General features: G+C 39.4%; 1 protein-coding gene, 1 long non-coding RNA gene and 2 pseudogenes across 6 annotated transcripts; 1 reads left to right on the top strand and 3 right to left on the bottom strand.

Moving 5' to 3' along the window:
* Positions 1-24,376: 24,376 nt before the first annotated feature.
* Positions 24,377-30,278, bottom strand: LOC110567908 (uncharacterized). Its single transcript, XR_002478243.2, has 2 exons — positions 26,814-30,278; positions 24,377-26,713 (listed from the first exon to the last, which is right to left on the bottom strand). It is a non-coding gene; the product is annotated as an uncharacterized LOC110567908 (long non-coding RNA).
* An 8,580-nt stretch (positions 30,279-38,858) lies between these two features.
* On the bottom strand, positions 38,859-159,762 carry PCGF5 (polycomb group ring finger 5). Of its 5 annotated transcripts, none has more exons than XM_021669053.2 (10): positions 159,674-159,762; positions 101,508-101,802; positions 84,309-84,405; positions 76,647-76,702; positions 76,481-76,540; positions 73,824-73,963; positions 65,360-65,458; positions 58,505-58,594; positions 51,257-51,316; positions 38,859-44,827 (listed from the first exon to the last, which is right to left on the bottom strand). In XM_021669053.2, the coding sequence occupies exons 2-10, from the start codon at positions 101,617-101,619 to the stop codon at positions 44,780-44,782; spliced, it is 762 nt and encodes a 253-aa protein (XP_021524728.1). In that variant the 5' UTR covers positions 101,620-101,802; positions 159,674-159,762; the 3' UTR covers positions 38,859-44,779. The 5 variants fall into 5 exon arrangements, with proteins under 5 accessions (XP_021524728.1, XP_021524729.1, XP_012310185.1 ...); XM_021669054.2 differs by lacking the exon at positions 159,674-159,762 and adding an exon at positions 125,127-125,376; XM_012454762.2 differs by lacking the exon at positions 159,674-159,762 and adding an exon at positions 104,131-104,295.
* A 9,033-nt stretch (positions 159,763-168,795) lies between these two features.
* LOC105718876 (ADP-ribose pyrophosphatase, mitochondrial-like) lies at positions 168,796-169,872 on the top strand (annotated as a pseudogene).
* A 99,743-nt stretch (positions 169,873-269,615) lies between these two features.
* On the bottom strand, positions 269,616-275,764 carry LOC105718928 (ATP-dependent RNA helicase DDX18-like; annotated as a pseudogene).
* Positions 275,765-288,358: the final 12,594 nt, after the last annotated feature.

Raw genomic sequence — 288,358 nt, forward strand, 5'->3', positions numbered from 1 at the left:
AATTTCTTTTTTTAGAGACAGGGTCTTCCTCTTTTGCTGAGGCTGGAGTGCAGTGATGCCATCATAGCTCACTGGAGCCTTGATCTCCTGTGCTCAAGTGATCCTCCTGCCTTAGCCTTTCTAGTAACTGGGACAATAGGCATGGACTACTATACCTGGCTAATCTCAGACAAATTTTAATGTTAATTTATCACTTTGGTTTCCTGCAAGAGGCAGGTAGTGAAAATGTGGGCCCTATAACCATGTATAGCATGGGCTTTGATTTCTCATGAGTTATGTATTTTCCATCCAGGTCCCTGGTTAACTTCAAGATCTTGACACTTTCCCAGGCTAGTGGATGGGGTTTTCCTGGTTCCATTTTCATAGATAGGATAGCTTTCCAAAATTCTCAGATTTTTTTTTTGTCAGAGACATAGCTCCAGTTCTGTCTTTATGTGAGCTGCTTACACACATAGGCTTTTAAAATTATCCCTTAATAAAAACAAACAAACAAATAAAACTGATCTGTTACAAATCTGTAAATCTTAATTCAAAAATAGTCTCCCATGGATCTCTATATAATTTCCACACCTCTCCTGTTACCATAATATTGAATTGGATCATACAGATAGAGTGTCTGTTTTTCTTCCCAACATTTATCTCCATTATAAAACTCTCTTTGATTAATGGAGTTTTGGGAGATGCTGACTCAGTTGTAATCAGCAATGGCAAGAGCAGACAAATTCAAATTTTCAAATGTTAAACAGTGGAGGAAGAACTTCCATATGGGAAGGAAATTTGGGACCTTATAATTAGAGTCCCAAGAGAGTCTCCTTTCCTTTGCAAGTTACTGTTGCTATCACCATGCTGACTTAGAGGGTGGCTACTATTCCCTGTGCATCTCTGTGAGCCCCATGTGGATCCACTTTCTTCACTTAAAATAGGGAAGAAAAAAGAGGTCAGGGACATAAAATAGAACTAGAAATGAGGCTCTTACAAGGAAATGTACTAAGAAGTTTTTACATGCTTGCTATTGGTAGGGCATAAGTTTGTTTGTAAGCTTTCCAACTGCCAATTTTAAGTAGAAAACACAATTGGTTAACACATTTCATCTGTATTAATCCCTTTTTGCACTTCTATAAAGAAATACCTGGCCAGGAGCAGTGGCTCACACCTGTAATCCCAACACTTTGGGAGGTCAAGGCAGGTGGTTCGCTTGAGTTCAGGAGTTTGAGACCAGCCAGGACAACATGGTGAAACCCTGTCTCTACAAAAAATACAAAAATTAGCCAGTAATGGTGGTGGCACATGCCTGTAGTCCCAGCTACTTGGGAGACTGAAGCAGGAGGATCATCTGAGCCCAGGAAGCAGAGGTTGCAGTGAGACAAGATTATGCCACTGTATTCCAGCCTGGGTAAGAGAGTGAGATCCTGTCTTAAAAAAGAAAAAAGAAAGAGATACCTGAGACTGGGTAATTTATAAAGAAAGGAGGTGTAATTGGCTTATAGTTCTGCGGGCTGTGCAGAAAGTATAGAGGCTTCTGCTTCTGGGGAGGCCTCAGGAAACTTACAATCTTGGCAGAAGGTGAAGAGAAAGCAGCCATGTCTTATATGGCGAAGCAGGAGGAAAAGAGAGAGTAGGGAGGTGCTACACATTTTTAAATAACTAGATCTCATGATAACTCACTAACTCATTGTCACAAGAACAGCACCAAGGGGGTGATGCTAAACCATTCAGCAAGGATCCACCTTCATATTTCAGTCACCTCCCACCATGTCCCAATTCTAACACTGGGGATTACAATTCAACATGAGATTTAGGTGGGGACACAGATCCAAACCATGTCAGTGACTAAGAGAGTAAAACAAATAAGTTCCTCAACTGAAGTTTTGGATGAATAAGTAAGCTGAATTAATATGAGGAGAAGTTGAAAGAAATACTTTGCTATATCACTTGGAGTGAAGAGTATTAGAACCCAGAGTTTTGTGCTTGAGGAAGAATAAATACACACTAAGCTGCCTTTTAGGGAGGGCAATTCTTTACAGATACCTTGTTTTGCTGGGTAGAAAATGCAGATTTGGGGCCAGAGCTTAAGGGAAACTATGAACTACCCTGGTCTTTCCCTATATTTCACTCAGCCTTCCTTTTTTTTTTTTTGATATTATTTACCTTGTTTGCTCAACCTAGCAACTAAAAGAGGAGGAAGAGATGTCAATATATCAATATACCAAGCTTGGTGCTTTTCATGCATGCTTGCTATTTAGCTCTCAAGTAGCCCAGGGGACAGAGATTCCTATGCTTGCTTTACAGATAAGAAATGAAGGGTCAGAGATCAACAGTAACTTGTCTCAGGTCATCCAGTTGGTTATGATAGAAACAGGTAAGATTCAGTCCATGTTATTCCCATCTTTAGGAGCTTTTATTTATTTATTTATTTATTTATTTTTAAAGGAAAAAAGAAAAAAAAGGAAGAAAGAGAGAGAAAGAAAAAAAAAGAATGAAAGAGAGGAAGAAAAAGGAAGAAAAAGAGGGAGAGAGAACGGGAGTATTGCTTTATTGCCCAGGCTAGAATGCAGTCTAAAAATGGGTATTGAAAACCTCTTTGATGCCAATAACTGTGCTTAACAATGGAGACAGGAAGGAATAAGGGAAGAAAATAACAAACAAGCAGCCGACCAATATTCCATTTAAACCTATGAAATGCTATGCAATTACCGAGGACTGATTTACTTCCAATTATGTAGTCACTTTTGGAATAGGTGTGATGTGGTACTGATAAGAATGTATGTTTTGTGTATTTGAAGTGGAGAGTTCTATAAATGTTTATTAAATTTACTTGTTCCGGGTCTGAGTTCAAGTCCTGGATATCCTTGTTAATTTTCTGTCTCATTGATCTGTCTAATATTGACAATGTGACGTTACAGTCTCCCTCTATTATTGTGTGGGAGTAAGTCTCTTTGTAAGTCATTAAGAACTGTAAGTCATTAAGAACTTGTCTTATGTATCTGGGTGCTCCTGTATTGGGTGCGTATATATTTAGGATCGTTAGCTCTTCTTGTTGCATTGATCCTTTTACCATTATGTAATGTCCTTCTTTGCCTCTTTTGATCTTTGTTGCTTTAAAGTCTATTTTATCAGAGGCGAGAATTGCATCTCCTACTTTTTATTTATTTATTTATTTTTGCTCTCCATTTGGTTGGTAAATCTTCCTCCATCCCTTTGTTTTGAGTCTTTGTGTATCATTGCATGTGAAATGGGTCTGGATGCAGCATACCAATGGGTTTTGGCTTTTTATCCAATTTGCCTGTCTTCTAAATAAAAGTAGAGTTTTATTCCTTCTAAATAAAAGTAGAGTTTGAAGTGGCATCATGTTTTCCCAGCCTGGCTAGAGAATCCACATGTTTCCATCCAAGCCTGTTTAATGGTAAATTTCTCCTGGCACAGGCCCTTCCTTGTGTCTCCCAGATAATCAGTTTCTCACGTTCATATTTACTTTTCTAGTTTTTATTCTCCACTGATATTTGTTTCTGGGTCTCAGCCCTTTCAGGTTCCTATTACCCTTTCTTGTCATCCTACATATGAGGTGAATGACCGACAACTAACAACTCTTTTCCTGAGTGGTACAACTCCATAATCGTTCTGCAAATCAAGGGGGTAGAATTGCCAAGGAGTGGATAATGTGCCTCTAGGAATTCTAGCCAGAGTTTTTCTCTAGCCACTGTATGTAGACTGGGCACTCTCTTCACTTAGCTTTTAATTTTTTGTTTTATTTTTTAGGTTAGGGGTTCTTTGAGAGAGCACTCCCCTGATTGGTTTTAATTTAGGGTGGTGGAAGGACCTCTCAGACCTGAGAATCATGAGATTTGGGTTAGAAGGAACCATGTAACACTGAGTAAGTAATTCACGTTCCCACCTCATTCTTTATGTTCTCATTTGAAAAAAAAAGTTGAAATAGAATAGTAGATTTAAATGTTCTAAGATGCTGTTTTCCAAAGAAATTTTAAAAGGCAACCCAATAGATAAAAAGAGAATTGAGTGAGAACATGCAGTGTTTAGTTTTCTATTCCTGTGTTGGTTTGCTGAAGATGATGACTTCCAGCTTGATCCATGTCCCTGCAAAGGACATGATCTCATTTCTTTTTATGGCTACATAGTATTTTATGGTGTGTATGTGCCACATTTTCTTTATCCAGTCTCTCATTGATGGGCATTTGGGTTGGTTCCATGTCTTTGCTATTGTAAATAGTGCTGCAGTAAACATACATGTGCATGTGTCTTTATAGTAGAATGATTTACATTCCTTTGAGTAGGAAGAGGCTATGCTGAAGGTATCCCAAGTACTCTTGAAAAAAAAAAAAATCCCCAGGGCAAGCTGGGGGAGCTCAGAAAGCAGCCCAGGAACTTTTGAAGGAATCTCCCAAGTGAGTTATGGAGAACCCGGAAGTAAACCTATAACTCTTAAGGAAAGAAAATTCCCAGGGTTAGTTGGGGGAGCTTGGAATTAGCCAGATAACTCTTGAAAAAATCTCCCAGGGTGAGCTGGGGAGCTCAGTAATACTAGGGTAACAAAGATCAAGATCAAGAAAACACAAGGCTTATTTGGTGTGGTGTATATGGGCTTTGGTGCATTCTGCTCCAGCTGTTTCAGGCAGACGTTTAGGATGAAGATTCAGGAGAGGAGAGGGAGTATCATGAAGTATATAGAGAAATTATAGAGCAAAAGGATGAGAAGTCAAATGAGGAAAAGGTGTGCCCGTCAGCCCCAACTCAGTATCTTGTCGAGGGATGGCCTCCTGATATTTCTCCGTTAAAGAAATTGGAAGCTACCTTGAAAGTGAAACTAGCTGTTTCTATTGCCGTGTGTACTCCTAGACCTACGGTAACTGGGGCAGGCGTGTGTACTCCTAGAACTACGGTAACCAGTCCAGTTCAGGTAGGAATTTAACAGGGGAGAGAAAAGGGAGATTTAGAAGCTGGCAGGTTCGGTTGATTCTTAGAGATTTAGAGACTTTAACCCAAACTTGTTTATCTCCCTCTCAATTTTTACAATTTAAGACCTGTTGGACTGACGAGGCTAATATTCAAGCTAACATAAATGAGAAAATTACATCAGGAAGTGAAAAAAATCCTTTTTTTGGAGCTGTTAAGCAGGGGCCGAAAGAGCCATATGCTGACTTTATAACTCAATTGCAAGAAGCCCTAAGAAAGGCCGTATCAGACACAGAGGCTCAGGATATTGTTTTACACTTACTGGCATTCGACAATACTAATTCTGAATGCCAGGCTGCTTTACAGCCACTTAAAGGGAAAACTCACTTAGTAGATTACCTTAAGGCATGTGATGGAATGGTGGAAGTTCACATAAAGCTACTTTGCTGGCACAAGCTATGACTGGTCTTAAATAAAGGAGACTCAGCTTTTCCTGGAGTGTGTTACAATTGTGGGAAAAAAGGTCATACAAAAAAGGAATGTAGAAAAGGACAAAAAACAAGGCCTTTACCTTCCTTAAAGCAAAAGAGTACAGAGTCCGGAGTATGTCCCAGATGTAGAAAAGGAAGTCAATGAGCAAATCAATGTCATTCAAAATTTGACAAGGAAGGAAATCTGATTTCAGGAAACAGGTTGAGGGGCCCATGTCAGGCCCCTATCCAAACTGGAGCCTATCCAGTACGAGCTATTGAAAGGATATTATCCCTATGCAATGCCTATTCCCCACCACAGCTGGGAGCACAGCAGATTTGTGCAGCTCTCGAAAAGTGAGCATTTTTACCAGGAGAGCCACCACAAAAAATATCGACAGGAGTTTGTGGTCCTTTACCCGCCCTCCCCTGCCCCCATCCCAGAAGTCTTCCTAGACTTCTTGGAGGATCTAGTCTTAATGCTCAAGGAGTTAGAATTCATACAGGAGTTATCGATGTGGACTTTATAGGGGAAATTCAAATTGTGTCATCCTCCATTCCTTGGAATGCTGATCCTGGGAATGCATATAGCTCAGTTTTTAGTTATACCATATGGGAAAATAGGAAAAAGGGAAACTGAAAGAGCAAGAGGATTAGGAGGTACAAACAAACAAGACAGCAGTGTACTGGGTAAATCAAATTACCGGTAAATATCCTACATGTGAAATTACGCTTCACGGAAAGAAATTTAAAGGATTGATAGATACTAGAGCAGATGTTTATGTTATTATTTTCCAACATTGGCCACTTTCTTGGCCTGTGTAAAATGTTCAGTTCAATGTGTTTGGAGTAGGGCAGGCCTCTGAAGTATATCAAAGCAGTCACATTTTAAACTGTAAGGGGCCTGATGGACGTCCTAGAGCTATTCAGCCTATTGTGATATAAATTCCTGTTAGTTTATGGAGAAAAGATTTGTTACAGCAAGGGGGAGTTCAGATTTTAATACCTGAACAATCATATAGTCTCCCAAGCCACCAAATGATGCAGGATATGGGCTATGTGCCAGTGATGAGAACTTAGGGCAATTAATCTGGTGGCGAGATCCACTCACGAAGAATTGGGAAAAGGCAATGTCATAATATGGGGTAGAGGATTTGCTTGTGTTTCTTCAGGTCCAAATCAACAATGAGCGTGGGTACCATCCAGACATTTAAAGCCGTATTATGAGCCAGATACCAAAACAGAGACTTGCAGAGGACCCCCCAGTTGCAGAAATGGCGAGACTAACACTGAGGTGGGAGTACTGTTCCCACAAGAACACGCCAAACATCACCACTGACTTGGGGTCAAATCAAAAAGCTTTCACAAATGGTGGAGGAAAACCTGAAGAAAGCAGGACAGCCTATTACTATGAGTAACCTGATGACAGCCATGATGACAGTTATCACCATTACAGTATTTCTGGCGTTGGGGTAGAAGTAAAAGGAAGTTTCACATATTGGACAAATATTCTTTCCTTCCTTTATTGGCATGTGATCTCTGGCCTTAGTATTTCCTGTAATTTAGAAAATAAAATAACAATGTTTTGGCCATCAAAACCTGAATACAGATAAGGTAAAAAAAAGGTCCCCTAAGTTAAAAACATTAATATGGGGAGATTGTGTTGTGGTAGAGGCTGAGGTGCTGTGCAACAATTCCTATGGAATTATTATTGATTATTGGTCCCCTAAGGGGATACTTAACATTGATTGCACTGGTCAGTCCTCTTGTAGTAACACGGAATTCAGATGGCAGATAAAGAACTACAACTATTTAGAATTTATCCATATGGAGATTAACAACTCTACTGTCTGGAGAGATGGGGGATTAGTAGGACCACGACCAAAAATGGTGTGACCGATGATAAGAGCTGAATAAAAACAATTTTGAAAAATACCTATGGCCCTAAAACCAATAAAAGTCTGGGAAGGAAAATATAATAGAAGATCAGGCCCTAATTATTATTCATTAGAATTTATAAGGAATAAAAAGCTCTTTAGATTCAGAGCTATGTTAAACCCCCCATGTCTTTTGGTGGTGGGAGAGTTACAGATTGACTTTATTAACTCTAAAAGTGTAATGAGACTGATCATAATTGGGAGAGAAAAACATCACCTGGGGAGGACATGTTGGAAAACTATCACTGGATATGAGAAAATTTAAAAAACAAGTTTTTCAAGCTTCTCAAGCACATCTAACTATGATTTCAGAATTTGAGGTGCTTGAGGGAGCTGCTGATGGATTGGCAGCCCTAAATCCAGTGACTTGGGTGACAGCACTTGGAGGATCTATGATTGCTGTTGTGATTATGTTATTGATCTGTTTTGTTTCTCTTTGTGTAGTCTGCAGGTGCAAATCCCAACTATATCCAAGATATAGTTCACCAACATAAAGCTGGGCTTGCTTACCTAGCTTTGTTAAAACAAGAAGGGGGAAGGTGTTGAGAAATGTTAAGTTTATGAATATTGATGAATGCTGAGTGTATGATAGAATATATTGTTTGCTAGGAAGAATGATGGCAAGGAAAACCTAGCTGCCCCCCACCCCACAAGTAGAAAACTACTTGGGGCATTCCAAAGTGGCAGGACAATGTATAAATATCATACAGCAGTTAAAACAATTATTTGAGATATCTGACCCTGCCCCTGTGGCTCCCTCGCAGAGAATACCTTTTAGCCTGTTTGTAATCAGTGGTAAGCGGGCAACAGCTGCCTACTTGGTATACTTTTGTGTTATGAGAAAATACCAAACACTTGTTTGTTAATAATAATCACCTGTTCAGAGAGACTAAATACGTGAATCATAATCTGCTTGAGGCCTTCAGTCTGGAATGCTGTCAGCTGCTGAGTCTCTCAGTTCAGAAGGCTGCTGGCCCCCTGGATAGACCCACTTTGCTGTTCTATCTGGGTGTCTGCCTCTCATTTCCTTCAGCACCATGTGGATAGGGGTCTCTATGGCCAAGCTGGCTCTTGGAAGATCCCTTGTATATGTTCAGTTGCTTCCATCTTGCTGCTTTCAAGATTCTTTGTCTTTTTTTCTTCTTTCTTTCTCTTTCTCTCTCTCTCTTTCTTTTTTTTTTGGCAGAGTCTATCACCCAGGCTGGAGTGCAGTGGCATGATCTTGGCTCACTGCAACCTCTGCCTCCCAGGTTTAAGTGATTCTCCCACCTCAGCCTCCTGAATAGTTGGGACTACAGGTGCACAACATCATGTCTGACTAATTTTTGTATTTTCAGTAGAGATGGGGTTTTGCTATGTTGGCCAGGCTGATCTTGAACACCTGACTCAGGTGATCAACCTGCCTCAGCCTCCCAAAGTGCTGAGATGATATGCACGAGCCATCGCACCTGGCCTGTCCCTGTCTTATAATAGTTTGATTATGATGTATCCACATATTTGTATCTCTTTGACTTTATCCTATTTGCATTGTGTTTAGCTTTCTGGATACCATAGGTTAATATTTTTAATTAAATTTGGGAAGTTTTGGCCATTTTTCCTTCAAATTTATTTCTGCCCCTTTCTTCTCACCTCTTCTTGTGAGACTTTCATGCATATGTTGATACGGCTGATGATGTCCCATAGGTTTCTGATGCTGTCTCCCTCTTTCTATCTTTTTATATATTTTCTTTCTGTTCCTCACACTGGGTCATCTCAGTCATTTTCAAGTTTGCTGGCTCATTCGTCTACAAGCTCAAAGCTGTAAGTCTCACTACTGACTTTTTCATTTTAATTATTGTATTTTTTAACTCCAAAATTTCTGTTTTTCTTTTTAATAGTCTCTATCCCTTCACTGATAGTCTCTATTTAGTGAAGTGTCAGTCTTACACTTTCATTCTTTGAATATATTTTAAATAACTAACTTATATTCTTTGCTTATTGATTCTAATATCTGGGCTGGTTCAGCAATAGTTTACGTTGAATGCTTTTTGCTTCTGTGTATGAGCCAAACTTACTTGTTTCTTTAGTGACTTTTTGTTAAGAACAGGAGATTTTAAAAATATAATGTTGTAACATTTGAAATGATATTTGTCCCTTCCCTAAGATTTGTAGTTGTTTCTGCATGCTTGTTTAGTAACTTTCTTGAACTAATTTTATAAAGTTTTCATTTTTTGTAATTTTTGGCTAATAAAGTCTTCCTTGGCTCACTTAGTGGTTAGCCAATGATTGAACAAAAACTTTCTTGAATGCCTGGAACCAGTAAGTCTCCCAGCCTTTGCTCACGGGGTCTGTGTGTGATTTGAACACTGTTGAAGAGTGAGGCAGGCAGTTTTAAACTCTACCTTAGTCTTTACTTTCTGTTCTTCCTGTTTATGCAGAGCCTCAAGATTAGTTAGTCGTGAAAGCTTACGGTGAGACCTTTTCAGTTCTTTCTTGGGCATACACAGAGCCATGGGCATATGTACAGCTTTACATATGTACATAGCTTTCTCAATGCCCAGGAATATCTCAGAGCCTTTTACACTGCCTGCACCCCCTCCCCGCCCCCATGGAAATCTCATTCCCTAATTTTTCCTTTTAAGTTTTTTGTTAGTTTCTGATTAGCCCCAACTGTTTTTGCCGCCCTAGACAACTGTGGCGTTAATTTTCAGTGAATAGTCCCAGGGAAAGGCTGTTTGAAATGAGAGAGTTATGAGTCATGTCAAATAAAGATAAGCCCCACAATTTGCCATTTCTAGGTCGCTGCCATATTAGTTAAATGATAATTCTCTGAGAAAGGTGTTTTGGGGGAACTTAAAACCCATTCTGCCACTTGGTGTGGTTGCCAGGCTGCTGATTTTTACTGAGTTTAGAGGGCCCTTTTTAAGACTGCCGTGGAGCTAAGCAGAAGGGGGAAGGAATAGGGCAAATCAAAACACCATAAATCTTGCTGTTCTTACTAAGCGTCAGCCATTCATTTTAATTAATGCTTCTTGGATTATTGTCAGTATTTGGTTAATTTCCAGAGGTTTGGAAGTAGTGATTTCGACAACTTTTGCCAGTGTTCTTGTTGCTTTCACAGAGGAGCAAATTTTGGATATCTTTACTCCATCATTCCTGCTGATATTGTCCTCTGCAGTGTTTAATTGTTTTAAATCCATGATCATATATAGATTTTAAAATAAAACAAATAATACATAAATGAGGAAAAACATAAAGCAACTTTCAAAATTTGATCAAGTTTTGGAACTTTGTGAACACAATTGCTCTTTCTGTATAACTTGGGGGTAGGAAGCAAACTCTAATCCCTGGAAAGTTACGTGTAGACCCAAGTATACCACATATAGGACTTTCAGGCAAAATACAGGATGCCCAGTTAAAATGGAATTTCAGATAAAAGCAAATAATATTCTAGTATACATATGTCCCCAGTATTTAATGGAATATGCTTATACTAAAATTTTGCCTGTTATTTATCTGTAATTCAAATTAATTGGGGCATTCTAGGTTTATGTTGTTGTTGTTTGTTTGTCTTTGTTAAATCTTGCAACTCTACCCACAAACAATACAAGTTCTGGCACTGTAAGAAACAGGAAGGCCTTCCTGCCCCCCGAACCCGCCATGTGGACCTCTGAGAAGGCTGGCAGAGCACTTCTCAGCTGTCAGTGGAAGCCATAATAGAGGTAAAGAAGCTACTGATTGTACATTGGCCTGAGGGCAGATGAGTTAAGGAGAGGAACAATGCAAGCCAGCTGTGTTGAGAAACACTGATTCTTCAGCCTTCCTGCTCCCAGTATCCATTCACACCTCAAACAGAACTCCAGCCTTGGCATCTATCCTGGGAAAGCCCCTTACTAGGAAAGCCACATTCACCAAGATTCCAGAGGTTCACCTCCTCTTTGCCTTTGTTTCTCAAACTTCTGCTGTTTTCAGGTCTGCCCTAGGATTCTATGTATTTTTTGCCCTTTTTTAACTTTTTAATTGACACATATTTGTAAGTATTTATGGGATACAGAGTGATATTTTGATACATATCTATAATGTGTAATGATCAAAACAGGGTAATTAGGATATCTATCACCTCAAACATTTATTATTTGTGTTGGGAATATTGAAAATCCTCTCTTCTAGCTATATAAAAATATACAATAAATTAATGTTAACTGTATTCATCCTACAGTGCTGTAGAATGTAAAAAAAAATGTTACAGCTAGATGGCAGGAATAAGTTAGAGACCTAGTTGCCTCTCTAGCCCCAGGATTTCTCTCAGACAGAACTAGTTCTAGTACTTACTCCTGCTATCTAGCTGTAACTTTTTCCTTTTTTTTTTGAGATAGCATCTTGCTCTGTCATCCAGGCTGGAGTGCAGTGGCATGATCTTGGCTCACTGGAACCTCTGCTTCCTGGATTCAAGCAATTCTCTTGTGTCAGTCTCCTGAGTAGCTGGGATTACAGGCTCATGCTACTACGCCTGACTAATTTTTGTATTTTCAATAGAGATGGGGTTTTACCATGTTGGTGAGACTAGTCTTGAACTCCTGACCTCAGATTATCTGCCCGCCTCTGCCTCCCAATCTAGCTGTAATTTTTAACCAACCTATCTCTATCCTCAGCTTCTAATAACCATAACTTCATTCTCTTGATTCCAATTGTTTTTTTAGCTCCCACATATGACATGGACTCTATATTATATTTTTGAAGAAGATCCCATGAATGTGGGTTGGTTATGAGCCTCAGCCAAAGCCCCATCTTCATTCAGTGTTAGGAAAAGTATAAAGTCAACTCAAAATAACTAGTTTTGATCTCATTTATGTAATATATACATATATATGTAGACATATTACATGTAATATATATGATCTCTATCTTAATCTGTATCTGTTTAAACTATTTTACAAATGTATATTTCTTAAAAGTTTTTTTAATTGAAGTTTTTATTGAAGTATAACATATATGCAGAAATCATTAGTATAAGCCCAATAAATTCTCATGAATGAATCTTGAGCTATGAATACAGTTTTAACCAAATTCAAGATGGAACATCTAGACTGTGAAAGATTTTTTTTCTCTCTTCTTTCCCAGAATCTTTACATGTGCTTAGAGACCTAGTTGCCTCTCTAGACCCAGGATTTCTCTCATCTAAAGCACTCAGGTGCTTTTTTCTGTACCATATGTATCAGCTGTCAAATGCTAGTTTGAATCATGATCTATCTTGATACGGATGTGCCTTGTGTCCTCCATTGTACTGTGAGCTCCTTGATGTAGGAACCAAGTATGTTCCTCTTTATACCCCCACTCCTTAGCATTGTGCTGCACAGTTGAATGAGTTTTGAATGATAATGGTATGACTGGCACTGATGCATAATACATAGAATTAGCTCCGTAGGTAGCCCTAGGATTGTTTTCTCTTAATGAACAGAATTTCATTCTGTTCCAGCGCATGAGACAGAACCATAGGTTTAAGCTGACCATAAAATACTTCCTACATTGTTTACAATGCCAATCTCCCATCATCCCCTAACCTCACATGGAAGATTGTTTCTGATGAAGTAATGGGCAATTTCCAGACCTCTGAGGCTTATTTAGGAAGCCTTGTATCCAGGGCACTAAAACTGCCAATCATTTGAACTCCTGGATAACGATGATTCTGAATCTTGTTTGATTTTTTAAAAGGTATTATTCCCTTTCAAACTTAGCCAGAAAACCAATGCAGTGCAATTTAAAATGATTCCAATAGGCTTTCTCGTCCCAGTTTCTTTGGAAGATAAGCCCTAATTAAAATGTGTTAAGAAATATTTGTCTTGAGCTTCTCAAGAGGATTCCTCATTTTTGGTTTATTTTTCACAAAAATTTACTCAAAACTCTTTTTTTATTATTAAATCCTTCATTTATAGCAGTATGAAGACTTAAGAATAGGATTATCGCCATGATCTGTGGGCATTTTACATTTTTAATGGAGACCAGGGGTTTACTCCAATCATAATTGTATAAAATGTCTTCCCAAGTTTGAATTGTGAAAGATGCCCAGGAGTGAGCCATTTTCAGTACAGCAATGCAGAGGCTCCTTTGCTGTTGTTCATAATCCATTGCATGCCCCATAGGCAGGAGCAATTTTCTTTCACAGAGCTCCTTACCTGGATATATATTTCCAATTTATTTGTTTGTTTTTGTTTTTGAGACAGTGTCTTGCTCTGTTGCCCAGGCTAGAGTGCAGTGGGGCAACCTCGGATCAGCTCACTCCAACCTCTGCCTTCCGAGTTGAAGTGATGAATGTGCTTCAGTCTCCCAAGGATATACATTTCTAATCTGCTTTATTTTATAAATTGGGGAGGCCTTTGCTTATAGTAATAAAGAAGATAATTTTCTGAAGAGTTCTGTTTTTGGTTGAACCCCTCAATACCATTGAACCCAGAATGTCTTTTCTATAGAGAACATAAACACAAGTTGTATTTGTTTGAATACTTTCAAGAGCAGTGATACTTTCTTCATATTCTCACAACCTTAGGAGTCAAGATTCCTGAATCCAAGCATATGTCTGGTACTTACCAGCTGTGTGTCCTTGTGGCAAATTGCTTAATCTCTTTTGTTTCCTCCTCTACAAAATAAGGATTATAATAGTACTGATTTCATAGAAGTGTAATAAGGATTAAGTGAAAGAACAAAGCTGGAGTGCTTAGCACACTCCACTCAGCAAAAGCTCAACAAATGTTAGCTATTGTTATTTCCACTGTATTGGGCTTTTTATGCAAATCCATGGAATTTTTAGAGACAGAAGTTCAGAGAAATTCCATAGTTACAGAGAACCACCACCAAATCTTTCAAACCTTTGCTCCCAGAAATACTCATATTTCTATTAAGGCCTTGATGTTTTGCCAGCTAACTTACTGTTGTTTCCTACCACTGGTATCCCACAAATGATACCATTCCCTTTTCCATTTCTTGTAACCAAATATGGCTAAAGCTCTCCAATAGAAAGCTAGGAAGGAGGGGTGAAAGGGAACCAGAGCAAAATTAACTAAACATTCTGTCCCTTTTCCAAGTATTTCTGGCAACTTGAGGCTAGTGTTAATACTAGTTAAACTGAGTGTTTTCAAAAAAGATACAAGTAAATGCCTATCTTCACACAGAATTGACATTTTCATCTCAGTAGGCTATATATATAATGCACTGTGACATTAGGGTGAACTGTTGGTACTCTCCCAAGATAGCCTTTATGTTGAAAGAGGCTGTGGAGTTATTGAATTGCCTCTTTTATCTGCATAGATTTCCAGGCAAGATACACCCTGGGTGTGGATAGAAATACTCTTAGTCAGGGGGTGGAGAGCAAGTCTTTGTATGACTACAGCAGTTAAATGCACCAACTGATATCACTAACAATAACGAATAAGCACTCTGAGAAAATTACCCCAAAGAGTACACAGATACGTGACAGGGCTTATGTCACATGACCCAGCGGGTTGTCAAGCCCTGGGGCAGCCATTCCAGTTGAAGAAACCAATGGTAACCTGTACGTTTTATATATTCATGTTTCTCAGGCAATGGACCATGTTGTCCATTTTTAGTATAATGAGATTAATTAACCATTTGTCATTTCACATATATCTATCTTCTTGAAAATTCTTTGTAAAGAGATGTCCAAGACTAAATGTGATTTTCCTTCTGGAATCCTTTTCCAATAGATGCTCTGCTTTTCCCTTGCTAGATAACATTTTGAGAAAGCAATGGAATTGTTGGCTGTGACCTGTGGAAACTTCTAGATTTATTGTTAGAAGGCAAGTCAAAGCACATAATAAATGGCATTAACTATAATTGTGCAGTGAACATGCGCAAGGTGTAAGTTGCATGAGTGACTTATGTTAGTGAGTTTGAGTAACTGAGTAGATGTAACGCATTCTCTTCATCCTTATTTATTTTTCTGCAGGGACATCCTCCGTGTTGTAAATTTTACAAGGGAGCCCCCATCTCTTCTGGAGGCCTACAGATTTCCAGTTCTGCTGTGATTGAGCAGGTGACTTTAATTCTGGGGTGCAACATTAGAAAGCCCTCTGTTGCCACATAGTTAAACCTCCTTCTCCAACCAGAATGCTCCTTTAGGGCTTTATCTGTGTTATTTCTTAGTCTCTTTCTTAACTGATTCTGAACTTTGACAGAGAAAAAGAGAGTGGTACTTACCCTTTAAATCCCTGATCTTTATCATTTATTGAGTAACTACTATGTGCCAGACTCTCTGATCACATCATCTCATTTAATCTTCACTATGCCTATGAGTTTGACATTGTTATCCCCGTTTTGCAGAAGATTTGAGGCCAGGGACATTCAGTGAATATCAATAAGGGGTGGAGCTGAGATTTAAGTGCACAGTCTTCTGATTCCAAAATTCATCCTCTGTCTACTTTGCAGCGGTTTCCAAACAGTTTCTACAAATAAAAGATTTCAAATCCAACATGAGAAACAGGAAACAGATAAGATGTTTTGGTTGTTGTGTGGGTGGGGTCTCAGAGTTCCACTCATCTCATTCCCCCACCCTTCCTTCTCTGTGGCAACCCTGAGTTGTGTCTCTATGTCTTTTCTAAGCATAGTTTGCAAGCCACTGCTTTTCTGGATTTCCAAGGGATCTTTGCAACAACATCACTCAAGCAGGGGGCTTCCAAGAATTGGGGTACAGTTCTCAGTTCTCAGTTCCAAGAATAGCCAGAGGTATACTGAGACAAAGTCACTCCCAATAACCAGATCCTTGCCTGTGTGTGCTTAGACCTTAGCTATCCTGGTCCTGGCCTGCCAGGCTGTGAGGAAAGACAAGATGTGATGCAGCTCAGCTCTTTGAAGGACCCCCAAGGTCAGGCCAATCCTTCCCACATGTGGGGAGTGCTGAGGGCTGAACAGAAAAGAGTAGGGTCTGCAAGGAAGGACACAGCCTCTAGAAGCTCTTCCTTACATTGGAGGACAGCCACACGTGGATGGGGCACGTTTCCAATGGAAAGGAGTGCAAAGCAAGGAAGAACAAATGGTTACATGTACAATTCTTTCCTTTTGTGCAAGTGAAAGGTCTAATTTACAAATCCTACAAACCCTACTGACTGTGGAAAGATTTGGCCATATGGTAAGGTTTTCTACTGTTGCCTTGGCTGGAGAATATTTGTAGTTTAGACTAATTGTCAGAGATTAGTCACGGGGATGTACGAGATGAAGTCAGCCTTGCTCCCCTACATAGGGGCAGAGCTAGCTTCAATCACAAGATGTTTCTGTGAATGTTTTTCCCCTCATTTCCTCTTAGAGCAGAATAATTTCTGAGCCTTTCTAGTAAGCAAGTCTTTGTTCAGTAACTAAGAACATCTCTTTGTAGAAGCCTCTAATAATTATGCTTATGACGCTCATCTTAACAGGTGTTACATTGCTTGCCTTAATTAAGCAGAGACTGCTTTCATTCCAGAAGCCTTTTATGATTTTAATTTACATTCTGATGGATTCTACATGTGCAGGCTCTGAAGATTTTTTGTTTTTCCTGAGACAGAGTCTTGCTCTTGTTGTCCAGGCTAGAGGGCAATAGCGTGATCTCAGCTTACTGCAACCTCTGCCTCCCAGGTTCAAGCGATTCTCTTGTCTCAGCCTTCTAAGTAGCTAGGATTACTGGCATGCACCACCATGCCCAGGTAATTTTGTATATTTAGTAGAGACAGGGTTTCACCAGGTTGGTCAGGCTGGTCATGAACTCCTGACCTCAGGTGATCCACCTGCCTCAGCCTCCCAAAGTGCTGGGATTACAGGCATGAGCCACCACACCCAGCCTGTTTTTATTTATGGAATAAGACGATCACTGATGAATGCTCGTATGCCTGTATGTCTTTGTATATGCTTGGTCTGAAAATTAACAAAGGGTTCAACAGTAGAGAATACTCCATTCAAGAGTGGACAAGAAAAAATCAGGGGTTTTCTACAGTGGTAATGCCCAGAGGCAATTGGTACAGTTATTATTAATGTGTAGCGAATATCCCCATTATTTAGCAGCTTACAACAATTATTGTATTTTGAGAGTCAGGTTTAGAAATAGTTTGGCAGTTCTCACTGTCTCTCATGTGGTTGGGGTCAGATATTGGCTGGGGTTGCAGTCATCAGAAGGTTTGACTGAGCCAGATGTCCAACATGGCTCATGCACAGGGCTGGTAGTTGACACTGGCTTTTTAAAATTATTATTTTAATTTTTTATAGAGATAGGGTCCTGCCATGTTGACCAGGTCAGTCTTAAACTCTTGACCTGAAGCGATACTGCCATGCTGGCCTCCCAAAGCACTAGGACCACAGTGTGTGAGCCACTGTGCCCAATACTGGCTACAGACTGGGAGCTCAGCTGGGGCTGTTGACCAGAGGCCCACAGACACACGGCACCTCCAGCACAGCAATCCCAGGACAGCCCGAGTTCTTATGTGGTGGCAGGGGCAGGCTCTCCTAAAATGAGCACCCTAAGAGAATCGGGTAGAAGGAAGATGGCCTTTTCTGACAGCCTCAGAAGTTATGCCACACCACTTCCATTGCATTCTATTGGCTACACCTGAGTCACAAGATAGGCCAGGAGTCAAGGGGAACAAATATAGTTGCCCTATCTCTATGAGAAGCATATCAAAGAATTTCACTTACTATGTGCATTCTCCCAGATGACTGAGCCCAGAGATAAGATTTTTCCCCTTTGCTGATTTTATAGCTAAATACTAAGTTTCTCCTATCTTTTCCCTTCTTTGTCCAGTACTGAAGAAAGGAACTTTATCCAGTTTTTATTTTTTACCTTTAAATTCTCAGTTAAAGAGAAGAAAAAAAATGCATCTCTGCTGTGTATTCATTGGTTTGACAAATGTGTGTTGTGTGTAAATGGGTGTCTGCCTCCTAACAAACTCATGACGTAGCACAGCAAGACAGAGAGCTGTGTGTTTTCAGTAATTCTATGTCCGTGCATGTGCAACTTGCAATAATAGTGACTATATGAGTGCTAAGAACAATGCTATGGGAACTGGAAGGCAGTGATTATTTCTGAGATTGGAGGAAGGAGAAAGGAGAGGCAGCTTTTAAGGAGCGTCATCGGGGTCAATCATTGCAGTATTTTGGGGCTGATCTCACAGATAACTGGCTTAGAATCAGGTATTTGTAGTGGGGAAGAAAAGTATAGAAAAAGATTTATCCTGGAATTTTTAACTTTCTGCCTTGTGCCTAGAGCTCTGCCTGGGAGAAAGTGGATATTAATAAATGCTATTTGGCAAGAAAAGCAAGACTCAAAGTCTAATGAAACTATAAACTTTTTCAAAATTATAAAAATCTGGCCTCCCCATGTCTTCGTTGTTGGTAAATTGCAAATAACTTAATGTGAGCAGCAAAATATTCAAAGCCAAGGCTGTCCAACTGCTCAGTGGCCATGTCGTTTTTCATGTATTAATCTAGGCAGTAAGTAGTTATTGAGCACTGGCCACGGGTCAGGAATGTACTAAACACAGGGATAAATTGGTGAACGTGATATATTACATCAACCTTGGTTTGGAACATGGTTCTGTTTTGTTCAACTATGCTGAACTTGTATAAAGGGAATTGATTAACATTCAACTCAAAACTAAACAGGACTACTCCTTTCTGAAAGGGAAGTTTATATGGCTTCGATATCATCAAACCTACGCATAATGAGAATTACACCATCAGAACCACCTAGTGAGGCCCCACATGCTGGTATTAGTGCAGCATGTTGCCAGATTAGAATTTTGACGTTGAATGAGAGTGCAGAGATCAGAAGGATCAATGGTTCATCCTTCCTAATATTTCCCCCCATTGCGTTAGAGGAAAATCAATTGGCTGTTAATGGAACATTGAAGACAAACTTCTGCCTTAAAACAAACTTTAACTGTCACTGTCCCTAGTGAACAGAACTTCATATTATGTTTTCTAAAAGTTAAAAATCTTAATGAACAAAGATATTCTCTCTCTTTTTTTTTTTTTTTTTTTTTGAGATAAAGTCTCACTCTGTCACCCAGGCTGGAGTGCAGTGGTGTAGTTTCAGCTCACTGCAACCTCTGCCTCCCAGGTTCAAATGATTTTTCTGCCTCAGCCTCCTGAGTAGTTGGATTACAGGCGTGTGCCACCATGCCCGGCTAATTTTTGTATTTTTAGTAGAGATGGGGTTCACCGTGTTGGCCAGGCTGGTCTCAAACCCCTGAGCTCAGATAATGTGCCTGCCTCGGCCTCCCAAAGTGCTAGGATTACAGGCATGAGCCACTACACCTGGCTAGACAAAGACAGATTCAATGCTATATTCCCTTTAGTTCTTCTCATCAAAATGATATGATCCTCCCCTTGTGTAAGCAGTATATCTCAATCTATTTTCAGATTTATATTTTATATTGTTTGCTGTGATTCATCTTGTTTTCAAAATACATATCCAAATCTCTTTTTAAAAGTGTGTTTACTTATGAGGAAAAGAGACTCCCTTCCCTGTAGATCCTAAAACAATTTATGGAATGGTGGTAAATGCAGAGGGAAACTGGAGTTTACTCATGTATAAAATAGACAAAATGTGTAACTGGGGTGTGATAGTTCCTGACTTCAGCTGGTGGTCAACTCCTTCATTTCTCTCTAAATGTAGCTCTTATGTATTTTATAACAGTAAAAGCCATATTTCAAAATTTCCAAGTCTAGCCTTTTGGTCGTTTTTGTCACAAGTTGGACTTTGGGACTCTGATCTTGTGCCTACAGACACTGTAGGGTTAGAGGGAGCGGCAGGAAAATTGGGGATATTGGCACATGCTGGTTATTCCTTGAAGCCTTCAAGCAAAGGATAGTCTAAGAGGCAAATTTAGATGAAAAGCGACATGCCTGAATGCAGAAAGGGAAGACAGTCGAATTTTGCTAATACAGATCTTTCTGCCCGTAACCTAGAATGTAAATTGATTTAAAGGCCATAGTTTGGAGATTTTCAAGCTTGCAGATCCCAATTTTGTACAAAATTGATGCCCTTCTCCTACTCATCTCCCAAAAGGTAGAGAAAAAAGAAATTTCTCATGAGGTAAGATGATAGAATTGGGACAAAAGCAAATCTGACTCCCCTTAATATCTCTCACCACACATCCTTTGTAAGACAGGAAGCACCATCTAGCTCAGGTGCACCCAGGAGGGCTGGGATCACAGGTGGCATCACCCCTCCCCCGTCTCACACCCTCTTTCACCACATGGCTTTTGTTATCAGTTGCCTCAATGTGGAGGCCTTTAAACTTTGTGCTTGAAGGTGTAAAGATCACAGAGACACGTGGTGACGAGGAGGCATTGTGGCTCTCGCAGACCTCATTCCGACAAGATCACTGGCCATTATCAGTGCCTGGAACTGACCAGAAGTGAATTTCAAACTGATAAAAGTCTGGAACCATTCAAGCCCTATAGTCCTGAGGTCATAGACCTCAAGCCCTACAGTCCTGAGGTCTGTATCTGCTGGAAGCGAGCTGTTAAATCCCGGCAGCATCCAGGAGGGCATCTTCTTCAAGATTCACCCCAGAAATGGCCATTGAAGACAATGGGCAAGGGAGGCTCCAGTGGAGTGGAACCAGGGATGTCCAGGGGACTGACAGAGCAACTCACTCGATCCCTGGGTCATGGAACTAGTATTTGCTATTCATGTCCTTCAGGAAATACCATGTGCTACGGATCAGTGATGACAGTCACTTTCCTGAATGAAAGGTTTTATTGGGTTTATCTTATTTTTTCTTGTTCTGAATGAAAAGTTTTTTTGGGTTTATCTTGCTTTTCCTGATAAGACATTAGGTTCTTTTCACTCATCGAAGGACTATGTGCATTTTGTGGAAGTCTGAGCATTTTTTGAACAATGTATGGAAGCCAGGAAGTCAAAGAGGTAGACTGTGGAAGATGATGGTTGGGTAGTTGTTAGCCCAATAATCTTTCTCCCTGTCTGCCTTGCCAGAAGAACCATTGTTTTATTTGAAAGGCACTCGGGCAAGGGTACTGTATTTCACATTTTAGGAATAAACACTGTTGTTATATGCCAAGTATGGTAATCTCATTTCCTTTGCCAGTAGTTGATTTTTCCAACGGACCTGGATGTAATTCTGGCTGATAAGAAGTGGTACGTTTCTAAGGAAAGTTTCTACAGAGAGAGAGAGAGAGAGAGAGAGAGAGAGAGAGAAGACACAGTATCTTTTGCTGTTGGAAACTGTTATTTCTGGATGTGATTCATGGCATGGCCTCAGTCTAATTGGATGGCCAGGCTCTCCTTAGGTCAGTCTGATATAGAAAGAATTCAGGTTCTTGTCCATGTTAGCCCAGCTCCATACTTCTTGTGATGAAAAATAATAAATTTTCCATATTTGTTAACCCAATTCGTTAAGTTGAATTGGGGTTCTTGATTTGCATTCTGATGCTTATGGAGGATAAAGAAGAAAAATTACAGGTGTTGATGGAATTTATATTCAGAGTCTGTATCTCAAGGCAAGTCAAGAAAGGTCTACTAGGACAGCCTTGTGGATAAATTACTATTTGCTTGCTTGGTAAAAATTAGAATAGTATTGTTTTCCAAAAATTATGTAGACATTGCATTAAGGCATTATTTGTCTTTAGGGTCATTGAATGCTGTTTACTGAAATAAACAATATGCGGTCTGATTAGGTTTTTTGAAAGGGTGGAAGTGGAAGTCAGGGAGGTGTGGCAATCGAGAACACTGGGTCTCAAACTGCAGCATGTATCTGAATCACCTGGAAGTCTTGTTAAAACAGATTCCTGGGTTCCACCCTCATAGGTCCATGGCAGGCCTGAGAGTCTGAACTTCTAACAAGTTCCCAGGTAATACTGATGTTGCTGGCTTGGGACCACACGTTGAAAACCGCAGAGCTCTGAGAGTGGCCTTTCTCAAGTCTGGCTACCCATTAAAAATCACCTGGTAGCCCCCTCACCACTGCCCTTGCAGAGACCAACTAAATCAGAATCTCTGGGGAGTGGGTCTCAGGTGATGGCTCAGCTCCACAGGTGATTCCAATATGCATCCAGGGGCCATAATTAGTGCCTTGCATCAACAAGACAAATTTAAAAATTACAGGGCAGAGAGAAGGCCCTTGGAGAGAGCCTTAGACACATGAAGTATATGCTAAATTTTCATATGTCAGTCGGTTTGATTAGTACTGACTGCCAAATAGCAAAAGAAGCCCCCACAGATACAGGGGGTGGGGGAAGTCTCAGTACTTTTAAAATTTGTGAAGGGATCCCAAGAGCAAGTGTGAGAAGCAGCATTATTAACTGTTTGGTGAATAATAGTACCATCAGGAAGTGCCAGACTTGGGAGTGAACTCGGGTACCCTCCAGCCCAGCTCCTCATTTTACAGATGAGAAAACTGAGGCTCAGATCTCTAGCGGTTTGCAGGCAGGTCACCCAAGGGGCAATGACAGAGCCAGCCTTGGCCTCCGATGGCAGCTTCTGTACTTCCTGATTCCCACCCCTGGGATTGAGACGGGGGCAACGCACGATACTTTCCCACAGGTGTTCCTACATTACCAGGAGATGCTGGGAACAGCTTTCTGTGGCTCATTCTTGCATAGAAAGAAGGCAGATCCCCCTAATGGTTTTGGAATCTCGCCCCTTATGTTCACTGTGCTCACACAAAGCTCTTCTTTTTAGAAGCAGTTCTTTTCGTAGAACATTTCAAATGTAACAAATGCACATCCATCAGCGTGGAGCGGCAATCAGCTCCCTATTCTTTCCAGCCGGTGACCCAGGGCCTCTGCGCCCTGGAAACGCTCCACGGGGACACTGCGCCGTGCCAGGGAAGCTGGCCTCCACACAACCCGCTGTAAACAGCTTTGCAGAGATCTTCCTCTGGAGGGCACAGATCCCTGGGATTGCTAGGCTGAGGTTTCTCATTCTTTCCGAAGTAAAGGAGACTGGCAAAGTTAAAGCAGGAATGAAAGAGCTTTAATCTTGTGAGGCGGAGGTGCTTATCTCAGCTGGGGTTAATAGGGAGGACATTCAAGCACTGGGAATGGTTCACTCCTCGTTCTTGCATGCCCCAGCCCTGAAAGCAGTGGGTTGCACTCTCCTTACCCTCCAGGTGGATCGGCTTCCTACTGCCCGCCACCAGAAGGCAAAGAACCACTGCGGGCTGATGGCGCCCTCTGGAGGCTCTGATGGGGAACTGTGTGCGTCAATTTTGCAGCCAGGGCTGCCTTCCCCTACCCCGCTTTCCAGAGGTCTCCTGCCCAGGTCGGGCTTCTCAGGGTCTCTTCCCCAGTACATTACACACACTCCTTCCTATGTGTGCGTGCATAGATAGCAAAGCAACCAGAGGCATGCATACCCTACTTTAACCCCCCGGTTCATCTCAAGTCTTATCTGTCAGTTAATTCAGGGAAAAAAACAATTCCACCTTCCTCTTTTTATTCCATTTGTGTTGCCCAGAGTTTAATCACATCTGACAAGACTCACAGGGGTGTTAGTGAAAGAACTCTACCAAAAGAAAGAAACACCACCTGCATTGAAGTAAAACTGAGTGCAGTCAACAGCTGTAATCCTGTAGGGCCTGGCCCGAGTGCCAGGCTCCCAGGTAGAGGAAACCACCATCCCAGTTTGCAGAGGACTGGTGGAACTCCTAGGTCATGAGATTGTTAAGTGCTAAAACTGGGACATTCCCATTAAAACTGTGGCAGTTGGTCACCCTACTTCAAGGACTTGGTGGTCCAGAGGTTTCGTCCTCCCGGGAGATTCAGTTGGGAGAAATGAAAGAACTCTAAGTGGGAAAGGAAAAATGAAAGTAAGTTAAATAGCTCTTACAAGTTACCGCATTTCGGGAGCACCCATGCTCACATAGACATGTAGGCAGGTGTATAGAGCACACTGATTTGGATTTAATGCTGGATAAGTATTGATTTCATTTTTGAAGCATTCATACTAACAATGTCACTTAAATAAAAGCAATCCCAAATTTTTGTCAAAGAAACATTAATAATTTTCATTTATGCCTGTTTATGTAGTTTCTTATTACTCGTTAAAAAGCTTACGCATCTCATAAAAGCTAAAAAGTAATAGCTACTTTTAACATTTATTTTTGATGTTTATGGGTACATAGTTGGTGTATATATGTATGGGGTATATGAGATATTTTGCTACAGGCATACAATGCATTATAATCACATCAGGGTAAATGACGTATCTGTCACCTCAAACATTTATCGTTTCTTTGTGTTACAAACATTCCAATTATTCTCTTTTAGTTATTTTAAAATGTGCAATAAATTACCGTTGACTGTAGTCACCCTATTGTGCTATCAAACATTGTATCTGATTCATTCTAACTATATTTTTGTACCCATTAACCATCCACAATGTCCTCCCCTCCCTACCACCCCTCCCAGCCTATGTTAGCCATCATCATTCTGCTCTCTATCTCCATGACTTCAACTGTTTTAGCTTTTAGTTCCCGCAAATGAGTGAGAACATGCAAAATTTGTCTTTCTGTGAATGGCTACTTTTTAATGAGCACTTGACTACTCATAACTGCACCAACTTTTTATTATACACAATTGATGCATGAGGAAACTGAGCCTTGGAGAGGCAGGTGACTTGCCCAAAGAAAGGGCAGAGAAATATTTACATTCAGGTCTCTGACCACAAAGCCTGTGATCTAAACCACACATATGTGATTTGTTTTGTATATGGTCTCTTCCCTTATATAAATAACACATTGCTTAACATTTTATAAGCATCTCTCTCCACTGCCATCCAAATAGTCTTTCCAGTCTGCTGTTAACCACCCCACCCCTCCACTCCAGTTTCTTTCCTGTGGCTTAGAATTTTGTTTTCTGATAAAGTGCTAGTGTCCCCTGTAAGTTTCCCAGTTGACCAGGGGAGATCGGACTTGAGCTGCAGTCACACCTGGAGTTGAGTTCTATGGGGGAACGTTGGCGAGAAGCCACAAGCCTTAGCTGGCAATCACTGGACAGGGAAATGATTTACTGAGAAAGAAACCCAAGGCACCTAAACAGCATTTGGAGTAAACCATAGATTTTGTCCTTTCTGAGTTCACCTTTTATCTGCTTATGTATGTTACTTCTTGATACAGGGAACAAATTTGATGATATGGAACAGAATGAAGCTAAAAGTGAAAGTTTCTCATTACTTTCTCCTCACCTCAAACCACATGCTTCATTTTAGTTTTCTGTAAATATTACCTTTAAAGTAAACTTCAATCACAACATTTTCTACTTATTAAACTTACTCTTATACATTTATTTTAAAAAATTATTAAACTTTCACCCACAATGCATGAGATCACATTATGCTGCCATCACAAGTTAAAGGAAAAATGACAGATTTCTCTTTTACAAATAAAGATTACAGATAAAAAAGAATCATTGATTGAGTTGGAAATTCTTTAGGCTATTTGCATTTTATTTCCATTAGCCTCTAGCAGTTGAATTCACAAATGACATTTTTCTGTGGCTTTGTGCAGGGATCAAGTGTACCTGCGTTCTTCCATTGAGCATTCATTGAGTGTCTTTCTGGTTGGCCATGTCCAGGCTATGACCCCTCCAGCAGCCTGTTGATACGGTAAAGAAAAAACCAACAATAAAAAAGAAAAAAGAAAAGAAAAAAACAAAAGCACAGAAGTAATAGATTATGTAACTGTAACATGCAAGAAATGAAGATTCTCAAACCCAGAACCATTTTGTCCAGGTGATATGACTGACATCTCCCTCTTTTCTCTTCCTTGTTTGTCCACAACATGAAAACCCCTAAGTTCTGAGATCTTTTGACCTGACCAGTTTCTCTCTCTGCATCATGGTCCCCAAAATCTAGAATTTCATTCTTGAAGAAAAGGCAAGACAGCCCACGGGTCTTTGAGATCATGCGCATTCTTTCATGGCTGTATGTTGTTTCTGCAGTAAAGCAAAGGGAAAGTTAAAGAGAAGCAGTAACCACAGAATACAATTCAGTGCATATTTTTGCAGGTCTTTTGCTAAGCTATAATCTATTATAGTTTCGTGGTTTTGTTGGACTCTTCTAACTGGTTGAACCATCTAGTGGTTAAACAGTTGTGACCTTTCAATGATTGGACAGACAACACACGCTTTTGTTCCTTGTTTGTAACTTAATATGTTCTTTTTTAGCTCTTACTTTTTGAAGGGATTAACTTTGAACCAATATCAAGGTTTCTCTTTTAAAACAACCCATTCTTTGTTACTTGAAGCTTTATCACTTAACAACTTTGTTTTTCACATTTGTGTGTAGGAGGCCTTATGAGTTTTCAACCTGTTTATAATGGAAACCAATAATTCGGGGAAGAGATCAACCTTAATTCAAGGCCCACCATGTGGAGGCAGAGAATTTCACTCCTCAGCACCCAATCACGTCACCAAAACCTGGAGGGGTTGGAGAGAGAGATAGGAAAGATAGATTTTTTTCAAAATGAAATTTTCTTTTAAAAAAAATTGATCTGTCACTCAAAAAAATGCATTGCACCTTTCCTGTGTTCCAAGCTCTGTTCTAAGCACAGTGGAGATGACAGTGAGAAAAGGTGGACAAAGCTCCTGCTTGTATGTAGTTTATATCCTAGAGAGGAGAGACAGATCATAAGCAAGTAAATCACTTATATTACTGGAGTTTTTAAGCTAGAAACATAATGTACTTTGACCATAAATTTGGATAATATAGAGGAGTATAAAGCAAGAAGTAATGGTGACCTTCCCAAGCTCCCTCCAAGTCCTTCCTCAAAGCTAGCCATTATTGCAATTTAATGTGTACCCTCCTGGATTTCTACCATGTGTATGCAAATATACATGTTTCTTGTGGGGGAGGGATCATAATGTACATATTACATGGCAGCTTGCCTTTCTCCTCCTTGGCAAGGTATTAGATACAGCGCTCATCATCAGAACAGAGATGCACTACCCTCTGCGAGGTCATAGTGTGAATTTATGAATCCATTCCTCCATTGGCAGGCATCTGGTTTCCATTTTCTTGTCATTACAAACACTGCTGCTGTGGACACTCTGTGTATTATGTCATCTGTAATGACAGTAGTATTCCTAGGAGCTAGAATCCTTCAGCTGAAATATCTGGGTCAAAGGGGGCATGCACATTAGACTGATTTTGCTGCTGATGAAGGCATTTTAAAAACACATAGGAGGGAAAAAAGAAGAGATGAGGAGTCATAAAAACAAAATATCAGGAAAAGCAGCTCTTAGTGAAGAGTGCAGGCAGAGCAGGATAGGAGCAGAACTGACCACAGAATGTAATTATATCATCTCTTTGCCAGCCTCTCATGAATTTCCCATAAATTCCATAGCCGGACAAAGTTATTTCATCTGAGCTCCACAAAAATACATGTGAATGGTTCTCATTTGCTACTATTTGCTTTAACTCATACTATGTTTTATGAAAACCCAGTAAGTGTTAGTCAAATTCAAGCCATAAAATATATATTGAATTTATCCTTAGATTACATTGTTTTTATTTAATTCAGTCAGTAAATATTCCTGGAGTGCCTGATATGTGTCAGACACTGTGCTCAGTCCTAGAGATTCAGCAGTGAATCCAGCAGACACCATCAAACTCAAAAGCCTAGCATGGGAGACAGTTATTAATCCAATCCCGGAGCATAAAGTTGCCAGTGTCACATGCTAAGAAGATATCTGATATTTACAAGAGCCTCTGATGGACGATCAATTGTGAAGGCCAGGAAAGTTTTCTCTGAAGAAAGGTCTCCTGAGTTGAATTGGAAAAGGTTTGCTTATTAGGTAATGATGTGTAGGCTAAGACAGGAAGAGTTGCTTGGATTTACTTAGTTACGTCGATTAAGAGGGAGGTAGTGGGGACATGATCAAAGCCTCAGCACTGGGGTAAAATTGGCAAGGATGGGATGGAAGAAAGCCAGGTGGGTCTGGATGGAACATGTAGTTCACGACTAAGCATGAGACTTTGCTGAACAATGTCAGCTTCACTGGAGAAGCTGATGAGGACAATGGGATCCTTAAAGAACCTGACACTAGCACAATATCCAGCACATAGTAGGAGCTTTAAAAAGATTGATTAGGTCAGGCATGGTAGCTCACGCCTGTAATTCCAACACTGGGAGGCCGAGGCGGGTGGATCACGAGGTCAAGAGATTGAGACCACCCTGGCTAACAGGGTGAAACCCTGTCTCTATTAAAAATACAAAAAATTAGCTGAGTGTGGTGGCACGCGCCTGTAGTTCCAGCTACTGGGGAGGCTGAGACAGGAGAATCACTTGAACTTGGGAGGTGGAGGTTGCAGTGAGCTGGGATTGTGCCACTGCACTCCAGCCTCGGTGACAGAGTGAGACTTCATCTCAAAAAAAAAAAAAAAAAAAAGATTGATTAAAGGCATAAAGGAATGATAGCTCATGACTAATTAAGCCTGAGCATTGAGCAACCATGCAGATACATCACTGAATTTGCAGGGCTTAAAGCAAGTGTACAAATGAAGCCCACATAGCATGTGCCTAAATAATTTAAAGTTATATATAATGACACATTCACAGCCATCCTCTGTTCTTACCCAGGGCCCTGCAGTGTGATCCCCAGAGAATGACATTGGTGTTCTTCCCCTGGGCAGTTCTGCTGCCTGTCAACTTGACTGATTTCATGGCCCTGTCAAGACAGGTGTGGCGGAAGCTGGCCCAGGCTCCCAGGTTACCTGGACCCACCTGGGCCCACTGGACCTGGGATGGAGACTGACTTGTCAAGTTGCCCAGGAAGCCGGGTCTCCTGAAACTACATCATCCAAGCAGAGGTGAAGTAGAAGGCACAGTGATCTGTCTGCCTGGATGTCCATCTGGGGTGATTTGGGGTATGTGACTTTAACCAAACAGCAGCCCTTCTCCATTTCCCAGGGCAAAACCCATCATCCCTCACTTCCCCTCCCTACCTGGGAGGCCCAATTGGATGGCATATCCTCTCGCCCCAGTCTAGGGGTGGTGTTGATACTGCAACTGTTTCTGGATTGATAATAGAAGCTTTGAGTTTGGAGTGTAGGAGAATTACTGCTCATATTATTCACTCAGGTGTTTCCTTTCTCTGGAGACCTCCCATGGACCAGGCCCCATGCTGGGGGCTGGGACATGGGGTTAAACACCAAGGCCTGGCCTGTGTGCTCAGGTGGCTTGCACCTTGGCTGGGATGACAGATTCTACACAAGCAGTTGCAATTCCCTTCACGAGAAGGGAAGTCCAGGGTGAAGAAGAGGGGCATGGCCACAGGCTAGTCTAGTGAGTGGCCGACCTATGAATGAAGCCCACCTTGGTCTGACTCCTGGATCCTTTCTCATCTCCCCAGCACCGTACTGTTCAACCCAGAGCTCTGGGGCCGCCTTGGAAGGGAACCCCAGTGGCAGCTCCTGGATGCCCCTCAGTGAGCACATCTTTAAGAATCAGAGACACCATCCTCAGGCTCTTTCCACCTCACTTCTGGGTCAGCCCAAAGGGAAAACTTCCCAGAACACAACCTGCCCCTTCAGCAAGGGATCTCCAAACGCTTCCGTGTGGGGAGCTTGAGAAATGGAGGGTGTTTGATGCCAGCAGGCAGCACTGAGCAGCCCAGAGCAGCTGGTACCGACTCCATAGTCAGGGGCAGAGCCTTCCGCATTTAGATCAGCAGCAGATTTGGCCTGAGGTGCGTCAGACAGAGCTTCACTGTCCCTCTCTACAGTCCAACCCTTGGCTCTCAGGGGTGGCTGTTCTGAAAGAGCCTGGACTGGACACAGTAAAGAAGGTCATGGGTGGCTCTCTCTTCATCTGCTTTTGCCATCAGGAGCTGAAATATACTTGAAGGGCTGTGTGCCCTCTTGCTTCTGGATGAGGTAACTATAGAGAGAGCTGTGTTTTCCTGGGAGCCTGGACAACCTCTGTTCCTCTGGCCATGAAGGTAGAAGAAATGCAGAGGGAGAGTCTGCTCAGACCTAGTGATAATAAAGTGCCCAGGTGCTCTGGTTGCCTGGGTGGCTGGGACTCTCCTTCCAGTTTTCAAAGATATAGTCCAGGAACGAAGGAGGGAAAACTTAGGCAGAGGCTTTCTGTGGAGTGAGCTGCACTGTGAACACCGTTCCTCTGGGTAGAGGGGTGGAGGGTGCAGTTCCCTTCTCCCAAACCAGTGGGAGCGGGGCTTCAGCAGCACCTTAGGAAGGCTTGACAAGTGTGACTGCAGTTAAGGGATGCCTTGCCTGGAGTCCCCGGACCCAGAGGGATCTGAAGACCAGAGGCTGTGCCCCTAGGCCAGAGGCATGGGGCAGGAGGAGGGAGAGAGAACGTGGCTGCTGCGCGGATCAACACAGACTCCTCTTGGATAGTGGGTCAATGTTCCTTGACTCTTGGGGATGAGGCGAGGGACTGGCAGTAGGAATATCAGTCAGGAGCTACTTAAGAGGAATCCTGCCCAAGATGGCAGCCTGTGGGAAGAGCACATCCCTGTAGTAAGAGGCTGTGGGCCCTAACCCTGGAACAGGTGAGGGTTATGGGAAACTGCCCACTGAGATGGAGCCATGGCCCCTGGCAAGGCAAGTGGCAGCTCAGAGTTGGGGAGAGGATCCTCCAAAAAACCAAGCAAGATTTCTGAGAGCTTTAAATATCAGACAGGCCCAGATGGGCTGGAGCTGGTTTACAACCTCTTCTGCTCTCCATTCACCTTCTTCCCCAACCAAGTACCACAACTAGGAATGGGAGGAGAGGGAGGGAAACAGAAGACATCCAGGGATTGCTGAAGTTGATCTGTGGAAGGGGTCTGTGAGAGGCAAAGACAAAATAAGCAAATGTTTTAATTTACGTCTTGTGGGTGCTGTTAGTTCAGTGTTGCATTTACATTTGTGTCACACGGGTCACAGGGGAGAGATTATGGGATTTGCCCATTCTGCAGCAAGTCAGTGGTGGAACCCAAACTGGAATCCACGGCTGCACCACTCCAGTGCCTGTGACAGGGCAGGATGTGCAAAGCGCTGTGGAGGGAGCAGGCAAGAGCCACCTCTGGGGAGGGCAGAGAGTGGGCGGCACTGAAGAAGGCATGCCAGCACAGGTGCTGGGGCTGGGCCTGGATGGAGGAGTAAGGGGCTGAGCTGGGGTGCTCGGTGGGGCAGCTAGTTCTGTGGGGAGCCCCTGGATAGGGCTAGTGGAAAAGGCTTTTCAAGATCCCTTCTCTCCTTCCCTCCACTCTCATCTAGAGCTTCACCCATGACCTAAAAACTTAGGTTACATTGAACTGAGGTCCTGTGCACGGGGGTGAGGAGTGAGATGTGCAGAGGACCGCACTCTTCTCTATCAGCATTTATTTTCATCTTGAGCGCCACCCGCACCACGCTGGGACCCTCGTGTTGTTTTCTGTTAACCTGGACAACTGCACTAGGCTTTTCATCTGTTTCCATTTCTATCCTACCCCTACCCCCTGACAGTCTATTTTCCACCAAGCTCCCAGCGTGATCATTTAAAAATATAAATAAGATGATGTCAGTTCCCTGTTTAAAATCCTCTTACTGTGCTCAGAATAAAATACCAGCTTTTAAATATGGCCTGAAAGTGTCTCCGCAACCCAGCCCTGCCTTTCTGCAGAGTCCTCTTCCAGCCCTCTCCTGCTTCTGGCTCTGGCCACACTGGCCTTCTGCAGGTTGCTGGGCTGCCTGAGCTGTCACTGTAATGATGACTTTTTCTCAGGAAAAAGTTTCTTCCTCCTGCCCTTGGCCTGGCTAGCTCCAGCTTATCCTTCGGGTCTCAGCTTCAATGCCATTTTCTTAGAAAGGTCCTCTCATTCTTTCTCATTGTGCTTATTTTCTTCAGAACTCACCACCAGTCTTTTTATTACGTGTTTATTGTATGTGTTTAGCATCCAGCTCTTCCTATGGTCTCACCTCCTGCAAGCTCCACTCTTGTAAAGGTGGAACCGGCCCAGCTCACCTCCAAGCCCCAGAGCCCAGCACAGTGCCTGGTATGTTGTCAGTACTCAAGACAGTGTGACCACATGAATGACGTACGTGTTGTCTTTGACACACACTGGCCTCCAAGTGTCTGTCCTCCACACTGTCCCTCTTTGAGTGGCCAGGAGGGCCTAAGTACAGTCTTCTCTGGATATCTCAGCTCTCAAACCCAAAGAGCCAGTGCCCCTGAGGACAGGGCTACCCTTGGAAAAAGACAGACCCATGGTGGAGACCCAAATACGTCCCTGGTGATTGTTTGCTAGTTACTTAGATTCACATTCACATCAGTAAGATTGAGCTAGGAATGCCTGCCTCTTAAGTCTGTTCTGAAGAGTAAATGAGTGTGAGAGAAAGGGAGGACACTTCTCAAGTGCCTACTACACACTAGACCCTGTGCTATTAATAGGTCCTTTATGTATTAGCACATTCAGTGGGAATAAGTTTTATGAACCATCATGTGAATGCGGTAGCTCTAGGCAAGCAGGATTTTGGCTACTTGGCAGAATTTTTGGATGTAAGTCAAATATAGAACATTGACATAACTAAGGGTTGAAATCTGCAGATGATCAGATAGAAAGAGATTGAAAACAACAGTGCTGTTGTTTAGTGTGTCCTCTGGCATTGCTCCGAATGCTTTATAACACATTTCATTCCTCCACACGCCTATGGGATACATTATAATAATTTCTCCTTCATAAATGAGGAAACTGAATCTCAGTAAGATTAGGTAAATTGCCCAGTTATACAACAGAATGACCCTGCATTTGGAGCCAGGTCTGTGGGGCACTGAGTAGCTCTGTTTTGGATTGAATTTGTGTCCTCCCCAAATGTGTATGTTGAAGCTCTAATCCCCAGAGCCTTAGAATGTGACTATATTTGGACATAAGGCCTTTAAGAAGGTGGTTTAGGTTGAATGAGGTTATAAGGATGGGACCTCAGTGCAATATGACTTGTGGCCTTATAAGAAGAGATGCCGGGCATGGTGGCTCACGCCCATAATCCCAGCTCTTTGGGAGGCTGAGGCGGGCGGATCACGAGGTCAGGAGACTGAGACCATCCTGGCCAACATGGTGAAACCCTGTCTCTACTAAAATACAAAAAATTAGCCGGGCGTGGTGGTACGCGCCTGTAGTCCCAGCTATTTGGGAGGCTGAGGCAGGGGAATCGCTTGAACCCGGGAGGCAGAGGTTGTAGTGAGCTGAGATCACGCCACTGCATTCCAGCCTGGTGACAGAGCAAGACTCAGTCTCAGAAGAAGAAAGAAGAAAAGAAGGAAGAAGGAAGAAGAAAAAGAAGGAAGAAGAAGAAGAGGAGGAGGAGGAGACATCGAGGTACCTGTGCACAGAGGCAGAGCCATGTGAGGCCACAGGGAGAAGGCAGCCATCTGCAAGCCCAGGGGAGAGACCTGAGGAAGAACCGAACCTGACACCACCTTGACCTTGGACTTCCATCCTTCGGAACGCTAAGGAAGATAATTTTCTGTTGTTTAAGCTACCCAGCCTGTGGTATTTTGTTATATCAGTCCTAGCAAACTGATATGCTGTCTTACCTTCTGAGAAAGGCTGTTACCTTGCCGGTCCTTGGGCCGGATTAAAGAGGTCTGGCTGGAGGTTGGCAGCATTTACTGAAGGATCCAAGCTCAACTGCTCCTGCAAGATGCTCTCTGCTGCTTCCATTTCTCACTGTATGTGTGTGTGAAGTGAGTGAAAATCTGGTTTGCAAAGGAGAGTGACTCCTGGGGTGGGGCAGAAGACCAAAAGGAAAGAAGAATTGGATCTGGAAGAAGAGGGAGAAGAGAAAGAAAAAGGATAAAGAGAATGAGTGAAGCTATAAACGATGGTCCATGAAACGACAGAAAGGAACTGGAAACAGAGACGAGGAGAAGGGAGAGGCAAGGAAGCAACACGTGGGAAAAGGAAGGGAGAGTGTTAGAAGTGGCAGAGGATAGAGAAGAGACCGATAGAGCAGGAAAACAGGTAAAACAGAAGTGCAAGGTAGAGAGGGACTCAGAAGAGGGAAAACAGAAGAGAGATAGGCGATGACAGTGAGGATGAAAACGTGCAGAAAGGCGAGGAGAGAAAAGAAGGCAGAAATAATGGGCTCTGCTTTCTCTGAGAGCCGGCTAGCGCGCACTGCTTTATCTCCTCTGCTCAGCCTCTCCCTCCTCCCACTGTCAGTGCCATGTAGTTATGGGCCAGCTGCCTGGAATTAAGAACGCAGAGGTGGACCTGGGGAAGGGGAGGAAGCCACAGGCTACTGGGCAGGAGCCCTTGCCTGACCCCCTGCTCTTCAGGCCTGGGTGGTCCAGCATGAATGCCCGACTTTGCTCCCAGTAGGTCCCAGGTGCTGAGAGCTTCAGTAAGCTAATTTCAGAGAAGAAGAAAAGGAAGGGAGCGAAAAAGACAGGGAAAAGGAGAGGCTGGCTGGGGACTGCCTGACACCATGATATGAGCAATGACCAGGATGAGCTTCCCAGGGACCAGAGCTCCATGCCAGAGCCCAAGGCTCTGATAGGGGAATTCACTTATTCACCCATTCATCACAAAATTGTCTGGCATATGAATCTGGGGATATGGTGAGAAAAGGAGGACAGTTCCTGCCTCCCTAGAACTTAAGAAGCCGGTGGTGAAGAGGGAAGCATGTTTGCAAGGGGAGGATGTACACAGTAAGTCTAAAAGCTCATGATCTAACAGGTGACTGCTGAGATCCTGGTTTCCTCGGCAGACAATGCTTCATGGACTTGGCTTCCTTTCTAGGGCTTTACTTGCTGCTTGCCCAGGGGTTCTACTCGGCCATTGGTTTCAAGCATGTCTACTGACTAATGATCACTTAAGCTAACTTTAGCTTGTCACCTCATTTGAGGCTCACCAAAGCAGGTGGGACATATGATCTGATGCCACATAGACTTCCTCTAAAAACTTTTATTGTAAGAGGGAACGTTGTCCACCTAAAGGAACACATCTTAATACCGGGATCTTACACAAGAGGATCAGGGTGTCTATTTTTAAAGTGAAGAGAGGCCCACCTGGTACCTTGGCATCTTTTATATACTTACTATATCAAAGTTCTGAAGGCAGAGATGGAGCCAGTGGGGGGACAGGAGATTGTTTGGGCGAGTGCTGAACTCTATGTCAGCAATGCTTGTCTTTCTGAAATTCAGTTTCTTTCCCCACTGTATACTGGTGCCAGTAACTATGTGTGTGTCTGTGAGGGTGGGGAAATACCACAATAACTAAGTCAGCATTCTTCCCAAGCTGACAGTCTAATGGGAGTGCAAACAAACATCAAAGGCTGTGGTTGTGGTAAGAAAGCTAAGGGTTATAAAAGGGGAAGAAGTCTGGATAAGCTTGAGATGATGGACTAGAAATTGGTCTATGTAGGACAAATAGGATTTTGTAAAGAGGGGCAGGCCTTGGCAGGAAGAACAAGCTTTTGGAAGGTGGAGCAAGGCTTGGTAGGAGGAGCACATTTTCTAATGAGAAGGGGCGTTATGGAGCTGCGCTCTGTAAGGAGTTACACTTTCTAACAAGGCATGGGGGGGCTTTGTAGGAGGTACAGGGATTTAGGAGGAGTAGGGCTTTGTAAGGAGGAGTGGGTTTTGTAGGAATAGTAGGGCTTTTAAATAAGAAACAGGGTTTGTGTGATGGGTGGGGCTTTGTAGGAACATGGCTGTGTAAGCAGGAGCAGGTCTCAGGAGCACATATTTGTAAGGAGCAACGGTGCTGGTAGCAGCATCGGAACTTTTGTGAGGAGGAGCAGGGATCTGTAGGAAGAGCAGGGCTCTATAGGGAGAAGCAGGCTCTGTAAAGGAGCAGGGTTTGTAGCAGGATTGGGGCTTTGAAGGAAGAGCAGGGCTTTGTAAAGAGGAGCTGGACTTTGAAGAAGTGGGGATTCTAGGGGCAACGACATTGGAAAAAGCAGCTCTCTTTAGGGTTTGCAGAAGGAGCGGGGCTTTGTAAGGATAAAGTGGAATTTGTAGGAGTGGCGCTTTGTAAGGAGGAGCAGTGCTTTGTAGGAGAAACAGGGCATTGTTAGGAGGAGCAGGGCTTCCTAAGGATAAGCTGGGATTGTTGAAGAAGTAGGGCTTTGTAAGGATGAGCTGGGCTCTGTCGGAGGAGAAGTGATTTGTAGTAGGAGGAATGCTTTGTATGAAGAACACTGCCTTGGAGAAGCAGGGCTTTGTAGGTAGAGTGGGGTTTTGTAGGGGAAACAAAGCTTTTTAAGGAAGATCAGGGCTTTGTAGGAGGAGCAGGACTTCTCAGAAAGAGTAGAGTTTGCTGAAGGAGCAGGACTTTGTATGACAGCAGAGCCTTGAAGGAGGAAAAGGCTTTTGTGAGGAGAAAGAGGCCTTTGTGAGGAAGAAGAGGGATTTGTAGAAACAAGGTTTTGTAAGATGGAGCAGGGCTTTGTGGGAGCAGCAGGATGTACAGAGAGGAGTAGGGCACTGAAAGGAGGAACAGGGCTTTGTAGGAGAAGCAAGACTTCCAAGATTTCCTTGGGAGGACTAGATTCTTTTGAGGAGCTGGGATTCCTAAGAAGAGCAGGGTCTGTAGGAGGAGCAGGGTAAGGATACAGCAGAGCTTTTGTGGAGGAGCAAGGCACTATATGCAGAAACAGGGCTTGTAGGAAGAGCACGGCTTCCTAGGAGGATCAGAAGTTCTTTTTAGGACCAGGTCTTTTTAGAGAGGAGAGGCTTTTGTAGCAGAGGTGCTTCCTGAGGAGCAGATGGGCTTTGAAGATGGAACAGGCTCTGTGGGATGAGTGGGGCTTTGTGACGAGGAGCAGGGCTTCCTAGAAGGAGGGGTGTGTAAGGAAGGTTGAGCTTTGTAAGGAGGAACAGGGCTTTGCTGGTTTCCACTGGTAGCGATTGCTGTGTATTTGTTCTCTCTGGGCATTATTCTCTATTTGGTTGCTAGGGGCAAATCCTGGCACCACAAAGTCCACAGCAAGGGTTGAGGTGCCAAGTAGGGTTGTACATGGCTTCCAGCAAAATACTACCTGAATGTTCCCCAGCCACATGAAGAGCACAGTGACTCCCAAACTTCTCAGGCCTGGCCTGAGTGCAAGACCCCTCTTTCACTTTCCAAACTAGTGAAAAGGAAGTGCTAAGCTTGTGTGGAAAAAACACTTCTAAGACCTAAGGAAACTGTGACCTCCTTTTGCAAATGTAGGGTGTGGCAGACATTAGCAGGTCACAAAACTTTCCTCTTCCTCCTTGGGATGTGGCTTCACTAGGTCTTCCAGCCTTGGTTGCAGTTAGGTGAAGGTATGTTCTGGTCAGTGACATGTGATGAAAGCAATGTGTGCTACATGTTCCAGCACTTCCCATGCGCAATCCTCCACATCCTTTCCCATTCTGCAGCAGCCTTGAAGAGGGTGGAGCTCAAATACAAAAGGAAGCCAAATTCTGCTCGGAGGAAAAGCTGCTTTCCCTATCTGAAGGACTGCCATGGTTTCACTAACATAAGACAAAGCTTCAGGCATCAAAATCACAATGGGCAGAGCTAGAAACCATCACAACATTCCTGACATAAATGTCTTGCTTTGGCCTAATGAATTCCTGAGGCAAGTGTACATGTTAAGTATTAATAAAACAAAGCTCAGCTATGTAACTGGCTGAAAGAAACAGTCTTTCAATTCACTTGGACCTGCCTTTGATTCCTAATTACTTTCAAGAATTTTTTTTTGGATTTAATCTAACAAAACAAAAAATTCTTCAACGGGGTGTGTGTGTGTATACATCTTAAGTAGTATTTGAGGGGCAGTGTGCCATTTTAAAACTAAATAGCTGAAGAATCCTTAGAAAATATTTTGGAGAGGATACGGAGAAATAGAAACACGTTTACATTGTTAGTGGGAGTGTAAATTAGTTCAACCATTGTGGGAGACAGTGTGGCAATTCCTCAAGGACCTAGAAATGGAAATTCCATTTGACCCAGCAATCCCATTACTGGGTACAAATCCAAAGGATTATAAATCATTCTATTATAAAGACACATGCACACGTATGTTCTCTGCGGCACTGTTTACAATAGCAAAGACCTGGAACCAACCCAAATGCCCATTGATGATAGACTGGACAGGGAAAATGTGGCACATATACACCATGGAATACTATGCAGCCATAAAAAACGATGAGTTCATGTCCTTTGTAAGGATATGGATGAATCTGGAAACCATCATTCTCAGCAAACTGACATAAGAACAGAAAATCAAACACCGCATGTTCTCACTCATAGGTGGGTGCTGAACAATGAGAACACATGGACACAAGGAAAGGAGCATCACACACTGGGGTCTGTTGTGGGGGTGGGGAGGTTGGGGAGGGATAAATGGGGAGAAATGCCAGATATAGGTGATGAGGGGGATGGAGGTAGCAAACCACATTGCCGTGTATGTACCTATGCAACAATCCTGCATGATCTGCACATGTACCCCAGAACCTAAAGTACAAGAAAAAAAAAATTTATGATCTCAAATACTCAATAAAGTTCAATAAAATTTACTACAGGACTAGTACTTAAAGGAGACATTTTTAATGAAGGTTGCAATCCACAGCTACTAATATTAAAGATGACAAACAACAATAAATTATGCAACTGAATTTTTAATAACAAAGATACTATATTTTAACATGGTGAAATATACTTGGCTAAGTCCAGATTAAAAAAAAAAAGTATCTAGCCCAACAGTACAATCATACAGCTTTGTACAGAACATTCCATAGACCAACAGAAAATACATTTGAGCACAAAAATAAAAAATAAAGAGAATCTCTAAGCAGCATTTTATTTCTGCAAAAGACATATCTTGTACTGATTAAATATCTACAAGTGCTTTTCCTTTACAAAAATACATATATTCTTAATAGACTAAGTCATTAACAATGACCTGGTAATTCTTTCACTTCAATTTGAATGATTTATAAGCTCAATCTTACAACCACAAAAAGGTTTTTATTTGTATTAAGATGTTACCACTTTTGACAAAAAGCTTAAAATATTTTATATTTCAAAGGAAAATTAGCAACATAACTTTACAATATATTCTATGATATTTGACTGATTGTGAGGGCTACTCTATTTAAAACTGATGATCTCTGTTGTGTTGCTCAGATGCAGGAAAGCAGCAGAACCCTGGTACTCCCCCAACAAACTCCTGTCGTGGACCACAGCTTCATAAGGACACTTAGGCCCCCACCCCCATTCTAAAAAATACAACAAAAGAAAACCGACCCCAAACAATGCTAGGCTGATCCCATTATATTTTTAATGTGTAGAACTCCTGCTCCAATGGACTGATGTGCACAGGATGGATAACTTTGTTGACTATCTCTACATCACCCAGAAATATTTAATCTTCATTTGCACTAGATTATTTTCTTATTCCATGAAGCTCTATACAGTGGAAGAAAACTAGACTCAGTATTCAACATATGTTTTACTTGATTCTAGATTTAAAATTATTAAAATTAAAAAATATTTTTGAAAAATGAGTCTGTTTTGAATCATAGAAAAAGGGGCATAACGAGTATACAGACACATTTGAATGAGCATTTAAAATAATTATTTTTAATTTTATAACTTTCTGAAAGGAAGTGCTCAAGCATTTTAATTCTATTTGAAAATATAGTAAGGAAAGCAAGTAAACATTATTTATGAAAACTGTATTACACTAGGAAGAGAATCACTTAAATTGGAAAAACATCACTGCAATAAAAACTATGAAAACTGTATTTTACATTTAAGCACATTTTAATGAACTTTCAGTCTGATGTCTTCCATCAAAATGCTACTCAACTAGGTTTATCAAGTAAATCCAGAAACGGTTATTGTGTGCCTTGAAAGGGTTTGAGTCTCTGGTGTATTTAATATTTTTCATTTTTTCATAAACTAGATCTAGCAGACATGTTCCTTATTTTTGCCCAAACTGTAGGAATATATATTATAAAACATTGATAACTGCATTTCAAGTTTTTGTATTTCTAATCCAGAAAATTAAAGTTATGGCAAACTCATTCATTTTTGAACTACCAACCAATCTTACTTGTATAAAGCTTAGCTTTCTGGAAAATTCCTTATGATAAACCAGAGTATGTAATAGAGTGTGCATCCATTTTTACCCTATCCAAAGAGATATACCTAATGACCTATCAGAAAGACTTCATCAGTTTTACCTTTAAGGTAAATCTTATTCCTGCCCGCAGCATGAATTCCCAAGAAGAAATGGTACAAGGGAGATAAGGAACTTCCTCTTGATGTACATGCTTGTTTTGTGACCCATATTGTCAAAGTTGGCTGTATGGCTAAATTCTAATAATAAACCAAGTGCTGAGAAACAGGAGAAAGAGTTGCTTTTTTTTTTGGAAATGAAGTTTTGCTCTGTCGCCCAGGTTGGAGTGCAGTGGTGTGATCTTGGCTCACTACAACCCAACCTCTTCCTCCCGGGTTCAAGAGATTCTCCTGCCTCAGCCTCCCATGCAGCTAGGATTACAGGTGCCTGCCACCACGCCCAGCTAATTCTTGTATTTTTAGTAGAGACGGGGTTTCACCATATTGACCAGGCTGGTCTCAAACTCTTGACCTCAAATGGTCCACCTGCCTTGGTCTCCCAAAGTGCTGCGATCACAGGCATGAGCCACTGCGCCTGGCCTACAGTTGCTTTTTAAGGGGGAAAAAAACCACAGGCCCTTATGGAATATTTGAATATAGAGACAGTACTTACATAAATCCCATAAAATGTACTCTTTTCTATACAAGTATGTCAGCACTTTTACCAAAGTCTATCTTTAATAAAATTTCTCATATTATGAAGAACACAGGAGCTAAATCTAAGCTTAATTTTAGTTTACACTGCCTCCATGAAATAAAAAGCCTCTCAAATTGAAAATCTCACATTTGAAAGTATGTATTTCTCCCACGTTTCATGCAGAGGAAGGCTAATTGTTGTGTTCATCTCTTTCTCACTTTTGAGGATTTCCTAAGATCTGTTAAATGATGCTGGAAAACAATAAACATATTTGAAAGGAAGTGTGTTCTGATTATTGCAAGAAAAACCTGCATTTGACTGATCTCACCAAGAAAATTCAGTTTAAAGCCTTTCTTTGGTGATATTTTAGCATTTAATCAAGGTTATTGCCTAACTATATAAAATTAAATTGTAATCTAAAAATTTCCAACCTCCAAACTGTTAAAACTGTATCTCCAACATGGTTATTTATTGTAAAATGTCTTTGGTGATATCTATATTCTTATGAAAATCTTTCAAAAAAAGATTAACTTACAAGAGCCTATTTAGATATGAAACCATTCATTGGAGACAGGTACAGATAACTCAAACTTTATGCAGTAAATTTAAAACAGAAATGCACTTTAGCAATGAGGCACTTTCTCTTAAATATTTCAGTAAAGCTAAACAGTTCACAATATTATATGACACACTTTTTTTCCTTAAAGAATCAGTTGAAATTTAGATTACATTTGAGTGTGTAATGTAGTTGAGCAAAGTCATTACATTTATAAAATATGGCACATTAGCATGGGATAGATGTTTAATGTATAAAGAAATAATATACTTCTCTAAAAGTAGTTAAAATACATTACCCAAGTTACCTGCACTCCAGACTGAGTAACTACCTCATCAATGAGCATTTTAGTTTATTTTTTCATACTTTGTAACAAAGTGTTTTGCTAATTTAGAGAAAAGGCCATATTTTGATTTCTCTATTAACTGATGTGATTACTTCAATTAAAGTAATGATTATAAACCACAGTCATTCTTTATATCTAAGTTTCTTTGACCCTTTTATAGTTACAATTTCTAAGGCAGATAAAACAGATAACAAAATCTTTTATGGAAGTAAAGGTCTTTCAGTTTATTGCTTAAGAAACAACAGATTAAAGAAAACTTTTAGTTTTATTCTCTGATTTTACAGATTCAGATGATTATTCCTATATATAAAGAATTCATTTTATAAGCACCCTAAATTTATAAAGCTAACCACAGAAGTTGCCTGTATATTTTTTCTATACCTAGTTTCTTGCAAATTCTACAACCTGACTTAAGGGATAATTAACGGGGAATACAGTGTGTTACTAGACATAAAAGTAGTCCTATCCTTAGAAAGCTATAGCGGAATATACCAAAAGAAGTCAGTTGAAGAAATCTGTGATTCTAGTAGTAATACCACATCACTTAGGACCATCAAAAAAATGTGTACCTTTCTCCAAATGACAGTTGATGCCTTTCTTTATGTAAGCTTTTCACATGTTTTGGCACATATTCCACAGCATTTCAATAAAAATGTTAATGCATTATCAGTAAATAGAGGAATTCTATATAAAACTATTCTCAGTTTCATCATTGCTTCCTATATATTTCCTTGGAAAATAGTGAAATTACATATGACAAGGCAACCGACCAAATTTAAAGAGATTTTGTAGATAAAATTCATTTATGGCCATTAAGTTTTGGCTGGGGGCGGCAAACACATCAAAGTCTCACTTGTGATTTTTAAAATGCACTCTTAATTCATTCTGAGTTGATTAAAATTAACTTCTATTTGCAAAACACTATTTTAATCACTGACCTAGATGTGACAAATTTATAGTAATTTTTAAAAGTTCTTAGGGATATCTGCGAACTGGGTTTCACAGCATAGAAAAATAATTTCTGTAGCTAGATAGTAAATTCAGTTTTTTCAGCCATTTATAGTTAATGAAAATCTGCCTTTTAAATTCTGCTTGTGAGTCATTCCAAGATTAAAAACAATCTAACAAAACAAAGTTTTGCCGTAACCTTTTTGACCAAATTTAGAACAACAGAAAAATTTAATAGACTTTTTGACTCAAAAAAAGATACAAGGAAAAGATAATTATGAAGTTTCAGCCTTTTACATAGTGAAATGTATTAAGCTTTACCTGTATTTTATATGTTTGCTATAGTTGTACAATATCTTATTTCTATGAATCATTTTGAAATTCAGAGGGCATTAATTTCTGATACATTTTACTGGAAAATGTGGGACATTTACCACATATGTGGTATAAAAACTAAATGTGTGTAACACACAGATTGTGCTCATGTCATATTTCTAAAATATTTTTCCTAACTTTCAAGATTTTTTTCTAAGTTTCAAAGGTTAGCCTGTTTGTTTCAAAGCAATTTCCAAATAAGTTTTTTGAAAATTGTAAATTTTAAATGGCTTAAAATGACCGTTTTCATATAACTTAAGGTAACAAGACTTTCTTTGACTTGCAGACTAATTCTAAAATGAATGGAAGACTTAACAAAACTGCAAAATACAAGACATTTTCTACTTCTGATCTTAATGAACTCGTGTATAAAACAATAATCCCATTTCCCCGATTACTACAGAATTTAAAATAAAATACCCTAAACCTATTAATTTTGGTTAGCATAGTTATCTTCTATACTGCATTTGTTCTATTTTATGCATATAGTTTGGAAATGTGAAAGGTAACTATGAGTTTTAATCTACAACTGTTTTGAGACTTTTGAAATCCATAAAATAGCTAATGTTATGTGCTCTAAAAATCCTAATATTTAAAATCATCGTAACTCTCTGCATGCCACAACGACATATACCTAAGGCCAACTTAAAAAGAGAAATAATGCACTCATTGAATGACAGCAACAATGTAATGATACATGAAATGGGCTATACAATGACATTTCATGAAGCAGCACCTGCTTGTCATAAGGCATCATGAAAGAAGATTAACCTTACTTACACATTAATTTTATCAGAAGTAAATGTGATCAGCTGCCAACATTTTGAATGGTTGGGAATCTAACTTCAGTTCAAGAGGTCACATACATTTTCAATCTGGAGGGCTAACGTGCCTTCCTTGTGCAATTGGTAGACTATACAGACAGATGCTTAGAATGTCTACAATTATGTTGTGCTCTAATGTTACAGAATAATTGGAATTCTTCTCAAAAGGACTTGCACACTCAAGAATGGACTTTTTTTTTCACACAAAAAGCTTATCAAGAACAAGACAGTGGCTCAAAAACCACTTTTCTAAATATATTTCCATACAAAATAATTTCAAGATATAATTATTAGTTTCTTGTACAGTACACTATTTAAACAAGAATAAAATAGTAAGTATGTGAAAACTGCAACACCACAACAATTGAGCCATTTTACTAGTGTAATTAAACATTAGAACAATCTTGGAACAGGCAAGCAAAATATTCAGAAGGCTGAATCATGGCGGCACACCTAACTGATTTTAACTGTGACTTGCACACTTTGAGACAACACAGATACCTTATGCAGATGGTTCAGTAGCAGAATGGCACTTGGTTTGCTCTTAATAGAAACAACATGAATGCAACTGACAATTTAGAGATAGACAATGGCCTTATTTGCATGCTGAAAATCTGGTTGTGTTCCTCTAGTCCACACACCGTTAACTGTGCAATCTGTTGACGAGTAAACAAATAGTGCAGGATTCATCTCAGTGAGGTCTGGGCCCCTTGGTCTAACCAAAATCAATTCTTGGTCGATACTGCAATACCATAGGGTATGACTATAAGATAAAGACAGATAACAAATCAGACTGTATTTAGATAAAAACAACATAGTTGTTTATATACAAAAAATTTTAAGAATTTGGGATTATAATTTACAATATTTCCTGGTACTAGTGATTGCAACAGTTAAAATTTGAGTTACCATTAAAACTTGATTTCTTTTGACTGCCATTATTTTTCTAGAATCAGTCAAGTTTTCAATAATATGCAGCAGAGGTCAAGTTCAAAGGCTTACAGACATCATACAGGTTATATATATGACTAGTACTAGCATGACACTTAGGAGAGGCAGGACCTGGGAAGGACTGAAAGTTATATACCCTGCTTAACAGGCATTCAACTAATAACCCTATGACGTGAACAAGACAAATCAGCAGCCTGGATTCCACCACAGTCTAGGCTGGTGAGAGCCCACTAAATCACAAATTGACAAAGAGACTCCCTCTGCTAGGAACCTGTAAACCTGCAGTAGTGTTCACAAATCACATTTCTTACAAGTTTGACACATTTTTTTTTTTTTTTTTAGTATCTAAAATTTATTTTAATGATCCTTTAAAAAATACTGAAAAAGTAGTTTATTGTTATATGAAGCATTTAGGTCACTGCCTCCTTCAACAGTTGATACTACTAAACATTTGGATTTGACTGTTACATAAAATAATTTAATGGTTCATATTGTTCTTCATGTCACTAATTATGTAGAAAAGGTATCATATATCGGGCTATCATACAGAACTAGAGAGGAAACAGCTTTTTGGGGATAAAGGCATATGCCATGCTACCTCTGTGTTTGTTTTTACCCTCTACCATATCTTATAGAACCAAAATATCAATAGTTTTCCTTTTCTTAAAGCTGCAGATACCCCCTCTTAAAATGAAATTTGAGGAGCTACTTTTATAGAATCAAGAAGGGGCTGAGATGGCCACTGACCAATGTTTCTCCATCTTAGTATATGTGAATACAAAGATATGGTACAAAGAACTTGGTATTCTTTCATATAGATAAAAGGGCTAGACTGAGATTTAACAATCCTGAAAAAGACCGTATCAGTGCTTACTATAGCTATGCTACACACTGGGAAGACTCAATGTTGGAATCTGTCACCATCCAGCTCAAGATGGGACTAGAGGGTAGGAATACAAATGCCCTGGGTCTTGCTCTCCCAGCTGAAGTACAACAGATGCTACTACAGCTGTCTAAGGGCTGGAGTAAAAGTCTCAGACAGACTTTCAGGGTTTCCAGGGTCTAAAACTTCTAAAACTGTTTTGGTTTGGTTTACTTGTTTTTAGTTTAAACTTTATTTAGTTACCTCTGAATCAGAATACCTGGGAGCAAAACACAGATATCTCCACTTTACTAAACTCTCTGGATGTTTCTTAAGCCGAGTGAGATTCTGAGACGACCAACATCCTTTCCATTCTACCTCACCCAACCCACAACTTGCCTTTCACTGTATTATTCTAGTTTTGTGTTTGATTCTTGTTGAATCTGCACACTTTCTGCAAATACATAAGCCACTCATTTTAGAATTCATTCATCATACATAGAAGTATCCATCAACAATTCTACTAAGGATAAAGGTACAAAGAGAAGTAAAGTGGCTTGACTGACAATGCCTAGGATTTTCTCAGTTTTTGGCTGAAGATAATTTTTTCTCCTCCAAGCAACCATTTTTGTGTGTTCTATAAGAACATATGAAATATAATAATTTTATTGAAATGTGTCACAACACTGAAAATTGTAAAGACATTTTAAGTTCTATTAGTGTTTCAGTTTGTTTTCTGAAATAAAATGGCACCACACTAACTATAATGAAATACAGCATATCATTACCTCTTAGTGTTAAGTGACTGCACTAAATAGACCTACATTTCAGTTTCTAGTCCTCAAGTCTCATTATGTACTAAAAATAAAGAACAGATACTTTGAAAGAATACATTTCAAATAAAATACATTTAGAAAATGATAAAACTGTCTTTGATGTCCTTTTTTCCTTAGAGAATAAATTATTTTTATCAAAACTTGTCTTTACTGTAGATTTAGAAAATACAAAAAGGTATCAAGAAATGAACTGTGAGTTATAAGTCTCCTTTGGTTGTACATTTGAGTTTAGTCCTTTTTTCTTTGCTATTATAACTTAATCTTAACCTGCTGATCTATTTCTTTTGCCCCAGGATAGACTCCTAAAAATGGAACTGCTAGTTCAAACAGCATACACATTTTAAAAGGCTTTTTGATAAATGCTGTTACACTGGTCTTTGAGAAAGTTGTTCTATTTTTCTACATTTTCAAAAGAAATTTGAATGCCCATTACTCTATAGCCTCATCAATAATGAGTACTATCTTTTCACACCTCTTAATTTGGCAACTTAATAAGCATAAAATAGTATTTTATTTTTTCCATTTCTTGACTTCTGAGGAAGTTCATCCTTTTTATACACTTATTAGCCCACTGTGTTTCCTTCTTGTGTATCTTGCCTGATCATGTTATGAAAAGCTGGGCTTTTTCTTATATTTGTATGAATTCTTTATGTATTAGTAACATTAAATCTTTCTCTATCATACATTGCAAATATATTTTGATATTGAACAATCACCACCTCAAAGAGGGTTTCCTTTGGCTATCTCATTAAAACTATTTACCTATTTTTTCTTCTAACACTATAAATTTTAGGTTGTTTACTTTTTGTCTGTTACCATCATTAGTGTAAGTTCCACGAAAGAAAAGATTTGTGTTCATTTTTACTTCTGTACCCCTAAAGGCCTAGAAGAGTGCCTAATGCATAATATTCACTAGATATTTGTTAAATTAATCTTTTTTCTGCATTAATTTGAATACCCTTTACAGACTCATACATACTAGGGTCTGTTCCTGAGCTATTCTTTTTATTCATATGTCTATGTTTAAGGCAGTACCCTATTTTAATTACTTCAGCTTTAAAATATGTTTTAGTATGTGGTAGTGCACATTTCCTCTCAACACTCTTTGTAAAAACATGACTGATCAGAAGCATCTGTTGATATTTCCTTATGAGCTTTAGAATGACTGACTTTGTCAAGTTAAACAAAGATCTGGTAAAAATGTGTCTGGAATTACATTTAACTTTATAATTTAATTGTGGGTTGGCATCTTTATAAAATTTAATGTACTATTTAAATTTCTAGGTATGAAGTGAAATTTTGGATATATATGAGAATATCTTTGTTCTCAAGAAATATATGCTGAAGTGTTTAGTGGTCAACTTTCCTGATACCTGCAATTTACTTTCAAATGATTAAAAAATATACATATATATTTACACAGATTGATTAATAAGGTAAGGAAGGAGATGGGAAGAGAAAGAGAGGGGAAAAGGAGGTGAAAATGTGGCAAAATATTAACTGATGAATCTAGGTAATGGTAAAGAATATTCCTTTGTATAATTATTTCAATTTTTTGTTTTGAAAAATTTTTAAATAGGAAAAACATCAGGACTTCACATTAAATTTTATCAAACATCTTTTCAGTATCTACTGATGACTTTTTTTTTTTTTTTTTTTTTTTTTTGAGATGAAGTCTTGCTCTGTTGCCCAGGATGGAGTGCAGTGGTGTGATCTTGGCTCACTGCAACCTCTGCCTCCCAGGTTCAAGCCATTCTCCTGCCTCAGCCTCCTGAGTAGCTGGGACTATAGGTGTGTGCCACCACGCCTGGCTAATTTTTGTATTTTTAGTAGAGATGGGGTTTCACCATGTTGGTCAGGCTGGTCTCAAACTCCTGACCTCATGATCTGCCCACCTCAGCCGCCCAAAGTGCTGGGACTACAGGCATGAGTCACCATGCCTGGCCTAATTATTGTATTTTTAGTAGAGACGGGGTTTCACCATGTTGGCCTGGCTGGTCTTGAACTCCTGACCTCATGATTTGCCTGCCTCAGCCTCCCACAGTGCTGGGATTACAGGCGAGAGCCACCATGCCCGGCCCTGATGATTTTTCTTACTTAGTGTATATATGTATAAAAAGTATATAAATATATGTAATATATACATGTTTAATCCCCTTCTCCCAATACTGTCATTCCTTCATTTCTGATAAAAATGATATTAGGTCTTGGTTTACTATTCTCTTACTATATTAGTATATTATTACATCTTTCTATTTATATTCAAAATGAGATTTGGTGCTACTTTTCTAATTGTGGGTTCCCTGTCAGTTTTTGCTATTTTAAGAACGGCAAAGTGGCAGGATTCCACCTTTTCTAGTGATTCACAATAGATACAGCATAGAAATATCTATTCCTTAAAAATTTGAGAATGTGACTATAAAATCATTTAGGTATCCTTTCAGGAAGTTAAAGGTGCATCCTATGGGCTAAAAGTTCAATTTTCTTACGGGACTATAATCCATTAATGAGGTGTGTTGAAGGAATAAAAGAAAATTTGTATGGATTTAGAAATTTGGTCTCACTACAGTTTTTCCCTAATACTTTGGATCATCGTTTAAGGACATCTTCATTTCTAAGGAAATACATAGGCATCAATACCAAGAGTAAAAGCAGAAAGCCATGTATTGCACAGGTTATAGCTACAGGCAGTGTTATCATTACAATTCAGCATCCCCAAATCAGCTATGAGGCTAAAGCAGCTGAAACATTTATACACCCACAAATCTCACCAGCTCAGTGAAATTATTTACCCCTCACCCTTATCTGCATAAACAGAAGAATGATCTTGCTCCCTCCATGACTTCAGAGATGTCAAATTTACTTACTACATTGCTGAAAAGCTAGGATTTAAAGAGTGTGTATCAAAAAGCACATATTTTAATGAAGGCAAGAGAATTCCCATATCATAGCATTGACAAAAAGGCTGAGGCAAATTCTAAACTGCTAATTAAACGTTTTCAATTAGCAATTTCAAGTGATTCTTTTAATGTTTAATATACATTCATTTGTCCCAACTCCAAAACTGTAACACTGGAGGTAAGTATGCCAGTTAAGTTTATTATATAATTACAATTATCCTTTCTCCCTGGCTCCAAGGAAATAAAGATGAAAACTACTTTAATTACTGAAATAAAAGAACAATGGATATTTTATTATTTGTTTGTTTGAGACAGGGTCTTGTTCTGTCACCCAGGCTGGAGTGCAGTGGCGCAATCTCAGTTCACTGCAACTTCTACCTCCTGGGCTCAAGCAATCCACCCACCTCAACCTCCTAAGTAGCTGGGACTACAGGCGGGTACCAACACACTCAGCTAATTTTTGTATATTTTTTGTAGATACAGAGTTTCACCATGTTGTCCAGGCTGGTCTTGCGCTCCTGGACTCAAGCAATCTGCCCACTGCAGCCTCCCAAACTGCTGAGATTACAGACGTGAGTCACTGTGTCTGGCCTAAAATTTATTTTAAAAAATTTTGTCTTCCTATATACATATATATTTTTTGAGATAGAGTTTCACTCTTGTTGCCCAGTCTGGAGTGCGATGGTGCAATCTCGGCTCACTGCAACATCCACCTCCCAGTTTCAAGCAATTCTCCTGCCTCAGCCTCCTGAGTAGCTGGGATTACAGGCATGTGCCACCATGTCCGGCTAATTTTTGTATTTTTAGTAGAGATGAGGTTTCTCCATGTTGGTCAGGCTGGTTTCAAACTCCCAACCTCAGGTGATCTGCCCACCTTGGCCTCCCAGAATGCTGGGATTACAGGCGTGAGCCACTGCACCAAGCTGACTCCTGGCCTCAAGCAATCTTCTATCCTCAGCCTTCCAAAGCGCTGGAATTACAGGCATAAGCCACCATGCCTGGCCCAACAATGGATATTTTAAAGAATGCTATGATCAATTCACAGGATTAAAGTTGATCATCAATCATGTCTGTACCCAACAAGTCTTTACTATAACCCCGTCTATTTCCCAAATTTTTAGAATTTATCAGATAAACTTTCCTCAGACACATGTTCAAGTTTTCTTAGTGCATTATTAAATCAGTTCACTATCATTTTTAAAGAAGTAACCCAAGTAAAGTACTTAGGGAAGGGCTAATAAGCAAGCTGTTATTTAGATTCACTAATTTGGCATTTTATATTTCACTTGTGGTTGAATGATTCACTAAAAAATAACATTTCTGCAAAGAAAGTAACATCTCAATCCAATATTGAGCAGAGATTTCTCAAGGACCGAAAACAGTAATTATTAAAAATTCCTCACTCATAAATAATAGTCTTAACATTTCTAATTTCATTTTTAGTTCCGTAAAACTAAATAGATAATTCAGGAGAAATAAGTAATGGGAAATCTTGGGTATATAAGTTGAAAAGATAAGTTTTTTGCAGCTCCAATAACAATTAGTTTTACAAAGTCAAATGTCTTAGGAATTGAGTCTGGGATGAACGTGCTCACCGCCATGGTGTCATGATGGTCATATGTACAGTCGTGAGTGCCTCTTACCTGATACAAAGGGCCATCCTGAGAGCAGACTTGCGAAGCTGAGCAGTTCAGACACCGAAACTGCGGAGGAGATGAACTCATCAGATAAGAGGCATCCACAACTGGACACATATTTAAAATTGATTATTTAAAATATTTTAACGTCAAACACAAGAGTCAACATGATTAATGGTAAATAAACACTTTCCAAGAAAATGGTGGTTGTTTTTGGGAAAAAAAAGACTTTAATAACTTAGCAATTGGTAAAATTTAGCTTGAAGTAATTTTAGCATCTAGATATGAGTTTTGTTTAATATTCTGCAAATGCAAAAAAATGGTGTCCTCTCCTTTCCAGAACGTTTTCAAATACTATTTCCTGGGAAAATCTCACTTCTTGCATACATAAGGGACATCCTCTTTCTTCCATCCTTTCCTGTGATCACTCTCTCCTAGATCTCTTCTTCAACTTCCCCTGAAAGTAATACTGTTCAAGGAGATCAGAGCTCTGAGAGGGACATGGAATTCCGCTCAAACTATAAGGCATCTACTTTCTGTTTTGTATTAGGTTATTTATATTGCTTTATATTGCTCAGATTAGATTAGCATTAGATTGTGAGCTCCTTGAATCTATATTTTAGTCACAGTGATCTTAATAGCTAAGGCCCAGAACTGGCACACATCAGCCACTGAGATGTTTTATGAGTAAAGCAATGAGAGAACACACTTTAAAACTATTGAGTAGATTCATTTGTAAACCTACTACTTTGAAACAATTTATTCACATTAAAAATCATTCCCAAATTCTAATTTTTAAATATTATACTATTATTAAATACAATTTTAATTGTAATAAACCCTAATTTTAAATATTATGCTAAACTATTATTAAATATAATTTTAATTGTAATTGGACTATAAAACATAAAATGTATTCTTTAAAATTATGCATATATGAATTCAACATTGCCTACTCTTCAAAATGGAAGAAAAATTAAATACATAAAAAATGTAAGGTACAAATTAACCAGGATATTTCTAACATAGCAAAGTAGGTTTTTTAAAGATATACTTTGAAAGAGTATTTAAATAAGCATTGATTAAAACAAATATATTTGTAGCCTTTAAAATAAAATTTAAGAAATTTTCTATTTTCCCAAAATACTTTAGTAATTTTTTTCTCTAGCAGTCAGTTCTTAATTTTGGGTGTTTTGTGCATTAACATGCTGTAAGGCAGGCTCAGCTCTGCTATCCTTTAGCAACCTTCTCCTTTCTCTCTGAAGAGTCACCAAACTCTGGTCTATCAGACTCTGCCTAACACTGAAAATCCTAAACATGGTTCAATAAGAGTAAGCAGTAAAGTGGCAATTTCACTAAGTGATTCTCTTTTTTTTTCCCTATTGATCTCTTTGGTATCAGTCAAGATGTCCACACTTGCTTTTCTTACAATTGCCTGCTAATGCAAATAAAGCAAAAGAAGACAAGCATGGTGCAGTAACCTTAGGTGCTGGACTGGCAGAGGTGGCTAGAAGACATAAAACTAAATCAGGATGATCTGGGAAAGGTGGCTGTACTGAGAACTACCCAAGAAAAGGTAAGCAGGAAGAACGTGAGTCCATGATGAAAGCTAAGGCTAGATAGAGATATTGACAATAAGCTCTCAGGTATGAAACTAAGTGAAGGAGGAGAGAATTTTATAATCATAATGAAGGTGAATGTACATAAGCTACTAATAAAATAACATTTATCATTTCAGACACTCTACGAAATACTTCAGTATAGTTCATTAATTCTTAGTTTTACCCAGATTTTAAAGAATACAAAAACTGAAAACTGAGGCAAAACTAGGAAGCAGAACACAACTGGAAGAAAATAGCTGTAACTCATAATAGCCAAAGATTCATATTCAGAACACATAAAGAGCTCCTAGAATTCAATAAGAAAAAGACAAGCATCATGAAAAAAAATCAACGCAATGAATATGAAAGGTAAGTTCACAGAAGAAATATAAAATTGATAATATGCAGTGTTGATGAAAATGTCAAAAAATTGGCACTCTCCTACATTATTGGTATAATTATAAATTTCAAATAATATCCACTAAAACCTTTTCAGAGACAATTTGTATCTATCAACATTGAAAACATGCATACTCTACTGAAAATCCACTTCTAAGAATCTGGCCAATGGATATGCTTGCATATGTGTAAAAAGACATATGAACTAGAATCCCTTGCTTGTAATGTCAAAAAATTTGAAAAAAAATCTAAATGTCCACCAAAGAACTGTGTTAAATTATGCTATAGCCACACAAATGTAATATTATTAATGTATTAAAAAATTGTTTCAAAGTTTACTGACTCTGCACAAGACACATTCTCAAATTTAAAAAAAGTTATAAAACAATACATATGATTCCATTTATGTTTCAAAAAATGTGATGACCCCTGGGCATATTATAAAGAAAATCCAAGTATTAGATTGATGACAGATTAGATGACATAAGTCTCTTCCAAACTGAGATGTGATTCTGTAATTCTGCATCCTCAATTTATAGATATGGAAACTACAGGGAAAGTCGGTAGTCACAGATCACATCTCCTGAAATACTATTATTCAAAGGGTGGTCCAAAGATCAGATACATTAGCAGCTCCTGGGAGTTTGCTAGAAATACAGTATCTTAAGCCTCACTCCCAGACCTACTGAGTCAGAATCTGTATTTTACCAAGATCCTCAGATGATTTACATTTGCATTAAAGATTGAGAAGCACTGTTTTTTTCTTTTTTCTCCCACTAATGAGAAAAAGATTAATGTCAAGCTTGAGTACAGAATCTTGAGGTGGCAATACTGATATGAACTGAAAAAATTTCAAGAGCTAAGTCTGACCAGCTGTTTGTTTTGATTCCTAAAGATAAAAATCTTTCAAAAATGCATCACAGTAGAGACAAGGGTCTAGAGTGGGCAGGGACCATAGAAAATAGACTGAGCCTGAAGTGGAACTGCCCCAAGATAAAGGAGAACAGTGGCACAGAATCTGTATGGTGCAGGGAAATACCCAACTATACTTGAGAAATTGAGGCAAAATCAATTCTCCTGAGATTCTTCCTAAGAGGCTAGAAGTAGGAAGAGGTAAAGGGGTGATCTGAATATGGAGTATCCTTGTTGAAGATGAAAGACTCCAGGGGGCAGAGTGAGTATCCAATATGAAGAGGAAAGAAAATGACAGACTTACTCCCAGTATGTAGAATAGATGAGGAAACATCCCATAGTACCAAATAGAAAAAAAAACCGCAAAGATGCCAATTCCAGCCAAATCAATCTAGAAATAACCCAGTGCCAGTCACAATCCCATTCTAAATCTTATCTTGAAGAATAAACAGGTAAAATTAGCCAACACAATTTTCAAAACAATAATTGAGGATTTTGCCCTAACAGGTACTAATACACATTATAAAGCAACCTAGAAGGCCCAACTACTTGCCCTATAAAACATGTTTAAACTTCATCCAAATTTATCCCAAAGAAAGTAGACAATTGGAGGGTTTTAGATAGAGGTGGTCAGCTCTTTATAAAAGCTAGATGATGTGTAATGCTTGTACAGAATAAGACCTGCTCACAAAAACAAAACAATGTCTAGGAACATATAGATATATACACACACACATATGCACACACATACACATACACACACGTATGTATAGACATGGTGACATCTCAAAACAATAAGGTTAAATATGGATTATTCAATACATTGTATTTCTGATTTAAAAATAATTTGAAATAAATTAGAATCTTAACCTTGTGTTTTTGTAGAACTAAATTAATCTCAGGTAGATTAAAATTTTTAATACCAAAAAGTAATAGAAACAAGTAAAAGAACCACATGGTGGTCATTAGTTTAGGAAATAAGCTGACTCCAGTCTAAGGCAGAGCTAGTTAGCTGGTAAGTAGACTAGTAAGAGCTCTTCAGACATCCTGGCATCTTGCTGGCAGTGGATGATGAAATGAGAAGGGATGTGATCACAACAATATGCTATAGGAGCTTAATCAAGAAATGATTGTTTTAGTGATACTGCTGCATTCGTCCACGTTACTCAACTGTCAGAATTCATCTGTTAATATTATAATAATTCGTAACTGGAAGCTGAACAAAAATTTAAAATTTATTTAACAGAAACAAATAGAAAGCTGAGATTTAAATAAATATTATTTTTAGGATATATTTTGCATAACCATTACTTTATAAAAGATAACATTTTCATTCAATTTACTCTTTGAACAAGTACTGATTGAGTATATATGCTGGGCACGGCTCTAGGTGCTGGAGATTTAGCAGTGAACAAACAAAAATCCCTGTCCTCAGATTACATTTTACTTGGGGGACAAACAATAAACATATAAATAAGAGGCATACTATGTCAGAGGTGGCAAGAAATACTATGGAAAACAATAAGGCATGAAGAAAAGGGAGTAAGAATGCCATCAGTAGAGGGGGTTGTAATTTTAGAGGAGGTCAGAGGCCTCACTGAGAAGGTGACATAGAAGCAAAGTTACTTAAGTGAAGGGGGTAAAGGCAACCAGTTAGGTGGATACCATGGGAGGTGATGGCAAGCCAGGTGTAGTTGAGGAAACAGGCCAGTGTGGCTGCAGTGCTGTGAGGCCAGGGAGGCAGAGTAAACAATGAGGTGAGAGAGTATCTAGGGAGACTATATGGTGGCCACCATATGGAGGTCTCTAGAAAGACTCTGATTTTTCCTAAATTAAACATTATTAAAGGAATCGGAGAATGGAGTGGGCATGTTCTAACCTGTTTTAAGAGGATCACTCTGGCTGCTGTGTGAGGTGAAGACAGAGGCTGGGCAAGCGTGGTGGCATGGCCTTGCTAGGAGATTGGCTATGGTGGGTTGGACCAGTAGTGAAGTGGAGGTAAGTGAGACATAGCTGGATTCTGAATGTGTATTTTGATGGTAAAGGCTACAGAATTTGCTAAGGATGGATCAAACAAAAAGAAGGCAGTCAGTGCTGACTTCAGGGATTTTGGTCTGAGCAACTGGAAAAATGGAGCTACCAATCTTAGAATTATTGAGGTTGTGATGACTGAGCGTGAAACAGGTTTGGAGGAGAGTAACCAAAAAACAGGTTTGTTACACCAACAAATGAAATGGGCTAACATATTGCTTTACTGTTGCACTACATGTAAAAGGTAGTAATTTTTCTGTTTATTGGTTTAGTTTCCACCTGAATGATAAACCATAGCTACTGACCCACTTTTTGAACTTTTACTAAAATAGGCCTTAAACAACCAAAACATTTAAACTATTCACAAATACGTAATCAGAAATGTAATTACATTAAGGACTGATTTAAATCATAGTCTCTTACTAAAAAATGTCTATAAATTAGCTCTTTTATACTTTGACATTAAAATAATGGCAGCTGGAGGAACTTTGGGAAGAGATCTTGTAAACAACAAGTGAGCACTCATAGAGGTCATGCAGTGGATGTCCACTTACATCTCTTTAACCTTAAGGCAATTCATCAAGATGATTTCAAGCACTAAAACACACTGCAATGCTTGCTAAACTATCAAAGAATGCTGAAGTTACATTTAATAGAGTATTATGTGTAATATCATAATATCCATTCCTCAACTGCGTTAGGTAAAAAAGTATTTACTACCTGTGCAATCTGTACCTGGTACCTGGAACATTTTGGTTGTAGGGATTAACTGAGGGTGATTGATACATGTACAGTCATTTAAAACATTATAAAATGTCACAGAAAGGCAGGTTGTAATTTACCAAATACAAAGGTAGTTAGATTTTTAAAAACATGAGCCACATAGATGTTTGATGAGTTCTTCAAGGGCACACACTATTTGGTGGCTGGTATTAGAATGTATTTTTTCCTTCTTGCTTTCTGCTATTAGTGAAAGCATTCAGTCTCATAAGAAAGGCTTTACCCAGGGTTTTTCCTATGTCTCAAGTAGGAAAAAAACCTTCTGATTTAAAAATTTAGGTGCTTCACTTATTATTATATCATATAGAGACATTTCTTCTGCAAAAGAGCCAAGTATCTTACCCATAAGACAATGAGTTTTTGAGGCTTGTTTTGTAACAATTCCACAGATGTTTACATTCAATATAAATATGTTTTTGAAATACTGTAACATGGCAACCCTCATTATATCTGATTCTATATTACTTATTCTTGTGTGAGGTTAAATTTCTTAATGCTGTGTTATTTTTTATAATTTACATTTTCATTTACATTTCAGAAAATGTAATAAATCTAGTTTACAGAATAAATTACAGTTTAAGAGTATGACATATTGTATCATAAATACCACAGAAGAAAATTTTAGAATTCCAAAAGATAATCTTAGAAGTTATCTAGTCCAACCTTCCAGTCAATCTTAATTCATGTTTATTTATGCACTCAGATTATGAAGATAATTTCTGATAGCATTACTACTGTATTCCTTAGTCTCATATGTCAGTACTACAATCCCTAGGTACCTCAAATTTCCCTAATATCCCATGCTTGAACCTAAGTTATAGTTACTGCTATAGAACTTAGTAGAACCTAAGTTACTATTGTATTCCTTAATCTCATATCTCAGTCTCATATATCAGTCCTACAAACCAGAATCAAAGATATAGTTCAATATACAAAATTCGTCTTTTGGATTTTCTTCAGTTTTCTCCTTTGAATAATTTCTCCCATACTGCTTAGAGCCTAAGGCACAATAATCTAATTCTGGCATCAGAAAGCACTGCAAACTCACTTACCCTTAAGTCTGAGTTTATATTTTCAATGAAAAGGAGGTACCTGAAAGAAGATTATTTAGATTCTACCCTAACTGTCCCCTCTACCATAACCAAAAATAAACTTTCTTATCAACCATTAATCATATTAGTCAGGGCAGAACTTAGTTTCCCTCCCTACCATTCCATATACATAAATGTTCCAATAATTTATTGGGTTTAAAAAAATGTTATCTTCTCTGTCTTGGTTAGTAAAGTCCTGAATGTAATTTAGATGGGGTTTGAATCTCACTCTAAATCTGATAAAACCACATTTACCACAGACCTTGATTTTATACACGGGACCAATTTTCAGAGTGCTAGGAGAAATAGTAACAAGAGCAATCAGTTTGTTCTCTTTCCCAAGCTAGTTTATCTTTTTTAGTTCCTAATATTGTTAAAAATTTGAGTAACATAATGGTATATAACTAAATATACACATAGTAAATATAAAAGCAATTTACGTTTTCGCCTCTTAGTCGCCATCTTGTCATGTAGATGAATTCCATAGTATGATCCTTCCCCATAATTTCACCATTGCACAGCACATCCAACTTTAAAAAGAATAATTATAGATCTATTAACATAATGTTGAATTCAAAAGTATTTTGCACAGTTTTTGAAATTTCAAAAAATATTCAAATAGTTATAACAAAAGCATTAACCATTATTTTAAATAGAAAGCATTTATTCTTCTCATAAAGAGTTATATAAGTAACACACAGTACGTTTATCTTGTCCCACATAACTGTATCTAAAGTCTATACACATAATTTACAAATGCAATGTAACTTTCTTAGTCCAAATCTCTGTCATGTCTCTTAAAAGTTTAAGGCATATTTCTGTGGCTGCCCCTTTTTGAACAAGAACCTATAGAAACCTCACAGTTCCTCTCAGCTCCTTTGGCTTCTCAATTCCTCTCTCAGAATTCTTTCACCTTCCCAAGATTTGAAGAGGTTACTTTCTTCTTATTAGTTTGGGCTTGAATAAGGAAATGAATGAATGTGGATACAGTGATTTATGGCGTTTTAAAGGTATATGAGAATTTTCAGTAATTACCAATAGCTAATTTGATACAAAAGTTAGGACTATGCCACAGGTCTGTCTCTTAGGGCTCTCTGGCTTCTCTGGTTTGCCTGGTTGGTAATTTGCACAATACTTACAGGATCCTCTTCTCACTTTGCACAAAGCTTCGAAAAAGTGTTGTACTTACAAGTGTTAACTTTTGCTCCAAGTTGCAGGAACCGAACAACCCCTAAATCTTTAAGAAGGGTACAGGAACTGTGGCTATATTTCACTAATTCAACATAGCATAATCAAGCAAATGTTTATCATCAATGCCTATAAATAAAATAATATTTTAGCTATCTAGCTATTAAAAACAAACTGGAAATATTTCATTTGAAGTGTGGGAGAGGAAGAAGAATGAGGTTTAAATAATTCTTCATCTGGCTAGAGACTACACTTTTGAACTTTAAGTCTAAGATGAGTATAGTTTCAGTTAATTGCATTAAGACACATGAAGCAAAATTATTGATTTTTTGATGATTTATGATGACTTACATGGATCCGAAAATGTTTTTCAGGCATCATTTTATTAACTCTTAAAAGAATAAAGGAGTCATTTCATTTTTCTTTAACTTGTTTATAATTAAATTCATAAGCAAAGTGAAGAGACTTACTTAGGTTGCAATTGCTAATCAGGTATACTGCATCTATTAGTGTCATTCCACAACTAAGCTATCTTGCCCCAGTTAGCAATGCTGTTACAAAAGCTTCTGCTGTCAGGTATTTCATTAAATCATCCCCCTGCATGATAGGCAGCAAAATAAGGGGAACTGAAAATGATTCCTAAAAGTCATAGGAAAACTCCTTTGCACTGGGATAGATAAGGAGATGTCAGTGTACTGAATCTCTCCCTCTGCCATCTTTATAGAGAAATATGGACATGCCAGAGGTAAGACTATACAAAAGTAATAGTTCTCTTAGTAATAACAGCTTCCTAAAAATTAGAAAATGTTAACTCAATGAATCAGACTTAAAAGGAAACAAAACTGTACATGGTATTTTGGATGAAGAAAATAAAGTGTAAAACCAAATCATAAAAACAATCGTATTGTCTATTTTTCACTGTAGTCGTATCTATACATTGTTATTATCATTTATTTTTACCAAGTACATTGGGCTTTGATACTTCCATAATTTTTTCCTAATACAAAAGTTGATGTCTCTAGAATTTGAAAAAATATTTGTAGAACCATAATAACAATTGTTATTATTATACTTTAGTTCTGGGGTACATGTGCAGATCATGCAGGATTGTTACATAGGTATACACATGCCATGGTGGTTTGCTGCCTCCATCCCCCGTCACCTACATTAGGTATTTCTCCTAATGTTATCCCTCCCCAATCTCCCCACCCCCTGCTATCCTTCCCCTAGGCCCCCCACCCCCAAACAGACCCCAGTGTGTGACATTCCCACCCTGTATCCATGTGTTCTCATTGTTCAACACCCACTTATAAGTGAGAACATGCAGTGTTTGGTTTTCTGTTCTTGTGTCAGTTTGCTGAAAATGATGGTTTCCAGCTTCATTCATGTCCCTGCAAAGAACATGAACCCATCCTTTTTTATAACTGCATAGTATTCCATGGTGTGTATGTGCCACATTTTCTTTAACCAGCCTATCACTGATGGGCATTTGGGTTGGTTCCAAGTCTTTGCTATTGTAAACAGTGCTGCAATGAACATATATGTGCATGTGTCTTTATAATAGAATGATTTATAATCCTTTGGGTATATACCCAGTAATGGGATTGCTGGGTCAAATGGTATTTCTATTTCTAGATCCTTGAGGAATCGCCACACTGTCCTCCACAATGGTTGAACTAATTTACATTCCCACCAACAGTGTAAAAGCGTTCCTATTTCTCCACATCCTCTCCAGCATCTGTTGTCTCCAGATTTTTAAATGATTGCCATTCTAACTGGCATGAGATAGTATCTCAATGTGGTTTGGATTTGCATTTCTCTAATGACCAGTGATGATGAGCATTTTTTCATATGTTTATTGGCCTCATAAATGTCTTCTTTTGAAAAGTGTCTGTTCATATCCTTTACCCACTTTTTAATGGGGTTGTTTTTTTCTTGTAAATTTGTTTAAGTTCTTTGTATATTCTGGATATTAGCCCTTTGTCAAATGGGTAGACTGCAAAAAAATTTTCCCATTCCGTTGGTTGCCAGTTCACTCTAATGGACTGTTTCTTTTGCTGTGCAGAAGCTCTTAAGTTTAATTAGATCCCATTTATCTATTTTGGCTTTTGTTGCCAATGCTTTTGGTGTTTTAGTTGTGAAGTCCTTGCCTATACCTATGTCCTGAATGGCACTGCCTAGGTTTTATTCCAGGGTTTTTATGATTTTAGGTCTTACGTTTATATTTTTTAATCCACTGGAGTTAATTTTTGTATAAGGTCTAAGAAGGGGTCCAGTTTTAGCTTTTTGCACATGGCTAGTTTTTCCCAATACCATTTATTAAATAGGAAACCCTTTCCCCATTGCTTGTTTTTGTCAGGTTTGTCAAAGATCAGATGGTTGTAGATGTGCAACATTAATTTCAAGGCCTCTGTCCTGTTCCATTGGTCTATATCTCTGTTTTGGTACTAGTACCATGCTGTTTTGATTACTGTAGCCTTGCAGTGTAGTTTGAAGTTAGGTAGTGTTATGACCCCAGCTTTGTTCTTTTTGCTTAGGATTGTCTTGGCTATGCAGGTTCTTTTTTGGTTCCATATGAGGTTAAAGGTGGTTTTTTCCAGTTCTGTGAAGAAAGTCAATGGTAGATTGATGGGGATAGCATTGAATCTATAAACTACTTTGGGCAGTATGGTCATTTTCACGATAATGATTCTTCTTAACCATGAGCATAGAATGTTTTTCCATTTGTTTGTGTCTTCTTATTTCCTTAAGCAGTGGTTTGTAGTTCTCCTTGAAGAGGTCCTTCATATCCTTTGTTAGTTGTATTCCCAGGTATTTTATTCTCTTTGCAGCAATTGTGAATGGGAGTTGACTCATGTTTTGGTTCTCTGTTTGTCTGTTATTGGTGTATAGGAATGCTTGTAATTTTTGCACATTGATTTTGTATCCTGAGACTTTGCTGAAGTTGCTTATCAGTTTAAGGAGATTTTGGGCTGAGATGATGGGGTCTTATAAATATACAATCATGTTGCCTGCAAATGGAGACAATTTGACTTCCTCTTTTCCTAAATGAATACCCTTTATTTATTTTTCCTATCTAATTGCTCTGGCTAGAACTTCCAATACTATGTTGAATAGGAATGGTGAGAGACGGCATCCTTGTCTAGTGCCAGTTTTCAAAGAGAATGCTTCCAGTTTTTGGCCATTCAGTATGATATTGGCTGTGGGTTTGTGGTAAACAGCTTTTATTATTTTGAGATACATTCCACTGATAACTAGTTTATTGAGAGTTTTTAGTATAAAGGGCTGTAGAATTTTGTTGAAGGCTTTCTCTGCATCTATTGAGATAATCATGTGGTTTTTGTCTTTGGTTCTGTTTATGTGATGGATTATGTTTATAGATTTGTATATGTTGAACTGGCCTTGCATCCCCAGGTTGAAGCCTACCTGATCATGATGGATAAGCATTTTGATGTGTTGTTACATTCAGTTTGCCAGTATTTTATTGAAGATTTTTGCATCAATGTTCACCATGGATATTGGCCTGAAATTTTCTTTTTTAGTTGTGTCTCTGCCAGGTTTTGGCATCAGGATGATGATCTCATTCAGTCATTCACATAACAACATTCACTCATGTTGTTAAGTTTCCACGCAGTTGTGTGGTTTTGAGTGAGTTTCTTAATCCTGAGGTCTAATTTGATTGCACTGTGGTCTGAGACTATTTGTTATGATTTCTGATCTTTTGCATTTGCTCAGGAGTGATTTACTTCCAATTATGTGGTCAATTTTAGAGTAAGTCCGATGTGGTGCTGAGAAGAATGTATTTTCTGTGGATTTGGGGTGGAGAGTTCTGTAGATGTCTACTGATGTGCTTGGTCCAGATCTGAGTTCAAGTCCTGGAAATCAAGTCCTGTCTAATATTGACAGTGGAGTGTTAAAGTATCCCAATATTATTGTGTGGGAGTATAAGTCTCTTTGTAGATCGTTAAGAACTTGCTTTATGTATCTGGGTGCTCCTGTATTGGGTGCACATATGTTTAGGATAGTTAGCTCTTGTTGCACTGATCCCTTTACCATTATGTAATGCCCTTGTGTCTTTTGCTCTTTGTTGGTTTAAAGTCCATTTTATCATAGACTAGGATTGCAACCCCTGCTTTTTTTTGCTCTCCATTTGCTTGGTAAATCTTCTTCCATCCCTTTATTTTGATTCTATGTGTGTCTTTGCATGTGAGATGGGTCTCCTGAATACAGCACACTGATGGGTCTTGACACTCTATCCAATTTGCCAGTCTGTGTCTTTTGATTGGGGCATTTAGCCCATTTACATTTAAGGTTAATATTGTTATGTGTGAATTTGATCCTGCCATTTTGATACTAGCTGGTTGTTTTGCCCATAAGTTGATGCAGTTTCTTCACTGTGTTGCTGGTCTTTATGATTTGGTACATTTTTGCAGTGGCTGATACTGGTTGTTCCTTTCCATATTTAGTGCTTCCTTCAGGAGCTCTTGTAAGGCAAGCCTGGTGGTGATGAAATCTCTCAGCAGTTGCTTGTCCATAAAGGATTTTCTTTCTCCTTCACTTATGAAGCTTAGTTTGGCTGGATATGAAATTCTGGGTTGAAAGTTCTTTTCTTTAAGGATATTGAATATTGGCCCCCACTCTCTTCTGGCTTGTAGGGTTTCTGCTGAGAGATCCTCTGAGTCTGATGGGCTTTCCTTTGTGGGTAACCCGACCTCTCTGGCTGCCCTTAGCATTTTTTCCTTCATTTCAACCCTGCTGAATCTGATGATTATGTGCCTTGGGGTTGCTCTTCTTGAGGAATATCTTTATGGTATTCTCTGTATTTCCTGGATTTGAATGTTGGCCTGCCTTGCTAGGTTGGGGAAATTCTCCATAATAACAACTTTTAACCCACAGACTAGTCATTTGAGAGAAACTTTCAAATAAGCTCAGAATCAGAGGCTTCCTCAAAACATGGACATAATAACTGTCAATGTCTGTCACATTTTATTTCTCCTATGATGACTCTTTATGATATTCATATTACTGCAGATAGGCCAGAACTACTATGCTGCCTTTGACGTCCTTGTTTACATAGGAAACTAGTCCTGGTCTTTAATTTTGTTTTCTTTTTTTTTTTGAGATGGAGTGTCATTCTGTTGCCCAGGCTGGAGTGCAGTAGCACCATCTTGGTTCATTGCAACCTCCGCCTCCCAGATTCAAGTGATTCTTGCCTTGGCCTCCTGAGCAGCTGGAATTATAGGTGCCCGCCACCACACCCAGGTAATTTTTGTAGCTTTAGTAGACACAGGGTTTCACCATGTTGGCCAGGTTGGTCTCAAACTCCTGACCTCAGGTGATCCACCCACCTTGGCCTCCCCAAGTGCTGGGATTACAGGCATAAGCCCAGCCTGATCTTTAATTTTCTAGATGCTAGTATCAGAACTCAAAAGGGAAGAAGGGGAAATTAACGAATTGTAAGATCACCATTTAGGCAGGTGAGAAATTATAGCCCTATTTCCTTACAATGTTTTAGTCATAATTGTAGGATTAAAAACATTTGCTAAATATTGAACACATGAAAAGCTATGTTGTGATCAGTATCAGGGCAATTTACCTCTTCTGTAAATAAACTGTTAAATTACATTTCTGCAGATATAATATGTTGGTTTTATCTAGCGTTAAACAAAACCACGTCTGCATTTCATGGAACTGTGATTAGTTACAAAATTCCTTGGGATAAAAAGACAATGTTTTACATTCTGTAGAAATCTATAAAGAATTGGTAACAATTGACCTCAAAGATCTCAGATAAAAAATGACATACCCCAAGGCATGAATACATTTAGCTAGTATATTTATTTTGGGACTACTTAAAGTTCTTTAAATATCTCCTCTAATTATAAAACACTAAATGTATTAGTATCATAGTTTATTCAGGATATGTTCAATTAGAAAATACATATTACCTAAGTAAAATAATACATTCCGAAAATTTTTAACATTAAAATAACCAAAGTTTCCACAAAAATTAATTTGAATATATTCTCAGTTTTCACTTTTGTTAGAATTTTACTTCAAATACTTTAATTATTGAAATGATCAAGGTTAGATATTATTTAACTTACCTCATAAGAACTTGGAAGTTTTAGTTTTAAACTTAGAAATTTTTTAATAGTTCCAACAGTTACACGTGTAGAACATCGAATGAATTTCTTCATTAAACCCTAAAGGAAATAAAGATTACTAGTTAAAATGTTCTATCTTGCTTTTGGTGAAACCATAGCTACCATTTCCACTATCATTTTGAATATTTTTAAAACATATTGTGAAACATTTTAATTTACAGTTTTTTAGTACTTGCAAGTAAAAATGTTCCTAATTCTTGGATACTTACATGACATTCTTTAAGAATGTATTATCATGTGTACTAGGAAAATCCTGGCACATAGGCAATCTGCTTACCTCTAAACATTTTAGTAAAGAAAATATGAGTTTAAATTAAAAAGAAAAAAACCAAAAGGTCACAAGAAGCATAAAAATATTTTATTATAAAATATAACTTCTGAGACATTAGGGACATTTTCTAAAACATGGTATCACAGCTTTTAAATAATTTTAGAAAGAGCAGTGATTTCAAATGGGACTCTGAGGAGCCAGAGGGTTCAACAGAGAGAGGCTGGTTAGGCCACAGCATGTCCAATTAGAAGTTACATAGTGTGGACCTTGTGTTGGGGAGAATCATGTCGAGTCAGTGTCTGATAGGCTGTGCCAGTACTTTACTGGAAAAATAAACTTCTATGTGCCCTGATGTGTCTCATCTGTAAAATGTGCAGAGCACTACTAATTCACTCTTTAAGCTTGAATATCACTAAAATATAAGAACCAATCTAGAAGGGATACTCAAGCTGAAAATGAAGCAAAATGAGGTTGTAGACATAATAAACATGAACCAATATGTGAAACAAAATTACATACCACAAACTCAAAAGTTATTGGAATACTAAAACACACAAAGCAACAATAGAATCTCTTAAAGATATTACTCCTATTCATATGCATAGGAAATTAGGTCAGCATCTGAACAACAACTTAGTGTTCTTAAATTCACTAAGTCAAAAGAAGAACTATTCAGCCAATGTTTATTTCCTAGCAAAATGTTTTCCTAGCAAAACATATTTCCTGACAAAGACCAACAGAAATAAGTTAATAAATAATACTTGGTCACAACACAGATGATAAAGTATCCATTAAAAGAAAACAGAAGTTAAGTTACATCTAAAGCAACACATGCTCTACCCATTTCAAATGTGAAGACCGATATTCTAGACAGCATGAAAACAAAGGGATAAACGTACAAGCCTATCTTCTCTGTTATCTGTTCACACCTTCTCAAAAAGCCCAATGTTTCCCGTCCATTTTCTTTTTGCCCCAAACAGCTTAAAAAGAATCATTAGCACATTTTTACAAGCCCCAATTAAGTCAGAGAATATAAGCGTGTAGGTCAATCATCCCCAATCCAAAATCTGAAATGCCCCCAAATCTGAAACTGAGGGCTGACATGACATACACTCATTTCAGATTTGGGAGGTTCAACTCTAAGTATATACAATGCAAATATTCCAAAATCCAAAAAAATTCTGGTCCCAATCATTTTGGATAAGGGATATGAAACCTGTACTGGAAGACTCTTTAATACGTATGTTTTTTCATCTGCCAAGAAATCAGGAAGATCTCCAGAAATGATGTTGGTATCACTATTCATAATCTTTCAGAGATTAACAGTTAATAGTTTTTATAATATTCACAAAGTTGTGCAACCATTACCATGATCTAATTCCAAAATATTTTCATCATCTCTCCAAGTAACGCCAAATTCATTAGCAGTCACTTCCCAACCTTCCCTCCTTCCAGCCCCTGACAACTGCTAATCTACTTTCTGTCTTTATACTTGTCTGGACATTTCATATAAAAGGAACCACATAATATGTGACCTTTTATGTCTCACTTCTTTCACTTAGCATAAAGTTTTCAAAGTTCATCCATGTTGTAGCATGTTTAGCATGTATCAGTACTTCATTGAAGTTTATGACTGAACAGTATCACATTTTGTTTCATTTTGTTTTTCCATTCATCAGTTGACAGACATTTAGGTTGTTTTTACTTTGTGGCTATTATGAATAATGCTATTATGAATATACATATACAAGATTTTGGGTGAACATGTTTTCAATTCTTTTATACAGTAGTCCCTCCTTTATCTGCAGTTTCATTTTCCTTGATTTCACTTACCCAGTCAATATTTCACTGTACAAAAATTCAAAATGTAAAATTCTAAAAATAATTCCTAAGTTTTAAGCAGCATACAATTCTGAGTAGCATGGTAAAATCTTGCATCATCCTACTCCATCCTGCATGGAGTGGAATCTTCCCTTTGTCCAGCATATTCATGCTGTATAGGCTACCTGCCCATTAGTCATTTAGCTATCTCAGTTATCAAATCAAAACACCAGTATATACAGGGTTATCTGGTACTATCTGTGGTTGCAGCATCCACTGGGGGTCTTGTAACATATGCCCCACAGATAAGGGGGAACTACTGTGTATGATCATATGCTTAGAAGTGGAATCACCAGGTCAACTCTTTGAGAAACTGCTAAACTGTTTTCCACAGTAGCTGCACTTTCACCTTCCCACAAGGAATGTATGAGGGTTCAATTTGTCCATATTCTCTAACATTTATTATTTTCCTTAAAAAAAAATTCTGGCCATCCTAGTAGGTATGAAATGATATCTCATTCTGGTTTTGATTTGCAGAGCCCTAATAACTAGTGATGTTTAGCAACTTTTCCTGTGCTTATTGGTCATTTTTATAACTTCTTTAGAGGAATGTCTATTCAAATCTTTAGCTGTTTTTGTTTTCAAATTGGGTCACCTTTTTATTGATTTATAAGAGTTCTTCATATATCTGTATATTAAAGGCTTATCAGACATTATTTGCAAATATTTTTTCCCATTCTGTAAGTTTTTTCACTTTCTTAAGTGTCCTTTGATACACAAGAGTTTTACATTTTAACAAAGTCCAATTTATCTGTTTTTTTTTTCTTTTGCTGCTTATGCTTTTGGTGTCATTTCTAAGAATCCACTGCTAAATCCAAGGTCATGGGAATATCTTAATTTCCCCTTCCTCTTGGAAGGCTATAGATTTTTGATGAATATAGATTTACTAGTTGACCATTTTCTTTGAGCACTCTGCATATATTATCCTATTGCCTTCTAGCCTCCACAGCTTTTGGTGAGAAAGTGGCTACTAACCCTACTACTGGGGGTCCTTTGTGTGTGAGTCACCTTTATATTGTTGCTTTCAAGATTCTATCTTTGTCTTTCAATAATTTGATTATGATGTGCCTAGTATGAATTTCTTTGAATTTATCATACCTGGAGTTTGTTAAGCTTCTCAGATGTTTAATATTTTCCATCAAATTCAATTGTTTTTTGGGGGCCATTATTTCTTCAAATACACTTCTGTCCTTTTTTCTCCATTTCCTCTCTTTCTGGAACTTCCATTATGGGTAAGCTGGTAAGCTTGATGGTGTCTACAGGTCTCTAAGGACCTGTTCATTTTTCTTCATTCTATTTTCTTTCCATTTCTCAGACTGAATAATCTCAATTCATTAAACTTCAATTTTATAGGTTGTTTTCTTTGGCTCAAGTCTGCTGTGAGCCTCACCCATAAAATTTTCATTTCAGTTGCTATACAACTCCATAATATTAAAAAAATATTTAATATCCTATATTTGGTGATATAATTCTTGTATTTTCCTATAGGTGATCAGACCATGGTTTTAGTTCTTTGCATATTTAAATAGATGATTTCAAATCTATGCCTAATAAGTGCAATGTCTGGGCTTCCTCAGTGACAGTTTCCTATTGACTGCTTCTTTTCCTGTGTATGGGTCATAAAATCAGCTCTCTGTAACTGAAGTCCTACATTTGTAAATTCAACCAACCACAGATCAAAAATAGTTTTAAAAACAATTAAAAAATACAGCAATAAGAATAATGCAGTTTAACAACTATTTACACATAGTATTTACATTGCACTAGGTATTACAAGTAATCTAGAGATGATTTAAAGTATATAGCTGGCTGTGCATAGGTTACATGCAAATACGACACCATTTTATATAAGAGACACAGGATACACAGATTTTGTTATCCATGAAGGGTCCTGGAATTAATCCCCCCATAATCTGATAGACCACTGTATTTGTTACTATCTATCATATTTTAAATGATATAATGTTACAACTAGACATTTTAAATGATATAATGTTGCAATGCTGGAAATCGGATTCCTGCCTGCTCTTCAGTCCTAAACTAATTCAATAAGTCTGTATTCTTTACCATAGGTAGCCATGAAAGTTTCTGCCTAGAGGTCAGCTAATGATTTTCTTTACACATCTGGAGCCATTAAGTTGCTCAGTCTTTGCCAAGGATCTGGGTGTGTGTTTGGGGGCATACCTCCAACATTCAACCAAGGTGTTGACAACTCTGCCTTAGTCTTCACTTCCTGCTTGTGCAGAGTGCCTCAAGGTCAGGCAGAGGTGAGAGCTTAGGGCCTTTCAGGTCTTTCCCAAACATGCATACAACCCTGTGTATGTATGTGGCCCTCCAGATTTCAAGGAATATGTCAAGAGATTTTTGAAGCTCCTAGGGACATATCACTTCACAGCTTTCCCTTTTAAGCTTTTTGGTTAGTCTCTTGTTTGGTCCAAATGTTATCTATAACTCAGGCAGCTGTAAAGTTAAAACATTTGTCTGTAATTGTTTTCGACAAATACCCCTTTCCCCCACCCAAAGAGAAGGCTTTTTCCATGGAGGCAAGCTCCAAGTCAAATCAAATACTGACAACCTTGTAAGTGGGGTCTTCTAGGAAACAACCAGACAGGTCAAATAATGACCATTCTTTGGCAATGAGGCTTTAAAAGAGCTCTACCTCTGTTCTTTCCCTTTGATGCCTGGAAGCCTGCAATGGGAAAGCAGGCTGTTATTTTCAAGGCTACTGCAGAGTTTGAGTAGGGGGTGGAACTAAGCAAGTTAAAAATGCCACAAAGCTCACCCTTTATACTAAGAGTTAGTAATCTGATTGATAAAATGCTCTATAGGCACTTATAAGCCTTTGGTTAATATTAGATCTCTAAAAAAGCTGATACCCAACATTTTCGCCAGTATTTTCATACTTATGGAGAAGTGAATTTTCGGAGATACTTAGTCTACTCATTTTATTGACATCCCACTCTTGACTTTGACTTCTGTATTACAAAAGCAGTAGGCATTCTGTATAAACTATACATGCAACTACTGCCCCACCACATTTGAGAATCACACCCTACTGCAGAGGAATGAGATGGCAGAGAAGACTATAAAGCAATACAGGCATCGTGTCTCTACCACTAAGGGATTTACAATCTAGTATCAAGGACAATGCACACATAAAATAAGATAGTGCCTAGAACTCTTAGGTGCATCCTTAATAGATAACAAACCAATCCCTAATTTAGGGATAAATATAAGTACTACAGAATTTCAGAGAAGGGATTCACTAGGTTGGGAAAAGCATCACAAAGAACAAAAATCTCTGGGTCTTGACAGAGGCATAGGATGGTGGAAGAGGAAAGAACAAAGGAAAGGCTGTTCAAAGTTTTAGAGGTCTTATATATTCATAATACAAGCTTTTATGTATTCTAGATACAGATCTTTTACCAGATAATATGGTTTCCAACACACACACACACACACACACACACACAAACACACACCACACACCACACACACGTGGGTGGGGGGGGAGAAGAGAGAAAGAGAATGAACACATACATAAAGGAATAATCACTTGTTTTGAAAGGAGAATTTACTAATGGGTTTGATGGGAGATAAACTTATTAAGAGAGGTGCTTGTTAGTGAAGGGCACTGAATGCTAACATAAGGAGTTATGACTTAATTGCACAGGCCAAAAGGTGGCAAACTTTTGGCCTATACAATGGCCATGTCCTCAGGCCAAATCTGGCTGGCCATCAATTTCTATAAGTAATGTTTTATTGAAACACAACCATGCCCAATCATTTACTGTGCTGCTTTAGTGCTATAATGAATAAGTTGAATAAACTGCAACAGAGACCATATGGCTTACAGAGCCTAAAATACTTACCATCTGACCCTGAGATTGGTCTTGGCCCTCACCCCGAGTCTTACATACACTCAGGCAATGGCCCTAGCTCTGAATAACAAAAGAAAAATTAAGGGTACAGAAAACACTTAATAACTACTTAAAAAATCTAGATATAAGGGTGAGCAGCACTAAACTGGGGGGAATTTTGCAGGACTTAGTAACTGGTTGAAAGAAAAGAGTAACAGGTCAAAGATGACGCCAAACTTTTGAACTTATTTGACTGACTAAAAGACAGTAGTCATAACTGAAACAGCATGTTTAAAGTTAGATGGAAGTATAATGAATTTGCCTTTAGACAAGTCAAGTTTCTGGTGTTAGTGAAATTCTCAACTGGTCTATTTAAAAATACTTAACGAGATATAATACTTCAGCTTGAGAAAGATAGCAGGGTTGGAAATTAGGACTTAAAATTCTTTGCATAAAGAAGAGAAGAACAGACACAAGGCCCTACTTGAAGGTGGGATGGCAGGAGGAGAGACAGGATCGAAAAACTACCTATTTAGTATTATGCTTATTACCTGGGTGACAAAATAACCTTATACCAAACCCATGACATGCAATTTACCTATATAAGAAACTTGCAAATGTACCCTGAACCTAAAAGTTAAAAAATCCTTTGTGTAGTTGAAGCCACATAGAAAATGGGGAAGACCTCCTAAAATAAATATAGAGAAAGTATTAGGGCATACTCACATTTATCAAGTAGAAGGCAAGAAGTAGAGTTAGTAGAGACAAAGTAGAAATGGCCCAGGAAAAAAAGGAAGAATAAGGGTAGCCTAGTGGAAGTCATTTATAAACTAAGAATGAAGGTACAAGGATGAAGAAAAGTCCATAAAGGAAAGAGTGAATGAATAAAATGTCAACTAGAACAGAAAAGTGTCAAAGATGTCAAAAAAAAAAAAAAAAAGAATAACAAGCAGGGGTGGTTAAATTTTTCAGATAAATTTCTAAAATTCAATATTTTATACTTTCATATGAGAAATCATGCAGAGAAGTGAACTTTACATTTATTTATGAGAAGATAGGCAGCCTTTCCATTGATTTAACTTTCACTAGGTCCTAAATCATGTATTAGAGAGCTAAAGGATGACCTTAAACTCTACAAAAGAGAACTTCCCAAAAAGGAGATTGATTTTTGGGAAAGACTGTAAGAAACAACTGAAAATATTAGAAGGATAAATAGCTACAGTGATCATTTCTCTAAAGACAGATGCACTTTGTTACATGCCCTGTCCAATAAACTCCCCTTAACAAAATCAATTACCTTATTATAACTATTTGTATGTATAAGGCCTAACCAAGTTCCTTGAATGAAAAATGTTTTTTCTTACCACTTATATCTTTACTGCCTACTATTCACATAGCGGATAAATATTCTTTAAATTACTATGCTATATATGTTATTATAAAATGCTAGAAAAACTTAATCTGAGTTGAAAAATTGTTTTTCACTTCCTAATAGAAAAATGTCATTAAATATGTTAGTAAAAAATTCAGCCCACTAGCATATAGATTTACACAGAGGAAGTAAAAGAAAATTAGAGACAATGAACATAGGCATTTGAATAAAACACAGAATACACAAAGATAAACAATATTCTCAGTGGCTGATATTTGCTAGGATAAAATGACAAAAATCTAACAGTTAAAGTAGTGAAGATATGTAATAAAAATAAAAGCTGCTTGCAATAAAAAGGTAGAAAACATTATTAAAGTAATACCATTTAAAGACAAAAGAAAATCAATAAAAGCAGAGTGTTTTAAACTTTCTATAAAGATCCTCTAAGAAATTAGCAGAGGCAGAGGAAAACAGTACCAGAAATGGAGATTCTATAGGAAATAAGTGAGAGCCTTCAAGGAATTTAAAAGTTCAGAGGCATTTTACAACCTTCAATTTTACTTCAAAACTAACTGATTAAATTATTCACAAAATACATTAGCCCTGATATGAAAATCTTATTGAGTTGCAAATAAAAATAGAGAAATAAAGGATGAAATTAGAAGATAATTAATAAAAGGGCTAGAATTACTGGTGACATGAAATTCTCTAAGTTTGTCACCATGCTTAAAAAACAGAAACTATGCATATGAACTCCCAACAAAGGTATAAAAGGAGGTGGAGAAAGAGAGGTGTGATTCTGTGCATTAGCCACTAGATGGTGGCATTGACCCAGGACGGTTCAGTTGCAGGACCTGTAACAATTTGTAAGCATAGGATTGTCAAAGAACGACATTTTATTTAATTACGTTAATTAAAACTTTGAAAGCAAACATTTTGAAGCATTAGAAAATTTGTCAACAAATTACCAATGGTTTACTATAAACTGATCTTAAAAATACCACAGTCTTGTTCACTCACCTTTACTACATTGTCCCCTGATTGTCCATTATTTCGTAAACAATCTAGACAGATAGCAATTTGTGGGTCACTTCTGTGATAATCTTGATTTTCATCACCTTCTTCATCTACTTTCGGTTTGTCAACTTTTGAAGTAACATCTGTATAATTTAAACAAAATTAACTTAGCTATAAATCAAAATTGATTTTAAAGTTAAGCAACAATACATTGATTATCAAAAGAAAAATCAACTTAAAAAAATTTCCTAACAGCTTTTGAAGAAGAACGTAGTATCTTTAAAATGTTCCAACCAACTCAACAATGGAATTTTTTTTTTTTAATTGGAGACTTACTAACTTAGTTTAAGATTTCTAGGCTCACTGGGACATCCAAATGAAAGATCCAGGACTAGCTGTATTTAGTCAAAAAAATGATTACAATTAGTGATTAGACTACGTTAGAAAATGAACAGGATATAAAAAAATACTTCCAAATTATTTATATGTGTGTATACAAATTATACTCGTTTATATACATAAGTATATATTCAAATTAAAACCAAATACTTCAAATTATAAAATTAAGTTCTCAAAATTTCAAATTACTAGATATAAAATCAGCTAGTGAAAAAAATGAGTATAATGATTTAGCTTTGTAACACATATATAGCTATTAATATATGTTACAACTCAAAGAAATCTGAATGGCATACTTTGTATTATATACAAATGTATTTCACCTATTACCTGTACCCTATAAATACTGCAGCTATATTTATCATGCATCTGTTGAGTAGCTTTAACTTTATGTTGGATACACATCATACAAGGGCTGAGGGTCCTCACTCTCACAGTGGTCAGGATATGGGATGAAATAAAGGTAAATAAAAAAGACAAAAACAAAAAAGAAACCAGACAAATACAGGATGGGAGAAGTAAAATGGACTATGCAGGCACATATAAAAGAGAGAGTAAACTCAAACTTTGGGAGTGAAGCAGAGGTTCAGGGATGATTTCCAGATGAAATACCTCTAAGCTAAAACCTGAAAAAATTAGCCAGCCAAACATTACAAAGTAGAAAAGCCTCCCTGCAAAGTGACAGGCTAAATCCCCTTGGATACCTATAGTAAAAGCATTACAGGTGTACCATAAAGCAGGGAGGTGGGGTTTTTTTCTACATGTTTTCTTCTGCTTATTTATAGAGAATGCACATACACAGGAGTTGCCTTCTATGAACCAAACTCCCAGCTCCAACAAAAGATCCAAATTCTCCACCCAAGCTAAAGACCAAATACCATAAATACTTTAAAAAGGGAGAAACAATAGGAAAAGGGAGATAAAATTCATAAAGTAGGCTACAGCCCTTCACAAGTCAATCTGTGATATGTAGAATGATAGAGTAAACCTACCAGATAATTTCTGAGGACAATCTCCCAAGCTCCTGTCCTCTTGAACAGATAGTCAAAAACTAGAATATTTAATTAGCCTTATCTTATCTGTATTTTTATTACGGCACTACTACAATTGCTTATCGTTGTCTAATTGCAATGTATATTTGGGTAAAACAAGCCCTAGTTAAGTCATTTTTTTGGTCAGGCTTAGCTTCTTTGCCTTTTTTTTTTTTTTGGTTATAGATTAAAAATAGTCTCTTGCTACCTTACTCTAGTCACAAAACTATTCTCAAACTTCCCCTTCTCTAAGAAAACAGCTTTGCACAGTTAAGTTGAACTAATAAAATGATAATCTCCATTTTTTACAGATTAAAAGAGAGAGATGGCATTTTCTTATCTACCTTCGTCATGTATAATTGGCAATCCTATGATCTTACGAGAAAACCAAGATTGGGAGGCTGAACTCACAAGTGACCCCATAAGAACACACACACATTCTTGAATAACTTTAAGTGGTATTTAGGACATCTCAAATTAAATCTCATGTTAAAAAAACAATGGGAATGATACTACTTTCTTATAATTTCATACATCCCTTTGTGTGGATTTTATACATATAAATGTATGCTAAAAGCCTTTTATCTGCTCAGTAATGTTTGCCCTTTTGCTGCAATTATTAAAAATTACTAATTGCTGTGTCTCTTGGAACCTAGAGGAGAAATTTGGACATGCAGCATAGGTGATGGGGAAAATTCCCATAAGCATTCAGAAATACTTTCTAAATTTCCATGACATATAGGTTTGTATCACCTGAGCTCTACTTATAAAAACTTCATTCCAGAATATTAGAGCATAGTAAAATCTCCTGATCTGGCTCTCAGCCACATGTCAGTTCCCTCTCCTATAGAGACAAACATACAAAAGAAATAAAACAAAAAACTTTTCACTGTTTAGTTGCAAGCTGTGGCTATTTCTTACTTCAGCTTCCTTTAGCTCCCTAGAAATTACTACTATAAACATCTAGCCAATTTTCTCTTTTATCTCCCTTTTCTCTTCCCAAAGTCCAATTTCCTCTATTTCTAATTATCTTCTACTAAAGTGACTTCAGATTTACATTCGTTTATATAAAATCTCCTATAGAGAAAAAGGTTCATAATGTAAATAAAAGGGAGCAGAAATTTTGTACAGGAAAAATGTGAGCCTGAAGAGAGCTATTAGTTCACCTAAGCTATGAAAAACTGACCAATTTAAGAAATGCTTTCAGAAACAGACATAAGAAAAAGTCACCTTGTCCATTTTCTTGAGGCTTATTTTTCTTCCAAAATTCAGATTCACGCTCAAGTTCTTCTAATTTAAATGAAAGAGAGTATAGAAAGAAAAGTCATGAAATCTTTAATAGAAATGTTGATTTCATAAAACACAAAAGTCTGCAAGAACCCAAACAGCCACTTACGTTCTCGCAGTCCAGGGACCAGCTTAAATATAATTTCCTCTAATGTATTGTCCAACCTTCGAAAGGGGAGAGAAAGAATATACTAACAATGAAGACACCAAAATCTGACACGTAAATAGTCTGAGATGTATATCTTATATGTATTACAAAATACAGAACATATACAATTTTAGCACATCTACTATACCACACTCTTCTGTCCAGGGAACACACCTATTTCCAGCCTTCCCCAGTGGTAGACTGATTACAAAAATGGTCCCAGTCCCCAGCTCTCTCTATATCCACACTCTTGAGCATGACTTTGAAATTCCTCCCTTGACTAAGGAAGGGAGTCTATTTCCCTGCCTTGGAAATATGGGCTGGCCTTAAAACTTGTTGAGGCCAGCAGAATGTGGCACAAGTGACTGTGCTTGATTCTAAGCCTAAGCCTCAAGAGGCATCACATGCTTTTGTTTCTATTTCTCTCTCTTTCATAGAATCCTGCTAGCATGAGAACAAGGCTGGAGGATGAGAGACCATGAAGAAGAGACCAAGCTGCCCAGCTGAGGCCATTTTAGAGTAGTTCACAAACAGCCCATCCCCCAAAATCAGCACAGCAGATTACCCAATGCACAGCAAACTGCATTTGCATGAGTGAGCCCCGCCAAGACCAGAAGAACCACCCAGCTAACCCAGCGAACCAGGAGGAATAATAAATGCTTGCTTTTTCAAGCATCAATTTAGGAGTTGCTGTTATGCAGTAACAGCTGATACCCCATTCACAAAATTTCTACCACAGCTCTGGCTCTTTCCCATAAAGGAAATAATCTCCATTCCACTCTTCTGAGAAATGTAGACCACTTTATCATTCTACCTTCTGAAATGAAAACTTCAAATATTTATCTTGACATTTTTCTTATTTTCTTTCCTGCTATATAATTCATCTTTTTCATGGCTTTTTGTCTTTAATCCCATTCTCTTGCCCCCACAACACCCTCTTCCCACCCCATCTCCTTCATTCTGCTCAACAGCATTACTCTTCTACAAGACTACAAACATATAGAGGTTTCTTGTATTTAAAAAAAGACCCAAAACCTTTATTAACCCATTGTATTTTCAAACTATTATTCTGTTTCTCAATCTTTTCTTCTAACTGGAAAAAAATATGAAAGTAAAACCTACATTATTTCTGTCCCCTACTCTGTTTTGCTTCTTTTACTCTACTGAACTCTGCAAATCATCCATAACTTCCATACTGAATAGGTTTAAAAGTTTTAGAATTAAAATTTAAATTTAAAAATTCTTAAGTTTATATTTCTTCTATATTTCTCTGCAGCAGTTTGACAGTGTTGTCTGACACTGCCTGCCTCCCTGCAAATTTCCTTTCTTTGTTTTCATTTTTAAAATTTCCAGCAGGGCATGGTGGCTCACGCCTATAATCCAAGAACTTTGGAGGCCAAGGCGGGCAGATCACCTGAGGTCGGGAGTTCAAGACCAGGCTGACCAACATGGTGAAACCTCATCTTAAAAAAAAAAAAAGAAAAGAAAATTTCGAAGTCTGTTCTTTCTTTGTTACTAGTATTTTTCTTTTTCCCAGCTACTTTTAAATCTGATATTCTCTCTTGCTTTGTACTCTGCACTCTGACCTTTCCAAAGTTCTGTCTTCCTTGGGGATTTCATCTGCTTTGGTGGCTTCAAAACTAACATATAGGCAGAGATCTATCCATGTGTCTATCTACCTGCCTATATGTAACATCTCTCTGCTGAGTTCAAGTTCCATATTTCCAAAGGATGCTAAACACTTCAAGTACCTCCTTTTATTCATCTATGTCAAGATTGTCTCATTTATCCTTCTCCAATAAAATACTAAGTACCCCACCCCTTGTCTCACATTTTTTAAATCAAAATTTTAAGCAATACCATAATTCTCCCAAATTGGCTCAAAATATGAGAAGGATCTTAACTTCTCTCTTTCCCTTCATTTACACATTTACTCACCAAACCACATCTGTCCCATCTATTCTTCCATCATTTCTTCCATTCCTTCAATTACCATCCTACTTTGAGCAGAGCAGAGACATGCTCATAATGAATCTTCCTAAAGTACTAATCTGATTGTGTTAGTTACTTCTCAAGAACTAATTTTTCCCTACTACCTGGCTTCATGTATTTACATAACTTGAGTCCAATCTGTATACCATAACTGGTACTATTCACTCACTGTCTCTCTTTTCTAGCCAACTGGCTTATTCAATTATCCCAAGAATTCCTTGTCTTTTTCAATTCATTTTTTTTCTCCCTCGTTTTTTACATCTGGCTCAATTACTCTTTATACTCTCTGACCAAACCAATGCTATCTTATTCTTCAAGACGAAGTCACTTGTAAAGTTTTCCCGGACTATTTAATAGTAGGAGTGCATAAAAAATAGTAGGAGTGCATAGCACTTCTCACGATGTACAAACAGATCAGGAATCAACTTAGTTTTATTTCTATTTCCTCTGAAACATTACTTACCACTTTGATGTCCTTTCTGTCCTCTCAACCCAACTTAGGACTAATCTGTTCTATAGTCAGTCATTAAATCACTTCCTTACATGTACCCTTGTCTCTATCTTACTTGCTCAAAATTATTTGGTACAACTTGGGTTAAATACAACTTTCCTTCAACTCCGCACTGGTACTCATGGCTGCATAAAAACACAACCACACCACTTCAAATTCCAAACTACAACCCAAATATGCCTTTAAGTTTTCCAGGAATCATACTACACTCCCAAGTGTATTGATTCTCTCACCCTCCTTGACAACATGCTTTTTTCTCTCCCCAACCCTCCAAATCCCTTTTCTCTATCCTTAATTTTGGCTGATAAACACTTTCCTCTCAATGAAACATGTCAAAGCAAGGAAAAACAAACTTCCATAGGCCCTGGCCAACATACCTACCTATAGCATCTGCATCATGTATTCTCTGTCTGCCTGCCTGTTGCTACAAATTTTTTTGTCAGTGCTCCCACTGAAAACCAGTGTCTCCTCTTATGCTGTTAGATTCCATTCCCTACTCTCCTATATTATTAACTTTCTGCTTTCTACTGGATCATTCCCTTCAAATATGGCATTATTTCTCCCTTATCAAAACAAAATAAAGAACCTTCTTGGCTGCAATTGACAGTAACCCACCACCGCCCCCAATTTCTTTGCTCCCATTTGTAGCAAAACTCCTTGAAAGAGTTGTCTATTCTCACTGTTGCTAATTTCTCTCCCCACTTTCCTCTCTAAAAACAATCCAATTAGGTTTTTGGTCTCACAGCTCCTTCAGAGTTGAGAGGAGCACTTGCAAGTGCTCTTTTCAAAGTTGATGACCTCCATGTTGCTTAATCTAACTATCAATTCTCAGTCTTCACCTTGTTTGTACCCATAAACAACAAATGACACAGATGGATCATTCTGTCTTCTTTGACATACATACTGTGTTCACTTGACTTCTAGGGCACTACACATTCCTGGATTTTCCTCTACCTCACTGGTTGCACCTTCTCAGTTTCTTCTGCTGGCTCCTTCTGTCTCTGAACACTTAATGCTGGAGTTCTCCAGGGCTCAGTCCTTGGTCCTTTACTTATTCCTCTCTGTACTTACTCCCTGAAGTGATCACATCCTGCCTCACAGCTTGAAAAATCTTCTATATGCTAAAGACTACCAATTTTTTATCTCTAGCCCAGACCTCTCCATTTGAGTTCCAGACTCATATATACACTTACCAACTTTCTCTCTTCTCTGAAATGAATGGTAACTCAACATGTCCACAAAGTCCTGATGTACCCCTTCCGTGCTCTATTATTAATCTTCCCAACTCAGTTAATGGCAACTCCATTCTTCCAGTTGTCAGGTCAGAAATCTTAAAGTCATGTTCAACTCTTTTCTTTATCCTATATCCATTCCATCAGCAAACCTTGCTGAATCTACTTTAGAAATATATTCCAAATATGAGCATTTCTTGTCCCCTCTTCAGCTACTACCTCTCACCAGGGTCATTGCAATTACTTTCTAACTGTTCTCCCTGCTTCTACCCTTGCCTTGCTATATGCAAGGGTGTTCTCAATACAGTCATCAAAATGTTCATATCAGATCAATCCTCCAAACAAAATCCGGCATAGGCTCCCCATTTCATTCAGAGTAAAAGATAAAATGTTTATAGTGGCCTACATGGCCCTTCATGATCTGGAATCTCATGATCTCTCCGCCCTTGTTACCCAGTATTCTGTCTCTCACTCACTGTTCCCCAGACACCCATGTCTCCTTGCTGGTTGTCCAACAAGGCATATATACACTCCTGACTTAGGCACTTTGCACTGGCTGCTCCCTTTACCTGGAATAGGCATGCTTTCCCAGACTTATCCATGGTTAACCTCTCATAGTCTCCAAGTATTTGCTTAAATCTCACCTTCCCATGGAAGCCGATCCTCAACATCTTATTTAAAACTGCAATCTGCTGCTCCCTTGACACTCCTGACCTCCTCACCTCACAACACTTCTCCTTTTCTTCCCTTTGTAATTTTTACTTTCTAACATACCATATAAGTTACTTATTATATGGTTTATTGAATGTCTCTCACTACAAAAATATTAAATCTACAAGGGCAAAGATCCTTACCTATTTTGTCTGCGAATGGACCTCAATCACCTAGAATAGTGTCTGGACATAGCAGGCATCCAGTAAATATTTGCTGAATGAATGATTCCCCTCATGAAGGGGCATCTTCCTCCAACTTCCTTCTACTGTCTCTATCAGTGATGTCCAATAGAAATATAATGTGTGTCAAATATGTAATTTTAAATTTTTAGTAGGCACATTAACATCAGTTACTTTACACTTTTTATGTAAAACTAACTTTAATGTTTTGTTATATATGAAAATATATTAAATAATACATTTAGTAATTTTTATTTATTGAAGAATAAAGTTATCTTTAGTGGGAAAATATTTACACTGCTTCAGGTTTTAATTGAAATTAAATTAGAAATTCCATTCCTCAGTTGCACTAGCAACACTGAAAGTGCTTAACAACCACATGTGGCTAATTGCTACCATACTGGACAGTACAAATACAGACTGCTTGTTTCCCAGGCCTGCTGCACAACTGTCATATCCCTTCACCTCTCTGCTATGTTAGATTCCTTTATTCTTTCTTGGTTTATGCTCAAGCTTCCCAAAAGCTTACTGAGAAAAAGTACATAGAAGGGAAATTTTTTGCTACATGTGCCACAGACAATTTAGGCACCTAACGAAGGAGCCTAAATTCCCCTTATTGCTTGCTAACAAAATCCAATTATGTTCTGGCTGCAATGGGGGCACTCCCTAGGATAATTCATGATTTGTTAAAGCATTTCAAAACCCACCACACCACTTTACCTAGTGGGTGTCATGTGACCTAGTTTTGGCTAAAAAGAAGAAGACTGCCGTGGGAAACTTTGGTAAAGATCTTTACCTCCCTACCGCCTTAGTCCCTAGTATACTCAGGCCTCTGAGGTCTGTTCAACTATCACCACCATCAGTTTGCTTTCTAGCTTTCAGTTTCTGCTGACATCTCTTCTACCATTTCTTCTTATCCTTTAAAAAGTGTTTACTGAGAACCTAACATGTTTCAGGAGCTATCCTAGGTGCCGGAGATACAGAGTATCTTGTTCTTATTATCTCTGAGCTTATGTCTTTAAAATAATTCCTTTGCAGTAATTTCAGTGGAATTTTAGGAGGAAAACAATTTCTATAAAGGGTATCTTTAGATAATTTGAGAAAACTAGAATATGGAAGTTAGGTTAAAGTATTATACCAATGCAATCATACTGTGGTTATGTGATATAATATCCTTATTCTTAGGAAATACACACTGCAGTATTTAAGAGTAAGGGGACATGATACATGCAACTTACCCTCAAATAGTTCAGAAAAAATAAAGCATGCAGTACACATATGCTCATGACAAAGAAAATGATATAAAATGTTAATAAGAGGCTAATCTGAGTGAACAGAATGCAAGTAGTTCTTGTACTACTTTTATCTGGGGGATTATTTCTAAGTTTGAAATTATTTCCAAATAAAAAGTTAAAAATATATGATGTTATACTTTAGCCAACAGATCAGATTTGATTAAACAGTGACCGGATTCCTTTAGGTATCTAATGGCCAGAACCAAAAAATTAAGATAAAATGCCTTATGATGTGGTCCTTTAAGAACAGAGAAGGTAATTATTATTAACTGCTTTTATTAAGTTTTTTATTTTAATAATAAATTATTTTAGTTTTTATTAACAGTTGGTAATAATTTTTCATTACAACTGGATATTAACAGTTTTCTATTTTAAAATTAAGAAAAAAAATTATTTGAGAGAAAATGTTTGCTTTATTCTCCGAATTACTGAAGTCAGTTTCCTTACTGCAGTACTACTGATGTTTTAGGCTGGATAAATTTTGCTGTGTGAGGCCTATCCTGTGCATTGTAGGATGCTTAGTAGCATCCCTAGCCCCTACCTACTAGATGCCAGGAGCACCCACCCAGATCCGACAACCAAAAATGTCTCCAGATACTGCTAAATGTATCCTGGGGCAAAATCACCCCTGGTTGAGAGGTACTGATATAAATTCAACTAGAAGAAGCCTTGCTCAGAATTACAGACCAGAGTTGACCAGTGGTTCCCAAATGTTAGCATATATTAGCATCACCTAAAGAGCTTGCTAAACTAAGTGAGCTCCAATCCCCAAGTTTCTGATTTAGCAGATCCGATGTGTGGTCTGAGAACTGTCATTTCTAACATGATACTAATGGTTTGGGGATCACACTTTGAAAACCACAGGGCTAGACATTTACCTGTAGTCAAATCATCCCAAACAGGCATTAAAATTAAAAAACAAAAGTCTGAAATGTAAGACTTGCAAATCCAGATATAGAATGACAGCAAACATCACACAGATAAGAGAGTTATGAAAGTTTCCACAGACTATCTAGCTCTATCTTTAGATGTGTAGCGTCTTAAAGATCACACAGGTGATCTGAGTTAGAGCTATAGTGGATGGGAAACAATGGGATGAAAATAGGTCTAGTGGTGAGGACATATGGCCTGTAGCTGGAAAGTGACATTTGAGGTGCTCTGTGAAACCTTAGGTTAAGTCATATCACTTCTCCAGATTTCAATAAAGGGATTTGGATTAGAATCTCATAGACTACTTCCAGCTTTAAAAATATATGATTATACTGCGTAAGTTGAGGGGTAAAGTAAATGGTAGTTTTAAAAAAACTTTAAGTTTCACATAAATGTTTATATACTATTTTTTGAGTAAATGGTAAATTAAAAAATCAATAGTCCTAATATTAGTTTTTCTCTGAGTTCTCTATCTTTCTACTACTGTGTAGCTCAACATAATACAGACTATTAAAAGACGGAAAATACCTGTAACCTAAAGTCACTCTTACGGCCAAAGAGAAAGTTATACTTTTAATTTGGAAATGTATTTCTTAAATATTTAAGATGTAAAAACTTATTTTTAATACTTCTTAATAAAATACTTTAAAATAAAAATCATAAGACCTATATTAACTGAGTCAAGACATGAAATATTGTGACATATAATAAAAATTAAGAGCTCATTCAACTTATGTAAATTAGATGAACTGTAAAGTATATATCCTTACCTCAACATTTCTAATGGATTTGTCTCATGAACTTGGTTGCCACACCTTGGGCAATCATTGCTATCTTCAAAGTGCTGAACAATACAAGTCTTACAGACTAAGAAGAAAGAAAACGTTAGGTTAAAATGCATCATATGAACTTTCATTTAATGTTAAACTAAGTATAATTAGAAACAGAACTTAAAATACCTACTACAAGTAGAATATCATTATTTAATTAAACTTCAAAAACCTTATAATTGTAACACTGTAATAAAACTCAACTGAAATAAAAGTCTACTGCCACAAATAAAAAGCATACACTATTTTGCTTATTGTTTTTCTTAAATACATTCACACACCAAATACTACTCATCATCATATTAGACTAAAAAAGTTGGTGTATTTACATAAAATAGGTTTTTCTCATTTAAAGAAGTAGGATAGAAAAAGGTAAAAAGTAAGTCTGCATTTATTCCCTTTGGTAAACATTTATTTAAATGCAACATAAATAACTCTTAATATAACTTGAGAGTTTTCAACCTGTTTGCATTACTTTTATTGGCAGGGTGCTCCGGGGACAAACTGGGAGTTACAATGGACTTGCTGGCCTTGGCAGGGTGTAATGAGTTTCCACTCACAGGTACTGTAATTCCATGGAGCACAAAGTATCAACAATGGTATCAAGCTGGGACAAAGGCATGAGAGGTAAATTGGAAGAATGACTGAAAAACTGACAGGGATAAATAAAATTTCAAATAAAGATTCTAAACAGAGACAATGGAAATATGTCTTGTGGGTTTGGAGCCACAAGACTATACAGCCCACATTTCCTACAACTACTACTAATGTCTCTGGCTTTAAATCTCTCATCTTTTACTTAAGTGCTTCTACTACTTATTATGCCAATTGTTTTGCCCCAAAACCTTAGACATATTTACAACATCTGAAATATAAAATATTAATTCAATTACTCATCCTAATACCCTCCTCCATTCTATTACCTAGTATAACCTGAAGTCTTCACATGGTATAGATTGGCTCTAATGCTCCCCTTTCACAGCTGCATTCCAAGCTACTTCTTTCTCACTCCTCATGATCTACCCTATCTAAAAGTTTACCTAAATGTTTGGTCAAAAGTAAACAATAGGATTCTTACACATGAGATTAGGTTTGTTAGTTATAAGTAATATTTTTACCTGCCCCCGCCCGCCTCCAAAAAAAAAATAAGGTAGAGACAGGATGCTGGGAGCTGGCAGCTATTTTAAATAAAGTGATCAGGATAGGACCCTTTAGCTACCTGTAAGTTGGTGACATTTGAGCAGTTTTTTGTTGGATGAATGTACCTGAATCCCATACTCTCTACCTCTTTTCACCATTACACACAGCTCCTAGGATAACACTGCCTTCATGACAATTCGCACAAAATGTGGGTAAGAGACAGTATCAGAAAACCTTAAATAAAAAAAGCTTAGATATAAAAAGTTTAGCCCAGGGCTATTATGTACAATTGAGTACTTCCCCTTCTTCCCAAATTTCATGTCCCAAAAAGGTTTCTAAATGTCTTCTCAAGTCAAAATAATCTTTGGGAAGAGAGGACTGCCTTGTTATGCCAAGTTGAAGTAGCAGACAGACAAGCTGAATTCTTACAGAAGACTGCTGGTATTTGCTCTTTTCTCAGGGATTCTAGATAAGTCTCTGAAATTTGGGAAAGAGACAACAAAAACAAAAAACAAACAAAACCCAGATAAGAAACAAGAGTGGAGGGATTTTAAAAGCCTGAACCTGACATGGAGCTCTGATCCCTGTGGTTCAAAAGGTTTACTGTACTCAATGGTTTGGCAATTCCTGGTTGTCTACTGGGCTTGACCAAATAGAGCGGCATGTGATATGTCCAGAACAAGTCCTCACCTGGATCAGCCAAAAAGCTAAGGGTAGAATCCTATCCTCTCAGAAGCTCTACTAAGCTAGGCTGCTCATGAAAGAGCTGTAGGGCTCAAGCATCCAAAGGTGCACACATTAAGAGTAAAGTTATGCTAATTGCTTATGGTCAAACCAGCACTAGTACCCAAGAACACTGGTAGAGAACAGTAATCTATATTCTAGATCTGGACTGCCCAATACAGTAGCCACTAGCCACATGTGGCCACTAAGCATTTGAAATGTGGCTAGGTTAAGGTGAGATGTAATGTTAAGTATAAAATAACACACTAGATTTCAGATATAACATGAAAAGGTAATCTCAATAATTTTTATAGTAATTACATGTTGAAATGGCAATATTTTAGATATATTGGGTTAAATATATTATTAAAATTAATTTCAATTGTTTCTTTTTTAATGTGGCTACTAGGAAATTTTAAATTATACACATGGCTCACATTTTATCTCTACTGAAGGGTACTATTCTAGATGGAGACAGAACCCCTCCTATCAAAAGGGGAATTTATTTTCACACCAACAAGTGAGATACAGTATCTTATTCCACTTTTGCTGGTGAAAAAGAGGTTTCAATAGGCCCAGTCACCTGCCTACTCTGGTGAATGGCACCACAAAGACCTAAATCCAGGTTTTCTGATGTGAATTGTTTGTTTGTCTGAGACAGAATATCACTCTGTTGCCCAGACTGGAGTACAGTGGTGCGATCTCGGCTCACTGCAACCTCTGTCTTCTGGGTTCAGGTGATTCTCCTGCCTCAGCCTCTCTGGTAGCTGGGATTACAGGTGCCTACCAACACGCCAGGCTAATTATTTGTATTTTCAGTAGAGATGGGGTTTCGCCATGTTGGCCAGGCTAGTCTCAAACTCCTGGCCTCAAGTGATCTGCCTGCCTTGGCCTCCCAAATTGCTGGGATTACAGGCATGAGTCACCGTACCCAGCCCTGATGTGAATTTTTTATAACATTTTTTCAGCGGCTAATACCAAAAACTGTTTTTCCTGACAATTTTTTTTCAGATAGTTTTAGTAAAAGACAACTTTAAGATGCTGAACAATGTAATATTTTGACTTGCTTTCTTTTTCATTTGGATGATTTGGTGACAGCTATCATTATCGTTATCATAGTTAACAATGGATTTATGTACCAGCCCTTATCCTAAATATGCACATGTATTCAACATATTATGTCCATGTATGCCCTAATCAACATATATTTAATTCAGTACAATTTAGTAATCTAATCCTCACTACATCTCTATTAATTAGATAGCATTATTAAGCCTCTTATACATAAAAAATTGAATAGAGAATTTGAGCAAGTTGTCTAAAATTATGAAGCCAGTGATTAAAACCAGTATTTGAATCCATTTTCTTAACCAATGTATGTGTATGTGATACATTTACTTCACACTTTATTTACACAGATCTACAATATATAGAAAAAGAATGTCTTATCCCTTATTTTAGGAGCCTTAAATATGTCTAGTTGTACAATTAGATCTCCTTTTAAACTGTATATAGCCCTTTTCAGTAGCTTATTTGTTCCTTTTAAAAAATCTCTAGAAGATATATCTCCCACATGGCTTTTAAAAACTGTTAAATAAAGCACAATTTTATATAAATTAGAACCTGAGGAAATCCAGGCTAGAAGCTAGAAGCTGGAAAAAGTAAAGTGAGGATTTGGTTTCCCTTGGATGCTTAAAAAACTTCTCAATATTATAAAACTCACCTCTAATTCTTAGTTTATAATTTGAAGTCCATACTAGCAGTACAGCACATTTTTAAAATATCTTAAAATTTTAATGCCAGACTCTCTAACTGCTCAACCGCTGTAGTGGTTAACAAAATTGGTCCAAGAATGATGTTTAAAAAGGTCCTAGTCTAAGGTTAAGACTGTGTATGCAGATGAAGTCAAGTCTTCATTCTTAACAGCCACTCCACAGACAGATTCTATAGCCGTAAGAAACACCTAGGTCAGGAAGGGAGTTAAGCTTACCAAAGATGTCCTCAGGTGGGAAAACAAGTAACCATTTAGCTAACATTTACTGAGCACTAACCAAATATCAGGCTTGGGCTCAGGACTTTGTGTGAATTATAGTATGGACAGTTACTATCCTCCTTGGCAAGTGAGGAATGTAGTGCTGGAGAGCCTGAGTAAGCTTCTTGCATCTGCCCAACAGTGCAGCAGAGATGGTATCCATCCCAAGGCTGTGCAGCTCCAGGCCTAAAATCCAAACCACTATGCAACGTATCTTAGAATTAATAACATTTGGTCCCTGGCATCATAATAAAAAATTCATATCATATCTATATATTTATTATTTATTATTTCTTTGTTTGAGACAGGGTCTAACTCTGGTCACCCAGGCTGGAGTGCAGTGTCATGATCATGGTTCACTGTAGCCTCAGACTCCTGGGCTCAAGTGATCCTCCTGCCTCAGCCTCCTGAGTAGTCAAGACTACAGGCATGGGCCACTGTATTAGTCCGTTTTCATGCTGCTGATAAAGACATACTTGAGACTGGGCAATTTACAAAAGAAAGAGGTTTACTGGATTTAACAGGAGCAAGTCACATCTTACATGGATGGCAGTAGGCAAAAGAAGAGTTTATACAAGGGAACTCCTCTTTTTTTTTTTTTTGAGATGGAGTCTTGCTCTATCACCCAGGCTAGATTGCAGTGGCACAATCTTGCCTCGCTACAATCTCCACCTCCCATGTTCAAGCGATTCTCCCACCTCAGCCTCCCGAGTACCTGGGACTACAGACATGCGCTACCAACGCCCGGCTAATTTTTGTATTTTTAGTAGAGATGGGTTTCACCATATTGGCTAGGTTGGTCTCGAACTCCTGATCTTGTGATCTGCCTGCCTTGGCCTCCCAAAGTGCTGAGATTACAGGTGTGAGCTGCTGCACCCACCCAGAAACTCCTCTTTTTAAAACCACTGGATTTTGTGAGACTTATTCACTATGGCAAGAACAGCATGAGAAAGAGGTGCCCCATGATTCAATTACCTCCCACTGGATTCCTCCAACCGTGTGGGAATTGTGGAGTTACAATTCAATTTGAGATTTGGGTGGGGACACAGCCAAACCATATTGGCCACCATGCCCAGCTAATTTTTAAAATTTTTTGTAGAGACGGGATCTCACCATGTTGCCCAGGCTGGTCTCAAACTCCCATGTTAAAGCGATTCTCCTGCCTCAGCCTCTCAAAGTGCTGGGATTAGCCAGCACGCCTGGCCCTTTACATTTACCCCATCACAAGCATCATTAAACTTTTGCTTAATGTTTTCTAAGTGAATTCCTTACTTTTACCATTTCTTAGATTTGAACTAGGTTGTTGGACAAACTAATAGAGAAACGGCCACTGCATCATCTAAAGCAGTGGCTCTAAAATTTAAATGGGCATCACAATCACTAATTTGAATTTTTAAAGAATTGACTCACAAGCTCCATCCCAGACCATTTAATTTATAATAGGAGATTAGCACCAGAACTATAACTCTGCAAAACCCTCTCACTGATGCAGCCAAAAGATAACTGGGAACCATTGGCCAAGGGAGATCAGAAGGTAATCACAAAAATCTTACTGACTAGTACCATTGTTAGGCTGCCCATTCCAGGATTTGGCTCTCTGCTAAACCATCACTAGAAGTCACTTTATTATCACCATTAAGAAATCACTATGACAGCACAAAAAATAATTAAAGAATTTGTGATCAATGTACTCTCTCCCTATAATGCAGATCTACATGAAAAACAAAGACAGTACAGCATAGTGTTCCAGATAATCTTGAGGCAGACTGCTTATATCTGAATCCCAGTTCTGTCATTAGGCAAACTACTTACTTTGTGCCTCTGTGTACAAGGGAGATAACAAAGGTACCTATCTCACAGGGTTCTTGTGAGGCTTAAAGGAGATAATATATGTAAAGTTTACTGGTTTATAGTATCTGGTAACTTGTAAATATTCAATAAATGTGAGCTTTACCATAAATTAGATTATTGGATGTGTATAAAATAAGGAGAATCAGCATCAGAAAATTGAATAACATCAGACTATGATGAGTTTGATGCACTAATCATAAATAACAGATATAGTACTGATGGAACTTGAAGTATCTCTCATTCACTGGTATTAATTCCCTGCCACCATTTCTACCCTAGTGATAGTCTTGCAACTCAAGTATGATGTTTAAGATACACTGCTTCACCTGAATAGGAAGGGCCTATCTTTGTATGAAGGATACTTCTTTAACTGGGGTGGGGTGAGATGTGTGTCCAAGATTGACCAATGCTTTTCTATTATGCATTCTTTCCTTGGTTTTATGTTTAATTTTAACATAAATTAAATTCCAGTATAGTCTTCGGTCTAGAAGCTATCTTGTTCTTCCTCTAGCCAATTACTTTGCATATAACAGCTCTGAGCTATCCTATTTCCTATTTTCAATTTTTTGAGGCCGTCTACATAAAAGATACAAGGTCATTTGTCATTGCTATCTTAGATGTATGTGTGGTCCACCTAGGTCTCTTATGTATCATAGAGAGAGAGCTTCTCAGCTTTGATGTCAAAATACACAAATTTCTGCTCTTGAGTGCTAATTCTGGTATAATTGATGATAAAACAATAATAATCTTTTCTCTCATGTCTTTAAGTGTCTTCATTCATTAGTAATGCTCTGTTTATTAAAACTGACCAAGGGTGACTTCCTTTGTTAAAATCTTTTGGATGTGTTGGTTTTATCTGTGGATTTAAATGCATATTTTTTTTCTTCCTTCCTTAAGCAATTTACAATCTTCATACACATTTCTTGATAATGCTCATTTTATATATATTTTTGTCTTGAAAACTCTTATCTGCTAACAGTTTTATAAGTAAACTCTGGTCATGTGCAAAGAGAAGAACATCAGTTTCCTGCTTTTGATACCTATTTTTACACGTGAAACACTAATTTAAAAAAATTCCAGAATAGCTTTAATTTGCTTCCATGTAACAGTATCTTCTTATTTGTATAATGAACTAATTTTTCTCTTATGTTATATATGATATACATATATCTATCTATCTCATATAATGTGCCATATATTGGCATATTTCTTTCAAAGGCCTCTACATGAGTTCCAATTTCACAGAGAACCCTAAGGACAGAACTATCTTCTACTGAGTAGAACACTTTATTCTTTTTTTTTTTTTTTTTTTTTTGCTAAGACAAAGGAACAAGCAGCAAAGCACACCTTGCTTGAACAGGGTTAGGACAGAGTCTGGGGATTTAAGCATGGTCTAGTTAGACTGAGCAAACCAGAAGACCTTAAATGGTCTAAGAAGGCGGGAAAGTTTACTCTACCTCTGTAGGCTGGCTTATAGAGTCAAGTGGGACCCAAGATCATAGAGGCTGGTAGCTCAGTGAGTGCCATGATGGCCCCATTCTTTCTTATCAATATAAATTCCATGATCAATCAAAATAATCAATTCCTCACACATAACCTTGATAGCATCACTCTTTTATACTTCGACTACCCTTCTCCTTTCTTCTTTGGTCATACTTGCTCAATTAAACTCTAATCCTGGCTAAATCTAACTCTCTATGTACTCTGCCTTTACACAATTACAGTGGAACTTTGTGGAAGGAAAACATGCAACCATGCTGACTGGCCTCTCACCTTAAATTCATGACCATGAATCTCACGTGAATCCTTCGTCTGCCAGGCTGTCATACTCAATGTCCCAAGTCCATTACGCTCTTGCCTGTATTTCACACCTTCTCCTGTCTCTTCAAACCCCCAACATATCCTCTGCCATCCTCACTCTCCACTGAGGAGCTCACTTTCTATTTTACTGAAAACAATAGGAAATAAAAGTAACTGGAACAAAGAGAACGTGCACCACCATACCTATTCACCTACTAGCATCTATTCTTTGTGTTCTTGCCTGTTTCCAGAACTTTCATGTATGTATCTAACGCCATCTTCTGCTCTATAAGCCAGATCCTGTTATTATGACCTGAGAACACTGATCCAGTAATTTTCCCCTTTCACTTACATCTTTTGCCATCTATTAAAGATTCTTAATGACATTTAAACATATTTCCCCAGCTCAAGAAGAACCCCCAAAACCACATCTGTTCCCTACTTCCCTTATCAGCTACTTCTTTGCTCTCCTTTGCAGTAAAACTCCTTAAGATACTGGCACTTACTCTCTTTAATTTCTCTCTTCCCATTCCTTTTTCACCTTTACTTTATTAAGATTAAACACATATATTAATAGTACAATATTCAAAATCAGAAAATAAAAAATTTTCCATCTGCTGACATTATCCAAACTTTTGCTCCTACCACTCCATTGAAACTGCTCTTGAAAAGACCACCATGACCTATGTACTGCTAAATCTGTTCTCAACCCCATCTTACTCAACCCACTTAACACAGTTGATCTCACCTCAACACTGGGTGTTTACTTTGCCTTCCAGGACCCACTCTTCCCACTGTCCTCCTATCTCATTGATTCCTCCTTTTCTTCCTGATAGGTAAATGCCACAGTGGTGCCCCAGGGCTCAGTCTTTGGTCCTCCCTTCAAACTTTCATTGTTTAAATAATGATGCATATACTGATCATTCCAGGAGTCGTAAGTCAAGCTCCCAAATGAACATCTCCATTTGAGCACCTAGTAGCTTACATTCCTTTTTCTTTTCATGACCCACATACAATTCATTAGCAAGTATGAATCTATCTTCAAAATCTATTAAGATTCAGATCACGTTTTACCATGACCCTGATGCAAGCCATTACCATCTTGTGCCTGGATTACTGCAGTGGCCTCCTAACAGGTCTGCTGTCAACGTCATAGTCTGAGTGATTCTTTTTCTCTCAGAGTAAAAGTAAAATCCTTAAGATAGCTCTACAAGAACTGTACCATGTGCCTGGGGCTTTGCCCACCCCCATCATGTCTCAACGTTCCTTCACTCACTGCTGTCCAGCCATATGGGCCTCAGGTCATTTCTCAACACGTCAGTCACACTCCTGCTTTAGAGTCTTTAATCTTGCTATTCCCTCTACCTGAAACACGTCTCCCCGCAGATATTTGATTGGCTAACTCCTTTACCTGGTCTTTGTTCAAATGTCACTCTCTTAATGAGGCCTACCCTGAACATGACTACTTAAAATTGTAACACTTCATTGGCCAATTTCCTTTATTCAGCTTGACTTTCCCCTTTTCTACAGTAGTCATCACCTAATATAATATACACTATGATTTGTTCATTGCCTACTAGGGTTGCTTGAAGAGTCTCAAGTGTCTAGAATTGTATCTGGAAGACAAAGTGCTCAGTAGTGATTTATAATATAAATGAGAACACAATGGTTACGAATACTTAAAGGGAGCCAAAATTGTAGACCCTACCCATGTTACTATTGCAGTCAAGTCAGAAAGAAGCTTACATTTTCAACTAAAGGAAGGGAGGAGATTCTGGGTTTACTAGTAATTTTTTTTGACAATTAAAGTAAGTTAGGCCAGGCACTGGTAACTTGTGCCTGTAATCCCAGAACTATGGGAGGCTGAGGTAGTAGGACTGCTTGAGTCAAGGAGTTCAAGACCAGCCTGGGAAACATGGTGAGACCCTATCTCTAAAATAAATAAATAGGCTGGGCACAGTGGCTCATGCCTATAATCCCAGCACTTTGGGAGGTCAAGGCAGGTGATCACTTGAGCCCAGGAGTTCAAGATCAGCCTGGGCAACATGGCAAAACCCCATCTCTAAAAAAAAACTAGTTGGGCATAGTGGTGCATACTTGTGACCCAGCTACTCAGAAGGCTGAGACAGGAAGATTGCTTGAGCCTGTGGAGGGTGGGAAGGTTGCAGTGAGCCAAGATCTTGCCACTGCACTCCAGCCTGGGTAACAGAGTGAGACCCTGTTTCTAAGTAAATAATAAGTTAATTCAATATAAACTAAAATATAACACTGACATTTTCTGTTAATTGAATGTCAATGGTTCTGACATTATATATTAATACATGTATATATGAATACATATATATTCTGAGAAAATATATCTTTGCTCACTGGTTTTAAAATTTTTGATGTAATACTGGTAAAAACCAGTATGTATAAAACATTGGTAGTTGTGAAGTCTTCAGAGTATCCAAATGAAAATTATCTTTCTCTTTTTTACGAAGTTAGGCTAATTGTTTATAATGCTTATATTGAACCCTTGTGCTAGACTCTTAAACATACCTGTATACTAACTGTGATTTCTAACCACGAATACTTTTGTATTTTAGGTTACATAATTTTTCTTAACCCAACACTGATATCAGTTCCAACCCATTCTGATCAAGATATATTCTCAGAAGTCAATATAGAAGATTTCACTTTTTTACTTGTTATCCCTTGGTTTTGTGCATTATGTCCACTGTGACACTTGCTCAACTGTTTAAACATTCCTTCCTATCTAATGCAGTTTTAAAAGCTAAAAGAACTATACACATAATTCTTTAACATTATTACTAATAGATGACACTGAGATTAAGACCTATAATTATTCTTTCTTATTTAAAAAAAGTCATCAAAATGAACACTATAATCACTTTCATGAATGACTAGTTTCTGCCAAAATAATGTTTGAAATTTGTAACATCAGTATACCAATGACCTCATTTTTAGTATATCTTAAAGCATCATATCTGCACCTAATGAGACTATAAATATAACTTCTATTTTGGTCTTTGATTTTTATTCCAAAACATGTTTTTTATTCTTATTAAGAATACATTATTGCAAAGTTCAAAGCATACGTTTTTTCATTAAAATGGCTACTTATTCAGAAAAATAAATTCAGATCAGTATCGGGTACATAACAGTTACATAGTCATGAAAACATAGAAGAGGTTTATTTTATAATAATTTAAACTATAATTTTAAATTAGTGTGTTGCTTAAAGAAATTTTAGAAAATAAAGCTAAGCAGAAAGAAAAAATAAAATTAGGAAAATGTAATAACATATGTTATATACATGTACCTGAGTCAGATATTCAGGATTCAGAATCCGGCTCTAGCCCTTACTGGCTGTGTTATTTAATCTTCCTCAGTCTTATCTCTGGAATAAGAATCTGAAATATGATTCCCTAAACCTTTTCAAAGATTGCTCCTTTCTATTATTTTAGTCTCTGCTCAGATGGGAACTCCCAAGAAAGACCTTTCTGTTTTTAACTCAGAGCATTTGTCACGTACAGCACCTGAAATTCCACTTTACTTGCTTATTGTCTGTCTCTCCTATTAGAACGTTAAGTTCTAGAAGGGCACAGACTATTGTGTATTCTATTTATTGCTGTGTTGCAGGGGCTAGAATAATAATGACTGGCACATGTAAAACTTAATGAACATTTGTTGATGTTTAAATAATGCCACTTAACTAGAATGGTTCTCGGTTGAGTTAAATAAAACAATGAATGAAAATCTCATGATACCCCATATAACAAACATTCAATAAACAACAGCTAATGTTTCATTCCTTTATTAGCATTTATTTTAACAACTCTATGATTAAAAGTACAAACTGCCTACTTTAAGGGATGCTAGTATTACAAATGTCTGGTCTAGAGCAGTGCTTCTTAAACGTTAGCATACCAGAGAATCACCTGCAGGGTTTGTTATTACAGATTTCTGGCCTTTTCTCCAGAGATTCTGATTCAGTAAGTCTATAGTGAAGCCCCAAAATTTGCATTTCTATCTAATAAGTTCCGAGGTGATGCTGCTGATGGTAGATGCAGCTAATTCAGAGACTGCACTTTGAGTCGTATGTGTATGCAGTGTAAGATTTTTAAAAACTGAATATCAAAGCATCATGAGTTCTCTGTACCTTAAGTACGTGTGTATTTATATTTGTTCAAAAACAATAAATGGTTGGTAAACTTTGCCATCTTATGATTAAGTTATTCCTTCTTGTATATTACCACATAAAATCTCAGAGTCTCTTATCACATCAACTATATTATCAATTAATCCTTCTTTGTAGAAGTTAAAAACTAAGGATAACAATGTTTTTGCAAAGAATTTGTTCTTAGGTTAGGGATTACTGCCATAATCTCTGAAGAACAGAAAGAGAAAAGAAAGCTTTCCTTTTTTGTACCACAGAACTCTATGTCTACAAACATCTTTTTTTTTTTTCTTTTTCTGAGGAAACAATCACTAAATTCTTACAGGGGCCTCTGATTACAAAAGGGTTAAGAACGAATACACTGTATTGGTCACAATTGAGCTGCTGGAACAAAGCTCCTTTGTCCTTAGTTTAAGTAAAAAATCTTTCATTTTAAATCAACAATCTATACCACACCCAGCAGATAAATTCTAAGCAATTTTAAAGTTTCTCTTTTCACCAGTGTCACCTGGTGAAAGAGACAGAATATCCCTTACTCTAGGGCCATCAATTTCTAGCCCCTAGTTCAGAGTTTCTCCCTCTCCCTATCTAAGATCCCAAAGATGCCTATGTAGATTCTAGGAGACAGTTTTACTAAATTTGTAATTCCTAACCAACACTGGCTATATGCCTTTCAAGTTACCTATCACTGCATTTGAATCTTTGAAAGGAAAAATACACAATAAAATAACTTACTAGCCAAGCGTTTATTCATTTAAGCTTTTATTAAGACACTTAACCCAAATCTGCATGTGGTAGGGCACACCTTAGGGGGGATGAGTTTTAAAGGATGGGTAACTGCTAGCTGGGTGGAGGTGGCATTCATACCAAGGAGAGCAAACAGCTGAACCAAGTATTTGCATGTGTGAGTGTCAGGTGGTAGGAGAGGAAGTGGTAGGCAGAAACCGGTCACCACTAAGTAGCTTTAATTTATCCTGAGGGCAACAGGATAACTTTAGGAAATTGTAAGGTAGGTTAAGAATGATAATGATGAAGACAGTAAGCTGTTTTTAATTATTACCACTTGGGCACAGTTAAGAATGCGCTGCTGTGCCTTTGGTGAAATGTAGAAAGAACCTGAATGAAAACAGTAACAGAGGGATGAAACTGAAGGGAGAGATTTGAGAAATATTAAAGAGAGGGACCAGCAGGACTTTGCCCAGTTTTGTTAGTAAGGATAAAGACAGTCAAGCATGCAGCATATTTCTTGCTTGGATAACTGAGTGCTGGCATCCCATTTGATCATTCGTAGATATGCTGCATTTCAGGTGGCTTCAGGACATCCAAGTGGACATCCAGTAGGATTCTGCAGCTAAGAAGAAAAGTGTAAGCCAAAAACAAAGATTTGAGAGGCCTCAACATAGGTAGCTGAAGTCTCAGAGTAGATGAGTTCACACAGGAAAAAAAATAAAACATCTAAATACATGTGTTAGAAATTTCTTCTTGGTGTATAAGTTTGCTCAATAGAGTATATATTTCATATTTATCTTATTTACCACTCTACCCCCAGTGGCCAGCAAAGTGCCTGATATGTAATTACTGTTTGAATAATTAAATAATTATTTGTGCAAATGTGTTTATTTCCTTTGGTTTGCTGGCTATTAAAATTATCTCACAGACATGTAAACCATGGCTCATGCGGATTTAGTTCATCTAGTTATTAAGTGATCATTTAAAGCTAAAACTCCTTTGTGTTTGAAGATTTTAACTCATTTAAAAATTTTATCTATCAAATGTCCTTGGCCTACTGAAGGGAAGTGGTATTAGTAGATGAAAAGAGTCTATTTAAAAGATGTGGTTTTTATTGTGCTTTTTTTTTTTTTTTTTTTTTTTTGCATCTCCTGCCAGGACTCTGGGCTGCCCTACCACTTCTACCTCCTATTTCCTTTTGATGAGCTCACCTTTTGGGCCCTTGTTTCTACATCTAAAGGGCAGCCCAGCAGTGCTGGCATCAAAATTTCTGAGAGAATGGGGGAGAACCAACCTATCTGGTTTGAGGGTGAAGAAGGAGTTGAAATGCACTTGCATAGTCATCTGAAAGAAGACTGAAGTAACTTCATTTATCCATATCAAAACAGAGAGAGCTATTAATGATCCCTGCTTCCCACCCATATGTAGTCCTCTGCACCACTACTCAAGGGCTACTATCTGTTTGAGATGACATATGATTTGTAGCTTTAGGAATTTCACAAAACACAAGTTTCTTCAGCATTTCATTCTGCTCCAATATCCTGATACATATCTGCTATTATATCACCCTATGTCATTCCTCATTGCACTTAACAGCATTTTTTTTTTCATATATTTCTTAACTTGATTGCTCTTTCTTCACTTGACCAGACAGTCCAGAAGGGCAGGTTTGATGTCTGGTTTTGCACACAAATAATAAAGCTTCATTTATGTATTTCACACTTGAATAGTAAGACAAAAATCTTTGTATTTTCTTATGCATCTCCATAAAAACTGGTATTTACTCATTATTTACTTAACTCAATCTTTAAAGCATCATAAAATTGTAGACTTTGTACAAAGTAAATAAAATATCCTTTATATATGTCTAAGTCAAGATCTAAAATATTACGGGGTACTACAATGCCACTTAACATTTCTCACTTTCTGCCTTTCCCATTTGGTCATTTGATTTTATAACCATCCCAAATCACAGAACAACTGTATCTATCCTACATTATATATGAGAAAACTTTCGTATTTATATTGAGGCCTATAGGAAAAAACTATCCCACTTGCAAAGTATTCCCTTATTTGTACAAACATATACTTGTATTTATTTGTATATAAATATTTCTAACAAGAGAATACTTTGCAAGTGGGATAGTTTTTACCTATAAGCTTCAATATAAATACAAACAAACAATATTGAAATCAAAGGACCTGAGAGTACATAAAGATTAGTGCTACCAGAATCCTCAGATCTCAGACACACGGTGGAGTACCCGACTCCATCATTTACTCTACTTTCTGTGTTCTCTGTTAATGATGATGTCCACATTTGGGACTTACCATTGTATTTAAATCACATTTCTAACATGTTCATTCTCTCTCAGTAAAGGGGCTGATGGCCACCAAAAGATCTTTCAGGCCCGGATGACATGTGCAGTTAAACTGTCATTTAATTTACCCCTTTAGGCTTCAAGTGCTGTTGAGAACATTAAAATAAAAAAACGCTTTGCTTATAAGCTAATTGTGTATACTTCTATAATCTTTTGTTTTCCTTTTTTTAAAAAAGTTACATTTAAATTCGGATTTCATTATGACCAAAAGAAAATTTTCTTCCAAAGGACATATATAAAATTTGTGGCATATAGATAGAAATTAGAGAGTCTGTGCTTTCTTCTCATCATCCAGAATTGGCAGTTTTTGCTGGATGAATCAAAAAATTAAGAACGACGTATAAATGTTCAAAGCAAAACAAAACACACTGTGGACTGGGTCCAGGTTCCATGCTAGGTGCAATGGGAAACAGGGAAGTAGAAGATAAAGTCCCCATGCTAGAGTAGCCAATTGGTTCTTCCTTCAAAGTATGTCCATAATACAACCACCCTTTACCACCTCCATTTCATATCTTATAACCTTGGTTGAAGGCCCTATAATCTTTTAGCTTTCCTACAGTAATAGACTTCTAACTGATTTGCTGTTCCTTGAACTGTCCAAGTGTATTTCCATCTCAAGGCCTCTGTACTTGATTTTCCCTTTACATTCCCATATAGCCACAGATTCCTTCAGTCCCTTCAGGTTTCTGTTCAAATGTCATCACATCAAAGAGGCTGACACACTATAAAGTAACCCCATGTCTCCTCTCTACAATCGTGCTTTGTTCCTTTTCATACCACTTATCACTAACATGGCATATATTTTTTATTAGTTTTCCTATTAGAATTATACTTCTTGAGCAGAGACATTTTTACCATTTTGTGCCCTACTGCATCCTGTGTGCCCCAGCACAGTGCCTGACACACAGAAAGTACTCAATAAATGTCTGTTCGATGATAAGTTATTAACTATTTAAATTAAATAACAATACAGGGCAACAGCAAACTAATAATACAAGATAGTTCATGGTTAATTGCTAATTGAATAGCATGTGCCAGTAATATCTCAAAGAAGTATACATCAGCATCACTTGGGAAGCTTTTCCAAAATACACATGCCCAGACCTTATCACAAGACCCACTGTATCTCCCCAGGCAGGGTCCTGAGCATGTGTATGCTTAGATAGCTGCCCAAATGATTCTATTTTTTACTGTGGTAAAATAAATGTAACATAAAATTTGCCATTTCAATCACTGCCAGATTATTCTATATAGCATCCATTTAAAACTACTGGTATAACACTATGTCAGTTCAGCAGAGCAAGAATAGCTGAAAGCTTACCAAAAAAGAGAAAAAAAAAAGGTATCATGGTATATTAAAGAGCATGGGTTTTGGAGTTGAATATAGGTCTACTACTCAATAGCTATGAGACTAGACAAGTTACTTAACTGTTAGTTTCCACATTTATAAAACAAAGATAATCTCTATACCTTTTCTCTCCCACTACATCCACTCCAAACTGCTCCCAGGCCACTGTAAAGCTAAGATGAAATCAAGTATGTATCTATTTTGGTGCACATACTAGGCATTAAACTAGAACTTACTGGAATTATTTTCACTGAAATAAAAAATGAAATCATGCTGGCAGAAACACAAAAAGTATGTGTAATCTTGGCATAAGTGAACAATAAAATATGTCTCTTCCTCTTCCAATGGGACAGTTGAGAATAAAATTTGCTAGGAGTTTCACAGGTATGATACTATTAGAACAGTGATTCTCAAACTTGAGCATGCTTCAAAATCACCTGAAGGGCTTGTTAAAACACACATTGCTGGGCCCACTCTCAGAGTCTCCAATTCATTAAGTCTAGAGTAGGACCTGATAATCTGCATTTCTAACAAGTTCCTAGAACTTGTGATGACACTGGTGCCACTAGTCTAGGAATCACACTTTGAGAACAAGGGAATTAGAGTCTGAATATCCTAAAAGAATCTCTGAGATTAATTCCTTGAGTATTTTTTTTAAAAAAACCTGAAATAGTTCACTTAAAGAACCATAACTGACAATATGCTTATGATTTTTAGATCATTTTACAATGTGATAAAAGTCAACTATGGAGATTCAAATAACACAAGCAGAATTTCATGCCACTGGCATCCCAATTACAAATATTCTGAAAATGAATTCAAAGTTAAAATAATTCTTAGAATACTCATTTCTTAAAAGTTACAACATAGATAAAAACAAAACATGGCAATTTTAATAGAACAAATGTACATATAACCTTTGACAGGTATAATAACCTAAAAGATTACTTACATGTATGGAGGCATTCCGTCACTGTGGTTGGCTTGATCAGATACCCTTTACAGATATAGCAGGTAATGTAAGGATTAAAATCTTTCACCAAGTGTTTCCTTTGGGTAGCCATTCGTGGCTAGCTAAGACTGGCTTTAGTAGTTCGGGCAAAGAGGGGTCCTAAGTAGATGAAAGTCTGATCCCAGGAGCTGGTGTGGCGTTCCCAGTAGGACGTCCTGAGGCATGAGAACTAGCATTCAGATTTATCATGAGATCGTTGACCATCACTCCTTTTGGTGGTTCCGCTTTCCCATGTCTGTTTCCAAAATCATTTCGAAAAGATGAGAGAAAGAGGTATCAAATTCCTCATAATGTATTAATGTCATTCTATTAACAGCAAGTGTTGCATATTCCCAATTGGGTGAATAGGTGAATAGAATATATGCTTCACTGTACCATTAACTTGCAAATCTGCTATAATTTAATTCAGAATGACAGATTCATCCAGTCCCGGAACCTCAACTATCACCTCTATACTAAAGACACCCAAAGCTAGTAACGCCAGTTTGACATCTTTACCTCTTCACTAATGCATTTTAACTATCTGCTTGACTGCTCTATTAGGAGTCCCTGCCAATACAAGTTAGAAGATTAAAAACAAGTCATTATCCTATCAAAATGTTCCCCATTTCCATTTTGAACCCTACATCCAGTTACGAGTCAAATCAAGTTGATGTCCTCTGCCATTCCATGCTCGGCTGCTCTACTTGTGTATCACCTCTACACCTGCAGTCCATCGTATATTCTGCTACCAGGCACATTTTATTCTGTGGCACTTGGGTCTTCTTATTAACGAATGTGTCTCCTCTTTACAAACAGAAAAAATGTTTCTCATTCTGTCACGTAAGACCTTCTTCAGGTTAACCTTAATATACCCTTCAAAAACTCTCTTCAACCTGAAGGGATCACTCCTCTCCCACCGTCCCCTCTGCAAGTTCTATGCACTCTATCAACAAGCCCTTTCTCTCCTCTGTCTGCAGTCTACCTATCCCCCAAACCTTTCTCCAATGCTATCCTCAGTGCAATCTTTCCCTAGTTTTTAATGCTTACTTCTTTCCTGTTACATTTTGATTTATAGTTACATTCATTCTTTACCTTCTTTATTAGACCAAAAACTCTCCAAAAGAAACTAGTCACATTTAGATTTATAACCTGGGTAACGTTACTTTCCTGTCTCAGGTATTTTAACTGTAAAATACGTATCCTTTCAGAAAACACAATATGAAAGGTGTTTATTTTCCTAAGTGCATTCTATAAACAGGAACTTTCCCCTATCTTAGCTATTAACTCATTGGCTAAATATAAAGCAATCGGAAAGGTAAAAGGCATTCCATCAACGCATACCCACTGCCAATGTGCAGGGAATAGGCTCTGCGTGTAATTATCCTATCCTCTTGGGAAATTTGTATTCGTGGATGTAACAGAAAGCAAGTATAATTAACAGACAGGGGATCAGGGTTCTGGCCCTTAGCCCTGTATGACCTTCAGCAAAGAGTTTCTTATCTGTGCCTAGGTCTCAGCTTTCTCCTCTATAAATTGGGATTAACTGCCTTGCCTTTCCCACAGGTTTGCCATGAAGCTCCAAAGTAAGAGAAAGTCCTTTGGAAGAGGAAATGCACGGTCCCGACCTGAGGTGGTGCTAAGATCCTAAGGCACAGAGTCCTGTGACCAAGACAGTTAAGGGAAGCAAGAATTTGCAATGACCGGGCGGGGGCGAGGGGGGAACTTTTCTGCATTCTCCGACAGGACCCAGCGACACAGCCCAGTGCGGTCCCAGGACCGCCGCGCCGGCCCGGCAGGTGCGCGGGCCCAGGCCCCGCGGGCGCGCTGCTCAGGCCAGGGAGAACAAGCTGCCTTTCCCGGGGCCGGCGTCGGCAGCCTGCCCCTCTCCCCGCCGACCAAGGAACGGCTCCGAAGTCCTCGCCCCGGCCAGTCGCCCCCTGCACCCGAAGGGTCTTCCAGGCTCCAGGCGGGGCCGGCCGGGGCAGGTGTCTGGAAGTATCGCTCCCGCCTAAGGCGCAAACTTGGGCGGGGAGCCTGGCGTCCCGACCGCTCCCTAGCCCGCCTGGTACCTACCCAGCGGTCGCCACCACCACCGCTTCTCGCCCGCCAGCGCGCCGGCCTCAGAGTGAAGGAAAGTGAAAGAGAAACAGCACCCGCCGCGGCCTGGCCGGTCCCCGCACCCAGTCCGCTCTCCCCCTGCAGGCGGGAGCGCGCCGGTTGCGTGGGGCCACTCGGCTCAGGCCCGATAGGGCGCGGCGGGCCTCGGGGCCCAGGTCCGGTGCCGCCTCCAAGGGCAACTCCACCCCCTTACAACAGTCTGCACCGCCCGCCCCGCCGCCCGGCCACGCCCCCGCCGCCCGGCCACGCCCACCACCACGCCCGGAGGTCGCGCCCGCTGCCCGCGCTCCTCGCAGGTGCAGCTGCCGCCCTGGCTCCTGTGCTACACGTAGCTCTGGCCAAATATTATCTCGGTTCTTCTTATCCTCACCACCCACCCCTTCGGTTGTTTTCATCATAACAATGACTGGCATATTTTTCCTGGCAGGTTTAAAAGCAACGGTCAGTGATGAGAGTGACTCACCCTGAGAATTTGTCTCAGCTGGGTCTGTCCCACCTGCGCCGAAGTGGGGACAAAGCCATCCCTTGATTTGCACCTTATTTGAAAATCACTAACAAACTTGTTACTGTAGCCGTGGGTCCAGAGATCATGGTCGTTGACAACTATAAGCAAACGAGAACGTTGTGGAGAGTGAGGGGAGGAGGAGGGTGAGTGGTAAAGAACCATTACTGTTTGCAAGGTTCAAAACAAACAAAAAACCCAATACTCTTTCTAGTGGACTTTGAGATCTGCAAGAGATCACTGACTGCAAAAACCATTCAAAAACGTGCATTTTAGAAGCCAGAGCAGTGACGGCTTTAAAAAATGACAATAATAGAGGGTAGGGGAGACTGTCAGTGCAAAGCATTTGCTTTTTCTCCAACTGATAGGCATTAGTGTCTTACTAAAGTGATAGATGACTAAGTGGAAAAACAACAAACTTAACCACTGTTCCTGCAGTCATACAGGTGTTCAAAAATTCATTTCAAATTTAAAATGCATCAAGCAGTAGACCAAGGCAGCTTTAAAAACTATCTATTTTATAGTCAAATTTTGACACAAGTTTAAAAATTGCCATTTCTAATATCACAGTAGGAGCAATACATTTTCTGAAACAGCTTTAAGTGACCACATTCTTATAGTCCTTTAAAGAACCATTTTGCAAAATCATATAGGCCAATGTCCAAGCTGGGATTAACTTCATCAGTCACAGCAATCACAATGAGTAAGAGAAAAGAAGTGAGGTCAAATGACTTCATGGCAGTAGGATTACTCTTTACCCTTCATATCTTTCATTTCAAAAACTAAACAGAACAATATGTGAAAAATCACACTATTTCTAGTGTGTTTAAGATATGCAATAGAAGATATTACCGTATACACACCACAACGTAAACAAATGACTTGGTATTTTCCTATTTTGTGTCTGAAACGATTTTAAATATGTTTTAAAAGAGTAACAAGTTCAGGGGGCTTAAATGTGACTGGTGACCAATCACAAGTGAGGTTAATCAGTATTTCTGAAGGAAAGAAGCTTGAAGGCAGATTTGAGGAGGACATATGTTAGCAATGAACGAAGGGGTCACAAACATGCTATAGAGCAGTACCTGAGGATGGATGTGGAGGTGGGGTTGCCAGAATGGACTTGGAATGGGAGAGAACTACAACCTTAGTAAGGAAATCTGTGCTTTTTGTCTGGAGAGGCAGCATAGTTTGCAATAAAATGTTCTGTGGTTTCTCCTCTGACCTCTTCAGCAACCATCCCATCTCTCCCACCCCAATTTAAAAGAATGCACACATACACAAAATAAAAACAAGTCAAAAAACTAAAACATTTGTCTGGTTAAAAAAATAATAGTGGTCTGTTGGGGGGAAATAGGGGAGGGATAGCGGGGGGTGGGGAGTTGGGGAGAGATAGCATGGGGAGAAATGACAGATATAGGTGAAGGGGAGGAAGGCAGCAAATCACACTGCCACGTATGCACCTATGCAACAATCTTGCATGTTCTTCACATGTACCCCAAAACCTAAAATGCAATAAAAAATTTAAAAAAATAAAATAACAGTAATGATAAGGAATGCTGCAAAAGGGCAACTTTCCTGCGTGATGCATATGCAGATTGTAAGTATCTAAACATGGGACTTTCAGCTGCCATGCTGCCTCTCCTCCTCCCCTGGGCTCCTTAATAGTTGCTTATTCTAGTCTAGTCCCTTGGTACTGCCAGTAGGGGCAGAGGACAAACCATGGAAGCTACAACATGAGAGGGTAGCTCTGATAACAAATCTCAAGTACCAGTGGAACCCTCAAGTAAACAAAGACCTAGAAGCAACTGGATATATAAGACCAGGAAAATAAAGGCAGGATAAAAGAATCCTAGCTGGGAGTCCCCTTAACAATAATCTACTTCAGTTTTCTCATTTTACAGATGTAGAAATCAAGATCCTGAGATGTAGCAAATTCAAAATTACAGAGCTGATTTTGGTAGAGCCAAGACCAAAACAAAGGTACTAGGTTCAGTTTTCTTTAATACCTGTTGAGAGTACTTCTCAAGTCCAAGAATTTAAGGGAGGTCTGGTAAGAAACAGATTTTTTTTATTAAAAAAAGGAAGAAAAAAAGGGAAGAATAGATGAAGAAAGGGAAAAAATAACTACCTAGATGGCACTCAGGAGTGAAACGGCCACTGGTGATTCCCTATCAAAGAAGCATAATCCCAAAGTGATAAACTGTTGCATTTGAGTATTGGCCCAGACTCTTCCAGAGAACCACAAACGGCTCTCAATAACTCCTGGAACTACTTGGAGCTATCTGTATATCTAACAAATATTTTCATTACTTTATATTTATGTCTAGATTTTTATTTCATCTATGGCTGGGCAATGGGTGAGTTCTATACTGAAAGTTCACATTCTTTTCCTGCCTAATAAATACATCATTAATTAACTGACTTTTAATGGCATAATGTGATTGGAAACTGGTTATATTTACATTTCCCTGAAATATTAAATATGGTGAATTTTTAATTATTATAAATTATGTACCCAGGAATGCTGTTTAATATTTCAACAGAGTGCCTTTAACATAGAAACTATCTCTGTAATCTAAAAGCCTTCCTATAGAGATTATAGAAAATATTACAATTGAACATAAATGTCCTATGAGGCCCACATAAATTTATTTTATGACCATGAATATTATAGCTCTAAATTTATGGTTGCCTAAAATCAATGACAGAGGAATGGGAGGGGGAACAGAGAATTGAAGAGAACTTCCAATCACCCTTGACCATGTCTTTCTCTTACTGCACCCCTCTCCAACAATCCAATAATTTTCAAGGACTTTCCCTGCTAAATGTCTCTTGAATCCCTCCACTTAGCCACCTTGTTCAGATCACTATCCTCTCTACTCTCTATCACTCAATTAACTCTAAATCGTCTTCCTACAGCTCTTTTCTGCCAAACCATCTTCCACAGCACAGCCAGAAGACTCTTTCTAACTATATAAATTTGATCATGCTGTTCTCTGGCTTTAAAAATCCCCATTCCTAGAATAATACCTAAACACTTAATAAGGCCATTTCAGATCCCTGTCACTTTTATGGCCTCCCCACCCCTACTTGAACTCTGTGCTCAAGCCATAATGTACCTCTTTACTCTCTAACTAGCTAGATAGGTCTTCTTCCAAATGAGACCCTGTGTCTTTACCCCCTCACCCTTCCCCACCTCTGCTAAGTCCGGCCAACCCTTATATATCCTTTCAGGTATCAGCTGATTTCAAAGGCCACCTTTCTAGGCACTCGTTCAAAGCTGCAGAAAGGCCTCCTCTATACACATAGACCATAGTCACACATAACAATTCATACTTATCCTCTCAAATCAAATATCACACTGTCTTAGATGATCTGATTTACTCATCTGGGCCTCCCACTAGAGTGTAAGCTCAGTGGATCCACTGCTTGGCTATACAACCCTAGCAGAGTAGATGGCAAAAAGCAAGTGTTCAAATAAATATTTACTGAAAAACTGAGTAACTGCACATATTCTAAGAACTGATCCTATGTGTTCTTTCTTGGGTTTCTTCTTGAAGGGATCTTTACAAAGAATGTGTTAAGGCATAATCCCTGCCTCCTTGAATTATTAATTAAAATCACACCAGGGAGTAGAGACTTATTCACAAGAAACAATTATGGAGCAATATATCAAAATTTATTAATAAAGTGTTAAATGGAACATGATCAAGTGACAGAAACTCCAATTGAAAGAAGGAGCACTATGGGTGGATAAGAAATTAGTTCTATATGCCTACTCCACCCGTTACAAAGACAACAAGACACAATCTCTAAAACTATGGATATGAATGTTAATGGCATATGAATGGTAAATGAGACGGCCAGAAAAAAGTGTGTTAGCTGTCAACTCCAGCCTTACCACAGTCAGCATCAGCAGCCTGGATTGTGGTCTGAGAAGAGGCCCTGAAGGGCTGGGTGGTGAGATTTCCCCATCCCATCTCTTTTCAAAGGCAGCAGAATCAGCAAAAGAGGGCATATTTGGAAATAAGAATACTGCAGCTATGGGAACTAGATCAGACCTGACAGCCTCCCAAGGAGAAGGAGGTATGTTTTTATTTCCATGACGTTAAACAAGGGAATTTAAGCTGCTGACAGGTATTCTCCCTGACTAGCTTTTTGGATGACTATTATATGCATATTAAGAAGAATCTGTGTGAACAGGGAGTTTCAAAGTGCTTTTCACACAAGTCACCAAGACCAAGGTCTGTTCACTAACTATATTACTGAATTATAAATTAAGAAAACTGCAGAAAAATCCAAGGAAGAGAAGTAATTACATGTAATTATTTGTGCTTCTAAAAAGCAAATTTTGTCAAGAATTGTTGTTCCTGATTTGAACAACTTACAATATTTCACTTCCCAAAAATGTTAGGAGGGTGATGCTTATTACAAGTACTGATGAGGAAGTTAATTAGAACTTCATGATTATGAATTCATAGATCACCATTTCCTTTACAATATTTCCATAACTATTGATTCTTTAGTCCCTTTTACCAGTGAAGTCTGAAATTTTAAGTAGAGCACTCATTTCTACTAGAAAAAGAAAGACTTACTGTAATTAGAACCTGAACTTACAAGCATAAATTGATTTTAAAATAACTGTGTTCTGGCTTATATCCCCATTCAGAGATTCTCTGCTCCTTCCTTTCAATTTAGTTTAATCAACCTTTCCCTGCATCAATTTCCTTACTTGTCTTCCTCAGACCCAATGCAATCATTGTTAACTTTCTCCCTGTTCTGGTTATCACATTTTATCTGCAGTTCTTTAGCCTTTTGGCCATTCATCTGCTAGTCCTGCTCCTCTACCAACCAGTGTGCTTGTCTGCAAATCAGTACTACTAAAAATATGCTATCCCAATCAACTGGGTTCTTAATGCTGCATTTTGTTTTGCTTTGTTCTTATAATTACTCCTCTATATGCCTGGACACATTCTCTCCTATTTCTCATAGCCGCGATTTTGAATTTGATCAGTTCCCTTAAATTCTCTAACCAGAGGGAGCTGGGCATAGTCCTTTTTTCTGGTAGCAACCTCCCTGGAGAGAATTTCCTCTCCCCTACAGCATGCAATTGTGCTGCTTCTCCAGTAGTCCCATGGCCGTCTTCTCTCTGTGCATCTATCTTCACATGATGTTCTCCTTGTTTGTCTCTCTCTCCTTTTCCTTAAATATGTATTTTTTAAGAAGAAGTTTCCTCTGTCTCCCAGGCTGGAATGCAGGGGCACAATCACAACTCACTGCAGCCTCGACCTCCTAGGCTCAAGTGATCCTCCCACTTCAGCCTCCAGAGTAGCTGGGACCACAGGTGCAAGCCACCATGCTAAGACAATTTTTGTATTTTTTTTTTTTTTTGTAGTGACAGGGTTTCACCGTATTTCCCAGGCTGGTCTTGAACTTTTGGGCTCAAGTAATCCACTCACCTTGGCCTCCCAAAGTGCTGGGATTACAGGTGTGAGCCACCATGCCCAGCCTTCTCTTCTTCTTATAAGGACATGAGTCTTACTGAATGAAGAGCCCAAATTGATTATAACTTCAAAGAATATGACCTTTCCAAATAAGGTCATATTCACAGGTAGCAGAGGCTAAGACTTCAACAGTTCTTTTTGAGAGACTCAATTTAATCCATAACAGCCATTTAGAATAAATCTGTTTAATGCTTAACATGTAGTACTTAACACTTAAGGTGGCACACAATGAAGTTAATGAAAAAAGTACAGAAAAGTCCTTATAATATCTGACATAGAACTAATCTGTGCTACATATAGCCGAATAGATTACTTATACATATATGCATATGTATATACAAATACGTACACATATATCCACATATATGTAGAGTATATTTTAAGGACTGCACAGACTAAGAAATACATGTGTTTCTTCAAATATTTGTCATACTTTTGATTGATTCATCTCTTACATTTTCTAAAACACAAACAGCATTAATACTAATTAATAACTACTGATGCCAGTAAATGCATGGCATTATATTTGGAGTGCTATACAAGAAACTATTAGCATTTACAAGCTTTAACCCTTGAAAACACTTAAATTGCATATAAGAACACTCTCTATACCAGATAGGGAAACATCTATAATATTCAGAATTAAGATACAGATGAACAGCACTTAGGAAGTAAAACTTATTGTGATTAAAATGTGAGTGGTTTGTAATATTATCCTTTGAAGATGCAATTTCTTCATATAGTATAACACATATGCTGTACAATGTTTCATAGCTTCTAATATGAAAATAAGTCTGAAGTGCAACTTATTCAGATCTTTCCAAAGACAGAAGACATCAAGCTTAATAAAAATCCAAACTTCCCAAAAGTAAGTGAATTAAAATTACTTTCAGCTAAGAAAAAAATCTTAAGATTAAAGAAAAACTTTAAGGAAGGGTAGTAAAACAGAACTCTCATTTTTATAGAGAGCTGCCTTCCATTTTCTTACCTACCCAAAGTGTGAACACAACTAACAGAATTAGCAGGTATGCATTATAGAAGTAAGGCGCTACAATTCTTCTAGGGATATTCATAGTCATTTTCCACTTTGATTTATACAGATTCAATTCTCTATCTCATTCCAGTCAGTAAAATAGCCTCTGAGTACACAATATAAAATATTAATCAAGAACAAAAAGCAAACCAAACTTCCAAGTTACTTCTGGTGGAATAATTCATTTCCTCTAACTGACCAGAATAAGAGTTCTCTGTGACTTTTAAGGGACACTCCAAATTACTCTGACTTAATTATTTCTCAGTGGCTTTCAAGCATGATCATTCATCAAATCTGTGAAATGGGGATGTAGTAAAAACACAATGGCCTCGTGCAATACATCACTCCATGTATTTTCCTGTGCCTCCTTGAACAGAGTCTGGAAATTATGGTGACACCTCTAACATCCCGTCTTCAACTTTATGAAGACAAAAGGCAATTTGACAAAGCTTTCCCAAGCTTCAATTAAGCTATTCTATCAGCTTTCTTTATTTCTCTCCCTTGCCTAATAACTAAAAATGGAATGAGCTCCTCCAAGTATCCAGCACTTTGCTAAGCATTTTATATCATTATTGTTTTATCATTTATAGCAACCCTATGAGATAAATAAAATCATTCTCCTCATCTTACAAATGAGGAAACCATGCCACAGAGAGTTTGTGTGACAACCAGTATCACACTGCTCCTGATGGATGAAGCAGGAGTGGAACCTGGTGGTGCAACTCCTGAACCATCCCAGTGCTGCTCAAGCACCTTCCAGACCACTTTGCTCTGCAGCACTGCAACACCTCTGGGGCCTGGTTCCAGATCTCTATAACCTTATCTTCACTCTTTCCAAGATAAAACCTCTACTTCAACAACTAGACCAGGCTTTTCATTATCCCTCAGACACAGTGTGAATGTCATCCCCTAGCTTCTGCTTATACTGAGCCCAACTAACTGGAATGCTCTCCCTCCTCCTCTTCCTCTTCTTCACCATTCAGTTGCAATTCTACATCCTCCTAAACTGTTCATTCTTCCAGCCTTTCTACCTCATAGGAATCACTCTTCCTGTGAAAACAGAAGAACTGCTGGAGACCCATGGACCTATTCTACCTAAGTTGGTTTTGTGTCAGTACTGACATTTCACATTTATGCACATCAGGTCCAATAGTAAATGACCTGAAGAGGGGGACAAGTATGGCCCCTGCAAAGGCCTGGGAACCTGGCAGAAGCTCCACAAATGCTGGCTGAATTTACAATAACCTCTATAGCAATACAGTAAGATTAATACAGCATACTGTCAAGGAGTAACACTCTAAGAAATTATTTCAAAACTTTCATACATTAAAGGCATCACCTAACTTTCCAGAACATTCTTTAACTTAACAACCAACTTCCCCAGCTAATCACATCAACTAAGTATGCATTTCTGCGTCTGTATATAGCTAAGTCTGTATATGTGTAGCGATATATATATGCATAAAGAGCCATGGACTGACATTCAAGCAATGTTCAAACAGAGCATTGGAAATCTAATGAGGAATTTAAGTTTGTTGTCATCAAAATAATGCTTGCAAAAAGCTGATGAGATGGGAAATGGAAGTAAAATGCACTCCATTACCATTCATTTTTGCTTTGGACCACTTATTTAACAAATATCTCCTAGTAAACACTGCTTCAGGCACTGTAAAGGATGCTACTATAGTCCTTTTGGGTTTTTGTATGAAGTAGCTGACCTGTCTGAGAATTTTTCATGTTAGAAAAAAATTAGATACTCTTCTACGTTTAAATGAGAGAATAGGTGAAACTTGATCTCCTACTTACTACTATCTCCAGAATACATACACATTTTTGAGATGTTACAGAGATTTGGGTTAGAACTGGAAACATTTCTGATTTTCAGTGATTATTTTTAAACGTAGCTCACAAGAGAGAGAAAGGGAGAGACCAAACAGCAGAAAGCAGGTGTGGTCTAATTGGTACCGGGTGTCTAGCACTAGAGGCACTGAAACAGCCTTTCTGCTTTCCACCAGGTGTTGGCCCCCAGCCATGACAAAGCCCCTGAATACTGTGCTAGTGGCCTCCACAGACCACAAGATCTGCTAGCCCTGTACTTCTATAGCAACCACTGAACCTCTGTGAGCCAATGATCTCTTACCAGGCTGAGCCAATTATACATCTGATATTAGAGATCTTCAGGTGGCATCCTCTAACAAAGATGACTTAAAAGGTACCTACTTGTGTATCTTACTAGGTTTGCAGGTTAGCCTTTAGAAGTAATGTTTTTACAGTGTGGCTACGTTAAACACCCTTCTGTAACATATACATAATTGAGAGATGTAGAATAAAATTCATACTAACTCCACATTATTCAATGAACACAAGTGTGATGCTGTGACCAGAAGATGAAGCACAAGAGTTGCAGCACTTTCTGGCTGATAAAGGATCTCAAGCAGCAGGTAGACTGTTTGCAATAAGGGGAAAGCCATCAGACATCTCTCAGCAGACAGGTGGGGGCCCAGCTCCCTAGGAAGAAGGAAGTTTTAACGGAGAGCAGAGGGGCATATGAAGTTGTGAATCATTTATATGTCAGAAATTGCCCAAGCTTTACAGACTTGGGCAATTTACAGACATAGCAATGCTATGATCTGCTATCTATCTAAATGCCAGAAGTGACAAAAGACACAAATGGTAGAGATTAAAAGGAATGAACAACAAACAAAACACCCATTTGGAAATCTCAATTGTTAATTGAGTTGACATGTGCATATTGGTTCCACATTCATTCATTCCCCAATGCTCACGGGTAGCTAGTAAACTAAGAGATTTTACTCCTATCAGCCGATATCCTCTGATTTCTTTTTCTTTTTAATCTATTTTTTTGTAAAGACGAAGCCTCACTATGCTATCTAGGCTGGTCTCAAACTCCTGGTCTCAAATGATCCTCCTGTCTTAGCCCACCCCAAAATGCTGGGATTACAGGTGTAATCTACAGGTGTGTGCTGCTGTGCCCAGCCCCATCCTCTGACTTCTGACATCCAAAGAGGAAGTCCTCACTTGTAAAGTTCTCTTCTTCCATAAGGAAGATCCTATCAATTAACATAATTAATAGACTAAGGGAAAATATTAGTCAGATGACAGATGAGTAAATGAAATTAGGTCAGAAAAAAAGGATTAATGATAAAATGTAAATAGATCAAAGTTACTAAGCAACACAAAATACTATGTATATTTCGAATTTTGAACAAATGAATTGAATGTAACGGTCACAAACTACAAATGGCCAGAGTGCCAACAACAATCTGTCTAGAAATGACTTCAAAAGGGAAAAAAAATAAAATGCACTCCATTACCATTCCTTTGACCAAAAGCTACTGAAACTTGCCAACGGCAAAAAGCTTGTACTCCTATAGAGCAAGTAAAATGAGCATTTACTTTTTGATTAGGAGAGCTCAAACTGCCTAACTTCCCTTGGTATCAATAAAGTTTAGATTGACTAACAGAGAAAACCAGTAGAGACACAGCTAACACTGAAGGTGTCACTATTTCCTGTGGTCCCAGAAACTAGAAACTGAAGCCAGATCCCTGAAAGGTCAGGATTTCAAGAGAAATGCGAAATAAGCATGAGTGTGAGGAATGCAATGCTCCTTATCATCATGATTTCTGGGACTCACGTAGGTGGGGTGCACGTCTTCTCCATGCCTATCAGAGTTCATACATTTTCCAGATCATTCTCTTCCATGATAATGAAGTGAATTTTTCATACAATACAGGGAGAACAATGTGTTTTGGCTCTTCCCAAGGAGCCCACAGATGCCTATAGCTTTGCTACTTCAGCCAGGGTCCACATCAGTATCAGCATCACCAGGGAGCTTGTTAGGAATGCAGAATATGGGCCTTCAGGTGATTCATGTGCAATTAAAATTAAAGCAGCACTGTGAATGGACTAAAAATGTTTCTTACTCCTAGGATTAGGTATTTCTCTCCCCAGATGTCAAGGATTAGTGCAGTTAGGCCAACTCTAGGACAATCTGAACATCAAAATGAGCAACAGAAATGGATAATACACACTGAATTTAAAGAAAATAATCCATGAGTCCATAGTTACAACAAGCAAGCAAATACATGGGGGAAAAAGAACTCTTCTTTACAAGAGAATGTCAACTTACATAAGGAATGAAAGAATTATAAAACCACTATTTCGTAATCATGTTATTAATTGATTCAGGCAAGAATCTCCAGGGATCCTAAAACTATTAAGAAAAAAATTCTTGGGGAGTAGGGTATTTACATAGTTGTACAGTGTCTCTCCATAGAGTCTAATTTCATGCAATTAAAACTGATACTATAAATGTATGAATTACAAAGGGGAAAAGGTACCTTTACAATGGAGAAATCTGTTGGATGCTACCTAAACAGTGATTGCATTTAACAGCACTAATAATGGGACAATCTGACATTACGTACTGCTGAGATGATGCTCTTAGGAGGGTACATTAATACATCTGTAATATTTCTGCCCAAAATGTCTATCCTGACTATAATCATTTGGAAACATAAAATAAGTCCACATTGAGGGCCATTTTACAAAACAAATGGCCTAACACTTTTAAAAAATATTAATGTCATGAAAGACAAAGAAATATTGAGGAGTAAAGAAACTTGATAACTAAATATAATGTGTGATTTTAGACTGTTTCTTGGATTAGTACTTCATTATTGTTATGGTTATAAAGGATATCATTGGGACAGGTCTGCACATTAGCTACTATTATAACAATGCCATATTTCCTGAATATGGTAACTGTATCTCCTTTCTTAGGTGATACAAACTGAAGTATTTGGAGGTAAATGGTCATATCTGAAAATTGTAATAACATGTATATAGAGAGATAAAGCAAATGTGGCAAAATGTTAAACAGTGAATCTAAGTGAGAGATATATGGATGTTCATTGAAACATTTTGGCAACTTTTCTGTAGATTTTAAGAAGCTGAAAGTAGAAAAAATGTGAAAGATCAAAAGTAATGCAATGACAAATGGCTCATCTCACAACTCTCCAGAATACTATCACCAACTGCACATCCCTCACCAACCTGAGTACAAGTAAATGACAGGCTGAAAACATTCCTCTTTAAAAGGTTTTTAGGAAAAGGGTCTTTCCAGGCTAAAAGCCCCTTCTTAGAAAATGCACCTCCTAATTCCTTTTACAGTGGGCCAGGCTATGTTCTCAGAACAGGAAATACAGCAGTGAACCAGACAAACCCGCTGCTCTCATGGACCTTACATCCTAGTAGAAGGAAATAGGCAATAAACAAATAAATAAAGTTATGCAGTGACCAGTGCTATAAAGGAAAATAAAACCAAGAGGGACTCTGGAGCAGTGCTATTTGAAACAGGGAGGTGAGAGAAGTACTTAGGTGACATTTAGCATAGACCTGAATGAGGTAAGGGACTAAACTGCAGGTAACTAGGCGAGGGGTGTACCAAGCAGAGAGTGCAGAATGTAAGGCAAAGGCATGGAGGGAGGATCACGCTCAAGAGCGGAGAGCAAGGGACAGAGCACAGGAAAGGAGGCCAGAGACCATGCAGTCCCTCACAGGCTGTTACTGAGACTTCACCCTTTAAGTTGACTGCTGCCTTCTACCATTTCTACCCACCCAATGTTCTTGGTTCAGACTGGCAACTATGCAGTTTCATGATGAAGCGACCACTGTAGGGAAATGCAGCCAAGTGTACTCCCCTAAGTGTGCTGAGGCTCCATGCAGGCTTCCCCTATCCGCTAGTTCCATCCCAGGTGGTATCTTCCTCATACTCTGCCTAATTCCTTTCTCCTTCCCACTCTCTTTCAACCCTCATTCAAAGACATCAAAAATTGTCTCTGGTTTGAGAGATTTAAAAAAAAAAGTGGCTTATAATGGCTGATATATTGAAGAGTCATATTAATAACATTTAGTGCTTGTTTTCACAGAAGTCACCATCCTTTCCAAATGTTACATCTGCACGTACCTTTCCATTCTCCTTTAATCAAAGCTGCTTTTTCTCTGAGTTCTGCTGTTCTGCTCCTTGATGGCAGGGACTACCCTGTTCACTCTTTTACTCCTTGTGACAAGCACAGACTGACACATAGTAGTTCTCTAATGAATATTTGTGGCACTATTTTATAGGCAAAAGATTAAAAAGACCATTTCTTGTTAGGCTGTTGCCAAAATGTTAGTATACCATGTCTTTCAGTTTTTGTTTGCTTGTTTTTTGGTATTTTTTTTTTTTGAGACATAGTCTCACTGTGTCACTCAGGCTAGAGTACAGTGGCATGATCTCAGCTTAGTGCAACCTCCACCTCCTGGGTTCAAGCAATTCTTCTATCTCAGCCTCCCGAGGAGCTGGAATTACAGGCATGTACCACTACACCTAGCTAATTTTATATTTTTAGTAGAGGTGGGGTTTTGCCACGTTGGCCAGGCTGGTCTCAAACTCCTGACCCCAAGTGATATGCCCGCCTCGGCCTCCCAAAGTGCTGGGATTACAGGTGTGAGCCACTGTGCCCGGCCTGAGTTTCATTAACTATAAATATACTGACTATGATTCTGGTGTGGTCTGATGCAGGGCAAGGAGTTTAGCATAAAGTAGAAACTCTCTAGGTGTTTGATGGATAGAGGAATAGTTAGACAGACAAACACAGATTAGATAGGACTGTGTGGGCTGGTCTGAGAAACCCATCATTTATAATATTTACAACATTGTTTCTACAGGAAAAATGTACTTTGAGCTTGGCTCAAACAGTTTATGAATGAACACTGGAATACAATCTTGTCACTTATAATACTAATATCTAGGTCTGTGGGTGTGTTTTTATTCACGGATTATCTGTGAAGGATTTGGAGTGCCAGGTCTGACTTGGGGAAGGGTGGCATATATTTGCTCCATGTTAGCTGAGGCCAGAGAGAGAGAGAGAGAGAGAGAGAGAAGGGGAGAGAGAGAGAGGGAGGGAGAGAGGGAGAGAGGGAGAGAGGGAGAGAGGGAGAGAGGGAGAGAGGGAGAGAGGGAGGGAGAGAGGGAGGGAGAGAGGGAGGGAGAGGGGGGGAGAGACAGAGAGAGAGAGAGAGAGAGAGAGAGAGAGAGAGAGAGAGAGAGAGAGAGAGAGAGAGAAAGTATATAAAATGCCTAGTCATTTAGAAACCCAGAAAAAAGAAAAATCATTCCACAGTAGGCTTTCAAAATATTTGGGAACAACTGTGCTCAAGGCTGGATGACAGGGAAAATCAAAGAAATGAAGATTTTGTCCAAATTAGTGGCTCTAGAGAGAGAGAGAGAAATATATTTTATGCATTTAAAATAATTGTATTTACATATCTAATCTCACTGGACCATAAGAATTTGGATCCTAAACTGTGTTACATATAACTTAGTTTATCCATAACATTTTAAAAAATTATTTATGTAGCTAAAAATTACAAGTTTGTTAGATAGTTTATAGATATATTTCAATTTAAATATAGCTATGTATCCCAAATTTTAAGAAATATTAGTTCTGGTATTTTATGAGAAAGAAGTTAAAACTTGAACATCAAGGAAATCTTTCATCTTTGTGCTCAGATAAAGGCATTTATTACACTTCTTGATCTTGGTGACCTATCCAGAATCAAAACAATACCAAAAGTACTCATTTTCACAAAAGATAGTGAGGCAGTGAATGGAGGAATAAATTTGAGGAAGAGAGAGTAAAAGGGCAGGATGTGGAAATAATGAATTGGTAGTGGGGAACTTTTGCTATGTACAACTATTTTTATCCTCAGAGCTATCCTTCTTAGCATTTTCTGGGTTGTCATGTTTATCATCTTCCAAGACTTGAGAACCAAACATTTGTCTGGAAAGAAATGGCTCTACCATTTCATATCCATTTATTATGCGTTTTAGTAACTTCCAAATAGGCTGTTTGTAAAAATGTGCCTGGAACACAATGGTAAATAAGATAGACCTGGCCTGGTTATCATGAAGTTTGCATTCTAGAAGAATTAAATTAATATCTATGAAGTAAGTATTAGTCAAAAGTATATAAGACAGTTATTTGAACACAAACTTCTAACAAAAGGAGGAAAGACTAACGTAAGGTTTTTTTTTTGTTTGTTTGTTTTTAATGTAAACCTTAATTCAGATTAAGGTTTAATTCAAACCTAATCCAGTAAGGTCCACTTATTATCCAATGCTGGAATCCCATCTAAGACATCCCTAACACCCAAGCTCTTCCCTATCATAAGGCTTGTCAGAATATTTTATGAGGAGTAAAGAGTAGACATAAACTTACACAAATTAAACAGTATATTTGTAATTCTAAAAGTTTCATCTTTACGAAAGCAAATAATTATTCAAAAACATGTTCTCTAAATTTAATCACTACTTTATCTGTAGTTCTGGTTATGTGAATTAGAACATTTTTATGATTTTGTGGTGTCATGCTTCACAAACTCAACAATAAACAGCAAGCTAGCTGTACAATCACATTATGAAAACTGCATAAAAGTGTTAAATTAGCTTATACTGACATAACGCTCATTTCAGAAAGGTGGACCTGACTGAAATCATTAGGTTCACAAAACTTAAACAACCTAAAACAATCAGGTTTAAAACTTTTAAATATATACACTTGTTTTTGTTGTTGACAGATTGCCTATATTGAAAGAATAAAAGATCTATAAAATTTATTTCAATTTCAAAATTACAGTGGAAATAAAAAATGTTAGAGAAAGGAGAAAACAATAAGAAAGAAAATTTCCATTAATATAAGTAATTGGTTTGTCAGGATATAGTTTTCAAGAAATTAAAAACATGACTCTCTACAAATATATATTAAGTGTATGTCAAAAATTTATTTTAACTCAGCAGGATGGTACATCTGGTTCAATGTAATACAGGAAAGACTGAAGTGTATACAGTCAATGAAAGAATACTGAAATAAGATTGCTAATTTATATATAAAACTGGTTACTATCTATAGGCCAATGAAACTATAACCTTTGGGGTTATCTTCAACAGAAATCATTTGCAGGTGATCAATCTACAAATTAACATCTAACTTCACAGACTCTGGATCCTAATAAATAGTAAGTTAAACAAAGGAACACTTTCCTAGAAAATGACATGATCCTTGGCTGGTGTCTTAAGTGCTCCAAGAAAACACTAAAAAGGCATGCAATCATCCTGTGCCTTATTCCCAAATGTTGGATAATTTTCCTAAATATTTTAATATGCAACACAACCTTGGCTATATAAAGCCCTCATGAATTAGTTAGTCTTGATAGTGGCATGCTCTACAGACGTAAATTAGCCCTTAAAATGCTTAGTTCCAAAAGGTTTCCCGGTAGATTATGACTGAACCCTTCCCCTGCCCCCAACTCCATCAAGGCTGCAAAATCACCGTTTTTTGTTGCTTTCTTGCCTTTTTTTTTTAAATCATGTTTGGTCTCTATTCTTCTGCATCAGAAAATTTGCTGCCTACCCTGTATTGTTTCTAGTCATTTTCACCAACACATTTCTTTACGGCTTTTCTTCCTTTGAAAATATCCCCTTGCATGAACATTAATCATGTCAATCTTTTAAGCAAAGAATGATCTAACTCCTTCAACATAAATACATCTAAAAGTTGAGTCACAGTTTGATAATAAGCATAGTATATATCATAAATGGCTAATCTCTTTGCCCAACCACCCTTTGCCCCAACATTAAGAAGCACATTGAAAGTAACTTATTATTTAAGATCAATAAGTAGTTGATAACCTCTATTTACTAAAACCGATTAGGTAACAAGAAGGAAGTTTTCAAGGCTGCTAAGGAGTCAATATAGTAAAAACTTCTGGCTGTATATTATATTACAGTATCCCTCATTTAGACTCTTAATAATTAACAGTAATGATGACTACTATGCAATGACTGCTCACTATGTGCCAAATACTGTGCTAAGAGAGCTTACAAATGTATCCTACTTAATCCTCACAACAATCCTGTTAACTACTTTGTATTATTAGCCTAATTTTTCAGAAGAATAAACTGAATCACAGAGAAGTAAATTAACTCTCTCCAGGTAACAATGGTGGGTTTTACTGAAATCATTAGGTTCACAAAAATTAATCAGCTTAAAACAATCAGATCACCATGGTGGTAGATTCATATCCAAGTTATTTTGCTTTAGAGTCTATAGGCTTAACCACCACACTACATCTAAAAAGACAAAAGAACTATAAAAACAGATACATCGACCATCATCATTACGGCACTTATATAGTGCATTTTATATGAAGCCATGGTTCTAAGCAACGAACATATAAAAACTTATTTATTTCTCACAATAACCTTATGGGGTGAGTACAATTATTCTCAATTTAGGGAAGAAGGAGTTGAGGCAATGAGTGGTTATCCAGAGTCACAATGCTAATACAATGCCAGGCTTGGATATAATCCTGGACAGTGTAGCTCCCAAGTCCAGGACCCTCCTTTAATGCCATCCTGCTTCTTTTAACAATTTCAAAAGCACAGTACCAGTAAACAGCCCTAACTCTTCAGAACCTCTGAGGTTGGAAATCACCGCATTAAAGCATAGAACCATAACTAAATGTTCATTACTATAATCAAAAGTCATTAAGAACAGATTAACAGGTTTTCATTCAGCCTTGTTAAGAAGGCAAAAAAGTAACATACTTAAGCAAAATTTCATCCAAGATGAGTTTCTTTAAAAAAAAAAAAAGGGTTTTCTGGAAAATGAACTCAATTCAGAACAAATGAGGTGTTACAGTATTGGTAAAAAAAAAATCCTCCTGCAGACATTGTTTTTGTTCTTGCTGCCTTGGGGTTTCTCAGAATTCCCTCAGGGGCTGTGGGTGGTTGCCGAGGAGGGGAGAAGACAGTTCTCCACTCCACTTTAAGACACATAGCTCTGTTTATGTAATTTTTTTTTTTTGTTTTCATATTGGGCTTCCCCGTAAGCTTTCACTTTGATGGGACCTAAGCTCCTGTTTATAGTCTGAATGTGTTCCCCAAATTTGATGTGCTGAAAACTTAATCTTCAAATTCATATGTTGATGAAATTTGGAGGTGGGGCTTTGGGAGGTAATTAAGATTAGATAAACTCACTGGGGAACATGATAGGACTGGTGGCTTTATATGAAGAGAGACCTGAGCTGACACACTCAGACCCTCACCATGTGATGCCCAGCTCAGAACATTGCAGAGGGTCTCCACCAGCAAGAAGGCCCTCACTAGATACCTTGACCGTGGATGTCTCAGCTTCCAGATATGTAAGCAATACATTTCTTTTCTTTATAAATTACCCAGTCTCAGGCATTCAGCTGTAGCAACAGAAAACGAACAAAAGACAGCTCCCATGAAAATGTGGACTAAGTGGGCGGTACTTCTCACTTTTATAAAACTTCCCCCATCACCTCCCTGGTGTCTCAGGAGTTCCACTTCACACTATTTTTCCATTAGCTTCTTGAATCTGGTGCTTGCCCAAGCTCTGACCACCCTCCCACCTGACCCTCCCTTTCCACTTCTCTCCATCAACAATAATCACAAACACAGCTAATGTTATCAACCTCCTACACAGCAAGCTCTAGGTTAATATTTTGACATCGACTGCTTCACTGAATGCTCTCAACACTCTTTTGAATTGGGCTCTATAATTGGCCCCACTGTATAGAGGAAGAAACCGAAGCTTAATTTGCCCACTGCCCAATGACCAGTAAGTGATGAATACAGGATGATAAATTAGATAACTAGAAAGGCCCCCAACTCTTCACCAGTACACGATCCTGCCTCTCAGTCCCTGTTAATTATGTTCAAATTTCCTACTGAGACTGCGTTCGAGACTGAGTATCTTAAAAACAAACAAAACAAAACAAAAAGCACCTTCCCTTCTGGAACAGCCCCTTACAGCAGCACCTCAACAATGACAAATGCAATGCACAACATTCACTGCAATCTCATCCATACCTGTTGATATTAATGCTTATAAAATATTCTCTGGTTCTTTCAAATATATATGTGCACTTCCCAGAAAGGGGCTATATCCCCTTGTGCTTTCTATACCCTGACTCTCGTTTTACTGGATTACTTCAACAGTTTTGGGCACTGAGTAGGCATAAAGAACACTGGTCAGTAGTCAGGATACCAGAGTTCTGGTTCAGTTTCAGGCAGAACTAGAGCAGACACTGTCACTGCCTCCTCCCCTCTATCTCCTCCATGCTCATTTCTACACACTGAAGGCAGCATTCTTGAACACCTGTGGCTTTTATTCTGACTCTGGGAGCAGGCTGGGTCCTCTCCCAGAGTAAGGCAAAAATTCAGGGAAGTTAGCAACCCCAGGAAACAGCCCTCAGTCAAGAAGGATAGGCAGTTGATGGGCCAGTAACCTAATTTCCTTATCCTTTGGGTAGGATAAGCTGAAACGTGTAGACTAGTTCCCAGAGTTCCTTAAAGGGATTGAACTCCAGTTGCCCACAGCAGTAATTCTCTTGAAACCATACCCTTTATTGCCTTCTTTTTCCTCCCTGTCCCACTTCTCTACTTCCCTGCTGGTATTTCTGGGGAGAACCTCTCAAATAAACCACTTACTCTCAAATTCTTGTCTTGGGGTCTGTTTCTTGGGAAATCATACTAAAGTTTCGTCTCCCTTCTTTATTTACTCCACTTCCCTATCTGTCAAACAAGAGGGATGCATAAAGGATTTTTATGGCCTCTTTGACTCTAACATCCTATGATTTCAATGAAATCAATCAAATTTCAATATTAAACTAAAACTGGCCTTGAAGGTTACTTCTTAACTAAAACACTGCATCGTATCTTGGAGCTGTGGCTGAATTTCACCTACATTAATGTGGAAGATGCTGGGAAGCACAAATCAGATACCCCTTCAGAGATGCCTTTGGGCTGCACTCGACGGGCATACTGTTGGCCTCTTGCAAGGATGGCCTCAGATACGAAGATCCTCCTTGCCTAAGGTCACTTTCCCAAGCAAGCAAGGACTGAGGGAAGCTGGAGTATAAAGGCCTGGCCATCTCAGCCCAAGTCAAGAAAACTCTGAGGAGTCATTCTAGTTCCAGAGCTCCCTGGCATGCTGGCTCTACAGCTCAACTCCTCCTCAGCACCCTCTTGCTTCCTTCCCAACCTTCAAAGGTCATTCCCTAATAAACATCCTGGATACAGAACTCCACCTGAGAGTCAGCTTCCCAGGGAACCCAACCTGTGACAAGTATATTTTCAATCTTTTTTGTTATGTCCTAAAATTCATAGACTCTGGAACTTTGCTTGAGGAAGCACGAATGATCTTTGAATGTTGTAAGACCCAGAAAGTGGTAGAGACACAGAACAAAAAACTAAGCTTTTAATAAAATAAGAAAGAGGCCGATACAAACTAGCCATGTATGTGATATAGTTTCAGTTTCTGAACAAAAACAAGAAATATTTAAAAGGTCGGCACAACCAGTGAAACTGAGAGCTAAGACCTCAGATGAGAGTCACAGAGGGTGATGAAAGAGAGGAACATCTGAGAGAGGAGGAGAAGAATGGCCTGGTTGAGAAAGGGAAGAAGACTAATACCAAACATACTCAGCCAAACATCATGGGGTAGAAATAACCCATCTGAAGGAGGGCTCTTTATCTCACAAAACAATATCCAATCCCTAAGAGGTACTGCCCTGTGGTATGACAAGGGCAAAATGTCATCCTGGGAATTGCTGCTAATTAAACTCAGGATTGGATCAATGCTGCTGAAGAGGCCATGGGGATTCCCCAAGGTGCTGCCACTAATCAGGGCTTTTACAGAAAACTTCCCCAACAAGATGGAAGGACCAGAGACAAGCTTGGTCTCTGCAACCCACAGGCAGGTCTGCGTTCTAGAGAAAAAACCAGTGATGGCCGGGCGCGGTGGCTCAAGCCTGTAATCCCAGCACTTTGGGAGGCCGAGGCGGGTGGATCACTAGGTCAAGAGATCGAGACCATCCTGGTCAACATGGTGAAACCCCGTCTCTACTAATACAAAAAATTAGCTGGGCATGGTGGCGCGTGCCTGTAATCCCAGCTACTCAGGAGGCTGAGGCAGGAGAATTGCCTGAACCCGGGAGGCGGAGGTTGCGGTGAGCCGAGATCGCGCCATTGCACTCCAGCCTGGGTAACGAGCGAAACTCCGTCTCAAAAAAAAAAAAAAAAAAAAAAACCAGTGATGCTGCTTTGCCAATGGTTATGCCGAACTGGTGGTTTAGGGTGACCTCCAGGAAAGTAGGGATACTAATGGTAGTTAAGGAGGGTGACTGAAATTTAAAACAAGGTATCAGCAAACATATTCCTGAGAAGATGGCATCTGGGCAAAGACCAAAAAACCAGGTAAGGGAGTTGGTCTTACAGTTATAAAAAGGATAAGTGACTACACAGAAAGGAAAGTGTACGAACCAGGAATGATGCTGATGTCCAAGGTTCCCTCATCAAGGAGGCCAGTGTGGTTGAGAAAGAGCAGATGGGACTGAGGTCAGGGAGGCAGGGTGGGTCATGCAGGTCCTTCAGGGCCACTGTAAGGACTGTGGGTTCACTTTGGAGAAGATGGAAAGCCAAGAAATCATAATTAGGTAAAATGGCATGATGTGACACTTCTATTCCCCTTCTCTGGGTTTACTTTTCTCCGCAGTATTTCTCATTGTCTGACAAAGTGAAAATGTTATATATTTATCTATCTCCACCCATTAGAATGTAATCTCTGTAAGGGCAGGTATTTTTTTGTCTGTTTTGTTCACCGGTATAGATTCATTTCCCCAATGTCTGACAGTAATCAATATTTATTGAATAAATGAATGAATCATCTTGAGAACCAGGAGAACTCTTTCCTAAATGGCAAGATGAATCCAGACAAAGAAAATCTTGTTTCTATTTCCTTGGCAGGTCTGTTTCTAAGTAAGTGTTATGAGGCTGAAACAAAAAAATATTTACTATCTCTTTTAGGCACTTGGGAGGGGCCCTAAAACTAAATATGTTTCTAATTTCTAATAACTGGATGTCCACGGTTCAGGGGGAAACCACAGAAGCATGAGCAGTTTGGGACATGTTACATTTATAGGATTCGTTCATTAAACACATACTAAGTAACAGTATCTAAGAGATGCTCAATAGTGACGTTTAAAATGCACAGGATTCCAGAGGTACTGCCTTTCTGCATAGGGCAGGCAGGTCATTCTCAAGGCAGGAGGGAAGAGGTCGGGGTGGGGAGGGGAGCATATACAAAATACACTTGTTCCCTCCCTATCGGGATGAGGACTCTCCTTTGAAAATCACTGAACCAGGTGATTCTCAGAGTACCCTCTGATTGCAAAACGTTTGACATTCACTGGCAAAAGAAAATGTGTCCTTTTCTTCATATAAAAGCTTCCAACATACCCATAGTAAGATCCAAAACGTTTTTTTTTAACCAGTTTAGATGTCTTTTCATGAGACTTATGTTTCCAGATCAATCTGGACTCAATACATGACAAAAATGATTTCTGTTCACAATGGAAAAGAGAGTAGGTAAAATATAATTGAAATTTAATAAAACAAAATGAAAATGTATTGAAAATGGGAAGGAAAAAGGGGAATATGGTGGGAGAGGATGATGTCCAGTACCTGTTGACAGAGGAGTCAGTAAAAGAACCCATTTTTCCCTCTGGAAGCAAGGCTCCCAAGCACTCTCTACCATTAGCCCTTTCCTCAGTAAATTCAAAAGTTCTTTGTGAGCTCGTACCAGTCATTTAACCTCGGTGAGTCCCCATTGCTTCACTGTACAAAAGGGGCTACCTTACAAATCCCACTCGCCAGGGGTTGGATAATATAATACACGGAGAACACTTGGCACAATGCCGGGACCACAGGAAGCCCTCACCCTCAATAAACATCAGCAGTTGTGATAACACTGCCCGTGGAGATTTTATTTTCCAAAGATATATGTCTTTGCAGCCATCCTCAGAAAATAATACATCATGGAGTGGTCACACAGAGAGGGACATGCCCGAGGAGCCCAGGAGTCTCAGACTAGACCCAGGACATGAGAGTCAGTTCATGAGCTTTCAAATGATTCCCCCAGTCTTCAAGCCTCCCCTGCTGATGCCAAGCGGAACAGAGACAGGCCACACTGCTGACCAGATTCCAGATTCCTGACTCACAGAAACTGTGAGAGATAAACAATTACTGTTGTTTGAAATCATTATGTTTCAGAGTAGTTTGTCATTCAGCATTAGATGACCAGGACATGCCATTAACTGGCTTGCTTGTCCATGTCTAATATAAAAACTACATTATGTTACTTTTCTGTTTAAAGAGATTTGAATGGTTCCACATCATGCACAGGATAAAAAGAACCTGGAGGCTCCTCAACAGACTGGGAGACTCAAGCTGGGGGTTTGTATCTTGTCCACCAGTGAATTTCCAGTGCCTCAGCAGTTCCTCATCCAGCAAGTGACTTCACCAGCTGGGATGAAACCAGATGACAGGGAAAAGAGTAAACAAAGAAGATGAATTATGAAAAACAGGTATTCAACAAGTATAGACAAAGCTCCTTCCATGCAGTACTATTGTGAAGCTGCCCTCATAGAGTCTGTGAGGGGGACAAACAATAAATACATAAATAGCATCTGTCACCCTCTGAAATACTGAAAAAGCACATTAGCGTAATAGAATGGAGCTGGGTAAGTGTGTATCAGAGGTGGGGGATGGGATGGGATATTTTATCAGGGTAGTAAAGAAGGTTTCTCTGAGGATACATTTCTGCTGCAACTGGCATGGTTTTGAAGCCATGGAAAGATCTGGGAAAATAAAGGAACAAGAAGGCTTAGCAACTGGAAAGGCTCTGGGGTGAGAAGGAACATAAAACTCTGCTTGTGCTTCCATGATGGTGTAGGGCATGGGTGTTTCAATGTGCATGCACAGGTTTCTTGCTTAGAAAGTCTAATACATAAACATTTGAACTTTGTAAACTAAAATTCGGGTCTGATTATGGTTTACTGGGAAACATTTTAGCAGATTTTGTAATTAGTACATTTCTGCACTGGACATCTTTGCCCCACGTCACTCCTCTTGGCACTGACACTCCAGCCCTTGCTGACAGAATCTCACTTCAGCTGCACCACTCTGGGCCTTCTTTGCCACCATGTGGATTATCTGTAGGAAACCAGCCATTCTGACAAATGTGCAGTCCCATGATAGTCTTAACAACCCATGGGGCAACACTTGACCAGCAGGGGATGGGAGAAAGTGGACAAATAGTATTACCCACCCCAATTTTATCTAGTAACCAATTTTAAGGCACATTCTTGGAGGATGTCCTGTGGGAACAAGTCCCAATTGCCCACAATGGTGACCAAGTTGACAAACTTTGGATTGGGTTTCCATCCTTCCCTAGTAACTCTTACCAGTCTCAAATGCTGTTCTTTGGGATTATTCTTCAAAATACACTAATTGGCCCTAATACCCTGTTTAGGCTCTGCTACTTTAAAGAACCAGTCTAAGACAGAATTTAAATTTGATTTAAAAAAAAAAATACGATTTAAGCCAGGCACAGTGGCTCATGCGTATAATCCCAGCACTTTGGGAGGCCAAAGCAGGAGGATTTTGAGCCCAGTTCAAGACTAGCCTGGGTAACATAGTGAGAACCTCATCTCTACAAAAAAATTTAAAACTGAGGTGGAGGGTCGCTTGAGGCAGGATGTCAAGGCTGCAGTGAGCTGTGACTGTACCACTGCACTCCCGCCTGAATGACAGAGTGAGACCCTGCCTCAAAAAAAAATATGTGTGTACATAAATGTGTGTGTGTATATATGTATGTGTGTGTATGTATATATATACACACACATATGATTTATATTCAATTATTCAAGAATATTATTAACCCTATAAGGCAAGCTATCTTCTAGGACTCTAGACAATAGATAGAAAGGATAACAGAATACTGGGCTTTTCCTGTATAATTCCACCCTAAATTTTCTCTTTTTTCTTTTGATATGGAGTCTCGCTTTGTCACCCAGGCTGGAGTGCAATGGTAGATCTCTCTGCTCACTGCAACCTCCGCTTCCCAGGTTCAAGTGATTCTCCCACCTCAGTCTCCCAAGTAGCTGGGATTACAGGCATCTGCCATCATGCCTGGCTAAATTTTGTACTTTTTTTTTTTTTTAGTTCAGATGGGGTTTCACCATGTTGGCCAGGCTGGTCTTAAACTCCTAACCTCAGGTGACCCACCTGCCTGAGCCTCCCAAAGTGCTGGGATTACAGGTATGAGCCACTGCACCTGGCCCCTAAATTTTCTTTTAGTATTTGACATTTTTTTTTGAAGGAGGAGGTATCCAATGTTCGGAGGCACTTTTCTCAAAGGTGTATGGTGGCATTTACTCCTTTAACTTCATAACCACAAACTTTAAGTGGGCCTTTGATGCTACAGGCAATCTGACTATGTGTCCCTATTCTATTAATCTCCCAATTTCCCAATGGACTATTTCTCATCTTTTCTCTCCCTTAAACCCTCAAACCACCTTCCCCATCCTCAATCTCAGCTGCTTCCTATTCCACTGAGAAAACTAAGGCATTAGAAGAAAACACACACACACACTACTCACCACATCCACTCCCCCTATACTCTCTGCTTTCTCTATGGGCACCATAATAAACCACAGTACTACTATCACAGCAGGTGCCCCACACACAGTCTGTATCACATCTTTTATTTCCCTACTTGAGGATAACACTACAGAAATTCTTTCCTTTCCCCTATATCATCAACCTTTGCTCTCTGATGGACAGCTCTCATTAGCACACAAACATATACTTAATACTATCTTTTTTAAAAATGAAGACAATACAAGTTATTTTGCCATCGACTTTGATCTTCCTCTCCTCTCTAGCTCTTGTTACGCTCTTGGTGATCTCAATCAGTCTGTGGCTTTAAACCATCTCTGTGCTTTTGAATTCGAGACCTTTTTCTTCTCACCTCCAGACTCATATCCAATTGCTTACTCTGTGTATTCATTTTCTATTGCTGTGATAACAAATTATGACAGACTTAGTGGCTGAAAACAACACAAATTTACTATCTTATAGCTCTATAGGTTAGATATTCATCTCTCCTGGGCAAAAATCAAGGTGTTTGCAGGGTTATGTTCACTTCTTGAGGTTATACAGGAGAATTTGTTTCCTTGCCATTTCCACCTTGTAGCAGCCACCCACATTCCTTGGTCAGTGGCCCGCTTCCTCCATTTTCAAATGCAGCAACACTGCATCTCTCTGGCCATTCTCCCATAGTCACCTTGGCCTCTGACCACCACAGGGAAGATACTCTAATTCTAAGGACTCATGTGACTAGGTTGGGCCCAACAAATAATCCAGGATCGTCTCTCCATTTCAAGGTTGTTAACCATCACATGCACACCGTCCCTCCGACTACCTAAAGTGACATATTCACAGGTTCTGGAGATTAAGCTTTGAACATCTTTAGGGGCCACTATTCTGCCCACCACACTCTGCATCTTCAACTGGATGTTTAACAGACATGTCATACTCAGCATGTCCAAGCTGACCTCCAATTCTCCTTCCACCACAGATCTCTCCACTCAAAGTTTTCTGCATCTTGGTTGATAACATCTCCATTTTCCTAGCTATTCAGGCCTGAACCCAAGGAATCATCCTCAACTCCTCTCTCTCTCTCATATCCCAAATCTAAGTCACAGAGAAATAGACTTTGTCTTCAAAACATGTCTAGAATCTGATCACTTCTCACCATCTCCACTACTGTTGGTCTGAGCCATCACCCTCTCGTATTAGGATTCCTGCTATCACTTTCTGATTGGTCTCCCTGCTTCTTCCCTTCCTCTTTACAGTCTATTAGAGTCTGTTTTCAGAGCAGCCTTCAGCCAGTTTAAGCATGATCCTTTTAAAAAATAAGTCAAATAATATTGCTTCTCTGATCAAAATGCTGCAATGACTCCCTAGCTCACTTGGAAACAAAAGCTGAAGCCCTTCATGGTCTCCACCCTCCACCCAGGGTGGAGGGCCTTTCTCACCTTATCTCCTACTCATCCCCCTGCTCTCTCCCTTCCAGCTATCCCTCGCCACCCCGTGAACACTCAGGTGTACCTTCCCTTAGGACTTGGCTCTTTCAGACTTGGCTCTTGCTGTTCTCTCTGTCTATAACACATTCTTACTTCACTATCAACTTGGCTAATATCCCATCCCCCAATTCCTTTTAGTATTCTATTGCTGCCATGACAAATTACCACTAATAAAGCAACTTAAAACAATATCCACTTATCGTCTCATGGTTGTGTAGGTTAGAAGTCTGGGTACGATTTGGCTCAGCTGGGTCCTCTGCTTAGTCTCACAAGGCCAGAATCAAGGTGATAGCAGGGATATATTCCTTTTGGAGGCAATGTGGATGGATCTCCTTCCAAGCTCCTTTGGGTCTTTGGCTGGATTCAGTTTCTTGCAGCCACAGGACTGAGGTCCCATTTCCTTGGAGGCTGTTCTTTGATCTTCCAGGCTACACGCCTTCCTTCTTGTGTTTTCTATGCACCCTCAGCATGGGTGGGTGGAGTCTCTCTCACATTTTGGATCACTCCAGCTGTTGCCACATCTCTCCAACTCTAGCCAGTACAATTTCCCAACTTTTAAGGGCTTGTTTATTAGATTGGGCCACCAGATAATCCAGGTTAGCCTCTTTATTTTAATATTGGTAACCATAATTAGAGCTAGAAAGTCCCTTTTGCCATGTAATTTAACCTACATATTTGCAGGTCCTAGGGTTTAGGGCACGGACTTTTGGGGTCACTCTGCCTACCACATCTCCTTTCCTGATCACGGTATGTATACTACAACCCAGTTCCCTACTTACTGCCCACTTTTGGTTTTTCCTTTCTCTGCTCTACTTTTTTTTTTTTTTTAATTTTTCCACTGCCACCTTATAACAAACCATATAATAAATGTTTACTATGCCTGTTTTATTGTCTGTCTTCTGATAGAAAACAGACTCTATTAGGTCAAGAATCATTGTTTTGTTTATTGATATTCCAAAGACTATCTGGTAGGCACTCTACAGGTATTTCTTAATGAATAAGTGAACTTACCCTTCCATAGATTTTGTTTTTAGTTTCAACAGTTTGAAAATGCTAATTAGAATAAAGATTCTTAATTGATAATGAGGAAGATGGATAAATATCAAAGAATTGCTTTCTTAATATTTTCCCATAGCTATGGTCAATAGCATCTGACTAGCTTGGTTCTTATTAATAAAGACTCATGGCAATGTATGTAATTATTGTTTTTATGAAAATAAGAATGCCTCATTTTTAGACTATTATCCAGGTATACAAGCAAAACAAATTGAGTTAATCTTGTCTCAAATGTATAGAAAAATAAACTAAAATCGTCATAAATGCTTTTTTAAAAGAAAATTCTATAAATGCCTCTGGGATGGAAAACGGAACCATTTTTGTTTAAGGAGGTACTATCAGAAATGAGTGAGACTTGCTTAAGTTTAAGACTACCAATTGCCTTCAGCCAGTTTAAGGTTGGAGAGAGGATGACAAAAGTATAAAGAAAAAAAAATAAGATAATTTTGGAGCCAAAAGCACTTAAGAAATAAAATCTAAACTTTATGGAGGAGGAAACTGAGACTCAGAGAGGGAAGTAACTTGTCTAATCTCACAGCTCGCCAGTGATGTGATACTTTGGATAAAGATTATTATAAGAGAGTGAAAATTAAATTTCTCTTATTCCTTTAAGCATTTAAAATATTCACTTATTTTGGGAGATGCCTTTTGGACCAAAAAAAAAAAAGGAAAAAAGAAAAAAAATATTCATTTAGTGAGCTGATTCTCTACCTCAAAATGCTGTATCCAACATGAATGCTCACAGACAGTGAGACTTTGCCTACCAGCCTTGTACTTGTCCCAACTAGGTCAAAATGTGCATTTCGGGTGGAGTGTTCTGGACAAGGGACAATCCCAAAGAAGCATGGCCAAAGATCTTGCAATCAGAGTGATTCTCGGAGGACTACATGGGACATCACTGTACTGAGGACAAGCTTATGATACACACATCAAGAAACCAAAAAGCTTATGGGGTAAAACACAATGGTGTCTGACAAGATTACCTATATGTTATTCAGAAAAAAATGCAGTACTCCCCCCTCTTATCTGGGGTTTGCTTTCTGTGGTTTCGGTTACCTATGGTCAACCTCAGATCAAAAATATTAAATGCAAAATTCCAGAAATAAACAATTCATAAGTTTTAAATTGTGTGCGATCTGAGTAGTGTGATGATATCTCATGCGGTCCTCCTCTGTCACGAATCATCCTTTTGTCCAGCGTATTCGCGCTGTCTATGCCACCATCCTTAGTCAGTTAGTAGTCATCTCAGTTATCAGATCGACTGTCGCAGCATCACAATGCTTGTGTCCAACTGACGCTTATTTTACTTAATGGCCCCAAAGCATAAGAGTAGTGATGCTAGCACATTGTTACACTAGTTCTATTTTATTAGTTGTTGTTGTTAATCTTTAACTGTACCTAATTTGTAAATTAAACTTCATCATATGTACATATATATATATATATATATGGGAATAAAATATAGCATATATAAGGTTCGGTACTATCTGTGGTGTCAGCATCCACAAGGGGCCTTGGAATGTGTTCCCTGAGGACAAGCGGGAACTACTGTAATGGTCAGTGTAAGGATCTTGACAAAACCGGTAAGTATTTATAGATCTAGACTCATTGCCAGCAGAAAGGCAAAAATGAAGTAAAGTATATTTTAAGGGAAGAATAAATAAGATATATTTTGAATAGGGTTCTCACACAAACACAAAAGACCGCAGGAACTGATGTGAAATAGTTTCTAAATTTACAACATCACAACCTTCTGCTTTTTGAATACCTACAACAGGAATGAAAACCAGCACAATAATCCAGATCTATATTTAAAGCAACAGCTCATTTGTTTGGTATTTAAGACAATCTTTCATTCACTTTTGAGCAATTGGCATTAAGGGGAAAAAATCAAGAAATTGGTTTATTTAGGCAACATCCAGAGAGTGATTAAATAGGAGAGCATCAATGTTACACAGAAGGAGAAAATAAGTCTATTTCTGGAGCCACCAATCAGCTTTCCTCACCATGGTTACACAGGCTGTTTCATAACTTTCCAGAATCACAGATGATTTGAAATGACCTTGGTAATAATTTAGACCACATCTCATGTTTTATACACAGGGAAACTAAAGCTTGGGGAGGGGGGCAGATTGTCTGATACCACAGACCTTTAGTAACACATCATGACCAGAACTCAAGTCTCCTGTCTCCTAAGGCAAAATGTGAAATCACTTACTGTTGTGGTCTGAATGTTTGCATTACCCCAAAATTCATATGTTGAAATCTTAACCCCAAAGGTGAAAAGATTAACAGGTGAGGCCTTTGGAAGGTGACTGGATCATGAGAGTATGATTGAGGTTAGTGCCCTTACAAAAGAGATGTCAGAGAGTCAGCCATTCCCTTCCACCATGTGAGGATGCGGAGCAGGTACCACCTGGAAACCAGGAAGTGGGTCCTCACCAGAGACCAATCTGCTCATGCCCTGACGCTGGGTTTCTCAGCCTTAAGAACAGTGAGAAATAAGTTTCTATTTACACAGACCACGCAGTTTGTGGTGTTTTGTTGTAGCAGCCCAAACAGACTAAGATACTAACCTCAGGAAAAAAGGTATACTTTAATTTCTGTCTGGCTTTTATTTATTTGTAAACGATTTGAAATTGTTTCTGCAGTTAAAATCTCCATATGTTTCCACGTGATTGAGGAAAACCTTTCAAAACTACATTTTTATACTCATAACTTCAATGCAACTTGAAAATATAGATGTGTTCAACATGAAAATATTAATGTGCTCAAGAGCCATGGTGGCTCAGGCCAGTTGTCCTGGTGCTTGAAGAGGTGAGGCTGTGTGTTTAAGGCCAGTCTGGGCAACATAAAAACCTCTCATTAATTAAAAAAATGTAAAAAAGAAAATATTAATGTGCTCAATACTGGCTCAGATGCTTCTTAGGATTTTAACGGTTTCCTACTAGGCAAGAAGGCCTATGTGAAAAAGAACTGATAAACCACATGCACTGTGCAGGTCTCTATGAAGTAAGTTATCCTAGATATTTAATATTTATGTATATTCTTTGGTCTTAACTTTCTTCCATTAGCATCTAGATATGAATGTATACATGGAAACATCTTATTAACTTGGATATTTGGTAAGGGCATATCACAATAGAAATTAAAGCAGTATAATTTTTATGTCATATATTACTAAGTAGAATTCATCTTGAAACTCTAAACAACAAGTGTAGATTCTCAATCCTTTACAGAGAAATCTTATATTCATTTATCTAGCATTTATGAGTGTCTACTATGTGCCAGGCACCATGTTATAAACTGGGATTTCAAAACATCACATCCCTGCCTTTGCTGAGTGTACTGTCTATTGGAGATAGGTATAAACAGATACCTGTTATGGCATGAATAAATTGGGACAGAACGGAGGAGGTGACTAAGTATCATGAGGGTCAAGGGAGGATGTCTGGAAAAAGGAGAACATTATCAATCAGGGTCATAAAAGAAGATTTTGCCAGGCAAAGAAGAGAAGGAGTGTGTTTCAGATGGAGGCCATAGCCATTGTGCAAAAGCAGAGATGAGAATTGGAATGTCTTAGGCCCTGGAAGAATGCAAGATTCCACCTTCTCCACACCTGTATTCCTGCAGCCACAGGCTAGTTAATCTCACTTTAAATCCATAATCACCTATCTCAGTAGACCTTAAATGCTGCTCAGCAATCACACTTCATTTCCCTAGTGCTATCTACTCTCCCTTTCTCCCAGACCACTCTTGCATACCTCTTTACCTTTCTCTTTAAGTCTCCAATATTTCTTTCCTGAGTCTCAATCTCAGCTAAGGAATGAAAAAACTGCTATCTAGGGAAATGACAAATGATAAGGGTGGGAAAAAGGCTGGGTAGGTCAGCAGGCTCCAAATGACACTGTAGATTTGAACTTCGCTCTCACACAAGGAGGAGCCAAAGACCTACCTCCACAAGAGAAGACTCTGGCAGAAGGATCCTAAGGGGCAAGAGTGGAGGTAGGGAGGGTCAGTGAGGAAATTAATGTGAATGGGAATCCAAATGAAGGCAGTGGCCATGAAGTAGACAAGGCAGTGTTAAGGAAATAAAATCAAAGTCTATTTTATAATGAAATAGTGGGTATGTAAGGGAGAAGATTCCAATTTCTCAGCAGCAAAATTATATTTAATTTTAAATCACTGGTTTTAAAGTTTATTGTTCCTAAGAGGTTACAATTAATATAATTTTAATATATATAAAATGGTATTTTCTGCTTCTAGGGTCTTCCTTTTAATAATAAAACAACATTTGAAATGAATTAAAGGCCTATGATTTTAGAGCCAATAGAATCGTCCCTCTGCCATTAGCATTGGAATATCCTAGGAATAACAACAGTTCTTTCATCAAGATGTTAAGTCATTCAGTTTTTAGGACAAGTAACTGTATAGAAAATAGTCTAATTTTTTCTAAATAATTGGCAAAGCAAAAATAAATACTAGAATTCTGGCTACACAGAAAATTTTCAGGTATACATGTTTATAAGTAAACATACAGATAGTAAGAAGTAAAGATATAGACTTCTCTGAAGAAAACATGAAGCACTGAAGTTGTGTATATAACATACTTTCCCTATGATCTCTTACTGAAAGGATATAGAAAACAGAAGGACCCTGTGAATCAAGAGATACTCACTTTGCATTCATTTATCACTTCAAACTTCCTTCCCACATGAAGTGACATCTGGGGTTTTTTAAATGAAAAGACAATTTTTTTTTTCTTCTTAGGTGTGCTTCTCTGATAGCCACTTCCACTTCACCTCTGGGAATCTAGTAGTGAAGAGGAATCCCTTCTCTATGGACTGTATCCACAAAGCAGGTGCACTCACATGATAAAGGCTCTATAAGGTGCTTTCCAGATCCCTACAAAATCTGTACATGAAGCTCTTTATCTACCACAGCAAAAGTGTGCAGAGCTTGTAACAGTGGTTCCCAAACCAATCTGCCCATTAGTGTGAAATCTTATATATCTATCTCATATATTTATATATCATGTGGAGGCCCCATCCTGGACCAATTAAATCAGAATCACTACAGATAGGTCCCGGATACCAGGAGTTTTTAAAAGTCCCCAGATAATTCTAATATGAAACCAGGGTTGAGAACCACTAGCCAGAACCTTCTCTGTGTGGTCTGCAGATCAGCAGCATCTCCTGGGAAACTTAGAAATGCAGAATCTCAGCCCCCACCTGAGACTGACTAAACCAGAATCTGCAATGTAATGCCATTCCCAGTATTTCTGTACATATTCAAGTGTGAGAATCACTGGCCTAGTGATTCTCACTGGTCTTGCATCAAGTGGGCAAGTTCTAAATAACATTGATGAGATGAAGCAATCTCTCACTTTAAAAATCAGACTTTGGCCCAGCAGTATAAATATATGTAAATGTAAAGCAGTACCCTAGAAACCAGCTGGAACAGCTCCCTAGACATGGAAAGAATGTTAGGGGCAAGTCCCATCAATGTATGGAGTAGGGCACTAGCTTGATGTAAAACAATTACTAGTACCTCCCTAGTTGAATCTTGAATCTAGGGAGGCAGGGAATGGAACTGGTGAAAGGTACAAAAGAAACTTTGTAACTTGACATTTTAAACATTTTAGTTCATTAGGTTATTTATTTATATATGAAGTTTTTCCCTGAGGTCTAAAATATTTATTTTATCTACACAATAAACATTTCTTCTTTTAGGTATACAAAATTTCTTTCGTTGAAAGTTCAATGCAACAAGACTTCTAACTTTGTGAAATCATGCAGTTCTTATATTCCTTCATCTCTTGCTTGCTAATCACCTTTCTAAGAATTCTCACCATAGACAACTAGTGAGCTATGAAAACTGCTGGTGACTCCAGCTGCAACCTGGCAATGCTGTTACTGGTGAACGCCTGGTAGACCATGGCTGCGAGGGTCAGGGCAAAATCCAGGTCAGATCAAATAACTTGAGGGCAACCTGAGGGTACAGCTGGGTTAGCCCAAGAGGTACTGTTAAAGGTAAAGAAATAACAAAATGTTTTTAAGTTAAAATTTACTTGAACTTGAGCTCTAAAATTACTCCACAGGAAATTCAAGATAAGGTCATCAATTTAACTAAATCTGCAAAACATAAAGAAACAAATATTGAAGGGGGAAGTGGCCAAGATGGCTGACTAGAAGCAGCTAGGATGCATGGCTCTCAAAGACAGGAATGAAAGGGGCGAGTAAATACAGCACCTTCAAGTAAAACATCCAGGTAGTTGCATTGGGATTAATCAAGGAAACAACCTGATCCACAGAGAACGGAGAAAAGCAAGGCAAAATGATCACCCACCTGGGAGCCACACGGAGTGAAGGGAATCTCCCCTGCCCAGGGAAGCAGTGAGTTAATGTATGGCCCCAGGAAACCACGCTTGCCCCACCAACTTTGCAACCCCTGGGTCAGGAGAACCCCTCATGAAACCACTCCAGTTGTTGGCCTTCAGTCCAACACACAGAGCTATGTGGAGTCTCGGCAGAGCAGCCACTCAGGCACACACAGAAACCCTGGAGCTTTACATACTCTGGCTCCAGGCTTCCTGACAAAAGTTAACTACAACTCTGGCAAAGAGGGAGGTTAGACCTCCATACATACCCCTAGGAAAGAGGCAAAATCCAGGGGGCTAAGCAGTGATGGTCAACAGGCCCCACTTCCATGGCACCTCACAGGATGACACAATGGCTTGGAATTCCAGCCGGGCACGGACAACAGTGTTGCATGGAACTGTCACACAGTTCCTTGGGGGAGGAGTAGCTGCCATCGTTGCTGTTCCAGACTGTGGGCTTTGGAGACTTCAAACCCAATGGGGGCAGAAGGGATTCCCCAGCACAGCACAGTTGTTCTACGAAAAGATGGCCATACTGCTTCTTAAGTGAACTCCCGATCCATTCTTCCTCACTGGGCAAAACCTCCCAATTCAGGCCTCCAGACACTCCCATTGGTGTTCTCTGGCTGAGAGAGGTTTGAAAATCTCCTGGAACTGAGCTCCCAGAGGGAGAGGTGGGTCACCACCTTTGCTGTCTGCGCGACTTAGCCCTTTCTGCCTCCATGCTTGGAGATCCCAAGCCAACTTGGGGCAGAGGTAGTACCCCAGCACAGTACAGCAAAAATGTGGCCAAACTTCTTCTGTAACTGAGTTCCCTATCCTGTTCCTCCTGACTGGGTGAGACCACCCAACTGGGGTCGCCAGCTACCTCCTACTGCTGCATTCAGGCTGGCAACAGGTCCATACCGCCCTGGGATGGGGCTCCCACAGGAAGGGGTACGCTGCCATCTTTGTTGCTTCATAGCCTTCACTGGTGATACCTCCAGGTACTGAAAAATCCAAGGCCACTAGGGACTGGAGCAGACCCCTAACAAACCACAGCAGTACTTCAGAAAAGTAGCCAGATTTGAAAAAGAGAAAAAAAAATCAAAAGGTCAGCAACTGCAAATATTAAAGGTAGATAAGCCCACAAAGATGAGAAACAATCAACACAAGAACACTGAAAACTCAAAAAGTCAGAGTGCCCTCTTTCCTCCATATGACCCTATCATCTCTCTAGCAAGGGTTCAGTTGGGCGGAGGCCACGATGGCTGAAATGACATAAGTAGAATTCAGAAAATGGGTAAAACCAAACTTTCTGAGCTAAAGAATTACATTGTAACCAATGCAAAGAAGCTAAAAATCATGCTAAAACATTGCAGGAGCTGACAGACAAAACAGCCAGTACAAAGGACTGTAACCAACCTGATAGAGACAAAAAACAAACTACAAGAATTTCATAATGCAATCACAAGTATTCATCTCAGAATAGACCAAGTGGAGGAATCTGACCTTAAAGACTATCTGAAATAAGACAGGTGGAGAAGAATAGAGAAAAAAGAATAAAAAGGAATTAATATAACCTCAGAGAAATAATGGGATTATGTAAAAAGACTGAATCTACCACTGACTGGTGTATCTCAAAGAGATGGGGATAATGGAACCAATTTGGAAAACATATTTTAGGATATCATCCATGAGAATGTTTCCAACCTAGCCAGACAGACCATCCTTCAAATTCAGGAAACGCAAAGAACTCCAGTAAGATACTCCATGAGAATAGCATCCTCAAGACAGGTAATAATCAGATTCTCCAAGATTGAAAGGAAAGAAAAAATGTTAAAGGCAGCAAGAGAGAAAGACCAGGTCACTTTCAAAGGGAAGACAATCAGACTAATAATGGACCTCTCAGCAGAAACCGTATAAGCCAGAAGAGACTGGGGGCCAATATTCAACATTATTAAAGAAAAGAAATTCCAACCCAGAATTTCATATCCAGCCAATTAAGCTTCATAAGCAAGGAGAAATAAGATCCTTTCAGACAAGCGAATGCTAAGGGAATTCATTACCACTGGTCCTGCCTTACAAGATTCCTGAAGGACACAGTAAACATGGAAAGGAAAGACTACTACCAGCCACTACAAAAACACACTGAAGTACACAGACCACTGATACTATAAAGCAACCACATAAATATGTCTGCAAAGTAATCAGCTAACATCATGATGACATGATCAGAACTACACATTCAATACTAACCTTAAATATAAATGGGCTAAATGCCCCAATGAAATGACACAGAGTGGCAAGCTGGAAAAAGAGTCAAAAGAGACCTATCTCACATGCAAACACACACATAGACTCAAAATAAAAGGATGAAGGGAAATCTACCAACAAAGTGGAAAACAGAAAAAAAGCAAAGGCTGCAATCCTAGTTTCTGCCAAAACAGACTTTAAACCAACAAAGATCAAAAAAAAGACAAAGGGCATTACATAATGATAAAGGGTTTGATTCAACAAGATCTAACTATCCTAAATATATATGCACCCAACACAGGAGCACCCAGATTCACAAAGCAAGTTTTTAGAGACCTTCAAAGACACTTAAGACTCCCACACAATGCTAGTGGGAGACTTAACACCCCATAGACAGATCATTGAGAAAGAAAATTAACAAAGATATTCAAGACCTGAACTCAGCACTGGATCAAATGTATACTCAGCACTGGATCATAGAATATACATTCTTCTCATTGCCACAAAGCATGTACTCTTAAAATTGTTCACATAATCGGAAGTAAAACACTCTTCAGCAAATGCAAAAGAACTGAAATATTAAGTAACAGTCTCTTGGACCACAGCACAATCAAATTAGAACTCAAGACTAAGAAATTCACTCAAAACCATACAATTGCATGGAAAATGAATAACCTGCTCCTGAATGACTTTGGGGTAAATAATGAAATTAAGGCAGAAATCAACAAGTTATTTGAAACTAATTACAGCAAAGATACAATGTACCAGTCTCCAGGACACTTATAAGGCAGTGAGTGTTAAAAGAGAAATTTATAGCACTAAATGCCCACATCAAAAAGTTAAAAAGATCTCAAGTTAACAACTTAACATTACAACTAAAAGAACTGGAGAACCAGGAGCAAACAAATCCCAAAGCTAGCAGAAGACAAGAAATAACAAAAATCAAAGCTGAACTGAAGGAGATAAGAGACATAAAAACTGAAAAGATCAATGAATCCAGAAGCTTGCTTTTGAAAAATATAATGAAATAGATAGACAACTAGCTAGACTAACAAAGAAGAAAAGAGAAGATTCAAACAAACACAACCAGAAATGATAAAGGGGACATTACCACTGACCTCACAGAAATACAAACAACCATCAGAGAATATTACAAACACCTCTATACTTACAAACTAGAACATCTAGAAGAAATGAATAAATTCCTGGACAAATACACCTTCTGAAGACTGAACTAGGAAGAAGCAGAATCCCTGAACAGACCAATAACGAGTTCTGAAATTGTACAAAGAAGAGCTGCTACCACTCATACTGAAACTATTCCAAAAAACTGAAAAGGAGGGACTCCTCCCTAATTCATTCTATGAGGCCAGCATTACCTTGCTACCAAAACTCAGCAGAAATACAACAGAAAAGGAAAACCTCAGACTAATATCCTTGATGAACACTTATGCAAAAATCCTCAAAACCAAATCCAGCAGCACATCAAAAAGCTTTTCTACCACAATCAAGTGGGCTTCATCCTCAAGATGCAAGGTTGGTTCCACATACACAAAGCATGTGTGTATGATTCATCACATACACAGAACTAAACACAAACTAAAGACAAAAACCATAATTATCTCAACAGATGCAGAAAAGGCTTTCAATAAAATTCAACATCCATTCATGTTTAAAACTCTCAATAAACTAGGTAGGTAGTGAAGGAACATGCCTCAGAAGAATAAGAGTCACATATGACAAACCCACAGCCAATATCATACTGAATGAGCAAAAGATGGAAGCATTCCCCTTGAAAACTGGTACAAGACAAAGATGCCCTGTCTCACTACTCCTATTCAACATAGCATTCAAAGTTCTGGCTAGGGAAATTAGACAAGAAAAAGAAATAAAGTGCATTCAAATAGGAAAAGAGGAAGTCAAACTATCCTTGTTTTCAGATGACAGGATCCTATATCTAGAAAACCCCATCGTTTCAGCTCCAACATTTCTCAGAAGCTGACAAACAACTTCAGCAAATCTCAGAATACAAAATCAATGTGCATCATTAGCCTAAAGTCAAATTCCTACACACCAACAAGGGTCAAGCCAAGAGCCAAATCACAAATGAACTCCCATGCACAATTGCCACAAAAATAATAATACCTAAAAATACAGCTAACTAGGGAGGTAAAAGATCTCTACAAGGAGAACTACAAACCACTTCTCAAAGAAATCAGAGATGACACAAACTGAAAACCATTCCATGCTCATGGATAGGAAGAATGAATATCATGAAAATGGCCATACTGCCCAAAACAATTTATAGATTCAATGCTACTCCCATTAAACTACCATTGACATTCTTCACAGAACTAGAAGAAATTATTTTAAAATTCATATGGAACCAAAAAGCCTGAATAGCCAAGGCAATCCTAAGCAAAAAGAACAAAGCTGGAGGCATCACACTACCCAACTTCAGGGCTATAGTAACCCAAACAGCACAGTACTGGTATAAGAACAGACATATAGACCAATGGAGCTTAATAGAAAACCCAGAAATAAGGCCACATCCCTACAACTATCCAACCTTTGACAAACCTGACAAAAATAAGCAATGGGGAAAGGATTCCCTATTCAATAAATAGTGCTGTGATAACTGGCTAACCATATGCAGAAGACTGAAACTGGACCTCTTCCTTAAACTATATACAAAAATTAACTCAAGATGGATTAAAGACTTAAATATAAGCCAAAAACTACAAAAAACTTGGAAGACAACCTATCATTCAAGGCACAGGCTTCATAAGATTTCATAATGAAGACACCAAAAGTAATTGCAACAAAGCAAAAGTTGACAAATGGGATCTAATTAGCTTCTGTACAGCAAAAGAAACTGCCAGCAGAGTAAACAGCAACCTATGAATGGGAGAAAATTTTTGCTAACTATGCATCTGACAAAGGTCTAATATCCAGCAACTATAAGGAACGTAAACAAATTTACAAGAAAAGAAACAAGCTGCTCCATTAAAAGGTGGACAAAGCACATGAACAGACAAATTTCAAAACAAGATATACATGCCACCAATAATCTAATGACAAAAAGTTCAACATCACTGATCATTAGAGAAATGCAAATCAAAATTACAATGATACACCATCTCACACCAGTCAGAATGGCTATTATTAAAAAGTTAAAAAAAAAAAAAGAAAAAATAGATGGTGGTGAGGTGGTGGAGAAAAAAGAACATTATACAGTGTTGACAGGGGTGCAAATTAGTTCAGCCATTGTGGAAAACAGTGTGGTGATTCCTCAAAGACCTAAAGATAGAAACACCATTCAACCCTGCCCAAAGGAATATAAATAGTTCCACAAAAAAGACACATGCATGTATATGTTTATTGCAGTACTATTCACAATAGCAAAGACATGGAATCAAACTAAATGCCTACCAATGACAGACTAGATTTAAAAAAAATGTGGTACCTATACACCATGGAATACTATGCAGCCATAAAAAAGAACAAGATCATGTCCTTTGCAGGGACATGGTTGGAGCTGGAGGACACTATCCTTAGCAAACTAACACAGGAACAGAATACCAAATGCTACATGTTCTCACTTGTAAGTAGGAGCTAAATGATGAGAACATATGGACACATAGAGGGAAACAACACACATTGGGGCCTTTTGGAGGGTGGAGAGTAGAAGGAGAGAGAGGATCAGGAAAAACAACTAATGGGTACTAGGCTTAATTCCAGGATGATGAAAGAATCTCTACAACAAACCCCCATGACTAAAGTTTACCAATGTAAGAAACCTGCACTTGTACCCCTAAAATTAAAATAAATTTTTTAAAGATTAATTTTTTTAAAAAAAAGGAAACAAATATTGGCTGTCTGACAGCCATTCTCATTATTCATGGGTAATCTAACTCACCTCTCCCATGTCTCTCCCTTGCTTTCCTCCTATTCTTCTGACTTAAAAGAGACCATACTAGTTTAGATCTGAGGATAGTGAGGACCTGACTTGAAACAGAAGTACTGAGAGAGGACAAGATGGGAAGAATACAAAAGATGTTTAGGAAGCAGAGGCAAAGATGCTTAAACTACCTGGGCTAGAGGATTTAGCCCTAGCTCCTTATCAGAAGTAGCTAGCAAGCTTTTAAAAATCACTAATTCCCTAGGGCTCACCCAAAGCCAAAAAAAGTCAGAATCTTGAGATGGGAGAGTCATCTGAATTTTCTTTCTTTTTTCTTTTTTTTAGACAAAGTCTTGCTCTGTCACTCAGGCTGGAGTGCAGTGGCCTGATCTCAGCTCACTGCAACCTCAGCCTCCTGGGTTCAAGCGACTTCCTGCCTCAGCTTCCCAGGTAGCTGGGATTACAGGCACCTACCACCACGCTCAGCTAATTTTTGTATTTTTAGTTGAGATGGGGCTGTACCATGTTGGCCAGGCTGGTTTCAAACCATGATCCGCCTGCCTCGGCCTCCCAAAGTGCTGGGATTACAGGCATGAGCCACTGCACCTGGACTGAATTTTCTAAAAGCTCCCCCAAAAGATGCTGAGATAGAGTGAGTGCTGAAATCACAGTTGTGGGGGATGAATCTAACTTCCAAATAATAATGCTTCATGTATTGGGTTGGTGTAAAAGTAATTGTGGTTTTGCCACTGAAAGGAATGGCTCTGGATACAAGTAAATCATTTTCTAAACTACTTATTACCACTATTTTTTTCTTACTATTTTTAATCAAAATAACCTGTGAAAATTATACTTAAAGTGTACTTCTAGGTTTAAAATGAGAAACAGCAGACCAGGTGCAGAGGCTCACACCTGTAATCCCAGCACTTTGAGAGGCTGAGGTGGGAGGATTGCCTGGCTCAGGAGTTTGAGACCAGCCTGGACAACATGGTGAAACCCTGTCTCTACAAAAATTTAAAAAATTAGCTAGGTGTGGTGGATTGCACCTGTGGTTTCAGCTACTTGGGAAGCTGACATGGGGGGATTGCTTGAGCCTGGGAAGTCCAGGCTGCCATGAGCTGTAATCATACCACTGTACTCCAGCCTAGGTAATAGAGCAAGACCTTGTCTCAAAAAAAAAAAAAAAGAAAAGAAAAAAAGAAAAAGGAAAAAGAAAGAGAAACGGCAATACCCTGCCTCACCTCTCCACTCACTCCCAAAGGCAAGCTACTTAAAATTTTTTTATCTATTTCTTTTGATATTTAATTGCATCTTCCTAAATGTTTATACTGCTGTGTCTTGATTTATTAATTTTAGACACTTATTGATATAATTATGGCTGTCCCATTGTACTCTAACTTATTCTTTCCCATCTCATAATACTGTATATTTATGTCAGTGTTTTTTTCCCAGCCTACCTTGCAGTCAGGTATGGCCAGGGCCAACATTTTGTCTGTATCTCTTGGTACGGCTGTACAAATTGTTATTAAAATACTTCCAAACTAGCTGGTAAATAGTTGCTACCGAAGCTTTTCCATTTACTAGCTTTTAAAAATCAGTAATACAACCCAAATGCTAGTTCCTGGGGAACCAGGACACCCTTCTGAAGAATATGTTACACTTGGCCAAATGTATCAGATCATCTATCAGTTTTGTATTTGTGTTTGTTGAGTGATCCTTCCTCCTATTCTGATCAGGACTGGCTTCTCAGTAGGCTGCTATACTAATGTCATCTGAAGTTTCTCTTCACTGTCATCCCAGAATTTTCTTTTGTTTTTCTCCTGTGTCTGACTACCTGTTTCCGGAATTCCATATATTATTCTTTCTTCGTTTACACCACATTTTAATAAAACATATCACCCATTAGCTTACTGTGAAATGATGCATAGAGAATAAATTTTTGAGATCTTTCATGCCCTCGACGTCTTTATTCTATCTCCCACTTAATAGTTTGTCTTTGAAATTCTAGATCAAAAATCATTCCCTCAGAACTCTGAAGCAATTAACCCATAGTCCTTAGATTCCAATGTTGCTATTAAGAAATCTAGTGCCATTAGACCTCCTAATCTTTTTGTATGTGACCTCTTTCACTTTCCTTTCTTTCTTTCTTTTTTTTTTTTTTTTGAGACATGGTCTCCCTCTGTCACCCAGGTTGGAATGCAGTGGTGTGACCTCACCTCACTGCAACCTTTGCCTCCTGGTCTTAGGTGACCCTTCCACCTCAGCTCTAAAATAGCTGAGATTACAGGTGTGCATCACCATGCCCAGCTATTTTTTTTTTTTTTGTATTTTTTGTAGAGATGGGATTTTCATGTTGCCCACACTGGTCCTGAATTCCTGGACTCAGGTGGTCCACTGCTTCAGCCTTCCAAAGTGCTAGGATTACAGGCATGATCCAGCACACCTAGCTATGACCTGTTTTTCTGCAGGAATTTAAGATATCCTCATTTCCCTTTGTATTTTCAAATTTTACAATGATTTGTTTTGTATACTACATATCTTTTGTGGTCCCTTTTTCATTTATTCTACTGGCTAATCTATAAATGTATGTCTTCCCATTCTGGGAATTTTTTTGCATTACTTCTTTGGTAATTTTTTCTCTGTTAATTTTCCTTGTAATCACTTTCTGGAACTCTTATTAGTATGGTGGTATACCTGCTAAACCAGTCCTCTAATTCTATTTCTCCTTTCCTATTTTCCACCTTTTTGCTTTTAGTTTCTACTTTATATTCTGGTCCACCCAATGAAAATTTTTGCCATTTAATTTTTAAAATCTAAGATTTATTATTCTCTGATTATTACTTTTTCACAGTCCCCATTTTTATTTTGTAGAAACAGTATCTTCTCCTCTCTTTACATATTAATTATAGGTGTTACAGCTTTGATTATTTTCATTTTCTTCTCCTTGCATTTCTGCTTTCTCTGTGATTTTTGTTGTTGTTCATTTGTTTTGGGTTTTGCCTTTTTTTATTGAAGGCTTCCTTCAAATGTCTCATATTCATTTACATTTAAGAACAAAGCATCGAAAAGCTGACTGCAAGTTCCAAGTTCACAGAGGGAGGGAAAGGAGGGAGGAGGGTTATAGGGTTGTTGAGTGATGGGCTCACTGTAGAAAGAATGTGTGGTCAGTAATTTTTTTCATTGTGGGACTTCAAATGTCAGTTTCTGTAAGTCCTTCTAAGGCTGCCCATTTTACCAGTCCTGACTGGATAGTTACCTGACTATCCTAGGATTGGACTTGGGGAAGAGTATGGAGCCTCACTATTTAGTGAGCAGAATTTCATTAAATTCCTTTTTCAGGTGATCATTTTACCTTTCTCCTCTGTTTTGTCTGGCATTCCTAAATCCAGAATCTCTATTTTACATTAATTTCTCAGAAAAAAAAAATGCCCAGTCTCTGTCAAAGACTTCATCTTGCTGTATAGCATAAGAGAAGTGAACTGAGGGTCTAGTTCCCTTACAGATTTTCCACCTATCCTTCATTTTCCGGCCTATGTCCAACTCCAAAGCCTCTAATTCCAGAAACTTTCTGGAATTCTAGGGCATATAGTGGTTGTATCTTTCCAGTATCTCCTCTCAACTTCAGTTAAAGGCACTTAAATATCAATTTCCTTCGTTAAACTAAGGCAGATGCCACAGGTCTATCCCATTTCATCTTCCAAAAATTTGCTGGTGCCTCCTCTCTACTGTTGCCTCTTCTCATATTTACCATTACTGTAATGGTGTTGCAGCAGAGACTGACAGTAGACACATCGTTCCATCCACCAAATTCTAATCTGAAGTCTCATTAACTAAATCTCAAAACCACAGAGACTGCCACCAAAGATGAATCTTTATCAACTTCTTTTAACAGTCATAATTTTTCTGTCTTTTACAGACATGCCTGATTAGATATTTTTCCAACTATTTAATGTTTATTATCCTTTATTTTTTAGTCATTAAAAAAATTCAAGAGAATCCTTCTAGATGCCACACGACTTTTAATCTATTTTAATCTATTAATTCATAAACTTAGTCTTAAAACATGATAGGATTTATTGCAGTAGATTATAATCAAACAAATAAAAATACAGATTTTTTTTGAGACAGAGTCTCATTCTGTCACCCACACTGGAGTAAGTTCTGATCTCAGCTTACTACAATCTCCACCTCCTGGGTTCAAGTGATTCTCCTGCCTCAGCTTCTAAAGTAGCTTAGATTACAGGCGTGCACCACCACACCTGGCTGATTTTTGTATTTTAAGTAGAGACAGGGTTTTACCCTGTTGACCAGGCTGATCTCCAACTCCTGGTCTCAAGTGATCCACCCACCTCCACTTCCCAAAGTGACGGGATTATAGGCATAAGCCACCATGCCTAGACTAAAAATACAGATTTTTTTTAAATGCAATGAAGCTTTTTCACTGACTCCTTCTTGCCACTTCATATCTAGCCCATAGTGGCCTAAGTTGAAAGGTATTTACCTTGATAACTATCAAGCAATTTCCAAGAAGACCTTTGACAGCTGCCCAAAATCATCAACAACACTGGAGTCTTAGCTGTTTTACTTCTAAAGACAGGCAAAGGAAGGAAGATAAGAACTTTTAAAAAATAATCAAGCATGAAGACTTTTCTCACATACAAAGTATCACAATTTTTTTTACTTCCATCCAAAGGACCCAAATCTGAAGATGCTTAGCCTGAAGAATTTAATTTAATCTTTAAGACTGAAAACCTACCACTTGTCCTAAATACTAAATTCACAGTTTTAGAAATAAGAAATAAATTATAAGAGTAACTACAGAATAAAACACTAATATTACACTTCTGATCTTGTTCCACTTGAAAAAAGTGCGTATTTTGGACTTGCCAAAATGTATAATTGCCTCCTGTTACTACTCATGACTCCTGTGGAGGAAAAAAAAAACCATCTAGCAGAAGAATAAAAGATTCCCATGGGAGGAAAAATAAATTAAATTGGTCTATTTCTTGAGTCGAGTGGTAGTTATATGGATATTCACTTTTTAAAATTCATTAAACTGTGTATTTACATTTCAAAAGTTATCTGTATATGTGTTACATTTTACAATATAAAAACTTTTTTTTAAGTTAAAAGAGAAATAAATTAAAAAGACAGAAATTTCATTTGTCATGAAACACACTGCCTTAATCTCACTTGGCCAGACACACTATAACAGGAACAACAAGAGAAAAGTTATCATGATTTACTTGAAGGACCTAAACCAGTGCCCCACCAAATTTCAATAGTCATCTTTGTTGTTTTATTCAAAATATTTTAAAAATTAAGTTCTTAAACATCACAGTATATGTTGCATCCCACATGGTAATACTGATAACTTACATTTGCATAACACTATTTACTTGCAAAGTTTTCGCATCGAATACCTGGGAGATAGAGCAGATATTATTTTTTCCTACACTACAGATGAGGAAACTTAGGCACTTACAGAATCAGGACTAATTCCAACTTCCACATGTCAAATTAAGGGTTCCTTTAACATGAGGAGAAAGATCTTTCTACTTTTCAAAGTTTTGAGTTCAAAAACAGGATCTCAAAGCTGGTAGTGTCTGTCATGGCATTTGTGAGTTTCCTGACATTCCCAGGGAGGAAGGAGAGATCCACTAAATATGGCTGTGAAAGCAATAAACTGAGGACCTATGCGCAAACGTTTCCTAGTCATTTAATTCACTTCTAGTTGACATAAAAATGTGTCTGCTGCCACAGAGGTTTAACTCAGATGCAAACATAAATGTTACCAGTACTCAGTAACCTATGTTCAAGGGGAATCAACACCGTTTTGCCATTCAGGAAGTGTTTAAAGGAGAGATATGACCCATCCATTCCTGGCTTCTCATCCTACATCATACTATTACCCACAGATGTGGAGTAATTTATTTGGTTGGTATATGACAGTCATGGGTCTACTTCTAGGTATGGTGAAAAAGTATTCTAAGATTTTGTTCAGCGGTACTTTAACTACTTATTCTGCCCTAGAAGGCATTTTTTTTTCTTCTGAAACAGAGTTTTGTTCTGTGGCCCAGGCTTGAGTGCAGTGTACAATCCCTGCTCACTACAACCTCCACCTCCCAGGTTCAAACCATTCTTTCTTCTGCTTCACCCTCCGAGTAGCTGAGATTACAGGGAGTGCCACCACAACTGGCTAAGTTCTGTATTTTTAGTAGGATTTCACCATGGTGGCTAGGCTGGTTTCAAATTCCTGACGTCAAGTGATCCGCCCACCTCCACTTCCCAAAGTGTTGAGATTACAGGCGTGAGCCACCGCTCCTGGCCCCAGAGGGCAATATTATCTGAAATTCAGAGATCCCAGTTCTTTTGAGAGCCAGCTCCACCATGCATGTCTGTAATCCTGGGAAACTCACATATATCTAGACATGTTTAAAAGATTTTAAAGCTTCCTCATCTTTAAAATAAAGGAACAACTTCCTTATCTTTAAGGTACTTTCCAGCTCTATAGACTAAATACTCAGAAAGGCATTAGGAGGTGTATTCTATAGTTTTAAAGACAGACACTGACACTGACATAAAATCATTCTGATATTTTGGCCTCATAGCTCCCGAAGACCAATGATCTTCTACCTCCATTGGCCTGTGACACTCAACATCCCCACGCTCAGCCACACTTTGAATTTTTGTCATCACTCAGAACTGATCTCTCCACAATAACCCTGAAAGTTCCTCATGCCCTTCACCACTACCCTCAGAACCTCCCTCCACATTCCCATTTTCCCCTTTCCTTCAGTCTTGCTGAATCAGCCAATGACATACTCTAATCTTGTATCCCCTGCTATTCTCCCAGCCCATCGACACTCTAGTGTCACTTGCCTTCCTACTCAACCAAGGGCCCATATGGAGTTGGCAGTTTCAGTGATACTCACACCATCTTTACTTCCAATTTTCTGAGCATTGCTGGAGAAAGTCATGAAATACAGGAGTGATTCATCCTATCACTAGGCTAAGGCCTTCTAGCAACTTACCAAGCCCTCATCACCTTTGGCCCCCCACCACGCAGACCCAAAGCTTTCTAAACCTTTTCAACTCTCTTCCACTACAACTTTACCCCTCATTCCCGGCTTACTTTTAGCAAATCAATAAAAGAGAACCAACCCATTTCAAATGCAGCCACCTGCAAGCCATCGACTTTCCTCTCCAGAACTCAAAATTTCCTTTTGCCTTCATCTAACTTCTTTCTTCCTCCAAGCCACATCTGCATTTTGTATTCTTCTACGTTCTATGGATTTGGACAAATGTATAATACCATGTATCCACTGCTATTATTATACAGAGCAGTTTTACTACCCTAAAAATCGTCTGTGCTCTGCCTGTTCATCCCTCCACCATCCTAACCCCTGGCAACCACTGATTTTTTTTTTACTGTCTCTATAGTTTTGCTTTCCAAGAATGTTGTGTAGTTGGAATCATATAGTATGAAGCCTCTTCAGATTGGCTTCTTTGACTTAGGAGCATGCATTTAAGCTTCCTCCATGTCTTTTCGTGGCTTGATAGCACATTTGCTTTTAGCACTAATATTCCATTGTCTGGATGTACCACAGTTTATCTTGAATGATATCTTGGTTGTTTCCAAATTTTAGCAATTATGAAGAAAGCTACTATAAACATCAGTGTGCAGGTTTTTGTGTAGCCACAAGTTTTCAACCTTTGGGTAAATACCAAAGAACACAACTGCTGGATAGTGCAATAAGAGTATGTTTCATTTTGTAAGAAACCCCCAAACTGTCTTCCAAAGCAGTTGTACTGTTTGACATTCCCACCAGTAATAAATGAGAGTTCCTGTTGCTCCACATCCTTGCCAGCATTTGCTGTTGTCAGTGTTCTGAATTTTGGCTATTTCAATTGTATATAGTGATATATCATTGTTGTTTTGATTTGCATTTTCCTGATAACATACGATGTGCAGTGTCTTTTCATATGCTTATTTGCCATCTGTGTATCTTCTCTGGTGAGGTGTCTGTAAAGGTCTTTGGCCCATTTGTTAAATGAGTTGTTTATTGTTCAGTTTAAAGAGTTATTTGTATATTCTGGTAACAGACTTTTATTGGATATGTCTTTTGCAAATATTTTCTCCCAGTCTGTGGCTCATCTTCTTATTCTCTTGACAATGTCTTCTGCAGGGCAGAAATTTTTAAATTTTAACGAAGTCCACCTTGTCAATTCTTTCATGGTTGTCCCTATGATGTCATATCTAAAAAGTCTTCACCAAACCCAAAGTCATCCATATTTTCTCCTATGTTATCTTCTAGGAGTTTTATAGTTTTACTTTCAGGTCTGTAATCCATTTTGAATTAATTTTTGTGACAAGGCTAAAGTCTGTGCCTAGATTAACTTTTTTTTTTTTTTTTGCATATGGATGTCCAGTTGTTTCAGCCCCATTTGCTGAAAAGACTATCTTTTCTCCACTGTATTACCTTTGCTCTTTTGTCAAAGATCAGTTGACTATATTTCTGTGGGTCTATTTATAGGCTTTCTATTCTGTTCCATGATCTATTTGTTTAATTTTTTGTCAACACCACTGACTTGATTACTACAGGTTTATAGTAAGCCTTGAAGCTAGGTAGTGTCAGGCCTCCAACTTTGTTCTTCTCCTTCAGTATTGTGCTATTATATGCAGAGATCTTTTGCCTCTGCATATAAACTTGAGTCAATTTGTCAATATCTACAAAATAACTTGCTGTGATTTTGACTGAGATTACATTAAATCTACGGCTACAGTTGGGAAGCACTGAAAATATTGAGTCTTCCTAGCCATGAACATGGAATATATCTCCATTTACTTAATTCTTTTTTATTTATCAAAATTTGATAGTTTTCCTCACATAGACTTTATACATATTTTGTTAGATATATATCTAAGTATCATATTTCACTTTGTTTGAGATACTAAGGTACTGTTTTTATTTTCAAATTCCACTTGTTAATTCCTAGTATATAGAAAAGTGATGAACTTTCATATACTAACCTTGTCTCTTATAACCCTGCTATAATTGCTTATTAGTTCCAGGAGGTTTTGTTGTTGTTGTTGAGTCTCTCAGTTTTCTACATAGACAATCATGTCATCTTCAAACAAAGGTTTATTTCTTCCTTTCCAATCAGCATATCTTTTATTTCTTTATTTTTTGCCACATTTTCCCATAAGTAACTTCTTTATTCGCATCATGATTAGGGCAATCAATTCAATTATTCAAAAACAGGCTCTCTTCCAGATTAAAAGTGGGCATTATTATCCACTTTTATCCTGTATCCAAATATTATACTGTAATTAAACTGGGCAATCTGTATGTACGGTTACCCTATCCTACCTCTCCTACTTGAGGAGTCCCTAGTGTATTAACTGCCCTCCTACGCCCTCCCTCAATTCATTCCTTTCCTCTCCACTGGCAACCACACTACGCACAAATGTTCTCAAGCCTTCCTTATGGTTTTAAGAAAGTTTCATTGAGACTTTTCTTGCCTCAAGTTATTGTCTTCCTTCCTACCCCCAGCCTCTGGTTTTCACAGCCCAATCACAATTTACACTTGCTCTCCCCATTTCCTTTCATCCTGGCACGCTTCAGGTAACTAGCTGACTTTCGTTATCCCCACTGCCCAACTGACTCTGCTCCTCGAAGGCTACTGATGATGGTCTTACTGACAAATCTAATGCCCTTTCCTTCCTCACCTTTCTTTGCCTATGTTTTCCTCATCCTCCTCCTGCTTCTTTCTTCTGAGCATCCTCTCTGCCTCCTCCTGTCTCCCTCAAGCCCGCGAATACTAGCTTTCACAAGGTTCTATCCTAGCCTTTTATTCTTCTCACCACACTCTGAACTGTTCTCACAGGTTCACCATCCCCCTCCAGAAGGATGCCCCAAATCTTTCTCTATTTTTAATGGCTCTCATCCATCTAGATGGTCCACAGGCACATACAAGTTAACACATCTAAATTCAAGCCAATAATCACCTCCATTAATTAGACAAATATTTATTGATTGCACACTACTTGCAGGTGCTTTACTAGTGTCCCTTCCTATTTCAGTCCTTGCCAACACCAATTTAAGTGACTCAGCTTCTGTCTTTGATTTCTTCCTCAACTCCTACATCCAATTAGCCAGCAAGTTCTGTTTCATTTACTTCTGCAGTATCTTGCCCAACTCATCTGCCTCCACCCTAATTTAGGTTCTCATCACTTCTCTTTTGGAGAATATTTCAACAGCTACTTAACTGGACTACCTGTGGCTCCTGTGATGAAAATTACTCTTTCAAAGCATAGTCTTGATCACATCATTCTCCCATTAAAGTATTTCTGATACTTTCCTACTAAACCATCTCCTTAGCCCAGCATTCAAGATGCTTCACAATATAGCCCTAATTTCCCCTCCCCATGCAGCATTCTCTCCCATTATACTGCCTCCAGGCTCCTCAACCTCCAGTTTAACCACATTCTTCTCCAAACCTGGATATGCTCATATATTCTTACCTTCAAGTCTTAGCACAAACTGGTCTCTACACCTCTGCCACTTGAAGTCCTCTCAATTCTTTAAGGTCTTGCTCAAAATTCCCTAATTAAATCTTACCCATTTTTTTTTTCTGGCTAGAAATAGTCTTTTCCTCCTCTAAATTCACAAAGTATTTTCTTTATGCCTCTCTAACAGTTCTCCCATGTAGAACAGTCTTTAGTTATCTGTCTTATGCTCTCTATATGACTCTTAAGCCTCTTAAAGAAAGAGTATCTATGTCTAATTAACCAGTATACTCCTTATTTTGCTTTATATATAGTAAGCTGGATGAGAGGTTGAAATATTCAAGTTAACTTCATATCCATTATATAGCATATAAAATAATGAATATATAGCATATAAAATAATGAAAATATACTTATAAAAGTTAATTTAGATAAATTCTTAAGGTCTAGAAACTAATCATTTTTATATTCCTTGTTGGATTAAGGATATGTGAATTACCTTAAACTAAAATTTCAGGAGAACTGTATATTTCTTTACTGGTTCCTGAAACCATAGAGCTGGACAAGATCTTAGAGCTCATTAATTCCCCTCCCCTGTCCCGACCACCAATTCTCCAGTTGAAAAAACTGAAACTTCTGAGACATTAAGCTGCCCCCATGGTCACAAAAGTCTGTAGTCATAACTATAGCAGTTACCATTTATTAAGAGCCTCTTATACACCACACACTTTATATATATATATGTACACACACACACATTAGCTCAGTCTTACACAATCCTTCAAGGTAGATGACATTATCACCACTTTAGAGATCACTTGTGGAGAGCTCTGCTCTTGTTAAGGGCAGAGCTGAGTTTTAGCCCCAAATCTGACTGGCTGTAACCTAGGCTTTTCTATTGGATGCTCTGACAGAGGCAAGACCTATCAGATGTCCTCACTGCTGTCTCCTACTGTTTCTCCAGTAAATAATTATGCCAAGTAAGCAAATATGCACACTTACAAGTTTTAAGCCTTTTTTTTTTTTTTAAATCTGTAGGCATAAAAATTAAACAGTAGTTTCATTATTATAAAAGTTCTAAGGTTAAATTTAAGGTTATTTAGTATCAACATTTGATTCTGTTGTCAGAAAACTTCTTCAATGTGGAAAGGAGATATGTTTGCCTGTTTTTTCACTTCCTAAATATATTTTTGACTTAAAATCCATCTGCTTTCTTTGTTTTTTTTTTCCTTTTTGAGATGGGGTCTTGCTTTGTTTCCCAGGCTGGAATGCAGTGGTGCAATCTCAGCTCACTACAACCTCTGCCTCCTGGGTTCAAGTAATTCTCTGCCTCAGCCTCCCGAGTAGCTACGATTAGAGGCACCCACCACTATGCCCGGCTAATTTTTGTACTTTTAGTAGAGACAGGGTTTCACCATCTTCACCAGGCTGGTCTTGAACTCCTGAGCTCGTGATCCATCCACCTCAGCCTCCCAAACTGCTGGGATTACAGGTGTGAGCCACTGCGTCCGGCCCAACTGCTTTCAATAAGCATTTGTTGAGCCCCTAGATGTCCCAGGCACATAGGAGGGTACAAAGGTGAATAAGACATGATTTTTCCCTCTGAGAGTTCACAAGCAAAAGGCAATCAACTAATGATAGAAATCACTCTTCTCCACCTATAGCAGCTCTGGCTAATTCAGGAACTTCCAACCACTGAAGCCCTCTCAACCACTTAAGCCCTTTATGGGAGTCAGAGTCTTGGTTCTGACTCTTGCCCTGTATCTTAGGAAGTCATCTCACCGTGCCTTAGTTTCCTTGGTAAAGAGACTGATTAAAAATGAATGAACTGTGCCAAGTAATTTAAAAGTCTCTTTTAGCTCTAAAATTCTACTGTCTCTGAGCTTACTCTCGAGATTATGCTTCTGCAAGTGATCATAGCTACTGTTATGGAAAGGGAACTGCTAGATGTCCATTCTTCTTCAGCACTAACTTCAGAAATACTGAGTTCAGAAAATATTGCTACAAGACTGGGGCTGATTAACATGCCTCCAAAGTTTATAATACAAACTTTATCAAAGTTTATCCTCTGAAGGAATATTATTAAATGTGACATTCAAATCCTTCTTACATTATATCACTGACTTTTTTACAGCTGTAATTCTTTGGAATCCATTTAAGGTGTTTAAAATGTAATTTTAAATAACTCCTTTTATCTACTCTTTTGTGGCATTACCGACATGAATAACAACAAATCAGAGTTAAGGCCTCTGCAGCATAAATCCTGTTTTCATTTGATTAAATTGATTAAATACTTCATATTGGATCACTTGAGCCTATGAGGTTGAGGCTATGATTGCGCCATTGCACTCCAGCCTCTGTGACAGAGTGAGACCCTGTCTCAAACAAAAAACCTTCATATTAAGTGGTATCTTATGGACCTTCCCAAACTGAAGCTAAACTTCAGGTTGTTTTCCAGGCAGTGGGGAGCAAAAATATAGAAATATGAGTATTCCAAATGAGTGGAAACACATGACTGCAGGACTTGACTTTGCTGATTCCATTTCAAAATCCTGCACTTTTTTTTCAACTAGCACAGAAAATATTTTTAATCATCCAAAAGTTACACAGTAACATACTTTCTCTTGACAGGGCTCCACATGTTTTATCTTTCTTTATACTACGTGTCTTAGGATATGATGCTCTAACCCATCTTATGCTGTAGGTTAACATCACAGAGGAGAAAGTCCATCAAAACCAGGAGGAAAAAGAATCAGAACTGCACCAACTTGGTGACTTACCCACAAAAAAAGCACTTAATTTCAACTGTCAAAAACAGTCCTACCAAGAAATCAGGAAAAGAGTTTATTCATTCGCGAGTCAACAAATACTAAGTGTTTCATAAATGCCAGGCACTGTTCTAGGTGCTAGGGTTTTATCTGTGAACAAAACAGCCCAAATCCCTGCCATAGTGGAGCTTACATTCTAGTAAGAAGAGATCAGACTTAAAAGAACTTAGAAACAAAGTAAGATCAGATAAGCGATTAGCTGTGAAGAAAATAAAATAGTACTATGGGGTGGCTCCTGGGGGGAGGGGTCAGGAGATAATGAAGGCGGATCAGGAGCACCTCTCTGAGTAGTTGCCACTTGAGGTGAGTCCTAAATTATAAGAAAACTTTATTCAATCTTACTAATGTGGGGTGGGAATGAGTCAAGTTAGTCTTTGAGAATGATCACAGTGGGAAAAATTCTGTATTCATGAATGGTAAACGAGGTTCCTTTTAGGATCTGGCTTTTTAAAACCCCTCAAAAAAACTAGCCTTAAGGAGTCACATTTTTCTTTTAAGATCCATTTTTAAAATTTTTCAAATTACTTTAGAGCTACTTAAGTAGACGCAAGTACTAGGAGGACTCCTTCAGAGTCCGGTATCTCCCTCACTTGACACCAAATACTGAATGAGACAGGACCCAGCCCTGCAGCGAACCAGCGCTCCTCCACCGATTGATTAATGCAACCAGGTGGAATTTTGTAACTCTTCCAAGAACGCGAAACAAGCCTTGGGGAATGTGGGGACCCTGACCCCCCCAAAGTTACTGTGGAAAGGAGAACCCTGCTGCCCTTTTGCACTGTCTCCCCAGCTCCTCCGGGCGTCCCTGATTCCGCCCCCCCTCAAAGTTATTGTGGAAGCGGGGGACTCCGCTGCCCTTTTGCACTAAATCTCCCCCGCCCCCTCTGGGCGTCATCACTGCAGAGGGGCCGCTCTCCCTGGGTCAGAGGCACACGGCGAGTACACGCGCGTGTGTGTACCCCGCATGAATCATCGGGCCCGATCCGTGGGGCGATGATTCATTCACTGCCCTGGAGCTCACGGCCACACGTTCCGGGCGTACTATGACGGCCGCACACGCAGCTTCCTTAATATTAAACAAATGTTTCAAAGTACAAACGCCTGGGGCCAGAAACGTGTAGACCTAGGCGAGGTGGCGGCGTTTCGGCCGCTGCCCGAGTGTTGGCGGGCGGGGAGGGGAGAGACGGGCACGTCCGTCCGGGCCCCCGCCAACACCACGGCACGCGCGCGCGGGCGGCGCCCGCAGGGGGCGCGGAGGGCGTACAGGTGGGTCCCGCCGGGTACTGCCTCCTGCCCCTCCCTGCCACTCGCGGAAGGCCACCGCGCCCTCCCCAATGCGTCTCTCGCTCGCCCCTTTCCTCTCCGTGACATCTTATATAATAACCTGAGCTAATCAAAACGGAAGCGACGCGCGCAGCCGGGAGCAGATGCTCGCGCCCCGAGCCCGCGGCCCCCGAACTAGGCGCCGGGGCGCGCGGTTGCCGGCGGGGGAAGGGCCCGAGCGCCGAGTCGGGTCGTCCCTCTTCGGCGGAGGCGCCACTGCTGCCGGTCCCCGTCAGGAAGCCACGAGCGTCACAAACTGCGTCAGCTTCTTCAAACACATTTCATGGTCTCCCTACAGCCAGGGAGCCGCTGCTCCCGCGGCGGGGCCGCGGCCGGGGCTGGAAGGCGCCCCTCTGGGGAAGAGAAAGTTCCTCGGGGCCCTCCCTTTGCCCGCCCGGCGCCCGGCCCCGCCGCGCCTCCAGCCCCTCTCCGCGCGCCGCCTGCCCGGCCGCGCCGCCCACCGGCCCGCACCGAGGTCAGGTTAGGCAACTTGTGACCCCGAGGCGCCGGGCGGCCCCCTCCCGCCCGCCAGGCTCGCCCGGCTCCCGGGGCCTCCCCCCAGCCCCGCGGAAAACAGCCACGCCACAAACTTCCCTGGGCCGCGTCGGGCGGGGAAGCCTCCCGGGTCCCCGCGCATCGCCCTTACCTTGCTCTCGAGAGGCCACGATCCGGGCGGGCCGCGCGGGGCGCGTGGTGCGCGAGCGCGCGCGCGTGGGGCGGTAGGTGAGGGAGCCCGCGCCGGCGGGGGCGGGGCGGGGCAGCGGGGGTGCGAGCGGCGCGGGGCGGGGGCTGGGCCGGCCCGGCGGGCGGGCGCGAGGAGAGCAGAGCCCGCGGCGGCGGCGGCGGCGGCGCTGGCGGCGGCGGGCGCGGGGCGAGCGCGCCGAGGGGGCGGAGGAGTTACCGTGGGTTTGTTTACGCATTGCTGCCCGGCTCGGGGCACAGCCCGCACTCCCTGATTGGACACAAACTGGGGCACAGCCTCTCGCCGCCGCCCGCCAGGCCTCCTCGAGCCGCCGCCGCGCAGCTCCCGGAGCGCCCTGCCCGGCACGGCCCACGGCGGTGCCCAGGCCTGGAGGGGACAAGCCGCGGCGGCTGCCCGAGGCGGGCGTGGAGCCCAGCGTTTGCCCGGGGCTCGCAGTCGCCCACCTGTAGTGGCCCGACCTTGGCAAGGAGAAATTTGAAACTTCTCAGGCTGGAGACTTCGTATCGTACAGCCGCGGAAGGGCCACCTTCTCCCCCCACAGACGGAGGAAACGTGCCCTTGAATAGATGGAAGGCAGCTCGAATGTCAGTGTGCCTCCCTGGCGATGGTCAAGTCCAGGCTTCCCGTATAAGCTGCCCCCCTACCTCAGAGCTCGCAGTTTCTTTCCCTGCCTCCAGCTTCTTTCCTTCTAATCACAAAGTCCCTGCACCCCGCCCGCCACCCCACCAGAAGTGACCTTGCCGCCCTGATGCTGAAGATCTTCCGATGACTCACCATGGCCTCAAGCCTTAATGCCTCATTCTTACAGTCCCCAACAGCTGGGCCTCCACCTTTCAGCCTCCTCTCCACTTTCCTACCCTCACCCCAAAACCCCCATTTACGGACACCACCTGAATGTGTGTCCTTTGACACTTGATTTTGATCCTGCTCTGTTCTCTGCCAGAAAACCCCTTAGTTGCCTCCACCTGTGAAACTCTATTGGACTCAGCTCCTGTAGCCATTTCCTACCATCTCTGTGCAGCCTTCCTGCTCCCCCAGGCAGAATCCCCCCTTGTGGCTGGCATCATTCTGACTTGAGGGTCAGTTGTGTGTCTGTACGGTACCCCCACTGATCTGTGAATTCTTTGAAGAGAAGTCTGCTTTTAACAGAGCTCTCGTGACGGGAGAAATGAAAGCTGTGAGACTAATACTACCTCCGAGTGTCTGCAGCTCTGATGGGACTGGAAAAGTTCCGGAGTCTTTATCAAGAGGGTCTCCTCCTTTATGATGAGGTCCACAAACCTCATCTTGCAAAAGCAAACACTTCCAAAAACTGAGCATGCCCTCCGTTTTTCCTGCGTCTCTGTATCTCCTCCCCACCACACTTAGCTATGTGCCCTCTATACTCGTAACGGGCACTTAAGTAACCTTTGAGGAATAAAATTGAATTCTACAGATATGTTCCTTAAGCCAAGGCTGGCGGTGATCAAAGTGAACAGAGTAAATCATGAAAAAATAGACATGAACCCAGTCATTTTACAGTTAATTCCTAGGCTAAGAACCCTCCAGCCCTGTTAGTTAGTGTGGATTTGTCGCTGTCTGATCAAACACTGAAGTAGACCGTGACCCTTCTTGAATCCTGGGACTGCTAGATTTTTGTCTCCGATGCGCTGCCTGCAGTCCCATTAGGAAAACTGTCTTGGAACTCTGCAAGCGAATCCAAGTGAAAGTAAAGTTTTCTTTCCCAAGTGATTTAATAGCAATAATTTAATGCTGCAAATTAGTTACAAGTGTTGAAAAAACTGGAAGTTCAACTAGGGTAAGGTGAGGCAGTCCTGAGATTAGCAACTGCTGGACATGGGTCTCTCCTGAGGCTGGAAGGGCAAAGAGGGGAGACTGCAGAACCCTGAAGGGCTTGTTCAATAGGAGTTGGAGCCACAAAGGAAGTGCAACTACTGCAGCAGACATCTTCCAAAGTAGAGAATAGGAGTCCCATGGTTTCTCCCTTCCTCCCACCCTCCAGGGCCATCCTGTGGTAGAAAGCAGGAGAATCCAGTGGACAAGATGACAGAGGGCAGGGGTCAGAATCGCTATAAAATATGTGAGAGCAGCAAAAAGGGAATGGATCTGAGAGCCCAGTGGCAAATGACTGGCACCTGGGCTTGGGTGCTGCATCTGGTTGCCTCTTCCTCCAGGCCAGATTCCACAGTGCAGCACAAACTTTCTCTTCCCAAGTCCTGGAATTCTCTCCCTCTTACTTGTCCCTCTTTGACCTTCTGCTTCCATTACCCTTCTATCCTCCTCTTCTTCGCCGTGACTCCCTTACATTTCCTTTTTCTCTCTCATCTGTACTCTGGCTCTCATTTTTTCTTTATGTACCCATATATATCCTCCTGACTTCTTTTTTTCCCCCCCAGAGTCTCTTCTCCCCTCTTATTGTCCTACTCCTCCCTGGGCAGGATGGCAGCCTTCTTCAGCATGAAGGAGATGAGATGACCAGGTTCCTATGGAAGGAAGAGATTGGGAACTATCGCATTGCTGCCCTTCCAGACAGTGTACTAGATATTTTACACACATTATTTCATTTAATCTTTGTCACCTAGCTGGGCAACATTTAATCTGGTGGCTTTGCTATTTCCTATCATAAGGAAGGCTTTGTGCCAGTCACCAACAACACTGCTGACAGTTCTTTTACCTTTCCTATACATGGTTTCCTGCACCCTTTCTTCTTCTTTTCCTGCATCTTTTCCTTTCATTAGCACAGATACTTAGCCCAAATCCCAACCCCCAACAGTCTAATACATCCCTACTCTAAATCTCCAAAGACAAAGGAGGTGGCATTTCAGCTGGCTCTTGAAGGATAGATAGATTTTCAATAGATGGAAGGAGAGGAAGGGTATTCTTGGTGGAACAGTAAATAACATGGTTTACGTTGACTGAAACTCAAGGAAAAACTAGGAAATGAGGTCATATTTCAGAAACTTGTCTTCAGCTCTCAGTTCTCCGAGACTATTCAGAAACACAGATTATCCATGAGCATATTAAATATAGGTATGATTTATATAATTAGAATCAGAGTATTTTAAAGCTAAAAAGAAATTTCAATCTTGTCTGGTCCAACATGCCCAGTTTTAAGTGAGGGAACCAAAACCTAAAAGACTTAATACCTGGAATATTGTGATGATTAAACATGGGCATTAGAGTTTGACTACCTGTATTCAGATCCCTACTTTAACCAATTTTAGTTTATCTGATCTTGAATTTTCTGAAGTTTCCTCATCTGTAAAGTAGAGAAAAATGATAGAATCTACCACATTCTAATGATAGAATGAAATATTATCATGTGTAAAATACTCACTCTTACCCAGTTTGGACTGCTATAACAAACTACCATGAACTGGGTGGCTTAAACAACAAACATTCAGTTCTCACAGTTCTGGAGAATGGAAGTATGACATCAGGGTACCAGCATGGTCAGGGGTTGGCTGAGGGCCTTTTTTCCTCCTCTGGAGTGCTGACTTCTCATGGTATGCTTACATAGTGAGAAGACATTGAGCCTCAGAGCTCTCTGCTGTTCCTTTTATAAGGGTAGTCATCCCATTAATGAGGACTCCACTCTCATGACTTAATTACTTCTCAAAGGCCCTACCTCCCAATACCATCATATTGGGGGGTAGGATTTCAACATATAAATTTGAGGGGAGGCATGAACATTCAGTCAATTATAGACAAGTTATATGGTGCCTGGCATTTAGACAATACTCATTAAAATGAGACAAAAAATAATATGGCTTCCTGTGGCTATCCAGCTAGTAAATACCAGAGCTAGAACTGGCCCCCCAAGTTTTTGAGGCCCTAATTTTATGTTCCCTGCATTATTTGAAGTTGTCTTATGATGCTTAACACCATCTGTGAAGATATGGTGCTCCTCTAGTCTGCTGTTTAAAGAAGTGCTCAGTAATCTTTCTAGCTCCAATTTCTCTACATTTCCTGCTTCCTGTTTCTGCCAGCCCTGGTTCCCTCCCACCAGCCCTCAGCAATCCTAACATACTGTGAAGTTTCAGGGGAGGAGGGGAACATGAAAAAATAGCAGTAAACCTGTATTTTATAGTCAACTGTTTAGGTACAAGTTCTGATATAGTAAAATTTTACTAATTTAAATTTCAAAGGGCCAAAAAATGTCATTGAATTAAAGATATTCAAATTATCTGTTATTCTTCAGCCTACAGGATGTCAACTCTACAAGCTTAAATTTTAGTAGTTCCTTAGGGGGATTCACTGGGACCAAGAAAAAACCTTGAGTTTGGGGTATCTGTCTAATTCTTCAACAAAATTGTGATGGAAGAGAACAAATTTCTTTGTCCTTCCTTTCCTTTCTTAGTCACTGGTCCCACTTTTCAAAACTCCAGCCCCATGACCTTTACATAGTCTACTGTCTCTGGACTATAAGCATCTTGAGGCAATGAACTACTGCTTACTTGCCTTTTAATGTCTAGAACCTGTCTGAAGTAATAGGCAGCCACATGTTGAACTGACTGACTTGAACACTGCTGCACTTACCAAAGGAATCCCTTCCTCCTCCCCCTTCCAATCTTCGTCTCCTCAGTTAGTTGTCATCCTGCTACCCTAATGCAGCGGAAAGCATGGCAACAGCTGAATGTGAATAAATGTACATTTTACATTATGAAGTACATTTAAAGAGGTTTATTTTAATGGTGTAAAGCCAGGCAGTATTTTAAGAAGATCAGGAAGACATTTTTGGGGCAGCTGGACTTTCCCAACACCTTCACATCACACCACACAAATTGAAGCTTTATCTCTCCTATAAATAAAGGCTACTTGACTTTCATTGTTACATATTTTACTTTAGATTTCTTAGGTTAACTGTCGACAGCCTCTATTCTACATATGGGTGTATTAATTATCCTGCCTAAGTCATTTATTAAAAGGTACTATTTGTCTTAATCTTAGAAAGTGAGTAATTGTCCCACTTTTCTCCTTTACTTCCAGGCCAGACTAATGATTCAATACCTTGATCACTCACTGCCTTTTGAATTCCTGAAATCTACCTTCTACTTCCTCTAATTCATTTACATGCTTCCTCTAGGAAATTGGAAGAAATCCAAAGGATTAATTCTAGATCAACTTCTCATTTTGTGAAAGAGGAAATTGAAGAACGGAAATGTGTAGTGGCAGAATCTCCAGTTCCCAAAGCACTCATCCCATGCTCCATCCTCTTATCATAAACAGCTAAAGTGAACTTTCCATTGTCAACTCCCCTCCTGACTTCCCTGTTTATGCCAGTCACCACCATCCATTGGGTTCTTTAGGATCAAAACTGGTAATCTTTGATGACTGCCTTCTCTTTAGACCTCTACTTCCACTTCAGGATGTCTCTCTTACTTGTCTTTTTTGTCTGAATTTTCCCCATTGTTCAGGGCATTTTCTCTTTACAACCGTTATTACAATAGGTTGCTAATAGTTTCACTGTCCTCAAACTCTTTCTGTTATAGAGTGAACCTAGCAGAAGAACCAACTTAATATAAGTCAAACAATTTTATAGTTATAGTAAAATGGTGCCATTTTGCCATATAAAATCAAATTCAGCATGCTTTCAGACTATCAATAAAATATGAGTTTTTTGTCAAGCCTTTCTGGTTCTGAAATATATAACAATAACTAACTGTGTGATCTTGGGCACATTTAAGTTCTATGAACTGCAATGTCCTCAGTCTGTTAACTGGTGATATTATTAGTATATGTGCCTAACTCAAAGGGTTGTTTCAAAATTAAATGGGATAACAAATGTAAAGTACTTAATAGTAATATTTGTAATAACTTTTTGTTGAGGTTTTACTATTGACCAAACATTAGTCTAAGCTGTTTAAATGAATTATATCACATCAACCCTATAACGTATATACCATTATTATATCTAGATGAGAAAACTGAGGCCCAGAGAAGTTAAAAAACTTGCCCAAGGTCAACTAGCTACGAAGTGGCTAAACCAGGATTCAAAACTGGGCAGTCATACCTGGACAAACGGTGTACACCAGTCTGTACATGGGAATAACTTAGTACATAGTACTAAGTTAATTTGTTATTTATTGTCATTAATATCACTTTAAAGAGAGGAGAAAACCTTTTTATCTGCTTTCCTTGAAGATTTGTTTCTGAAGTTGAGCCTTAGCATCACTTTTGGAAGACATGGATAATTCTTAATAATTAAATGTGCTGGGTACCACTTGTTTCTGCTTCCCAAAGAGAGGCAGGAAGGATGGTTAGGGGTTCTTGCATTGCTTGGACCCTGTAATCACCCTGATCCTCCCCATCTCCACTTTGCCTTTCATAGTATCCTTAATATTATAAAATGGGAATGACACCGGCGATCTCTGACTCAGGCATAGTTCACAGTGACAGGCCAAAGATTTATTCTCTGATTGCCCCTTACAGTTCCTTTAAAGCTTTCTCATGGATAGAACCAGAAAATTCTCTGTGTGTAGCTCTGCTTGTTCTACCTCAGAGATTTCTGCCTCAGAAGACAATTTTAAGAAACAGAATCTCCCCAGTGGCTTCCCAGCAAATAATTCTTTTGGTTTCTACTATAGTTATTTTATTTCTTGCCTTAGGGTATCGTTTATACCATGATCATCAAATGGTCTTATCTAACCATCTTCTACCTGTTGATGATACTAAAAATAGAACAAAATGCCTTACTACTGGTTTTGAAGTTCCTTTCCAGGTGCCCATGAATTATTATATTTCTGCCTTGTGTGTGGCACATCTAGTCTTTTGAACATCTAGTCTTTTGGATTCAAGCAAAAATTGACCTTGGCCTTCTAATACGAGATTTTCATAGATGTTAGACTCATAAGATGCTAACTCTGGAAGGAGTTTTTATAGATAACAGAGACCAACAGATTCTTTTTCTAGTGAGGAACCAAGACCCAGTGAAGCCAAGGGTCAGATGCAACCCTACAAAGCCTATGATGGGAGGAAGCCAGAAACAGACTCAAGACATCTGCTCCACTTGTTTCTTATGAGTTGGAGTAGGATACCTGGAAATAATGAGAAATTCACAAGGGTCTTCTCCCCAAATGTTTTAAGTTTTTGTATCAGTGGTTTTCTTAATACATATTCAGGAGACCTAGAGGAATAGGAATTCCATGATTTAAAACATTGAGGCATAAAGAGACAAGAATTATAGAGCTGGGACTGTGTCACTTAAGGATCATCTTTCTTTCCCAGTGGTACTTTGTACGGTGCCTTCCACTCAGCCAATCCTCAACAATGTTGATGACAATGATGGTTAAGGATGACTATGTCTCATATTTCTCTGTTCTCAGTCCTTTTCTACCATTTTGTTCTCCATAGTCCCAGCTATTTCTGGGTTTTAAGCCTTCTAGAAACCTGCCTCATCTAGTTTGGAGTTTAATGAGGGCATTCAATTCAGAATTATGATGATGGTAATAACTTCAAATGATTAGGGATCTACCCCCAAGCACACACACACATTTTGAAACCTTTCTAAACTGGAGGAAGTATGTTCCTAATATGTAACTATTTATTGCAAAAAAAGAAACATTCTCTGGTTAGATAATCAGGGAAATACTGGATGAAACAAAGTTAAACAGTTTAATGTTGATTTGTTTTTATAGGAATTTTCAGGATCTTTAGAATACTAATGTGAATCCTGAATTTCTAAGGGGGGAAGGGTGATAAAATATGTAGAATTCTCCAAACATCTTTGATCATAAAATCATTTACTCATTGAACATCTTTCTAATGGGACTGTTTCAAATGATCAGATACCTTTCCCTAGGGCTTGTTTCCTTCTGTGTCATGACTAAGACAGTGCCTCTTCTCATTATTTATCATTTCAGGACAGATGCTGTTATTCTCAGCCCGAATTTCTGTTATTTTTCATCCTGATTTTCTCTAACCATAAGCTGTTTAACTCTGACCTCATATGTGAGTTGCTCAGTTCCCATAATCATCTCAGCTCTCCTGTTCTAATCTACAGTTTTCAAGGTGCAGAATCAAAAAAGTTAACAATAATTACAGTGATGACAACTAACACTTACTGAGTTTGTACTGTGGTCCAGATATTGGGCTAACACATGTTGTAACATCCTTCTTAATTGTCACCACAATGCTGTACGGTCGTTATTGTTAATATTTTCATTTGACACATGAGGAACCTGAAGAAAGCTTATGTAACTTTCCCCAAGAAGGTCGCACGTGGAGGTATTGGAGCTGGGTTTTTAACCTGTGTTCAACTTTTACCTAATACCTAGCATTGCCCTTTCAGTGCTAGTTCTGTTTTTTTTTTTTAAATAAAAATGTGCTGCCTCTCCAAGCAGAATCCTTTAGAAGCAAAGGGCCCATGGTCCAGCCTTCAGTTCATGCTTCTGTGCTTGGCATAGCACTTGGCATGCTGTAGCCAATACTCCTTTGAAAAGAGAGATTAAGCAACTTGCCAAAACCATTCAGGTAGTAAATGATAGACCCATGTTTGGAACACATAATCCACTCATCACATCCTCTCATGACGTTCTCATCAGCACAACGCTCAGTGCACCAGGTGAGTCCCCTTTCTTTTTTGAGGTCACCCCCACTACCCCCACGTTCATTTTTCCCTCTCCTGAACAGACAGAGGTCCTAAACCCAGTGAACTAAATTTACTGGTAAATGGCTAATGGGCTAATGGCACTTTGGTGGTTGTCTTTTGGTAATTTTATTGTTAGGAAGATGTTCTCAACCCCAGCACTTTCCATTTGGGAGCTTTTCCAGAGGTCGAAATCTCTCAATTTACAATCAGAACGTCAGGGCGGCAGCGAGACGGTGCATGCAGCCCGGTCGTGGTGTGTCCCCACCACCCCGCGGCACCGTTAGTCCCACGTGCTGGCCACGTGCGTGCCCCCGTCGTAGCCGTTGGAGGCACCACACATCATTTTAGGAAGGCCAGCCATCAAAAGGGTCTTCATGAGAGAAATGTGGCTGCCTCCCCGCGGGTGCCGATCTGCGGTGGAGGCTGGCTCCCCACAGAGAACGACCGCAATCCGCTCTGGCCCGATGGGTCTTGCATGGCTGGACGCCACCTGGGCAAGGCTTTAGTGACCGTCTTTCCCTTCGTGACCTTGGCCTCTGTGACAGGCAGGCCCGGCAGCTGCCCCAAGGTCCCAGCCAGCTGGAGCCTGTTTTCCTCACATGGGTTTCCTCTAAACTTCATCATGTCAGTTTCGAAGTGCACTGCTGAGAAGCCCCACGAGAAGGCCTGGACATCTCCCTACCCTGGCTCCAAGGTGGAGCGAAGCTCGGTTCCCGATGACAAAGTGCCCTGACTGGCCAAGTGGTGAGAGTACACGCCCGTGGAATACACTGTCAGCTCTGTCTTGGCCGGGCCCGTGTGGGCAGACCCCTAGGTGGGCGAAAGGAACTTCTCTCCTAAGTTTAATGAAAAGGACGGGCATATGGAGAGAAGGAGCCAGCATGGTCTGTATGAGATTGAGAAGGGTAGACCCAGAAATCCTGCAAGTCGGACAGGATTGGTTGGCCGAGGGCTTTGGGGGCGTTGGGGCCCCAATCATGCTGCAGATCCCATCTTAACCAGGTGGAAAAGGGATAGCAAGGGAAATGAAATTACCCACCCTATTTCTGGGGGAAATATCCTGCAATTTTTAGCCATCAAAAGGAAGGACTGTGGAGAATGGGCAATCGCAGGGCAGATAGTGGATCCAGGAGAGAAAATTAGTACTACTTGAAGAATTTGGTGAGGAAGCCATGAACTCTCTACAGAAATCTAGGAGAGAAGTGTAGGAGTTGGAGAGGCAATTTCACAAACTCTTCAGGAACATTTTGTGATCTGTAAAGGCTACGTGGACAATCCTCAGAACACAGATAACTCATGGATAGAGACATAGGCTGTGAACTACCATGATGAAAACGATGAAATAATGGGCCACCTTCCTCTGGAAGCTGGCGATGATGCCAAGAAAGTTAAATGAGTGGACGTGAATGATAAACTCGAGCTTTATGCCAACCACTCCCAATTTATTCAACTTGTGGCTGAGAAACAAGGTGCCCACTAGAGTGAAGACATGTATCCTGATTGCCAGGGATGGTGGCTTGGAGTCTCATATGAGCCAAAGGCCTTCAAATGATCAAGAGTGTATAAGAGGCAAACAGCACAGAACAGGGAGGGACACTTCGTTGGTGATTATTTCCAAAACTGTGCTGTATAAAGGCTTTGTATCAGGGAATAATTAGACAAATATGGGGAAATGGGATCACAGAATTTTTGGCTTTCCTGTTAGAAGAATATACTCATATGCTGTATATATTGTATATATGGGTTAAACTACGTTGTACAATTACTGCTCTTTGGAGAATTGTAGGAAAAACAATGACATCTTCCTTAATAACCATAGGCTCTACTTTTCAGCCAGTTTGCATTTGTCAGTTCTTCCTCCTGATGTTTTAATGTGGCTTAATCTAATGTATAATCTGACTTTTGGGTTAACATTTATTTTTTAAGTGTAGCTTTATGTGGTCTTGCATTCCTTGCTTTTGAGTATGGAAGCTCTCTGGTTTTTCTTTTTTTTTTAGAGCTTCAGTTTTATGGGAAAAGTTCAGTCTCTATTTTGGTCCACAAGGATCAAGTGCTTATGAACCAGACAAAAAAAAAATGCAGTTATAAAATGAGCTTAGATCCAGCCCTCTGGTTATCAGAACCCTTTCTGTCTGAACAGAATAAACTAAGCTGAAGATACTGGTTTCTTCTCATCTCAGAAGAAGATCCTACAAATGTCTATTCTTGTCATGTAGATGCCTTTATTGGGACATGCATGTAATCCAAGCTGAATGAAAATACGATAATTCACACCTACCTTTTCTCAGTTAAAACAAAAAGCCAATATATAAACAGAGAAGATGCTTATAGTCAGGTTGCAAACACAGAGACAGCCTCTCTGGCAAGAATGAGGGGATTTCAATAACAACAAATAGGTCAGAAACCTGTTTTCCTCTTTCATTTCTCATTGCCTAAAACAAGCCAGTTAAATTTATTTGCAACATATGGAAAATTAACTCAAACCACTGTAATTAGCCTTTTATGACTGAGGGAAAAATAGACAATTGCAGGAGTTGATAGCTTCATAAGAAGATCACTTCAATAATAGCTGACACTTACATTCCTCTTACTATGTACAAGCACCCTTTCACATGCTTTATGTATAGTGACTTACTGATTCCTAAGGATCACCCTATAAGGCAGGTACTCTTCTGTTGCAGGTCAGGTTCGCTGGAAAGCAGACTCCAAGAGGGAGATTAGATTACAAGATGTTTACTAGGGAGTGGTCTTGGGATCACTACCTGAGAAAAGAAGGAGAAGAAAGCAGAATTGAGCAAAGTGAGCAGTTGAGCTGGAATACAGGCCCAGTGGAAGCCTCATCCAATACCATCTGGAACTCCAGAGCTGGGAAGGTCTTTCTAGCTTTCTTAAACTGGAGTGATGGGCTCAGGCCTTTATACCCTGTGTTGATCAGTCATTGGATATGGCTGACCCTGGAAGTCGGCATGACCTCGAGGGAGATAATTTCTTCAGCCAAGACAATCCCCAAGAGGACTGACAGCTAAGGGCCATCTTCTGGCAATATTCCCAGACACTGAGAAGTGGATCTGGAAGAAGCGGGTGTGGGGTGCATTGCAGGGTCTACCACATATTATTATCTTGGTTTATGTAACTGAGGCACAGAACTTGAACAAAGTCATACAACCAGTAAGTGGTGGAGATAAGAGTACAGCATAGATCACTGGGCTCCACAGTCCACACCCTTGACCACAATACCAGTCTCTTGATAATTACTCTCCTACACTTGCCGGATTCCCCGTGCACTGTTCTTTTAAAGAAAAAAAGAAGTTGGGGCTGGGTGCGGTGGCTCACGCCTGTAATCCCAGCACTTTGGGAGGCCTAGGCGGGTGGATCACGAGGTCAAGAGATCGAGACCATCCTGGTCAACATGGTGAAACCCCGTCTCTACTAAAAATACAAAAAATTAGCTGGGCATGGTGGCGCGTGCCTGTAATCCCAGCTACTCAGGAGGCTGACGCAGGAGAATTGCCTGAACCCAGGAGGCGGAGATTGCGGTGAGCCGAGATCGCGCCATTGCACTCCAGCCTGGGCAACAAGAGCGAAACTCCGTCTCGAAAAAAAAAAAAAAAGAAAGAAAAAAAGAAGTTGTCATACCATTATATCTCTTCCTACATGCACATTGGATCAGAGTTCCCTTTTCTAAATTTGAAGGACAGTTGCATGATTTTATTTTTCTTTTGAAAAATGTTGTATTTATGTGGGTGATGACAGTTGTGGAAAGTTCACCTATGGATGCTCATCGTTGTTCACACCCAGGAACAAATTTAATACATCACTTTTACTTGAGCATTCTACAACTGCTTCTTTTTAGGATGGAGCCCTTTGTCCTCTGTATTAGTCTCCTCTCAATCACTTTTCCAGGTGAGATATACCTTCTGTCTTTATTTAAATAATTTAAGCACCCGGTTTGCCTAGCATTTTCTGAATGTTCCTGAAACCTACTTCATTTTTATCCCAAAATGTAAAACTCCTTAAATACGTTTACATATATTTACTACTAAATTATTGCAAAAACATAAAATAATGTTCTTTAAAAAGTCTCAAATTTAATATATCCAGTACAGAATTGTTGATTTTTCCCCCCAGAAAACTGTTCCTTCATCACACTTCCCTGATAAGTAGCACCAAAATCCACTCAAATTGGACAAGAAAACAATAGTGCTGTAGCACTACTACCAAAATAGTCTCTGAGATGTCAACAAATTATTGGTGGAAAAAGCTGCTGTTAACATTTTTCTATACGCTCTTTCCCCCTTTTTAAAAAAGTATAAATGTGATGTAAGTTAAAAAAATTTTTTTTTTAGATTTTGAAAAACGTTGCAGAACAGTACACATAATTCCTGTATAGCCCTTAGCCCAGCTTCTGCAAATGTTGACAACTTATTTATTTGTAGTAGTGTTATTGAAACCAGAAAATGAACGTTGATTTAATACTTTTTACCCTTAATTAATCTACAAATCTAATTCAAAATTTTCCAATTGTTCCACTAATGTTCCTTTTCTATTCCAAAATCCAATGGTTCCACATTTCATTTATTTCTTTTATTATATCTCTTTTATTTTCTCCAATCTTGGAAAGTTCCTAAATCTTTTTTGTCTTTCAGAAACTTGTCACTTTCGAGAGTACTGGTCAGCTTTTTGGTAGACTGTCCCTCTACTGACATTTTCTCATGGATAAATTGAAGTTACACATTTTTTGGCGGATGCGATTTGCTTGGGTAGTATATTTAAGAAATTGAGGTGAATTTTTTTAGCATAATCACTACTAGACAGTAAATAGGGTATGCTATATATTTTTATGTCACTGTGGAATTTCCGATCACCTTATATTACTTTTGACCCACATTTTTGCATTTTTATGCATATACACACCACATTTAACTTTCCAACCCTTCTCTGTAAAGGACTTGAGGTCTAGGAAGTGCTAAATTTCATTACCTATCCTCTCTATTCTCTTCCTTCAAGTTCCTGAGATGACAATGAATGTTGTGTTATCCTGCTGTATCAGTTACCTATTTTCACACAAATATTTCAATCCCAAAATACACTGGCTTGAAACAACAAACATGTAATTAGTCTGTAAGTTTAAAGTTTGACAATTAGGGTTTGACTGGGTGGTTTTTCTGGTCACTGCCGGGCTCATTCCCATGCTTGGGAATTAGGTGGCTATTGGCTGATCTAGGATGACCTTAGATGGGATGATTGAAGAGAAACTTCTGTGTCCTGTCTCCCATTTTCTGTCAGATTAATCCAGGGATGTTCTCATGGCAATGGCAGAGGAGCAAAGGTCAAATGGAAGTATGCAAGCGTTCTTAAGTCCCAGGCTTGGAATCGACATCAAGTCATTTTCTCTGGACTCTATCGGACAAAGCAAATGACAACATCAACCTAGATTCAATGAACAGGGAAATGACTCCATGATATAGTTTAGATATCTGTGTCTCCACCACATCTCATGTTGAAATGTAATCCCTAGCGTTGAAGGTGGAACCTGGTGGGAGGTGTTTGGATCATGGTATATCCCTCATGAACGGCTTAGCACCATCCCCTTGGTGATAAGTGAGTTGTCACAAGATCCGGTTGTTTAAAAGTGTGTGGCATCTCCCCCAACTCTGTCTCTTTCCCTCCCTCCCTCCCTCCCTCTCTCTCTTTCTCTCTCTCTCTCTCTCTCTCCTGCTCTCCTTCTCCTCTCTCTCTCACTCTTGCTCTGGCCATGTGACATGACTGCTCCTGTTTCACCTTCTCCATGAGTAAAATCTCCCTGAGGCCTCCCCAGAAGCCAAGCAAATGTCAGCAACATGCTTGTACAGCCTGCAGAACCATGAGCCAATTAAACATCTTTTCTTATAATTACTCAGTCTCAAGTATTTCTTTACGCAATGCAAGAATAGCCTAATCCAACTTACATCTTTAGTGAGAGAAAGTAGAAAGTCACATGGCAAAGGGCACGGATACAGAGGGAATGAATAATTCGGGCCATTTGCACAGTCAATAACCCCACATCCTTGTGCCTTTTTCCTTTCTAACAGCTTTGAGATAAAATTCACATACTATACAATTCCCCTAATTAAATTGTTCAGTTCAGGCCAGACCTGGTGGCTTATACCTGTAATCCCAGCATGTTGGGAGGCTGAGGCAAGAGGATCACTTGAGGCCAGAAGTTCAAGATCAGCTTGGGCAACATAGCAAAACCCTGTCTCTACCAAAAGAAAAAAAAAAAGTAGCTGAGCATGATGGCACACACCTGCAGTTCTAGCAACTAGGGAGGCTGAGTTGAGCTGATCACTTGAGTCCAGGACTTTGAGGCTCCAACCTGGGTGGCAGACTAACACCCTGTCTCTAAAAAACAAATAAATAAATAAATAAATTCAGCATTTAGTTCAGTAGTTTTTACTATACTCACAGGTTGTGCAACAAAGACCACAATCTCTTTTTTAGAATATTTTCAACACCCCAGAAAGAAACGCTATACCTATTAGCAGTCGTTCCCATTTTTTCTCTCTCCATATCCCCCAGTCCTGCCAATCACCAAACTACTTTCTGTCTCTATGGATTTGCCTTTTCTGGACATTTAAAATAAATGGATCATAAAACTATGGTCTTTTGTGACAGGCTTCTTTTACTTAGCATATTATTGAATCAGTACTTTACTGTTTTTTTGTTTTCTGTTTTTTGAGACAGAGTATTGCTCTGTCACCCAGACTGGAGTGCAGTGGTGCAATCTTGGCTCACTGCAGCCTCCACCTCCTGGGTTCAAGCAATTCTCCTGCCTCAGCCTCCTGAGTAGCTGGGACTACAGGTGCATACCACCACACTGGCTAATTTTATGTGTTTTTTTTTTAGTAGAGATGGGGTTTCACCATGTTGGCCAAAAATGGTCTCGATCTCCTGATCTTGTGATCTGCCCACCTCAACCTCCCAAAGTGCTGGGATTACAGGTGTGAGCCATCACACCTGGCTCATTGCTTTTTATGGCTAAGTATTTATCCATATTGCAATATCAAATATTTATCCATTCATTAATTGGTGGACATTTGGGTTCTTTCCACTTTTGGCTATTTTTAACAATGCTGTTACGAATATTCATGTACAAGTTTTTGTACAAGTTTATGTGTAGACATATATTTTCTTTTGTCTTGGGTATACACTTATACCTAGGAGTGGAATTGCTAGGTCATATGGTAACTCTATGTTTAACCTTGAGGAACTGCCAAATTGTTATTCCAAAGTGATTGCACCATTTTACATTTCACCAGTCATGTATAAGAGTTCTAATTTCTCCACATTCTTGCCAACACTTGTTATTGTTTGTCTTTTTTGTTATAGTTAGGCTAGCAGGCATGAAGTTGTGTCTCATTGTGATTTTGTTTTACATTCTCTTATGGCTAATGATGTTGAGCATCTTTTCAAGTGCTTACTGACGATTTAGATATCTTTCATGGAGAAATGTCTATTCTGATTTTTTGTCCATATTTAATTTGTTAATTACCTTTTAACTGTTGAGTTGTAAGAGTTTTTGTTAGTGTATTCTGGATACAAGCCTGTCGTTAAATATATGATTTGCAAATATTTTATCCCATTCTGTAGGCTGTCTTTTCACTTGCCTAATGGTGTGTCTGAGAAAGCACAACAGTTTTTAATTTTAGTGAAATATAATATTTTGAAGTATTTTTGGTCAATTGTGCTTTCAGTTTCATATCTAAGAAAGTGCTGCATAATCTACAGTCACAAAGATTTATCCCCATATTTTCATCTAAGAGTTGTAAAGTTTTAACTCTTACATTTTAGGTCTTTGGTCCATTTTGAGTTGATTTTTGTATATGGTGTTAAGCAGGGGTCCAATTCATTCTTTTTCGTGTGGCCATCTGGTTGTCTCAGCACCACTTGTTGAAAGATTGTTCTCTCTCCCATTGAACTGTCTTGGCACCCTTGTCAAAAATCAATTCTCTAAATGTAAGGGTTTATTTCTGTACTCCAAATTCAATTTCATTGCTCTATTATGTCTATCCTTATGCCTATACCACACTGTATTAATTACTGTAGTAAGTTTTGAAATTGGGGAGAATCTGTCTTGCTTTTGCACTTGGTTGTTCCTTATTTTTTTTCTGATTATTTTCCAATTCATCCCATAAAACTCAACTCAGACATCTTCTTCTCTAAGAAGCTTTCTCTAACTCCCATTGGTAGAGGTGATCTTTTATTCCTTTGCATGACCTCATGTATTTCTCTATTGTAGAATTCTGTTAAAATTTATTTTTATTGAACACAAAGGCTGTGTCTTATTCATTTTTACATTCCCAGTATCTAGCGTAGTGTCTGATCCACAGTAAGTGCTCAATAAATGTCTACCAAAAAGCATAGAAGAGATAAAGGTTTTGTCTGCTCAACACTGCAGTTTATCTGTTAACATTTCTGGGGATTTTTAGCATAAGTCCAAGAGTATTTGTTTATATTGGTGCAACTTTCTGCCACTTTTCACATCTAGCAATGGTTGGGCAATTGTTCACTTTGATGAATCATTCCAGTTATTCTCAGCATGCTGCTGAATGTTCTCTTTTCATCAGGGCCTTTATCTAATAGGATGACAAACTGATGAAAGTGAAATTATGGGAATTACAAAGTAATAGGGTGATGTGGTTTGCTTCATCGCTTGCTTATGGTTTGGTACACACAGTCCCTGTGCACCTCCCTTTTCCTTCCTGCACAATAATAACAATAACATACATTTACTCTGTGCCAGGCACCATGCAGGCATTATCATGAATGCTTTCTTATCCAGACCAAAGGAAACATTTTAAGATTGCTTTTTGTTTAGCAAAAGAAAAATCTATGTGTGCCACTTCAAACTAGCGGCTGTGTGAGTCCAGAGCACTTTTCCTTCTTTCTTGGCATTTACTGTGGCTGCATGTATATATAATAAGAACCTGAATGAAATAGAAAAGCTGAGAAACATTTTTTTCCTTTATCATTAAATAATTCAGAGTGAATTAAGAAGTCAAACGCAAATAAAAGCCATTTGATTCAGCTCTGATGAGTTTTATAATGCTAAAATGTACATATGGCAGTGTACTTTCTAGGTGAGAAAATTTTTGCCTTTTAGGAGTTCTTGAAAGGTTTTGATAGTATACACTTTAAGGAATGGAAGATTGTCAAGACTTTCTCCATGGTTATATGTCACTTGAATGCTAAAACCACATTTCAGTGAGGTAGATTTTGTTCCTGTATTTGCCACTAGCTGTAGGAACCTGGGCAAGTTGCTTCACCTATCCAAATTTCCTTATAACTTATAATTCCATAAGTGTTACATTGACAGATATATGCAACAATTTTATGCATTCATCATTGGAGGGAGTATATAGACTTACACTTTTATAAATATACATTTATAAAAAGCAACCTTTTCAGAACAAGAATAAGGATTTATATGTGTGAAAAACCTGAATCCTATTATAACTGTAATTTCTTTTAAGAAGATATTTTAAGAAAATTGGTATATTAGTTTTCTGTTAGTGTTTAGCAATATTATCAACAATGTATGACTTGAAACAACACACATTTATTATCTCACAGTTCCTGTGGATCAGGAGTTTGGGTGTAGCTTAGCTGCTTTAGGGAAGCAAAAGGGTGTAATCAAGGTGTTGGCTGGGGCTGCTGTCTGACCTGAGGCTTGACTGGGGAGGGATCTGTTTCTAAGCTCATGTGGTTGTTGGTCACATTGAGTTCCTTGCAGGTTGTTGCACTAAGGGCCTCAGTTTCTTGCTGGCAACTAACCAGAGGCTATCCTCAGTTTTTGCCACTTGGCCCTCTTTGTAGGCCAGCTCACAATATGGCAGCTTGCTCCATTGGTCAGAAGCAAGTCACAGGTCCCATCCGTACTTAAGGGAGAAGGTCCACAAGCCATGAGCACCAGGAAGTTAGGACCATGACAGCCACCAGAGCATCTGTCTACCACAATCTGAAAACTACAAAAGATACAAGAGCAGTGGAGTATGATAACATTCTAGGAGGCACACCATCTCCAACACACACACACACACACACACACACACAGAGAGAGATTGAGAGAGAGAGAGAGAAACTTCTGCAACAGGGGGAGCATTTGGTTTCTCCCTCATTATCTATTTCAGGAAATGCTGCCATCCATTGCTCAGTCCTCAAACCCAGGAGATACCTCTGACTGTGTTCTCTAGCCAGCCAAACCCCTAATCCAATCCACCAATAAGATATCAAAAATGACCCTTTTCTTTATTTTTGCTGCTACTTACCATTCCCAGTCACCACTGTCTTTCCCCAAGCCATTATTTGACCACATCTCTCAGTTGGCCTCATGGATAACACTTTTGCCCTCTCCTTTATAATCCACCCTTCAAATAGCAGCCAGCATGCTTTTTTTAAAACATAAATCAGAGTATGTTACTCCTCCACTTAAAATATTCTATTGGCTTCCCATTGAATATAAATCTAAGCTTTTAAATCTGACCTATAGGACCCTGTATAAACTGACACCTGCCTATTTCTCTAAATTCATCTGATCTATTAAATTTTTCTTTATATTTAATTACATTTTTTGATTTGTTATAATTACATAAATTTATTTCATAGTCTAAAAATAATTTTAAATAAATAAAATTAGTATTATTAAGTAATCTAACAAATAATACAGTGTTATCAATATCACTTGAACAGGGTAAAGTAAATTTTAATAAAGTCAAGCATTCGAGGCAAAGTTGTTGTTGTTGTTGTTTCTGAGATGGAGTCCTGCCTCTGTCACCCAGGCTGGAGTACAGCTGTGGAATCTCAGCTCATTGCAACCTCTGCCTCCTAGGTTCAAGTGATTCTCCCACCTCAGCCTCCCAAATAGCGGGGATTACAGGCATCCACCAACATGCCCAGCTAATTTTTGTATTTTTAGTAGAGATGGGATTTCACCATGTTGGCCAGGCTGGTCTTGAACTCCTGACCTCTGATGTTCCACCCACCTCGGCCTCCCAAAGTACTGGGATTACAGGTGTGAGCCATGGTGCCCAGCCAAAAGTTTTTTTTTTTTTTTTTTTAATGTAAGAAACATTTAGCAGTTGTGGCTTTGTGGTTCATGCATTGCATCATGTGTCAGATAGTTTGATCCAAAATGAGATAACCTAAGTTAGATCAAGTTTTGAAATAAGATAAAATCCCACCTGAAACTACTAATATACACTGAATCTACAGTAAGAGAGCAGGTTTATCTACAAAGTGGTGAGTTTCATTCTTTTGAAGGGGACAGGCAAAGTTTATGTTATATATGACATTATTTGAGGTTAATCAAAATTTGAAGTTAAAAACCATGTCTGTCATAAAATCTAAAATTAATGTTACACATTTACACAAGTTAATTTTCTTATATTGCATATTCATTAAAGCCAAAAACATTCACTTTTCAATGATCTGTGTCCAAATCATTTATTTATCATAGTCTACCCAAACCATCTTGGAGTATTGAGATACAGCAGGAGAGCACAGTCTCTGAAGGTAGACTGAAGTTGAATCTGAACTCTGTAGCTCAGTAGCTGAAAGAACTTGCTCAGTATGTTCAAACTTATTGCACCTCAATTTCCTCATAAGTAAACAGAGACATTAATACCTACCTCTCAGAGTTACTTTAAAGATTGGAAGACAACTTATATAGTAGCACATTGTGGAGACTTAGTGTGTGTTATTTTTTTTCTTTTTCCATCACTGCTTGGCTAATCCATCTAAAGTACCCTAAATTTATCTGCTTTCTATTTCCATTCCCGTTGTATCAAACACAGAATCAACATAGGCAGAAGAAAAGAATTGGAAAAGTATTATAAAGGTAGAGTCATCAAGACATGTCTAACATAGAGGAAGAATAAGCCACATATGAAATAAAGATTTCAGCTGGAATTAATAAGTCCCATGAGGAAGCTGTAAAGATACAGGAAAAACTAATGTGCTTTTTCTACTCATAAACCACTCACCACTTCTGACACCAAAATGGGTATGGGGATGTTTCTCTATATACAAAGCAATCAGTGACAGGAAAAACCAAACTGTTTTTTCCTACTCTGTTACACAGTTACTTATGTAATACTCAAGACAGAAAATTTCTGTGACCAGATGTGTGGGGATTTTCCCCTACACACTAAGCAATTCTGCTGCAGACATCAGCTGGGCGTTCTATAATTCAATTCAATTTTGACACTATGTACAACGTGGAGATAGCATCAGATCTCTTAAGTTGAGGACTCAGTCCCACAGGACTGCCCCCCACTTTAGATGCCAATTTCAAGCCACAGTTGTGACCTCTCCTTCTGACTGACCAGCTGTCTAAGTTGGAGTTCCCATAACCACTTCCTTGGGTTCAATTAATTTGCTAGAGTGGGTCACGAAACTCAGGGAAACATTTTATTTATGTTTACCATTTATTATAAAAGATATTACAGAGGATATAGGTAAACAGCCAGATGGAAAAGATGCATAGGGCAAAGTATATGGGAATGGGTTTGGAGCTTCCATGTTCTCTCCAGGTAAGCCACCCTCCAGAAACCTCCATGAGTTCAGCCTGTTCTTTTGGGTTTTTAGGGAAGCTTCATTACATAGGCATGGTTGATTAAATCATTGGCCATTGGTGATCAATTTAACCTTCATTCTCTCTCTTCTCCCTGGAATATGGGAGTTGGGGCTGAAAGTCCCAGCACAAGGTAATACTGCCTTGATCTTTCTAATGACTAGTCTCCATCCTGATGCTATCCAGGAGCCCCAATCATCAGTCATATCATCAGCATGCAAAAGACACTCTTACCACTCCAGAGATTCCAAGTGTTTTTAGGAGCTGTATTTCAGGAAACAGGGATGAAAACCAAATATATGTTTCACAATATCACAAATGCTAAGAGAATTTGTATTTATTTGTGAGTAGGTAAATCATGGAAAATGACAGAACAATTTTTTGATAAGTGATATTGTCTTAGTCTGTTCCTGATGCTACAACAAAATACTTTTGACTGGGTAATTTGTAGAGAGCAGAACTTTATTTTTCAGGCTAGGCATGGTGGCACCCACTAGTAATCCTGGTACTTTGGGAGGCCAAGGTGGAAGTATCACTTGAGCCTCGGAGTTTGAGACTAGCCTGGGCAACATAGTGAGACCCTGTCTTAAAAAAATAAATTTATTTTCCACAATTCTGGAGGCTGGGAAGTCCAAGATAAGGCACTGATAGATTCTATTTGTAGTGAAGGCTCATTCTCTGCTTCCAAGATGGTGCTTCGTTGCTGTGTCCTCAGACTGCAGAAGAGACAGAAGGTCCAGGAAGCTCTCTGAAGCCTCTTTTGTTAGGGCATTAATCTCATTAATAAGGGTAGGATTAGTCTCTGATGGCCTAACCACCTCCCATAGGCCCCACCTCTTCATACCATCATCTTGGGGTTTAAGTTTCCATATATGAACTTTGGAGGGACACATACATTCAAACCATAGCAATATTATTTATTTATTGAATAGTCTATGTCACTGCTTCCCTTCTCTGCATTTTGAATATAATGAATATTAATTTGAAATAGAAAATCTATACTGCTCTTGAAGTTGTTTTAGAAAAATTAATTTTCAGGTATTAAATGTAATAGAAATTAATTACTTATCTTTCTCATCAGAAGTACTTGTTTCATCAGACAAATATTCTTTCACTATTATTTCCAGAGCAGCAGGGCCTTTGATTTTTTCACGTTCTTTTGGAAGAAAGGATATAGCAGTTACTTGCAATTTAATGAAGACAATTCTTTTATGGCCTCTCACTTTGGGATGCTGTTAGATTGTGTTAGAATGGTGTAGGAAGAATCTTATATTTATAAGCTCTACATGATCTTGGTGGTTTTAATGGTGTCATAGATTCCAAAATATCACTATACAAGTTTTATTGTAGGGAGTTAATACCCTAAGGTATTAGGGTATTAATACCTATTAATCTATAGGTTAATACCTTAGGGTGTTAACTCCCTATAATAAAATTTGTATAGTGATATTTTGGAATCTATGACACCAAGAAAACCCAGCAAATTTGAAATAGTAGCTATCTCTGAAACTCTGAGTAGTTTTATTATAGGGAGTTAATACCCTATAATAAAACTTGTATGTGATACATACCCCACAAAACTTGTGTAAGTGATACATACCCCACTGTTTCATACCCCACTCATTCACTTTAGTCTGATTTGGTTAATAACCCATTGAAATAACATCAGTGAAAATTCATTCACTTTCTTTCTTTTTTAACCCTGAAAGCAACAACTTAGTCCTTGGTTAACCACAGATACTCGGATTTTCTCCTACATTTGGATTTTATTGACAGGTAGAGCAACCAACTCTTCCAGTTTACTGAAGACTGTACTTGTTTTAGCACGGAAATTTCCATGTCCTGGGAAGCTCTCCATCCAGGAAAAACCAGGACAGTGCTCACCCTATCAGATTTGTTGGTCAAAAATATGTGTTGAGTATCCTCTATGTGCCAGGTGTTAGACTCACAGTGGTGAAAAACACAGACATCATTCCTGCCTTCATAGAACTTAGAAATATGCAACTAGTCCATCCGCATCACATGGGAATTCAACCAAAATGAGTTGACTGGGGTAGACTGAGCTTTGTAATGACTATTATTCAAAAAGCCTTTTTTTTTTTCTAATTAGTTACTGTTGCTATTCAAAAGGATCCCATTGATTTCTATATGCTGGTTCTGTATCCTGCCAACACATTTAAATCTTTTAAACTTTTAATGATTTTAGATGCTCTTGGATTTTTCTATATTATGTAATCTCGTTGTGAATGACAAGTTTTCTTTCTGTCAAATTTTTTATATCTTTTTTTTTGTCTTATTGCTCTGACTAGGACTTCCAGAATGCTATTGAATAGAAGCAGTGATAACAGATATCCTAATCTTATTACTCAAAGGGAAAGTTTTGAGTTTTACCATTAATCTGATATTTGATGTGAGCTTTTGGGAAGATAATCATTATAACATTAAGATTTTCTTCTGTCCCTATTTGCTAAAAGTTGTATTAGAAATTGCTTTTGAATTTCATTGAATAATTTTTCTGTATCTATTAAGATAATTAGAAATATTTTCCGATTTTGCTGTTAATAGAATGACTTATGTGACAAATCTCCTGTATTCTTCCTCCTGCCTGAGCCGCCTGAATAGCTGGGGCCACATGCATGCACCACCGCACCTGGCCAATTTTTATATTTTTTGTAGACAGGGGGTTTTGCCATGTTGTCCAGGCTGGTCTCATATCATATATTCATAAGATAACCCAAGTTGTTCATAATGCCGTGTGTGTGTGTGTGTGTGTGTGTGTGTGTGCGCGCGCGCGCGTTGTTGGGTTCAGTTTGCTAATGTTTATGTATTTTTTGCATTTTTGCATATTTGTTAAGATGTAAGGTTAATCTAAAATTATTCTTTCTCATGCCATTTTTTCCCAGAAAATTCTTGTGTATCAGTTAGCTTTTGCTGCATAAAAAAACTTCAAAACTTAATCACTTGAAACATAAACATATATTATTTCATATAATTCTCTGCCAGATGTGAGTGGTTTTTCTGGTCTGAGATAACTAAGTTATCTGAGATTAAAAAGTCCTGTCTAGGATTATGGCAGATTAGATGATTTAGAAGAAAAGATTCATAGACTTGAAGACATAGCAAGAAAACTATCCAAAATGAAATACAAAAAAGAGTGAAATAAAATAGATAAGTAAAATGTGGGACCATTTGCAAGTAATATGAGAAGGGTCACAGAACAAAAATATTGGTCATTTTCCCCCAAATTTGATGAAAACTATAAATACATAGATCTAAGAAGCTCAACAAATTACAAACACAAGGCACTTGAAAAATAACCATACCTTGGCACATTATAATCAAATTAGAACCAATAATAAGAAAAATCTTAATCAGAAAAATAATGTATATCACACATAAGGAGAAAGACAAGTATTACAGTAGATGTTTCATCAGAAACAAAAGTGAGAAGATAGTGAAGCAATGGTTTTTTTTTAATTACTTAAAGAAACATTGTCATCCCAACCTTGCTTTTTGTATCAATAAATTGTTTTTAAAAGTCATTAAAATTATTTAAATAAACAAACAAAAAACAAAACAAAACAAAAAAGGCTGGGGTCTGATGATCTGGCTGGGGTCCAGATCATCTCAGGTAATGGCACTAATATGTCTAGCACTTGGCTGGATGGTTGATTTAGGAGGCCTTCGTTGAGAAGCTTATCTCTATTCCATTTGGTGTCTGCACCTCCAATAGGCTAGCCCAAAGTTTAGCTTTTTCACCTGGTGGTCCAGGGTTCCCAAGATCAGCTAGAAAAAGCAAGCCCAAATATATAAACTTCTCAAGTCTGCTTGTGTCACATTTGCTAGTGCCCCACTGGCTGAAGCAAGTTACATGGCCAAGCCCAAAGACACCTGAGAAGATAACACAAAAATGGGAATTATAGTGGCTCTTTTTGCAAATGATTTACAACACCCTGACTCTTCCCTGATCCTGAGATAGTTGTAGGGCTTCTAAGGCCAAGGACAAAAATTTCTTACAATACTTCCATCACTTCATAGCCTGGCTTCTAGACAAAACTAAGATCTCTTTAAGCAGCCTACATTCATGGAGAGTGGTAGTAAAGTCACCTTAAAGATATGCAAATATCAGTTAATAAAGACTCTCTGGAAGTGCCTGCTTCCCTCCTTTCCTCCCTCCCTCTCTCCTTCCCTCCCTCTCTCCTATTCTCCTTCCTTTTCTCCTTCCTTTCCTCTCTCCTATTCTCCTTCCTTTCCTCCCTCCTTTCTTTCTCCCTTCCTTCCTTCCTTCCTCCCTTCCTTTGTGCTTATCGGGTTCCTATTATGTGCCAGGCATTGTGCTAGGAATTAGGGATAAAATGATGACACATGGTTCAGATTTTGGGCAAACAAAGGAACAGAGAACTACCAGGCTATGAAAAACTCTTAATGAAGGATGGGAGCAGAGATATAGAAGGGGTTGACATATTTTTTGTGAGAAGCAGCATATTAGTAAGAATCTTAAAATCTTGTGATTTTGGAATTATCTATTTTAGATAGATATTTTAAATAAACGTGTATATACATAATGGGTCATACAAAGATATTCATTGTAGTATTGCTTGAAAAAATGGAAACAATATAAATATATTTGAGCAGAGAAAGGATTATGTAAGTTATGGTACTTCCATATTATGAAATACCATAAATCAGGCATGGGCACGGTGGCTCACACCTGTAATGTCAGCACTTTGGGAGGCTGAGGCAAGTGGATCACCTGAGGTCAGGAATTCAAGACTAGCCTGACCAACACGGTAAAACGCTGTCTCCACTAAAAATACAAATATTAGTCGGGCGAGGTTGCAGTGAGCCAAGATTGCACCACTGCACTCCACCTGGGCAACAGAGCCAGACTCCATCCCCCACCCCCCCAAAAAAGTAGAATGATATAAATTGACATGGTAAGAAAGTTATATATTGTTATTGGAAAAGGGGAAGTTTTTAAACAATATGCATATGATAATATTATTTTGTTAAAAAATCTATATGTGAGTATATATGTGCATATGTGTGCGTAGTGAGTGTGTGTGTGCATGTGTGTGAAAATAAAAAAAGAAAACCCAGCAAATTTGAAATAGTAGCTATCTCTGAAACTCTGAGGAGTGAGATTAGTGGGAGGATGTGATGGGACCTTTTTTTCTCTTTTACTTTATATATAATTTGAATACAATTTGAATTTTGAAAAAGAACATATATTACTTTTTTGGTAATTTTAAAAATAAACACTATTTTAGATTTACAGAACAATTTAGAAGATGGTACACAGAGTTCTCATACACCCCATACCTAGTACTCCCTATTAACATCTTTCATCCATATGGACATTTGCCACAATTGATGAACCAGGATTGACACATTATTACTAACTACAGTCCTGATAATTGAAAAATCTTACTAGAAAAGTACAGAGAGAATGGGAGATGGGGGCCTAATCTAAATGCCTGCTTCAGAAATGCTGGAATAGTCAGGCATCCCTCCAGACACATATTAGCATGGGGACCTTTATTCCTGGGATACATGGTGAATGTCTTTGAAGTTGATGGTCAGATCCTAGGACACCTGGGTCATACAGCTCAACCGAGAGGATATAAAAACGTTCACAACCTCTGGGATCAGTATGCCTCCAAGAAGGCAGAGAATTTAGTATGAGAAAAAATATATTTCAGAGTGCTCAACACATGGATGTGGTTGGCGACTCTTAATCCGGCTCTCCCACTCCATTCCCACTCTCCAGAGCTCATTTCAAGTTCTTCTGCAAGAGAGGCAGGGCATCCTAAGAGCGTAAAAATAACTGTTATCAACGGCTTTCCCAGATCTCAAAGACTGGATGAAAATATTGTCCCAGCTTCTAGAACTTCTTCAGTGATGGCAGCAAGGTCAGCAGAGCCCAGAACCACAGGCTCTGGCGAACGTGGCCACAGTGAGGGTGTGCAGTGGGGTCCAGGCATGTGTTAGAAGAGGCAGTGAAGACAACAAGAAAAGGGCTCACCAGAAATGGGTAAACTGGGAAGTTTAGGGTGCCAAATATAACCTCTTGAGATGGATGGACGTAAATGTCTTTGCACTTTTTACCCAAGCCTCATACATGCCAAAACTGGTGTAGCTAAGGGAAACAAGGACTTAAGGCACAAGCAGTGACCTTCAATAATGCAGCCATGGTAACAGGAGTTCCTGTGCCTTCCCCTGCACTCCCAAAAGCACTGAGTATGTGCCAGTTGGAGTTGCTCATGTCGGCCTCTGTTTCTCCCATTAGACTGAACTCCTGGAGGTTAAAGGCCAAGGCCTGTTCAGTCTTTTATATTGTCTTCCATATTTGTATTTCCTACAGCATTTATTCCAGTATGTGCTTGACACAGGTTTATTGAGTTCAGCAGTGAGCCTGCACTGATATGTTACAATAAGGAGGGAAGCTACAAAATTAGACCAAGTGATAAGAACCAGGAACTTACCCCCAAAGAAAGACTTAAACAAATTGTAGCAATTCTTCTTGAAACAGGACTACATACAGAAATAAAAAGTTTAGGTTAATACTAATTCTTTCTTAGAAAAGCTAGTTTTTTAATCCACAAGGAAAGAAATATATTGCATTTTATCCTGAGTGGTGATCAGGAATAGCTACAGAAAGTGGCTGTGGGTGAACTGTTACATAACAATGACAACATGATTGAATTCAGAATCTGGCGGGCAGGGTTGGGGGAGATTTTTTTAAATCCCATTAAGATGCTTAAGTTTTAAAAGGAAATAAGGCTAAAGTGCTAGATTGAAATAAATACCTGTAGTTACATTTTTAAAATAATACAAAGAGAATCTGAAGACTTTAAAAATACTTTTGTGAGAAATAAATGTCACCAATTTTACAAATTAGATGTTTGGAGGAAAAAAATCACATTTTGTTCACTAAAGGAAATCAGGGAGGTAAAATAAAAAGGGTTCATGGGAGAAGGGAAAGATTCCACAAATGAAAGAAACAGAAAAGCATATAACTTCTGTCAGATCAAGTTCCTATTAGCAATTAGGCAGAAATTAAAGAATCACATACAACAAAGAATACCATTTTTAATATGAACCATCTGTGAGTGACTAGGACCCTAAGGAATAAGTCACTTGGGCTATGAGATCAAGGACTACTAAATTAAGCGTAAACTACTTGGGATAAATTTTTCTGTAAGGAGAAATCATGTTTGAAAAATCCTTTAGGAATCCTCAAATGGTTACATCTACTTAGAGTGAAGGGAAACTATGGATGTGGTGGATTTGGACTATTATCAACCTTTGTCTAGATTCACACACTACAGACATGTTGAGATTTTGTGAAACTGAGGGGCATGTTTCGTCAAGGGCAGATTGTTGTTTTTGAGACAGAAAACATATAAAGCTAAATAAATGGATGCCTTTTAGTGGTACTAAATACAGATGGCAATCTTACTCAATTTCTCTATGAATACCCTGGTAAGACAAAACCTCCACGTTTCCAAATAATAGTTACTCTGTGAAAATGAAACCTAGGATGTTCTTCAGCTGATCTCTCGTGACATGGTGTAAGCACACCACAGGAGCCTCGGGGTAAGCAAGGGTTAGATATTCACATGGCCAAATAATCTGGTTTATTCTTTAAGGATGTTGGGTTTGTGCTTTAAAGATGTTACTCCCTGCCTGTTAGTCTGATCAAAAAAGGAGAGCTACAAATTAAGTTCTCCTAGATGAGTAGTTCTCAAACTTTTTGGTCCCAGAACCAAAAAATTAAAATTTATTGAGGACTCCAAAGAGCTATTTATTAGTTTAAGAATCACAATAAACTCATTACCTGTTAATGTAAATAAAACAATTTTAATTAACTATATTTTTCAAATAAAAAAATGGCATTGTTTTTTATTTTTATTTTTTGAGACAGGGTCTCACTCTGTCACCCAGCTTGGAATTTAGTGATGTAATCTTGCCTCACTGCAGCCTCAACCTCCTGGGTTCAAGCAATCCTCCCAACTCAGTCTCCCAAGTAGCTGGGACCATAGGAGTGCACCACACTCAGCTAATTTTTTATTTTTTGTAGAGACAGAGTCTTGCCAAGTTGCCTAGGTTGGTCTTGAATGCCTGAGCTCAAGGAATCCACCCACCTCAGCCTCCCAAAGTACTGGGATTACAGGCATGAGCCACTGTGCCAGGCCCGGTATTGTTTATTTTTGTAAATCTCTTTAATGTATGACATGAGTTGTATTTTTGTAGATTTCTTTAATGTATATAAAAGTTGGATGAATATATTTGTTTCTACATTCAAGCTGTTGCAATACTGTTTTAAATGAAGTATATGAAGAAAATCTGGCCTCATAGAAATGTGTAGCTGGAAAAGGAGTTTATTTTCATAGTCTTTTGAGATAATTGTGGATATTCTTCTTTGATATACACCAAAACTCAACAAGTGGTAGTTTTTTAGGTGCAATGTAGAATCTGAAATCATATCAATTAACTTTTGATGTTCTGTTATACTAAAATGTGTTGGTTTATCCTTCATTTTGAATGTTGTTAAAAATATTTAAATGTGTACATAATTTATATCACATTAATTATTCACCTGGAAATTATTGATTACTGAGTTCTATAGGTGTTGCAAATATTAATATGTTTCATTCTACAATATCAAAAAATGCATTTGTTACTACCATGATCTCATCAGGAAAGTCTTTAGATATTCTGAAGCTGTTCAGTTCTCAGTGAAGCATACAAGTTTTCCAAAATTCTAATTTTTCTTGAAAACTAGAATTTTGTCATTGGCAACAAATTCCATGTTTTATTTTTTCGAAGTGATAGGCTCACTTCATTCTGGAAAAAATGTGTGCCAGCTCCTATAGTCATATTTTGTCATTCTTTCAAGTAAAACTTGTGTGCCATGAAAAAAAGCAGTGTAGCTCACAATGCAATTGCACAAGTGTGTTTTCTCAAGACAACCTTCATATTTCTAATGATGTAGAAGTGATTTATGTGTAGTTCTCATTTTGTCATCCAGGATATTAAAAAGACATATTCTCAAGGTCAAAACTTAATAAAATTAATTATTTGTACTGCTTAATCAAGGACATCTTAAATGAAATTAGATTTTTAAAAACTATGAGTGCATGGTGGTGAATACAATGACTACTAGTGCTAAGACACCAGCAGTTTTATCCACCATTGCTTTTGCACCATCTGTTTTAATCCAGCAGAGCAACAAATGCAAATAATTTCTCATTATTATTATGAAAATACTTTATGCTTTAGTGACCATCTGAGATGGTCTCAGGGACCTGAAGAGTTGTGTACCACACTTTAAACCCTGTGTACATTGCTTCACCTAAGCTAGCCAAGAAAAGGTTCAGTCTCATCCTACTGGTATTAGAAACTAAATACAAGGTATTTCATAAAACAATAAATATCTGCTTCTCTAGAAACATCTCTTCTGTAGTTGACATGTCTGTGTTTACACATAGGACAATTATTTGGAGAATAGTAACTATAACTATTCAGGGTTGGAAGGGCCATCTATAAGAGAAGAAAGTCTAAAATAATTAGAATTTTACTTCGGAAAGAGAGGGGTTTGTCTGTAGTTTAAAAGATCATGATTTCATTTGGTTGGTATTTTTCAAACACTTGTAGAATTCTATGTATGATATAAAGAGGCATATTCCTAGGGTCCTGCTCTTATAAGAGCTTGAATGTAGTTGGTAAGGCAGGATATACAAATGTAATAAGGGAAATGGGAATCCAAGAACTAAATGGAGACAGAAGACAACAATATCAGAATTTGCCGCAAGCAAATCTGTGATTCAAAGCTTAATGAAGATCAGGGCTCTGCAGTCCCAGGTGAATCTCACCAGTCCTAGCCTCAAGCTAGAGCTGCCGTCCTACTGCCAAGAGCCTGCCCTCGACTCCAACCTCCCTTCTGCCCAGTTCTGCCACCAGTGAGATTTCAGACTAGCAGGACAGAAGCTTTCTCCTGATCGGTGTGGCAGGGTAACTAGGGAGCTCTGAATGTGTGTTTGTTCCTGCTAGGCCTTCCTTGATGGTCCCAGCCTCTTGTGTGTTTGTAGGGCTACAATTCAGAAGCTACTTGAGGTCACACTCTTTTCCTTGCTTTTGTGAAAGTCTAAACGTTTACATTGAAAGGATGATGCCAAGTGGCATACATAAGGAAAGATGAAGCTGAAGCAGGTGAGAGGAAGTGATTCCTGAAGACGGAACGGGGCTTTAGTTGATGAGGCAGAGCTCCAGGTTGAGGGTGGAACCCCAGAGGAGCTGGCTGTGGGGGCACTGAGGGAGGCCGCCTTGTGCCTGTTACTGAACCAACATTCATGGAGTGACCACTATGAGTCAGGTGCTGTGTAGAGAGAACCCTGGTGATAAGGGTATAGTGGCTGCCCTGAGAACCTCCTTAAACTGTTTTTAAGCTTAATTATTTCACTTTCTCACTCCAGATGTCTTTATGTACTGACAAGCTAGAAAGCTCTTTTAATCCTCGTCATACTGTGCAGTGGCTATACTGCATCTCCCACCTAGATGGCACTCCCCATATTGCTTTCTAAAAATATCGTAGGTTCATGGAGAGTTGGTGAGCTTTTAGAGGTAGAGGAGAAAAACCTAAGAATACTCCAAGGTGATCCTGAAGGTCTGCTTGGGAAGATTCAGAAGGAGATAGAGTATAATGTTCCTTCTGTTGAACATGAAGGAGAAAACAAGCAAAACAAGATTGCAGACAGGTACTTTCCCAAGAGGAATGCTTTGAAAAGGCCTAAGTTGAAGGCAGAACTTCACACTGTGGAACAGCAAGCATGTCAAAACCTGCTCAAAAATTCCCACCAAGGTTTTGGTTGGACACTTGGTTATTGGTCAATGTGATGGTAAAATGCCTTATGCCAGGCTGCTGGGGGTTTCCACGAAGAAGAAACAGGACCGCCCTAATAAAGAGACAGGGGAGAAAAAACAATGGAGACTGAAAAGTGGGAGAGAGAGGTGGTTTTCCAGTGTATGCACCAAACCCAAACTATCTCTAATCTTTTACTCCATCCTTCTGGCTCTCTGCAGGTTGTTGGTCTCCTCATCACTCCCGTTGTGGCACTGGAAGACCTTTTCCATTCATGGCTTGTTTGGTCCATTCCTGGTGGCATAGCTTGGAGAATTAAGGGCCTTTTCCAAGAAACTAGGATTCCTAACTTTCTGGGCATGCTGCAGAATGAGTGAACCTACCGAGAGTCTATTTGAATAAGTGTCTCTAACCTGATGGAAAGGAATTTTTTTCCAAGAAAGGGAGGTGAGGTATACAAACTTGGTTCCAAGAAAAGAGATTGAGTTTGGAGAAGTGGGGTCATTCTCAACATAATTAGAGGTATACCAGGTTGATTTAGGGAAAGAATTTAGCGAGTGTAAAAAGATGAGTCATTAACTGGGAGAGAAGTTATTTTCAATGCATATGACTAATAAAGGACAGATTCCTGAGTATGTAAAGAATCGTTAAAAATCATAAAAACTCAGCAGAGTTGAGCAAAATATAGTCACAGACATCTCACAAAAGAATAAATAGAAAGGATTAATAAGCCTAAGAAAATATTCGCATTCCATTAATGAGTAAAATGCCCATTAAAGCCATAATGAGATACTAATTAATGATCACCAAATTGGAAGAAATTAGCTGAATGATGTCACATGTCGGCCCAGATATGGAGCAATGAGACTTTTCATGCAATACTAGAAAGAGGGTAAATTGGAAAATACTTTAGTATTACCTAGTAAAGCTGAACATTATGTACACCATGACCCAGGAATTATTTTAGGAGTAGGAATATACCCTAGATGAACTCTTGTTTATGTATACCAGAGAAGATGTTAACAAATAGTCCATGGCAGCATTGTTCATAATATTTTTTAATAAACTGGAAAAACTTAAAATCCAATAGTAGTAAAATGTATAAATAAATGTATATTCACACAATGGAAGAGTTTATAAAAATGAAAATGAAAAAACTACAGCTATCCACATTAATATGAATGAATCTCAAAAGCAATACTGAGTGATGAAATCAAGACACTGAATGATTTATTTTATGTGAAGTTCAACAAACAGGCAAAACTAAGTAATGCATAGTTAGGCATACCAACTCCTGTGGTAAAACTCTGGAGAACGCAATGGGGGAGCACGGTGACTCATTCCTGTAATCCCAGCACTTTGGAAGGCCAAGGTCAGTGCATCCCTTGAGCTCAGGAGTTTGAAAGCAGCCTGAGCAACATGGTGAAACCCCGTCTCTACAAAAAATACAAAATTATTCAGGTGTGGTGGCACATACCTCTAGTCCCAGCTACTCGGGAGGCTGAGGTTTTATGACCACAGCATTGAGCTATGGTCATAAAAACAAGAACACAAGGGAATAACAAGCATGAAATATAGGGTCGTGGTTACCACTAGAGAGGGTTGGTGAGAGGGGCATTGACTGTGAAACCTCTAGGGAACTTTCAAGGTCTTGGGAATGTTATATTTCTTAAGGTAGATTAGTTTAATTTTAAAATTATTATTATTTTAAAATTATGCATTATGTATACTCTTACATAATATAGCTTATGATAAAATTATAACTTGGAAAAATAATCTGATTGAGAAATTAACAGTATCTTTCTTTGTTGGCTAGAGGTTTATCATGAAAAATTAAGAGATATTTTATTTCTCCCCTCCTATCTGGTAGATTGTTTCCAGACATGGCACAATCCTTTCTATCTTGCATGTCGTTTTGTAATATGACTTTGCATGTCACTCATAAAAAGGTAGAGTCTATTTTCTTGCCCCTGGAATCTGGGTTGACCCTGCGACTTGCTTTTGTCAACAGGATGTGGTGAACTTCTGAGGCTAAGCCTCAAGAGAACACACAGCTTCTGTTTTTACCCTCTTGGAATCCTGAGCCCACCATGCCATGAAGACAGCCAGAAGGAAGATCATGTGGGAAAAGAGGCCTAGTCATCCCAGCTGTCTCATCTGAGCCAGCCCCTAGCCAATGCACCTGCTGAATATAGCCACATGAATTAGTCCAGGCAAGACCAGCAGAAAAATAACCCAGCCAACCTCCAAAATCATGAGATATAAGAAAATCATTGTTGTTTTCAGCTATTAAGTTTTGGGAAGGTTTATTAAACAGCAATAGATAATGAATACAGTCCCCCATACTAAAACCTGTGATTGGTGATTCCCTGCAAAAGAACATAAAGACAGCCCACCCAGAGGAATGCCTTGCGCCAGACAGACATTGGAGAATCAGCACTGGACAGAGGCACCACATTGTAGAAAGACCAATGATAATAATGGCAACTAAATGGAATTAGATCCAAGTACTGCCCCAATTTTCCAGGTGCTTTTGAGCCCAAGGGTTGTTATATGATCCTACTAAATGGGACCTACCACCACTCACTTATAACAGACACCTCTAGCCTCAGGATATGTAGACTTAGAGTCAGATTTCATTCAGAAAAAGTGAGCAAAAGTGCTATTTATTTAAGTGAGTGTCATGAACAATTCACATGTCATATAACCATCATGCATGGCTGGGATTATCCCTGATTCCTCTTCTACTTCCTGCCACCTCCCAAACCCTTTAGGATTTGGGCCAGAATCTTCAGAGAGACAATGACAAGAAGAGGTATCACAACTTCTGAACTAAATAGAGAAACTAGGAGCACAAGACGTAACTGCTTATGAGCTGGACACATTAGTTGGGGTTGAGGGAATTTTCTTCAATCCAGGAGTTAACGGTTGCCAAAGCTTGGATTTGGGGATTAAGAACAAAAGTGAACAACGTCTTATACAATGGAAAGGAAAAAGGAACAGTGGTGGAATATTTGGGTTTCACTCCAGTCTGGGCAGTGGGCCTACACTGAGCAGTACTTGGAAAGAGACAATATAGAACCCGTGAAAGCCCTCATTCTGACCCCAAGGATAGATGTCTAGGGGGAAAGCAAGCCTGGCGAGGCCTGGGGAATTGCAGCAGTCATCTATGCTTGTGGCTCTCCCACCATTGTGGGAGAACCTTGGAGAGTCAGTAGGATTAATGTAAACAGGTAATGAGTACTATGGGGCCAAGATGTGTACAACAATGTGAGTGTCTATCTGTCCACGACTCAGCAGGAAACAGATGACCCACTCAAGCTGGGTAATTAAAGAGAGTTTAATAAAATGTTGATTTCAGTGATGTGGACAGGGCTTATGGAATGTGATAAGGGATGGTGCAGAATCCTGGAGCAATGAGTGAAGAGGGAGCCTTTAACAGCCTGAAAGGGAAGGGGGAAAAAACAGTTACAAGAGCTAAAGGAATGGGAAATACAGAGAAAGCTGCCTGGCGGGAGCTGTGAATTTGTGGCTTTTCAGAGACTCTGCTGATACACACCACACCTTGGCCGAATCCAACTGATGCCAGAGGGCAGAGAAGCTTGGTTAACACAGACCTCTACAGATCAGTCTACAGGGGCACAGAGTGGAGTGGAGGGGAAAGTGGAAATGGGGAATCAAGTAGAAGGTATCAGCACAGAGTACACAGCAGGACAGTCAGTATGGCTTTGCATCTATCTTCCTCCAACAATGAGGCTCTACCTCCCACAGATAAAAATAGAGAAAAGGCAGGGTAGAGATGTGGGGATGGGTGGTGGCTTGGGGCCTGTTATGGTCAAGATTACTACTTATTTTTTGTAAAAGAATACTAAACTAATACTTGTATCTTTTTAAAAAGTTAACTGTTTATTATTATAAAAAATGCATGCTCATTTGTAGCTGTAACCAATCAACAAAATAAAGAAACATCAGAAGAAGGAAACAAAATGCAATGGTAATCTTTAATCTCATCACTCAGAGATAATAACCATTTGCATTTTGGTGTGCCTCCTTCTATTGTTTTTGTGTGTATGTATATGTGTGTGTGTGCAAAGGTATATGCGTATACCTTTGCACACACACACATATACATGCACACAGACAAAAACATATATGTGTGTTTGTTTTATATATCTATAGGTTACTTAAAAAATAATTAAACACATCACAAAATTCATTATACTGTACAACTTCTACTAGTAGATATTTGTCAAAAACCTTATGTTTTTACTGCCTTTTCTTCCCTGACTTAGGAAACAAAGGAATAAATCCAGGCTGTCACTGGTGGTGGTGATATGCTAAGAGGAGAGAAATAACTCTGAGAGTTTCTTTACAAATAGATTTTGATTACATGCTCACATACAACTTAGCTACTGAATAAGTCATTTTGGTAAATATCCATTTCTATATGAATAACTATTTTCAAAGTTAAGATCTATCATATATACAGTTTATAGCTTGCTCTTCTCATCTGTCATTATACTGTGACTATTTTCCTGTGTCATTAAATATTATTGTGTGAAAAGTGTTATCACTCTATTCACAGTCCCCAAAAGGGACCACCCTGATTACCACAAGATCCTGCTCCTCTCCTAACCCTTTTAGTCATAGCTGTTTGGACCAGAGATAGGCCAGCAGGAGAAAAACCTTGGGCCCAGCTATGCCAATCAGTTAGTTTCAAGATGTTAGCCTGAGGGACACAGGCTGTGGTGAACATCTTGTTCATAAATTTTTGTGTATATGTATGATTATTTCCTTAGGGCACATTCTTGGAAGGTCAATTACCTTGTCAACAAGAATGGCGACGTTAAAAATTCTGATATGTATTGCCAGGTAACTCTCCAGGAAAAGTGTAGAATGCATATCTTTATGTGTTATAAAATGCCTTGCTGATATCCCTTTTTAAATTTGCATTAGGATAGAAATGTTAATTTATTTGAGAAGTCATCCATTAACACGGTTCTGATTAAAAGGGCATAATAAAAAACTCAAGATGTAATCCCAGCTACTCAGGAAGCTGAGGCAGGAGAATTGCCTGAACCCAGGAGGCGGAGGTTGCGGTGAGCCGAGATCGCGCCATTGCACTCCAGCCTGGGTAACGAGAGCGAAACTCCGTCTCAAAAAAAAAAATAAATAAATAAAAAACTCAAGAAAGGGGCTTCGTCAGGCTGTTTCCCTATATTGATTAATTTATACTTTTCTAACTCTAATGGAGCCCCAGTTGCTTGAAAGCAGTTGCCATAGGATCTAGATTGGGGTGGGTGGGGGGAATCTTGCTGGACCAGAAAGAAAACAACAGAGTGTGCAGGTGCCCTAGTGAGGAGACAGCCAGGTTCTGATGGATGTGTGCGGAGGGTGGTAGCCAGCATGATTCTGCAGGCTCTGGCATCAACTTTCCATCAGTTTGCTCCTTGCCTTTTACCAGGGTTGAAAATGCCAAAGGGGTAGTCTGTTTTCCTTGCAAGATTCAGCACAGTAGGGATGCTTAGTAAAGATTTTTTTTTTCATTTTGTAGCTGAAGAGAGAAAATAAGATTTAGAGAGGAAAGAGTATTCTTCTGGGGACAAGGTCTATGGCCTGAGCAGCCTGCCTTGTGGCTGTTCTGAAGTGGAGGCAAAGGTTTTCTGAATGCTGGCATGGGGTCAGCAAACTATGGCTCTCAGACTGTGAGCTAAGCATGTTATTTTTTGTATTTTTATGTAGTTACAAAAAAAAAAGAAGAATCTTTTGTGATATGTGAAACTTTTATTACATTCGTGTTTCATTGTCTATAAATAAGTACTTGGGCAGTTGAATAGTTGTGACAGAGACTATATGACTTGCAAAGCCTCAAATACTTACTATTTGGCACTTTGAAGAAAACGTTTGCCTACCCCTGTGATAGAAGGGTAGCTCCCATGCATTGAGCACTTACTGTGTACCAGGTACTGTAGTAATCACTTTATATGCATTTCCTCATTTAATTTCCCCAACTTTTCCTATGAAATAGTGGGTAATCTATTTATGTTTTACATCTTGAAAAATAAAAAGTTTAAGAAGTTTTTGATACCTGATAAAATGGTGAAGCTGTGTTTCAAAGCCAGGTATCTGATGAGAGAAGCTGAAGGTTTAATTGCATGATCTGAAGAGTAGTCAATGGAAATCTTTCTACAATGTTCTTTAGGCTTTCCTGTCTTCTCGGATTCCTGAACCATAGTGCATCTGTACTGGCGTAGAACAGGATAGAATACAGAAAATGCCTGGTGTGTCTCCTGTCACTTAGCAGGGATTAATAGATGTTAGCTAAGATTATTATAAAAATATATCATAATGATTTATAAAAATATATCATAATGAAGTGTCCAAATAATTTACAATGTCCTTGACATCCTTAGGTCAAATTATCAGTGCTTTTTTCTCTCTCTCCCTTCCCCCACTTTCTACACACACACACACACACACACACACACACACACACACACCCCACCTTCATCTTCGAAGGCTATAGTCTTGAGATAAAACTTAGTTCACCATTTCCCCTTCTTAAAGTGCAGCTTGGTAATGTTTACTTTCTCCACTCAGGGTATCAATTCCTTTTGATTTCTATTGTGGCTCTAATCTCTTCCAGCTGTTGCTGCAAATCTTTCCCTTCCTTCTCCCTCCACCTCACTTTGCTAATCCATCTCCATTTCTGATCTCTCTGTAGAACTCAAAGGGCTTTCTGTCCCAGAAAAAAGGCGGCTTTCAGTTTAGGAGGTTTGCCATGCCCATGCTCCAGTAAGTGGGGCAATATAATGGCACAATTAGTTTTTGACATTTAGATGCCTTTTATGAGCCATCTAGCTTTGTGAAGTCTGTTTTCTGAAATTGGAGGTTTTCAAAGGTGAAAGAGACTTTAAACATGATTTAAATCAACTTCACGACTATTGTTAAGAAACTCTTCTAGCTCCTCCTCGACCCATGGGTACCCAGGTTGATTTGGATACTCCCAGTGTCTAGGGGTTCACTTTTCTCCCAAGGTAATCTATTCCTTTGTGAGAAAGCCAATTATTAGAAAAAGTACTTCTTTAATGCTGAATTTAGTTTGCCACTCTGTTATATCTATCCAGTGGCCTCAGGAGTCAAATAAAAAACCCTACTTCTTCTTCCATGGGATAGTCATTCATACATTTGCGGATTATCATTATGTCTTCCTAAACCCTCCCTTCTGCCCTTCCACATAGACATTTGTGTCCAGTCCTCATGACAGTCCTGACAGCTGTCACTGGAAGGAGTTCAGTTCATTGTCATGATCTCTTTTAAAGCACCTGGAGCAGTGCTGGACAGAAAATACTTTACATGGTCTGCCCAGCACCAAATACCATGGATTTGGACTATTAGCAGTGTGGCCTTGCAGAATGGGATGAGAAGCAAGGCAAAATCTGGAAAGATACCCAGAATTTAGTTGCAAATACAAATTGCAAAACTTGTGTGATCCTAAAGCAATCACCAATATGTGAAAAAAATTAGAATGTTCCATCAAATACAAAGACATTTAGAGTTAGATGAAAAAGCACTTATTTATCTTAAGAACTAAAGAAATGCAAAATTCAGTCAAATAATCAGTTTGGGTAGGAACTGCAGATATCTGTGCAAATAATAAAAACTAGGGATACAGCTACTCAGGAGGCTGAGGCAGGAGAATTGCCTGAACCCAGGAGGCGGAGGTTGTGGTGAGCCGAGATCGCACCATTGCACTCCAGCCTGGGTAACAAGAGTGAAACTCCGTCTCAAAAAAAAAAAAAAAAAAAGAAAAAAAAGAAAAGAAATAAAAACTAGGGATAGTATAGAACTTGGATTAATGGAAATAGGTTTCTTGTCCTCCCTTCTCTCTCTTCTCTCATCCCATAAACACTCTGACATTACATAGTATTACAATAAAAACTAATTAGGTACAAAGCATTTCATCAAGTTTTCCAAAAAAGAAAATACATGTGGCCACCCACTAAAATCTTTGATCATTTTGTAATCTTATTCTGAGAAGATAACATTTTCCACATTATACACATTATATGAGTGGGTAATCCCAAAAATTTTACAGGATAATAAAATAATTAACTTAAAGGCTAAACCCTTTCCAATCATGGAAGATTTAGAATTGTGTAGATATGTTTTAAGAAGAATCAAACATAGTATATTAATATTTTTATATTATTAAATTGGTGTATAGTTAGTAATTTGTGTATTTGAAATGATTAGAAAAATTGTTAAGGATCATTCTTGTTAATCCAATTTAAAATGTGTAATTGAGAACTTGACTTAGACTTATGATTCTAAGTGAAAATCTTACTAAATTTATATACAATATTAGAATATTTAAGAAAATTTGAAACATCATATTTATAAATATAGTCTTTTAATATTAATTGCCTGGGAAGCTTTGTCTTCTAAGTCAGTGGTTAAAGAGATTTGCCAAAATATAACAGCTATATTAAATTTATAAATATAGTTCAAATGTTTTAAGTTCTTTAAGTTTATAAGTAAGGCCAAGTATTACACCAAAGTCCTTTTAAAAATGATTGTTACATAGGGAGCCAAGATGGCTGAATAGGAACAGCTCTGGGGTGCAGTTCCCAGTGAGAACAATGCAGAGGGTGAGTGATCACCACATTTCTAAATGAGTTATTACTGCCCACAGACCAGGAGATTCCATGGCTGTTTCAGCTGGTGCAGCAGGTCTCTGCACAAAAACTCACACAAATGTGGGTGGCCATTTCAACTGGTGCCTGGAACACCTGGGAGACAGAGCCACCCATTTAACTGAAAAAAGGGGGGTTGAAACAGGGAACCAGGTGATCTGCCTCAGCAGGTCCCACTCCCACAAAGACCAGCAATCTGAAACGCTCTGGATTAAGAGTTTCACAGCAAGTGTAGCTGGACCCGGGACTGTCCAGGTCTGCTGGGGGATGGGCGTCTGCCATTACTGAGGCAGTCTACCACTACCAAGGCAGTCCGCCCTTACTAAGGCAGTCCATCATTACTGAGGTAGTCTGCCGTTACCGAGGCATTCTGCCATGACCAAGGCAATCTGCCATTGCTGAAGCAGTCCACCATTACAGAGGCAGTCCACCATTACTGAGGCAGATCACCATTACCAAGGCAGTTCTAACTATACCTCTATAAACAAAACTGCAAGGAACCTCACACAGCAGCTGGGCAGAGCCCACGGCAGCTCAGCAAAGCCTCTGCTGGCAGCCTGTGACTAGGCTACCTCCTTGCTGGGCAGGGCATCTCTGAAAAAAGACAGTAGCATGTCAGGAACTTATAAATAAAGCCCCACCTTTCCAGGACAGAGCAACTGGGAAAAAAGGTGGTTATGAGTTCCGCTGCAGCAGACTTAAATGTACCTGCCCAGCAGCTCTGAATGGAACAATAGAGCTCACAGCTCAGCACTTGGGCTCCTATAAGGGACAGACTGTCTCCTCAAGCAGCTCCCCAACCCCAGTATATCCAAAGCGACACCTCATAAAGAAGAGCTCAGGCTGACATCATATGGATATCCTTCTGGGATGGAGATAACAGAAGAAGAAACTGGCAGCAACTCTTACTGTTCTGCAGCCACCTCAGGTGATCCCCAGGCAAGCAGGGTCTGGAGTGGACCTCCAGCAGTCCTACATCAGAGGGGCCTGACTGTTAGAAGGAAAACTAAAAAACAGAAAGAAATAACTTCAACATCAACAAAAATGACATCCACTCAGAGACCCCATCTGAAAGTCACCAACTACAAAGACCACAGGTAGATAAATCTACAAAGATGGGGAGAAACCAGCACAAAAAGGATGAAAACACCCAAAACCCGAATGCCTCTCCTCCTTTAAGGGATCACAACTCCTCACCAGCAAGAGAACAAAGCTGGATGGAGAATGAGTCTGATGAATTGACAGAAATAGACTTCAGAAGGTGGGTAATAACAAACTTCTCTGAGCTAAAAGAACATGTTCTAACCCAATGCAAAGAAACTAAGAACCTTGAACAAAGGTTTGGCAAAATTCTAACGAGAATAAACAGCTTAGAGAAGAATATAAATGACTTGATGGAGTTGAAAAACACAACACAAGAACTTCATGAAGGATACACAAGTTTCAATAGCTGAATTGACCAAGCAGAAGAAAGGATATCAGAGAGATTGAAGATCAACTCAATGAAATAAAACAAGAAGGCAAGATTAGAGAAAAAAGAGTGAAAAGAATGAACAAAGCCTTCAAGAAATATGGGATTATGTGAAAAGACCTAATCTACATTTGATAGATGTACCTGAATGTGATGGAGAGAATGAATCCAAGCTGGAAAACACTCTCGAGGATATAATACAGGAGAACTTCCCCAACCCAGTAAGGCAGGCCAACATTCAAGTCCAGGAAATGCAGAGAACACCACAAAGATATTCCTCAAGAAGAGTAACCCCAAGGCACATAATCATCAGATTCACCAGGGTTGAAATGAAGGAAAAACTGCTAAGGGCAGCCAGAGGGAAAGGTCAGGTTATCCATAAAGGGAATCCCATCAGACTCACAGCAGATCTTTCATTAGAAACCCTACAAGCCAGAAGAGAGTGGGGGCCAATATTCAACATCCTTAAAGAAAAGAACTTTCAACCTAGAATTTCATATCCAGCCAAACTAAGCTTCATAAGCAAAAGAGAAATAAAATCCTTTACCAAACAAGCAATTGCTGAGAGATTTTGTCACCACCAGGCCTGCCTTAAAAGAGCTCCTGAAAGATGCACTAACCATAGAAAAGAACAACCAGTACCAGCCACTCCAAAAATGTACCAAATGGTAAAAAGTATCGACACAATGAAGAAACTGCATCAACTAATGGGAAAAACAACCAGCTAGCATCAAAATGGCAGGATCAAATTCACACATAATAATATTAACCTTAAATGTAAATGAGCTAAATGCCCCAATCAAAAGACACAGACTGGCAAATTAAATAAAAAGTCAAAACCCATCAGTGTGCTGTATCCAGGAAACCCATCTCACATGCAAGGACACACATAGGCTCAAAATAAAGGGATGAAGGAAGATTTACCAAAAAAATGGAGAGTAAAAAGAAGCAGGAGTTGTAATCCTAGTCTCTGATAAAATAGACTTTAAAGCAACAAAGATCAAAAAAGACAAAGAAGGGCATTACATAATGGTATAAGGATCAACACAACAAGGAGAGCTAACGATCCTAAATATATATGCACCCAATGCAGGAGCACCCAGATAAATAAAGCAAGTTCCTAACAACTGACAAAGAGACTTAGACTCCCACATAATAATAGTGGGAGACTTTAACACTCCACTGTCAATATTAGACAGATCAATGAGACAGAAAGTTAACAAGGATATACAGGACTTGAACTCAGATCTGGACCAAGCAAACCTAATAGACATCTACAGAACTCTCCACCCCAAATCCATAGAATGTACATTCTTCTCAGCACCACATCACATCTACTCTAAAATTGACCACATAATTGGAAGTAAATCACTCCTCAGCAAATGCAAAAGAATGGAAATCATAACAAACAGTCTCTCAGACCACAGTACAATCAAATTACAACTCAGGGTTAAGAAACTAAAACAGAACTTCACAACTTCATGGAAACTGAACAACTGGCTTTTGAATGTTGACTGGATAAACAATGAAATGAAGGCAGAAATAAAGATGTTCTTCAAAACCAATGAGAATGAAGACACAACGTACCAGAATCTCTGGGACACATTTAAAGCAGTGTCTAGAGGAAAATTTATAGCAATAAATGCCCACATGAGAAGCAAGGAAAGATCTAAAACTGACACCCTATCGTCAAAATTGAAAGAGCTAGAGGAGCAAGATCAAAACAACTCAAAAGCTAGCAGAAGACAAGAAATAACAGATCAGAGCAGAACTGAAGGATTTAGAGCACAAAAAACCCTTCAAAAAATCAATAAATCCAGGAGCTGGTTTTTTGAAAAGATCAACAAAATAGACTGCTAGCCAGATTAATAAAAAAGAAAAGAGAGAAGAATCAAATAGATGCAATAAAAAACGATAAAGGGGATATCACCACTGATTCCACAGAAATACAAACTATCATCAGAGATTACTACAAACAACTCTATGCACATAAACCAGTAAAACTTGAAGAAATGGATAAATTCCTGGACACTTGTGCCCTCCCAAGCCTAAACCAGGAAGAAGTAAAAACCCTGAATAGACCAATAACAAGGGATGAAGTTGAGGCAGCAATTAATAGCCTACCAACCAAAAAAAGCCCAGGTCCAGATGGGTTCACAGCCAAATTCCAGCAGACATACAAAGAGGAGCTGGTACCACTCCTTCTGAAAGGTTTCCAAATAATCCAAAAAGAGGAAATCCTTCCCAAATCATTTTATGAGACCAACATCATCCTGATATCAAAACCTGACAGAGACTCAACAACAACAAAAAAAACTTTAGGCCAATATTCATGATGAACAGAGACGTAAAAATCTTCAATAAAATACTGGCAAACTCATTTGTGTACCTATGCAACAATCTTGCATGTTCTTCACATGTACCCCAAAACCTAAAATGCAATTTAAAAAAATACTGGCAAACTGATTGCAACAGCACATCAAAAAGCTTATCCATCACAATCAAGTTGGCATCATCCTTGGGATGCAAGGCTGGTTCAACATATGCAAGTCTATAAACATAATCCACCACATAAACAGAACCAAAGACAAAACCCACGTGATTATCTCAATAGATGCAGAGAAGGCCTTTGACAAAATTCAACAGCACTTTATGTTAAAAACTCTCAATAAACTAGGTATCGATGGGACATATCTAAAAATAATAAAAGCTATTTACAAACCCACAGTCAATATCATACTGAATGGGCAAAAACTGGACGCATTCCCTTTAAAATCTGGCACTAAACAAGGATGCACTCTCTCACCACTCCTATTCCATATAGTATTGGAAGTTCTAGCCAGAGTAATCAGGGAAGAAAAAGAAATAAAGGGTATTCAAGTAGGAAAGAAGGAAGTCAAATTGTCTCTATTTGTGGACAACATGATTGTATATTTATAAGACCCCATTGTCTCAGCCGAAAATCTCCTTAAACTGATAAGCAGCTTCAGCAAAGTCTCATGATACAGAATCAATGTGCAGAAATCAAAGCATTCCTATACACCAATAGCAGACTAAAACAGAGCCAAATCAAAAGTGAACTCCCATTCACAATTGCTACAAAGAGAATAAAAATACCTAGGAATGCAACTCACAAAGGATGTAAAGGACCTCTTCAAGGAGAACTACAAACCACTGCTGAAGGAAATAAGAGATGACACAAACAGATGGAAAAACATTCCATGCTCATGGTTAGGAAGAATCAATATCATGAAAATGGCCATACTGCCCAAAGTAATTTATAGATTCCATGCTATCCCCATCAAGCTACCTATGACCTTCACAGAACTGGAAAAAACCACCTTAAACTTCATATGAACCAAAAGGGAGCCCACATAGCCAAGACAATCCTAAGCAAAAAGAACAAAGCTGGAGGCATCATGCTACCTGACTTCAAACTATACTACAAGGCTACAGTAATCAAAACCGCATGGTACTGGTACCAAAACAGAGATATAGACCAATGGAACAGAACAGAGGCCCTGGGGGCAATGCCACACATCTACAACCATCTGATCTTTGAAAAACCTGACAAAAACAAACAATGGGGAAAGGATTCCTTGTTTAATAAATGGTGTTGGGAAAACTGGCTAGCCATGTGCAGAAAGCTGAAACTGGACCCCTCCCTGACACCTTATGCTAAAATTAACTCCATATGGATTAAAGACTTAAACATAAGACCTAACACCATAAAAACCCTAGAAGAAAACCTAGGCAAAACCATTCAGGACATAGGCATAGGCAAGGACTTCATGACTAAAACACCAAACACACTGGCAACAAAAGCCAAAATAGACAAGTGGGATCTAATTAAACTCCAGAGCTTCTGTTCAGCAAAAGAAACAACCATTAGATAAATCAGCACCCAACAGAATGGGAAAAAAATTTTTGCAATCTACCCATCTGACAAAAGGCTAATATCCAGAATCTACAAAGAACTAAAACAGATTTACAAGAAGAAAAACAAACCTATTCAAAAGTGGGCAAAGGACATGAACAGACACTTTTCAAAAGAAGACATCTATGAGGCCAACAAACATGAAAAAATCCTCATCATCACTGGTCATTAGAGAAATGCAAATCAAAACCACATTGAGATACCATCTCATGCCAGTTAGAATGACAATCATTAAAAAATCTGGAGACAACAGATGCTGGAGAGGATGTGGAGAAATAAGAACACTTCTACACCGTTGGTGGGAGTGTAAATTAGTTCAACTATTGTGGAAGACAGTGTGGCAATTCCTCAAGGACCTAGAACTAGAAATTCCATTTGACCCAGCAATCCCATTACTGGGTACAAATCCAAAGGATTATAAATCGTTCTATTATAAAGACACATGCATACATATATTCATTGTGGCACTGTTTACAGTAGCAAAGTCCTGGAACCAACCCAAATGCCCATCGATGATAGACTGGACAAGGATAATGTGGCACATATACACCATGGAATACTATGCAGCCATAAAAAATGATGACTTCTTGTCATTTGTAGGGGCATAGATGAATCTGGAAACCATCATTTTCAGCAAACTGACACAAGAACAGAAAATCAAACACCACATGTTCTCACTCATAGGTGGGTGTTGAACAATGAGAACACATGGACACAGGGAGGGGAGCATCACACACTGGGGTCTGTTGTGGGGGAATAGGGTAGGGACAGCGGGGGAGGGATAACATGGGGAGAAATGCCAGATATAGGTGATGGGGGGATGGAGGCAGCAAATCACATTACCATGTATATACCTGTGCAACAATCCTACATGTTCTGCACATGTACCCCAGAACCTAAAGTTCAATAAATATATATTTATGTATAAAATAAAAAATAAATAAAATTTTAAAAAAGATTGTTACACAAGTATATCTATATGACAAATCTGCACATGTACCCCTGAACCTAAAATAGAAGTTAAAAAAATATTGTTAAAATTTACTAGAATTGAGTGATAGGCTTTGTCACCTTAACTTAAAAGCTTAAGAAATAGATTTTTAAAATACATATCTTAAAGTATCAAATATTAAAATTTAAAACCAAAATTAATGCCTTGAATAGTCTTTTCAAAAGTCACTTCAAGGGTACCGACAAACCTCACGGTCAATAATGATCATGGGCGCAGTCTCCTAGGTTGGGTTGGTAATTTCAGCCCAGGCTGAAAAATTCTTATTCATACTGAGCTTGCATTCAATTGATCCCTAATTTACCCTTTCCTGAATTTTTCTCATATGAATTACTATCATGTTAGGGTTACCCAGTTCTGAACTTGTGCAGTTCACATTTTGGACATGAGAACAGGACTTCACATTTATCCCTGTCAATTTTCATCTTGCTGCCTTGGGACCATTATTCCTTTCTTGCTTAGATTAAATGCTGGCTGACTGAGGTAATACTATTTCTCACATCAACCTAGCTTTCTGTACTAGCTCTTCCTCCCCAGATGCTATGGCGGTGGGGTTGGAGGGGGTCGCTGATGGCGGGAGGGGGAGGGAATATAAAAGCTTCCCCGTGTTTAGCTCCTCCCACATTTATCCAAATCAGATTTTCCTTTAGAGCATAGGTCAGCTTCCTAGGCCTCAGTCCCTACTGCTTTCCTCTTTTCTAACTTCCTGTAACTTCCTTTCTAGCCAATCATTTTGCCCCTTAATTGCATGATAGTGTGTGCTGACTTAACTTTCCCTTTCAGGGTGTTAGTGCGTGGAGTGTAAGGGCTTTGACTTATTTGTTCTTTGAAAGCTAGCACAGAGTCAGTGGTTGATCCACAGGCATTGTTCAATGAAAGAATTTCCACAGAAGCATCATTACACACAGTTTCATTACCACCTGTGTGCAGATATCTTTTCAACCATACAGATATAACTGACTGCTCCAACTCTTGCCAGGGCATCTCTCTAGTAGTGGTAGTCGCATCAGTAGCAGCAGCAGCAATCATAGCAAATAATTCCTAAATACTTAACGTATGTGACAGACATTGTTCTAAGTGCTTTATCTGCATTAACTCATTTATTACTCACAATATACTTACAAAACAGGTACTATTATTATTTCCACTTAGCCAAGGAATGGATGAGTAACATGCCCGAGATCGCACGCTAGTCACTGGTAGAATACACTGGGATCTGCAGATTGGCTCCAGAACTTGCACTTCACAGGGTGCCCAGATAGTGCCTTAAATGGGAATTATACGGAATTTTATATGAAAAAGAACTTCAAGTATCTTCTAGTCCAGTGATCTTCAAACTGGAGCATTTGTATTTCTAGAGGAGTAGAAATATTTTTCAAAAGGTATTTGAACACAGATATTTGAAGAGGATCCATTTCCAGATCCTGAACTTCTCTGTTATTATTACTAAATTTCATGTTTTTATTAAATTAGGTCTGGCTGAGAAGTGGTTCCTGTTCACAATTGTCATTTTCCCACTTTACAAGAGAAAGACATGTTCCTCACCCAACCTAAGATCTTTGGTGCCTTATTACAAGTTGTGAAGCTCCCTGGGCACTAAGGAAAAGGGAAACCTTGATTAACAATAGCACCATGAATCCCAGGACATTTGATCTTTGGGGAGCATTTCTGTGTAAGCATTTTCAGTAAATTGCCTAACAGATAGAAATGGAGGGGCTTATCCATGATTCCAAACTAGCTAATGAAAGAGCTGAGAGAAAAGCTACATCTCAAATCATGAAACATGAAATTCAAACTAGGGGTTTACAAGGAAAGAAGTTTTGACAGAAAGGATTGGAGAAGGGATTTCAGTTGGGAGGATAGTAGTATAAAACAAAGTTTGGAGGAGGAATGAGTAAACCCCATATTGGAGACCTGTGGATTTTTCTAGTTTAGGTCTGATTTTGTAAAGAATGAGAAAATGGGCTATTTCAATGACAGTGAAGGGATTTCAAAACTATCCTTAATGGAACATAAAGCTGCAGTAAATTCCTAAACAAAAGAACTCTGAATGCTTTTGTAGGAGAACTGGGTGGGATAGAGATCTTAAAGAGAATGTATTCAAGAGGCTCTTGCAATAATTTAGGGGTAACATAAAAGTGTCTAGACTCAATAGAGGCTACACAACTGGAAAAGAAAGAGCTGGCCTGAAACAGGTTGCAGATAAAAAAATCAACAGGACTTTGGAGTAAGTACTGAAGAAAAATCAAAGATGGCACCTGAGTTGTGAGCCTGGTGACTGAAGATATGGTGGCTCATTATGCCGACTTTAATAGGGAATGGGTGGGAAGGCAAGAAGAATTATTCATTCGCTTTTAAAATCCATTCAACAAGTATTTATTGGGCAAATACTATGCACCAGTCACTACTAGATGGTGAGGTGAATACACAGTGGGGGAATAAAACATTTTTTGTTCTTATCCCCATGGAGCTTGGTCCAGGAAGGAAGAAAGAAAGATAACAAGCAACACAGCTACCTGAATTTCAGATAATTGCTATCGAGGAAACAAATTGTATGTGGATGGTAGGGAATAACAAGAGAGGGGGTTCTACTTAGAGCAAGTGGTCAGATAAAGCCTATTTAGGTGATATTTAAGATGACATATCTGAAGGATAAGCCTAATCTCTTATTTGCTGTCCAAAGAGGAATAAAAGAGGGAAGCAACATTTCTTAAGCACCGAAGACTAGCAGGAGTTTGATACCATATGACTACATTCTCATTTTACAGATGGTGAAAATCGAAGCTTACTAGCAACCTGACCAACGTCACACAGAATTCAGCACCATGAGCCCAAACCATATAAATACCTTGTAAGTGCTTCTAAGGAGAATTAATCATGAAAGAAAATAATCTTTAGCAAAGAAGTTGGACTTGATACTGAAAAGACTGTAGCAAGCATTATAAAGAAAGAGAACATGTAGCTACTTCAGATGAATTCAGGCCTCTGGATTGAGACAAGTCCCAGACTTTCAAGGAGATTTAGGCTGTAATGGAGAACCACTGTCAGAACACTCTGAAAACATGGGGAGAACATTAGAGGTGAACAAATGTACCCCCTTTTAACATAGAGATGGGGGTGGTAGCTTATGAAAATAATAGGTTGATAGAACTGGTATTGCTCTCCCTGCCAAGTTCTGGACTAACATTCCAACAGAGAGGTTAGGAGCCCAAGCTTAGTGCCAGACATACTGTAAAGGAGCAAATTTCAGTTCCTCCACTTTCTAGCTGTGAGCTGTGACCCTGAACACATCATGTAACCTCTCTGGGCTCAGGTTCTTCAACTGAAAACAGATGAAAATGACCATTTTATAGGGCTGCGATGAAGGTGCAAGGAACTCGTGTGTATACAGCACTCAGTACAATGCAGAGTAGATGGAAAGCATTCAATAAGCTATAACAATTATAGTTCCAATTTCTCAAATTGCTTATTAAGCACGTGACTGGTGAGCACTTAGAAAAGGAAGCAGTAATAGTCAATCAGCCCTTCATTCTACAAATAATTCTTGAGTGCTTACTAGGGGTCTTTCCTAGGGAGAAAAGAAAAGATGCAAAAAGGAATTATGATTTATATTCTGCCTGAAAACGAAAGATTTGGCTTATTCATTAACCATCCTGTTTCCATCACTGGTTATACCGTACACAGTTCTTTCTGCCTGATCTGGCAGGGAGGTTGTAATTCTGCATTTTTGTGTGTGGCGTTGCAATCTATCTGTTGCCATGGAGAGATAAAGTGAAAAGAAGGCAAACCCTGGCTTCAATATGAACAGTGTCAAAGAACAAATATAGAAAAAAAGTAATGAAAACAAATGGAAAAAGCAAAAAGGCTTTCCGCTTGAATGTGTATATGACAGCATGAAATCTGTGCTGGCATGAAGGAAAACAGGAAATAAAACCAATACCTTATGTTTTAAATATTTGTTTAAATTCATATTTTTAAATGCATAAAACTAGCCATGAAGATATCACAAGAAGAATGCCAAAAATATTAATTGTAAATCATTTTTGTACTTTATTTTCTTAGTGGTTAGAGCTAATTTTACAGCAAGTTTTTACTCTGAAAACTCGACACCTAAGTTGTTTGAATTGCAAAGATGATATAGGATATGTGGCTCCTTTTCATTTAGACTTGCAAAAAATAATTTAAGAAATTTTAGTTATATTATTTAATTTCACATTCCCTTTCCCTAAACACATACTCTCCTGGTAGAAAGGCATACTTCTTGGGATGGCATTGGAGACAATGAGGCAATTGATATTTATTAAGTACCTACCACATTGTAAACATTTTCACATATATTATTTCACTTAATGTACACAATAACAAGGGGCCGAGGATACGCTTTCCATTTTCAATACAAGGAGTTAAGGTTTAGAGAAGCTGTGGGACTTGCCCAAGATCTCACTGCTAATGAGGTAGGTTAGGGATTTTTATCTCAAATTTTTTTACTCTAAGCTTGGAGCTCTGACCACTTTCTGATACTACTTGATATCAAACTCAGTGGTTTAGAGGCCAGAACACAGGCTGGGAACAAAATTCCAGTGTTTCTCATTCCCAGTGTTAAAAACTGTGGGATGGTGGAGAAACTACTTTTCTGGGGTCATTTTCTTATTTGTAAAAGAAAAAATGGAGGGCTACAAAACCCGGGGTCACCCTCCAACTCCATCCCACAGTCCTACAATCTGTGGTCAGAGGTGGATTTACTGTGAAGCTAATAAAACTGGAGCTCCAGAAATCCTCACTTGCACAGCTCCTATGAATTCTAGCTGCTGCAAGGAGCTGTAGAATGTTCTAGGTGGAGAGAAAAGCTACATTGGCATCAGGAAACAATCCTATGTACTCATTTCTGGAAAACCACCTAAAAAGATCTCAGAGGGATGGTTCTGAATTTCTAAGTTTCCAGGAATTTGAAAGGCTAAATAAATATTTGCTTTTGTACCTGATTTGTTTTCACAATTTTTTATCCTTTTTTCTAATGAAGGCCTTATAAACTGTATAAGCATCAAGGTCTGTCTCCCTCTGTCTTGGTTCTGTGGAGCAGTGGGAAAGGGAGAAGGAAAAGGAGGGAAACTGAGGCAGGAGACTTCAGAAGCTTCCTTAAGCTGCCCAAGTGCCCTCAAAGCTGCTGGCCTGCTTTGCACCTCATAGTTCTTCCCTGGAGAGGAAAGTCATATTCTATGGAGATTGTGGGGCCTACACACCCTCCTGGCCCTTCCTCAGACACGTGACTACTTTGGACTGCTGCTGTCCTGACTTGTGAGCACCCTGAGAGTGCCACTCATGCCCATCAAGCATGAGCTCAGACCCTCCCCAAGTAGAAGCTTCTCTTCCCTGGTACAAGCATCAAGGTCTGTCTTTCTTTGTCTCGGTTCTGTAGAGAGGTAGGGAAGCATGCATGAAAAGGAGGAAAACTGAGGCAGGAGATTTCAGAAGCTTCTGCCTCAGTTTGTTTTATTTAAAAATTTTTTTTAAATAATAGTTGAAAAACACCCTACAAAGAAAAGGATGGAGGTTCTCACTCATCAGCTCTATGCGTGGAAAGTTCTGTGGGACAGTGGCAAAGAAAGGCCTCCAGGCAGAAGGCCCTGCAGAGGAAAGAATGCCTTTGACAGTCAGTGTTTCAGCAGCGTTGGGAACCTCTCAAGAACCAACTGATACTGAGATCTTCCACCATATTCCGCCACCTGCCTGTCCCATGTCTGCCGGCCCATCTTCTCCGCTGTCTTTGCCACTCCCACCTCTTATGGTTCTCACTTCACAGTGTGAAGAAATCACAAGCAAGCGTGGGCAACAAGTTCTCAGTCTGTGTCTATACAGTAATCAAAGCAAGTCAGATAATTTAAGGCAGAAAACTTTATTTTGCATCAATTTTGCTGATCACTTATTTCAGGCATTTTTCTTTTTGAAATGTCCTGTTGATTGCTTTCCATTTCCACTTCAATTTAAAAGGCAATAAATAACCTCTGAGCTCCTTTCCCAAGCAGCTTAGTTACAAGAGGTAGAATGGTTGAGGGCTGAATGAATCTTTTTGAGGCCTGTTGCCTTGTTTCTTGGGAGACTCGTTTTGATCTTAAGTAGACTAGAGCTTGCAGAATGTATATGGAGGGCCTGTGTTTGTCCCCATACTCCTTCCTACCATCCTGACTGCCACCCTGACCTTCCCAACTTCCAGTTCCAATGATCCTCAACCTCAGGATCAGGCTCAGCTTCTTTTATAGGTGTGGCCCAGAGGCTTGGGAAGACTTGAAAATTTCTAGGAATACCAAAGTCAAGCTCTGTCAATCTCTAGAGAGACTGGCACTGCCCAATACAACATCCTGGGGTGTTGGGAATATACCATGTCTGTGCTGTCCAATGGAGTGACAATGTACTGGAGTGTACCAGTTACATGTAGCTATTGAGCACTTAGCATGTGGCTAGTGTAGCTAAGAAAATGAATTTTTAATATTATTTGATTTTAATTAATGTAAATTTAAATAGGCTCTTGTGGCTGGTGGCTATCATGTTGGACAGCACAACTCTAGGTTTCAGACGGCATGTGCCTCAACCCTGTGGATCCACTTATGTTCCTGGTTTCAGACCAGCGTCGTTGGGAAGGTGAATTAATACACTGTTAATGAAGAGGAATTGGTGGTATCAGACTTACCATAAATATATGAAATGTGTTGTTTTGCCCTTGTTCAGTAATTGACATTAAAGTGAGAAGCAGGCTCATATTACCGAGTGCCCACCAGGTGAAAGCCCTCTCACTTTCTTGCCTTCTGTGCCTGAGTCAAAAACATTCCACAGTCTTCTGCTTCCCTAACCCCTTGACAACCTCTGTTAGGCTGATAGGAACAAAGGTTGCTTACTAAAGAAACAAGAGAAGTAGAATCCGGGGTATGCTATACTACATATGAAAGAGCTTGAGCTTACAGGGATGGGAAATGTGAAGAAGATACCTGAGGGGCAGGTAGAGGTTATCAGCAAAGGAGACAGGAGTGTTAGGGAGAGAAAGAGATGAAAGATTGGGGCATTTGCCACCCAGTGTGGAACTTTGGGGACTTGGTTGTGTCAAGAGTTTTAAGGATGTTTTGCCCTGTATTAGGTACTGCAATAAAAATTTTCATGACCAACACTTTTTAGCATTATGTCCCAGGCACTGTTCTTTATGTCTATTAATGTATTTAATCTTGAGGCTCTAGGCATTGGCTTTAGGAGAAGCTGAGTCCTCAGAAGTTCAGGAGCATTGGGACTGGATGTTAGGGCAGAAGTGAGGGTGGTGAGCAGGGTGGTAGGAAGAAGAATTGGCACAGACACAGGTCTTGCATCTAAATTCTGAAGCTCTAGTCTACCCAAAATCAAGATAGGTTTTTCAGACAGCAGGCTTCAAAAACATTCGTTCTAACTTGGCCATTCCACCTCTTGTTGTTTCTAGTCTTATAGGGTCAATACCATCATTACCTCCATCTTACAGATGAAGAAACAGGCACAGAGATGACCTTGGTAACCTGCTCAAGGGAACACTAACAGTAAGTGGGAAAAGCAGGATTTGAACTTAGGCAATCTGGCTCTTAAGTCCAAGGCTTAATAATACATATGTGGGCACTTATAAGTCCCGTCTGTCATCCTTAAAGAGACTTCTTAATATATATGTATTACTTTTCAAAGTACTTTGGAATTGATTTCTGTTTACTCTGAGTGTGACACCCTGGCTAGACAGGTTGGGAGGAAGGTGGCCCAGATTTATTTGAGACCCACACATGATTTCCCAACAGCTCAAACAGGTTTTTATGATTAGCCTTATTTTACAGGTTTTGAGAGGATAAATGGTTTAACCAAAATCGTGCCACAAGGATTTGAATAAAAGTCTGTGGCGATGTAGGTAGATCACCTGAGATCAAGAGTTCAAGAACAGCCTGGCCAACATCGTGAAACTGTCTCTACTAAAAACACAGACAAATTAGCTGTGCATGATGGCACATGCCTGTAATCTCAGCTACTTGGAAGGCTAAGGCAGGAAAATCGCTTGAACCTGGGAGGCAGAAGTTGCAGTGAGCTGATATTGTGCCACTGTACACCAGCCTGGGGAACAGAGCAAGACTCTGTCTCAAAAAAAAAAAAAAAGTCTGTGGGACTTTTATTCATGTTCTTTCAATTACCAGTGTTTTTTACTCCACAGTTACACTTATAGCCTCCTCTTAGCTTTAGGAAAAAGGTCACTGGATTTTTCACCTAAACTTTGAATAAGTGAGAAGATACTGAGGAGGTTTGACAGGAAAGAAGCAAGCCATAATTCTATCATTCTGTCTCCTGGAACCAGCGGTTTCTTACAGGGCTACTCCTCATTAATTATGAGGGATGGATCCAAAAGGGAATAACAGCAAAATGAAGTTGGTTTGCAGAAAATGAGATTTATGAGCAGAGGCCAAAGGAATTGGATTCATAGATTTGTAAGCACATTTCTCAACTCTTTCTACAGGAACATGACTTGAAAAGCTTTGGAAATACACATACCCAGGGCCCAAGGCAAGAATTATACTATGATTTGAATGGTTGTCCCCTCCCAACTCATGTGAAATTTAATTGCCACTGTAACAGTACAGTCTTAAGAGGTGGGACCTTTAAGAGGTGATTAGGCCATGAAGATTCTGCCCTCATGAATGGATTAATGCTGTTATGGTGGGAGTGGGTTCATTATCATGGGAGTGGATTCCTTATAAAAGGACAACTTTAGCCTCCTTTTGTCTTTCTTTTGCCCTCTCACTTTCTCACCTTCTGCCACAGGATCACACAGCAAGAAGGCCCTCACCAGATGCTGGTGTCTTGATCTTGGACTTTTCAGCTTCTAGAACTCTGAGAAATAAATTTCTGTTCATTATAAATTACCCTGTCTCAGGTATTCTGTTACAGCACCACAGAAGGGACTTGGATTCTGATCAGTAGGTCTGGGAACTTGCCCCTGAGCCCTAGCATAGAGATGAGGCAAAAAGTAGGGATGGGCATGTATGTGGTTGTACAGCTGGTCACATTTCCACAGCAGCTTCTTAACAAAGTGGGTATATATTTGGACACTACAAGCTGAAGGTCTGGGTTCAAATTCTGGTTCTGATTCTTATTAGCTGAATGACTTTAGCCATGTAAATTAATTTTCCCAAACTAGAATTTTATCATCTGGAAAATGAGGATGTTTTTCTATTTTACTGCTACCTGTTATGTGGAATTGGGTTTGAGGATTATTTAAAACAATGATTGCCAAATTAACTTGGCACACAGCAGGTGCTGAAAGACTTTGGTAGATCTCATTTAAGGACAAATGGAAAAGAACTTTGGAATAAAAATATTTGTCAAACATAGGGATATACACCAGGAGCAAATGAATTTCACTCTGGGGATTTTAAATAATTTGTAATTTTCTGGGCACTGATTACTGAATACTGACATATACTTTAAAGTTTCCTTATAATTAAACAAATTGGCCATGGAATTATTTTCTGATGAATTATAAGACATACCTTTCCCATTTGTCTATTTTGACTTTTGTTGCCAATGCTTTTGGTGTTTTAGTCATGAAGTCCTGGCCTATGCCTATGTTCTGAATGGTATTGCCTAGATTTTCTTCTGGGTTTTTATGATGTTAGGTCTTATGTTTAAATCTTTAATCCATTTGGAGTTAACTTTTGTATAAGGTTCAAGGAAGGGGTTCAGTTTCAGCTTTCTGTACATGGCTAGCCAGTTTTCCTAACACCATTTAGTAAACAAGGAATCCTTTCCCCATTGCTTGTTTTTGTCAGGTTTTTCAAAGATCAGATGGTTGTAGATGTGTGGTATTACTTCTGAGGCCTCTGTTCTGTTCCACTGGTCTATATCTCTGTTTTGGTACGAGTACCATGCTGTTTTGATTACTGTAGCCTTGTAGTATAGTTTGAAGTCAGGTAGCATGATACCTCCAGCTTTGTTCTTTTTGCTTAGGATTGTCTTGGCTATCTATGCAGGCTCTTTTTGGTTCCATATGAAGTTTAAGGTGGTTTTTTCCAGTTCTGTGAAGAAGGTCATAGGTAGCTTGATGGGAATAGCATTGAATCTATAAATTACTTTGGGCAGTATGCCCATTTTCACAATATTGATTCTTCCTATTCATGAGCACGGAATGTTTTTTTCCATTTGTTGGTGTTCTCTCTTACTTTCTTGATAAGTGATTTGTAGTTCTCCCTGAAGAGGTCCTTCATGTCCCTTGTTAGTTGTATTCCTAGGTATTTCATTCTCTTTGAAGTAATTATGAATGGGAGTTTTTGCTCATGATTTGGCTCTCTGTTTGTCTGTTATTGGTGTATAGAAATGCTTGTGATTTCTGCACATTGATTTTGTATTCTGAGACTTTGCTGAAGTTGCTTATCATCTGAACAAGATTTTGGGCTGAGATGATGGGGTCTTCTAAATATACAATTATGCCATCTTCAAATAGAGACAAATTGACTTCTTCTTTTCCTAATTGAATATCCTTTATTTTTTTTTCTTGCCTGATTGCTCTGACCTGAACTTCCAATACTATGTTGAATAGGAATGGTGAGAGAGGGCCGCCTTGTCTAGTGCTAGTTTTCAAAGGGAATGCTTCAGTTTTTGCCCATTCAGTATGATATTGGCTGTGGGCTCGTCGTAAATAGCTTTTGTTATTTTGAGATATATTCTGTTGATACCTAGTTTATTGAGAGTTTTTAGCATAAAGGGCTGTTGAATTTTGTTGAAGGCCTTCTATGCATCTATTGAGATAATCATGTGGTTTTTGTCTTTGGTTCTGTTTATGTGATGGATTACATTTATAGATTTGCATATGTTGAACTGACCTTGCATCCCCAGGATGAAACCAACTTGATTGTGATGGATAAGCTTTTTGATGTGCTGTTGCATTCGGTTTGCCAGTATTCTATTGAAGATTTTTGCATCAATGTTCATCATGAATATTGGCCTGAGATTTTCTTTTTTAGTTGTGTCTCTGCCAGGATTTGGATCAGGATGATGTTGGTCTTATAAAATGAGTTAGGGATGATTCCCTCTTTTTGTATAGTTTGGAATAGTTTCAGAAGGAATAGTACCAGCTCTTCTTTGTACGTCTGGTAGAATTTGGCTGTGAACCCATCTGGACCCGGACTTTTTCTGGTTGATAGGCTATTAATTGCTGCCTCAACTTCATCCCTTGTTATTGGTCTATTCAGTGTTTCTACTTCTTCCTGGTTTAGTGTTGGGAGGGTATAAGTGTCCAGGAATTTATCTATTTCTTAAGAGCTTCTGCACAGCAAAAGAAACAATCATTAGAGTGATCTGGCAATCAACAGAACAGGAAAAAAAACTTTTGCAATCTACCCATATGACAAAGGGCTAATATCCAGAATCTACAAAGAACTTAAACAAATATACAAGAAAAAAGCAACAACCCCATCAAAAAGTGGGTGAAGGATATGAACAGACACTTTTCCAAAGAAGGCATTTATGCAGCCAACAAACATGAAAAAATGCTCATCATCACTTGTCATTAGAGAAATGCAACCAAAACCACATCTTCTCATGCCAGTTAAATGGGAATCATTAAAAAATCTGGAGACAACAGATGCTGGAGAAGATGTGGAGAAACAGGAACAGTTTTACACTGTTGGTGGGAGTGTAAATTAGTTCAACCATTGTGGAAGACAGTGTGGTGATTCCTCAAGGACCTAGAAATAGAAATACCACTTGACCCAGCAATCCCACTACTGGGTATATACCCAAAGGATTATAAATCGTCCTATTATAAAGACACATGCCCATGTATGTTCATTGCGGCACTGTTTACAATAGCAAAGACCTGGAACTAACCCAAATTCCCATCAATGATAGACTGGTTAAAGAAAATGTGGCACATATACACCATGGAATACTATGCAGCCACAAAAAAGGATGAGTTCATGTCCTTTGCAGGGACAAGGATCAAACTGGAAACCATCATTCTCAGCAAACTGACACGAGAACAGAAAACCCAACACTGCATGTTCTCACTCATAAGTGGGTGTCGAACAATGAGAACACATGGACACATGGAGGGGGACATCATATACTGGGGCCTGTTGGGGAGTTGGGGGAGCTAATGGAGGGATAGCTAATGGAGGGATGGTGGGGGTATTGGGGAGGGATAACATTAGGAGAAATACCTAACATAGGTGACAGAGGGATGGATGCTCAAACCACCATGGTGTGTGTATACTTATGTAACAATACGGCACAACCTGCACATGTACCCCAGAACTTAAAGTATAATAATAATAAAAAGACATACCTTTCATTTTTAAAGGAATTTTTTTGTTAATAGTACACTTTTATGAATGAGTAATTATATTTTTAATTGCACAAATGTCCATCAAACATTATCCATTTCAAATGCTACAAAGCACTGGGCATTTCCAGAAAAGTCTGTTATCTGTTAAATGGCTGCCATGGAAATTCTTTTAAAGGCTGAGTAAAAACCAGACCTGCATTAAAGCACTTTAGAAGTATCAACACGGCTGGGCGCGGTGGCTCACACCTGTAATCCCAGCACTTTGGGAGGCCGAGGCGGGTGGATCACGAGGTCAAGAGATCAAGACCATCCTGGTCAACATGGTGAAACCCCGTCTCTATAAAAATACAAAAAATTAGCTGGGCATGGTGGCGCGTGCCTGTAATCCCAGCTACTCAGGAGGCTGAGGCAGGAGAATTGCCTGAACCCAGGAGGTGGGAGGTTGCAGTGAGCCGAGATCGCGCCATTGCACTCCAGCCTGGGTAACAAGAGCGAAACTCCATCTCGGAAAAAAAAAAAAAGAAGTATCAACACAAGAGCTAATTAATTTTCTTCAAAGACATTAAACTAGTTTAGAGTTATGACTGTAGCATTGAAGGAAATGAATAACGGTAGTACTAGCAAATAACTGTCTCTTTTAAGCAAAGGGTAAAGTTATAGAGTGTTAATCCTCCAGTTCTTATAGCAGAAATAAAAAAATCTGCAAGTGGGCACATAAACTCTCTGGTTTCATTCTCAGAAGACTGAAGAATTCCTAACATGGAATAATTGTTTGTCGTGCCCTTTCAGAATGTGATCAGCCAATGTCTGCGAGTGACCACGGGGAAATTCACCTGTTTTACCCTGAATTTTTACAGAAAATAGAAGAGACTCTTTTGTGATGAAGAGTATAAATTTAATAGATCCTGAGTGTATTTGCCCAGCATTCCCTGAAGTCCACTTGGCTGGCATGGTTGCCTATCATCTTCAGTCAGCAGAGCCCCAGTTAAAAATATCTGCCTGCTATACCAAGAATGCAGATAGTATTGCCTTTTAATGAGTCTGCTTGGCTGCCTGTTTCCCCAGTTTCCTCCTTGCTCAACAAGCGCACTATTGCAGGTTGGGTTGCTTAAGAGTAGGCTCAACTCTCAGCCTTACTATCATCTTTTTAGACATCTTTGCTCCATGAAAGCCAAGTGGAGGAAGCAAATATGCAGATTGAAGCATAAAAGAAGAAAGATGAGGGAGAGGTCCAGGTAAACTGCTAGTGTGTGCACCGTGGAGGCAACAAAGCAGAAACATGGAATGCCAGAGGCTGGGAATGCTGCTACAAGTTGTTGGGCTGCATGCTGCTGTCTGAAACTTGTCTGTCAATGGATCTAGAACTTCCATCACCATCTGATCACCCAGACCACTTCTGTGAGACCAACCCTGCTCACATCAAAACAGCTCCTGTTGGTCCTTTGCCCTGGACCTGTGATATTCTAGACTAGTTCTGTTCTCACTTGTGGCTAAGTATAACATCTATATAAGTCATCTCTTCTGCTGTCTTAGCTGAAGAATTTTTTTAAAAGGTAGGCTAATCGGTAGAGACTAATATCCTAGGATTGACCTTCCGTATGAGCCTTCATCAGAGACATTCACACCAAATACTGCAGATGGGCCTCATGATAATGGTGGACATGTTCTTTTATTATCTAAATCACATTATCATGGCTGGGCGTGGTGGTTCATGCTTGTAATCCCAGCCCTTTGAGAGGCCGAGGCAGGTTGGCCAACATGGTGAAACCTAGTCTCTACTAAAAATACAAAAATTAGCTGTGCATGGTGGTGTATGCCTGTAATCCAAGCTACTTGGGAGGCTGAGGAAGGAGACTCACTTGAACCCAGGAGGCAGAGGTTGCAGTAAGCAGAGATGGTGCCACTGCACTCCAGCCTGGGCAACAGAGTGCGACTCCATCTCAAAACATAAAAAATAAAAATAAAAAAATAATTATTTTTTAAAAATCACATTATCAGTATTGCTACCCACTTCTCCTGCTTACCCCATGTCAAATTCTATTTCACTGATAGATAGGCAAGTTGGAAAGAGCTAGATTTGATGTCAGAGAGACCTGAGTGGATTTGTTGCTTTTCAGCTCCATGACCTTGGGTGGGTTAATTAACCTCTTAAGCCTGGGTTTCCTTATCTATACAATGAAAGTAATAAAATCAAACTAATGTAAAGATTAGAGGAAATGATGCATGTACAGCTGCCAGCACATAATAGGCTGACCTTAGGTCAGAAACATAATTTTAAAAAATTGATTCTTCTTGCTCCTGGCCCACCCGTAGTAACTTGTTTGGTAAAAGATGCATTAAACTATTATACAAAAAGTTAAGGAAGTATTATATAGAGAAACTTGCATTTCTTGAAAATTACTGAACTATACCAAAGCCATAATAATCAATCCCTTAGAAAAGTAGATTATAAAACTGTATATACTTCTCATGCTTGTTACAAAAACACAAGCATACACACACACAGTCACATTAATGGAAAAAGTCTTTGGACAATGCAATAAGAGGTTACCAACGGTTCCCTGTATGGTTCATGAGATTTTATCTTTTTGCACAAATGGATTTTCTAATTTTCTTCAATGAATGTGCATTACTTATGAAATTAAAATCCATTTCCAAAACCATTTTGTACCATTTAAATGGCATTGTTAATTTAAAATATACCTTTATCCCAGTTCCATCTTTTGCATCAGGACATGGGCAGCCTGGTGCCCTGCAAGCCTTCCTACTTGCACAGGGGTACAGGAACAGCAGGTGCTCAGGCCTGTGTCTTAAGGTCCAGAGTCTGAGAGAGAAGGGAGAGAGGACCTGGTGAAGAGCCAGTGAAGAGTGCCTCTTTATTCTGCAAATGGGGGAAATTGCATTGCTAGATTAGGCACTGACTGGATGTTCAAGATGCAAAACACAGGAAATGTTCCTGAAGAGCATCAGGTAGGAAAAGGAAATGCTAACCTGGGGAATGGTCTTTCAGGCAGGAAATCTATCTGGAAGAAATATAAAGTGTATAAGGGTATCCAGTCAGGATCTGTCACTCCTAGATTTTCTCCCATATCTCTCTTAATTACTTTGTCCCAATAGGACTGCCCCATCCCAAGCACCTCCATGCCATTTCACACCTCTAGATCTCCACTTATACTTGTGCAACTACACACATGCACACACAGGCACACATGTGAGCACATATAAATACATACTTGTATTTTCCTGTTGTTCAGATCCTGTTCACAGAAAAGGGGCAAACCTACAAGATCTAAGAACCTCCTATAGGCTAGGTTGGATTAGGTGGAGAATCTTCCTTGGGAAAGCTAGGGGCAGCATGGAAAGAGGGAGACTTCTAAATATGGTTGATCAGAAAAGCAAAGGTCTGAGTCAGCAAAGAGGTACCCCAGTACCCCATCCTAGGGAATGAGCCAAGGCTAAAACAGAAACCATAGATCCCAGGCCAGAAGCCAAGAAAATTGGGAAACTGACCAGAAAGAAACCAAGTGGGCATGCAGATTAGTAAAGCACAAGTTCTTGAAGTCAGGTAAACCTGGACTTATCCATGCTTCACCACTCCCTAGTGTGATCTTGGGAAAGTCTCCTCACCTCCCTAAGTGTTGGTTCCTCATCTGAAAAGTGAGCTTGATTATGCAACCTTACAGTGTTGTTGGGAAGATTCAATCAGGGCAGACATACATGTTACTGTCAGCCTGGCTTAATAACAGGCTCAGCTGTGTGGCTCTAGCCTGACCATCCAGCTTCAAGGCAATGGAGTCTGCAATGGAGAGTGGGGAACCGTGAGGGCACATCAAGTGGGGATGGGCCTTGGCATGGCTACCCTGGGTGCCCTTTATGTAGAGAGTTTAAAAGTAGTAATAAAATGGAATAAAAAGTGTTGTTGCATGGGCAAGTTGAGAGCCAAATCATGAATAAACTTCATTCACAATTGCCACAAAAAGAATAAAATATCTAAAAATACAGCTAACAGGGCAAGCGAAGGACCTCTTCAAGGAGAACTACAAACCACTGCTCAAAGAAATCAAAGATGACACAAACAAATGGAAAAACATACTGTGCTCATAAATGGGAAGAATCAATATTGTGAAAATGGCCGTATTGCCCAAAGCATTTTATAGATTCAATGCTATTCCCATTAAATCACCATTGACAATCTTCACAGAATTAGAAAAAAACTACTTTAAAACTCACATAAAACCAAAAAAGAGCCTGACTAGCCAAGGCAATCATAGGCAAAAAGAACAAAGCTGGAGGCATCATGCTACCTGACTTCAAGGTATACTACAAAGCTACAGTAACCAAAACAGCATGGTACCGGTACAAGGACAGATACATAGAGCAATGGAACAGAATAGAGAACCCAGAAATAAGACTGCATAGCTACAACCATCTGATCTTTGAAAACCCTGACAAAAACAAGCAATGGAGAAAGGATTCCCTATTTAATAAATGGTGCCGGGAGAACTGGCTAGCCATAGGCAGAAAATTGAATTTGGACCCCTTCCTTACACCATATTCAAAAATCAACTCAAGATGGAGTAACGACTTAAATGCAAAACCCAAAACTATAAAAATCTTAGAAGAAAATCTAGGCAGTACCATTCAGGACATAGGCACAGGCAAAGAATTCATGACAAAGATGCCAAAGGCAATTGAAACAAAAGCAAAAATTGACAAATGAGATCTGATTAAATTAAAGAGCTTCTGCACAGCAAAATAAACTATCATCAGAGTGAACAGACAACCTCCAGAAGGTCTGATATCCAGCATCTACAAGGAACTTAAACAAATTTACAAGAAAAACCCAAACAACCCCATTAAAAAGTGGACAAAGGACATAACAGATACTTTTCAAAACACAGCATACATGTGGCCAACAAACGTAAGAAAAAAACCTCAATATCACTGATCATTAGAGAAATGTAAATCAAAACCACAATGATTTTGATTTCACACCAGTCAGGCTATTATGAAAAAGTCAAAAAACAACAGATGGTGGTGAAGTTGTGGAGAAAAAGCAACACTTTACACTATTGAGAGAGTAAATCAGTTCAACCATTGCAGAAGATAGTGTGGCAATTCCTCAAAGATCTAGAGGAAGAAATACCATTTGACTCAGCAATACCATTACTGGGTATATACCCAAAAGAATATAAATCATTTCATTATAAACACATATGCATATGTATGTTCATTGCAGCACTATTCACAATAGCAAAGACAAAGTGGGAGCTGAACAATGAGAACACATGGATATGTGGAACGAAAAACAAGTACTTGACACTGGGGCCTATCAGAGGGTTGGTGAGGAGAGAGAGCATCAGGAAGAATAGCTAATGAGTGCTGGGCCTAATACCTATGTAATCTGTGCGGCAAAGTAACATGGCACCCATTTACCTGCGTTTCATACCTGCACATCCTGCATATGCATCCCTAAACTTAAAATAAAAATTGGAAATCAGAAAAAGAAGAAGAAGAAGAGGAAGAGGAAGAAGAAAAGTGTTGTTGCAACCACTGAATCAGTTCGGTATTCACTAATACTGAATTGTGCCAGCAATTCTAAACAATGTCAGTGCTAACACTCCTCCCTGCTAGGGGAAGCTGCTCCACCCCCACACCCCTCTCATTCCCACCCCAGCCTATAGAATACTCTGGCCTGAAGAATTAGCAGAGGAAATGGCCACCACCAGATTCTCATCTTTTTCCCAAATGGACTGCTGCTCCTCTGAGTGGAGAGAGGAAACGACAACTTCTCCCTCCCTGCATGGGGCCAGCACTGCAAAAGTCCTCAGGTTGACCATTCATTTTCCTCCCAATGCTTTTGAATGAGAAGGAATAATAATCCACAGGCCAACTCTAATTCTTGGTACCTTTAATAGTGAGGCATGGTCTAGACTGGGTGTGTGGGTGTGTTGACAGAGGAGAGGAAGAGAGAGGGGCCCCTGAAACAAGATAGTAAGATCTCCTTTTTGATCAGTTTTCTGCTGAAGTTCTCCCTGGAGTTCCCCCAGGATTTTGTCTGAGGCTTCTTCTCTGTAGAAATTTGAAGCACCCCCGTTTCCCAGAAATGGTCTCCCATGTGGTACCTGCAAGTGTGGACCAAGGCCTGCAGGCCCCGTGTGGAAGAATGACGGGGTGCTGCAGGCAGAACAGATGAACTGGGCCAACAGGGAAGAAGAATTGAGACCCTAAAACATTGAAGTCAGGGGTCACAAACTCAGACATGTAAACTAAATAATGAAAGCTGGCTGGTGTCAGCGGGAAAATACTATAGACTCTTTCCTATTTGTTCAGAAATTCTGACTCTTTCAATGTAGCATTCATTTATCCACTTATAGTGGGAATATGGGTACAGATAAATATTTCTATACCCGTGTTAGGAAAACAAAACTCTTGGCTTCCGTACTGTGGAGAAAAATCCCGAGGGTGAGGAGGTACCGTGTAGCTCGGAGCAGGCTTGTCCCGAGCGAAGTGGGTGGCCGCTGCTGGGCTCTGATCCCTGCAGGAATAGGGGTGAACTGAAGCCGGCGCTCCTGATTTGATGAGAGAACCTAGACGTCTGGACTGTCATGGGAACTCTTCTAATATTTGAATGTTGGTTCAATTAAAAACAATAGCACAGCACTGGAGACCAAAGAAAATACACCAGATGTGGCCCTTAGGCCACTCTTTTTTGAAGTCTGCATCAAACAAAGTTTCTCCTTTGTTCCCCAAGGGAGGTAAGATAACAATTTCCTGTGTAGGCTGAGCCTTCCTACAGTGCAGTGGTGCGGACACCTCTTCCTCACCGGGGCTGGTCATACTCCACAGCTGCTCTTGTGAGATAACAAACCCATACAGTCCCCTGGGCAGTCCCTAAGGAGAAGTCCAATGTTGCAGATGGTTCTGCCATTTCATGCATCCCTTTCATTTCTCCCTGGTTGAAAATCCTTCTTGTCCTGAAGATACTCATGGCCAAAGGCAGCTCCAGAATTTCTGTTTAGAAAGGACTTAGGGTGGACTATCTAGTTGCATGGAAGATGGAACTTGAAGCTGCCTTTGCACAATGCTTTATAATACTGATTGAGAAAAGGCTCTAAATTGTCCTTATCACACTATGAAGAGAAAGCTGCCGTAGACCATCATAATGTCTCCATCTCCCCAGTGGAAACATTCTTAGCATGAGATCAGAGACACTGCTGTTCCCACAAAGGCATCAATAAATGAGCAGGTTTTATTATGGCATCTTTTTCTCAATAGTAGTTGTATCCTTGCAATTCTTTTAAGCCAAACGAATTCATCTTTATTAGTGAAATGCTGCTCAGGGTACCCTCTGTTTAAATCCTTTTAGGATTAAATACAAAGACTGAAGCTCACTCACAAAGCTAGTTGGATCCAGCCTCTGCTTGCCTTGCTACTCCGACCTCACACAGCTCGTCCTTTCCCTTATACTGAGTGTTTTTTAGTTTCTTGAGGGTGTAACACTTTCTCTTTTTAGTGTACCTTGATTTAGCTGGCTCCTACCATAGTTCAGGGCACTTGAGACGTCACTTGCTCTAGACTGTCCGCCCTGTGCTTCTACCCTCTGCCTTGGGGCTAGATGCCCTTCCTCCTTGCCCTTTCAATCATACCCTCTCATGTGTGACATCCTACTGCTGCAAGTCAGGTTGCTCCAGGAAGCGGATGCAGAGTCCTTGTTATGAGTAGAAAAGATTGAGGAGAGACTTTGGAAAGAAAAGGGGAGTGCATCCGTTTTCTAGGGCTGCCACAACAGATCACTATCACCTTATTGGCTGAAAACAATAAAATTCATTATCTTGACGTTCTAGAGGCCAGATGTTCATTATCAAGGTATCAGCAGGGCTGCATTTCCTCCAAAGGCTGGGGGTGGGGTGGAGAATCTCTTCCTTCACTTCTGGCCGCTCCAGGCACTCTTTAGCTTGTGGCTGCAGCACTCCAGTCTCTGCTTCAGTGGTCGCATAGCTTTGTCCTCTTCTCTGTGTCTGTCTTTTTCCTCTATGTGTTTATCTTATTAGAATACACATGATTACATTTAGGGCTCACCTGGGTAATCCAGGATGGTTTCCTAATCTCAACACCCTCAAGTTAATCACATCTGTAAAGAATATCCTTTTCTGAAATAAGGTAATGTTCACAGATTCCTAAAATTAGGATACAGACATATCTTTTTGCGGGGGGGGTACTGTTCAGCATGGTCGAAGGAGGCAACCAGCTTCCAGACCATGTGGCAGATCTCTGCCGACCAACAGGGATCTCTGGAGTAGACTGCATACTAGAGCTTTAGATGGAATTGGCCAGGCCTTGCTCTGTCTTTTGCTGGGGGCTACCATGAAAAGAGAATCGACTCTAAAGAAGCTTAAGAGCTGCCAGCCAAGGACAGTCCTCAAAGCCAAGCAACGAGGTTGTTTTTTTGAAGGGGGATCTGAGCAGCACATCTCTGCCACATTTCTGCCACAGTCCATCCCTTAAACTGTGCAAGAGGCAGCTTTCCAAGCTCTGGTGGTCCCGTCTTCCTGAGGGAAAACCTAGAAGAAAGAGGGACAGACTGCAGCCCCTCATTGCTGCAGTTGGTCTTGGGGCTAACCCATGCTCATTGTCCCCTCTTTCACCAACCATTCTAAATTATTTTTGCCCTCAGCTACTACCTTTGCTGGTCTGGGTAGCCTACCCAGTGGTAAACCCCTGGTAACTATGCCTATTTTAGATCAGGTTGCTGCTTATGTCCATTCATAGTCGCAACTGCTCGAGGGAGTACTAAGAGGACCCCGGGTCCATCAGGAATATGGTTCTACACATACTCCTCTCTCTCCCCACAATATAAAAGCAGCTCTTCCTCCTTCTGATGGTCAGGGTCAATTATCTCCGACAAGATGATGGCTCCTCTTCTTGTCTGCTGACCTCTGAACACAAGGAGCCCAGAGTGCCCATGCAGCAGTCAAATTTATAGTTTAACGACATCTTTGCTGTGTCCCTGTTGAGAGTATATCCCTTTGTGGGGCCAGACTTCTAACTTTCAGAGCCAGGAGTAATAGAGAAGGAGGAAAACTGTTAAGTGTATAATGTTGCCCAATCTAGTTGAATGTTTCTGATGGCCTTTTCTATTTGGGATTGAAAAGCATGCATTTGCCAAATTGGTGGTTGGGTACCATAAACCCGAGGCCACATTTATTTGCTCCCACAATGGTATTATGTTGGGCACAGCAGATATGATCAAGGTCATTGCTTGGTTGTACTTGCGGTAGTCTACAGTCATTTTCTAGGATTGATTCAGTTTTTGTAGGGACCAGACTAAGGAATCAAATGGAGATATGACAGAGATCACCATCCCTGCATCCTTTCATCTTTAATCTCCCTACTCCCCCAGAATGCAATACTGTTTTTGATTTACTTATCATAGCTAGCAATTTCTGAGACTTCCACTTGGCCTTCTCCATCATGACAACTCTTGTCTAAAACCCAAGGACCTAGTGAGAAAGTTACATCAACTGCCAAGTATAATAAAACCAATAGTACATTTTTGGACAGGAAAAATGACCACTATGTGAGCCCGTGGATCAGTGGACCCACTATAAACCATACTTTGGCCAGGAGTCTATTTATTGCCTGACACCCATGTTCCCTGCTTCTCACAGGGAACATGGGTGAGAATGTTCCATGTGAGAATCCCACGATGATGCTTCAGGTCTTTACATATCAATGACAGTTCAGACCTTGCCTCCAACAGCTGTTGGAAGGTTTGGCTATTTTTATTTTCTCAGTGTAAAGTGGATCAAGTCAATGGCAATAGGTTCCTTTGGAGAAGGACATTGGGAATTATCACAGTGTGTACTTGCCAAGGTATTGTAGGGTCCTTCCCCTTGCAGACCTAGCCACCTTTTTAGCCAACAGGTTTTGAATCTGAAAATCAGCTCAGGCCTGGAAATTTGGCAAAGTTATTATGAGTATTGAGGCAACTGCCCTCAGCCTCCTGCTCACTCATTCTTCCTCTCTTTTGATTACGTATATAACATATATGTAATATATGTCAAACATATGATAAACAGCACTATTGCTGGCTATTTTGTTTCTAAGACTGCTAAATTCTATTCACCATCTCCATGATGATCTGATGATCTATAGGTTAGGCCCTCTTAACTGCCACTCTGTTCTCGTTGGTTGTTATGATAATTACAATCACCTGGCTTCTGGTGGTTAAGTACCACCATCTGGCATCAATTGCTTTGGGAGAACCCACGAGCCCCACTGCCATCAGTGAGCCAAGTTCTGTGACACACTCTTCTGTTAGCACTGGCCCCACATTCCTGATGGTCTTGGTAAATGATGTGTCCTCTGATTGACTTTCTGGCCTCGCATAATACACCCATTCCTGCAATCATACTTCTCCGAGCCTTTTAACCACTTCCCCTGTGTCTTCCATGGCAAGCAGGCATCTCGGCCCCTCAGTGGGGACCTCATTTTCTCTAGGCTTCTAGGAGCTACCCTAGCAGCAAGTTTTCAGAAAAAAGTTTGCATCATTTCCTGGGGTGTTAAATCCTGTATCTCAACAAAGTGACAAGTGACCCCAAGTTAAAAAAAAAAAAAGGCAACTCTCCCTTATCCAGACTTACGCTCCAGCCATCTTGATCAAGCACTCTGATCCCTGATGACTCACCCTGATGCCATCTTGCAGCTCCTTTGGGCTATGGTCACTTTTCTTCTTATCAGGCCCAGCATATTCCCGGCTCAGATGTGTTGTGATTTGTGCTAATGTCCAGGAGTGGAGGAGGGAGCCACCTATTGCCTTTTTGGGGAAAGCTCCTTGCATCATCTTTCTACACAAGGAATGTGCTAGCTCTTAATTGTGAAGGGTGAGCCACCCCTACAGGCTCAGAAGGTTCAGAGGACTCTAGGAACATCCATCCAAATGTTTAAATCCCAAGTGTTAGAGTCCCCGATTTTGCCAACTAGGGCCCTGACTTTGGTCTAACAGCTCTGCTTTGGTTGAGCATTCAATTGTCTTTGAAATTTAATAACTCTGTTAAATCCTGTGCCTCATCTTCAGCTTTTTCTGCTCACTCACAGTAAGAGAGATTCTTTGTAGAAATCTTTGCATACTTAGTTTCAGTGGTTTGTTAACTATTCTCAGCTTTTCATTATCCTACTATAGGGCATTAATGTAATAATCAGCAAATTCTATTATTCTCATACTTAGAGATTCCCTTACATTCCAATGCTTGAAACAATGCATTCCTCTCTACCTACATGCCATCCCAGTCTACCATTGGTGAACCTTTTAACAACTGGACCTCCATCTCATGCCATGGGCTGTCTGTATACCACCTACCACCAGGCATGGTGTCCTTACAACCAGTGAAGTGGTGAGTGATCCAGTTCCCAAGCCTTTATCTTACCACATGCTTTCTCAAACCATTCTTGGTACCAACTCTTGCAAGTTGGGTGAAGTGCAGATCTTGGCTTACTGCAACCTCTGTCCTAGGCTCAAGTGATCCTCCTGCCTCAGCCTCCTGAGTATCTGGGACTACAGGAGCACTCCACTACATCCAGCTAATTTTTGTATTTTTTGGTAGAAATTGGGTCTCACCATGTTGCCCAGGCTGGTCTCAAACTCCTGGGCTCAAGTGATCCACCTGCCTCAGCCTCCCAATGTGCTTGGATTACAGGTGTAAGCCACTGCACCCAACCAACAATGAGTTTTTTTAAAGTAAGTCTTTCTCATGCCATATCTGGCACACAGTTATACTAAAAAAACATTCATTGTTTATTTGGAATGCAAATTTAACTCGCTGTCCTGTGTTTTTATTTGCTAAATCTGGCAACTCTAGCTGAGGGTAACTCCAAGATGTGCCTGCTCTCAGATACCACTGCTTTGCCCAGCCATTGTCTAGGAGTCACTGTAAGAATGTGTGGTCTTGGCTTGAAAACCAGGGAAGACTCAAAGGTGCTAAGTACTGGGGGCTGTCAGCTAGCTACACTCTTGATAGCTGGGCAGCAAGTACATTCTTGAAGGGAGAACTGATCTGCCACATTTATTTTCAATTTAACTGTTGTCTCTCTTGCTAGATGTAAGCCCAATGAGGCTGAGAATTTTCTTGTTTATTGTCATATTCCCAGTGCCTAACAGTGCTTGGCTTATGGTAGATGCTTCATTGTTACTTCTTAAAGTGAGCTATAGTTAAGGCCTCAAGGAGCTTGGGCATTTAGGGAGAACAGAAAGAAGTTCTCTTCTTCTGTCCCCACAGTCACACTCTGAGTTCTGCCGACTCTTCGATGGCCTTCCCTGCTGAGTGTACAGTAAACACAGTTGATATGGTTTGGCTGTGTCTCCACCCAAATCTCATCTTGAATTGTAGTTCCTGTAATTCCCATGTATTGTTGGAGGGACCTGATGGGAGGTAATTGAATCATGGGGACGATTACCTCCATGTCATTCTCATGATAGTAAGCAAGTATCCATGACCTGGATATAAGACGTAGAGTCCAAGGAGATTATTCCAGAGCTTTAAGATTTAACTATTGCCCTGTTGGATTCTGGACTTGCATGGGGCCTGTAGCCTCTTTGTTTTGGCCGATTTCTTCCATTTGGGATGAGTGTATTTGCCTAATGCCTGTAGCCCCATTGTATCTGGAAGTAACTAACTTGCTTTTGATTTTACAGGCTCATAGGTGGAAGGGACTTGCCTTGTCTCAGATGAGACTGGACTTGAAATTCTGAGTTAATGCTGAAATGAGTTAAATCTTTCGGGGGAACTGTTGAAAAAGCATGATTGTGTTTTGAAATGTGAGGACATGAGATTGAGAGGGGCTAGGGGTGGAATGATATCACTTGACTGTGTCCCCACCCAAATCTCATCTTGAACTGTAGTTTTCATATTCCTCATGTGTCGAGGGAGGGAACTGGTGGGTGGTAATTTAATCATGGGGGGTGGTTACCTCCATGCTGTTCTCATGATAGTGAGTGAGTTCTCATGAGATCTGATGGTTTTATAAGGGGCTTTCCCCACCTTCTCTCTGAACTTCTCCTTGCTGCCACCATGTGAAGAAGGACTTGTTTGCCTCTCCTACTGTCATGATTGTCAGTTTCCTGAGGCATCCCTAGTCACGCTGAACTGTGAGTCAATTAAACTTCTTTCCTCTATAAATTACCCAGTTTTGGGTATATCTTTATTAGAAGTATGAGAATGGACTAATACAACAGGTAACAGGTGGAAGGTCAGCTCTAGGTTGTATGGTCTGAGTTCACAGTCACTGAATTCTTCATCAGAGTTAATTATTTGTAAAATTAGCTAAATGGTTTCAAGGTAAGCAAAGTAGTTTCTACTTGAGGAATCTCAAGAGAGACCTTATGTGTGAGGTCAGTGTTTGTTGCTAATGTGTCCATGTCTGCTTACCTCCATGTATATGTCCTACGGAGAACTCAACTCAGCAGACCCTGAACAAAACTTACTTTTGTTCTACTATGGACTCTTCCATTGTGTCTCTTCTATCATATAAGCCAGATTTCCTTGCCCCACTCAGCTGCCATATGCAGCTTCCAGCTTTCAACTAAGGTCTGCAGATTTCTGTCTCATTTTCTCTCTGATAACCAAATCTTCCTCTCTATTCCTGCTGCACTTTTGTAGTTTTGCTCTTCATCGTCTCTAACTTACCAATATATGAACTACACCAGTTGGTCTCCCTGTCTTTGGTATTGCCCTCTCTCCAATCCATTTTCCATTCTGTTGTCAGGCATTTAGCTTTGAAACATTAAAATAAAGTGCATCAAATCAAATCCATTAAATTATGTTATTCTTTTCCCTCAAATCTCTCCCCTTTATCCCGGATCATGTCCAAACTTCATCTTATTACTCTGCTTGCCAGAAAAGTTTTTACTCTACTTTTAAACATACAATCTGATTATATCACACTTTTACTTTACTGGATCCCCATTACTGGTAGGATAAAGTCCAGCCCTTTCTGCATGGATTACCAGGCTCTCTGTGGTCTGGACTTGCTATAGTTTGTGCTGTATCCTCCTTCACATCTTTTGCTATGATTTACAATCTCATGAACACATCGTGCTCTATCATGTCTGCCAGCCTTTGTTTAAACTTGTCCCTCTGTCTGAAATTACTCTTCCTCTACCCTTCTTGTTGTCTGAATCAGCACTTCTCAAACTTTAATGTGGTACCAATCACCCGAAGATTTTTTTAAAATTCAAATGCTGATTCATTACACCTGGAGTGGGGCCCCTATTCTTTCTTTCTTTCTTTCTTTTTTTCTTTTTTTTTTGAGACAGAAACTCATTCTGTTGCCAGGCTGGAGTGTAGTGGCGTGATCTCGGCTCACGGCAAACTCTGCCTCCCAGGTTCAAGCGATTCTCCTGCCTCAGCCTCCTGAGTAGCTGGGACTACAAGCAGGTGCCACCATGCCCAGCCAATTTTTGTCTTTTTTTTTTTTTTTTGAGACAGTCTTGCTCTGTCACCAGGCTGGTGTGCAGTGGCACAATTTGGCTCACTGCAACCTTTGCCTCCTGGGTTCAAACAATTCTCCTGCCTCAGTCTCCCTAGTAGCTGGGACTACAGGTACGTGCCACTGCACCTGGCTAATTATTGTATGTTTAGTAGAGATGGGGTTTCACCATGTTGGCCAGAATAGTCTCTATCTCTTGACCTCATAATCAGCCCACCTCGGCCTCCCAAAGACCTGGGATTACAGGCATGAGCCACTGCACCTGACCCCTATTCTGTATTTCTAACAGGTAATGCTGATAGTGCTGGCTCATGGACCACACTTTGAATAGCAGAGGCCTAGATAACACTTACCATTCAAATGTCAATAAAGGATTATCACCTCTCTGAAGACTTCCCTGAATCTTCCAGAAAATAATTGACTACTTATTTCTTCCTATGCCCACAGTTTCCTATGACCTTTATCAAAACACTGGTGACATTTTACTGCATTTTTATTCAGTGTCTGTTTTCATCTTCTAGACTTGGAGCAGGAACCATATTTAATTCATCTTTGGATTGCACACTCTCAGCACAGTGTCTAGCATGTAATAGGTATTCAGTAAGAGTGTCGAATGAATGAGTATTGGGTCATCCTCAGAAAAATGAAAAGTATATTAACATTTAGGATTCTCATTCTCCTCAATTTTCTGATGTAAGACTTAAGTACGCTAAATTACAATGTTTTGGGTTGCAAACATCAGAGACTGATATGGTTTGAATCTATGTCTCCACTTAAATCTCATGTTGAATTGTAATCCCAAATGGTGGAGGTGGAGCCTGGTGGGAAGTGATTGGATCATGGGGGTGGAGCCTTTATGAACAGTTTTGCACTCTTTAGTGCTGTTTTTGTGATAGAGTTCTTTGAGATCTGGTTGTTTAAAAGTGTGTGGCAACTCACCCTCTCTCTCTTCCTTTTTCTCTGGCCATGTAATATGGCTGCTCTTGCTTTGCCTTCTGCCATCGGTAAAAGCTCCCTGAGTCTTCCCCAAAAGCAGAAGCTGCCATGCTTCCTGTACAGCCTGCTGAACTGCAAGTGAATTAAACCCTTTTTCTTTATAAATTACTCAATCTTAGGTATTTTTTATAGCAGTGCAAGAATGGACTAATACAGAAAATTGGTACCAAGGAATGGGGCATTGCTATAAAGATATCTGAAAATGTGAAGCAACTTTGGAACTGGGTAAGAAGCAGATGTTGAAAGAGTGTGGAAGGCTCAAAAGACAGGAAGACGAGGGAAAATTTGGAACTTCCTAGAGACATGTTAAATTGTTGTGACAAAAATGGTGGTAGTGATAGGGACAACGAAGGCCAGGCTGAGAGGTTCTCAGGTGGAGATGAAGAACTGATTGGGAACGGGAGCAAAGATCATGTTTGTTATGCATTAGCAAAGAACCTGGCAACATTGTGCCCCTGCCCAAGAGATCTATGGAAATTTGTCCTTGAGAGTGATGATTTGGGGTATCTGGCAGAAGAAATTTCTAAGCAGCAGTGTTCAAGATGTTGCCTGGCTGCTTCTAATATCCTATGCCCATATGCATGAGTGAAGAAATGACATATTTAAAGAAGCAGCAGAGCATAAAAGTTTGGGAAATTTGAAGCCTGGCCATGTGACAGCAAATAAAAAGCCCATTTCCAGGGGAGCAATTCAAGCCAGCTGCAGAAATCTGTTTAACTGAAAGAAAGGCAAATAATGACAGCTAAGACAATGGGGAAAAAATCTCAAAGGCATTTCAGAGACCTTCATAACAGCCTTTCCCATCACAAACCTGGAGGTCTAGGAAGAAAGAATGGTTTCTTGGGCTAGGCCAAGGGACCCAATACCCTGCACAGTCTTGGGACACTGCTGCCTGCATCCCAGCTGTGCCCACTCCAGTTGTGGCTAAAAGGGGCCCAGGGCCAATGCTTCACAGGTGCAAGCTTAAGCCTTGGCAATTTCCATGTGGTATTAAGCCTGCAAGTGCACAGAATGCAAGAGCTGAGGCTTGGTAGCCTCTATCTAGATTTCAGAGGATGTATGGAAAAGCCTGGATGTCCTGGAAAAAGCCTGCTGAAGGGGTGTAGCCCTCATGGAGAGCCTCTACTAGGGCAGTGCAGTGGGGAAATGTAGGGTTGGGGCTTCCACTGAGGCACTGCCTAGTGGAGCTGTGAGAAGATGGCCACTATACTCCAGACTCTGAAATGGTAGAGCCACCGACGGTTTGCACTGTGCACCAGGAAAAACTGCAGGGACTCAATGCCAGCCCATGAGAGTAACTGTGGGAGCCAAACCCTGCAAAACCACAGGTATAGGGCTGCCTAAGGCCTTGGGAATCAAAGGATTCCATGTCCCACATCCAGGGCACAATGATGCAAGGAATAGACTCCCAAGCAGAAGAGACTTCCCTTGTCTCAGATGTGACTTTGGACTTTTGAGTTAAAGCTGAAATGAGTTAAGACTTTGGAGACTGTTGAGAAGGGATGATTGTATTTTGCAATGTGAGGACATGAGACTTGGGAAGGGCCAGAGACAGAATGTTATGGTTTGGATCTGTATCCCCACCCAAATCTCATATTGAACTGTAATCCCCAAAGATGGAGGTGGGACCTGGTAAGAAGTAGTTGGATCATGGGGATGGATCCTTAATGAACATCCCTTTGGTGCTGTTCTCATGATAGAGTTCTCATGAGATCTGATTGTTTAAAACTGTGCAGCACTTCCCCTTGCCTTCTTCCTGCTCTAGACATGTAAGATGCCTGCTCTTGCTTTCCCTTCCACTATGAGTAAAAGCTCCCTGAAGCCTCCCTAGAAGCAGAAACTGCTATGCTTCCTGTACAGCCTACAGAACCATGAGCCTATTAAACCTCCTTTATTTATATATTACCCAGTCTCTGTTTTTTTTTTTTTTTTTTTTTTTTTTTTTTTTTTTTTTTTTTTATAGCAATGTAAGCCTGGACTCACACAGAGACCCAACTCACATTTGCCTTCTCAGACTGGTTCAGGTAGCTGGGAAGGATACTGAGAAACTCACAGAACTGAAGAAAGAGGTGAACAATCAGATTGTTGGAGGGCTGGGCCCAGAGACATCAGAGATATCAGAAGCAGGCACTTGTTGGCCTTTTCCTTAGGAGGTGCCATTGGTTGGCTCAGTGAGTTGCCTTCTGTGCATCTCTCATTTCTGTTGGTCTCTGCTTCTTTTTATGTTGACCTTTTTAATTTCCTGCTACAGACAGGCCTATTTTAGGTTGTTGGGCTTTGGGTTCTCAACAGACCAAATTTAGTATTACAACAAAGAAAAGTCATGTGTCCACCCCCGTGGCCATAACAGGGTATGAATGGTGAGAAGTAGTGCATGTATGCATGTGCGTATGCATGTGTATTTATGTATAGATGGGCCTTTGTGGGGTGTGAGGAAGACAGTATATTAACAGAAGAAATGAGGTGGATATCTTCCTACTTTAAAAAGAATAGCCACTCTAGTCAACTAAATTACCTGCAGGTCAGAAAAATTGTTATCAGCGTAAAGTGAGGAAATGGGAGGGAGACAGACGGGCTGAGAGGAGGACAAATACAGGGACGCTAAATTCATCTTCTGCTGTCTGCTCCCACTAGTGGCAAATACCGGTGTAGTCTGTTTAGAGTATCTGTGAACCAAATCTCCATGCGTGTCAGTATCCTCTCATGAGGGCCATTCAAGCCGTGTGCAGCATTCATTAGTAGCACTATAGAAGGCTTACAGTAGCAAGGCATAACTTTTCAATCACTTACTAGCTTTAGTTTTCTCATCTATAAAATGTGACTAATAATAATGCCCACTTCACAGAGGTGTCACGAAGCTTAAAAAGAATCAGGCATGCAAAGCACTAACTTTTACTGAGCTAAAAGCAAGCAATGCAAAATAGGACCACAGTTCCTGTTAAAAAGTTCTGAGGAGGTAAGGAATTCATCCTAGGTCAGATAACTTGTGGTTTAGAGAACAGGGTTTTAAACTCAAAGTACATCTGATTTCTGGGCCTGTGTTCTTTTCACTAGCTCCATAAAGATACAACCTTTTCATATGGAGGTTTGAAGTTTGACAGGAGCAATTTCTCCCTCCTTTCACCGCTCGTTATTACACAACAGCACAGTTTGACCACAACTCCCCTGAAAGTCATGGGGAGAGTGGAAAGACCTACAGTGAAAAGCGTTTACTGAGGACCACACATTGTAACTCTATCATTAGAATTAAGTCTTTAGAAACAAATGAGGAAAAACTGGGAGTTTTTAATACAAGCAATGGTATACCTAAAAGAAGTGCTTCTTTTATGAAAAGAAAATAATCTAGCAATATTCTATCTTAAATAAGGAATTTTCTCCTGATATCCGTGTTTAGGTTATTTGCTTTGTAGTTGTTCTGTTGCCACTTTTAACAGTTTGAACTGACTCCCTCTCCATGTTACTATCTTACTCCAATTGCTTGGCTACATCTGGAAATGCAAGCTAATTTTAATATTAGTTTAAGCAAAAACAGAGCAGGATCAGTTGGTTGCTAAAAAGAAATACCATGACCACATACTTAAATGAATGAGAAGAACATGGGGGATTATCCTGTAGTGTATATTAGCCTGGGAGGGCTTTCCTGGGAGGGTTTTCTTAGGGACATGACATCTACAGATAAATAATACTCCATTTTCAATTGTCTCTGTTAATGTATGTCTGCTGATGGTCTTTGGATGAGAATAGCAGTCCACTTTGGCCAATCACTCTATCACACTCTCAGCCTTGTGATTAACTCTAAGATAAAAACGAACAAAGCAAAACCCAAACAAACAAAATGAAATCTTCAAAGCAAAATCCAGAAACAAGACAAAGGAAATATCTCTCTTGAACCCTATTTTGTAGTTATTTTAACCTATTTTACATATTTACGTATTTTATAAACATTTTGTATTTATCATTACTCTCTGTACCATCAAGAAAAAGTACTGAAAATGAACAGTACACATCTCCTGCTCAATGTCTTTAGCCACACTGAAATTGTCTTTGGAATAATCCTAGTGGTTTGCAAGCAGCTGTGATTGCTGAGTGAAGAGATTCTTAAGCATCTAAAGAAATAACAAGAGGAACTGCTACACCCTGGGCACGCACAAGAGCCAGGCAAAAGCCAGAAGCTTTATATCTTTCAACTCATTTGATCCTAACAGCAACTTTGTGAGGTAGGACTTTTCCTTATGCCCATTTTACAGATGAAGAAATCAAGGCTTAGGTCCTCTAACTAGTAAATGGGAAGTGTGACTTCAATCCATATAAAACAATAAAACAATGGCCAATATTTGTATTAGGCTATTTTTGCATCATTATAAAGGAATACCTGAGACTGAGTAATTTATACAGAAAATAGGTTTAAATGGCTCATGGTTCTGTAGGCTATATATGAAGCATAGTGCCAGCATCACTTGGCTTCTGGTGAGGGTCTCAGGAAATTTACAATCATAGTGGAAGGTGAAACAGTGCTGGGCACACCACATGGTGACAGCGAGAGCCAGGAGGTAGGGGTGTGGGGAGGGGAGGTGCCAGGCTCTTTAAACAACCAGTATCTCTTGTGAACTAACAGAGTGAGAACTCACTTATTACAATGGGGAGGGCACCAAACCATTCATGAGGGATCCACCCCCATGATCCAAATGCCTCCCACCAGGCCCCACCCCCAACATTGGGGATTACATTTCAACATGAGACCTGGAGGGGACAAATGTCCAAACTATACCAACACTTATTAAGCATTTATCATTTTCCAAGAGCTCTAACAGTTTGGCATGCATTAACTCATTTAAGCTCCATAAAATCTCTGAGAGTTAGAAACTGTACATAAATACTTCAATTTAGCAGATGAGGATACTGAGAGACAGAGAGTGCTGTCCCCTAAATGCACAGCTTAAAGCCTGATCTCTGCAGGGGTTGGAGCAGCTTCCTCCTTTATGATTTTCATCTGCTTCAGTTGTATTCAGCTCCCAGAGACTATCATCTGCCCCTGCCAGTTGTAGAGCAGATAGGATTCAGAGTGTCGGTTGTATAAGCTCTATTGTGACCTCTTCTGGCAATTAGATTAGAAAACAATTATACTTAGCTGTAGCATATTCATTGGGGGACAGGGTGTTTCAAAAGTTGAGTCCAAAAAAAAGCATTTTTTAGGAAGACAACATAGGATCATACTCAATATTTCCTTCTAAAATGTCATTCTTAGCTCTTCTGCCTGAGAGTTATGCTGTTGAGAGAAAATGTTGAGGCCGCACCTGCCTTAAGGGTTGCAGAATGTTGCTACCTTTGCTGTGGCAATTTTCTGCCCAGAGAAGTGGAAAAGGCCATGCCTTCAGCAAATGGTCAGGCCAAAAGATCCCCAAGGTCACTTCCAAGGAAAATTAATACGTCTGGGAGACACAGGAGACTAACGACCCAGGGAGTTCAGTCAATACTGAGCCAGTGTCGGCTCTTCTCTGGCTGTTGCAGGACATCATTGACACTTGTTAATGTTAAAGGCCAGTGCATACCAGTGCTGGTTATATTTACACAACGGGCTAAAATTAGCTGGCATGCTCTCCTGGCAACTGGAAAGATATAAGGTTCCCAATTTATCTAGCAATGCTAATTTGGGCAAAACCAAAAATGGTTCTTTGGCTGTTCTCAGTGCATAGGCATTCCACAACAACAACAGCCTTTTCCTTCCTCTTCCTTTTCTCTACATTTAAGGAAATTTCAAATATAAAGCCAGGCTGATTTTGGTTCTGGACAACTACTACAAATATGGAAACCTGAAAGGGGTCTTATAAACAGAAGGCTTTAGGGACTTCTCTGTGTTAGAAATAGAACAAAAATAAGGCAAAAACTTTTACTATTTTCCATTAACACTGGAAGAAGTGAACTTAGAAGGACACCAGTTGGCACATTAGCATTGTGAAGCTAGAACATTCAGGGGAGGGGTGAATGAAGGCCTTGAATGTCAGTCAGGATGGAAGCAGACCTAGATCTACCCCTCGCTGGAATTGTGAATGTCTTCACATCTTCGAAGTGCCTGTAATCTGTCTTGAAGAAGAGTGCAGCTCTGCATGTATAGACTGAACATGAAAGAGTGATAGGATCAATTATTAATGCTCACTAAAGAGTAATATTAGGACCTGGGCAAGTATTTGTGATACATTCAACAGACTGCAGATTGGAAGGCAGAGTAGAGAAATGAGAAGAACCCAGACTTGAGTTCAAGCTCCGTGGTTTCCTTGGGTAGCTGGTAGTTGACCTGAAATTACTGTTCAATCCTAGACTTGTCTTTAAAGGGTTATCAGGGAAGCCAGTGATGGTGAAATTTAAATTGAGTATCTGGTGTCTGAAACTAAATGACAAAACAGGTAATATATAGAAGGAAAAGCATTTGAAAGAATAAGTAAGGTTTCAATAAAGTGAAACAATTATTATATTAAGAGTGTTGTAGAAAGAGACCAGAAAATGGAAAAAAAAATTCTCATTAGGGGATTTAAAAATATGTGTCTAATTTATAGAACATTCTACCTAACAGATGCAGAATATGCATTCTTTTCATCAGAACATGAAACATTCTCCAAGATAGAACATATGTTAGGCCACAAAAGGAGTCTCAACAAATTTTTAAAAATTGAAATCATATCGAGCATCTTCTCAGATCACAGTAGAATAAAGTTAGAGAAACTTCAGAAACGATATAAATACATAGAAATGAAACAACAGGCTCTTGAATGACCATTGAGTCAGTGAATAAATTAAAACAGAGATGAAAACATTTTGAAACAAATAAAAATGGAAGCACAACATACCAAAACCTGTGGGATATGGTAGAAACAGTGCTAGGAAGGAAGTTTATAGCATTAAATGCCTACATCAATAAAGTAGAAAGATTACAAATTAATAATCTAATAATGTACCTCAAGGAATTAAGGACAAATCAAACTCATATTAGCAGAAGAAAAGAAATAACAAAGATCAGGGCAGAACTAAAAGAAATAGAGACTAAAAAAATACAAAGGATTAATGAAATGAAAAGTTGGTTCTTCAAAAAGACAAAACCATAAACCACTGACTAGACTAACCAAAAAAAAAAGGAGAAGACCGAAGTAAATAAAGTCAGAAATGATAGAAAAGACATTAAAACTAATACCATAGAAATATAAAAAATCATCAGGTACTACTATAAACAACTATACATTTATAAGCTGGAAACCTAGAGGAAATTGCCACATTCTTAGAAACATACAATCTCCCAAGATAGAACCAGGAAGAAATAGAAAACCTGAACAGACCAATAATATGCAGCGAGACTGAATCATTTTAAAAAAAAACCTAACAAAGACAAGCCTAGGGCCCGCTGAATTCACAGTTAAAGTCTACCAAATGTATAAAGAGTAACTAATACTAATCCTACTAAAACTATTCCAAATAATTGAGGAAAAGGGATTCTACTGTAACTCATTCTATGAGACCAGTATCACTCTGATACTAAAACCAGATAATGACACAACAAAAATAGAAAACTAAAAACCAATTCCCCTGGTAAGCATGGACACAAAAATTCTCACCAAAATACTAGCACATAAAATCCAACAACACAGCAAAAAGATAATACACCGTGATCAAGCGGGATTTATATCAGGGATGCAAGGAAGATTCAACATATGTAAATCAATAAATGTGATACATAAACATAAACAAATTCAAAGACAAAAACTATGTGATTATCTCAACAGACACAGAAAAAGCATTTGATAAAATTCAGCATCCCTTCATGATAAAAACTCTCAATCATCTGGTATAGAAGGAACATACCTCAAAAATAGTAAAGGCTGTATAGAACAAACCCACTGCTAACATCATACTGGAATAGGGAAAAGCTGAAAGCATTTTCTCTAAGAACTGGAACAAGATGAGGATACCCATTTTCACCACTCCTACTCACTGCAGTACTGCAATTCTTAGCCAGAGCAATCAGGCAAGAGAAAGAAATAAAAGGCATCCAAGTCAGAAAAAAGGAAGCCAAACTATCCCTGTTTGCTGATGATATGATCTTACATCTAGAAAACCTAAGTATTCCACCAAAAAACTTCTGGATTTCATAAATGAATTCAGTAAATTTGAAGGATAAAAAATCAATATGCAAAACCAGTGGCATTTCCATACACCAGTAATGATCTAGCTCTGAAAGAAGTCAAGAAGGCAAGCTCATTTACAATAGCTACAAAAAAACCTAGAAATAAATTTAACTAAGGAGGTGGAAGATCTCTATAGGAAAAACAACAAAACACTGATGAAACAAATTACAAATGACGCAAACACATGCAATGAAACATCCCATGCTCATAGATCAGAAGAATTTATATTGTTAAAATGGTCATAGTGCCCGAAACAACCTACAGATTAAATGCAACCTTTATCAAAATACCGAGGTTGCTGGGCTTGGTGGTGCACGCCTGTAATCCCAGCACTATGGGAGGCCGAGGTGGGTGGATCACTTGAGGTCAGGAGTTTGAGACCAGCCTGACCAACATGGTAAAACCCTGTCTCTCCTAAAACAAAGATTAGCCAAGCATGGCAATGGTCTCCTGTAATCCCAGCTACTCGGGAGGCTGAGGCAGGAGAATCATGTGAATCTGGGAGGCAGAGGTTGCCGTGAACTGAGATCGTGGCACTGGCACTTCAACCTGTACAGCAGAGTGAGACTCCGTCTAAAACAAAACAAAACAGAATAAAATAAAATATCAATGTCATTTTCCACAGAAGTAGAAAAAAATCCTAAATTCATATAGATTCAAAAAAGAGCCAGAATAGCCAAAGCAATCCAAAGGAAAAAGAGCAATGCTAGAGGTACCACATTACAAGTTCAAAGTATGTTACAAGACTACAGGAACCAAAACAGTATGTTGCTGGTATAAAAATAGACACATAGATCAGTGAAACAGAAAAGAAAACTCAAAATAATGCCATATGTTTTTTAGCCAACTGATCTTTGACAAAACTGACAAGAACATACACTGTGGAAAGAACACCCTTTTCAATGAATGCTGCTGGAAAAGTTAGATTGCCATATGAAGAAAAATGAAATCAAACCATTAATTCTTACTATGTACAAAAATCAACGCAAGATTGATTGAAGACTTAAATGTAGGACCTGAAACTATAAAAATACTACAAGAAGTGTGGTACAGTGGCTCACACCTGCAATCCCAGCACTTTGGAAGCCTGCACCAAGAGGATTACTTGAGGCCAAGAGTTCAAGATCAGTCTAGGCTACACAGTGAGACCCTGACTCTACCAAAAATTTTTTTACAAATTAGCCTGGCATGGTGGCATGTGCTTGTAGTCCCAGCTACTCAGGAGGCTGAGGCAGGAGGACTGCTTGAGCCCAGGAGTTTGAGGCTGCAACGAGCTATGATTCTTCCATTGCACTCCAACTGTCTCTAAAAAAAAAAAACAAACAAAAAAAAAATTGAAAATAACACCAACCAAAACACAAATACTAGAAGAAAACTAGGGAAAACTTTATGGACATTGGTCCTGGCAAAGAATTTCTGACCAAGACCTCAAAAGCACAGGTCAAAAACCAAAAAATACACAAATCGTACTTATTTAAACTAAAAAACCTCTGCTCTGCAAAAGAAATAGACTCATAAATAGGTGGTTAAAAAGTATATAGGCCAGGCGCGGTGGCTCAAGCCTGTAATCCCAGCACTTTGGGAGGCCGAGGCGGGTGGATCGCGAGGTCAAGAGATTGAGACCATCCTGGTCAACATGGTGAAACCCCGTCTCTACTAAAAATACGAAAAAATTAGCTGGGCATGGTGGCGCGTGCCTGTAATCCCAGCTACTCAGGAGGTTGAGGCAGGAAGAATTGCCTGAACCCAGGAGGCGGAGGTTGCGGTGAGCTGAGATCACGCCATTGCACTCCAGCCTGGGTAACAAGAGTGAAACTCCGTCTCAAAAAAAAAAAAAAAAAAAAAAGTATATATATGCACATGGGTCTAGAGGGTGCAATGATAGACAATGGAGACATGGAAGGGTGAGGAGGTAGGAGGAAGGTGGATGAGAAATTAGTGGGTACAATTTATGTTACTTGGGTGATGGATAATCTAAAAGCCCTGACTTGACCATATACACAATCTATGCATGTGACAAAATTGCACATACACCCCATCAATTTGTACAAATAAAAACAAACTTAAAAAAATAAAATATACATTTAAAAAAGAAAACCTTGCCAATTTTTCTATTGTTGGCCCCTTTTTAAACTAATACTAATATGTAAGCAAGACTATTGGCTGGACATGGTGGCTCACACCTGTAATCCCAGAACTTTGGGAGTCCAACATGGCAAAAGCTCGTCTCTACCGAAAATACAAAAATTAGCTGGGCATGGTGGTGCATGCCTGTAATACCAGCTACTCAGGAGGCTGAGGTGGGGGAATCACTTGAACCCAGTGGGCAAGAGGTTGCAGTGAGCTGAGATCGTGCCACTGCACTCCAGCCTGGGTGACAGAGTGAGACTCTGTCTCAAAAATAAAAATAATAATGAAATCAATACTGTTAGCCTTTGTCTAAATACAGTTTTTTTTTTTAAAATTTCCTGCAACTTTGCCATTTATATGTTGTCTTTATGGCAGTGTCTCTTGATACATAAATATACATGTGTGTGCTTACATGCATGTTTTTAAAGAGTTAATTTAAGAACATATTGTTTCGTGGTTGGGTTTATCAAATTTGCAAAAGTCTATTTTTCTAGTACTTTTATAAATTCATTTTCTCATTCAAATCTTTCATCTATATGGAATTTATTTTGGTGTATGGTATGAGGTCCATGGTTCAACTTTATTTTTTCCAGGTATCCACCCATTTATCTGAACATTATTTGTTGAATAATAGGTTTCTTTCTGCTAATTTGAAATGGTCCTTTAACAATTTACTAAATTTCTCAATTTATTTGGATCAATATCTTGCTTCCTGTTCTAATCCACTTACTGTTTATGAATTCATACACACACTGCTTATTGTCATTTCATAATATGCATTAACATCTACTCATTAATTTTCTTTTTTTAGAATGTCTTTGGCTATTTTAGATTTATTTTCCAATATGAACTTAGAATTTGCTTGTCTAGTTTTGAATGTTTCCTATTGGTAATTTTATTGAAGAGTATTTCAAATTATAAATTAAACTTGGGGAGAATTGACATTTTTATAACCTGAGGATTTCTATTCAAGAACAGATATGCAGCTCATTTGGTAAAGTCTTCTGTTTCCTTTGTAAAATGTTTCTTACAAACAACATATAGTTGGATCTTTCTTTGAGGACTAATTTGATATAATAAATTATTTTAGCCCATTTGCAGTTTGTAGTGGTCTGTTCTCACACTGCTATAAAAAACTGCCTGAAACTGGGTAACTTACAAAGGAAAGAGGTTTAATCGACTCACAGTTCCACATGGCTGGGGAGGCCTCAGGAAACTTACAATTATGGCAGAAGAGGAAGCAAACACATCCTTCTTCACATGGAAGCAGGAAGAAGGGCTGAGCAAAGGTGGAAGAGCCCCTTATAAAACCATCAGATCTCATAAGAATTTGCTTACTATCATGAGAACAGCATGGGAGTAACTGCCCCTATGATTCAATTACCTCCTGCTGGGTTCCTCCCATGACATGTGGAGATTATGGGAACTACAATTCAAAATGAGATTTGGGTGAGGACACAGCCAAACCACATCACAGTTGTTATGACTGGCATGCTTGAAATTAGATCCATCATTCTATTTTATATGTGGTAGGCAAAATGACTGTATGCTTTTCCATCCTAGAGCTTAAGTAAACTCTTATACTGTATGAACTCTGTTTTTCTTTGCTTTACTCTATTTGTCTGTCTTTGTAATAATGCCACGCCATTTTGATTAAACTTATAAATAAGTCTTGATATCTGGTACTGTGAGTCCTCCAACTGTATTTTTTAATTTTCTGTTAAATAGCTAATGGATTACATCTTAGTTCAAGTGATAGATACATACATGCATGCATACACACACCCATACAAACATAAACGTATTCTGAGTCCCTACTCACATGATTGTTATGATGATTCTGTGAGTTAATGTACATTAGGATATTTTGCATAAACTTGATGTACATTGATTTTTTTACCTCATGTCCTTACTCCTGATCAAAATAACCTATGGCCAAAGACAGAACAAAGACTCTTCCTGCCCTAAGGTCTGAGCTTCTGAAAAGTTGAAGGAACAGAAGAATAGCGGATGGGACAGGAGAACTCTCTTAATTGTGAAAAAGCATCAGCCTCCTGGAAATTTCCAATGTCAGATACAATCTAAAGAGGAGGTCAGAGTTTTAAAACTGACCCAAGAGTGTGGCCATTGCCATTATCTCTGCTGCTTTGGTGTAATGAAATTATTTATGGTAAGAACACCTGGGCTTAAATCCCAAGCTGCTCCACTTACTACGTGACCTTGGTAAATCATCTGACCTCACTCAGTTTTATTATCTGTAAATGGGGATATTATTTTCTTTGCATATATCATAGGATCATTTAAGTATAATTACATATAACAGGAACAAGAAAGAAGACCATGGCTGTGGAAAGAATGTGCCTGATGTAGGTGAGATTCAGAGCTATAGTCAAAATAGCTAGTACTTAAAGGATAGGATTAGCACTCAACAGAAAACCAAGGAGCAAGATTGTCACAAAATTGGGTCTGCATGGGAAGAGTTAGAAGGAGGTTTAGCCCAATGGTCATGTGGTGGGAAGCAGGGTGCACAGGAACAGTAGAGCACACATCTATACCACAAAGAATAATCTGTTAATGCAGAAGAGACCATGATACAACAGAGACAAAGTCCTGGGTAAGATAAGGAGGGGAACAAGGGTGGATTTTTTTTCATTTGAACCAGGAGGCAAGAAGCAGCAGTTAGGGGCAGATGTAGCAGGTTGATAGATTGGCTCGTATGTGGATCAGAGAGTTGCCACCCAATGTTTGCTATCTTTTTCAATGTCTTATGAGATAAAGTCACCAGTGAAATGTAAGGGTAGGGCAGTATTGAGAAGTGAAGAAAGATGTAGTGATTAATTTTTTTTTTTGTATAATCCAAGGGCAAGCTTTTATCACTTTAAAATGGTAAAGCATACAAGGTGTCTCAAGCCCCTCCCTCTTGATCTTCCAGCTCTCTAATTTTATTTGCATTCTCCCTGGCTTGTTCTATACCCTTCCATTCTGTTCAGCATCTCTGTTCGGCATTCTCTTCTATCAGTTGATTCCACTCCTTCTCATGGCCCTCCACCCTTCTGCTACTTTCTGTGTCCTGCAAATTGCTGCCTCAGTTTTTGGTAGGATTTGTTTTTAGGTTCTTAGACAATATGCCTTGGGGATTAATTACATTTTATGATTTTATTTTATCTCTTTTGTTGGCTTATTATTTATAACTCTTTGTTTTGTTAGTTTGGTGATTTCTTTAGAGTTTACAAAATTTACCTTTAACTTAATCACAGTCTACATTCAAATGACACTATAATGCCACTTAATGCACACTTAATGCATGGTATAAAAACCTTACAACAGTCAGGCATGGTGGCTTATGCCTCTAATCTCAGCACTTTGGGAGGTCAAAGTGGGCAGATCACGAGGTCAGGAGTTCTAGACCAGCCTGACCAACATGGTGAAGCCCCGTCTCTACTAAAAATACAAAAAAAATTAGTTGGATGTGGTGGCATGGTCCTGTAATACCAGCTACTTAGGAGGATGAGGCAGGAGAATCGCTCGAACCTAGGAGATGGAGGTTGCAGTGAGTCGAGATTGTGCCACTGCAGTCCAGCCTGGGCGACAAAGCGAAACTTCGTCAGAAAGAAGAAAGAAAGAAAGAAAGAGAGAAAGAAAAGAAAGGAAGGAAAGAAGAAAGAAAGAAAGAGAGAAAGAAAGAAAGGAAGGAAGAAAAAAAGAAAGAAAGAAAGAGAGAGAGAAAGAACGTTACAACAATATGCTTCCAATTCTCTCCTCCCAGACTTTCTGATACGGTTATACATTTTATACACTTTTAAACACACGCATATGTTATAAATCCCATAATATATTTTTATGCTTTTTGTTTAAATAATTATATTTTAAAGAGATTTAAATAATAAGAAAAAATCTTATATATTTACCCATGTAGTTACCATTTCTGAAGCTCTTTATTCTTTTGTATACATCCATATTTCCATGTTGTATAATTTTCCTTAACATTTCTTATAGTGTGGATATGCTGCTGATAAATTCTTTTAGCTTTTTAGTTTCTAAAGAAGTGTTTATTTCACCTTTATTTTTGAAAAATAAATTTTCTCTCTGAGTATAGAATTCTAGTTTTAATTTTTATGTTGCTCTACTAGATTCTCATTTGTATTATTTCTAATGAAAACTTTACTAGTATCCTTTGCTTTGTTCCTCTGATTTTCTCTCTATCACTGAATTCTGAGCAATTTGATTATTATAACCCCATAACCCTTGGTATCTGCTTTTTTGTTTTGTTTTCTTGTTTTTACATTTCTTCTGCTTGGGATCTATTGACCGTCTTGGATCTGTGGGTTTGTAGTTTTTAGCAAATTTGGAAATATTGGCTATTATTTCTTCAAATATTTTTCTGTCTCTTTCCTCCTTTGGGGATTCCAATTACATTAAACTGTTTGAAGTGACCCACAGTTCACTGATGCTCTGCTGATTTCAAAAATTCTCTTTTCACTCTGTGTTTCATTTTGAATAGTTTCTATTGCTCTGTCTTCAAATTCACTGATCTTTTTTTCTGCAATGTCTGATCTGCCATTAATCCCATCCAAAGTATTTTTCACCTCACACATTGTAGTTTTCATCTCTAGAAGCTTAATTGGAATCTTTAAAAAAATCTTCTAAGTCTCTACTTAACTTTTTGATCATAAAGAATGTAGTTCTGTTTTAATGTCCTTGTCTTCTAATTCAAATACCTGTGTGAGCTCTGGATTAATTTTAATTGATTAGTTTTTCTCCTTCTTATGACTTATATTTTTCCTGCTTCTTTGAATGTTTGGTCATTTTTGACTGGGTGCCAGACACTGTGAATTTTACTTTGTTGAGTGCTGGATATTTTTGTATTTCTATGAATATTCTTGAGCTACTTTCTGGAGTGCAGTTAAGTTATTTGGAGGTACTCTGACCCTTTTGAGTCTTTCTTTTAAGACTTGTTAAGCAGGACTGGAGCAATGCGCAGTGGAGGTCTAACTTTTCCCCACTACTGAAGTAAATTTCTTTTGTGTACTTTATCCAGTGCTCATGAATCATGAGGTTTTTAAAGTCTGGCTAGCTGGAACAGGTAATATTCTGAGCTGTATGTAATTGCTAGACACTGTTACCTCTAATCCTTTCAGGTGGTTCCTTCCCCAGCCTCACATGATTTCTTCACATGCTTGCACTGATCATTATTCAACTGAATAATTGAGGGGGACTCATCTTGAGATGTTCAGTGTGCTCTCTGCTTGCTGGTCTCTCCTCCCCAATATTCTTTCCTACAAATTCTAGCTGCCTTGGTCAGCAGCTAATGATTGTCCCAAATCCTTCTCCTAAAGAACTTTGTTTTCCCATATAAGCCAGCGCTCTTTTGTGTTCATTCTGAGCTGGGTTTGGATAAAGGTGGTGCCCCAGCTGAATTGCTGTTTTATTTATAAATGGCAAATTACTACAGATTTAAAGAAATGCACTCTATGAACCACCTTGGGGATTTAAAGGGAATGATAAGATCTAAAAACCATCAGCTGACTTCAATCAGCAAAGCTTGTCGTCATCTCTGGTGTACTGAACTATAAGCATTGGAAATTCATAGGCTTCTGAGCCAAAATGAGATTCACATTCAATGTAAATAAGAAATAGTCTGTGATTCTGCAGTTTTGTTTCCTGACCCAGCAAGTCCGGCAAAAATAGAAATGTCAGTGCCTGGCAGTGGTGGAGCATACCAACTGAGATTGTGACCTGAAAGACCAGGAAGGCGCTGGCTCTACAGCCAGCTGGCAGGCTGCCATTGCCAATGGGAAAATCATTCCTGTGTGATAAGACAGCGACAAATGCTTTCCCTGTGGCTGTGATTAAAGCGGGCTCTGCATTATGACAACAGTGCTTCAAGCTTTGCATAGCAGTCATTTTTGCTAAATATTCATATGCTTATTTATACTCTCCCAGGCCTTGCCTGAAATCAGGGAGTTTAGAATTTCAGGCACAAACTATTTCCCTTTTTGGGAAGAAAGATTAGTGGACACAGGCATTGAGGAGTTGAGAAAGGGATGGGAAAGGGAAAGATGATTCTGTAATCAGTCTTTAGAAGATGCTCAGTAGAAGGGAGTTACTAATTGTGTAGGGCGTGTAACAGTGTAAGTTTCAATCCCAGGGGGCTGTATTTGTCCTAATCCAGCAACTCACAAATGTGTGTTGATTAAATAAATGAATAATCTATAACAATGGTGCAATGTCCTCTGGGGCAAAGACTAAAGTTTGTCTTTGTAACCATAGAATCTAATCAAGGTTCCTGGCTTATGGAATAAACTCAAATACACGTTTTTGGATTAGTTAGTGGACGAGGAAAGGAAGGGAGGAAAAGTATGAGGGAGGGAGGAAGGGGAGATGGCATAAGGAAGTGAGGAAGGAAGAGTTTGAGAGCAGACAGTTGGGCTGGCTACCTCACTTCTCTGGACCAGTGCACCCAGCTGCCAAGAAGCAGCTTTATTTGTCATCTCCAGCTGTTTGTTACATCTGCCTTGGGGCCATAAAATCTCAGGCTTTTTTGGTGATGGTCTTCACAGTTTCTTAGCCTTTGTAGTTTACAAAGCATCTCAGAGGTTTCCACGTAGCACTAGTCACCAGAAAAATTCCTGTCTTTATTAATCCTAGTACCTCTTGTACCCCTCCCCTAGCTGGGAAAGATGTGCACGTCTGTCACTCAGGGAGAAAGGGGGGCGGGGAGGGAGAGAAGAAGAAAGGGAAGGAAGGGACAGAGGGGAGGAGTAAAGGTGGAAGGAAAGAGGAATGGAGAGGGACAGAGGGAGGGAGGAAGAGAATAAAAGAGAGCTGCTGGAACACAGCTGGAAGACAAGTTCCGCAGGAGTCCTCTGGAAGCCCACCCGTCAGCACTTTTCATCTTCCACATGCCCTTCTGCATTCACATGGAATTCTGCCTTTGCATATGTCCATTTAAGAGCTTATGGGGTTAAGGCTTCAAGTGTTGAAATAAATACTGAGAATTTGTGGCATCTTAGGGAGGACTATGGAAGGGGAATATGGACATTTCATCCCCCTTTAAGTTGCACCTGATGAAAGCAGTGGACAAAATTTTCTCCAGGTTCCTCCTATGCGGAACAAACTAGAAACTAATCTGAGAATCCAGACCATTGGTCTCTGTCTCCTCTATGCCTCCAACTAGCTCTGTAAATATGGGCAAGTCTATTCTCTCTGGGTCCTGGTTGGCTCATGTGGGTAAAGGACTGGTTGTATTGTAGGAGACCTAGAGTCTTTCTTGGCTATAGCTCAACCGCAATTCTAAGGAATGTCCTATAGATTCCCATCCCCTGGTGATGCTTATGCCCAAGAATTCACTCTTCCTAAGGAGCTTGGAGCTTTAGATGAAGGACACTGAGTAATCCCTGTCCCCAAGCTATCCCTATTTGATTTTGTCAAGCTCAGAACTCTGGTAGAGAGAAAGATAACCTGGTAGACATCAGAGGCACCCAGATCTAGAGCCAAAGTCATCTGAGAGCATGAGGTCGCCTCCTGCCTTGCCTTCCCTGTCCTCACTGGAGACACAAATACCTTCACTTCACGGCTCAGCCTCAGATAGTCCCTGAGCCAAGGCAGGGATTACCCTGTACAGATACAAAACCTGGTGCGACTCTTGGTAAAACAACAACAACAATGATGTATTTGATTGACTGTATACTCACAAACTTTGGAGTGCCAGAAATACCATACTTCTGTGTTTATTTAAAAGTAAATTGTATCTCAGAGTTTCCATCCTTCCAGGCTAATGGGAAATCCATCATACTTACTATTGAGGCTCCATACTAATACCTATTGGATTAAATGTTCTTGGATTTTCCAATGGTAGGGCATTGACACGCCCCCCTTTGTTTATTGGTTGGCTGGTTATTGCTAAGCCCTTCTTTGTTCCAGTCCAAATTCTCCCCTTGCGTTTGGCGTCTCTGCCCCCACCAACCATGGTATTGTATGATGAGACTTGGGGCTTCCCTGGGGCACAATGCAGTAGTTCCCCCTATGACCTATTATTCCTGGGACTCTGCCAGAGAGCGGAGACAGGATCCCCACTGTTCATGGGTTCCGAAATAACCCCTTCTCTTTCCTCTTGTCCCAAATTCGTTTCTTATTCTCTTTTCCTCTCCCAGGAACATATTTTCAATAAGTTTAGGTATTGAAGTCTAGGAGACACTTCAAGCAATTTGTGCTTTTTGCCTTCAGAAGAAGACTTTAGATGCAAGAAAATAGCATGAGTTTTAGTTAGGGTATGGCAAGATACACAAAAGTAAGATGACTTGAAAAGCAGCCAATCACTGAGTCAGTCGTGTGGCTGAGGCATCTCTGCTCCATGTGGTCCTGCAGGGACACAGGGCTCTTTCCACCTTCTAGTTCTACCATGTCCCCATCTATATGGCCAAAGCTGGGGCACCCTCATGTCTGTGGCACAGCCTGTGGAAAGGGCAAACTTGTCTTTAACGAGATGATCTAGAAGTTGTTGTGTCACTTTTATTCCTGAACCATTGGCTGAACTAATTCACAAGGCCACATCTGCCTCAAAAGAAATACTGTAGTGGAAGGAATTCTGGTACTAAGTAGTATCTATTGGGGGACAATTAGGGCAATCTTAAAATATAAGGGGAAATATATGGAAAAGAAATCATAGTTAACATTTTGACAAATTATTCTATTATTTGCATCGACAGAATTATCATTCACCTCCCATTATTTAGGGCCAGTTATACATATGTCTGTGTGTCGGATTTACTTGCATTATCTCTTGTCCTTTACAATAATGCTGCAAGGAAATTATAGCCCTAGTGTTATTTTGGGGACTCTGTGGTGGCTTTTTATTGTATACATTTAGAGAAGCAAAATTACATCTTTATATGATTTGGGATTAGGGTTGGCCACAAGAGAAATTTGGATGAGATTTGGAAGAAAGAAGCGAAGCAGCCATTTCCACACCAGGCTTGGTGGCAGCTCGCACACATTGTCACTGATCTGTTGGCTCACTTGTGGGCACGGGCAGTATCCAGGCTCTCAGCTCCTCCATCCCCCACTGGATTTTGTCCTTCACTTTCTCTGAAGCCTAGGCCAGGTATGTGTGCAGCACCATGGGTAAGGGCACTGGCTTCTCCCACAGGTCACTCGTGCCATCAAGGTTGGAGGTGGTTTGTCCTTGTGTATTCTAGTTTGTCCTCATGAATTCCATTTGTCCGCATGGGTTCTAGTTTGTCCTTACTCTCCCCCATTTCCTGTGCAGCTTTCCTTCCTGCCAGGCTGGCTGATCTATAGTGGCTTAGGTCCAACGTCAGAAGCAGAGGCAACAGCCTTACATAGACTTCACACATCCCACTATTGTGTAAGATCTAAATCCTATAATAAATCCCTTATCCTACAGCACTTATAGTAGACTGCTTCTCTGATCATATCCTGATAGAGACATTTTGGTTGCAAGTAATAAGAAACCACCTTCACATAGCCTAAGCCTAGAAAGGGTAATTATTTTAAGGATGTGGGAGTGTCTCATGGAATCCAAGTGTGGGAAGGCAGTTTGGTCACAGAGAGGGAGAAGATCTTCCATATTAAAAGGAAAACAACACAAAAACACTTATCCCATATTCCATTCTCTAGTCTCTACCCCATTTTTGAGCTCCCCTTCAAATGCAAAGATTGTCACATCCTCCTGCATTCCCCCGCTTCCAGGACTTCTGAACCCCTCTGAAATCCGAATTCTTATCCATAATGCCACCAAACTAGATTGTCAAGAGCAACGTATGTCTTCACACTCTCAATGTGCCTGAACCTCACTACTGCTGACTATTTGCTGTCTGGCTGGATGCTGTGACTCACTACCCAGATCCCCCTTAGGTGAGGGGCTGTTGCCCCAGCGGCTAAGGGTAAGGAGGGCAGAGCCTTCAATGGTGAGCCTGTTTGGGGATGACCTCAGCTGCAGACAGCCCCTCAGCCAAGATCATGCTTCCTCTTAGGTGGCCTACATCCAATATGTAGGATGGTGAAGGCCTGGTCACCCCAGCTAATCTCTGGACAGCCATTCTAGCTCCAGAAAACCTGTAGGTGGGCCAGGGTGCCTTTAGTTCTGCATCACAGCTCAACCTCTCTTTCTACCCACGCCTGTCTTCTTCCCTTCCTTTTCATGATGTCTTGAACCCAAAGACATCCCTGAATAAGGATCCTGGGACACCAAACTTGTCTCAGAGTCTGCTTCCCGAGGAAGCCAACTCGGACACCTTCCTCTTCCAATGCTCCTCCTCTGGCATCTGTGACTCTGCTTTCTTTTGGCTCTTTTCTTCTCTGTCCAGTCCACGTCTATTTCTTTGCAGGCTTTCACTATTTTCTCTGCCTTTTCTAAATGGGAGTTTCTCATTTCTTTTTCCAAATTAATTTATCCACTCCTGTTTTCAAATAGCATCTCTATATTGATGACCTGTCAACTTATTTAGACTTCTCTTTAGAATTCTGGTCTCTTAAGTCCAATATCCAATTTCCTCCCTGACAATTCCACTTTGCTAACTTATAAGCATCTCAAAATTGATGTTTCCAAAACTGGACAATGTTCTTCCCTCTAAAGTCTGTTTCTTCCCCAAGAATTTTCCAATTCAGTCAACTGTATCCACCCCACGGTTCAGTCAGACACCTGGCTCCATCTATGTCCCTCCCCCTGTCTTTCATCCACTACATATCATTCAGCATGTACTGTCACTCATGGCTAGTCATAGCCGTGCAGCTGGTACAAAGAGTCTGGGATTTCTTTAGGCTTCCTTCTTCCTGACTCCAGCATATGAACAGTATGGGAAGCTCTTTCTGGAGGCAGGCAGGTGTTGAACAATTAGTCATGCATACAGCCTAGGTCAACTCCCAGAGTGTCCTTTGAGGGCTGCTTAGTTGCTAACAAAGGCATAGAGAAATGCAACGGGTCTGAGGATCCTGAAAACATTCTTATTTTAACAAAACTATGTTCTTTATTGTAGGGCATTGTCTAGGAATTGTTGCCATTAATCACTTTTATTAACTGAATATGTCCCTATACGTATGTACTTTGTATTGATATAGTGTACATTCCTGTTGATGGGGGCAGGAGCTGCTTTGCTTTGCCCACAATTCTTAGTCCCTGGCAATTGAAAGTAGGAAAATATTATAGATTTGCAGCAAGAGAGCAAGCAAACAAAGTAGAGTGCAAACCTTTTCTATAAAAAACATAGTCAATCAAATATTTGATGAATATCCACTTCATACCAGGTACTCTGCTAAGTGCTGTGAAGGAGCTCACTGATGAATAAGGCATGGATCCCGTGTTTCCACAAAGCACAATAAGTGAACAGTTGAATATGAAGGAGGAATTTCATATTATGACTTTGTTTATACAAAGTAATACAGAGAAATTTTATATTGGGATAGTTTCTAAACAATGCTTTGCAAACAATTATAAGAGCAAGGACTAAGAAGCATTAAAAGATGCTTCAATTGTTTTGGGTCCAGTGGAGTATGTATCTAGGTGAACATCAGCACCTCAGCTATTCATTTCCATGGTAACTGAAAAGTCTAGGGGACTAATACCATTAATACTTATCAGGGGAATTAGAATAATAATAGCATATGCTGAGGCTAACTATGTTTCAGGCACAGACAATGCACTTTGCTCATATTATATTATTTAAACCCCACAACAACCCTATCAAGGAGCAACCATTCCAGAGGCTTAGAGAGCATAGATGGTCTCACATCCTGTAAGTGATAAGAGCTGGGACTTGAACCCAGGTCTCTTTGGCTATGGCTCATGCTTCTAACTAGTAGATGAGATACCAAAGTCAGCATAGGAAGTTGTCTCATCCCTTAGTAGCTCCTTCTGAGAAGAAAGAATGAAGAAAGACAGTGGAATTTTATGGAGGAATAGGTTGGCTGGGGACAGAGGAAACAGCATAAATTCTCTCAGGTACATTCCTCCAGCAAATTTAAGGGGAAAAAGAAGACTTTGTAGGTGGGTGTTTACACATAGATTGCTAGAAAGTCAGCTTCTCATTTGAAAGCACTCCTGGATCTAGGGCTGAAGAGTGTTCTAGAATGTGGATAAAGAAAGGAACATGGAGGTTGTTATTCCTAACGCTTGTAGGGAGAATGTACATAAGAGTGGTCTGATTTTTAAAGATGAACTCACAAATTCAAGAAATAATCCAGAAAACTAAACTTTAGTTTGTAAAAAGAAAAATAAAATGAGCAAAACTCTTTCACAGGAAACTCCATTATCCTTCTAGCAGAAAGTCTTGGGAATCCTCGAAACAGTGGGGACTTGCACCAGCGTGGGAGAGCAAACTGTTAAATTTTCAGGAACTTCCCAAACAGATTGACATCTCATTGGTGGTTGGAAATCAACACGTTGGGACTATTTACACTATGAAAATAAGTCAACCTGTAAATCTCCCAGAGAGCCCATTGTTAAGTATTTACCAGCACACCATTGCCTAGAAACAGCAGGGTTTTGGTTAGCACCTCTTCACCTGTAGCAGGGTCCTTAGTGGAACTAATGTGGTAAAAACCGGGGAAGAGTAGCTGTAGAGAAGGAAAATGGGGAATACAAAAATGGAGTTAGGGAAAGTAATAAACATGCTATAGATTGTGATTCCCACATCCGGCTGCGTGTGAGAATTACCTGTGGAACTTTTAAAAAGATAAAGAACCCTAGTACTTAGCACATTTGACACTTGGAGCTGATAAACACCTTTTTCCTCTATGTGACAAAATTATTTAATAGTAATTATGCAATAGTCAGTAACCATTAAATATATTATAAAGACATATAAATGTTATATGTAATGTGTGCATGTGTTATACATCATGTATATATAAAAAACAACATAAGTAATGTTATATTTAATCCTTTAACTCATTTTTAGTTTATAAATAATTAAAATAAAAATGAAAACAACTTTCTATGTAGAAATATTATTGGATAAAATAGTTCACATATGAAATAAAATTCATTCTTTCTAAACTATAGCATACTCATAATTTATGCCTTATTTTGTTATTTTCAATTTGAAACACAAATAAAACCCCCTGATGATTACACAGAACGACAGAATTGAAGTAACTCAAGTCTGTTTCTTAGTTTATAATAAGACTGAGACTATTACCACGTGTTATTATTTATTTAGAACCTACTGTTTTAATGCAAGAAAATGTACCACAGATGTTGAGGACACAAATTAAGCCCAAAGCAAACTCAAACTCCCAACCATTGAAAATCTTCTCTTCAAATGAACATGTGTAGGTGAGACCATGTGGCTGACTGTATATATTATACATATATAATGCTGGGATTTCCCCAAATTAACTTCCATGTTGAATATGCTGTTTATGAAAGACTAAGTAATAACAATGTACAATTTAAAACTTGTATACATATTACTCAAACTCAACAGTAGCAGCTTAGAATGTAGACAAAAAAAAAGATTTTTAGAGCTGGGTATGGTGGCTCAAACCTATCATCCCAGCACTTTGGGAGGCTGAGGCAGGAGGATCTTTTGAGCCCAGGAGAATGCAACCAGCCTGAATAACATAGAGAGACCCCGTCTCTAGGAAAAAAAATAGAAAAATTAGCCAGATGTGATGGTGCATGCCTGTAATCCAAGCTATACTACTCAGGAGTCTGAGTTGGGAGAATCACCTGAGTCCAGGAGATAGAGGCTGCAATGAGCCATGACTGCACCACTGCATTCCAGCCTGGGTGACAAAGTGAGTCCCTGACTCAAAGAAAAAAAATAAAACACTATTTTCTGCAGGGGAGAGGAGAGGTATTTCATCAATGATATAGTTTAGAACTGCTAGCACATAGCGGTAATAAAAAGCAGACTGACTTTCAGTTGTTTCTATGATTGTCCTTTAAATTCTCAGAGAATGCACCCACTTGTTGCCTGCACCTGCGTGTACCGCTTCCATCATCTCTGCCCTTTGCACATCACTGCCTGCATCCCCAACTCACCCTGCAGAATCTTCTGCAGGGTGAGGTCCAGGAGTCTATTTTCATGAAAATCTCTTGCATGTGATTCTAATGATCAGCTAGTTTTGGGAACTGCTGATATGGGAACAACAGGGACACAAACAGCTGTGACTGAAAGTGAAGCGAGGAGGCCAGGATATCCAAGGAGTTGCTCAACTCTTCAAACCCATCCTTAGTTGTAATCGTTGGTAGATGGACTATCATTGAAAACAACCCTGTTAAAGGAACCCCCAAGGGCAACTAGAAGAAGTTCTCCTATTATGTCATAAAAAATACTTAGCACACAGATATTTACATGTTAAAACAAGAAAACATGTCTTTTTATTTAGTAATAAATTAGGAGAGTGTTTTCTAACTTCACTTCTTTACAATCTAAAAGATTCTTATCATTGAGTCTTCATCCTTATTGATTCCTCTGCTCCATCTTCAGACCACTTCAGAAAAGTCTGTCCTCAAAAAAGGCAGAATTTTAAAACAAATTCAAAACTTAGATGCCTTTGCCCTTTAATTGACTTTCTGCCTTACTCAGACTAAAGACCAACTCTGGCTATAGCTACTAAGGCTTATACTAAGTGGCCTCCCCTCGACCCTGCCACCACCATCTCTCTCAGTGTGACTCCTCACTCAGTGTCTTCCAGCCGCATCGGCCTCTTGCTGTTCCTCAAACTCACTGGGTACTCCCACCTCAGGGCCTTTGCACTACCCGTTGTCTCTGCCTGGAGCACTCTTCCCTTGGGAATCCACAAGGCTTCCTCCCTTACCTCTTTCAAGTCTGTGTTTAAATCTCACCTGATATAAAAGAGCATTATTTTTCTTGATTACATCTAACACCATCTGACATACCGTATTTCACTTGTTTATTTATTTTGTTTCCTCTACTACATTTTTGAGGGCAGGATTTTTATTATGTTTAGATGTTTAGTCTTTCTTTTTTTCTTTTTTTGAGGCAACATCTTGCTCTGTCACCCAGGCTGGGGTGCAGTGTGCAGTGGTGCAATTTCAGCTCACTGCAGCCTGGACCTCCTGGGCTCAAGTGATCCTCCCACCTCAGCCTTCCGAGTAGCTGGGACTACAGGCATTCACCACCACACCCAGCTTATGTTTAGTGTTATATTTTTAGAACCTATCCTCTGCCTTACCCATAGTTGGCACTTAACAAATATTTGTCAAATAAACAAATAAATCAAAAGGCAGATGATAAAAAAGTCAAATAATAAAGAAATAATAATAGTAAATGACTTACAATAAACTTTTTCCCCAAACCTTCTAAGTCACACTTTTAAAGATAACCATTTGGAATTTTTAAGCTATGTCTTCTGCTACTCATCCTGAGATCTCTACATGACACACTTCTGCTTACATTTCTTGATTTATCAACTTCCAGCATTATCTATTGATGCCCTGCTATGATAGAGCTGAATGTGACACGCTTTCACCTCCACTGTCTTCATCTTCCCAGTGTAATCACTATGACTATTTTTAGTTGCTTTGATTTCATTTGTACCTTAGTTATATTCTCCCTGTTTATTTTCATGTCTTTGAGACAGTGTCTATTGTCGCCTCAGTTTCTAAGATAAGGGTATCAGTTCCTCTTTCCTTCCTTCCGCCATTCTCCTTCCTGGCCACTTCCCAATCTTCGTCATCTTTCCTAAGCCATTAGTTTATGTCATGGCATGTAACTAGGGTTTCAAGTTTCATCACTGAAATTTTCGAAAAGATCTCTAGGAGTCTGTGGCTAGTCCTAACAGACATTTCACTTTCCCCCAATCTTCATTTTAAATTTGAAAAAGAAGTAGCATAGAGCAAGATTGGAATTTTTTCTGGAGTGTCTGGAGGGCAAGCGACTCCCTTGGAAGCTTGCCAGGGTGGCCTTCTGAGGGGGAGGCTCCAGGCTTCCAGCTGGCCTCAGCTGCATATGCTTTGGCACCTGACTCTTGCTGTCTGCCTAGCAAGGTGAACCACTCAGGGAGAACTCAGGTTCACCAAGTTTCCAAGACTGATGTACCAGTGCATGTCTTCCCAATCAGAAACAAAACTGTGACGCCAACAGGGAAGTGCACATTGGCAAGATGAACATACTCTCTCCCAGCAGACAGACGCATGTGAGGAACTAATTATAATCAAAGGTAGCTTGGTGAGCATAGATTCAAAGCAGGGGTTAGACAAAATGGATGTTAAACATCCATAGACACAGGTCACTGATCAATTCACTCATAAAGGAGAAAAAAGTGTTGCTAATGTGAGCCCAGTCCCTCAAGTTCTGTTGCCTGTGATCTCCTCTGCTGGTGTTCGCTTCTTCCTTTCTATGTCTGCGTCACTGATCAATCCCCTATGGACCAACATATATATTTTACATTTTTCTGTCATTCTAATTACAATCAAGTCTATTGTTCTGTAGGCCATGCTCTTTAAGGTTAGCTAGCACATCTCTGTATTAAAATAATCCTCTGAGAGCCCTCTTATTTCCCTCGCTCCCAAATTCACAGCCAGTCATGTTACTATTGCCTTCAGGTAAGAATATAATGTCTATTTTCTATTGATTGAAGGCATCCTGAAAATTCAGTGTCTCATAAATACAGCAAGCTGAGCATTGTATTTCTGTAGTAAGCACATTTCTAAAATGGATGGAGGCATTTCTGTGACAGACAGAAGACTGGTTGGATGTCAGACCAGGTTCATGCTCGGCCTTAACATGTTTATAGCTACTGTGACTTAAATGATATACCACCAGATGGTCTATCAGACCTTAAGGGGAACAGAACGAGAAATATTAATCAACCATGTACAGGGCTTAGGAGGTTTTTTAGTTGTTTACCATTGTATAGGACTATATAATAGTATAGCTTATGATACCAAAAAAAATGGAAGCAAAGGAAGAATTAGATAAATAAAGCTAAAGTAAAACATTTATTCATTTATTGAACATTTAATTAGTACTTATTGAGGGTCTACTATTTGCTGGGTATTGTATTACATCCTGGGGATATAGTACTGTGATGAATAAGGCAGATTACAATATCAGAATCAAAGTATTCATGGGGCTTACAATCCAGAGAGTAAAATAAAATTAAATAATAAAGACACAAATAATTCAGTAACTATAACCGTAAAAAAGGGCAATGAAAAAGAAGAACAGGGTACTATGAAAACATAAAACAAGAAGGACTGATCCAATCTGGGACAGGTAAGGTGGGTTGGAGATGACATTCCTAAGGATGATAAGATGAGACCTGGAGGATGTACACAAGTTAACCCAGCAAGAGTTTGGGAAGAGTGTTTCCTGTGCGGGGAACAGCATGTGCAAAGACTAAGAGGCAGGCAGGAGCACAGCATATTGAAAGAACTGCAAGGCCAACATTAGTAAAGGGGATATATCAAGAGACTGAGATGGATAAGATGAGCACTGGAAAGGAAATCATAGTATTTCTAGCTGGTAACAACTATACCACTTTCTGGTTGGAGGAATTATTGTTTAGTTCATATGGGTAGAATTTAGTTACCTGTTCAATAAGGAAAAAGTTAATATTGTAGTCCATGAATTGGTATATCTGTTAGGTTAACTAATAATTCTGACAGTCATTCATCTATTCTATCTCATACAGTGTTAATAACTGAAATAAATACTTCTCCTGCAAACAAGAGTGCCTAAAATGTTTTTGGTGAATGAATACCATTTAGAGAATTTAGTCATCCTTTTTAAGAAGTACTTTCTTCCCTTTTCTATCTATGTCCTTTGGAGTTCTTCCCAGTTATCAGGGCCGTCTTTGACAGTCAAGTCTGCCTTTGAAGGATGTATGTCGTTTGTAAAGGTCTTTTGCTGAAAGATTAAAAAATCAAGGGAAACAAAGCTTGTATCCCCAAACCACTGGTGGTTTCACTGGATTTCTTTTCTTCTTCTTTTTGTTATCAAAGCATCACCCTAAATTCATCATGTTGTCCAACACACCCATGTACTTCTTGCTCCAATTCTTCCTGTGTCAAATCTCCCTACACTGACCCATGCAATATTTCCAATTTTAATTTTTATTGTTTTTATCTTTCCACAAGACTAGGTGTCTTGTTTGTGCAATTGTGTCTAGTTGTGTCTATATGTACATTCTTGAGATATGAGGGTATATAATTATGTGCAAATACAAAACCATTTATGTAGGTAGGTGTCTGTACCTGTGTAAACAAATAGACAGGTGTGTGTCTTGTGATTGAGTACTGTAGGCCTGCACTGTTCCGTATGGGCAGCCAGTAGCCACATTTGCCTATTTAAATTAGCTAAAATCACAAAAAGTGAAAATGCTGTACCTCTGTTGTACTAGTCACATTTTGAGTGCTCCAGTGGTGGACCTACCCTCCCAGCCCATCCATGCAACTCACATAGAGGTGTGACCCTGCCATCCTGCCCGGGAGTGGTTAGAATTCAGTAGCATGGCCTATACAGGAGGTTTAGTCTTTACACTTTGCACTCTCAAAAACATGTAAATGAATCCAAACACTTAGTCTTTAGAAATTCATTAAAATCTCTCATCCTCTTCTATCTTTAGCACCCCTACATTCCTTGGGGCTTCTCTTTCTTCTGCCATGTCTCTGCTCCTTTGGCCCTTTGACCTCCTGTCTTCTCTGGGCCATATGTAAGTCTACATAGGCTCTAGATGAGTCACATTCCCAGCTCCAAGAAGCACCCTGAAAATTGAGGGTTGGTTCTATGCTAATTGCTCACAAGAGTTCAGTTTTTTTCCCTTTTATTCATAGAAAGTGAAGGAGAAATAAGGAGCTTAGTGGGCAAAGGTGGAGGGAGAATGCTGTAAATCTCCAAACATTAGCAATTTTATCCTATTGCAGGTAAATTGAAGTGTATAAATTAAACTTTATAGAGTTCATCTACAGAATAACTTCAGTTCCCAATTAGTCTTATTACCACCGTTCTTATAAAGAATTACACTAAAGGGTTCTTGTTCGGTATTAAGGGGATAGCTTAAGCAAATGAGTGCAAAAAAATTTTTTTTTCTTATTTTCCTAGTGCCCCGACTATACAGTATAAATAATGAGGGCTTATAAAATTGCTTCCCTTCCAGGGTGTGGGCTTGGTCATATAAAATGGATGAGATAACATTTTACGCCAATAAATTAAAGGAAAAGGCAGTGCCGCATATAACGCCTGGCACATAGTAGGGCTCAATGAGAGGAGGAGTCTAGAGCAGTGGTTCTCAGCCTTGGCTGCACACTGGAAGCACCTGGGGTACTTGAAAAAAATGTATCCCCTGGCTTACTTCCCTAAAAATTCTGATGTAATTGGTCTCAGGTGTGGTCTGAGTGTTGGCATTTTTAAAAGCCCACCGGGTAATTCTGTTGCACAGCCAAGGTTTAGAAACACACCCTGGAGTAGAAGGAAACTCTGGGTTCTTCTCTACTGTTTTCCCCCTGATCTTTACAGGGATACCATATCATCTTCGGCTCAGCCATGGGGTTGGGGGGGTCTGGAGCTGATCACTTGAGATAGAAATTTAATATTATTCAAGATGTGGTCTACTACATGTTACAAAGGCGTGTGTGTGTGTGCACCATGTGCATGTGCCCACATGTGTGTGATGAATTTCTTGTGAGCCCTTTGAAGCTCCACGTCCTTAGCAGTGTTCCCTACACTTAGAAATTTGGAAGACTTCCCTTAAGTAACACTCTTGTTTTGTGTCCAAATCCAAAATAAAAGTGACAGTAATTAGTAGCATAAATCAACAAGCAGAATGTAGCAACCAGTACAGAGATGCTGGCCTGACAGTCCTCAACGATACTTTTATTTTTATATACCCACTAAACTCAAGGTTAGTTTATTAATTCTGTAGCAGGTTAAGGGAGTGGAGGCAGCTGGTAATCGTTCATTCATTTATATATTTTCATTCAAAAGCCATCTGCTGAATGTCTTGTATGTGCCAGGCCCTGGTTAAGGTTGGGGACACAATATTGAATATGACTGCACAGCCCCTGTTCTCATCCTAGTGGGAGAAAAGATAAGTAAATGAGCAATTGCATTCAGTGTGAATGTGCAGTAATGCGGGGGGGTGCTGTGAGAGCACATAGTTGGGACATCCAACCCAGAGATGGTTGGTAGGTTAGGGGGTGGTGATGGGGAAAGTCTCTTGGGAAAAATAACTTTGCAGAGAGTGGCAGCTATGGAAATAAACCACTTGGATTTCCCATCAAGAAAGAACATACTGCTCAGCTTCTAGAAATGCGGTTATCTGATAGCATCCAGCTGTTAGGCTATCAGGATTAGCCTTAGCTTTCAAGCTGACGCCACATTCTTATAGGCAGGGGTAACAGCTTTGTTCCACTCTCTGTCTTTTGTGCAGTAAGTGGAGTGGACAGTAGAAGGAAAGGGAGGAGAGAGAGGTAGGCAGGGAGGATTGTAGCCCAGATCATGGGGGACGTTGTAGGCCATCGTGAGAACACTGGCTTCTACTCAAAGTGATATGGGGTGAGAGGAAGGCATTGAGTGGGCAATGGCATGAGCTAATTCATGTTCAGTTCAAGTTCTTAGCCCTTGACTTTGCTCCAGCCCACTTCCTCCCCTTTAGTCAATAACATCCAGCCCTGCAGGGGACTGTCAGCCTTCCAGGGTACTTGCACCTAGCAAAGCAATACACCTTGTGAGTGACTCGTAGTCTGACAGCTTAGAGCAGCTTCTGTGCAGTGGGAGTTCTAAAGAAACTGAAGATTTCATTTCTAACTTCAAGAGTGTATGTCCTTACAGATGAGACTAAGTGAACTTTTTTTGGGCCCCAAAATTGTGGAAGTCATGAAACATCAAGGATAGGACATATGCCAGATGACATCCCGGAAACTTTCTGGGGTGACAGGTAAAATAACTGGTTTTTATCCTTGGAGAAAGAACCAACATCCCCACTTGTCCTCCAAGTTAGGATTGCCTTTCCTGACTTGTGCAACCTGGTTATGAGTGAGCTTGGCAGGAAGGTGGCCATGAAAAGGTCCTGGTTGGTGTAGAACCCCAATGTTGGAGCATGAGTGTTTATTTTTCTATTCTCTGTCCTCTGAAGGTTTCCATGTAGAGTTGACCTGATCCTCAAGGTAACAATCCAGGCAAAAATGGAATAATTTAGAAGAAAATTAATTCCTCCCTTGATGAAAAATTTCTGTTTATAACTTTTAAAATATGCTTTGTGTTTTATTTCACTATTCTCCCTCAGGTTTCATTCCTCTAGCTGAACTTAAAGCTATCTTCAGAAGGCCCATGACTTTGCAGCTTCTCATTCAACTGCAGAATATACATCAGGACCGGATGTGCTTGGAAATCCACTTTCCAACAGATTCCTGTGGCATCAAAAACAACTCTTTTCAACACCACCTGGTCCCAGGGAATGCCAGTTTTGGGAAGGTCAGTGCTGGGAATGAGATCAAATCTTTTCTTGTCTGCAATTCTCTTCTTCACCTGGGTCCCTGAGCTAACCTGGCCTTGACAATTCCTAGTCCCAAGTGCCATAATGAAGACAGTGATTGTGGCCATCACCATCATTATAAAAATAAAAGAGATACTTAAAATGGTCAGAACTGATGATTCACACGTTAATGGTGAATAAACATAGAAAAGTATTTTAGCATCACTAATAATCAAAGAAGGAGAAGGAGAATGAATGTAGGACAGGCAAAATCATTAAAATTGCGAACAACCAAAATGGCCCCCAACAGGCATTTGATTAAATCTGGATACTATGGAGTGTCTTGGAAATTTCCATTTATTAAAAAAGTTCATTGGCATCGTAAAATATCAATAAATCAGGTCACAAACTGTATAAGCAAACATGTTCTTAGCTTTCAAAATAAAAGCATTTAAAAAGAATACTCTCCAATTATCAACAATATTTATTTTTGGAAGTACAACTATGAATAATTTTAATTCTTCCAGATATTTTTCTGTAATTTCCAATTTTCTAGAATAAACATGAAACAGGAAGGCCAAATCAAAAGAAATTTTAAGAAAAAATAAAAGAGATATTTAAATTATACACAATTTTTTCCTATAGTATAATTTGCACAGAAAAAAATGTTTAAGAAAATATTTTGAGGAAGCTGTCTAATATTGCTGTTGGCTTTTCCTCACAAGAATATGATGTGACAGCAATAAAAAGTTGTTCATAAAGTTATAATTTAAATGGTTAGACTAGTCTTAGTGAACTTCAGGGTCAGCTGTACAGTTTAATCATGTTGTTTTTACTGGCTACCAAGGCTGAAGAAGTATAGGTACAATGCTATAATTCCTTTGTTAGTGGGAGGTGGCACATTTAAAGGACACAAATCCATTCTCTTTGCAGCCCTCTACTACTTTCAGTGCAAATGGAGAAAAATAGAGAAAAACTGAAGAATCATTTTGTTAAGAAGATAGAAAAGAAGGAAGGAAATAAGGGTGGTGGGGGGCGGGGTGGTCAGGGGCCTTAGGAGAGCGTGGGGCATTTGCAAGAGCCTATGAATGAGAGAAAAGCAATGATGGCCACTAACATTTATTAAATCTTTCCCTGTGTTTTGTAACCTGAAATTTCCAAGATATTCCACTATATCCAGATATAACCAATTGCCTATTGTGGGCCATTTTGGTTGTTTACAATTTTATTGATTTTGCCTGTCCTACATTCCTGCTCCTTCTTCCTCTTTGATTATTAGTGATGCTAAAATACTTTCAGACATTTATTCACCATTGATATTTGTGAATCATCCTTTCTCTGAGCCTGGGCTCAATTCTATGTGCTTCTCCCATATAATTTCATTCCCTACTCATATAACATAGAAAAAGACATTACGTTCTCCACTTCACAGATTAAGAAACTGAGACTCAGAGAACTAATTTGCCCGAGATTATGCATGCTAGTAAACAGTGAAGCTGGAAATGCAAACTACCTTCATAACTCATTCTGAAAATACATGTATATATGTGTGTTTGCATGTGAGTGCCCAATGAACAGTCCTTTGTGAAGGATGGCGTATTCTTCATCCAGTCACCCAGAGCTCAGAGAGGTGAAATGACTCACTCGTAGACATGGAGGCAGCATGAGAACACAAGCCACCAATTAACAGCCTAAGTGAATAAAGTATAATTTGTACTGGAGTTTCAAACTGGCTGGGCAAAAGCTTTGAGATGGCGTGCAGGCTTTGGGTGCTAGCAGCTATTATGAGAGAAAAGAGAATTATGAAAAGCAACAAGGTATGGAAGATGATACCTCCAAGAAGTTAGTCTATGGGAGAACTTTGGGGGTGTGCTGACAAGTGAGTATCAGCATCCAATTAGTGGCTCCCCATAGTACCCAAGATCCCCATTTTCCTTGGATCTGGGGAGTGGGAATTCTGAAGGGCAGATCAGAGAGTCTTACTGACTCAGGACAAGGAAAGCGGAGGAAAAGTCTTCAGTATTTGGAGAGCTACAGCAGCAAGTGGACTTGAGAAGAAAAATTCAGATTTAGGGAGCCTGACGGAAAAAGGAAGGGCCTGGACTTTAAAAACTACCCTCGTCCTAAGACAGGCGTTCTTTAAAAATGTCCCAGTACTCCTCATACTCTTGTAAAGTCACTTCTCTTAATCAGTGACTCGAGAGTAGTGCTACTGGTGGTCGACCTGAAGACAGGGAGACAAAAAATTATAAAGCAAGAGCTTCAGTACCAACCATGGTCTCAGGTATTCATGGTCCTTTTTTGTATCGTTTTGACAGTTTATCACAAGACTTAGGGTTCTTCCATGTGAAAGCATGGCATTCGATAACGGTTAATGGTAGAAGCATTGCAGAGAACGCTTTCCAGGGAAGCTACTTAATGATGATTATAATCAGTGCATTTGAACCTTAGATGACCTAGTGAGTCATTGTCTTCTGTAATTTTACAAGACTGTGAGTTTTTAGAGTACGAGTCTTTACGTCTCCTATAGGGCCTAATATGGTGTCTTGCTCACAAATAAATATGAGGTGAATGAAAGACATCCAGGGGTCTTTGCAGGGGTATTTTGGAGAACTTAAAACCTGTCTCCCTCCATATACAGTTTGGCTTAGTTCTTCTCGAGCACCTTCTTTGGATTTGCCGCATTGGAACTCCTCAGTCACCAGTGTGTGCCTCTTGTTCAGTAAGTACCAAGACATTTTCCTTTGGTTATTTTTCACTCTCCATGGCCAAGTCATCAGAGAAACACTTCTAAGAAATTTAATAGGTTTTGTCATCTCTGTTTGATGCAGAATGTCTGAGAAGATGGCAGAGCTAGATACCTCCAATTGCAAACACAATCCAATTACAAATAAATCTACAAATAGATCACTTTTGAGTTTTTGCACGTTGGGTGTTTCACATGCAGAATTGACACTATTGGCTCTTCCTCAGTTCTTCCACAGTTGTGTTTTCTTATTTGTTCACTACAAATGTCAATATAGATTAAAAACCATTTACACTTTTTTTTATTAGCCTAGGAATTTTTGACCACCTTCCATGAGCCAGGTATTGTGCGATGCCCTTTACATATAACCCTTCATCTCTCTATTATTCTATTTTATAGTAGAGGGAACAGAGTTTCAGAGACACCAAGTAGGTTTTCTGAGGCCAGATATCTCTTAAATAGCAATTAGAATGTGAATAAAAGTCTGTCAAAGTTCAAATTTTTTGCTCTTTTTACTACACCAAAGTTCCTTGGTTACATTCCTGGTTGGATGGAAGGACTTTGCTATATATATAAACTATTCATCCCCAAATTGCCTTTATTATGGAACCCTTTCAAAGACTTGTACAAAAATCTAAACAAATAATGAAGACTGCATTCCTCCTTTTTTGAGGTAATTATTTAACGACACAGGAAAATAACATGTTATTAAACAAGCTGGTTACAAGTAGTAGATAGATGACTTCATTTTTGATAAAAAAATTAAAAAGCATGAACATGCACATAAAAATTAGATTATGTACAAAACATCAATAGTATTTTACTTCTCAGTAATTAAATATTCTTCCCTTTGTTTTTGTCTTTTATTGAACATTATTTCTGAAACAAACAAACAAAAAGGAAAACAGGATCTTGGAAAGAGTTATTAAACACCAGGAATTAGGAATCCAAGCAGGAATCCAAGAAGAATGCAAGCCAGGACCCCAGCAGTCAAAGTTGGAAACCCAGGACAGGTCTGACCAGGGTGATGACAGCCAATGGAAGATTATTCTTTTCCTACTGGAATGTTCTTTACCAAATAGTTTCCTTACATTAGATGTTAGCGCACTTACATTTAATGAGATCCTATGATTAACTGATACAACAGCAAAATGATGCTAGCAACTTTGGTTTTGAATTACTACAAAATGTACTATTTTGTAGTTATATACTATACAAAACACACTAGAAATCAAGTGCTCCTACAACAAAAAACCTGGCTAACTAAATCACTGACTTTGCTGAATTTTTCTAACTTTGTTCATTTTCAGTCTTCACAGTAAATATATTTTTTGTTTCAGGGCCTGGAAGAGGTAATTTTTCTCAGAAAGAAGCTAGCATGAATGTGTGCTGGGCACTGTCTGATGGCTTAGCTCTAAGTCCAAGGCAGTTGCCCTTGTCTTCTAAGTACTGTACAGAGTGCAAAGGCTTACCAAAATCCAAACCACCTTGAATTAAACAAATCTAAATGAGGAGCATCACCATTCTCTGTATACGTGTTTTTAAAGTCTACCATGTTACTGAATGAAGAAATGCAGTATATTACACCTCTGTTGATGTAAATGAGACTCAGACATCTCAATTCTACCCTCTTCCTACCCCCCACCCATCAAATGTTATGACTGCTGGTGACATTTATTCAAATCACAACCCATAGCTTTTGCTGTAAAAAACAAAACACCTGAAAAAGGCTCATTGCTTTAAAATCAAGCATCTATAAAAGCAATGCCACCCTGATCCTAAGGTGCTTCTTACGTATTTTCCAAAGCTCTTTGCTCTTTTTTACTGCAGCATTTTCAGGAGGAGTCATGAGATACTTTCAAGGTCCCAGAAATAACTAAAAACAAAAAATAACCTGAGACTCTTTTCTGCACTACCACCAGCTTTCCAGTACACTATGTCACCTTTTACAGCAGTGAGCGCAATAATCCATGCCACAAAAATCTTCACAGACCAAGAAGGAAAAGTACAAATGCAATTATATTAAAACAATAACATGCATTTGTGTGTATGAGGGAGGGATATTTAAAATTAAAATATTATATCATCGCAACAAAGACCAGATCATCCTTGCTCTGTCCTTAGGCAACCAAGAAAATTAAAGCATGTTTTATATCTCAAAAACAAAAAAGAGACTTGATAAAAGTAATAGTGCTCAGTAAGCACTGAGCTCAGTAAGCACTGAGCTCAGTAAGCACTGAGTTGACTTGCAAACCAAGTCAACTTATACTCTTGTTAGATCAGTCTGAATTCTAAAGGCTACAAAAATCCTGTTAGATCAAGGGGAAACGAATTCATTTTAGGACAAAGCTATTCAAGATGAAAGAAAGACATGTCTTCAGTGAGAGAACTGGCTGCTGTTGGATGATTTTTTGCTAATGTGTTTAAAGATTTTGGACTTCTCAACTTTCCTGGTTTTCTGGTAGCCAAATCCACCACCACCTTCTCACTTTTTCTGCTTGCCTTCATTGCTGTTCATGGTCAGATCAACAGAGGGAGGTACCTTGAAACCAAATCACAGAGCAGCATGAGGCAAATTTGAGTTATTAACATGAAGAAAATGGGAATCATAGGCTCATATGGATGACTTAATATGTTTCCTGGGCTGACTTATGAAGAAAGTCATTCTTCTCAATCAGTGTCTCAAGCTGAGACTGAATGTCAGAAATTTTAGACCAGGAAAAGTCAAATTTACTTAATGGAACCTTGGATTGTTGCAAGCAGCAAAGGAAACCCAATTCCTCTCGGTGCAAAATGAGCAAGGTATGCCCTCTCTCATTTAGGTCTGTGATTAATATATTCCTTAGGGTCATCTGGAGGATCATACTGAACAATCCGGTCGACTTCAGGAATGTCCAGTCCTCTTGCTGCCACATCCATACAAATAGTGTTCCTGAATCTCTGTTGCAGAACTGGAAGAATGTTGTTGCACGCTTATTTTGCTTTTGTTTTCCATGAATAGCAAGACAGGGAAATCAATGCAGTTCAGCAACCCGTAGTGGTATTTCACAGACATAGAAGATGAAAAGAAGACTATAAGCTTCTCCTTTCGGTTCTTCTTAAGGAATGTAAAGAACAGAAGGAAACTCTTTTCAGAGGAACAAACAACATATCCCCATTCAAGACCATCCACTGTTGCATTAGCCTTATCATTATCAACACCAACATGCAATGGCTCCTTTTTCAGAGAAATCCTTGCCAGGTATTCAACTTTTCGAATTTGAGTGTCAGAAAAGAGCACAATCTGTCTACATGTTGGCAAAAGTTTAATAACTTGCTTTAATTCCTCTTCAAACCCAACATCCAAGATACAATCAGCTTCATCAATAACCAGACACTGCAGGTTTTTATACATAAACCCTGGGGTATTCTGCATATGGTCCAGCAAATGGCCTAGTGTGGCACAATGATATTGATCCCATTAGCAAATTTCTGTGCATCAGCAGATCTGTTAACTACCACCCATTATCAACCATAGGTGTGCACATGGTGAGTCATTAGCGCCTTAAGAACACCAAAAGTTTGCATGGCTAGTTCTCTAGTAGGTGAGAGAATAAGAAACCCCGTTCCACTCCTGGGCATGAACCTTAAGAATGAGTTCAACTGCAGGGGTGAGAAAAGTCAGAGTTTTACCACCGCCTATTTTTGCAGCTGCTAGAAGATCCCTGTCTTCCAGAAGTGGTCTGATACTTTAATGCTGAATTTCAGTCATGTTTGTAAAGCCCATTTCTCTTATTGCCTTTAGAGTGTTTTCAATGACAAGAGTGCATAGAGAAGCAAATGAAGTATCCTCAAACGCTCTAGTCAGTCCCAGGGACAGGCTGGGCACCTCACTGTCATCTTCATCATTATCTGTCTTCTCCACATTATTTTCTGTTTCTCTAGGAGTCTTGGCACTTTCTTCTTCAGATTCTCCTTTGTTTTCAATTTTTGCTTTTTTTGTGTCAGGCCCAGCATCATTCACCATTTTTCCCTTTTTCTTCTTTTTCTTTTTTGATTCTGAATTGGGAGCCTGCATTGCTGCTTCTCCACTGGTTAATATAGTGGATTTCTGGGGAGATTTTTTAACTTTTACATTTTCCACTGTTTCTTGAGACACGTCTCCATTTTCAGCTTCTAATAAGTCCACATTTATTGAATGTTTTGATTTTGTAACCTTTTCGCCTCCCATTGTTTCTTCAGACACTTCTCCATTTTGAGTTTCTGGTAGAGTCAGATTTGAGGACCCTTGCAGCTTTAGGTTCTGCTGCTGCAATTTGAGGTTCTGCTTCTCAAACTTCTTACACAGGAGTTTCTTCAGCAGGTGAGACATGCTGTCCAAGAAGTGCCTAGACCACGGTGCCACACAGTACGGCCTGGCGTTCCCCTTTTTGACATATTTATTTTGCTCCTTAAAGAATTCTATGAACCCAAAGAGCTGGTTGATGGAAGCCTCTGATCATCCCAACTGAGTCTCCATTCCATCTGGGAGCAGGGGCCTCCAAGAGGAATTAAGCAGAAGGTTCCTTCTCCAAGACTCAAACACCAAGCAACTATTTTCTTCCAGCTATAATCTGACCCTATCAGAAACTCAAAATGGAAATGTGTCTGAACAACAATGGAGGTGGAAAGGTTACAAAATCAAAACATTCAACAAATGTGGTCTTGTCAGAAGCTCAAAATGGAGACATGTCTGAAGAAACAGCGGAAAATATAAAAGTTAAAAATCTCCCCAGAAATCCACCGTCTTAACCAATGGAGAAACAGCAACGCAGTCTCCCAATACAGAATCCCAATTCCAGAGCTGAGGAAGGTTTTTCTAATGTCTCTTTAAAATTGTTATGAAAATCTGAATGCAATGGAATAAACTAGATAGGCCTGTTCATTGTGGGGAACATCTATCACCTACTTTAGACCTTTTCTCTTTCTAAAAATTATTTTTGACATTGTAAAAACAATATATGCTTATTGAAAAACATTAAAACAATACAGAGGTGCATAGATATAAAAGTGAACATTCTCAGTAGTTCCTTTCACTCGCTCCCATTTTAGGAGACTATTAGGAGGTAACATTACCACCTTAAGAAGTAATTAGATTGTACATCACAAGATCTTTTGTGAGCTTTTATATCCCACCTCTATACACAACTGCATATGCATGCACACACGTACACAGTTACATGCCTTTTCTTTCATACGAAAAAATGAGAGCATACTCTAAATTTCATTCTGCAGCTTGCAACTTAATACACCACACATAGATTTTTATGTCCATCAGTCATAATTCTGTTGGTTAATCACTCATAAATGGGAGTAACACTGTTGTCCCCTCTCTTATAAGTTTCACATGAGAATTAATCATATGTTCAAAGGTACGCAAGGACAGTGGTACTAAAAAATGGCACGGAAGGCTTTCAGATGCCCATTGATGTATTATTTTACAGAGACACCATACAGATTATGTGATGAGCTCCGAGAGTAAGGATGAGGAAGTGATTTCTTGTTTTCCCACTCTGAATGGGACACTTCGTGATCTGCATATTATAAAAAACATGAAAGTGAGGTCAGGCTTGGCAGGGAAATTGCTGGCTGCAAGCTTTTAGGACAATTAAGAAACAGCAGGATCATTCTGGCACAAGCTTCAACCAGTTGGCAGAAAAATGCCTCTTCTGCTCCTACGGTGACTGGCAATTCTAAGTAAATGACTAAAATTGCCTTTCATGTCTGCCGGCAACTTCTTTCCTGAAGTCTTTGAGTCTTGTTGAATTTGCTTTGATAATGGGTGTCTTCTCTATTAGGGTAAATTTGACATGCATACGGATTATTTCAACTCTGACAGGACAGAAATTCACTTGTTTCCAGAATTAGGAATACCTGAAAATTTGCTCAAGTCTAAAAATAAATTTTTCCCTAAAAGTTTTCTTCTTTAAGACTGTAACCATACACAAAGGCTATATTTTATATGATTAGTGACATACTAATAGGCATTTTGAAATATTAAAAGTAGCTTCCAAACCCCTGTTATTTTCTTTGGTGAAGTCAAAGGACTTGGAACCCCAGTTAGGATATTAACTTAAAATATTCCTACTCACTTAAATTATTAGCTGTCAATAAATATCACTTTTCTTTTAACTTCAATTCACAGCTTGCCCTGAAACTACATTGCTGACCATATGCTTTCCGCCCCTGATACCTAGCCGGGGCAGCACTGATAATGGCCTATTGGCTTGCCTCTGAGAACCCAGCGTTGGACAGCCTGTATAGAACAATGGTTGAAAGCAGTCTTTGGAGCTCCAAGGGCCCTGCACATTTGCTTGAGTCCCCATAACATGGTGGAGATGGTAGCACCTACCTCAGAAGGTTGTTAAATTAATTAATGAACCCACGTAATAAAGCACCTAGAATACTGCCTGGACCATAAAGTATCATTTATTGCTATATCTTTTGTATTTAAGGTCATTCTCTTTAACTTTTGTTATTGGGATGAAGTCAGTAGCTTTTTATGCTTCTGAGAGAGGAAAACCTCTTCATCTTGTTTCCTGTGTCATAACAGAAACAGAGAAAGATGATAGAAATTCAGTAAATCTTCCCCTCATATTTGGTCAGATAAGAGCAGGGGCTTGGAGCCAGGCTGCCTAGCTTGACCACTTACCACAAGCAAGTTTCTTAACCTCTCCAGCCTCAGTGTCTTTATCTGTATAAAGGGAATAACAATTGTCTCTGGTCATAGGGCTGTTGGGAAAACCAAGACAGCATGAATAACAGGCTTGCGCATAGTGAGTGCTCAATATAGATAGCTACTAAATTAATTCTGATGCAACAGGTTCAAGTCTGCTACTACTGAGCTCCAACTACGTGTTTATTCTATATAGGGACTGCATTTAACAATATTCCCACAAGGAACACACAGTATCTTCACTTAACTGATAAGGAGCTTTGAAAGGTTAAATGGCATGCAGCAATTCTGCTCTTAGAAGGCGATAGAGCTGAAATGTGACGCCAGGTCTTCTGATTCACAGGCTCGTGTTCTTTCTTCTAAACCCCTGGATATCTCTGTGAGACATGCATATCTGATTACCCCAAGGATTCTCAGGGCCAACAGTAAATAGGGTAGAGAGACTGTCATTCCCTGCCTTCTGCTTACTGCCAGAAACCTTTCCAATTATTTTTGTGTGACCAACACATACAAAAATGCACAACATGCTTTAAACAGTTAAGCAATAAAACATAATTTTCCCATAATCCTACTCTTGGATTCTTTTCTCTCAAAGTTTCAAAGACTTTCTTAGAATGTCCAAATGACCCTCAGAAAGTTTTTCATCAGAAAAGTTGTGTTGTTTTTTTCCCCACTGATTCCAAAACAGTGAGTTGACTCCTCTTCTTCCTGGAAGGCTTTCTAAGTCATTACAAATAGCATTTTTCTTTATAGTTCTCAAGTGACCTTTAGTGCAAACATTTCTTTCTTCTTCCTGGGGTGGGTTCTGACATCATTCTCCAGGAACACAAAGGCCTCCACAAGGTCGATTTATCCTGCTGAGACTCTGGAAAGGATCTCTTCTCCTCTGACCATGTCTTAATTCACAATTGAGGGAAAAATATCTAGCAGTGAGTCTCTTTCCCTATTTTCTTTACGCTTGGTTTTTAAAAGTCAGTTATTCTAACATCTGCTTGGAACATTTTATTGTCCCCAGTCAGAAGTATGGTTTTGTATTTTTTAGCCAATTATTTCTTATCTTTGGTTACTTCTGCTCTTTTTTAATTCAAATCAGTCAGCATCTGTTCCCAGGATTCAGTGCCAAGGTGCCACCCAGTTTAGGAAAGCTAATCTTTGATCTTTTTCTTTTGCCTCTTCTTGGTACCACACACTAGTTTTCATCCCCATTTCCCCCACATTCTCATACCTCCCTTTGCAAATTCACTTGAGATTTTAGAAAGAAAAGAAAACTTTAAAAGGAGAGCTAAGATGCTCGTTCAGATAAAACGCTGAATCCAGACAGCCAAAAGCTATGTGGTTTTCTCTGAGTTTGCTCTGTTCTGCCTAGATGTGGTGTGGCTTAATGGGGAGAGAAGCTGCCAGCTTAGAACAGAGCAGAAGGATTTTCAGCATCAGCTCCTCCCATGTCGTGGGTCTCTGGTAAGTTTCCCAGTCTTTTGTTACCCAGGTAGCTTTTTCATGTCGTGGGCATAATGGTAGAAATCACCTCCACAGGCCAAACGGAAGGCACAAGATTAATGTCAGGAGAGAGGCCCTTTAGTAAGGCTGCTTCCTTACTAAGACCAGTCTCTGATATTTGCAGTTACTTTTCTTTCACTTTTTGGTGCAAACAGGTTTTCTTTTGAACAGAGCTAACAATGATTTTGCAGTTTCACACTGACAGAATTTTTGTCCAGCTTTTGAAGGAAATCTATTTATGCATGATGAGTCTTCTGAATTCTAAATCACTGTTATAGACATTTTTAAAGTGAGAGTTGTGTAACACATGTAAGATGGAGTAACAAAACAGTTTTTACAAGTGCTTAGGCTGGGCGCGCTGGCTCGCACTTGTAATCCCAGCACTTTGAGAGGCCGATGTGGGTGGATCACTTGAGGTCAGGAGTTCAAGACCAGCCTGGCCAACATAGTAAAAACCCATTTCTACTAAAAAATACAAAAATTAGCCAGACGTGATGGCAGATGCCTGTAATCCCAGCTACTCGGTAGCTGAGGCAGGAGAACTGCTTGAACCCAGGAGGCAAATGTTTCAGTGAGCTGAGATCGTGCCCCTGCACTCCAGCCTGGGTGACAGAGCGAGACTTTGTCTCAAAACAATAAACAAACACAGTGCTTTAAAAGGACTTTTTAATCATGGTCATTCAATCAACAAACATTTATTTAGTGCCTTACTCTGTCAGATGCTACTTTAGACCCCAGCAATATAGTAGTGAAGAAAACAGACACACAGGCCCTGTCTTTCTGGGGTTTAGAGTCCAGCTATCTTCTGCCACCACAGTAGGAGTTTAAGTTGTGGTTTTTCTAAGTCAAATGTAAAGCTTGACACTTGTCTTGAAACCACATGAAAAGCCACAGGACAGTGGAAGAGAAAAAGATGCTTAAAAAACAAAAAGATTCTGCGATTCCCAGGAGGATTTTATCTCCTGATCACTTTCCTAAGTAGTTGGACCTTTTTACCCAGGGCCATGAGCCTGAATACATTAGTTCCTTCTACGGTGTGGAGATCAGTGACCAGCTAAAAATAAGGGCTAGTAAACTACTTCTGGTGGTCAAATCTGCTCTACCATCTTTGTTTGCATGGGCTATGAGCTAAGAATACTTTTTACATTTTTATGTACCTGAAAGAAATAAAAAGAATAATAATATTTTGTGAAACAGAAAAATAACATAAAATTCGTATTTCAGTTTCCATAAATACAATTTCATGGGAACATAGCCTGGCCCATTCATTTATGTATTGTGCTGTAAGGGTAGAGTTTAAGAGTTGCAACAGAGATTGTATAGTTGACAAAGCCTAAAATATTCATCATCTGGCTCTTTAAAGAAAGTATTTTCTGACCTCTCGTGTAAAAAACTTTCTGGTGCTGTCACTTCACACTGCTTGGCTGTAGCCATCTCCTTACTTGCTGAGAGATATGGCAACTTCAAACAGCCATCCTCTTCTGTATTGCATGAAATACAGGGTAAGCCATAGGAACAACAGAGAATGGTACATTTATAAGCAGGTTTGAATTTTCTTAAGCCACAAACTTGAGTGTGCAAAATAGATACAATTATTTTGTATAATGTAACTTAATTTACTTAACATCGTAACATGCAACCTTAATCATTTCTAGAAAACCTCTGTGTTTTCTCATTCTTTTCATGTTAAAATTCAGTTAATTCATCAGGTACAGTGGCTCATACCTGTAATCCCAGTAGTTTGGGAGGCCAAGGCAGGAGGATCATGAGGTCAAGAGATCAAGACTATCCTGGCCAACATGGTGAAATCCCATCTCTACTAAAAATACAAAAATTAGCTGGGCGTGGTGGCGCATGCCTGTAGTCCCAGCTACTCGGGAGGCTGAGGCAAGAGAATCGCTTAAACCCAGGAGGCAAAGGTTGCAGTAAGCCAAGATCGTGCCACTGCACTCAAGCCTGATGACAGAACAAGACTCCATCTCAAAAAATAGGAATAATAAATAAAACAAATAAAATTCAGTTACTTCTGGATTTTCTCTGTTGTCTTCCTTCTCCTTTAGATGGCACCTGTGTGGGGCAGCCTACGTGGTATTCTGGCAAGGGGTGCCTCTCCTGAGATGTATCCCGCCTCTGGTTACTAGCACTCCAGCAATGTTCATTACTTCACCTGGTCTTGCAGCTTTCTCATAATGTGCTTTTGTCACTTCTGCCAGATACCTGGGTTTATCCATGCTCTGCTACTCTTGAACTCTTCTCATGTGGGTGGAAACTTTGCACTGCTCTTCCATGTTTTCTCTGGGGTTGCTAGAGATGAGTAGAACACCCTGGCCTTCTCTGACCTGGGCTGGGAACTAGGTCTGTCTGACAATGTCCTTGCATTTAATACTGCCATCCCGCCTCTTCCCATAGCCAACTTCTTGAGTGGAAAACACTCCCAAGCCTGCTAGTGCTCCCCCAGCAGTGGTGTCTCTTGAGTTGGAAAAACAGGATGTCTTCTCTTTCAGGGCCATGATCTGAGGCAGGCAGGGACTCGGAGGGAAGAGGAGGCATCCACTTGATAGCCCTTTACAAAAGGAACCTACTTGTGCTTCCCAGATCTATGCATGCTCCAGCCAGCTTAAGTCCAACCTATTGGCTCTGTTTGATTCAGCAACTTCAGACTCTGGTTAGGCCAGATGGAAAATCAGTCCTGGAAAAGCGAAAATGTGAAAAACTGTGGCAGAGAAGGTCATTCACTCCCTCATAAATCTAAACACACTAAGCCCATTGAAGGACTTGCCAGGAAAATGTGATTTTCAGTTTTCTCCTTGGATTCAATTTATCTTTACTGCTAAGTAGTCAAGTTGAATTAGATCCAGAACCAGATACAATTCTACCCTTTTTCTTTGAAGGGAGGGACCCCCACCTTCCTGTCAGTGACCTAGCTGCCCCATCCTAAAGACTGGTATTTCCTAAGTTAGAAATTATAGCAGATCTTCTTTTAGGTTTCTGAACTGGGTGCACCCTAGGTTTCCTTTTCTCAGATGAATGAGTAATTGCATCTTTTCTGCAATACCTCACTAAAGATGAGAAGCAGTTACTTAGGATTGCATTTCAATTCATTGGGTTTTGCTTTTTGCAGATGGCAATTTTTCTGCATCTTATGATCTCTCTTGACCTGAAGTACAGCCCCATCTATCATCCTGACCATTTAAGTTTGTAGTTTTGAAAGATACATAATAAAATGGAATACAAGAAAGAACACATCTGTCCAGGCAACTTAACCACATTAACCCTCTTGTCAATGAGGGGATTAGAATAGGCTCTGGAATACCCGTACTTCCACGATATCACCACAATTGTGTGTAAATATAAAACACACAAAGCATTTCCCAGGTTGTTATTGGCAAGAATCATAGTTCCTATCCTATGAAGATAGGAGCGAGTAGTCCAGGTGTATTTCCTACCTGAATGACAAAGTGAAACTGATGTATAATTTTCCATATGAAAAGAACTTGTTTTCCCACATTCATTGGCTCGATAAGGACAGATGCCCTAAGGCAGATCCCTTCAGGATGGAGTGAGAGAGGCCTTTCTTCAGCTCCCTGTTGTAGTCTTACTATATCATCACAGTCTTTGCTATGCCTCCCTTCAAGAGGTGGAGCTTGATGTCTTTTGCCTGGAATGTGAGTGGGACTTGGTAATTTACTTTCTTATGCAGAGAATATGGCAGAGGTGACAGCATGTCACTTACAAAGACTAGGATGTAAAGGTTCCTCTGGCTTCCTCCTTGCTCTCTTTGGGGTCTCTTACTCTGGAAGAAGCTAGTTGTCGTGAGAACACTCAAGCAGTCCTATGGAGAGATCCACATGGTAGGACCTGGGGCTTCTTGCCAACAGCCATGAGAGTGAACCATGCTGGAAACAGCTCCTTCAGCCCCAGTCAAGCTGTCAGATGACATAGCCCTAGACAATATCTTAACTGCAACTGCATGAGAGACCCTGAGGCAGAGCCACTGAGTTAAGCTATTCACAAATTCCTGCCCACAGAAGCTGTGAGATAATCAATGTTTGTTGTTTTAAAGCCACTAATCCATAAGTTATAGAGTAATTTACTGTGCAGCAATAGATAATGGAGTCCCTCTTGGAGAGTATTTCATTGGTGGTAAAAATTTTATTCTATGAATTATTTATGATAAAGGCATACCTTTATGTTGAATGGTCATTTAAAAAAGAAAAAAACTAGTCAGCTTTCACAAGGAATAGGACTGATAAAATAAATATTCTCATTAGTTTATAACTTGAGCTGCTATAACTTGACCAGACACATTCCTAGACAATTCAGTGTATAGATTTAAATGTTCCCCCTGTACATTACTTGAGTGAACAAAGAGGAAGTGGGGTCCAGGCTTATCAATCCACTTCATTATAACAACAGAGTTAAGAGGAGATTGTGGGGGGTTTTAAATATGCATGCAAATTGTTTGACACCCTTCCCATTGAGAGGTGGGAATCTCTGACCTCTCCCTGGGAATCTGAGCCAACTGTAGTGACTTGATTGTAATGAGTAGATGGCTCTGTAGACAGCCCCAGCTGAAGTGTCAGTCAAAAGCCAGTATCAAGAACCCAGACACATGAGTAAATACACCTCCCAATGAGTTTTGCCCCCAATAGTCAAGTAAGTTACTCCCCACTGTCAAGTCACCCCCCAAGTTGTGACTCCATATATCATAGAGCAGAGACAAAGCATCCCCACTGTATTTTGTCCAAATTCTTGTCCCACAGAATCTATGAACACAATAAAATGGTTGTTTTATGCCATTAAATTTTAGGGTAGTTTGTTACATGAAATACCAGCCTGAATAGATGTATGGAAACAGTTTCTCTTCATCTTTCAGATTACTTGAAAACAATACAATTTGGAGACAAGAGCTAATTAGCAATTGCATTAAGCTATGACCGTTAAAAAGACTTAACTTCAGGGAAAAATGTAAGGTTTGGTAGAAGGGTGGCAACGTGAGGGCCCAGGTAGAGAAACACCCATATGGTTTTTGCTCTGCTGTTGTTTTCTTTTGCAAATTGCATCTCTCTGAGGAGAACATTAAAGATCTTGTTAGGCAGTATAAGTAGAGCTAGAAACAGTAAGCCTAAATTTTACCTTTGAGTTTTTTCCCCACTTAAAAAACATTTGCATAGCTATGCCGGGGGGAGATCCAAGATGGCCGCTTAGGAGGAACTCGGGGATGCAGCTCCGAGAGAAAGCACAGAGGGTGAGTGGACGCCGTATTTCCAGACTGATTTTTACTGCCCACAGACCAGGAGATTCACACGCAGAGAAGCCACACGGGTCGCCAGCGCCGCTGGCGACGCTGGCTTGAACGGCGCAGCCGCTGGGCCGGCACCCTGAGGCAACGGCTCACTGTATAAAGTGAGAGTCTGAGTCCCCTATAAGCCAGCAAGGGGAGCTGAAACGGGGAGCCAGGCCAGCGCCACGAATCTCAGAGCCGCGGCTTTAGCCAACGCAGCGGCTCCGGAGGCAGATCAGATGAGACGGTGTCCCCTCTTACCCAGCAAGAAGACCTGAAACACAACTGAAACCGGGACGGTCCAGCTCTGTGGAGGAGGGGCGTTCTCCATAGGCACCCTGCTGTTCTGTACCAAGGCAATCCGCCACTACAGAGACTCCGTCACTACAGGGGCGGGCCAACATAGCGGAAGCAGTTCTAACTACACCCAGAAGTTCACACGGAAGCTGGGTGGAGCCCACAGCAGCTTAGCGAAGCCTCTGCAACCTGAGTGTGACTAGGCTGCCACCTTGTGGGCAGGGAAAACAGCAACCGCACAGGGGAACATCATACAACAGTAACTCCCTGGGACAGAACACCTCGGGGGAAGAGCAGGGGGTGTATGAGTTCTGCCACAGCAGACTTAAAATTACCAAAATCAGAAAGACAACAACTACAAAGTCAGCAGGTGGAAAAATCCACAAAGATGGGAAGAAACCAGCGCAAAAAGGATGAAAACACCCAAAACCAGAACACTTCTCCTCCTACAAGGGATCACAACTCCCCACCAGCAAGGGAACAAGACTGGATGGAGAATGAGTGTGATGAAATGACAGAATCAGCTTTCAGAAAGTGGATAATAAGAAACTTCCGTGAGCTAAAAGAACATGTTCTAACCCAATGCAAAGAAACTAAGAACCTTGAAAAAAGACTTGACGAAATGCTAACAAGAATGGACAACTTAGAGAGGAATATGAGCGAATTGATGGAGCTGAAAAACACAACACGAGAACTTCGTGAAGCATGCACAAGTTTCAACAGCCGAATTGACCAAGCAGAAGAAAGGATATCAGAGGTCGAAGATCAACTCAATGAAATAAAACGAGAAGGCAAGATTAGAGAAAACAGGGTAAAAAGGAATGAACAAAGTCAACAAGAAATATGGGACTATGTGAAAAGACCTAATCTACGTTTGATAGGTGTACCTGAATGTGACGAAGAGAATGCATCCAAGCTGGAAAATACTCTTCAGGATATTATCCAGGAAAACTTCCCCAACCTAACAAGGCAGGCCGAGATTCAAGTCCAGGAAATACAGAGAACACCACAAAGATACTCCTCTAGAAGAGCAACCCCAAGACACATAATCATCAGATTCACCAGGGTTGAAATGAAGGAGAAAATACTAAGGGCAGCCAGAGAGAAAGGTCGGGTTACCCACAAAGGGAAGCCCATCAGACTCACTGCAGATCTCTCAGCAGAAACCCTACAGGCCAGAAGAGAGTGGGGGCCGATATTCAACATCCTTAAGGAAAAGAACTTTCAACCCAGAATTTCGTATCCAGCCAAACTAAGCTTCATAAGTGAAGGAAAAATAAAATCCTTTGTGAACAAGCAAGAACTCAGAGAGTTCATCACCACCAGACCAGCTCTACAAGAGCTCCTGAAGGAGGCACTACACATAGAAAAGAACAACCAGTACCAGCCACTCCAAAAACACACGAAAAGGTAAAGAGCATCAACACAATGAAGAATCTGCATCAACCAAAGGGCAAAACAGCCACCTAGCACCAAAATGACAGGATTGAATTCACACATAACAATATTAACCCTAAATGTAAACGGACTAAATGCCCAAATCAAAAGACACAGACTGGCAAATTGGATAAAAAGCCAAAACCCATCAGTGTGCTGTATCCAGGAAACCCATCTCGCATGCAAGGATACACAAAGGCTCAAAATAAAGGGATGGAGGAAGATTTACCAAGCAAATGGAGAGCAAAAAAAAGCAGGAGTTGCAATTCTCATCTCTGATAAAATAGACTTTAAAGCAACAAAGATCAAAAGAGACAAAGAAGGACATTACATAATGGTAAAAGGATCAATGCAGCAAGAAGAGCTAACGATCCTAAATATATATGCACCTAATACAGGAGCACCCAGATACATAAGGCAAGTTCTTAAAGACTTACAAAGAGACTTAGACTCCCACACAATAATAGTGGGAGACTTCAACACACCACTGTCAATATTAGACAGATCAACGAGACAGAAAATTAACAAGGATATCCAGGACTTGAACTCAGACCTGGAACAAGCAAACCTAATAGACATTTACAGAACTCTCCACCCCAAATCCACAGAATATACATTCTTCTCAGCACCACATCACACCTACTCTAAAATTGACCACATAATTGGAAGTAAATCACTCCTCAGCAAATGCAAAAGAACGGAAACCATAACAAACAGTCTCTCAGACCACAGTGCAATCAAGGTAGAACTCAGAATTCAGAAGCCAACCCAGAACCGCACAGCCTCATGGAAAATGAACAACTTTCTCCTGAATGTTGACTGGATAAACAATGAAATGAAGGCAGAAATAAAGACGTTCTTCGAAACCAACGAGAATGAAGACACCACATACCAGAATCTCTGGGACACATTTAAAGCAGTCTCTAGAGGAAAATATATAGCAATAAGTGCCCACATGAGAAGAAAGGAGAGATCTAAAATTGACACCCTATCGTCAAAATTGAAAGAGCTAGAGGAGCAAGATCAAAAAAACTCAAAACCTAGCAGAAGACAAGAAATAACTAAGATCAAAGCAGAATTGAAGGAGATAGAGACACGAAAAACCCTTCAAAAAATCAATAAATCCAGGAGCTGGTTTTTTGAAAAGATCAACAAAATAGACAGACCACTAGCCAGACTAATAAAAAAGAAAAGAGAGAATAACCAAATAGATGCAATAAAAAATGACAAAGGGGATATCACCACAGATGCCACAGAAATTCAAACCATCATCAGAGATTATTACAAACAACTCTATGCACATAAATTAGAAAACCTGGAGGAAATGGATAAATTCCTGGACAGCTGCCTCCTGCCAAGCCTAAACCAGGAAGAAGTCGAAACCCTGAATAGACCAATAACAAGGTCTGAAGTCGAGGCAGCAATTAAGAGCCTACCACCCAAAAAAAGCCCAGGCCCAGATGGTTTCACAGCCGAATTCTACCAGACATACAAAGAGGAACTGATACCATTCCTACTGAAACTATTCCAAATAATCCAAAAAGAGGGAATCCTTCCCAAATCATTTTATGAGACCAACATCATCCTAATACCAAAACCTGGCAGAGACTCAACAAGAAAAGAAAACTACAGGCCAATATCCATGATGAACATAGATGCAAAAATCTTCAATAAAATAATGGCAAGCCGATTACAACAGCACATCAAAAAGCTTATCCACCATGATCAAGTAGGATTCATCCCGGGGATGCAAGGCTGGTTCAATATACGCAAGTCTATAAATGTAATTCACCACATAAACAGAACCAAAGACAAAAACCACATGATTATCTCAATTGATGCAGAGAAGGCCTTCGACAAAATTCAACAGCCCTTTATGCTAAAAACCCTCAATAAACTAGGTATCGATGGAACGTATCTCAAAATAATAAAAGCTATTTACGACAAACCGACAGCCAATATCATACTGAACGGGCAAAAACTGGAAGCATTCCCTTTGAAATCTGGCACTAGACAAGGATGCCCTCTCTCACCACTCCTATTCAATATAGTACTGGAAGTTCTAGCCAGAGCAATCAGGCAAGAAAAAGAAATAAAGGGTATTCAATTAGGAAAGGAGGAAGTCAAATTGTCTCTATTTGCAGACGACATGATTGTATATCTAGAAGACCCCCTCATCTCAGCCCAAAAGCTCCTGAAACTGATAAGCAACTTCAGCAAAGTCTCAGGATACAAAATCAATGTGCAAAAATCACAAGCGTTCCTATACACCAATAACAGACTTAAAGAGAGCCAAATCAAGAATGAACTGCCATTCACAATCACTACAAAGAGAATAAAATACCTAGGAATACAACTAACAAGGAACGTAAAGGACCTCTTCAAGGAGAACTACAAATCACTGCTCAACGAAATAAGAGAGGACACAAACAGATGGAGAAACATTCTATGTTCATGGTTAGGAAGAATTAATATCGTGAAAATGGCCATACTGCCCAAAGTAATATACAGATTCAATGCTATCCCCATCAAGCTACCAATGACCTTCTTCACAGAACTGGAAAAAACCACCTTAAACTTCATATGGAACCAAAAGAGAGCCCGCATAGCCAAGTCAATTCTAAGCAAAAAGAACAAAGCAGGAGGCATCACACTACCAGACATCAAACTCTACTACAAGGCTACAGTAATCAAAACAGCATGGTACTGGTACCAAAACAGAGATATAGACCAATGGAACAGAACAGAGGCATCGGAGGCAACACAACATATCTACAACCACCTGATCTTTGACAAACCTGATAAAAACAAGCAATGGGGAAAGGATTCCCTGTTCAATAAGTGGTGTTGGGAAAACTGGCTAGCCATATGCAGAAAGCAGAAACTGGACCCCTTCCTGACACCTTACACTAAAATTGACTCCAGATGGATTAAAGACTTAAACATAAGACATAACACCATAAAAACACTAGAAGGAAACCTAGGCAAAACCATTCAGGACATAGGCGTAGGCAAGGACTTCATGACCAAAACACCAAAAGCATTGGCAACAAAAGCCAAAATAGACAAATGGGACCTAATCAAACTCCACAGCTTCTGCACAGCAAAAGAAACAGTCAATAGAGTGAATCGGCAACCAACAGAATGGGAAAAAATTTTTGCAGCCTACCCATCTGACAAAGGGCTGATATCCAGAATTTACAACGAGCTAAAAAAGATTTACAAGAAAAAAACAAACAAGCCCATTCAAAAGTGGGCGAAGGACATGAACAGATACTTTACAAAAGAAGACATACATGAGGCCAACAAGCATATGAAAAAATGCTCATCATCACTGGCCATTAGAGAAATGCAAATCAAAACTACATTGAGATACCATCTCACACCAGTTAGAATGGCAATCATTAAAAAATCTGGAGACAACAGATGCTGGAGAGGATGTGGAGAAATAGGAACACTTTTACACTGTTGGTGGGAGTGTAAATTAGTTCAACCATTGTGGAAAACAGTGTGGCGATTCCTCAAGGACCTAGAAATAGAAATTCCATTTGACCCAGCAATCCCATTACTGGGCATATATCCAAAGGATTATAAATCGTTCTACTATAAGGACACATGCACACGAATGTTCATTGCAGCACAGTTTACAATAGCAAAGACCTGGAACCAACCCAAATGCCCATCGATGATAGACTGGACAGGAAAAATGTGGCACATATACACCATGGAATATTATGCAGCCATTAAAAACGAGGAGTTCGCGTCCTTTGTAGGGACATGGATGAACCTGGAAACCATCATTCTCAGCAAACTGACACAAGAACACAAAATCAAACACCACATGTTCTCACTCATAGGTGGGTGTTGAACAAGGAGAACACATGGACACAGGGAGGGGAGCACTATACATGGGGGTCTGTTGTGGGGGAGTGGGGGGGACAGCGGGGGGGTGGGGAATTGGGGAGGGATAGCATGGGGAGAA

This window comes from Aotus nancymaae, unplaced genomic scaffold, assembly GCF_030222135.1.
Source record: "Aotus nancymaae isolate 86718 unplaced genomic scaffold, 86718_ANA_hifiasm-v0.15.2.pri h1tg000010l, whole genome shotgun sequence".
NCBI lineage: Eukaryota > Metazoa > Chordata > Mammalia > Primates > Aotidae > Aotus > Aotus nancymaae.

Bases quoted from the DNA above. Each gene is read 5' to 3' on its own strand.
- PCGF5 (XM_021669053.2), bottom strand. From the start codon at position 101,619: ATGGCTACCCAAAGGAAACACTTGGTGAAAGATTTTAATCCTTACATT. The intron at 84,406-101,507 runs GTAAGTAATCTT...CTTTCTTCTTAG, and splicing joins GACGGAATGCCTCCATACAT to TCTGTAAGACTTGTATTGTT. The intron at 76,541-76,646 runs GTAAGTGGCTGT...CATTTAAATTAG, and splicing joins GGTCCCTGGACTGCGAGAAC to AAGAACTTGAGCGTGAATCT.